Consider the following 288,358-nt stretch of genomic DNA (forward strand, 5'->3'; position numbering starts at 1 on the left):
CAGGTATATTCAGACAGACAGGAGGAGAAGAATAATGTGTTTTTAGAACATTAAAGCATGTAAACATGTTCTAGTAGAAACACAAGTGTGAACCTGAAAAATGATCATGATATGTCCCCTTCAATCAGTTGAAAAGTAGAGTTCAGAAAAGAGTCAGTAATAGAGAAAGGAAGAAATGAACTTTTTCACGTATTTTTTTTTGTCTGCCACTCAGAAATTGTATCTGCCACTTTTGAAATCTCTGCGCTAAATGAAGGAATAACATTTTAGATTTGACGTCATTCAATGTAACACGGTAAATTACAGTGTTGGAATTACACCTTAGAGGGAGGGTAGTGTACACAGTACTGTACTGTACTTTGTTATTGTCATCTATAGTGGTTATTTGCATAAAAACACACAATTCAAAGGATTATGAATATCTAAATATTTGCTTTGATTAAAACAAATCTTGGCAAGCTGCTTAGAGCTAGTGTTATGAAGTTAAACAGGTCATAATTCTCTCTAATATCTATTTTATATTACTGTGAAAACATCTCCTTCAAACAAATGGATTTATTCAAGTTTCTCACCAAAACATTTTACGAGATTACATTTGAACACATCATGATAACGTTGTAATTTACCTTCACCCGTTGTCCTTTTTCCTGAGCAGACTTTGAACGCCTCATAATAATAATTGAATGGAACCTCCGTTAACGTTATTAGCTCCGTTATTTAACCCGTCAGGACTGTGCTGCCCACCGGCTGCTAACAGCTAACGTTACAGCAAACGTTACAGCTAACGTTACAGCTAACGTAACAGAGGCTTGAGATGCCAAGAAAGCGGACAACTACGGTTCTCTATTTCCATCACGAGCATTTTCCCTGCCTGCCTAAGTGGCGGGTGTGCTGATGATTTCACCCGCCACTGCCAACAATTTACCCGCATTTGGTGGGTGGCGGGGGCTGATTTCAGACCCTGGAGGGGGGGGGCCGTTTGATGCAGAAAAATGAGGACATTTAATCTGCTCAATAAATGCACAAATGCAGGCACTTAAAGGCAAAAGAGGCTCTGACTGGCAGCACATTTCAAGCCTGGCACACTTCTTCAGGCAGCATTTATTAATACAAAATATGAATAAGTTGTAAGAAAATGACTGCAGTAATTGTTATTATTAATATTATGTAATATCCATCCCTCCATACATCTGATGTTGTCTGTCTGTTGAGGGTAAAGTAACTTTGAATTGTGAATAGGAGCGATGTTTTACATTCTGGTCTGGAGCCCCCAGTTTATTTTCATTTGTCAGTTTCTCTTTTTGACTTTTCATTTGTCATATCGCTGCTGATTTACCAGTTTGCATCAGTTGCATTTTGTCCAAACAAACAAAAACTACCTTCTGCTGCTACTACTACTACTACTACTATCAAAAAAAATACTGATTACAGTATAACATAGGCCATTCTCATGTTAGGTTGTGTATATAAACTCTGCTCACTAGCACACCACAAAGGAAGTTAAACCAGATACCTGTATTTTGCCAGCTGAAATGTTCTTTTTAAAAAGTATAACATTTCATTTCATGTCATTATTGACATTTGATTCCTCTTTATTCTGCTGCTCTGGCCTCGGTGTGGCTGTGTGGTTTGCTTATTTACAGAATGAAACAAATGGTATATTACATATTTAATTCATGTTTCTTCTATAGGTGTAAGAACATGAGGGCCCCTCTCAGTGGATGTATAAAATAAATTGGTAAAAGAAATGCTCATTTGCCCTTTTTGTGGTGTTAAAGGGAGATTTGCACGTCGAATAACCACTTTTCCTAAAGAGGTCAAAGATGTGAAGGAGAATTCATAAGGACTTAGGAAATTACTGATGTCATGTCATGTTTTTATACATGGCATGAAAACATACATAGAAAATAAGTAGAGCGACAAACTCAATACTCGAATGGTGCATCGCTTTAAATGTTGCTGCCGCAAGGAATTGTGGGACGCCATTCTCTCCTTTCCGTTCATAAAAGATGATCCAGTGTATCCTGTGCTAAAGGAGATAAGAAAGGAAGCATTGAGGCAGCTTTCCTTAACATTTAGAGAATATGATCAGCTCTTATCTCGGCTGCTACTGAGATACTTCCGGGTCATTTCACTCATAATAATACAATAATATTTGACTGCAGCCCAGGTCTGTGAAGACTCTTTTGTTCCCCGTTGTGCTCCATGCTTCTCCCGCTAAATGTACGCTGTTGACTTTAAGACTGGAAGTGCTGTAATTATGAGAATGGTATTATTCAGTTTCTGATAATATATTGTTCTAAAAATGTCATTTTAGTCAACATGAATACATCATTTTATTTTATTTTTTATTTTATGGGTGTACATTTACTTTCATTTTTATATTTCTGATTAGTCGCTGAAAAATGTATCATGTTCCTTTCCCTGTTATTGTTGTAATAATGCTGTGAGAAAAAAAAATAAAAAAGTATTTACTGTTTTATAGATGCAAAACAAGCCTATACTGTAAAAAAATGCTGGTGGTGTGAAAAATGTCTGTCGGCTCATATTGAACGTGAGATGCAAACGAAGCAAACATGTCACAGGTCAACTAACTGCTCGCAAGCACAGAAGGGTCAAAAAGTGCCTAGACTAAGATTGTACAGAATATTCTAATAAAATATGGAGACTTATTGACAAATGCAACAGGAATTTATTGTTTAGGAAACTAATGAGATGTTCTATTTAAGTATTGTCAGCTGTCTTTAGTAATTAATAGAGTAGATTGAACATTCACGGGACATTAGTGGATTTGTTTTTTTATTTGAACATATGTTTTTCTGTCATTTTTTGGTGTGTCAGTTTGCAGTATTGTGATTGTGTCAAAAATGTACCCGCAAACATGAAGAGATCAGTGTTTTCTTAAGTTTCTAGGAAAGACTTACTTTTAAAAGTAGACTTAAATTCCACCTATGACTTTTTTTAATTTAACTTTTTTTTTCTTTTCCTGCTTTTTATGTACACAAAGCTTCAGTTTTGAAGTGGTGAACTCTGATAAAGTTTAGTAAAAAAAAAAAAGTATTTCCAACACAACCAGTTTTATTTTTTTATATCCATGTATCCACTATGTACAGTTAATACTGTAGAAATGATTAATGGTTGGCTGCTGTGTTTGGGACATAATGTAAAGATTTGGTAATGCTGTCTTTGAAGAGCTTGGATGTACAGTGTGTATGTGGTCCGATACGTCTGATCTGTTTCCAAAAAAAAACACTCAATAAAGAGACTTTTCATTCAGATATGTAGTTTTAGTGCCCTCGTTCTGTCATACCGCCAAGTATCATTGCAGATGAATCTCAGTCAACCGTTGCTTTGGGTCGTAATGCTGCAACTGCCAAGAGGTGTTTCTGGTTCTGGCTTATTTAAAGGTCCCATATTGTAAAAAGTGAGATTTTGAATGTACAGTGGACGTTTGTGCAGAAATAAATGCTGCAGCTCCTCCAGACCAACAGAGGTTTCCTGTGTCTTGTGAAGTGACGGGGCTCCGCAGAGAGAAATGTTATCGTCTCCGACCAAAACTCCGGTGTCTCCCCTGTTCCCTCCGGCCGCGGTCGGGAGGCTGAGGCAGGAAAAGCCAACACTTGGATCAGCATTGATTCATGGAGAGACCTTCGTCTGGTCAGCTAACATTACTGCCAAGCAGCTGAAATATAGTGATATTGTGCTTTTAGATGACGTGTGTCGCCTCACTGTTTTGACGGATGCTCTTTCACATTCAGGTAGCGCATGCACACGGGCGAGCGCAAGCAACAGTGCGCTGACTGTCGTTGACATTGCGGCCACAAGTGTCACTGTTACAACCAATTTCTGATTCTTACAAACAGTCCCTTTAAAAGGTCCGACTCTCGGCTGCACTGGGCTGGCTCAGTTGATGACTCCGTAGCCAAAAACTATTTAAACTGGTGGCGATGAGATTTAGCCTAGCCTCTCACTGCCCACATCCAGGACGTCAACCCCGCTGCCGCTGGTGGGTGGCCTGGCTGAATAACCCAGGAGCCAGGTGTTGACACCAGCCAGCTCTCCTCAGTGATCTGTGCTCTTGGTAATAAGCTAGGATGAAGTTCAGAGCTTACGAAACATCTAGGATTGGTTAATAGTCATTTGCCAGGAATTGATTAATAAAAACAGTGATCAGTCACGTCTTTATGCTTAGCTCATCAGGATTCACTTCTCCTCTCTTCCCTGTGTCACAATACTCCAGGTCAACACTTCTTCAAACTTAAACTTCTACAGGTTACATTAACATGGTAATACATTTTGACAGTCTCACAGCCTCCGCACCCTTCTCAGTTACAGTCACTACAGTAACATAATGCATATGAAAACTCTTCTTTATGATGTTATGCCCGCTGTACCATGTACCATAAGGACCACAGTTCTTAAGAAGTAATTATTCTAATGTCCACAGTTTAAATGCTTTAAATGCAAATCGTAGTTTTATTGTAGGATTAGGCAGAGCAAAAGCAAACAGCTCAAATGGTGATCCAAAAATAATTTGTTGTATAGATTGGATATAATGATGATTAATAAAAACAATATAATGATGAACAGTCATGTCTTTATGCTTAGCTCATCAGGATTCACTTATCCTCTCTTCCCTGTGTCACAATACTCCAGGTCAACACTTCTTCAAACTTAAACTTCTACAGGTTACATTAACATGGTAATCCATTTTGACAGTCTCACAGCCTCCGCACCCTTCTCAGTTACAGTCATTACAGTAACATACTGCATTCCATGTGTTGACCATAAGTCATTCCTGTCATTACATATCCTTAAAACCTGATCTCGGTTATATGCACTTCATGTTAATCACAACACTTTCTAAACTACTACAGAAATTATTGTATAACATCCTTACTCTAACAGGGAATAAATTTAAAGGTCCCGTATTGTAAAAAGTGAGATTTTCAGGTCTTTTATATTATAAAGCAGGTTTAAGTGCTATATATATATACAGTATATATACTATCAAAACGCTCAAACTGAGAAACACACACAGCCCGTATTCAGAAATTTTGCGTTTGAATCAAGCCGTTAGGATTTCTGTCCATTTATGATGTCACAAATATACATTATTTAGACAATTACACGGTTTTAAACGTAAACATTCTAAATGTGTCCCAGTTTATTTCCTGTTGCAGTGTATGTAAATAACATCGGCTGACAGGAAGTAAACATGGACCCAAACTGTCGCCTAGCAATGCAATTCCGTTGCAATTCTGTTGAAATGCACTAAAACGGAGCGTTTCAGACAGAGGGTAAATACAGGTATATTCAGGCAGACAGCATGAGGAAAATAAATTTTTTTTTTAACATTACAGCATGTAAACATGTTCTGGTAGAAACACAAAATACAAGTATGAACCTGAAAATGAGCACGATATGTCCCCTTTAAAGACTTGATTAGAACGGACTCATCCTTAATGGTGCGTTCACATGCTCCTTGGATTGTCCCTTTTTCCTGAGTTGGGAAGTCTTTCTTCCGACTTCGGGATGTTCATGAGCTTAAAGTGGTTATATGGAAACAACATGGACGCTACAAAGAAGATGTGGGAAACACTTTATAATAACCATCATTTATTAATGATAAATTGATAGTTAAAGGGACTGTTTGTAAGAATCAGAAATTGCTTGTTAACAGCGACTCCTGTGGCCGTTAAGTCAACGAAGGTCAGCGTCCTGTTGCTCGTGCTTGTGCTCGCTCTACATAGACATGAACGAGCATCGCTCAAAATAGTGAGGCGACACACGTCAGCTAAAACCACAATATCACTCTATATTTCAGCTGCTTGGCAGTAATGTTAGCTGACCAGACGAAGGTCTCTCCATGAATCAATGCTGATCCTAGTGTTGGCTTTTCCTGCCTCAGCCTCCCGACCGCGGCCGGAGGGATCAGGGGAGACACCGGAGTTTTGGTCAGAGACGATAACGTTTCTCTCTGCGGAGCCCCGTCACTTCACAAGACACAGGAAACCTCTGTTGGTCTGGAGGAGCTGCAGCAGTTATTTCTGCACAAACGTCCACTGTACATTCACTAGATATTCTCAGAGCTAAACTAACTCTTCTGCAGTGTGTAGTGTGCGCGCATGCACGTGAGAGTGGAGCGAAAGAGCGAGAACGAGAGCGGTGTGTGAGTGAAGGCAAGCAGGCAGAGGAGCAGAGGAGCAGAGTACAGCAGAGACTCCGGTCCTGGAGACAAAGCTACGGTCTCCCCCACGTCCTCCGACCGCAGCCAACACTGTTTAACAGACGGGCTTCACTAGATACAACCAAGAGGTTTCGGTGCTTCCGTGTAGTTTGTGTCTGAGTCTGAGTCTGAACAGCGTAGCCACAAGCGAGCTCGCATGGGACACCGACCCACAATGATTTATACGTGTAAGAAGTTACAAACAGTCCCTTTAATTAAAATTGAGTGACTGGTTATTTTGCTGTTAACAAACCTTGAAATGAAGTAAAGTAAAGTAAACAGTCATTTTGACAGCGGGCATAAACAGAGCTGTACCCCGATGATGGACCGTGGTTCTTATAATCCTGTTTTCTCTGCTGTCCTGTTCAAAACTGTTTTCATAAAATTGCGGACATCTCCTCGCTGTCCGAAATAGGACTGGTACTAAATTGCCCTATATAGTCCAATCCTGACTTTACAACCGTTGAGTCTGTGTCCTCTGGGTCGCTTTCCGTGGCTTGAGTAACCGATGCGTCGGCCGGTACGCCCTGAGGCATCCCCTGCTGAAACATTTCCATCGTTGTATAGCCACTCGGAAAGGCGAGAGGAGAACTCCGGGGGTCTGTCTGTTGGATGTCTGGTAAAGTTTCTGCAGTAATATTTGGTGGGATGTCTCCAGTTGCGTCCTCTGTTTCTCTTTGGATCCAGTTACGAGTCATTTCTGGTGAGTCTGCCTCATCCTCTGACGCACAGAGAAGCGGTACCATCGATGGTAACGTGCTAGCAGCATCTTCTTTCTCAACTATCTGAAGGCTGTTTGTATCCCATTCTTCCACCTTCAGAGTGTGGATGGACTCCAGTAGTTCCTGAGTGAAGTAGAAACAGTTCTCCATTAACTTCATTTGATTTCTTCAGTCTGGCTGGCTGACGTTAAAACTGCCGGTAGAGTTCTAGACTTACCCGTACACAAGGCTCTTCTATTTTCTGCATTGCATTGCTGTTTCCAGGGTTCGGTATGCTTGGCCACAAAATCCCTTTTGCTCTGGAAGAAGTAGGTAGTGTAGAGTAGATATATGGTAGTTAGATGTTTATCCAGTTTGTGACAGCTTGTTTGACACACAATACATGTAAGACTTGACCGTACCTTTTTATTATAGGAGGTCCAAATATTAGCACAGTGGCCACAACTGCAACAATCGCGATGACGCCACTGAGATTAGAGAATCCTACGGAAATACAAAATAATTATGGATGTTTCTTTGCAAATATCAGTATCAGAAATTCAATTGTATGATTTTTTTTTAATGGTCAAAAACATGTTTGGGGGATGTAACCTTGATCGTCAGTTTTAAAGAGGTTTGCTGTGCTCCGTACTCCGGCTCCTGCCTGGGTGAAACCTGAGATCTGGACTTCGTATGCTGTGCCACCTTTGAGATCCCCCAGTTCATAGCTGTTTAATGTTGGATCCACTGTAATATCTGCAGTCAAAGAGTGACAGTTTTTCAGCATATTACAAATGTAACTGGGATACATCTGCTTCAAAGTTGGCCTGAATTTCCAGACACTATGTGATAATTTACAATCGGCAAAACAGGTGTTAAACATTTTACAGATGTTAAATCGCTCAGTTGGTCCACAACTTTGATCCAGACTGACATATCTCAACAACTATTAGGCGTATTCGTACCGACATTCATGGTCAAAGTTTTAATCTATCTATAGTCAAATATCTACCAGATGGATTCACTCATGGCTCCATGATGATGAATCTGACTTTATGACTTTTTTTCTTGTAAAGTTATGACTTTATTCTCGTAATGTTACAACTTTTGCCTTGTAAAGTTATGACTTTTTTCTCGTAATATTATGACTTTATTCTGGAAATCTCCGATTTGTTTTCCCTCAATGTGGCCCTAATACTCCGTAGCACATTGTCTCTTTGGCCCTCACTGCATTAGACTTACAGTATATACTATATACTTAGACTATAAGCTGTGTTACCTTCATCACAATGCTCAAATGTTTTGTGGCTCCAGACAGATTTATAATTATTTTTTTGCCTAAAATGACTCTTTAGATAGTAAAGGTTGCTGACTCCTGCCTTAGACCAACTGCTAATGCCTCTAGAGACTGAGACAGTGGGAAACAAAGCAACTGGCAACTTTATGGATTAGCCAAAACAAGCATACAAGTTAATGAGTGAGTAGTGTCGTAGTTTAAGGTGGATAATGCTTACTTCTCTCTGTACTCGTCCCATCGTGGTGGTACTCGGTGTAGTAGATGATGTAACCCAGTAGGAAACCCCGGACGTCTTCCTCCGGGATGGATGACCACTGCAGCATCACTGAATTTAGCATCACGTTGTAGCTGCTGATGTTTATGGGAGCACTGATGGGAGCTTTGGGTGCACAATATCAAGAAGTCAGACTGTTGTTCTGGATAGGATAAGAAGGAACTAGCAGTATTGGCCTGATCTTTATCCTTGTTGTTAGCTATGTTAGGTTGTAGCTCCTGACTATTCCTCTAGAGCAGTGGTTCCCAACCTATTTTCCTTGAGGCCCCCCCCCCCCCCCCCCCCGCCCCCCCCCCCCATCATCCTGTGGATTTTTTTTGTTTACATTTTCATTTTTATTTATCATTGTTGTAGGTCTATGGTACGATGGTACGACGGAGTATTAGGGCCACATCGAGGACAAAAAATAAATCTGAGATTTTGAGAATAAAGTCATAATATTACAAGAAACAAAAGTCGTAGTATTATGAGAATAAAGTCATAATATTAGTATATATATGTATAGTAGCGGTAATTTTACAAGTTATTTTCTTTTTTTCTCGTAAAGTTATGACTTTATTCTGGTAATATTACAACTTCTTCTCTTGTAAAGTTATGAATTTAATATTATGACTTTTTCTCGTAAAGTTATGACTTTATTCTAGTAATATTATCAATTTTTTTTTCGTAAAGTTGTGACTTTATTCTCGAAATCTCAGATTTGTTTTTCCCTCAATGTGGCCCCTACCTCACTGCAAATGTTTTGGGGCTCCAAACAGATCTTTTTTTGTTGCCTAAAATGTCTCTTTTGATAGTAAAGGTTGCCAACCTATAACATGGTCGGCGCCCTAAAACAATTACAAATCCTCGAACAAAATCCTCAATGTGAATAAAGTTAGTATTTTTTTATTAAATCAACTTTCTTTAATAAATATAATGTCAGTTTCGTCAACATAAATAAAGTGATCAAGCGAATGCAGATACATAATATGATATTTCTTTGTATCGACTTAATTAATTTACTATGACAGTATTAGAGCCAATTTTTTTCTGTTATTATGGTTAAATAAATGTAATTGATTGTGTTGTTAGATTACTGCTAGACCGCCCCGTTAATACAAGTACGTGCCTCTCTTTGTGTGCGTCAAGCGGGAGAGCAAACAGGTTTTTGACCACAGTGAAAATGTTGTTTTTGAAAGGCTAAACGCCAACAAATATGGATTGAAGAAGAATATTTCGTTAGATTTTGCCATTAAGTAGCAAAAAAAAAAATATATATATATTTTTAAATAGTTTTATATACAGACTGGTGTATAAATGATCCAGTAAGTGTGTTATGATAATTTTGACAACCTCAGAGCAGACTAATCCTGGCGCACTTCCTGTGATCTTTGGCGCCCCCTAAGAGGGCCCCGGACCCCAGGTTGGGAACCACTGCTCTACAACCACAAGCAGGCCAGAATTTCAATTATCCAGTGAGATATCACTACATGTAGTCCAGACAAACATGTTCCCAAGAGGAGGAATCCTAAAGATGTTGGTTGACTTCTCCTGTAGTGCCACCAGCACATTGATATCTGAAATGTCTCCGTAACATTGGTGGTCTTTGTGAACTTTCATCACCAGGTTTGGTTTATCTTTCTAACTGTTTGGGTTTCTTTAAAATGAGCATTACAGCCTCACAGTAAGTCTTGTTTATTCCAGTCACATGATACAATAGTGGAACGATAGTCGGGCTGTGACTTACATCCTTCGGTGAAGTAGAACTGTGTCCTCCCGTAGGTGATCTCACTGTTGTTCACATGCTCCATGTTGCAGGTCTCCTTGTTTGGCCGTGTGTGCAGAGTGATGCTGTATCGCTCATAAGGCTCCAAAGGCTCTGACGGGTATTTCAAATAACCAAAACACTAAATATATTTCATCAGGTACCATCAATTATGCCTGCATACTACTCATTTACATTAGCACGTTTATTATCAACATGAGGAAACATGTTTAATGAATACTTGAATGAAGTCACATAATATTAATGCCAAAGTGTATAGAAGCAAACAGCTGCTGCCGCCATTTTGGACTGAAAACGCTTATTACATTTATGATATTTTATTGTTCAACAAAGGCCATTTCGGTAGAATATGACAATAGAATATAAATAGAAATGAATGGACTAGAATAATGTTGTTTTACTTTTGTAGGTGGATGTTTTACTGGTGTCCGGTCGTCACATTGACTCCAAAATGGCGGGAGCGTAGCTTTTCTGCTGGCCGCTGATGTTGCAACGGAACGAACAATTGACTTTTTCACTTCTTGGCGATATACTGTACGTTCCTTGTATGTTCCCTTGTTAATACAGAACGTATCTGCAAAATGTTCACTGACACTGTGTTTCATGTGTTCTTTGTTCTCGTAGCAGCTAAAGCAAGACTTGTGTTATTTGATGGTTGTGTTTAGGCACTCAAAGCTCTTGTTGAAGGTGAAGAAAGATTGTGAAACTTTCCCTGACCTTAACCAAAATGCTTTTGTTGGCTGAACCTGAACCTTCTGTCTCCAGAAAGTCCTCTGCTTTGTACAAAGACCATAGTACATCCTTCACTCTTCCTTTCGCCACAACATAATCATCTATAATCATAATAATCTAGGCACAAATTACAGTTTCTTCAAAACATACTCGGCTAAATAAATGAGTTGCATGTAAACAGAGTTTTTAGTGGACCGGTGGACCAACATATGTGAATATTTACTGACCTGGTAGAGGAGATAAGGTCCTATAGTTGTTAACGTCCTGATAAAAGGACATGTACACTGCTTCATGTCCCTTCTTTTCATGTCCCTTCTTTTCATGTCCCTCCTTCGTCCACTCCACAGAGTAGCAGACGTAGTTCTTGATGAGATTGTCTTTCCAATAGATAGTAAAAGATGTGTTACTGTGGACTGTCACGTTCAGCTTCCCAGCTCCCATACCTGTCAGGACAAATTTATAATGATTTTTTTGAAGGTAAAACAAATCATGTTGTAATCATTAACTAATACTTAATATATTATATCAAATGTTATAATGTGTGTAACAATAAACTGATAATAAATACTTAACTAATGTAATCCGAATGTAATTATTATAATCTCTTATCAGCTATTAGACAATATAGAATTTATATATTAATTATTTTGTAGCGAATGATGACTGAAAGATGAAGAATATGAAATGTGATCTTAATCCTTTTGTTTTGAACTTCTTCCAGAAACTTGACCTGACCTCTCAGGGCACTAAGTGGTGAGACTATTCATTTACAACTAGCCTGGTTAAGCTCACAGAACAGAAAAACAACAACGGCTTCATACCGTTCTGACCAAGTGAAAAGTTTATGAGTTATTGATCATCGTCCAGCCTACCTGAATATGGCTAAAGAACCTGCCTTACCAAACCATCTCTTTTGCTACTCTGTCGCCTTGCCGCTATGCCCTGAGGGCTGAGACAGCCCTACTGTATCCACAAGGTGCTGATGGTACCAGCCAGTGTGAAGAAAAGAGACTTTAAAGAAAGACTTTAAGTCCAAAACCTTTTGAACTGAGTGACCCCTCCAGCTACGAGAGGCGGGGTCTGAAGAAATGCTGCACCAGACAGAGAGAGAGACGGAGATGGAAAAATGCATCGAGGTGACATGCCAGTCGACCATATCCGAGCATGCTCGAGGACGCCAAAAAGAGCCACTGAGGGAGAGAAATGACTCAATCCGGGTCGCACCGTTAAATCCAACAGATCCAAAATGCCGCGTTCCAGACAGAACCTGCCACAACTCTTCTCCAAACAGCACAACCTCCTTCCACAGCAGCCTGCTCAGCGAGGGTGATGTATAGATGTATTTTCAGAAGAGAAAGAGTTTGATGACGAGACTAATAAACACATTTATAGTCAATTAATAAATAAGGTTAAGAAGAATTAGGAAATTCATCTGTAAATTCTAAACTTGAATTAGACCACGCCTACATTTATGAGATGAAACTGCTTCTCAATCCTCCCTGGTGCTTCTTAAACTCTCTGCTGCTGAATGGTACATTAATATCAAAACTACATTTAGTTGATAGGCAAATGTCAAAATCCAATCAGAAGGATATTAGTTACTGAATTGACCTGTTCACATTTAATTTGTTTCTATCCATGAATGTTCATCATTGTATTCCCTGTATTCCTTTAATGATCCTTTATTCATTTTATTCCTTCTTCCTTTTGTTTTATCATTTATTCCATTATATTCTAGTTAGTCAAATAAACACTTTATTTTATAAAGAACTTGGTTACTTGATTTTGTGTGTATATAAACAATTCACATCACTGTTCACCATGCCCAAGAACTCTGTAGCAACCCTGACATTACGAGACTCAACTGATTAATATCAAATTGTGAGTTTTAGCTGTTTTTATAAAACTGGGTGGCGCCTGGGTAAAGTACGGTATTAAAACTAATTGTGTGTGATATTTGAAGCTGAGTGTCACCACTCTCCTTCACCTTTTATGACAATTCATGGGTTTATGATTAATAATTGTGGGTTATTAATTATAGATACATATTTTGATATCAATTAATGATTGATTATTAATCTGCTCTATGCAATAACGCTACATAACGCTACAATTTCACATAACACAAACTAATGATAACATAACAGAAATGATAGCATTACTAATAATTAGTAAACTATTCATTATTAACAGTAAATTAACTATAAACTAAGTTTAATTAACTATCAATTTATACATGATGATATATATATATGGTTATATAATGTTTTTTATAAAGTAGTGAGTACTCACTGGTCATGTCTTGTCTCTGTGGTATTGACAGATTTAGGGCTGGGGAGGTGCTGGCGTTGTTCACAGCCCTGATGGTGAGATGATAAGCTGAAGAGGAGAGAATGAGTCTGATCTCAGGCTGAGAGGTGTTCATCCTCTCATATGGAGCCTCTCCTGACGCTTTCCCAACAGTCACATAGAAGCCGTCATGCAGCTCTTTGGCAGGAAACTAACAAACAGGGTCATTTTATTATTATTATTATAATAATACCATCAGCCATGGCTACACAGAAGATATATTACACTTTAAGATTACCTTCCAGGTTAAATAAAGCAGCCAGCGGCCTTTTCTTTCTGCAAGATCAGTGTCTTCATGGACGACAATGACAGGCTGTGTAGTCAGTTCTGAAAGAGCATTTAAGATACACTATTTCAGCTTTAACTTCTTTGTGTTTACATCATTTAACTCATCACAATTACCACAATTAATATATAAAAACTGCTTATTTTTATTGTTTAGTGTAAACCAATAAAGTAGAAAGCGAGCTGACCTGATGGGACGGTGTAGTTTTCACTCCATGGACACTGAGAGCATTTATCGTTAGGGACGCACCGTATCTGTACGCTGTAGACCAGTGAGGACTTTAGATCCTCTACAGTACAATTAGAGATTGTACAATTCACTCCATTGTAGGACTGCACGAGTGACTGTGAACAACACAGAGAGACTGATTAATGCCAGGAGGAATTATCCAAAACATGAATTCACTTTTCTTTTCCTGGAATAAATATTTAGCTCGTAGTTGAAATCATAACCTTTATTCAATCAGCCAATCTCATTAAAGGGACTGTTTGTAACTTCTTATATGTATAAATCATTACGGGTCGGTGTCCCATGCGAGCTCACATGTGGCCTTTTTATTTTCTGTTTTAATATTCAATTTTTTAACACAATACTTCAAGTTCCCATATTGCAAAAAGTAAGATTTTAATATCTTTTTTATTATAAAGCAGGTTTTAGTGCTATATAAATACTGTGAAAGTATCGAAATGCTCAATATACAGAGAAATACACACAACTCGTTTTCAGAAATTGTGCGTTTGAAACAAGCCGTCTATTTGTGATGTCACAAATATTCATTATTTAGACCATTACACGGTTTTAAATGTAAACATTCTAAATGTGTCTCGGTTTATTTCCTGTTGCAGTGTATGTTAATAACATCAGCTGACTGGAATACATGGACCCAAACTGTTGCTTAGCAACGCAATTCCGTTGCAGCATGTAAACATGTTCTAGTAGAAACACAACATACAAGTATGAACCTGAAAATGAGCACGATATGGGACCTTTAATGTAGTAGGTGTAGCAGGCCCCTACTGACCCACATGTATGAGTCTCATAACGGCTGATAACGCACATTTAATGACCTGATAACAGTGGAGTCGGGTGGAGCAGGCTGTAGACTTCTAGCTTTGTTTTAACCTTGTGAGTCCCCAAAGTTAATGGAAGTGTAACACTAAACTACTTGAGTATCGCCTTAAAATCAGCCAGAAGGACGGGGCGATCATGTATTAAAATACTCTGTAATACAAACATTTATAAACGTGTGTACTCCACTTCTTTAAACCTACTCTTTCATATAGTGTGCAGTGATGAGTATATTTATCTCCTGTAATGAAACGCAGGACACAATAATAAACTGGATGAATCTAATATATATATATATATAAATATATATATTCTGATCTTTAGTTTCTGTGCACGTTATTCCACATGAAATTAAAAGTAAACTGCTATCTAGATATTTATAAGATTTGACTTTAAAGGTCCCATATCGTGCTCATTTTCAGGTTCATATTTGTATTTTGTGTTTCTACTAGAACATGTTTACATGCTTTAATGCTTTAAAAACACCTTTATTTTCCGCATACTGTCGGCTTGAATATGCCTGTATTCACCCTCTGTCTTAAACACTCCGTTTTAGTGCATTTCAATGGAATTGCGTTGCTAGGCAACAGCTTGGGTCCATGTGTACTTCCCGTCAGCTGATGTCATTCACATACACTGCAACAGGAATTAAACTGGGACACATTTAGAATGTTTATGTTTAAAACCGTGTAATGGTCTAAATATTGTATATTTGTGACATCACAAATGGACAGAAATCCTAACGGCTTGTTTCAAACGCACAATTTCTGAATACGGGCTATGTGTATTTCTCCGTATATTGAGCGTTTTGATAGTTTAACAGTATTTATATATCACTTAAATCTGTTTTATAATGTAAAAGACCTGAAAATCTCACTTTTAACAATATGGAAACTTTAATTTCAGTAATCATGCTCTCTCTTTGAGATATTTATGATCAAAAACAGTTAACAGCTGTTTGATACTGACCTGGTTCTGTGTCAGGTTGCCCTGTTCTATATATTTCACAGAGTAATACTGAATGGTGTTTTTGTCCAACTCCGGCCAGATCACATTCACAGCCAGTCTACCAGAGTGGCGGCTGAAGATCACTTTATCTGGAGGACCACATCGCACTGAAATATTAAATATTCAGTCAGAGATTTATCATCAAACAGAGAAATTAAGAGAAACTTGCTCATAAAAATGTTTTTTTTGTGGACTTACAGAAGCTCTTTGGTGAAGCGCTGAAAACTGCTTTTGTGCAGTTTATTGACTGGCTGTTTTCAAAAACCTCAACGGTCACGTCGGAACTCTCAGATATCGTGATCTCCTCAGAGACTCCAGTGATGTTGTAGTAAGCCCCGCAATGGTTTCTGCCTCTAGAAGGAGACGAGAAGAGAGAAAATTAGATGATTATTGTCCATTACAAATTATTAAATATGTTAAACAATATGTATTTCATTTAAGCTAGAATGGAGAAATATTAAAACTCGTACCTGTGCTGTTGTTGTGTGATGAGTGTGTAGATCTTTTCTGATGTGCGCTTTCCAGGTTTCCACACACAGACTTTTCTTAAGGATGAATGTTTACCGAAACAATCTAAATCATGGACTCCGTCTGAAAGAGAGCCCATTATAGTTTAGAGTAGTTTAGTTTTACAGCAGATGATTCAATCAGGGATGACTCAAATGTATTTTTTTACCCAGGTGAATTCCACAGTGATGATATCTTGAAGAAATGTTCTGTGACCCGCATTTCACTGGAACATAGTATGAATATGGTGTGAAACTAGATCACTAAATCATAGATGTTATCTTCTCAGTGAGTCATTTGTAGAAGAAACACAACTCTAAATATACAATACATTCTCACGGCAGTTTGTGAAATAGTCACCAAATCTAATCTATTTTATTTCTGTACATTGACACAAATTTCCTTTTTTTTGTTGTGACGCTCAGCTCGATTCTCAACAACTCATTTTTTGTGCGTTTCCTACGAATGTCCAGCAACACGTGTTAAATCCCTCAAGTTTAGTACGCCCCCTGTCTCAGGAGGCACTTACTTGAAACCAGTTCTCCTCTTAAAGGGACTGTTTGTAACTTTTTACACGTATAAATCACTCCGGGTCGGTGCCCCATGCGCGCTCGCGTGTGTCTACGCTGTTCAGACTCAGATTCCAACACAAACTACACGGAAGCATCAAAACCGCAAAGTTGTATCTAGTGAAGCCCGTCTGTTAAACAGTGTTGGCCGCGGTCGGAGGACGCGGGGGAGACCGTAGCTTTGGTCTCTAGGACCGGAGTCTCTGCTGTACTCTGTTCCTCTGCTCCTCTGCCTGCTTGCCTGCCTTCACTCAGCTCGCTCCACCTCACGTGCATGCGCGCACACTCCACACTGCAGAAGAGTTAGTTTAGCTCTGAGAATATCTAGTTATTTCTGGACGTTTGTGCAGAAATAACTGCTGCAGCTCCTCCAGACCAACAGAGGTTTCCCGTGTCTTGTGAAGTGACGGGGCTCCGCAGAGAGAAACGTTATCGTCTCCGACCAAAACTCCGGTGTCTCCCCTGATCCCTCCGGCCGCGGTCGGGAGGCTGAGGCAGGAAAAGCCAACACTGGGATCAGCATTGATTCATGGAGAGACCTCCGTCTGGTCAGCTAACATTACTGCCAAGCAGCTGAAATATAGTGATATTGTGCTTTTAGATGACGTGTGTCGCCTCACTGTTTTGACGGATGCTCTTTCACATTCAGGTAGCGCATGCACACGGGCGAGCGCAAGCAACAGTACGCTGACTGTCGTTGACATTGCGGCCACAAGTGTCACTGTTACAACCAATTTCTGATTCTTACAAACAGTCCCTTTAAAAGGTCCGACTCTCGGCTGCACTGGGCTGGCTCAGTTGATGACTCCGTAGCCAAAAACTATTTAAACTGGTGGCGAGGAGATTTAGCCTAGCCTCTCACTGCCCACATCCAGGACGTCAACCCCGCTGCTGCTGGTGGGTGGCCTGGCTGAATAACCCAGGAGCCAGGTGTTGACACCAGCCAGCTCTCCTCAGTGATCTGTGCTCTTGGTAATAAGCTAGGATGAAGTTCAGAGCTTACGAAACATCTAGGATTGGTTAATAGTCATTTGCCAGGAATTGATTAGTAAAAACAGTGATCAGTCACGTCTTTATGCTTAACTCATCAGGATTCACTTCTCCTCTCTTCCCTGTGTCACAATACTCCAGGTCAACACTTCTTCAAACTTAAACTTCTACAGGTTACATTAACATGGTAATACATTTTGACAGTCTCACAGCCTCCGCACCCTTCTCAGTTACAGTCACTACAGTAACATAATGCATATGAAAACTCTTCTTTATGATGTTATGCCCGCTGTACCATGTACCATAAGGACCACAGTTCTTAAGAAGTAATTATTCTAATGTCCACAGTTTAAATGCTTTAAATGCAAATCGTAGTTTTATTGTAGGATTAGGCAGAGCAAAAGCAAACAGCTCAAATGGTGATCCAAAAATAATTTGTTGTATAGATTGGATATAATGATGATTAATAAAAACAATATAATGATGAACAGTCATGTCTTTATGCTTAGCTCATCAGGATTCACTTATCCTCTCTTCCCTGTGTCACAATACTCCAGGTCAACACTTCTTCAAACTTAAACTTCTAAAGGTTACATTCACATGGTAATCCATTTTGACAGTCTCACAGCCTCCGCACCCTTCTCAGTTACAGTCATTACAGTAACATACTGCATTCCATGTGTTGACCATAAGTCATTCCTGTCATTACATATCCTTAAAACCTGATCTCGGTTATATGCATGTTAATCACAACACTTTCTAAACTACTACAGAAATTATTGTATAACATCCTTACTCTAACAGGGAATAAATTTAAAGGTCCCGTATTGTAAAAAGTGAGATTTTCAGGTGTTTTATATTATAAAGTAGGTTTAAGTGCTTTATAAACACTGATAAACTATCAAAACGCTCAATATACGGAGAAATACAGACAGCCCGTATTCAGAAATTGTGCGTTTGCAACAAGCCGTCAGGATTTCTGTCCATTTGTGATGTCACAAATATACAATATATAGATCATCACACGGTTTTAAACGTAAACATTCTTAATGTGTCCCAGTTTATTTCCTGTTGCAGTGTATGTGAATGACATCAGCTGACAGGAAGTAAACATGGACCCAAACTGTTGCCTAGCAACGCAATTCCGTTGAGATGCACTAAAACGGAGCATTTCAGACAGAGGGTAAATACAGGTATATTCAGGCAGACAGGATGAGGAAAATAAAGGGTGTTTTGAAAATTACAGCATGTTCATGTTATCAGCATGTTCTAGTAGAAACACAAAATACAAGTATGAACAAGAAAATTAGCATAATATGTCCCCTTTATCACTTTTCAGCTAACATTAAATCAGGTTATATTGATTGGTGATTACATACTCTGTGTCTGCAAGAGTCCATTTCTTGTTCATCTGCGTTGAAACGGCCTAGTTCGAGGTATCTGAGGTGGATAGGGTCGAGTGAATGATCGAATTCCTCCTCTGGCCTTTTTCCCCCGACGCTCTCGACGCTGTCTAGAGGTTTCTTTTAGGGCTCGAGGCTTCTCACTCCGAGGTCGAGGGACCCCTTTTTTGAGGACGAGGGATCTCACAATTACTTGACACACGTGATGCATGTGTCGATTTCTGCTCCAGTCTTTTCAAAATAAAACTACTTGATTAGGTTTAGGTAAAGATCGACTCGATTAGGTTTAGGAACAGATGGCGGTTTGGGTTAAAATAACTCCGGAGGTGCTGTAACTTAAGTACGGAAGTTACGTGACAAATAAATCAACATTGATTTGTGGTTTCACACGGGACAAGAACAAGAACCTGCTCATCCTCCACCGACCTCCACTGGACATGTGAAATTTGTGTCTATGTACACGAATCACTACATTTCGTGACTATTTCACCAACTGCTGTGTGACTGGGCTGAGATATGATACTACTTTTTTAAGGAAATGTATTTGATCATATTTGTGGTTCTTTTATCAATGATAAATATAGCCACTCATCTAGAACAACTATTTATTAATAGAATAGATAGATAGATGATATGAAGAAATCACTGACATTTGAGCAATATGTTGAAATGACGTGACAAAAAAGTAAAATATCCTACCTCGATCTGAAGCTTGAACACAAGCGGAGAGAATCTTGTAGTAAACAAGGAGCAGACCTTAAATATGAACAGAGGAAGGGAAAATCTGCCTTAAATACTAAATACAGCGTATTAATATTGAGTTATTTGACTGATATATAACAGAAAAGTCCTAGGATGAATTTAATTCATTGCAAAGAAAACTAAATAAACCAAAGACCTACAAAAAAACACAAATAGCTCAAAATAATCACTCAACAGAAAATAAAGAAAAAAATGATAGAGCACTTACCGAGGATGAACAGGTGTGAATGACTGGCAGAGGAAGAACATTTTAAGTCTAAAAAATCAAAATGAAATCCACGGCCAACCATGTCGCCTGAAAGACTGAAACAAGAGAAACAGAGTGGGTTTGAACCTCACACCCACATTCTGCTACCATTCACAGTGAGGATGCACACAGACAGTAGCTGCTCTCTCACGGTGAACCACAAGGACATATTCTGGGGAGTTCTACACTGTAGTTATATACAGCAATGAGGGGCGGGGACACATTCACACAGTTCATAGAACTAAACTGATGATGGGTTCCCTGGAGTTTTTTGTACTTCTTCTTTCCACAAATAGAGTTGCTGCTCAACACGTGTTTTTTTTACATCTCTAGTGATAAACAGGAGGAGATGTGACTGTGATGTCTCTTTTCTCTGAGCAGTTACTGAAAACAAGGTCTCTTAAGTTCGCCGTTTCACTCAAAGCGTGAAGATGAATGACTTTTTCAGGAATTCTTTGAGCCTATTTTGCTTTCAAAGAACTGAACACTGTTACTGACAGATGTGTTTCATTCTGAATCAGACGTGGACTGATTTGAATGTTTTCAACAATGTTTCAGAGAACAGACGTTCTCAGTTTCTATAAGTGAATAGTTTTAGTTGTAGCATAGTAGAACCAAAGCACATTACTGAGTGTTCCTGTAAAATTATTTTAAATGTAAGTGATTCACTGAATGATCATGAATGATGAACACTAACCCTATAACACACACAATGATGGAAAACACTGCAACACTGTACTACTACTGCAGTAGCCTACAAGATGTTCTACTTAATATTTTACTATATTATGTTAAAATAGAAGAAACAATAAACAAACATCAAAAGGTCCCAACAAGAACTCATGATTATTTATTATTACAAATTATTATTATAATTATAATGTATTTTTTGCTTAGTTTTAATGGAGCATACATGAATGAAATTTACTACAGATCCTCTCTCGAGTAGTTAATATATAAATTATTTTATTGTTTTTCAGAATCTTAAGAGAGAGTACATGAAGTTAGAGACATGTTTTAATGCATATAAGACATGTTTTAATGCATATAAAACATGTTTGAATGCATATAAGACATGTTTTAATGCATATAAAACATGTTTGAATGCATATAAGACATGTTTGAATGCATATAAGAAATGTGTTAATGCATATAAAATGTTTTTAATGACAATTTTGGTTCAATGTTAAAAAGATAAAATCAACAAAAATCGTATCAAAAATGTGTTCAAGTCAAATGCTTCCGTTATTTTAAACAGTCAAATCACAAAGAATGCAGGTTTCTGTGTGATAAAGTGCATTTATGTGTGTTGTCAGTGCACATGTACTTTTAGCTGCATGTTCCGCCTTCAGTCTGAGCTGTAAACACACAGGAAGTTCAGTTCTCACCTCACTGCCTTCAGTCAGTATAGTCAGCCTAAAGAACGTCATTAATGCTGTTTGTCATGATGCTGATCTAAACACTTCAACACTGTATCGGCAGAGTCTGAAGCTCGGTTCTTGTTCTTCTTCTTGTGTATGATCTCCATGTTTTTAACTGAAGTTTGAAAGGTCAACTGAATAGATGTGAAGGAGACATTTATTGCTGGAGGTGTTCACAGTATTTAAATTAGGGGAACTGAAATTGCAAAAGGATAATTTTTTAGATCAAAATCAGTGGTTAAAATAAGAAAAGAACATTTGATCCTCGCCACAGGAAACTAATTTCCGCTAAACAAGTGGTGCCTACTCATGCCTTTCGTATACGTCAGTTTCCCGACCTTTACTCTTATCATCCCTGAGATCAGCGATGTGCTGTAACTCACGTGTGGGCTATGAGAGTTGAAAAGATTGTGTGGGTTCCTCTCGTGGTGTTTAGCTTTGATCACAATCCTTTAGCCTTACTTTAACATTGAGAGAACAGGATGTAGTAATCAGGTGTTCATCGTCTCTTCACTGTAACATGCAGTACGTGATTAATGAAATGGTCTCATCTGCACGATAACACAATTCTAAATGTGTTAACCTGAAAAATGTTGTTCAAAGCAAGTTATTTAGACGAGGTGATTATGTAAGAAATGAAGTTAATTTTTCAAGTTTTCATAAACTATATAATTGAAATGACCCGACTAATGCTGATTTTCTGATAGTAAACTGCCAATATATATCCATACATTCTGCTATAAATAAAATGGGCTGCTTGTTAAAGTGTTAAAAACTATAACATTGACAGCCGAGGCCCAGCATCCAGAGCACATTATGAGTAGAACTGTAACATCAGCAAACAGTACCCTCCTGTGGAGAATCTGTGTATTTCATTTCTGCCAATAGATTCCCCTAAAAGCTACACACTGGTCCTTTCAATAATCTCAACACATGGAGGAGCACTTCATCCTTCAGTTTATCACAAACATTCAAAATCAACACATCTGGAGATAACCTGTTTTTCACTGGACAGGAAGTGGATGAAAAACTGTCATCTGAAAAGTAATTAAAGCTGTCAGATAAATGTAGTGGAGTAAAAAGTACTTTGTTTTGTGTCATTTCGGATGTGAATAAAACATGTTTTGATTTGCCATTTTAAAACAGGATGTTTGTGGGTGAGAGGAGAGGTGACCCGCAGGCATCCAGCTGGACATATGACACTTTCAGCCTTTCAAAATCAGCCTAAAGCTTGAAAGCAGTTTTCACCTCAAAAGAAGTCTGTAAAACATCCAGTGAGAGTGAAGTGATTCAGGCAGCTTGGACCCATCGCTGGACTATGGGGAATGGTTTAGACCAGGAGTCAGCAACCTTTACTATCAAAAGAGCCGTTTTAGGCAAAAAAAAAAAAAGAATCTGTCTGGAGCCGCAAAACATTGATCATTGTGATGAAGGTAACACAGCTTATAGTCTAAGTATATAGTATATAAGTCTAATGCAGTGAGGGCCAAAGAGCAAATGTACTACGGAGTATTAGGGCCACATTGAGGGAAAAAACATGAGATTTCAAGAATAAAGTCATAATATTACAAGAAAAAAGTCATAACATTACGAGAATAAAGTCATAACTTAACGAGAAAAAAAGTAGTAATATTACGAGAATAAAGTCATAACTTTATTAGAAAAAAAGTTGTAATATTACGAGAATAAAGTCATAACTTAATGAGAAAAAAAGCCGTAATATTACAAGAATAAAGTCATAACTTTATTAGAAAAAAAGTCGTAATATTACGAGAATAAAGTCATAACTTTATGAGAAAAAAAGAAAATAACACGTAAAATTACTACTTTATAATATTATGTCTTTATTCTCGTAATATTATGACTTTTTTCTCGAAATCTCAGATTTTTTTTTTTTCTTCAATGTGGCCCTAATGCTCCGCCGTACCGTCGTACCATAGACCTATAACAATGATAAATAAAAAATGAAAATGTAAACAAAGAACAGTTATTCATTTCAATTTTTAAAAATCCACAGGGAGCCGAGGGGCTAAAGAGCCACATGCGGCTCTGGAGCTGCAGGTTGCTGACCCCTGATTTTAGACAATAACGAGTCTCTGACTTAAAACAGGTGTTATAGGGTCTAAAATAAAGTGAATCAGCAACAGGGTGGCCTTTTCAGGGTATGGATGAGATAAAAATGAACTTCAAGCCTAAATCAAGAACCAAGTACAGCTCATTGAGTCATGTGGTTCATGCAGGTGCAGCGAGGGTTTGTGTTGATGTTTCAGTGACAAAACACATGTCAATCATTCAGTTGACAAAGTAATTATGTCCATAGACAACGCCTCTAACGCAAGCAAATGCCTACTGAGCCTCGCCAGACCACAAGTGACATTGCTAACATGCTGCTGTTTAATGATGATGACCATGTAGACCAACCGGCTCAACCAACACCTCCGTGGTGTGTTTACTCTGTGAAGCTCAGTGTAGCATGATGACATAATGTGGTAGATAAGGATGAGGAACGGTGAGACTAGAGGACAGTAAGTGCTGTTGACTGTAAACATTTTCTGGATAAATACGAAAATAACAAGGCAAGACAAAGTCAAACCTTTTACCGTGTTGGTACCTCTGTGAATTTGTTTAAATATCACTTAGACTTTGACTTTGACTTTTTGCTAGAAAACTGCAAGAGTCCCCTTTCAAAAGAGACCAGGACCAGGACTATGATGAAAAGGGTTCAAGGATAGCACTATAGCAAAACTACCACTTCATTTTGGGTACGTCATTATCTGGCTTCCTAAAAGACACTACCATAATTACAGCGTCTTTTAGAGAGACCGTCTTCCCCTGCAGACAGCACCAACAAACTGGAAATGATGCTTATGAACACTGATTATTATTTATAATATATTATTGTTATTTATTATTTATTATTATGAACAGTGATCCGTCAACTGTGGTGGGAAATCTGGTGCAAACGTTGGCAACCAGAAAGATGTTCTCTGGATGTAGAAACTGACATCATATATGTGGGTGTAGTACTGTACCCAAGAGTCAGTAATGAGACATCTACTGGTGGCCTGAGATCCTCCGTCACTAAACTCACAGTTAAAGTTAAATGAAGATGGTTGAAGGGATGAAAGCTACAATATTATTTTTCCTTAAGACCTGTTTATTAGCTCAGAGAAGAAAATCTATCTGAATAATAATCTATGCAGTAAAGCATTCCCTCTTGTGTTGTGGTGCCTTTTCCCCTCAGCTATGTTTATTATTCATTATTTATTTATGATTTATTACTATTATTATTATTATTATTATTATTATTATTATTAAAGGGACATATCATGCTCATAAAAACTGTGATCTGAAAAGTAACTAAAGCTGTCAGACAAATGTAGTGGTGTAAAAAGTACAATATTTGCCGCTGACACATAGTGGAGTAGAAGTATAAAGTTCAATAAAATGGAAATACTCAAGTTAAGTACAAGTATTATGAATTAGTATTTAAGTACAGTAGCCCAGAGTAAATGTACTTAGTTTGATTCCACCATGGTTTCTTGGCTATGCTCAGGTATTTGGAGTATCCTGGTTATGACTTATGCATGTAAACATCATGTGCTATGTATTTATCTTTATATTTACACATTTATTTCCTTACTTATTTATTCTTTTATTTCTTTCTTTTTATATTTCCACCCTTATTTATTGTTTTATTTCTATTTCTATTTCTATTTCCACCTTTATTTATTCTCTTATTTATTTCTCTTTATATTTACACATTTATTTTCTTATTGTTTTACAGATTTATTCTTTTTTTTTATGTCACTCCTATGACTCCATACTTTGTTGACCAGTAAAGAACAATGCTGATAAAGGTGGGTTAGGGTTAGAAAGTGGGTTTAAAAGTGACCCCTGGCTCATAGACTGAACACATAGACATATATACTGTATATGTATATATGTATATAGACTGAACACATAGACATATATACTGTATATGTATTTTATGTATATAGACTGAACATCTACAGGTGATTCAAACAAAACTGCTCCTGTGTGGTTTTGAGGCTGTAGTGATCTGATTGGTCCGCCCCCGCACGTGGTGGGCGGGGTTTATTTTGGTTCTGCAGGCACTACTCGTCCACTGTGAAGACAGAGACAGAGAGAGACAGACAGCATGGACTCATGGACTCAGGATGCTGCTGGGGACGCACACAGAGAGGCAACTTGTAACTGAGGTGGAGAGAGAGCAGCTCTGACAGCAGCAGAACACTCTCAGTGATACTAAACAGGGTCCAGACTTATTTTAATATCCATATTGCAGACTTCCCGCCACGTCGTGACTCTGTTTTGACTCGGTCGGTCTCCTTTAATGACGTCAGTGGACAGGTGTGCGCTGACAGGTTAATTAATAGCTCTGTTTAAATGAGCTCACTTTGAAACTTTGTGATATTAGTTGATGTAAAAAAAATGGAGCAGGAACATAGTTTGACGTCGTCGTCGTCCGGGTCCAACACCTTGTCCTTGGGAGAAGACATGACGTCTTCTGTTCTGGACACCAGAGTCTCTGGGGATGGACATGATGGACACAACTCTGACTCTGGAAGTGTCAACGAAGAAGAAGTAGAGGAGGACAAGGAGACACCGAGGGATGAAGACAGTGAAGACGAAGACGAAAAGGTAAACACACAGACTATAGCCTCAGATGTAGTGTGTTAATGTTAAATACAACACACACACACACACACACTGTGGTGGTTAAAGAGAGTGCCAGTAATCCCTTTTTAATGCCATTAATACTTTAAGAGAGTAATAAAGTTCATTAATTGAACTCCTACTGTCAACAAGCATCAGCTCAGTGTTTGGTTGCAGCTCACAGTCTAATAGTAGAATTCATGCTACTTTAGATGCTTCTTTAGACTTCATGCTCTCCATTTACAGTTCACAGGTCCTATTCATCATGTAGTCCTTCAGGACAGGATGTCAACCTGTCAGTCTTGAGGTCATTCAGGCAACTCTAGTGGATGTTTGTCCATATGGATACCGCTTATACGTGTTTTGAGCCCCAATTTGTGCCTCATGTTTTACAATTACTGAATGTATTTCATTAGACTTCTAACCATCTGCATGAAAAAAAAGTTTTTTTAACCTGTTTCCAAAGTTGCACCTCTTTTATGTATGTATGTTGATGCTCGATTTGTACATGAACAAAGATCATTTAATCACGATTAATCGTAAATTAATCGCCCATTTGTTATCTTTTCGAAATGTACCTTAAAGGGAGATTTGTCAAGTATTTAATCCTCTTATCAACATGGGAGTGGACAAATATGCTGCTTTATGCAAATGTATGTATATATTTATCATCGGAAATCAATTAACAACACAAACCAATGACAGATATTGTCCAGAAACCCTCACAGGTACTGCATATAGCATAAAAAATATGCTCAAATCATAACACGGCAAACTGCAGCCCAACAGGCAACAACAGCTGTCAGTGTGTCAGTGTGCTGACTTGACTATGACTTGCCCCGAACTGCATGTGATTGTGTAATATATATTTAAGTGGGCATGTCTGTAAAGGGGAGACTCGTGGGTACTCATAGAACCCACTCACACCATTCCACCACCATTCACATATCTGGAGGTCAGAGGTCAAGGGACCCCTTTGAAAATGGCCATGCCAGGTTTTCCCCACCAAAATTTAGCGTAAGTTTGCAGCGTTATTTATATATATAATATAATATTTTTTCCACCCCATTTATATCAACTCAGTAAAACCCAACAGAATTCAACAGCACCACAAACCACAGCCTTTCTAAAAAATAAAACATAAAGAAATAAAAGCGGTAAGTGTTATTAAACGACCTTCTATGTTTTTAAATGATGGACAGGTTATTTATTCTTCCTAAACTCGGATGTTTAGCCTTTTGACTGGAATGTAATGGTAATGGCACAAACTGGGGGCGCTCTTATCTTCTCGAGGAGCATGCAGTTATTGTGGTGTTTTCTCAGGAAACAGATGGGGAAAATGAGGAAGACAAAATTGTGTCTCTCAGCCTTTTTAATTTAGGCAACACTTTACTTGGATGCTGCTGCAGACTGGTTGGACTGACTCAGATGAGCACAATGTAGCCTGATGCGGGTTAAGGTGTGCTGAGAATTACCTGACCTATAAACATATTTCCAAATCATAATATCATGCAACATGGCTTCAGGCTGTAGTTGTGTAGGTGTGGCTGTCTTGTCATTCATTATAAAGGCCAATATAAGCAATGGGGGGGGGATAAAGAAGATTGTGCAACATCATCCGTGTATTATTCCACACTTTTTCCCTCATATGTCTTTGGATTCAATGTCCCAAAGCATTGCAGCGATAGGTTGCTAATCTGTACTTTTTGGCATGACACACGCCCTCGTCATCAAAGTAATTAAAAGTCAATCAAAAATAATTGCTTTGTTATGTAAGATAAAATTGCACCGACCTGCATACATGACCCACATTGCATTTCCTGTTAGGATACTACACGTATACACCAACCATTCCATAGTTTCTTCACACTACGAGTGTTAAATCAGTACCTGTAAGCGTATCAGACTCTCCAGCATGCACCCACATCCCCTGGAACATACCCCCCCGGGTGGTGTCATGTTTGCTAACACTGGTGCTTCACTGATTTGGTTTGGCTGAATAACAGTTTAGTCCATTAGCTTAATAGAGCTGAGATATCACAGACCGAGGGCAAGGACTAATACTGGTCTCTTATTTCATTCTCTCTCTAAATATACTGTATGTTTGACTGAAATACAAAGTGTTTTCTTCTTTTTGGACAGCAAATGCTATACGATTTCCCAAAAATAGTTTTACTAAAATGAAACCAAATTTAAAGGTAGTGTGTTCTAGGAGAACTACGGTGGCCAACGTGAAAGCGTGAATGACCCTATCTAGAGTTGTTGTAGAGTAGAGTAGCGTAGCGTAGGTCATTTGGAGCAGAGCCAGTGCATAGAGTGTGTGTGTGTACGTACGTGGGAAGTGAGTGGTGAAGAGAGAGAGAGCGGTGGAGAATGTTTGTGATGACGTGAGCAAACCAGTGAGCTAGTGGAGCAGAAGACAGAGTTAGTTTAGCTTTGAGAATATCTAGTGAATTGTCCGTGGAAGTTTCAGTTTGTGCAGAAATAAATGCTGCAGCTCCTCAAGACCAACAGAGGTTTCCTGCGTCTTGTTTCCCGGCGGCTGAGTGGAGTGTCGGGGGTTAACTCTGGAGAGAGTAACGTCATGGACTCCTGCTGAGTGGAGTGTCGGGGGTTAACTCTGGAGAGAGTAACGTTATGGACTCCTGCTGAGTGGAGTGTCGGGGGTTAACTCCGGAGAGAGTAACGTTATGGACTCCTACTGAGTGGATTGTCGGGGGTTAAGTCCGGAGGGAGTAACGTTATCGGCTCCGGCCCAAGCAGAAAAAGTCAACACAGTGTTTGGTTTGTCCATTCTGGGCTACTGTAGAAATATGGCGGACTCAGTGAAGAGGACCCGCTCCCTCTGTAGATATAAACTGCTCATTCTAAGCTAACGAAAACACAACCATTCTTATTTTCAGGTGATTATACACTAACATTATTAATTATTAATATTATATTCAATTTCTGCCAATAGATCCCCCTAACTGTTACACATTGGTCCTTTAAACCGACTTCAAAAGAGCCAGAGCAGCATGTATTGGATGAACCTCATGCCCTTTTCTCCTAATCCCTTTTGAAATGTCAGTTTGGAGTTCATTTAAAACCAGTGACCTCCCTGATGCTGGCCACAGAAGAGAAAACGTAACTTGACCTGTTATACTGCACTAAATACTGGCGTCACGTCACTGGCACAAACACCACAAAGTAGGTAAGCTGAGCTGCCAGTGAAGAGCAGCCTTCCAGTGGTATTACTACAGGGATAATCAGGGAACCCCGACCTTTGACCTATGTCTTGCTGCCGTGGAGTTAAAGAAAGAAAGTCTTCTGAGAACTCGCATGACGTCTCCTTTCCAGACTTAGTCTCATGGAGTGAGATACTACAGTGGTGCTTCATGGAGTTTTCCATCATGTTTATTCAACCTGCTCTCCTACAGAATGACGTTCCCATACAACTAAACTGCATTCTCAGTTACGTCTTCCGGATTACAGTCGCGGTTTTAAACTGTTTTAAACACGTGGTTAACGTTTTAAATTGAAACAAAACAAAACAAAAATGAATTAAAACTACTTGTTTACATTTAGGCAACACAACTACTTGGTTAGGTTTAGTAAAAAACATCATGGTTTGGATTAAAATTACTATGTTTATTACGTTGTTAAACTATAGATGTAAATTAAAACAAGTGAATTTTGACACGAACAGCGGACTCCTGAGTGAAAGTCCTGTGTTTGTTTGACCCATCCACCACCCCGACCTCTATGTGGACTTCCACGGACTATCATTAGAAATGTATTTGTGATATGTCAGAAACAAGCGTAATCTGCGTCAAAATACGATTCCTTCTAAAAGTAATTCACAATGCAGTTCCATTGTATGATAAGGTCATTTTTTGGAGACATGCCTTGTTTATTTGGTCCCTATCTTTACAAAATCTCAAGTGTGGTTGCATCTTTTGTCCATCTCAGACATCTAAATCAGTCCAGCGTCGTGGGCAGTGACAGAGAACATTACAGTATCTACTGTCAAAATGAGATTATCCCACGCATAATCCTTTCATACATGCACAAGATAAAATAACAGCAATAGATTAAAATAGGAAGCATACAGTGCAGATTTATAAACAGATTTTAGCCAAAAGACACCGGATGTGAACTGCTACTGTTGATTATGGAGCATTGCAAGTTTGAGATTAGTGTCCGTAGTAGTTCAATGTCTTTTTCTCGTTTATATCCTTGCAAATTAAATATATTTGGACTGTTGGTTGGACAAAACAAGCAATTAGAAGACGTCCGCTTGGGCTTAAAGTGGCAGCAGTCAGTATATTTTTGGCATCATTGGGCAAAAATCCCATGATAACCTTTCAGCATATTGTAATTCAAGTGTTCTGAGAGAAAACTAGACTTCTGCTCCTCCTCATGGCTCTGTTTTCTGGCTTTAAACAATCTAGCCAGTGACGGGAGACTTTAGCCAATCACAGGTCATTTCAGAGAGAGAGAGTGTTCCTATTGGCTGTGCTACGGCTGGTGGGCATGCTGTAGATTTTTTGTTCACATACTATATGCTACATTTTGGCCAAATCGGTACGTACTACTAGTATAGTATAAGGTTGTACTACTAGTATAGTATGAGGTTGTTCTACTAGTATAGTATGAGGTTGTTCTACTAGTATAGTATGACGTTGTTCTACTAGTATAGTATGAAGTTTCAGATACAGCCTGTGTCTGCTGTGGATGCACCATCTCCTGGAAGTGTAGTTCCAACATAGACACACCATCATAAAAAAAAAAGGCCAAGCGCGGGATGGTCCTCCTGCACCAGCTCAGGCAGTGAAACCTGCCTCAGGCGAAGCTGCTGATCCAGTTCTACACTGTAATTATCCAGTGTGTTATCTGCACATGAATTAGTGTGTGGTTTGGCTTAGCCACCATAAAGGACAGGAACAGACTACATCAGACAGTTAGGACTGAAGAGAAAAACATTGGTGCCAGCCTGCTCTCAATCCAGGACTTCTACACCTCGAGAGTCAAGAAAACAGACCGGTAACATCACTGCAGACCCTTCACACAACCTTCTACACCTCCAGAATCAGGAAACAGACTGGTAACATCACTGCAGACTGTTTACAATACCTTCTACACCTCCGGAGTGAGGAAACAGACTGGTAACATCACAGCAGGCTCTTCACACAACCTTCTACACCTCCAGAGTCAGGAAACAGACTGGTAACATCGCTGCAGACCCTTCACACAACCTGTCCCAGCTTCTCCCCTCTGTAAGACCCTACAGAGCTCTGTAAGCCGAAATAACCAGATAGGCCGTCAAACTGATGAACAGTTAAAGGGATAGTTTGGGTGTTTTGAAGTGGGGTTGTATGAGGTTCTGATCCATAGTCAGTGTATTACTACAGTAGATGGAGGTTAAAGAGATAGTTTGGGTGTTTTGAAGTGGGGTTCCTTGAGGTTCTGATCCATAGTCAGTGTATTACTACAGTAGATGGAGGTTAAAGGGATAGTTATGGTGTTTTTGTATTACCAGATGGCAGTTGGCACGCCCCCAGTTTGGAGAAGTAGGCAGGAGTTACAGGAGGTGACATCTTGTTTTGTCTGACCAACAATCCAAAACCCAAACATGGGAAACTACAGCAAGGAGACCAGCAAATATTCACATTGGAGTAGCTGAAAGCAACCGAATTGACAATTTTGCTTAAAAAATGGCTGAAAACAATGAATTATCAATCGACTAATCGATATATCAATGCTGCTTCATTTTATAGACTAAACAATGAATTGATTAGTTAAGAAAATAATCAGCAGATTTATCAAAAAATTTAGTGAAAAGTCTGATAGCAACTTCCCAGAGCCCAAAGTGATGTCCTTATATCGATTGTTTTGTCGGACCAACACTCCAAAACCGAATGATATTTAATATTTAATATTCTATAACATTTGACAAAACGAGTAGGAAATCCTCATGTGTTGAGAAGCTGGAACCAGAGAATATTTGGCATTTTTGACTGAAACAATTAATCGATTATCAAAATAGTTTCAGATTAATTTTCTTTCAATTGGTTTTTAATCAACTATTTCTAGTCTGTTTATTTAAAGCTGAGTTTACCATAGAGGGATTTAATCTAAGTACTTTAATAGGAACTTTGGTATAAAAGCCACATAAGCTTCACAAAAGAAATACTGTTTTGGTCCTCCCTTCATACACATGTTTGAACATGACTCGAGGCTTTATTCTGTGCTTTAGCTGCACGTACAGTAGGACTATTACATAGTTGTATATTTCAGATAACACTTGTGTTTAACACACAGTTAGTCTGCCACACTGCTTGCCAAGCTACACAATGCTTCCTTGTATTACTTGTCTATAAATGTCCGGCTGTTTTTATACCCCCCCCCATAATCATAAATCCTCTGTTCCCATACTTTCTCATCTCTACCTCTCTTGCTGTAATAGCAGAGTATGGTGTTGTATTTAATCCCACATTTCCTCTTTGGTTTTCTTGCATTTATATTTGCTGCTGCAACAACAGAGGATCAGGAGCATGTTTTGTTCAGCCTTAAATGTTATTACCTTCAGCAGTGTGTGATATCTCCAAACAGTATTCCCACCACGGTATGAAAAGTCATAACAACATGACGTGGGCAGCAGGAGATCGGAGAACATCTTGCAACAACAGTGATTATTCCTTTTCTTCCCACATGTCAGGTTTACTCTCTCAGCCTTGCAGATGTTTGTGTAGTGCAGTAGTTACTGGATTATCTTCAGTACACAGAGTGAGCACCAACATAAACTGAATGGATTCCTGTGGTGGGGGTGAGATGGAAAATGCATTGTGTCTTGCACAGCCATGCCACCTAAGAACACAGTTATACTGCCACATATTTAGGTGCATACACAGTATATATACATCCTTATGGTCAGTGTTTTTACATACAGTAACTTAGATGGTGGTTCAGAACGCTCCCAGTGGAGAAGCAGTCAGGATTACCGGCACAGAAGCTAAGCATATTGGTGTTGGTTTGGATCCGAAAGTCACACAACAACAAAAACAAACTAACCGAATGATGCAGCGGTAGACCAGCAAACCCTTTGTTCTGCAGGGTCAAATTACTGTTTTTGTGAATGTAGTCTGGTGGCTTTGAAGAGAGCCGTCAGACAGCCACTTTACCTCGCAAGACAGAAAAGAACTCAGATGGACCCGCTCTTGAAGCGGCTATACTCGATATTTTTACAAGAACGATGTATCCAACGTGAAAATGTTGTGAAAGGCGTTGCTCGTAGCGACGAACCTACAGAGAATTATCACCTGAATCTGCCGCTCCCCTCGGCTTTACGGAGCCTTATAGTGATAATTAGTTGTCCAGCCCGCAACTTCCCTGTTTGGTTCAGTCTCACCTCTCTCATAGAATCATTTTCAGCAGGCAGCTGTTTTCAGTGAAACAGCTCATTCAGATATATTGTACCATTTAAAGAGGTTTATTTGCTTCTAACCCTCTTTTCTTATCCTTTACTTCCTTGACAATGAATTTATTACACTGACTTTACATCCATTCATCTTGATATCCGTCACCCAACAGGCAGCTCTTAACAACTGATAGATCCAACCCCATGTTTACCCATCTGTGTGTATCACACTGGATGATGAGCTGTATAGAGCTGTTAAATCATTTACTGCACCGGCCAAATAACGGATGACTTCCCTAAAAGCAGGATCAACAACATTAGAGGCTGTAAAAAATACATCCAGAGATAAAAGAGAAACAGAAAATGTATTTACTAAAATAAAATATCTTTCTCCGCACTTCCTTGTGGACCAGTTTAGGTTGAACAGACAGACACACCTCTGCACTGAGAGGTGAGGTTTGTTAAAACCATGTGTGACTATTGGCACCAATGGGAGGATTAAAAGAACTAGAAGGCTTTAGATGCTCTGTTTAGTTTAGCAGGACACTCATTTATTTCATGAAAGACATTTTCATTTGGTTATCATCTGGCTATGTTTAGTCTATGATGATGAGGAAGATTTGTTTGTTTAAAAATGTCTTTATGATAGATAAAGATAAATAGTTTTCCTGACAGAAATGGAGGCGAACAGAAGTCGTTTTAGATTCATACACTTTACAATACCACCAATAACCTGTTTTTAACTGTGATAAACACATGTGGTGCTCATTCTTTCTGTGTACAGTGAAGCTGTTGATCAACAGAAAGTTAATCACCGTACACACTAATTTGCTGCTTTTCAGCCTTTTATATCATTGTAAAGTAAGTATTTGGTACTGTTGAACAAGCAATTTGAAGATGTCACCTTGCATTCTGGCAATTTGTTATGGTCATTTTAGACATATTAGAGACCAAACAATTGATTGATGGATTTAAAAAAAAAAAAAAAAAGGATTATTATGAATTGATAATGAAATCTTAGTTGCAGCCCTAATGCCTCAGTCTACAGATTTAACTCCCACCACCTGTCCACCTACAAAGGCTGCGTAGAGAAAGCAGCACATAGAAGAGAAGCAGCTTCAATCACTGTAGATACGTGAGCAAAACAGAAGAAAATAGACTTGATGCGTCCAAATGAAAATACACTTACACTAGTGAAAGGCCAGCTGTTATGAGGCCTGTGTAGACATCTGGATTTATTAGTCAATAATGGCACCTCCTCATTATAGACTGATGTGAGATCACCACAGATAACTGGAAAGAGTCACACCACCAAACTTCAGAATGTGTTTTTGTTTGAATGAATCTGGCAGCTATAAAGGAAGGGATGCATAAGTTGCATTGTGGGAAGTGTAGGATCCAGAGTATTTAGGGCATGACTCCTACTAGGGGCTAAAATTCAGGATATGTCTGCCTCTGCTTCTTTAATTTTGACCATTTCCTTTTTTACATCTGGTTCTTACAAGTCCCCCAACTACTGTATATGGAAGTGCAATACTAAATCACTTGAGGATCAGCTTTAGGGTCAGATGTGACCACTGATCTTGTGTTTGTTCATCTTATGTAATGGATTGACCAGTAACACTTTACACACATACTATTTTGGGCTATGCCAGACTCATTTTATTGATATATTGATCAAGTCAGTCCCCGTTCTAGACTATAATATAAGGGCTGGTTATGGTTTAAAAATGATGATACCAATACCCTTAAAGGGATACAGATACCAACAGAGTTCTCAACACTGACGTTAGCTGGCAGCCACAGGCTAAGGCATCGCTGTGTTGAGAGCCGTGTGCAGGAAGTCCCGGCTGTATGGGTTGTAGCTGCTCTTGTACAGGATCAATCACGCGTTGCATTGAACTGAAGAATGCTTGCGGTGACCGACTGCGAGCAAAACCCGACGCACGGGGAGGTGCGAGGGCCCGTTCATCGCTGCTTGCAGCTTTAATTGCATTTATTATTTCTATTTCCTTTCTACCATCTGTCTCAATCTGACATAACCCTTTGGTTTATTCTATGAGGCCATGTTCCCTAAAATTGGAAAGACAACTGTGCATTGCATCGCACCAGTGCTCTTTGTGTATCAATATTTGCTTCTGTTTGACAATGTTTAACTTTCTCTCTATGCAGTGGTCCTGTTCCTGTGTTGTGCCCCTAAATAAGCCCATTTCTTTAAGCAGGCTGCCAGTCAGGGTTATTAGAGGGACGTCCAGTGTCAGTGCGTGCTTTGTGGCTAAGAGGATTAACACAATCTGATTAAGACTCTTTTCACTCCTCCTGTGGACTCAGTCATTCCAGGATCCATCTCTGATTTTTGACTCTTATTTGCTTTCCTATGTATGTGTGCACGTCTGGGTTTAATCAGTAGTTTGTGATGCCTGAGCATTCAAAGTGATACCGGAGCTTAAGTTTGTCGGTTTCTAAACAAAATGTCTCTGGGTCGGAATTTACCTTTAGGTCAGCGTCCATCGTCGGAGGGAAGCAAGGTAAGAGACTCCAGCAGTGGACACTGCTGATTGGATTATAGGGTGAATCTAATGTTCCTGTAATGTATTTTTTCTTATCTTAGTGTGTATGTAAAGTGATTTTAGTGTTTAATTGCTTGTGAATGAACACACTTACATACATTGTAGGTTATTTTATCTTTTTAAAATGTGGCTGTGCTGTGAGAAGAGAGTTGGAGTTTTTAAAGGATAGAATATAGAAAATATTTTATATTTAACCCTCGAAATTGAAATGTCCCTTTTTCCTAAGAAACAAATCGACAAGACTGTGGCTACACTGACCCAACCTAATCGATATCTTATATAATAATTTCATAAATGGATCATAATAGGACTGGGCAATATGATGATATATTTCGTCAAAATGATACATCTACATCATTTCTATCACAATAAAGGCTAGGCTTATATTTATTTTATTTTTTTTCATTTTGCACTTAAGTTCGTGAAATGAGAAAAATACTCTGTACTTTTTATTTGTTAAGTATTTAATTCACACAGGATTATACGTATATGGCTTTACCATGTGGTTATTTCATATAGACTATTTGTTGATTGAATTACCAGAAAACATGTCATATTATGATATATATCATCATCAAGATATGAAAAGACCAATATTGTGATATAAGATTTTGGCCATATCGCCCAGCCCTAGTTCATAACACATTATAATGTAGTTTATTAATGTGTTTGTCAACAACTAACTCCTCCTGTGGGCACCCATACTGTATGTGAAGGCTGGTGTATAAACAAGTAATGCATGACAATATAGTAAAGTTGGAATAATATAAAAAATTTCTTCATAGGAGAAGTTATAATTGTTGTCCGTTAGCGCTGTGGAGGCTCGTTAGCGCTGTGGAGGACCGTCAGCGCTGTGGATGTCCGTTAGCACTGTGGAGGACCGCTAGCACCGTGGAGCACCGTTAGCACCGTAGAGTACCGTTAGCACTGTAGGCTGTAATGGAAATACAAATCAAACTTCCGTCTTATACTGACCTCCAGTCACACACTGTGACCACAACTGTGGAGGCATTTCATATCAGTAACCTGATTATAAAGGCAAACAAACAGCCACATCATTCACTCTTTCCTGGCAAGATTCCTGTTTTTCATACTGCAGAATTAGAATGGATTTGTGGCTGAATCTGGAGAAGTTTGTCTCAGAATTAAGCTGCTGTTTGCACCAGTTGGGCTCAAATCAGCTGTGTGTCTGGTGTATGTATCATGGTTGAATCAGAGACACAGACACACCTCTGGCTGTTCCCAGATGCACATCATGATCAAACTGTAATCAGTTGCTCCCTGGTCCAAGGACTGTCGGTTCACCAGAGTTTATGGAATGCATATAATAAGCCTCTAGGGCACTCAAAAAAACATGACTTCCTTGGTGGTTAACATGATGTATGGTTGAATTCTCTACATGCTGAGAAATCTTAACATGGTCAATCATATGCAATTGGAGAATGAAAGCACCGCTGTGTTTTTCCAACTTTAGATCATGTAAACACAGGAAACTGAATTCCCCTGTGAGAGCTCACACATTTCAAACACTGAAATCCAAAGGTTTTCTTTAGCTAATGAAGGAACGGTGTCCGTGTAAGGAGAGACATAAAAGTGTCCATCGGGTGACAGAAATGTGGAGGACCCCGTGGAGAGTTTTGATCATACAGTTATTTGAATTTGAGCCGTGAGACTTTTCTGTTTTCCTCATGAGTAAACACTCAGTGTAGAAAGCGAGGGAAGAGAGATTCAGGCCAGAGTGGAACTCGGGGAGAGTTGAAGTAGACAGATGTTGGGTGACGAGGTCGGCCAGAACATAGTTTGTTCTACTGCAGTTGACCCTGAGAAAAAGAGGGATGAAGATGTTCCCCATCTCAAGAGTTCATTGAATACAGTTCACAAAGATGGAAGCGTTGCATGAAATGACCATGGCATTATATAAGTACACCATGTGTTTGTTTTGTAGGCTACTAAAAAGGGAATGTGAAAAAATTTCTCAACTTACAGAAATGGCAGCAACAATCCTCCTCTGATGCATTTTAAACCCCACCCCCCCTCCGAACAGTGATTGTCTTGTCGCACCGTGAAGCATCAGAAAAATAAGGCTCTTTAATCAGTGGGCAACTCCAGGTCTGAGAAGTGAAGCCAATGCTGAAGTACCTTAAAGGTCCCATATTGTAAAAAGTGAGATTTTCATGTCTTTTATATTATAAAGCAGGTTTAAGCTCTATATAAATACTGTTAAACTATCAAAACATTCAATCCACAGATAAATACGCACAGCCCGTATTCAGAAACTGAGCTTTTGAAACAAGCCGTTAGGATTTCTGTCCATTTGTGATGTCACAAATCTACAATACTTAGACAATTTCACAGTTTTAAACGTAAACATTCTAGATGTGTCCCAGTTTATTTCTTGTTGCAGTGTATGTGAATGACATCAGCTGACAGGATGTAAACATGGACCCAAGCTGTTGCCTAGCAACGCAATTCCGTTGCCATTACGTTAAAATGCGCTAAAACGGAGTGTTTCATACAGAGGGTAAATACAGGTATATTTAGACAGACAGTATGAGAAAAAATAATATGTTTTTTGAATATTAAAGCATGTAAACATATTCTAGTAGAAACCCAAAATACAAGCATGAACCTGAAAATGAGCATAATATGTCCCCTTTAAAACTGCATTCTCTCTACCAGCCAACAGGGGGCGACTCCTCTGGTTGTATAGAAGTCTATGAGAAAATGAGCGTACTTCTCTTTTGATTTATTACCTCAGTAAACATTGTACACATGAGTTTTTGGTCTCAATCAATAGTTTCAAGTATTCTTCAATACAGCATGATGTTCATTTAGTAAATGATGTTCCCATTTAGAGTCAAATAGACCATAAAGCAGGGGCTACCTTGTGCTTGACAGGTCGCTACCACGGCGCCGTGTTTTCTTCTTACAACTTTAACCCTTTCACAGTGTGTTTTCAGTTCATGAAAGTTAATTATAACCTGTTCCGTCGCCTAAAAATGTCTTAATCAGCGTTCGGTTGTACTGAGCTCCACCCTCTTGTGTCACTTCTGGTTACAAAATACCAAGATGACGACGGCCAAAATGCAGAACTCGAGGCTTCAAAACAGCAATGAGTGATGTCATGGTGACTACGTCCACTTCTGATATACAGTCTATGCTTTAATCTTGTTCAAACTTGTTATAGTTTACATATACAGTTTTTTATACTCATAGTCAGTATGGAAAATAGAATGGGGGGTTGTTGTTCTGTGGTTGTTTTTTGTCTACAACAGATGTAACTCTAGTATACAATTACTTTTAATTTCGTGTTGTCCCTGCAAAAATAGCCAATGAAATGTCCAGTTGGTTGATGACATTTCACTTTCTTAGATTGCAAAATACCAACCATGATGAAGAGCGATTATGTAACAAGCACTACTCAGCTGTCTGTGGTGTACTTGTGAAGGCAACAACATGGAAATCTACAAATTCTGGCTTTAAAAACTGCATTTTTGTAGGTCTTCGTTGTTCAGTGTAGAGTGTCTATAGACTGTATCTTGGAAACTTTCTCGATGGAAACCAAACCTTATAGTTTAATAGCTTATAGTCATACGAGTGACATAGAAAGATTAGATCTGTAAAACAATTACAAAATAAATGTGAAAATATAAAGAGAAATAATAAAAGGATAAATAAGTAAGGAAAAAACTGGGGAAATATAAACAGAAATAAATAAAAGAATAAATACATGTGGAAATATAAAGAAAATATAAAAGAATAAATATAAACATTTTCATTTGTTTTCACATTTATTTGTTCATTTATTTCTGTTTCTTTTTGCATATAAATTACTCTATTTTTCCGCATATTGTTTAAATTTTTTATGTGCTTATTTATACTTCAATTTTTCTTTTTATATTCCCAAATTTTTTTGATTAACTTATTTATTATTTCATTTATTCCACTTTTATATTTCCACATTTCTTTTTTTTTTATTCTTTTACAGATTTATTCTTTTTTACGGCAGTCCCATGACTTCATAGGGGGGAATGCTTGATGGTCTTCTTAAAGCTGTTTGCCTGTACCAATCCTCAGTTGAGTTTATGATTTTAGATGCATGTTATATGTGGGAAAAGTGTGATATTACCAATTGATGTTATCCTCAGTTGTTGGCTAGAAAAGGATGTGATAGAAAAACAATGGCAGGGAGAGCGATGAGTGTAAAGGGTCTGTCTTCCTGTTTTAGTGTAAATGTGGACTCATTGTGTCTTAGCAACCAATGAAAGACACCAATAACAGTTTGTTCCTTTCATCCATCTCAGTGAAATGATAAACACTTCCCTGAAATCCTTCAAAGGGAATTCATATCCTGGGGTGTGAATACATTTACTAATTCTCCCTCTGTACAACCGCTTTAGATTAATTTTTTTAATGAGGAAATCAGGACTCAACTCTCTTCACCTTTGTAATGCAGAACCATGTTAGTTGGTGCAGTATACCATAATATGCTACATTTCCTGAAGTAGCAGGAACAATATTGAAATTGGTGTATATGTGTTTTCACTTGAGTTATTTTCATAGCCAAGCCTAGTGGTCTAGTAACGTAGACCACATACAAGCATGTGAATTTCACAGTCTTCCTTGGCTTGGACTATTGGAGTATTTATTACTGGACCTTGGGGACAATGTCCCTGTCCACAGAGTCTTCCTTGGCTTGGACTGTTGAAGTATTTATTGCTGGACCTTGGGGACAATGTCCCTGTGCACTTTTTCAGCCTTGTTTTTTCTGCTCTTTCATCTTTCTATTTGCCTTTGTGGGATATACAACTCTTCCTGCTGCTCTGTCCTTTTGCTTGTCAGTTTGTTTAGGTAGCTGTGTATGCTTGTATGTGTTTGTGTGTATATATGTATATATATATCTATATATCTATATAGATATATAGATATATATATATATATACCGGTATAAAAAAAGTGTCTGTCCCCGCCTCCAATAGTCTTTGTAGTCTTGGCTGGTAAAGGTCAACAGCTGGAGTAAAACTTTGAGTGTTTACTCTCGGCCTTATCCACTGTGTGCTGGAACTGTTCCCTACATGCATTACATTTTATTTATTTCTTTTCTCATTTCTCTCGCACATTGTCTGACTTGATTCCCTTTTTTTCTGGGCCTGGCTCTCTCCTTTTCTTTATTTCCACTGATTCTTTAATAACAGTCTTTTATTGCATCTTGCAGCTAAAGAGACAGATATTTCCCTCAGGAGTTAGTGGAATCCAGAAAACAGAACCTAAAGCTAGGGTCGGTAATGTTGAGAAACGGTACACTAGATTTAAGAAATTATACAACTGAAAAAACTCAGCCCAGTGTTGCCAACTCGTTTCCAATTAAAAGGTCCAAAAAGTCCCTAAATCTAGTGAGAAAGTCACCAAGTCGGCAAAACTACCAGTCCGTCCCTTCAAGCCTCCCTCCAAAAGCACTCCCCCAACATTATCATAATGAACAACCAACATGGCTACTGTTAGTACTCACAGCTAGCAGCTTGTGGAAGATTCCGGTGACGCGCAATGAGTGTACGGGCAGAGTGCACGTAGGCAGGAAGGCAGGTAGAGACAGGTAGCCCGTCCACTCATTTCATTCGGGCTGAATGAAATGATTGACAGATTGATATCCCTGAAGTTTAACTGACTTGGTGTTATACTGTGATGGTTAAGTGTTCCCTCCACTTTTTTTGAGCAGTGTATATACACATACATGCAGCACATATACATCTAAACAGTACATACACACCCAAATGCACATTATATACAAATGCAAACACCTCAGGCCATCCTTGATAAATAAGACAGAAAAGGTTGCAGAACTGAGAGAAACATTTTCGTTTCTGAGTGTTTTGCTTCAAGCTAAACGGATGTTGTGGTTAACATGGTAACGTGAACCACAGGGGCATCATGCCACATTGTACAATCTTATATACCATCATAGTGTAAACATTAGACTCAGTATTCTCAATAGAAAGCATGATGGTGTAACAGCAAATAAACCAAAACATATCAATATAGATATAAAGTCTGTGGTTGTCACACATTCTATACAGGTTAAGGTTCCCTCATCTTTCAGGTGGTAAACACAACCGACTCTGTGTGTTGTGCAGCCCGTCTTCTTTGTTTCTCTTGTTTGGTGTCTGTTCTTTGCTTTGACAACAGAGGCTTGTTGGTACTGTCCACTGCATGTGAAGCTGAGGATGAGGAAGGAGGTGAAGGTCAGGTTTGATCTTGCTCTCAGCAGCTCTGCGTGGCTCTGTGCTGCAGGGAGGGAGGAGGAATGGTAGGTGAAAGGGTACCGGCTGCTGCCAACACTGCTGCCGTGTGTGCTACCCGCCGTGCACACAGAGAGAACTGTTATTGGCTTACTGCAGTGCTTTCCATCTAATCAAGTTGGCATTTGAAGGACTGAAACCCACTTTTAAAATCAATGCAGATGTTTTGGACCAGCAGAAATTTGACTAATATGTCTTATAAGTTGCTTAAGGAAACATGGCTTCACTGATTACCCAGATGATCGTTCATAATTGGCTGATAATCATGACCAAGCTCAGCCGACCAAAGAAACCAAATGTAACTCTGGCCAGCTTTGGCAGCCCTCCACAGTTTTCTGTTTGTGTGCACCAACTGAGTCAGGAAGATGAAGGCAAAAGGTTGCAAGGATTTCAAGGCTCATACAGTTTGTTTGTTCTGTATTGGGTTTAAACTTTTCAGCATGCAATTGTCAGTATTGTCAGTTTACAGCAAGAATATACCTAATGCTCCCGTGAATGGTAAAAGCATTTTCTGCATCACATACTGCTCCTCAAGTAGTTGTATTTCTTTTCTTTTTAAAATATTGATTCATTTATATTCCATGTTTGCATAGTCAAGTGACAAGCAGACCAAAATCTAAACTGAAGACTTTGACCTAGTGCACAGACACAGATGCAGTTGCTGATAACCTTACTTCCTTTTATGTGTTGGAGGTCGACCGCTAATATAATGAGTGATCTGCCTGTAAAACAACCAAACAGAACAGAAACATCACATTTTTTCTCTTGTCTGATGTATTTGTCACAGATATGCAATAATCCAAACACAAAAGTCCTTAATGTCCTCAAACAGCCTTGAAGGAAAAGAGGATGATGAAAGAAGCTGGAATATATTGAGCAATACAGACACTACTATAAAGTGTGTCTAACTTCCTTCACACATGGGGACTCTGCAGAGACTTAGCAGAGCTGCCGTCCTGCAGCAGGTCATAGTATGTACTGTATATCACTGTGGTCAGTGGTGATCAGGCCTGAAGGTCGTGATGACCTCTCCTGAGAAAAGATGCTCCTGGGTGATGCAGGAGTTTACCTCTGATTGGTTCTCAGCGTAACTCTAAGCTGCTTATAGAGGCGTTGCTTGGTTATCATCTGTTTGCTTTAAAATGATGTAACAGTCTGTCCTTTCCTTATTTCATTGTGATTAATCTGAATGTATTTACCTTTAAACACCTGGAGGTAGATACACCAGCTGTTTGTAAATTCAAACTTTGTTTAATTACCACGTGAATGTTTATTAAATGTAAAAGTACACGTCACCAAATTAATATGAGTTGCACCACATAAACTACTGTAGTTCCTAGGCAGATATTGTTCCTAAATATTTACACATATTTAACAGCCAGGTGTAACTGCTGCACAGCTAACTGAACCAACGTTAGCTTGCTAATATATGATCAGTTTAGACTGAGATACAGGCGATACGTCGGGCCATTTGATAAAAATTATGTAAATTGGGAAGTCTTTAAAAATATATTTCACACTAGTAATAACACGATATACCTCCAACTAAAACATGTTCTATTAATAGCTTTATCATTATTAGCTAGAGCTGAAACGAAATTAGTTGATCAACAGAAAATTAATCTGCAACTATATTGATAATTGATTAATTATTTAAGTATTTTTTTAAGCCTAAATTCACAGGTTCCAGCTTCTTAGATGGGGAAATTTGCTGGTTTTCTGCATCTTTTATGACATTAAACCACATTTCTTTCTGTTGTGGACTTGGGAGTCAGACAAAACAAGACATTTATACATCTATTAAATAATCGTTAGTTGCAGCCCGATTATTAGCATAATAATGCAAATTGTTCCCCTTTCAGCTGTAATCAGATTTTCCCCACTAATTCTAAAGTGCATGCACACTACTGACTCATTTATGCATATATAAAATAGATAGTGGGGGGGGGGTGACTGCTTTTATTGAGCCCGAACTTTACAAGCTACAGTGTTCAAGAATTTGATTTTGAGTTTATTAAGGATCCCTATTAGTTGGTGCCATAGCAACCAGCTAATCTTCCTGGGGTCACACACATTAAAATACCATATAAAATACAAATATAAGAATAAAAACCTTAGAAATAACTAGTTACAGATAAAACACCTGAGATAGCATACCAAGCAAAAAAAACATACAAACAAATTACAGTCAAAGAACGGCTCAATTGGGGTTAGATAATTAATTCATTGTAATGAAAATACATTTTTAACAAACTACGTTGCATAAATTCCTCTATTCAAAATAGCTACTACTGAGAAAATGACTCGTTTGAAAAGTTGACTTCCTTCTCACTTTTTTACAAGTCATATATATATATATATATATATTAATTAATTATACTGTTCCACACAGATGGAAAGTTTTCATTCAGTCTTCTTTCTTATTGCCACAGCATGAGGTTATATAATGTGACTACATAGAGTACATCTAAACTATCCCTTCTATGAAATGTGACCATGTACTTTATGTGCCATGTCAATATAAATAGAGTGGATGTCTGTGTTTAGACACAGCTGAGAGGTAACGCGTGTTCCACCATCCTGTCTCAGTATCACAGCTAACCGCTCAGACAGAGGATTGTAGATATATGTACAGTTATAGAACATATAGTTTGTTTCAGACAAACAACGAACAACACTGTTACAGAGCTCTAGCATATCGGGGTCATGAGATCCTGATGTTACAGTGTCTATTTGTGACTAAGGCAGAGCGGCAAACTTAGCTTGAGTAATTGTTTTTAGAAGCGATGACTGAAGATCAACTATGTTGCATAACATTATGTGTTTCTATAGTTAAGACGATGATAATGATTTCATCAAAAGCATTTAGAAAAGCATTACCTTCATGTTTTTGTTCTGAGTCTGTACCGTGTCACTTTTGCTCTACATTACTGCCGTCATCGAGAGGTCAAGCCACCCCACAAGGACCTTTCAAGGACTCGGTTGTCCTTAATTGTACTGGGATCATGAATCATCCCACAGAGGAGCAGAGAGTGTTTCCTGAGCCATGTATGTCTTTGTATTCTCAGGGAGGGCCTCTTCCTCACCACCGGGTATTGTTATGTGGTCTGAGCTTCTTGCAAGGTCATTATCTTCTGAGGATTCAATAGGCTGGTCCAACCTCTGTGATGTATTTCCAACTCTCCGTATTCCTTGATGTCTAGTTACTTTTCTCACTAGCATTGTATCAATCAATCTATCTATCAATCAATCAATCAATCAATCAATCAATCAATCAATCAATCACTTTATTCGTCCCCAGTGTGGCTTATATTGGTTATGCAGCAGTGGGATGCACACATAAAATTCAGGGCACATAAATACAACACTAAGACCAAAAAACAATAAACACTAGGGCTGTCGAAGTTAACGTGATAATAACTAGTTTCAACGGCACTAATTTCTTTACCAGATTAACGCAACTTGTGCGCCTTAGGTTGTAGCGGGCTCAGTTTGAAAGCTAGAGTAAAGATACTGGTATCATATGAAGCTAGAAAACCTAAGGAATCCGTTGGTACCAAGATTCTGTTGGCTTTTGTTGTGCACCATGTCAGTATTACACTTAAATGTCAGTTTATTGTCTAGTTAGGTTCTCAAACACTTGTAGGACTCCACTATATCTATATTCTGGTCATCAATCACTGTACTGTCTGTATGGAAATATGTCTTTCTGTTATAATAGTCTGTCATTTGGGATACTGGCCTATTGCTTAGACTGTCCTGTTACTCAGTAAAAAGCCACAACAACCATGGGTGTGGTGACCTTACAAGTCCTGGACTGAGAACGTGATTCATAAACTACATTTTGTTCTAAACTAACTGAACATTATCTGGAGAACACCCTGGGAATTCCCCCTCCTAGAGATGATTTGAGTAGTTGAGTCCTCCCCTCAGGGTAGCCTGCAGCTTTATTTATCATAGTTCTGTACATCCTGTCTCCTTCACAAAAAGCTCTTGTGAATTCTGGTTGTTTTTTTATGTGCGTGGTTAAGTTGTGGCTCGTTTCGAGGTTAAGTAACCACTGTTCCTATGGTGGTAAGTTTACATACATACAAAGACTATATTTAGCATGAGAAGGAAAAATGCCACAACATTTGTTCCGATTGGTCAAAAGTCTTGAAATTTGGTCCGGACATACTGTACTTGGGCAAATATCTAACAATACAACTTTGACATTTTTTAGATCACATTAAAAAATCTGACTTTCAAAGTCAGGATTTTTGAAAACTGCTAAAATTGTGTTTATTACTGTAAATGTTTTCCATCTGAAATATTTGTTTTGCACTGTAAAATGTGTATATCTTTTATGTTCAACGTGTTATGAGTTGATAGATACCAAAAACTTGATTGTGCTCCTTGTAGTTTCTGAGATACAGACATTTTCTTATCATTTAGTCTTTGGGCACATGGGACTACTGTTTTTGTTTTTCAAAAATGGTAGAAAATTCCCTAGAATAAGCAGTAAAAATGTAATTTAAAAAAAAAATATTTTCAGTACACACATCTGAGGGGCTCCTATCGATATATTCCATATAATAAAAGTTGCACTGAACTATTATATGTCACACAACAGGTGAAAACATTCGCTTGATGAGCCATTCTCCATTAGTTTCAATGCATTTTCAGGAAATATCTGTTTTGCTTCTATTAAACCTCAGAAATTATTTTCTGCCTTTTCATCTTTACTAGGGCTGTAACTAACGATTATTTTCATTGTTTAATCTGTTGATTATTTTTTTTAATCAATCGATTAGTTGTTTGGTCTATAAAATGTCAGAAAATGGTGAAAAATGTCGATCAGCGTTTCCCATAAAGCCCAAGATGACGTCCTCAAATGTCTTGTTTGTTCCAAAACTCAAAGATATTCAGTTTACTGTCATTAAGAAACCAGAAAATATTCACATTAAAGAAGCTGGAATCAGAACATTTTGACCTTTTTTTTTCTTAAAAAATTACTCAAACTGATAAATTATCTATCAAAATAGTTGGCAATTAATTTAATAGTTGACAACAAATTGATTAATCATTGCAGCTCTAATCTGTACTAGTTAACAGTTAGCTAGCTATAGACTATAGACTATATACAGTATATATAGACTATAGACTGAGTCAAAGGCTTCTACAACTTATTAAAGTGGAATGTTTTCTTACATGTTACATAAAGAAGGGATGATGTCGTGAATCAATCAACACACCTTAAATGTCAGAATGTTTATATTGGCTCTCTTCCATGACATGAGCTTTAGTGATGATTAGATCTTCAAGCCCTGAAACAAATGGAAATGTTTTCCAGTCGTACTACGACAACTGAGAATATTGTATTTCCTCACCTGAGAGGAGAAAATAATGGCAGGGTGCTACACCTATGTATTTATTTATGTATTATGTATGTATTATATAATATAATAATATATAAGTATCAAGTCAAAGCATTTATTTCCATGTTTCCCTGAACAATGAACTTCTTCCTTTGCCTTCTGCTCTAGGAACCGTTTACAAGGAAACACAAAGTATAAGAAATAAATACCAGAAAATAGATCCAGAAGAATGCTATATACAATAAAAATAGATCCAGAAGAATGCTATATACAGTAAAAATAGATCCAGAAGAATGCTATATACATTAAAAATAGATCCAGAAGAATGCTATATACAGTAAAAATAGATCCAGAAGAATGCTATATACAGTAAAAATAGATCCAGAAGAATGCTATATACAGTAAAAATAGATCCAGAAGAATGCTATATACAGTAAAAATAGATCCAGAAGAATGCTATATACAATAAAAATAGATCCAGAAGAATGCTATATACAGTAAAAATAGATCCAGAAGAATGCTAAATACAATAAAAATAGATCCAGGAGAATGCTATATACAATAATAGAAAAAGAGAACAAGTATAAAGTATAAATGTTTTGAAGCTATATGAGATCAGTTTGTATTTCCAGAAAGGAGAGCTATATAAGTACTGTAATGACATGGTGTCTGAGAAGAAGACCAGATACCTGCTTTACATTACACTTTGCATTCCCACATACACAACGTATTGTGTTTAATTTTATAACTACAGTGTGTAGAAACAGCTAATGAATGCAACACACTGATAAGGAATGAAATGTAGGCCGTCTTTGAACAGAAACAAAGAAGAACGTGGACTTCATCATTATACGGTGATAACAACAACTTCTAGTAACATTAGTTGTATTTGTTTCTATGTTTTCCTCTAGTTGGACAACATCCTCTCTCCCTCCACCTACCCCAGGAAGTCCAGCAATCCTGAGCTGACTCATGGATTAAGTCCTGCTCTCAAGTTCATGCGACATCTCAGCGAGGATGGGAAACACGTTCGCAGACGGAGCCTCGGGGGCGGTCTCACAGGTAATTATTTCATCTATGCTCTTCTCATTTTAACTTCTCACAAGTATTTGGGCTATTTTAGACCACCAGATTGATGCTTTTATAAGTAACCAATGCCACACCCCTGTATTTGTATGTTATACTGTGGGGTTTGGAATACTATAATAGCTGTCTGTTTCATTGATCCATGAATCCATAAATCATAGTCCACAAATGTGGCACAACCATGGTAAATGTATGAAATAAGAGCTTCAATGTATGTGGTTTGGGGTGGAGGTCGCGGGCGGTGAATGGAACAAGAGCTTTGAGTGGTGTTTATTTAATTATTTTTGGCTGGACCGCAGAGGGCCAGCCCTACAAACGCAAAAGTCTGTCACTGAGTGAGTGAGTGAGTGAGTGAGTGATGAAGTTACAGGATTGGTCGGTCGACTGTTGGAGTTTCTTCATTGGTCGTTGCTCTTTCAAATTGAAAAGGCGGAGATCAGTTCTGTGTTTAGGTTTTCTGGGGAGCGTGTCAGTGGTTCAATGTATCATTACATAGTGCTGTTGTTGTGCATATGCTATTGTTTATGTTCGTTTAAGTTACGTTATGTTGTGCTTCGTATTGTGTTACCGTGCATTCACACCAAGCGCGAAGCAAATTTTCGCCTTTCTTTCCTCCAGAGATAAATCACTGTTGCTGCCTTGTACATGTTGTGGAAGTCCCAGATATGTCAGAAAACCAAACGTTGTTGTGTCTGGGTTCATAACGTCACCCGGCTGCGAGCTGTATTCACATACTGTATCTGTATCTAGCAAGACACATGTCGCTACTGCCGTATGAACCCAAAATAAACAGACTGTGCGGTGATTTAATTGCAATAAACGGATCAAAATGATGCCGAAATAATGACATAATGATGATGATTTGTAAAAAGACCGAATTCATGCTTTGTCAGGTCTGTCTGCAACACAACAAGCAAACAACTTTTAAAATGCTTGTTTTCTGAATGGAGTTCGGATCGATCAATGCCAGGCTTTGCTAACATTGTAGCTACTCCATCAACACTCAACATAACGTCATCTAGGCATAAATACAGCAGCGACGTTGTTGTAAACGGATCAAAAGTATGCCGAAATAACTACATAATGATGCTGATTAGTAAAAAGTCTGAATTCATGCTTTGTCAAGTCTGTCCGCAAGACGACAAGAAAACAACTTTTAAAATGCTTGTTTTCTGAATGGAGTTTGGATCGATCAGTGCCAGGCTATGCTAACATTGTAGCTGCTCCATTAACACTCCATCTAGGAATAAATACGACAGCAACAACGTCAGTGATGACATAAACTTTTGCGAAGTACAGTATGTATATATTGCTACACACCACTTATATGATGAATGCGTTTGATACACATGCTTTAACAAAAAAATTAAATACTTATGTCATGCTAATACCTTTTCACCTTGTATACAATATATAATATACTGACTAGTAAATGTTACCATTTACTATTACTGAATGCCATTTGCTTCATTATAAGTTGTCTTTCAATCAAACATTAAGATATAAGTGGAAAATAACTGTTAACAAAACATAATAGACATGACCACTGACTATTTGTGTAACAATTTAGCCACAAATTCACAGACTGACCATATACCTTCCAGCCATATACTCTGTTTTGTCTTGTCTGCTGTGGTTTTGAGATCTCATAGGCTTATGCCACCGTCCCAGTATAATGGAAGTGAGTGGAGTTTCATTTGTGGAGTTCAAAGCAGTGAAAAATGACCTGAAAAATAGAAGCTGCCTTGGATACTGAAAATAATTAGGATAATCCACAGACCCTGCTGTGAACAGTTCTCAGTGTTTCCTCCCTTTTTTGTGGAGAAAATAGTTCCCTAAGGACACGCTTTGAAGTAAAAACTCCACTTGAAATGTGTGACTGTTTTTAGTTGCAGCGAGTAGTGACAATCACTCACCATCTGTCCCTTAAACCTGGCTCTGAGAAGACAGCAACTATGACAGTGTCACACTTGGCAGGACGCAATTCAGAAGTGCGAGAGTTTGATAAAGCCAAAAGGATTACATCATCATCTGCAAACAGCAAAGATGTGACCCAAATTTCACCAAACTGGACGCCCTCCACACCTCTTCACACCTGTGAAGCATCATTTCAACATCATATTTTTAGGATTTAAAAGCCCTGAAAACATTTCTTCTCAATGTTTTCTCAGCACCCCTCTCGCTGGTTTGAAGGGGGCGGGACATGAGGTGATGTCACATACTTCAGAGCACCAATCAGGATTTAGCTTTATTTGAAACAAACCGAGATGAAAGTTTAGAAGATGTGATGTTTTAGTTTTGTGGGTCTTAATAAATAATAACTTAAGATGTTTCTTTCCCCTGAACTTCAACTTTGGCTGCTTATTTATTTAGCCATGGATAATTAAAGGACCAGTGTGTAACAATTATAGGGGGGTGTATTGGCCGAAATGGAATATAATATTAATAAGTATGTTTTCATTAGTTTATAATCATTTGAAAATAAGAATCATATTTTCGTTACCTTAGAATGAGCCGTTTATACCTACAGAGGGAGCAGGTCCTCTTCACAGAGTCCTCCAGGTTTCTACAGTAGCCCAAAGCGGACAAACCAAACTCTGTTAACGTTTCCTGCTTGGGCTGGAGTCAACAACGTTACTCGCTCCAGTCACCGCCGCTCTCTCTCTCTCTCTCTCTTGCTTCACCACTCACTTCCCACGTACACACACACACTCTAAGCACTCTACTCTTACAACAACCGGCTCTAGAGAGGGACATTCGCCTTTTTGTGTCAGCCACCGTAGCAATCCTACACGCTTGGTACATGGGAGAAGTTGTAATCTGCAACCTCACCGATCGATGCCGCCAGATCCTTCACACTGCTCCTTTTAATGTTAGTGAAAAATACTTGTTAAATACTTTAGAATAGAAACCATGTTTTCAAGGGCTTTAAACAAAAAGTGCACAATCCAATTTATTGCAGGTAATTCTCTCAGCAACTCTTGGCATAATTGAGCTATAACTGTACATGCATCAACAAATGGACTTTTCCATTGTCCGAGTCGATCCATGCTGCGCTGATTTGCGTTTCCATTACCAGTTTTAGCATACAGAGTGGCGCCAAGTCGCGTTCCCAAGATGGACCACCTCCAGGGTCGGGTCAAAGTGCTCCTGATCTCTGTGTGTTCACCTCTCAGTACTTTCTCTCTGTGAGTTTAAGTTTGTTTCTTCAGATATCTGCTTTATTTTATGGTTTCATTTTCAGCTGTATAGGAAGTCATGTTAAGTTGCTGCTGATGAAAACCCAACATTTCCTGAGGTTGCTGCTTCATGAAAAAAAGCTTTTAAATAACAAAATAACGGGGGACTTTTATAGTGAAGAATTTATAGGAAATTAAATGTTTTTATCACTGAACTAGGAGTGCTTTGTTAAGGCTATCCTTCAATAAAAATAATGCCAGTAATAGTGCAGGGAGGAAGAATACAAGGGACTTTTATTTGGAAGAATATAGGAAATGAAATGTGTTTACCGTTTTACAGCTACTTCTTTGACCACTACGGTTACACACACCCTCAAGCGGGTTGAATCGGTGTTAGTCCATGTCCATGTATTCACTTTTTTAGAAAGAAGTGTGGACTCTGGTTACAAAAGGTGGTTGAAAATGTGCATTCGGTTTTGAATCTTTACATCCACACTTCAGTAGGACTGCTGCCATCATGAAACAGACTGTGTTCCTGTCATGAGGAATGTGTTCAGTCAGCAGAGGGCTATCCTCTTGGTGTGTGTGTGTGTGATGACATGCACATCCAGTTTCTATCCAGGTTCCAGTAACAAGGGATCTCCAACAGTCGGACACGTTAGGAAAGAGAAGAGCGTTGCTGAAAATGAAAAAGGATTTCACTTTTCTTTCTGGTATTGATTTAATTATGTGTTACAGTATATGATAATTAGTGCTTGCAGCTAGCCCCGTGCCTGAGGGCTCATACTGGAAAGGTTCAGACATGCTTTAACGTTATAAATGACACAATAATTTATCATCCAAAGATCAAACTGAAAAGTTAAACAGTCAGACAAATACATATACATTATACATAATATATTTCAAGCTAAGTGTGCCTATAAATTGAATCATGCAGCCATTTTAAAAACGTTGTGGTTAGGAGGACATCAAGTGCTATTCCTGATAATGATCAAATCCATATCATACAGTAGCTTATGAGACTAATACAAAACAACTTCTGTTAACTTCTAATACATTGAATACAAGAGCACTTGTGTTTCTAACCCCCTGAGGAGTGAGGAGTTTTATCTCTATGAGGGGATGATAATAAAGATTTAATGGTTTCTAACCCGTTTGCACAACTTGCCTGGAGAGCCAGAGCCTCGATTACCCTTTGGTGAATCTGAAAGGATGAGGGAGCATAGATTACCTCGGCTGGGATACTTTTATAGAAATGAAACCCGGTAGAACGGCGACAGTGACACATCATGATTCATGCAGGAGAGGTGTGCTTAAAACAGCCAAGGTCGGGAACGCAGTGGTCTGACTGTACAGATACCTGCGTCGAATGAATAAGACTTAACGCCTCCAACCATGTATCCTGATGCCCCCCCCCCCCCCCCCCCCCTCCCCCACACACACACACACACACACACACACACACACACACACACACACACACACACACACACACACACACACTTTCCACAAGTGTTGACCAAGAGAGATTTCCTTTATGTCGGGATATGATGGGCTTTAGTGAGGAAAGCTTTGACTGGTCAGGAAGGAAGGACCAAAGTTTTCCCTCCTCATCCTGTTTGGCCTGATTTGACTACAATGATCACAGTGTAAAAACTGTAGCACAGTAGATGATGAACTTGAGATATTCCTTTTAAGTTCTCTTCACTGTGCCCAGATGGTTAATCCTCCCCTCTGTCTCCCCGAGTGTTTACTTGAACAGGAAGTGGAAATATACACATGTGGATAAAGACGCTCTACTCATAAACACTTCTATGAATGATTTTTCAATCCATGGAGTTGCCAGCGGTGCAATAAGATCCTCTGATTCAGATGCCGGGGCTGCGTATGGGATGTTTCCATCTTTGTTTTGGTGCTCTGAGGTTTTAGGGTTAGAGAGGGGAGATGAAAGCAGCATTTAGTGCCATCTAGCTGCCAACGCTGGGAGCTGAAAGTGAAGATTCTATTTCATAAAGAATATTCTGATACAGAACATCATCAGACTCTGTAGTGTGCTTGTGCTTTAAACTATGTAATGTTGAGATTGTCAGTGATCTCTTAATGGGCTTATCCAACCCTCTGGCCTAATTTAACCCTTTTGACATCCTGCCTGGCTGCACAGGGTCAGGGGATTTATCTTTACACTCCTAACAAGAGCAGACAGCTAGGATCAGGTTCTGTTACTGGTATGTCATCTGCCCTGGACTGTCTTCGCCAGTTGCTCCCTGGTATTATGGATTGGCTCAGTGCACCAGTAGCTTGTTTACTGCTCACAGTGGTGAAAACAGTACATAAGTAAACATACCTTGCATACCATAATAATACATTCATGTAATGATGCTCCATTACAGGTGAAAGTCCTGCGTTCAAGTAAAAGTACTGAAAAAAGGAAGTTAAAGTATCAGAAGTAAAAGTAGTCATTATGAAGACTGACTGATGTATTACTGTGTATCCCATCATTAGATAGTTAGTACTGATGCATCAATGTTAGAGCAGCATTTTACTGTTGTAGTTGGTGGAGGAGGAGCTACTTTAACTACTTTAGATACCGTTATTTTAGTCTGCTGGTTCCTAGCTTAAGGCCCTGACACACCAGGCCATCGGACAGTTTGAGGCCGTCGGTGAGCGTCTGTTTTCGGTGTGTCTCACATCGTCGGCTCTAGTCTGCCCGTGTCGGAGTTTTTTCGGCCGATTCAGCATGTTGAATCGCCGGCAGAGTTCTTCGGTGAGAGAAGTCACTCTGATTGGCTGTTCAGAATGAACAAATCGGTACACGAGAAGAGAAACGGAAGTGAGGCACACACACAGAAGACTCTTTTCATTGTTCATCTTCATCTCATCTGATCGTTCCAACACACGGATATTTTCACGGCGACATGAACATCTGGAGTGAAGCTAAGCGGTGGGTGAGAGCGGTGTGAAAATGGTCGTCAGATGCCACTTTGTTTCATGTATGTAGACTACCGCCGCCTGCTGGTATGGAGAGTTATGTCATCTCACTCAGGAGCAGAACGTACGGGCTGACTGGCCGTCGGCTGTAGTCTTTGAGGTGTGTTCAAATGCAACTTGTCGGCCAGGACAAAGGCGACGAGAGGCGACGCAACTGTCTGCTTTCATTGCTGCTAATTCTTTGATATTGGGTGGAGGTCAGGCCCCTCCAAAGGGTCACAAGATGAATCTGAGGGATTTTGTGAAGAATATTGGGAGAGAAAAGAAGAAAGTTCTGATTCCCAAGTTTGTATAGATTTTTTAATATTTGCTGTTTTTGGTGAAATAAGGGATATTTTCACCTCTAATTTAACCCGGAACATTTTTTTTAAATTAAACCATCTGAGAAGTTTAGGAGCAGAAATCACTCTTTGGAGAAACTGTCATAAACATGAAACATGAAGTGAACCTGGTCCTGTCATTGCTCTGCAGGAAAGTACCTTCTGCTGCCCACCAACCACCAGCAGACACAGACAGCAGGGCAGCCCTCATCTGAGATCTCTAATCTGGTCCGTATGCGTTCCCTGCACCTGGGAAAGTCGGACCCCTCCCTCACCTCCAGCATGGTGAGTACTTCCTAAATTATGCCCCCCCCACCATGATGATTGTGGCTGAACTCTGGTTAATGAATGACCTGTATGTTGTGTTAATGGCTCTCATCTGTCATTGCTGCAGGTTTATAACTGCATTGTTTTAAAAATATTTTATAAATACATTTATTTCTATGGATATGGAAGCCACACAACGGATGTGCTCACATTTATCAAAGATGATTAAATGCATTCAGAAAGGCAACTATTTCAGATTGTTGCATGCCTGTTTAGGTCAGTCTAAAACACATGATTAAGAAAGAAATTAATAAAACAGAACAAAATATTTAGAAAAATAGAAACAGATATTGAAGCAGTCCAGGTGCATCCGTGGTTTGAACCGAATGATGTCATGAAAACAGAGGTGACCTTCATAGTGGTCCTACTCTCTTCTCTCAGATGACATTGACAGATACTCTATCTGTGCTATATCGGCTATAACGTCATCTTGTTGTCTCAGGACTGAGATACAATCACAAGTGGAGGCTAATCCAATGCTGTTAAACTATGAGTCATTCCCAGTGTGTGCTCGGTATCCGTTAGAGAAAAGGTTAATGTAATTAACAGCATAAATATCTGTGTGCTTGTGTGTGGCTGATTTTACTGCAACAGTATATTTTGGTAACTGACACTTTGTACCATTAGTGATCTGAAAGACGCAACCTAGAAGAAGGCACTGTAACACCATGACATCATGGTGACCCTGTTTACACTAATAACACAATACCACTAATACAGATACACAATATCTGAACTAATTCTGTACACTGGGGGGCGCTGGTGCATCGTTTAGAACTAAAACACATGTATCCTTGTATCTTTGTGCTTTTTTAAAGCCACAAATGAATCCCTTTGGTTATTGTCCCCCTGCAGAGTGGATGAATACATGATTCCCTGTAACAGAACAGTGGATAAGAACTCCAGTCGATGTGTTGATTTTGTTCAAGTTTTATAAGTTGATGAGCTGAATGTGTCTTGAAGCATCCTCGCCCAGGATTTTTAAGATTTGTGTTTTTTTAATAATGCGCTTCTGATCCCCATAGGTATTTATTTGACTTGTTTTACTCCGCTACACAGCAGAACTCCCTACGTGAGCAAATAGGGATCAAGTATCTTGCTCAAGGACACTTTAGCAGGAGAGGTGGAAGGTCTCTAGCCACATGCACTTCCTCCACCTACCCTGGAATAATCAAACAAAGACAAACATTACTTAAATCTATTACGTCTAGACAGATTTACATGCACCTACAAAGACTTTTCCAAGTATCAGATCATAGTGAACATATTTGATAGAAGTGCTTTTGGTGTACTCTGAGGCGTGAATGGAGAGGACTCTGCACCTCTCAGATGAGGCTGTAAGGTCATGGGGACCCAGGAGACACATGTTTTTCATCAGACTTCATTCAGTAAACGGGACCACAGATAAATGGTTGAGATTGGGTTTTTGCTAAGGAAGGGCATTGGGGTGCAATGCACGCTCGTGGTGCATCGCTTGCCCCCTCCACTACATGCCATGCTGCACCACTCCACCTCCAAAAATGTTTTTTCATGTAAAATGAAAACAAATGAGACGGATAAGCAATTAGTGCATCTACTGCAATGTGAGAAAATTCATTGCACGTCCTTACTGTAGGAGATTCTACACTGAAGCACACTTCCGTTCTTCAGAGTGCATTCGTCTATCTCGGGCCCGTCAAATAGGGATGTCACAATACCAGAAATGTAATAGTCAATACCAATACCAGTGAAATTCCACGATTCTTGATATCCAATTCGATACCATGGTAAAAAACTAAAACAAAACAATAAATGCCATTTACGTCAACATACAACTTATTACCATTATTATTAATCCCTGATGATCCAACTCAAGTTTCTCACCAAAAACAAAATTTTACAAGATTACATTTGAACACATCATGATTATTTATAATTTACCATCTCCCAATACTTTTTACTGAATAGAGATTGAACGCACCATAATGTAACTCAATGCAACCTCCATACGTCAGCTGTCAGCTCACAGCAGAACCGGGCTGACTGCTTGCGGCTAACGGCTAACGTTACTAGCTTTCCTCCTGCTGGTTTCAACACAGATTTGTTGTTCGCAATGTCGCGTTATCAGGGGAGTTTTCTATCATCCCCTGGATGACGGGACGCCGTTAGTCTTGGGCCCTGATCCCTGGTACCTACGGTACTGTAGAAAAATGAGCACAGTCATGTTTTCAGCATTTTGGCATTGACTTGGTACCGAAGTATTGGTTCTCGTGACATCCCGAAGTGTCACGAGAAAATCGATCGAAATGAGCTTTCGATTTCGAAGTATGTAAGAAATATGTTTAAAGCGAAAATCAAGTTGAATCGCGGATTTGGAGAACCATGGCACCCCTAGAAACAAATGATTGCCAATTTTTTTTTTCTTACTAAGAATTTTGAATCTATATATTTATACCCACGCTTCTCCCTGCAGTCATGTGAATGCATACAGTATGCAATCAAATATCTTTCTATAATATGCCGCTGAGATGTTGTCTTATCCTTATTCTTATTCTCAACACTGTTTGCATGCCCCCGGTGACTCTGTGGTTGGCACCCTGAGACAATGAGATGCTGGTGACCGCTGCTCAGATATTGTCTTGTGTAGACACAAGCTGAATAGCTGATGTGTTACTACATCTTAATGGTTTCGTTTGGACACCTCAGGGGTTCATCTGCTGCCACTGTATTATCCTGCCTGCAGAACAAGCTTAGAAAAGATGGTGAATTAGTCAACCTTGGGAGAGAAACACCTCTAAATGGAAGGTGCTGTTTTTATTTGTTTTCCCTTTTAGATTTTAAATTCTCAGTTAGAAACGTTTGGTAAACGTGAGTCCCGTTTGTCTCTGTTTAGAAGGGACAATCTCATAATATGAATGAGGATTCAAACAACATCTTCAGTGTACTTAAAACTAGCAAAGATGATGCCTGTCAGTTCTACATAATGATGGTTATATGACTGGGAAGCACAGCAGTCTCTGGCCTTGAATGAAATGAATGGAGGGCTGGCAGCATACACACGGTCATTCTGCATCTAGTGCGCTGTCTGAGCATTGCTGTGTGAGCTCTAACCACAGCCACATTTGGCAGATATATCCATGATTGAAGAGATTTAATTGGTTATTGGATTTGGCTTCTGTTCATTCAGTTTGAAATTTTAAATGTGGTTGTTTTATGTTCAGGCTGTATTAGTTTGTTTTACTAGAAATATTAGAAAATATTGTTATAAGATTAATTGCAAAGACTTTCAAGAAAATGTAGAGCTTAATTCAACATTTTGTTCTTCATTATGTACCAGGGCATAACTCACTTTATAGTGCTGCACATTTCTCCAGTCACTAAAGAAGCCCACAGGTGTCAAATCTCTGTATAGAAGGTACTGTTATTATTTATACAATGAGACAAGCCGCTTGACCGTGACCATGATTGTACAGTAGATGGCCCTTATACTGTATATAAGAAGTGGACGTAGTCACCGTGATGTCACTCTGTGGTTTGTGAACTATAGTTTTGAAGCCTCGAGTTTGGTATTTGGGCCGTCGCCATCTTGTTTTTTTTAACCACCAGAAGTGACACGAGAGGGTGGAGCTAAGTACAACTGAACGCTGATATAAGACATTTTTAGGCGACCAAAATGTTCGAATTAACTATAATTAGGGGAAAACACACTGTGAAAGGGTCAAAGTTGTAAGATGAAAACACAGACAACTAACAGACCGGACAACGCCATGGTAGAGACCTGTCAATCACAAGGTAGCCCCGCCCTAAAGCACCCCTGCTTTGTCGCCACTCCAAACCGCCAGTCCAAAATCCCCAAATATTGAATTTTTAATATTAAAATTAGAAAAACAGCAAATCACATTTAAAAAGGTGAAAACAGTAAATGTTTGACATTTTTAGCTTGAAAAAATGACTAATATGACTAATTAATGAATTGGCTAATTGTTTCAGGTCTACTTTAATTCAAGCTTCTGTGATATACTGTTAAAGGGACTGTTTGTCCCATGCGCGTTTGCGTGTGGCTACGCAGTTCAGACACAGACTCCAACACAAACTACACGGAAGCATCAAAACCGCAAAGTTGTATCTAGTGAAGCCCGTCTGTTAAACAGTGTTGGCTACGGTCGGAGGACGCGGGGGAGACCGTAGCTTTGGTCTCCAGGACCGGAGTCTCTGCTGTACTCTGCTCCTCTGCCTGCTTGCCTTCACTCACACACCGCACACGTTCTCGCTCTTTCGCTCCACTCTCACATGCATGCGCGCACACTCCACACTGTTAGTTTAGCTCTGAGAATATCTTTATATATGTTGACACTCCTATTATCCATATTAGAATGTACACCTCTTGATATTGTTTAGTAGTTATAGAACTATTCTCAGTGTAACTTTATTTACCCTGTACCTTCATTGAAGGTTTAAGACTTCTTTGGTGTTGTCAGCCATGCTTTGCCCCCCCCCCCCCTTTGTCTCACAGGACACAGGTTATTGCTTTCTGCCCCCCCACCCCCCTCCCAGTTCTTTACGCTCTCCCATCATGCCCCTGTGTGTGCATGGCTCTTCTACAAGCGTGGCACATCTCTCTTGACTGTGATGCACTTTGGCAGAAAATCAATACTTCACTTCTGGTGCGATATGGAGATAAGACTGTCATAATCCTGATGTTGTGCCTTTGTGGACTCTCATTGTCCCTCATAATGGCAGTCAGTGATGTCCTTTACTGATATCACTGTTGTTGTTGCAAAGGTAGGAACTGCAGTTTATGTGTACAAACATAATGTGTTATGTTGTTTGGTCAGAAAAAACATAAAGTTTTTAACAAATACCATAGATTTTGAACAATCAGCCTTGTTTTCTTTAATATCGGCCCCTCCGCTAATGAACAAATCTGATTATCCTGCCTCAGTAGCCCCCTGAAAACAAGAGTTTTCTCAGATGTACCTTTATTGATCTGTTTGTCTTTGTTTTGTGGTCCCTGCATGGCTGCGGGATTTCAGCTTCATGTTGTTTATATTGTGTGTGTGTGTGTGTGTGTGTGTGTGTGTGTGTGTGTGTGTGTGTGTGTGTGTATATATATACAATATACTGTATATTGTACTGTCGTATATATTTCAATGACTTAAAGGTCCCATATTGTAAAAAGTACGATTTTCAGGTCTTTTACATCATAAAGCAGGTTTAAGTGTTATATAAATACTGTTAAACTATCAAAATGCTCAATAAACGGAGAAATACACACAGCCCGTATTCAGAAATTGTGCGTTTGAAACAAGCCATTAGGATTTCTGTCCATTTGTGATGTCACAAATATACAATATTTAGACCATTAATCGGTTTTAAACGTAAACATTCTAAATGTGTCCCAGTTTATTTCCTTTTGCAGTGTATGTAAAGAACATCAGCTGACAGGAAGTAAGCATGGACCCAAGCTGTTGCGTAGCAACGCAATACCGTTGCAATTCCATTGAAATCCCTAAAACGGAGTGTTTCAGACAGAGGGTAAATACATGTATATTCAGGCAGACAGTATGATGAATATAATGTATTTTTTTAACATTAAAGCATGTAAATATGTTCTTGTAGAAACACGAAATACAAACATGAACCTGAAAATGAGCATGATATATCCCCTTTAAGGGGTTACCACCTTAACTAAATTCATAACCAAACAGCGAACACCGTCTCTGCAGGGAGTGTTATTTAGTTACAGTTAAGGTCAGTATTTCAGCAACATTAGTATAACAATAAACAGTAGTGATACTACCTTTAGGTGCTTTCATCTCGGTTTTTGTTCTTCCCTTGCCCTGTTATGTTCCACAGAATAGCTTTAGAAACACATCCCAAACCATGCGGTATGTTCTGTAAACATATGGTGTGATATTTAAATCAAACTGTCACTCCAGATAGAGTAATTGCAGCTGAGACATTGAACCCCTGTCATCCGCTCTGTTTGAGTTAGACTTTTCTCTGTTCTGATATTCAGATGTGACAGTGTTCTGCACAGTGTTCTGCACAGTGCGGCTTTGTGTTTATTTGAAAATGAATTGAGAATATAGCCTATTGGATTTCTCCAAGTGGACTCAAGCTGACATAATTCTCATCTTATGAATGCTTACATTTGCATGACTATTGCAATTTATTCTGAATTGTAAAAGCAGAGAAGCGTTGAGAGAGATTGGTTGGTTACTATCTGTTTTTGCTTGTTGTCAAGGTTAAAGACTTGCCTCGTCCGTTGGGAGGTCGGCTCTACAGGGTTTTATCATGGCCAGATATTCTCTCTCCTTTGGCTTTGGTCAGAGGGATTCTTTGCAATGCTTTGTATGGAAGGAATTGATTCTTCTCCCTTCACAGGTCCATGTCCCTCCTCTGTCTGCCTTACATCTGCAGGTGGCCTCTTGGTCTGATAAGCTCAGGCAGAGCAGAGGCTGTGGGTCACTCAATCAGCACTCGCTGCATGCTTTCAGTGGCAGCGCTCCCTTTTTTCTCCAAAGGCAGAGGAAACAACCTCGGCTGCCCACCGGCCAAGAGAAAATGACTCACAGACAACCCCTGGTCTTTCCCCAAAGGCTGTTCTGTGGCTAGCCTTCATAGCTGCCCTGAACTCGACTCACAGCAGCTTTATTTTGTGTTTTATTTTCTAAAAACTAGAGACTTGAAGTACAAACCGCTAAATTATTATTGTTATTTATACCATATATTGTTTTGTCTATAGAAACGTTCATCACAATTTTCTCATAGCTCAACATTACATTTTCAAATGGCTTTTTTTTTTGTCCAAACAATAGTGCAAAACCCAAAGATATCCAATTTATATAGATATAAAATAGAGAAAAGCAGCAAATCGTCACATTTGAGAACAAATATTTGGTATTTTTAGCCATGCTGGTGGCCTGGCTCTATGGATGGCAATGACGCCCTGTCGGTCGGTCCACCGCTGAAATATTGAAATGTATGAAATACTAATAATAGACATTCATGTTTCCCAGTTGATGTTTCGAGTTAGCATGCAGCTTTAGCCGTGATGTCCAGCTCTGCTTTTCCTGCAATGTGTGAAACCCAAAGTGTTTCCATCCTTTACCGGATGTGTAGTGTTTACCACTTTGGATTTAACATGAGAGGGTGCAGGTCGTATCCACGACGACCCTCTAACGTTTTCTGCTTTGTCATTTCGGCTCGCTGAGGTTTGTTTTGGTTGACGGATACGGAACGGATATGACGTCACGTTACTCAGACTACAACGATAGAAGCGGTAACTTCCTTCTACCTCCGCGTAGACTCAAATGAATTTGATTCTGGCATTAAAAAAATCTATTTAAGGCTCTTGATAAATGAGTTGCACGTGCCAAAATTGACGACGATGAACCTTCTGTTAATTGATGAATCGATCAATTGATCAATTGTTTCAGCGCTAGGATATTATGCTTGTTACAGCCACTATATAGAGTGCTACTGGAATGAGTCCCAAAACTGAGTTAGCATTTTAGCTCTGTCTGGAAGTCAATGTGTTTTTAGTTAGATATCTGAAATAAGGTCACAAGTTTAAGAGATTTTAACGTTTTGTTCTACGATATAAAATACATCAGTAAATATCCCACTCGTGAATTTTGAAGCTTTTGTGTGTCTTAAAAAACGTGGTTGCTAACATGCGGCTAAATGAGACTACAAGACGTCATGTGACCGTGGTGTAGTTTGTTTATAGCCCAACGTTAGCTTTTAACTTAATGAAGATTATCTTGCAGAACAAAACGTGTCAGTATCATAAACATTTGTTTGCCACAGAGCTTATTTTCTGCAATAATTCCAAACCCAACAATCCCATTGGCTGTTAGTGGAGAGAACCAGGTCGATGCTAACTTCCTGGTTGGCATACAAAAATACGTCATCCCTGTAGCACTCTATACAGTGTAGGAATAAGGCTCACCCCCTGTGTTCCTGCAGCTTCACATCGTCATTGTTAGTCCAATGTGGACTTTTCTTGATTGTTCCTTTCAGCAGCCACAGACCTGAGACCTCTCTGTTGAACATTACAGGATTCTTTAATTCCCTCAGGTAATCTTTAGGGCATTGTTCAAGCTGAAAAAGTTGACTACTGTAATCCTCATCCTCTGAGGAGTTTTAAGGGGTTTATTCAAAAAACAGCCAGATTACCCCAAACTCAGGCCTGAGCCGTCTACTCTCGGCTTCCTTATCGCCCACAGCAGCACCAATGAGTGTCGCCTCAGCCACCGCAACACTCCCATCAGCTTTCTGTTGTACAGGTTTCTAAATGAGAAAAGTTGATGTAGTGGTCACCTGTGTGACAGTCCCGTGCACCTCCTCCATCAGCCTGTAGCTGCCATACTCTCTAAGAGAAATCATTCAGCTTGGCTGGAGATGAGGAGAATGGAAAGGGCCCACTTAATATTCACAGAGCAGAACCACCGTGAATGGAAATGAGTGAGAGAAAGCGAGGGGGGGGGCAAAGAAAAACACTGACTGAAACAGAATGCAGAATTGCAGGAAATTGGCAGCTCGGCATCGGAAACAACTTATTTTTCCAAATCCTAATAATTCAGGAGGGTGTGGGGACACTGAGTTAGTGAGTGTGAAGATCTGTGGTCACTCATCTCCGACAGGCAGAGCTGTAACAGACAGAAGCAGCGCGTGAAATTGTTGGAAATTGACACAGGATATGCAGTTGTATACAGAACAGGCTGTGCAGGGAAGTGCGGTTGATTTCAGCATGATAATGACTCAGTGTTGGGCTGTTTAGAATGAGGGGAAGCATTTCCTACGTACAAATTGGCCCACAGCAGTGTGTGTGACATTTTCACAGCAGGTTTGAAAGGTCTCGGGCAGCAATATTTTTACTTAAAAACAGCACGCCTGGTTATTATTTTTCTTCCTCTTCCATCTAACACACTCTTCCTCTTCTCTGTTACCATCATGTTTCCTTCACCGGTAACCTTCAGGTGTGTATTCTGTAGTGTTCATGTGGCTCATTGACTGCTATAAGACCAGTGAGATGGGTTAGCCTGCCTGCCTGCCTGCCTGCTGCAGACAGGATGCCAGATTCATTGTTGAGGTTGGAGCAGAACAATGCTTGGAAGGATATCCTCTCATTTTCATGGTCACCTAGGGTGCCCAAAAAGCGTGGCTGCTCAGAGAAATGAGTCTTGGGGCTCCCTCTTGTCCCCGGTACCCCACCCACTCACCCCCGCCCGTTGCTACGCTAAATTAGTACTGCCTATCTTCTCCCCCTCTCTCTCCCTCTCTCCCTCTCTCGCTCCATCTCTCCCTCACTCCTGAAGTTACAGAGGAGAGGAACAAGCGGAGGTGTCAGCTGACTGCCTCCTTCCAATCAGATAAGTTCTGATGGAAGTGTTTAGCAGCTGCTAAGATCAGATTTAGCCTGAGGGAGGGAGAGAGCAGGAGGCTGGAGCTAGGCAGCGCAGCGTGGCTATGCGCCGGTAGGCAGGCGTGATAAGCCGGGGCTCTGTACCATGGACGAGTCCAGCATTCTGAGGAGACGTGGGCTACAGGTAGGCAAGCAGACGTACCGTGGCTGTGTGTGTGTGTGTGAGCTGCAGGGTGACTTTGTGCTGTACAGTATGCATGCCTGGCCGGTCAATGCTTTTTTTTTTTTTACCAGAACACAGTTAGGACTTTTTAGCGTTAACACTTGGCAGTACAGAGTGAGCAACATCCTGGCTCTGCTGTGGATGTGTGCTGGTGTCCTGCATGTGAGACAATCTCTTGGCAGAAGACATTGTTCAGTAGAAGAGGATGATTAGGATCTTCACTAACACTTGACTGAAAAGGGCTGCAAATGTTTTCATCTTCACTACTTTTTTCTTTGGACAGATACAGTAGACATATAGATATATAAATAATAGTTTGTGTCCAAACAGTGTCACTTTTTAAATCCTTTGTCACATTTCATTAGCTGTCGGCAGGAGGAATGGGAGATGTGTTCTCATGGAGCTGGATTGATTATGTTGGATGAATAACACAGTACAGTGAGGCTGATTGAGGTCCTGACAAATGATGCACTTAATCTAATTATTGCTGCCATCACTCTGAGATATAAATCCAGGTGGAAAGGGAGGACAGAGGGTTCTGAAATATGACATTTCTTGTAATTTTACCCCACATGTCGTATAATTTTTAAGACCTTTCAGACATTAATCATCTCTGCTGTAGGTATTACAGTAAAGTGTAAATTGGACTTGATTTATAATTGAGCTCACTCTGGTTTGGGGCCGCTAACAGAGTCATTTATAAAGGAAGCCTTTTTTAAAAATTCAGCTCAAACTACTGCATGTGTTTAAAATCTCAAACTCCCCGTGATCCCTTGTATTTGGATATAAAATAATAATTTATTTTTTAATTAGGGTGCAATAAAAACTTCTTTTATGTTCAACATCCACTTCATAATCAACAAAGGTCAGTTTTGCTTGTCTAAGAGCAAAATCTTTCCTCTCTAATGTTTGATTTATTTATCCGTCGAGCAAAACTTTACATTGAAGCCTGAAAACATTTAACTTTCATGTTCATATTAAGTGTCCACGTGTTCCTCTGTGATGATGTGTGATGTGTGCAGACATTTCATTTATGCTCTTTGAATTTTTTTAATAGATTTCTGTGAAGAAACCAATAACAATTTTTGTAATTGGGTTTATCAAAAGCTCCCAAACAGTAATTTTGTGCACAGTTGCCCTAATCTCTCTATTCCTTTGTTGGACACCACCTCCTCCCATGCTTTCGCTCTCTCTCTCTCTCTCTCTCTCTCTCTCTCTCTCTCTCTCTCTCTCTCTCTCTCTCTCTCTCTCTCTCTCCTCCGCACACGAGACTTCTTTATGTGCCCTAACACGCACCAGCTAAACCAAATACAACCGCTGCTGCTGTGTGCGCTCTAACTTTCACATTCAAAAGGAAACACGGAAGTTAGTTTGTCAGGCAAATTAATTGAGCTGGTGTAGCTCCAGCCAGGAAGGGATGACATCATTGGAGTCGGACCTTGTTTTACGTTGAGTGGACGGTAAGATTTTAAGACTGGAAGAAGGGGGAAACAGCTAGCAGACAACAAAATCTGACTGTCAGCACCTCTAAAGCTGTTCGAGAGCGACTTTCTGGCCAAGACAAAGGCGACGCAACTGGTGGCCATCGTCGCCACTAGTTCTTGATGTCGGCTTGGCATGTCCCCAGCTTAAAGCTCACTTATTAACATATTAAATTGTGTTTGTTTAATCCGTATAAACCCAAAATTGTAAAGATGACAAGTTATGCTGGACTATATCTTGGCCATGAGCAGTGCTTCCAGTCTTCATGCTAAGCTGAGCTGACTGGCTGTTATTTAACGGACCGTTAAAATAAGTTTAATGGCATATCACAACATCCTCAAGTATTCACCCTAAGTGTGTTTACTTTTTTTGCATTATGAGATTGACTAAAGCTAAGCGATTCTCTAAAATATGAAATAGGTAAAAAATGATATCCACAATAATTAACAATCATTAATCATGTACACTTGCATATAGGGATGCTAATTTTCAAAAATTGTATTAAAGGGACTATTTGTAACTTTCAGAAATGCTTGTTAACAGCGACACCTGTGGCCGTTAAGTCAACGAAAGTCAGCGTCGGGCTCGCGCTTGCTCGCTCTAAATATACCGATCAAAACAGTGAGGCGACACACGTCAGCTAAAACCACAACATCACTCTATATTTCAGCTGCTTAGCAGTAATATCAGCTGACCAGACGAAGGTCTCTCCATGAATCAGTGCTGATCCTAGTGTTGGCTTTTCCTGCTTCAGCGTCGGTGCCGGGGCTCTGAAGCAGCGGGGCTCCGCAGCCGGAGTGAGCAGGAAGACACCGGCACCCGGTCGGACACGATAACGTAACTCGCTGCGGAGCCCCGTCACTTCACAAGACACGGAAAACCTCTGTTGGTCTGGAGGAGCTGCAGCAGTGATTTCTGCACAATCGTCCACTGCACATTTACTCAGAGCTTAACTAACTCTTCTGCAGTGTGGAGTGAGCGCGCATGCACGTCTAGATGTCGAGCGAGAACACGCGCGGTGTGAGTGAAGGCGAGCAGGCAGAGGAGCAGAGACTTCAGCCACACGCGAGCGCGCATGTGTCCCGACCCGGAACATTTAAAAGCTTAAAAAGTTACAAACAGTCCCTTTAACCGATAACCGACCCTAGTTAACCGATTATTAACAGTTAACCGACAAGATTTGTACCTCGCATGCAGCGTTGTACCAGCTGCAGGAGCACAACAGATATTCATTGACGGGAGTCTCCAGTTCACCGTCTGGGAGCGTTAACTTAGCAGCTACGATGCTGCGTGTAGTGTCGCGGACATGCAGCCACTTTCCCAGTAAAAGTCTCCACCGCACATTTAGTTTAGTAGCGAGTGGCCAACAAACAGTGTGTGTATTTGTGCTACGTTAGCAGCTCTAGCACTGCCGGAGGCTTCGTGCTCGCCGCCGGAGGCTTCGTGCTCGCCGCCGGAGGCTTCGTGCTCGCCGCCGCACACATAGTCTGCGTAACTTTAGCGAGTTTCCAACAGAGCCAGAGACTGGAGCCAACTTCCTGTATCCTGCAACTCCGGCTCCGCCTCTTAAGGTGGGCTGTTAAGGTGGACCAGCTTTTCTCCATAAAGTGACGAGCCGCTCCTCTGAGCCGTTCAGCTTTTGAGTTAATTATTAACATTTCTTTCAACTGTTTTAACCGATAGCGTTAATCAGTTAAAATGCTTAATGTCTGTTTACGGTTAAACGGTTAATTATGGACATCCCTACTTGCACATTTGTGTTATAAAAATGAATCAATCAGTTGAGTAATCGATTATTTTGGTCTTAGTCAACTAAGATTTCTTTAGTTGATTAGTCGTTTTTTATGCCTTTTTTCATGCTGAATGACGTATGAGCACATCTCTGGTTAACACGTGATTTAAAGTGGTGCTTTTTGTGTGATTCTTTGTGGAGAAACTCAGTTTCACAGATCTGTCAATTAAATCAACTTATTGATTAGTTGACAAAAATCGTATCAGCGTTAGTCGACTACGAAAGACAGCCCCAGTACAAATGCTGTATGTGAAAAATAAATTATTGAGATAAGCAAGAAAAAGTAAAAAACTGTGACTTGATCTTAATCATGAAGAAGAAGAGGAAGAAGAGAAAGCTTTAGTGTGCACGTTGATGCCTAATGAGAGTGACAGTGTTCAGAATTTATTTTCAGAGTTGTGGAAAACAAGCGCCGACTAACCAACAATACGCAGGAGGATTATTATTATTAATATTGTTTCCCACTATCAGATCCATTAATGAGTTCTCTAAATAAAGCTCAGCTCAGCATGACTGTCTGTCAGTAGCTTGCGTTTGCTTGTCTGGTTGATCTGAGACTTGAGTAGAATAATTTCAAAGTTTTATGATGTTCTTGTTTGTAATACTGTAAAATTCCCAGGAATATTATCTGCATTTCACTTGATTAACTTTTATTTTGTAGTTGTGGTAAATAAGAATGAGTAGATTTATGTGATGCACTACAGTAATTGCTTTCTCTGCTGTTAGTAGTAGTAATAGTAGTAGTAGTAGTAAGTTAGTAACTAAGTAATAGTAATGACCATGTTTGCATGTGCGTCAGTAGACTTGTATGTTTGTGTGTGCTGTTACTCAGGTCTGCATGACCTCGACTATATTTCTAATTCATGAAAATTCAAAATAGATGTTAAAGGTCCCATATTGTAAAAACTGAGATTTTCATGTCTTTTATATTATAAAGCAGGTTTAAGTGCTATATAAATACTGTTAAACTATCAAAACAATCAATATAGGGAGAAACACTGCCCATATTCAGAAATTGTGCGTCCGAAACAAGCCGTTAGGATTTCTGTCCATTTGTGAAGTCACAAATATACAATATTTAGACCATTACACAGTTTTAAACATAAACATTCTAAATGTGTCCCAGTTTATTTCCTGTTGCAGTGTATGTAAATAACATCAGCTGACAGGAATTAAACATGGACCAAAACTGTTGCCTAGCAACGCAATTCCGTTGAAATGTACTAAGACGGAGCATTTTAGACAGAGGGTAAATACAGGTATATTCAGGCAGACAGTATGAGGAAAATAAAGTTTTTTTTTAACATTAAATCATGTGAACATATTCTAGTAGAAACACAAAATACAAGTATGAACCTGAAAATGGGCATGATATGGGACCTTTAAGGTCTTTTCAGACCAAATGCAAATAATTTATGCTAATAAATCACACGTCAATTTAAAAATTGTAACCCATCTCTATGAGCCTATCCACACCGAATCCCAAACGTTCCTATTTTGCAGATGCAGTGATTGTTTTTAGCAGCTGTTTCAATTTCTGTGAATTTTGGATGCAGATAAAAACAAACCAACCAATAAAGTAATGACTTTTTGCTCACACCATCAATAGATTTTCTCGGACGTGTCAATGTCATAACTCTGTTTATACCGTCACACAACAATATGGATATTGATCTTCTAGTCCAGTCGTGAATGATGAAAACCAGTTCAATGCAGCTCAGCATTTACACTCCTTACAGTAACACAGTGATCACATCCTAACTGTTCTACACGGACCTGCACAGCTGGAATAAGGAGTTGAGTATTGAGGGTTTATTATAGTAAAAACAACTGATGCATCGATGATTGCGTGGCGCTGTGAAACTTTAATTTCGGTGGAACAAGAATATTGGTGTCGGTGACACACTGACAGCTGTTGTTGCCTGTTGGGCTACAGTTTGCCATGTTATGATTTGAGCATGTTTTTTATGCTATATGCAGTACCTGTGAGGGTTTCTGGACAATATCTGTCATTGTTTTGTGTTGTTAATTATTACAATAATAAGTATATACATACATTTGCATAAAGCAGCATATTTGTCCACTCCCATGTTTATAAGAGTATTAAATACTTGCAAATCTCCCTTTAAGGTTAATTTTGAACACATAAATATGTGATTAATCCTGAACAATCATGCGATTAATTGTGATTAAATCTTTTAATCGATTGAGTCATTATACAGTATACATAGCCCAAGCCATTGTATCTTTTAAGTATGAAGATATTTGACTTTCAGCTGTAACCAGCACCTCTGTTGTCTCACATACTGTAAGAAGACTCCCTTTAGTATGTACAGTATGTTGTGGTTGTGTCTGTAGTCTCATCAGGTTTGTAGTCTTGTTATGAGAGCGTACAGCCGCCATGTCTCCTCATTATATAAAATTTGTTGGATTTGTATAGATTTTAATGATGCCTATAGCGCGGCCCCTGAGGAGCAGCCTGTCAGAAGCTACTGCGTTGTACCGTGGGCTTTACTGTACTTCTGACATCTAACGCTGCCTCCATAATAAAACAGGTAGCTCTCTCCAGACGAGAGCAGTGGCATTGTGTTCCTCCAAAGAGCCGTTTGTGTGAAGTGGCGAGAGCCACCTGGTGAGATGCAGCCTGGCTCACAAAACACCAGAAAGACAAATCTTACTTGCACATGTTTGATCGCCTTATTAAGGCCGGCCCATAAATCCTGATCATATTAACATAACTGTAGATAAAACATTATATTTCCAGGAGAGGAGAGGCAGTCATTGGGATGTTGTTTTGAGTGCTAATCTGACGACAGACTGAACTACTTCACTGAAGCAGCAAAGAAAAGCTCTCATCTGGGAGGGACGAGTGAATAGGACAGCCTTTCTTTAGCTGGAGGTAAGCAGCCTCTCTGCTGAAGTGTCCTTGTGCAAGAGTTCCTTTCAGCTCCGGCAGCACTTCTTTTAATGCTGTGAAAAGGGTCAGATTAAAAGATAAAGTTCTCCTTGAGGAAGGATGATCACAAAAGAAAACGTCCGTCATCACTGGGAAATGAAAGATGCTTTTAGTAGCCTAACACACTGTAGATGAGTTACCAATAGAAGATGGTGTTGGTATTAGTGTGTAAGATTATATATATACAATAGCAGCCTCTGGTGTGGATCCCAGGACCTACACTACCTCTGGTTTGCTCTTCTAGCAGATTAAAGATGTATAAAGACTATTAGTTCATCTCTGTATGCATCTGCTTCTCAGTCCAACAAGCTCTGTCTATTCCTCAGCTTATTATCATCCTGACATGTTAAACTGTATGTCAGTAGGGACACTGTAATTTACCAGGGAGAGAAAGACCTTCTTCCTGGTAAATGTTTTATTGTGTTCCTTGTAATGGATGGATCTCAATCTGATAAATTTATATTGGTGAAACTTTTTAGGGTTAAAATGTGTCCAAAAATGAAGAATATTTTGCATGCAGGACAAAAATAAGGTGACTGCATGTTTATATCAGGTTCCGTTAGTACTGTTAATGGTTTTAATAACGTTTATTAATCATATTTCCCTTACTATTATACAACTTGTTATAACTTGACAGTTATACCTCTGGTCACTGGAGTTTGCCTGGTTGCTGATGTCATCACAGTACCTTCTGTTCTAACTGGAAGGATGTCTTTAGTAGCTTCCGGTCCTCTGTCATCTCCAGCTGTGCATCCCTTCTGTCGTCTGAGTTTGTTCATCACTTCTGTCGAACATCAACAGACACCAGAGACATCAGTTAGATGCGGTTACTAATATGCTATAGCTAGGTCTGTCACCATACCAGAATTTTAGTAGTCGATGCCAATACCAGTGGAATTCCACGATTCTTGATACCCAGTTCTACACCACAGTAACAAATAAAAGTAAAACAATAAATCCCATGTACTTCAACATCCACTCCTTTGTCACCGTTATTGTGAATTCATTAATAATCCCTGATGATCCGACTTAAGTCTCTCTCCAAAAACAAAATGTGAACACATCATGATAACGTTATAGTTTACCTTCGCCCAATATTCATTCTGAATAGAGCTTGAACGCATCATAATGTAACTCAATCCATCCTCTGTACGTTAGCTGTTAGCTCTGTTATTTATCCAACAGCTAAATTTACAATCTCTCCTGCCAATTTCAACACAGAGTTGTTGTTCACAGTGAGGTGTCATTATGGACATTTTCTATTGTCCCCGGGACGACGTTAGCCCTGAGCCCTGAACCCCAGTACCTACGGTACTGCAGAAAAATGAGTATCGTCACATTTCCAGAATTTTGGCATCGACTTAGTGCCAAAGTATCGGTTCTCGTGACATCCCGATCCATAACATATAAACCGTGTACATTTGGCATTTGGACAACCAAGACTTCGTTAACAACAAGTTTAAACTGTAGCAGCCCATACCTGATAATTATATATATTAATATATTATGTTAATGATGAATGAACCAGACCAGCTGCCAACAAATAACTTCTAACATGCAGTTATCAGAAGAAGTTAGACTGAATATAGTTCTGAATAGTATACATTTATTTAATCCTTAAAAGGACTGTTTGTAAGAATCAGAAATGTCTTGTAAACAGCGACACCTGTGGCCGTTAAGTCAACGAAAGTCAGCGTCCTGTTGCTCGCGCTTGTGCTCGCTCTACATAGACATGAACGAGCATCAACACAATGAGGCGACACACGTCAGCAAAAAGCACAATATCACTCTATATTTCAGCTGCTTGGCAGTAATGTTAGCTGACCAGACCAAGGTCTCTCCATGAATCAATGCTGATCCTAGTGTTGGCTTTTCCTGCCTCAACCTCTCGACCGCGGCCGGAGGGAACGGGAGACACCGGAGTTTTGGTCAGAGACGATAACGTTTCTCTCTGAGGAGCCCCGTCACCTCACAAGACACGGGAAACCTCTGTTGGTCTGGAGGAGCTGCAGCAGTTATTTCTGCACAAACGTCCACTGTACATTCACTAGATATTCTCAGAGTTAGCTAACTCTTCTACAGTGTGGAGTGTGCGCGCATGCACGTGAGAGTGGAGTGAAAGAGCAAGAACGAGCGCGGTGTGTGAGTGAAGGCAAGCAGGTAGAGGAGCAGAGTAACAGCAGAGACTCCGGTCCTGGAGACCAAAGCTACGGTCTCCCCCGCGTCCTCCGACTGCGGCCAACACTGTTTAACAGACGGGCTTCACTAGATACAACCAAGAGGTTTTGGTGCTTCTGTGTAGTTTGTGTTGGAGTCTTGTCTGAACAGTGTAGCCACACGCGAGCGCGCATGGGACACCGACCCGCAATGATTTATACGTGTAAGAAGTTACAAACAGTCCCTTTAAGGGTCCATTATCATGAGATTAAAAGGAGCTCCTCATTAAACAAAAGAGAGATGATCAAATTAGCAGAACATTCCTCTCAGTAATGAATAGTTTCCCTCTTACAACATTGGATGAGCGGTGGATTAAGTATTTATGACAGCTAACATCTCGCTACGAGGAGAAATGTGAGGATGCCGACAGATTCAATCAGCAAAGCTTTCTAACAGTGTTTGTGTGCTTTACTGTTGACTCTCCTCCCGCTGGCTCACAGATCAATATCTCTCACATGGAGCTGGACATAATAATAGTTCAGACTGACAGTAGGTCTGGATTTACTGATGTAGTTGTCATGGTTAATAGAAGTCAGCTGCTTACCTGTAGTTTTCTATATGATCAACATTCATTCATTGTCTGTTTCTAAATGTGCAGACTGTTTACTGGAGGTCAACGTGTGCACTTTGAGACCATCTTCAATCAGTTTTATAATGCAGTCCGTCTCCTTCCTGTACTACATGTGTTGGGAGCAGATAACCAGCTTTACTGATCTATTGACTTCTCCTAATCGCTACGACTTTGAAGCAGCATTTCGGTTAGATGAAGCTAAGATTTAATTCTGACTAAAGTCTTTAATTATTAGGACCTTAGTCCTTTTTCTAATGTTCTTGTTACTTTTTTTTTTATTATCATATTTAGTCAACCTCATACTGTAATAGTTGTTGTTTTTTTGGTCAAGTTTTAGTTGACTGAAATTCAGGGCATTTTAATCTTATCTTAGTCAAAGAAAAACAGAACTATTTTAGTGTAGTTTTAGGTCATGAAAAGTTATTTTTGTCATGAGATGAAATTGAACATTTCAGTTAATCTCGTCTAATCAAAGTCCTCCTGACCTGAGGTCACTGTGTGCCTGTATTCCTGATATGACACCAACCTGCTGCATTGAGATTTTATTTTTAAACTACATTTTAGTCTTTTTAGTAAGTCACATGTTGTATGATGTACATGATGTTGTAGCATCTCGTCATCGTTTCATCTTGAGGCCTATTTGTACGTATTTTTTTTGTGGACGTTTTTTTAATCCGTCATCTGCTAAAAAAATCGTTACTCATAGAAACCGAGCACACTGAGTCCGATGTGTTGACAAAACAAACAAACAAAACTGAATTAAATACGTGGGTACAAGGGAGAGCGCTAGTCCCAAATGGGGTTATTGAATGAAGTTATCTTTCAGCTGCCTAGAGCTCAATCACTTCTGTCTTAATCCTTCATACATCCTTTGTTTGGCGACCATCCCCGATTCCAAAATATAGCTTTAAATGTCCCATATTGTAAAAAGTGAGATTTTCATGTCTTTTATATTATAAAGCAGGTTTAAGCGCTATATAAATACTGGTAAACTATCAAAACGCTCAATATACGGAGAAATACACACAGCCCGTATTCAGAAATTGTGCATTTGAAACAAGCCGTTAGGATTTCTGTCCATTTGTGATGTCACAAATATACAATATTTAGACCCTTACGTGGTTTTAAACGTCAACATTCTAAATGTGTCCCATTTTATTTCCTGTTGCAGTGTATGTAAATGACATCAGCTGAAAGGAAGTAAACATAGACCCAAGCTGTTGCCTAGCAACGCAATTCTGTTGAAATGCACTAAAACGGAGCGTTTCAGACAGAGGGTGAATACAGGTATATTCAGGCAGACAATATGAGGAAAATAACGTGTTTTTTTTTTACATTACAGCATGTAAACATTTTCTAGTAGAAACACAAAATACAAGTATGAACCTGAAAATGAGCACGATATGGGACCTTTAAATTACGCATATCTGTACTCTTTACTTTGTTTGTAGTTGTGCTGGGAGAAGAATGAATGAAGTCAATCGGCTTTATCAGATGCCATTTAAATGATGCATTTGCATTTAGGGTGGCTCTGAGTGGTCAAACAATGCAGAAAATCAAACCTGTTCCAAGAACTTTAATGACAGACGAAGGTTTCAGAGTCAGTGTGTAAACGCGATCAATGTGAGGTCGTATTTATTTTTAAACGCGTGACAACTTTGGATGAAAAATATGGACTATGGAAAAAAAAAAAGGTTGATAACAAACATGTTTAGTCCTAGTTTTCGTTAACAACACTGTAATAGGAGCCTTTGTTATTCCCATCGTCGTTCATCAGACGTCAAAGGTTTAAAACCACAGAACATCTAACAAATGTAACCCAGGGTTGGACCAGGGTTAACCTACCCAGGTCCAACCCTCCTTTTGTCAATTCAAACCAAGCCAGTCAACCTGGGTTGAACCCTGGTCAGGACAGTTCAGATACGACCTGGGTCAGACCTGGGAGCAATGCATACCAATTAGCTCAGGTGTTAGAAATGGGCAGAGGGTTACACCTCTGGAGGATTACAGAGAGAGGAGATGATAGTGACGTCATCAATGTGAGCAAAAACATAAAATGTCACAGAATGATGCATGTTTTTGGTATACAGTATAAATATTGTACACACAGCATGTTTAGCTTTATGAAATGTTAACTATGTTGTATGTATGGAGCTGTAATGTATGCAAAAACATACAGACAACATACAGATTGACAGCATCTATTCATCAACATGAACCTTATTTCCTCTGTCTAGCTACAGTACCCATTTATCGTATATTAGACTACATTGTGCTATCTAATATGATAATATAGGCTACATTTACAAACGGATTAGACACTTCTGAAGACTGAAATGTATATTTCACTCACTCCACCATCCCAGCAAAGATTTACTACATATAGTAGACCTACTAAAGTTGTTCAGCTGGACGTGTGGCAACTGTTGCATAATGTAAGAGCTTGTCCAAACATAATAAAATTTGTTTATATTTCATTTAGTTTGCTAATTGCTTGATAATGTAATGAACCAGGGCTGGGTTTGTTACTTTATTACAGAGAGAACAGATGACAAATGAATCTTTTTGCAGGTTTATTTTGAAAGATAAAAAGTTAAAAAAGGTAACATAGAAGATGTGTAAACACTCTTTAAAAACAGATGCGCGTACAGCTGGCGGTACCCTGAGGTGGTCGGCTTATTATTAACGCGTGTGTTTCCGTGTAACGTAACGGCGGATGTCTCTCTCATTCAGCAGCATTGTTATGTTCGGTTAACGTTACACTACGTTGTCTCTCACCGTCCTGTCATTACCGCTTTTTTTCTTCATCACCGCGAACGACCAGGAGCTCCCGCACCTCGATGTCTCGCCACACATCCGTGTGGTTCTCGTCCGTCGTTCATCTCTGGTCTGTCTGACAACATTCCTGCTGCCGTCCCACTGTTTGTTTATGAGCCAAGGCGACCTGTGACCTGTGACAGTTACGTCACGGACTGTGCGCCCTCATTTGCAACCGAATAGGTTTGTCCCGCCCCGTTTGGTAGCGACCCTGGTCCGTGCAATTCACATCGAAAATCGACCCTGGTCCAAGCAAGGTCTGACCCTGGTCCGACCCACCTCTCGACCTGGGTCGCAAAGGCGAGTCAATCAACACGGGTTAACCTTTCATACACACAACCAACCCTGGTTCAACCCTGGTTGAGTCCTCGGTGTGAAAGGGGTAAAAGGAGCATCTCAGCCAGAGGAGTTTATATCAGGCGAAAAGAGGACAATGACAACAGAAACCGGAAAATCAACTGTTAGTTTATTTTGTGTTCTTATTTTCTAATTTAAACTTTCTTATAGAGAGCATCAGTAGTCATGATAAAAGTGTACATTTATAATAAATACTTAGTCTGTGACTCCTCCTGCAGGTTCTGGAGCTTCTGACTGTTGTTGCGAGCATATTAGCACGCCACCGTTTGCATTTAAGGTGGACCAGCTTTTCTCCTTAAAGTGAAGAGCCGCTCCTCTGAGCCGCTCAGCTTTTGAGTTAATTGTTAACATTTCTTTTAACCGTTTTAACCGTTAGCGTTAATCGGTTAAAATGCTTAATGTCGGTTAACGGTTAAACGGTTAAACGGTTTATTATGGACAACCCTAATCTTATATATTATCTGTAGACACTTATATGCTAACTACAAGGTAGTTCAGTAGAGCTGGTCAGACCAGACTAAGTGAGGATTAGAGGGATTCAACTTGTGTTACTGTGATGTCACACAAGGTGTTGATTTGATGACATGTCTGAAGTGTTTTCCCGCCAGTCAGCAGCAAACCACCATAAAACCAAGTACACTTTTGATCTTGAGATGTAGGAAAATCCAAAATAAATCAAAGAGAATAATTAATGAACCATTACACATTAGCCTTTTTTACAAGAGCAAATACGGCAGCTTTGATGTGGCGTCTCGGAGATGAAATGTTGCTGCTTGAAGTCAGTAATTGACATTTACTCTGTGGAACAATAAACCGTCTCAGGTTCACTGTGTCAGCACCGAGGAGATTAGCGGATAAACAAATGATTAAACATACGAGGTTTACTTTGTTTTTCTGACGAACAACTTTCAAAGATGAAAGCTTTTCATGCAATTACTCTGTTTGTGTTGCCTGTTTGACTGCTTCTGAACTTCTTAAGGATCATAAAATCTAATGGAAATACTTGTATTTATGTTAAGCCTTATGCTGGCTTTGAAAAAACACACATATTTGAGCAGAAACACAATTTGCATTAAGCCACAATTAAGGTCCCATATTGGAAAAAGTGAGATTTTCATGTCTTTTATATTATAAAGCAGGTTTAAGTCCTATATAAATACTGTTAAACTATAAAAATGCTCGATATACGGAGAAATACACACAGCCCGTATGCAGAAGTTGTGCTTTTGAAACAAGCTGTTCGGATTTCTGTCCATTTGTGATGACACAGATATACAATATTTAGACCATTACACGGTTTTACCGTAAACATTCTAAATGTGTCCCAGTTTATTTCCTGGTTGCAGTGTATGTGAATAACATCAGCTGACAGGAAGTAGACATGGACCCAAACTGTTGCCTACTGTTGTCATCAAATCAACACCCTGTGTGACATCACAGTAACACAAGTAAACATGGACCCAAACTGTTGCCTAGCAACGCAATTCTGTGGAAATGCACTAAAACGCAGCGTTTCAGACAGAGGGTAAATACAGGTATATTCAGGCAGACAGTATGAGGAAAATAATGTATTTATAAAGTATGAACCTGAAAATGAGCACAATATGGGACCTTTAAATGTGTATACTACACAGCATGTGTTACTATCCAAAGAGGCTAAAAAGAAAATTCACAGATCTAAAACTCTAAGTAAAAGTATTTTTGTAAATGTACACAATAGGTATGGAGAAGGGAGTACTGCATGTGTAGTTCCCAGGACTGGTCTCTCATTGAATTCATTTCTCCTGCTGGTCTTGGTGCTGTTGATATTGCAGCTGCACTAGTCCGACACACTGTTTGACCATGACGTTAACACACAGCTCAGACTCACTCTGACCCTGAGCACATGGAGAGAAATGTCTGGAAGGGATGATGAAGCAAGAGGTGAAGTCCACCAACTGACCGTCTTCTAAATGATGCTACCGAGGTTAACCACCACCACGGCAGGAAATATCACAGCCGTTAAATCCTCCTCCTGGAACCAGCCAGCAGGAGGAAATGTTTAGTTTGGATTAATATGTGGTTAAAGCAGCAGTGGGTAGAAATGGAGCAAATATGATTTAAAAAAAGTTATTCTTATAAAACTATAAAAATATTCTAGCTACTGCAGCTTTAAGAGAGTAAACTGTAAGCAGTGATGCTCAATGAGATCCAATTAAAAACAGTAACACTTCTTTACACTTATGCATTGTTTTCTGTGAAACACTTTTGCATGTGAAGGCATTTTGAATCCCACATGGCAGTGGAGGACCCCGCCAGTAACATTAAAAGCTACTATATAGAACATGGATGTATAAAGAGAACTGGATACAGCATTGGCGGCAAGGCCCCGGTCATTCCTACTAAAGTTGCTCAGTGGTGCATGAAATAAAAGTACCTTGATCTTCTATGGATCTTCCTTCTCCTAGCCCCCTTCTTAAAACTCCTCCTCAAAGCCCTCGCTCCTTTAACTCCTCCTCCCGGCCCTCACTCCTTTAACTCCTCCTCCCGGCCCTCGCTCCTTTAACTCCTCCTCCTGGCCCTCGCTCCTTTAACTCCTCCTCCCGGCCCTCGCTCCTTTAGCTCCTCCTCCAGGCCCTCGCTCCTTTAGCTCCTCCTCCCGGCCCTCGCTCCTTTAACTCCTCCTCCCGGCCCTCGCTCCTTTAACTCCTCCTCCCGGCCCTCGCTCCTTTAACTCCTCCTCCCAGCCCTCGCTCCTTTAACTCCTCCTCCCAGCCCTCCTCCCGGCCTTCGCTCTAACCTTAATCTGGGGCTCATTCACATGAACAGAGGAAGGGAAATAACTCAGTGCATTTTACAACTTTTTAAATAAGGGCTATTCAAGTGTTAGAACTGGGAAGTTGATTCACCTCTAAATAAATGATTACAGACGATGTAAGTCTATGGGGAAACAGTCTTTTTGGGCCCGATGGCATCACATGACGGACCCAGAAGTTTTTTGGCCACTGTGTAAAATTTGCTTCAAAGCTCAGCACTCCTCCTGAGAGCTCTGTAGAGGTAATTATAAAATGTAAATACATGTTGAAAAATATCAGAAATGGATTTAATGAGTTTGAGGATTTGAGTGGCAGGTATGGTAGTAGGCTGTAATGTTGTTAACCCGAGTTATCATCATTCTTTTTATGTTTTTTCAGAAATTTTGATTAGTTTCTGTGAGCTCAGAATTTCTGGTAATATGGTTTTCTGGTATAATCTTTTGAAACAGACCATTGTTTGTGCTGGAATAAGTGCTTTCATTTGGTAATACCAGGGCTGTTTCATTCACAGAAAAACTGATTTTGAGGCAAAGACAAATCCAAAGTTCAGTCAGCAGGAGAGTTTGTATGCGTCTCACTCTCCATTTCATTAAAACCATGTCACACAGTGCACTTTGAATACGCTTGCTGTCAGTAATATCCCACTTTCTCTACACAAGCTTTGCTTACTCAGAAAGCTGTCAAAAAAGCATCAAAAGCATAAATAAGCAAGTCATTACAATGCATTTATTCCTCTTTATGTAAATACTTTCCAGAGGCATGAATTGATTTCACATGAATACATGTGTTTTTCAATAAATGGGTTTATTATCATCATGTTTCTGCTCTCATATTGCCGGTATTATAGACATCACACTGTGCTTTGGTGGATATCCCACCAGCGTAAGTCATTCCCTGCTTGTAATTAGTGTTGTGTGAGCTGCGGTCATGTCTCCCAAGGAAACTCTCTGCCCTTGGTCTTCTAGGCAGCAGGGGAAGCCAGACATTAAGCCCTAATTGATAGCAAAGGGAGAGTGGGGCTTAGCTCTTTTTTCTGCTGACTGGAGCAGCCAATACACATCAACTCAATGTCCTACACTGTTAGAGACAAAGGACCTCGTCCTTATCGGGTTGTTATTAGACAACCAAATGATCAAATCAGAGGGATTTGTAGTCACAAAATGAAATGGATCTGCTTATTTATCAGTCCTCTTTTACAACAAGAGGGCCGATCCAGGAGGGAGCTGCAGAGCTTTGTGTTTGTTTCACACTGCTGATAAAAAAAAGAGCTCAGGTGTGAGGCCCATAAAACAAGCAGATATTTTACCAGAAACTACTGTAATTAAACAAACACTCTACGGGGGATATAATGATCTGTACACGGTGTGCTCGTCTGTCACCGCGGCTGATGTCGGTCCTCGGCAGCAGCAGCTGTGCTTGGATGTATTTTACTTCTTGGTTCCTGGCAGCTTTTCGAGAAATATGTTCTTCAGAGTGTTTGAATGAAATTTGTATCATTTAATTTTCTGTGAAGGAACTGAACAGCAGTTTTATCCTTTTAAGTAAGAAGCCTGTGAAAGCACATAATCCTTCAAGAAATCAATGAGGGCATTGTTGGTGCGCTTCACTACTCCCAGTAAACCCTGACCTCTGTGTAACTCTGCCTTCTACAGTTGACTTCAGCAACATCTTTATATACACTATCGTCTTTAATTAAATACACTGAAAGAAGATAAACATGCAAACGTCAGTTTTCATTCTTTGGAGCTGGGTTTGTCCTTTCAGAGCCTTCATGTTCACGCGCTTCAGCTGCAACATATCCTCATACAACACTTTTTTATATCTTATGAAGGGTGATTCCTCATTTGTGCACTTTCCTACAAATGTTTCCATCAGTTTCCACTCTTTAAGTGCATATAACATATTGTATATATATTATTATATATATTATATACAGTCTTTTTAAAAAATAAACATCTGACTTGGTTAGATTTAGGCAACAAAACTAATTAGTTAGGTTTAGCTACAGAAGACTAACTAATAACTACAGAAGTGGCGTGATCTTGAGATTTCGCCGTCATTTGGCGCCAGAGTCGTAGTAGTGATCGGACGGTGGAACCACGGTATCGAGGTCACCCGCCCACACAGCCGCCTGAACCAAGCGCGAGCCGAGCACGGCCGTAAGAGAGACTCACAGGTGTCATGGCGTCTCACCCATTTTTTTGACAGCACAAGGTGCACTCGGAGAGCGCAGACCTCCGCCAAGGCAGGTTTTATGTACGTCGCTAGAACTACCTGAAATGACAGAAACCATCTTTGGGAAAAGTGTATTAGACGTGTACTTTGACTTTTTAGTTAGTCCCATCCGCTAACATGGAGGGGGGCGGGACTTATGAGCTATACTGCAGCCAGCCACCAGGGGGCCATCCAGATGTTTTGGCTTCACTTTTTGGAGAGCCGTCATTTCGTCCATCTTTATATACAGCTGATGGTATAAACGGTGTATGAGAACAGCCTGTCAGCTGCTGATTTCAGGTTTAAATCCAGATGCTTTCTTTAAACTTCTGGTCCAGTTCTCTGGGATGAGATGGAACCGTTTCACACCTGGATGAGATGGAACCGTTTCACACCTGCTCTGTGAGCCATATGGTGTCTGTTTGTGAGGCTGTAAAGCTGCAGCTGTTTTATAACAGACTCAATCTCTTCCTTCATTTTAACTTTCTTTATTTTGCTCTTCTTCATTGATTGGGATGTTCCTGGAGAACAGGCCTCCTGCTCGTCATTTATAAAGAAAAAAAAAACATGTGACAGCTTTTATGAATCTTGAAATGTGTCAGCTTTGCACGTCAAACCCAGATCTTAGTACATGAAAGCGTAATGCAACACTTATTCCAATGCAGACCTCAGTTATTATTATATTATATTTATATTATATATGCACTCATCAGATACATCACATCAATCTAGTTACAATAAAGTATGATTGCAATGTTTTACACTGTTTATATAGAATAACCAAGTAGCCTTTTTAAATGTCACACGTTTTGTAAGGGGACTTTCTTTTGTTAATGTTCGTGGAGTGCACATGAGGATAACTGATGATTCATTTAAATTGTATATTGTTATTATTAAGTTTTCAATTTTTGTGCTTATAACTCTTTTTCTTTTCATTTCCAGAAAGAGCTGAGTCTTCCCAGAAGAGGCAGTTTGTAAGTACCCAGACGTAGAGTATGTTACATAAAGACATCTGCTTTATATCATGTAATGAACCTTAACCTCCAGTTATCACATTGTTAGTGCAGAAACTTAAATTAGCTCAAATAATATTTGTATAAAGGGTTATAAAGTTAAAACCTTTTTAAACATTTCAACTCAGCTGTATGCTGATAATGATGTGAATAAACATGAATCACAGTATTCCACAGTAGGACCGCATGATATAGTTGAAATCAATATCATGGTATTAAAATTTCACATAAAATATCAAAAGATTACATAAAATAATCAAATTGATGTTCGTAGTAGTTTCTCTGGGAATGCTACCAATATAAGAAACTGTTTGATTTTAGATATTTTTCTTTCATATGCAGCATTAATTCAGGGCAGGCCAAGTTGTGAGAGTCTGAGTGATGAAGCTTCATTGATATTTAGATTAAGAAACTCTGAATGTGTGAACTCATGATCGTCCACGAGTGGGCTCTTCAGTCAAAAGGTGTCAATGAATCACATTTTATTATGTAAACGTTCTTGGCCTCCAGTCACCTTTGATGATTGTGTGACAACTTGTGAAATATTAGTTGTATTTAGGTTACATTATTAACACATTTTAGAGTCACATAACTAACATTTATGTGACCTGAAAAGGTTATTGTTGCTCTTATGGGTTGCACATATTCTGTGCATTACTTCCCAATAAGCAACATACATACTATTTATTCTGACTCTGGTGTGAAATTCTCAAATGACATTTGCTGAATATGCCGTGGCCGTTAATATATGGGCAGCCCCCCCCCCCCCCCCCCCCCCAAAATAAAGTCTATGTGAGAGAAACACTGCTTATGTTTCTAATCACTTTTCCATTTCCATTTATTTTATGTTTGACAAAACTAATATTTGTGTTTGGACTGTAAGTACTGAATCAGGAGTTGTAGGTTACAGCGGCTGAAAAGGCTTTTGAAGCAGTTGCTAATAAATTCATATTTTGAATGTGAAAGAAGGTTATATTAAAGGTACGATTTGAATTTGTGCTCATTCAGAGACAGTATAATGAAATGCTGATTGACTTTAAAACAGCTCAGTTATATTTTTAGGTCTTTGTTTTTTGTTTCCCGGCACAAAAGGGGAATAAATAACAGCAAAAAACAAAATCAACAAGTATTAATTTAAGTATTGGTATCGGCCCAGAATTTTGGTGCATCCCTATAGTGGATTATGAAGTTATTGAAGTGGGCTGATAGCCGCGTGTCCCAGCTGGGTGGGCATCACTCTTCAGTGTCCCCTGGAAACAGTTTCCGTTGTGTTGTGAGCTTCTTGCAGATCTTTTTCCAAATGATGCACACGTGTTGTCTCATTGATGTGTTAATGTATTGTGAAGATGTTTTCTAAATTCTGCACGTGTGTCGTAAAGTTTGTGTATGTATGTATGTGACGATTATTAGTTTTTTAAGTTTTTTAAGTTGGTGAAGATCATTCTTCATTTGCTTGCTGTGTCTATTTGATGTTTTTTCTTAATTTTGCAGTGCGTTGAGTTCTATATATATATATATATATATATATATATATATATATATATATATATATATATATATATATATATATATATATATATATATATATATATATATATAAACTGGAAAAACAAAGTTTGGAAACTTGTGTTTGGTGGATTATTTCTTTGTTGTTACAATGCTAATGGTCATTGTATTTTACATCGTTGGAAAGCCTGTTTATTTACCTTCGCAATGATGTCCAACTTGTAAGGATCATGCATTTTTGGGATGAGCAGCACAGCTGATTATGTGGGTAGCGCCCAAGAAAAATTTGCCAAAATGCTCCGTCAATGGTAAACAGTGTATTCTCCTGTTGGTATTGACTCTTGTTTTGAGTTGTTTCGTGGATTGGATGATTGAACTCTCTATCAGTAACAAGGAACAAACAAGACATATTGGCAATTTTACACGTTATTCAATTAATCCACCGTCAGGAGCCTCAGTAGCGGTGGAAGATCCATACGCAGCCACAACAGCCTGGCACCTCCTCCTCATGCTGGTCACCAACCTGGTCACACGTTGCTGTGGGATGGCGTTCCATTCCTCAACCAGGATTCGTTGCAGGTCAGCCAGCGTGGTTGTGTTGGTCACTCTAACACGTACAGCACGCCCAAGCTGATCCCACCAGTGTTGAATTGGGTTGAGGTCTGGACTCTTGGCAGGCCGTTCCATTCTCTCTACTCCCACATTGTGGAGGTAGTCTGTGATAACCCTGGCTCTGTGGGGGCGAGCGTTGTCATCTTGGAGGATGAAGTTAGGTGCCAGATTGTGGAGATATGGGATCGCCACTGGCTGCAGAATCTCATCCCGATATCTCCCTGCATTGAGATGGCCTTCAATGATGACAAGCCTTGTTTTGCCAGTGAGGGAGATGCCCCCACTAGAAAGCTGTTACTCCATCGGTTCAACAATCAGCATAGCGTTCTCCACGTCGTCTCCATACTTTGACCCTGCCGTCCAACTTTGGCAGACAGAACCTGGACTCATCACTGAACATGACATTCCCCCACATGTTCAGGTTCCATTGTCTGTGTTGTCGACACCAGGTCAAACGAGCCTGACGGTGAAGGGCAGTCATTGCAGGCTTCCTGGTAGCCTTATGAGAATACACTGTTTACCATTGACAGGGCATTTTGGCAAATTTTTCTTGGGCACTCCCCACATAATCAGCTGTGCTGCTCATCCCACAAATGCATGATCCTTACAAGTTGGACATCATTGTGAAGGTAAATAAACAGGCTTTCCAACGATGTAAAATACAATGACTTGTAATAACAGAGAAATAATCCACCAAACACAAGTTTCCGAACTTTGTTTTTCCAGTATATATTAAAGATGATACTTTGACTATTGATTAGTCAGATGAAATGCAGCTTTTAAGCCCGGTGATGGTATAATAGACTTCCTGGATATTGATTTTGGTTTAGTTTCATATATTTCATGGTGGAAGAGAAAGATTTACCCATGACACCTTGCTGCTCACCTACATTAATAGAGGTGAGCCTTTACTAATGGACTGCTGTGAGATCACCGCCTGCATCGGTTTATATTTAGAGCGCTGGAGTCTCTGGTGACCTTGGTAACCATAGTAATGGTGTTTTGGATATGACAAAGTTGATATAACTGCAGTTATAGACTAATTCATCACGTTGAAAATGAAGTGAGCATCAAGTAACTTCTATTTTGTAAGATTTGCTTCTGTTGATTGGTATTCTAGCTGTAATGTGATGTGATTGATTTCAATGTGTTAGACCGGGTGGGTAACATGTTAATGTGGCAGATGTAGGAGCTGAGTAGGGAATAAAGCCACATTGGTTAAGACTCAACACCAGGGATACTCTATTGGCTTTGCCCAGAGGCAAGTTAATAAACAAACATTAATCATATTATTAATTATTATTAATATAAAGATGAATATCTATCATTAAATAAAACATTAAAGGGCCTATAACTCATCTTTCTTTGAGGTTCTTTTTTTCCCCTTCAAATTAACTGACTTATTAACTTAATTTATTAACTAAAGTAACTTGGCACAAGGATTGACACTCGGCCTATATGACAAATAAATCAGATATTTTACTGAAATTAATAGCTGCAACTAATTTTTAGTTGTAAATGTGGGCATTTTAGGATTTGAGGACATTCAATATGAAATATTGAAGAAAAAAAATAATAATAAATGATTAGACAAGGAAATAAATATTGAATTTAATGTAACAAAAAATTAAAAATAAATATAGCCATTAATTAATTAATTAATTGATAAAATGTGACATAAATTGATATTTCTGCTTTTTTTATTTATTTATCTTTGTATTAATTCCCTTATTTATTTACTCCTCTGTTTAATTTTCCCTTTATTTATTTATTTATTTAGGTATTTATTTTTATTATTTTCCCCTGGTACTCTTTTTCATAAACAAACTATAGTCCATTTTGATGTTTTTTTTAATGCATTCTGGCACCTTATTTACACTGTATTTACACCTTATTTACATTAACAGTACGAAAAGAAATGCCATTTTGAATGAATGTATTTTCATGATGAATTAGAAACTGGCCGGCAGGCCGTAAGTTGAGTATCACTGCTCTACATACATGTATCTTCTAATCACAAAAAGAAAAAGTACATGGAGAAGGAAGTTAGCTTTTCAAACACAGAGCAGTGAAAGCTCATCGAGGTTTTCCTGTGACAGAGGGCCATCTACTGAAGATCTGAAGTCATTAACATCCCAGCTGGTGTCGACATGGCAGTTTATCACCATGGTTAGCCTTTTCCACAAACTCTTTACATCTGAGGAGGCGTATAATAATATAATTAATATAATATAATATAATATATAATAATGTATAATAATATAATTTATTATTATTATCATTTCTTTTCCACAGCCACAACAGTGATGGGCTGTATCAGTCAGACTGTCATTCTGGTTGTGTGATGTCTGGAACCTATTAATAGGCTGACCTTAATAACTGGAAGTCTTTTGCTGGGTCCAATTAAATAACTTCAAATCAGTCATTCGTATGTGTTGGCAACTCAAGGTGCACTCACTGGAGTTGTTGACCATCTTTGTTATTCTTATTTCTCACCTTCAGCACAAACACAGCTCTGAAGGACCAAAGCTGTTGTGTTGCCCAATGACATGATTCATGCAACAGGATATGTTGACTGTAGATTCTGTTACGTCGTGTTTTTATGGTGATATTCAGTTCAACAGATGTTGTCAGCCACACTTCATGAACCTGATCACTGCAGATGAAGTTGTTGTCAGCGGTTAGCCATTTAGTGAGATTTATGAGTCGTAGTTTCACAGTCCTCCCGGAGGTTTTTATATACACAGTGTGAATTTATCCCCGGGTCTGGCACACATTCTGAGCGCATATGTTGTTGCTGAATTGATCTGCCGATCAGCCCAGACTGCAGGGTAGGGTAGGTAGGGTTAGTTTTGTAGGGTAGGGTAGGTAGGGTTAGTTTTGCAGGGTAGGGTAGGTAGGGTTAGTTTTGCAGGGTAGGGTAGATAGGGTTAGTTCTGCAGGGTAGGGTAGGTAGGGTTAGTTCTGCAGGGTAGGGTAGGTAGGGGTAAGGTTAGTTCTGCAGGGTAGGGTAGGTAGGGTTAGTTCTGCAGGGTAGGGTAGGTAGGGTTAGTTCTGCAGGGTAGGGTAGGTAGGGTTAGTTCTGCAGGGTAGGGTAGGTAGGGTTAGTTTTGCAGGGTAGGGTAGGTAGGGTTAGTTTTGCAGGGTAGGGTAGGTAGGGTTAGTTCTGCAGGGTAGGGTAGGTAGGGGTAAGGTTAGTTTTGCAGCCAGACTTTGCTGTTTTGGTTCTGTCTCGCTGCTGAGCGTCCAAACAGGATGCCAAAACATGACTCTAAATGAATTAATAGGCAACGGTTTCCAATAATTTTGTGCACTTTTTAATTTGATATGTCAGTGTTGTGTGCACTGCCCCCAAGTGGCCAAAAATGACTTAATACAAGTTAAATGAAATGAAAGCACTAAGACATTGTGTTTCAATCATTCTTATGTCTGACGGATTGGCATTGTGGAGGCAGAATAATGAATATCAAGTTTGAAGTTGACAAAGCCAAACAGAGGAGCATTTTTATTTGAAAAATCAATGATATAACATGATTATCTTTGAAAGTATTGATATTAAGATGCCCTGTGAAAAATAACAATATATTCATTTCCTAAAAGAAAGTCAGTCAACACTTTATAGATGTTAAGAAAACAAACTGTTGAAGATAATGAGTGAACAGAACTGCACTTCTCCAGGCAGTTATTGCACCAATTATTCCAAGTATTATTTATCCACATTTTACATGTTTTTTTGCAATAGTTGCCTCATCATCTCTGACAGTATGTACTTTCATAATGAGACACCGATAATGTATCGTCTCCTGAGTGCTCTGAGAGTTCGGCCTCAAACAACATGGTTACAAGAAGTTGCAAAAAATTGCAGCAGCTTTAGACGAGAGCTGTGGCATTAATTAAAAGGTGTAAATAAGGTGCATATAAAACTAAGAGGATGGTGTATAGTGGTGAACCAACGACTGGCTTTCTGAACCTCTTTCTGTGTTACTAAAAAGCAGTCAGCATGCAGTTGCTGAGAGACTGATGTGATTCGTCTATTTCACCTGCATCAAGTAAGAACTGATGTCAAATGAATTCAAGCTGAACAATAGAAGCTCCTCTGCACTCTGTGTGCTGTGAGTCAGTGAAAGTTTTTCATACCCCAGGTACAGTAGCACATCTATATTATTATGAAGACCTTGGTGAGACACCTACCATCACCAAAAGTTGTTAACGCTGCTGGAAACAGGAATTGTTGCAGATCACTGGAATAATAGCATGCCTGCTGTGCATATAGGCAGTCACCCGATTTGATTAACCGTGCAACAGCTTCTATCAGAGACAACAAGGTCAGCAATGCCTGTAATTCATTATCCATGTTGAATTAACCACTGGTGGTCAAGGCTGATGTTGGTTGTTTTCTCCGGAAAAGGGTCATGTGATGAGGGTGTGACGAATCAGGGAAGGACGCATCATGACCAGGCGGAAACCTCCGGGGTCTGAGAAGTGAAGCCAGAGAGCTTTAAATCTGCATTCTCTCTAACAGCCAGCAGAGGGTGTCTCCTCTTGTTGTATAGAAGTCTATAAGAAAATTAGCCTACTTCTCTCTTGATTTATTACCTCAGTAATCATTGTAAACATGAGTTTATGGTCTCAATCGCTAGTTTCAAGTCTTCTTCAATACAGCATGATGTTCATTTAGTAAATGATGGTCCCATTTAGAGTCAGATAGACCATAAAGCAGGGGATGCTTTAGGACGGGGCTACCTTGTGATTGACAGGCCGCTACCACGGCGTTGTCCGGTCTCGGATTTGTCCGTGTTTTTGTCTTACAACTTTTACCCTTTCACAGTGTGTTTTCACTTCATAAAAGTTAATTGTAAAATTTTGGTCACCTAAAAATGTCTTATTCAGCGTTCAGCTGTACTTAGCTCCACCCTCTCGTGTCACTTCAGGTTGCAAAAAATTAAGATGGCGACGGCCAAAATGCCGAACTTGAGGACTGAACTCAAAATGACAGTCCACAAACCAATGGGTGACATCACATTGACTACATTCACTTACTGTATATACAGTCTATGATCTTGACTGATAAGACTCAGTCAATAAGTAAACGTGGGTGTCTGCGTCGTTTTCTAAAGTCTCTGTTTCCGCCCGTGCAGACTACAACGGGGTCAGAAGCGTTTTCAAAAGTCTCCGTTTCAGGGGTCCAAAACGCTGTAGTAGTGTGGACGTTAGACTTAAACATTGCAAATGTTCTGCATTTTAAAATGAAAATGTGTTGGTGTGAATGTAGCCTCAGGATGAGTGTTGAAGAATGGTGTGATGATTCCTGTGTGATATCTGATAGGTGAGACTGAGTGGTACATTACCTTTTACTGGCATGGTGGATGATGATGGATGACTACACATCTGTAGAAGTTATCTACTCTTGTCTCTGATCACACATATAAATTTGCTGAACGCTAATGCTGTCTTCGCACTACGAGCGACAAAAGCAACAAAACGGCCGGCGTGGACAGCTACGTTGTTGGCGAGTCACCGTCGAAGTGTTGCTCAAGCGCTCGTTGACGTAGTTTGTGTCAGTAAATAGCACTGGGAACTGGCAACAGAACAGGGTGAAACAAAAACATATCATTGGTTGACGCTTCACCGCGTCATCGGAGCGCTGAAATAAAAGCTGAGACCAGCTCAACTTTGTTTGTAGCGCGTTACGCCCGTCACAGCGACAAGCGGGTGTCAGTTTGTTCCTTTCTGTCACGGCTTCAATTAAAAATGACTTGTAGATTGTTGCGGTGTTGCTCGTAGTGTGAACACAGCTTAAGCCTAAACTGTTTATACTATATGTCTCTTTTTGAATCCACTGCATATTCCAAGACACATTTAAGGGCAGAGGCCATTACCCCAGCACCCTGAAAATGCTGGAGTCACGTCTCATTGACTTTCAGAAGGAGGAAAAAAAAACTTCTTTGACTTATCATGTGCTGACAGGAAGTCATGGGTCAGAGGTTTCACTTTCTGCCAAACACAGGATCTGCACACTGTATGGTTTAACTAGGCTGGCTTCCATTGTTACAATTTAGTTTGATTTTCCTGCATTCAAATATAAAAGTCCATGAACAATTTTCAGCTTATTGAACCCACACTGGAAAATGTGTCAGATTAAAAAGATGAAAAATATCAAAATGCTTATGAGGTAATAGTGTGTACTCCAAGTTTGTGGCCGACTCTTGACCCGCTTTTCTCCAGATACAACTCTGCATCTTCTTACGCTCCTCTTCCTGCCTGCCACAACTATTAGTTGTGTGGTTAATGCAGTGTTTGGTGTCATCTGCAGTGACTCTTTGCTCCTCAAACATGCTCATAGTAATAAAGAATTCATCCGTCTACTGGATGAGTGAGTGAGTGAGTGAGGGAGTGAGGGAGTGAGTGAGGCAGCAGCATCTTCTCCCATCATTCCAGGTTAAACAAAAGCATCATCATACAGCAGTCACATTGCAAACACTTACACAGTTTTAGTAGTGTTGTTATTTTTGTTACAGTGTTTTCTGAATAAGTCCCCCCCTCCCCCCTCTTTTGCCATTCAGTAGTTCATTCTTCTTGGACAGTTTCCTGCCAGTGAGTCATTGATTCATTTTGACTTCTTGCGATGTTGATGGTTATGGAGTGTCTGCAACAATAAGTGCAGATAAAAATGCATCATGGGTGATTTTACTAATGATGAGCAGTAGCCTCGGGAGTGTTTTAAATCCCTGCAGGGGCTAGGACACTCTGCTGCGTCATCATGCTTTATTACTTTAGGTTTCAGCCACAACGCACAAACACTTCATTCATGCATGGATTTGTTATTCTAGCTCTTCTTCTTTATTATTATTTGTATGATTTGTCTTATAAGAAGCCAGGTGTGAGTGCGTTCTGTCCGGCTGTACACTGACTGAGTGACGTGGACTGGCAGGTTGTGGTGCATTATGTTTTTTCTACGGAAGATGACATCATCCCTGTGGTTGTGGCGACATCGCATCGTATGGTGCGTGCCTCGCGTTAGCATCTGTCAAGGTGACTGCGTGTTAGAGGAGCGGACAAAATGCAGATTTAATTTATTGCATTTTTGCTACGCAGCAAGTCACCAGCTGGTGGAGGAATGGTTGTGGTGGGGAGTGGGGGACAGATATGTGCATGTGAAGGAGCAGGGGGCGTGTATTAGGGGTGGGAAGAAGGGGTATTGTCCTGCCTCTGTGCCCTCCGCAGGCTACTGAGGATCTTATTTGACAGCTTCAAGGTGGGAAGTAGAAAGACCAAAACAAGAACCGTAGCCCCCTTTTTTTTTTACCCCCTCCCTTTTTGTGGGGGGAGAGAAAACCAATCGGTCTCATCGCACTGTTGTGGCTGGGTTTGGCTCTTTGTCAGTGCAGGGGGGGCGGCAGGCAGGCAGTGTGAATGCATATCATGACCACAATAGAGCAAACGAGCACAGTTCAGCCATGAAAGCCCAGCGGGAGAGGCTGAGAATTCCAGGGCTGACGCTAGAGTGAGTATTTTCCTCCGTTCTCCTCCCGGGGTGGCAGCTCCTCTGCAGTGTGTAGCTTCATCTGTCTCTGTCTCATATTTGTTGCTGTCTTTCACTGTTGCTTGTGCAGCGTTAGCATTAGCAGCAGCAGCAGCATCTGTAGCAGGAAGTCTGATGTAAAATCCTTCACAGCTAGGCAACAGAGGCTTCCTTGTGGTTGTGTGTCTTGTGTGTTCACGTATTCATGTTTTCATGCACGCTTTGTGTGATACGTAGACCGATAATGTGTCACGCAAAGGAGTGCCGCAACTGCACAACATGCTTTCTTTGCTGGCGTGACACACTTACATTCACACAGTGCACACGTAGGAAACACACACACACTCATAGCACACCTATGATTGTTGGTTGTGATCAATAAGGTGAAAAGCAGTGAATCAGTGTGTTTCTATGTCAGCTTTTCCCTTTTTATCAAAGCCACAGTCATCGGTTTGACTTGATTTTTTTTTATTTAGGTCAACAATGTATTTGTTATGGTTCCCTCCATTTCAGGCTTTAAAACCTGCAGTTGAGAGATGAGTGACTACGTTAAATTAGCTTTAAAACCATTATTTCTATGCAGATATATTTTTGTAATTGTCAACAAATCCCATGAAAAGACCAAAATCTGTCAGTCAATACTTTCTGATTCCCCAGCTTGTCTGTAGTTCTCACCCCCGGCCCATTGGTTCCTACATAAAACATCAATCTTTATATTTTTCTTAACTTGCATGCTCAGTAATTTCCTAAAAACAGTAGTGACATTACTCAGCCAGGAGGAAATAGGGCATTTGTCGGGGACAGCGGGCTACCACCCGGTCAGAGAAGTGAAGCCAATGTGGAAGTGCCTTAAACTTGCAGCCTCTCTACCAGCCAGCAGGGGGCGACTCCTCTGGTTGTATAGAAGTCTATGAGAAAATGAGCCTACTTCTCTCTTGATTTATTACCTCAGTAAACATTGTAAACATGAGTTCATGGTCTCAATCTCTAGTTTCAAGTCTTCTTCAATACAGTATGATGTTCATTTAGTAAATTATGGTCCCATTTAGAGTCAGATAGACCATAAAGCAGGGGATGCTTTAGGGCGGGGCTACCTTGTGATTGACAAGTCGCTACCACGGCGTTGTTCGGTCTTTCACAGTGTGTTTTCACTTCATTATAGTTAATTATAACCTTTTTGGTCGCCTGAAAATGTCTTATTCGGCTGTACTTAGCTCCACCCTCTCGTGTCACTTCTGGTTGCAAAAAACCAAGATGGCGACGGCCAAAAGGTCAAACTCAAGGCTTCAAACCGCAGTCCACAGACCGATGGGTGACATCACGGTCACTACGTCCACTTATATACGGCCTCTGGTCTGGGACTATTTTCATCAGCCACCTTACTGAGTATTTACTGCAGCGGGATGGTGCATCAAAATAAACTACATGTTCATCTTAATGAAGGAACATGTGACCCAGTGCAACAGTGAGGCTCATTGGTGTGTTTTTAATAGTGTTTAGACAACAATGGAACTCTATTGTTCAGAAGAATAACACATCAGCCTTTGGATACATACAAAATAGTTCTTAGTAGAATGCATGCATAGTTGGTTTTGGTCTTTTCGTGGAATTTCTTAAAAATAAGAGAAATATAGAAAAATCCCCAGATTTACCCTTTAAGTGTGCAGCTGAAGTTACTCACCTCTATATGACCAAAGGCTCTGCAGTGCCACGGTTTAAATAGCTCCATCTATGACATCACACATGTAAAGTGAAAGTTTCTGCATGATTTCAATCACAGGAGATGATCAGATATTGCTAACCTCATCACATTAGGTTAATCTGTAAGCTCCCTTCATAAACTGCAGCTCTTTAAGCACATCTTCTTTGATTTTAGTCTGAATTGAAACAACCTATACGAGACATCCCCAATGTCAAACAAACATTACAGAAGCAGACAGATACCTTGGGAATCTGCTCTTTAAATAGTCTGACATAGATCATTACTCTTCATGATGCTGCTGTCTTCATCTGGGCATGTGTCAGAGCTGTGTGTGTGTGTGGGGGGGGTGGGGGGGTTCTGTCCTGTGTGTGTGATAAAAGACAACTATTCACTACACTCCATTTAACTTACAGCCTCACTCCCCGAAGCTTGAGCCCCACTCCCACTAGCCCCTGCAGTCCATGCAGCCCGCTGCACGCGTTTCATTTCTGGAGGTAAGCGAGAGCTCTTCAACCGTGCCTGTGTTGTTCTGAAAGGCCTGTTAGTGCATGTTTGAGTCAGTGTTGTCATCGTGCATCACAAGGCTGCGACTGGAAATTCAGTTCGTCCTCCTAAAATCATCTGCCATTGAGATGACATTGAAAGAGGAGGACGCCAGTGCTTATATAATGTTGGTGGTGTCCCCTCCCCTTCCCCCATCTTGCCCCTCTCTGTTCGGAGGTTTATGCTCCTCTTTCATGTGCTAAGTAGGATTTGTGTCATTTGCAATACATCAAAGTGAAGAATGGTCTCAATCTGTCTGCATCCCGACTGGATTGATTCATTTAGGACTGAAGAGTGTCGAAGATGCTGGTTTTACATTTCTCAGTAATGGCGATGGTTTTCTATCAGAGCTTAATGCTTCAATCTCCACTAGTTTATGATTTCAAAATCTGTGTGCTGGTGGAGCTTCGGATTATTTTATGAACATCAAGACTCTTATCCTCGTGTCACTGAAAAGATTATTTCTTCAGGGGGGTTAATGTGCATCAGTGATGTCTGAGATAGCACGTCCTCTCCTCCAACTCCACTTTTCACCCGCCAAGAAGCTCCAAATCTGTCTTTTCGTTTTTCATTGACGAACCTTATTTGGGGTTTGACTTTCAAATAGGTCATTAAAGGTGCTCTATACAATATCTATATCCAGATCTTTAATATAGCAGCAGACAACTATTAGTCTATGTAAAGATATAGAGGAGTAATGTCTACCTGAGCAGAGAACGAAGTTGCTCTCCCGCTGTGTAGTGTATGTTCGTGCATGTGAGCATGCCCCACTGGCCGGCCGCCGTTTTACAATGCTCTCATATGGTGGTTATAGCTGTTAACGCCGTCCTGACCAAAGGTCACGTCGCATAAGCGTACCACCAACCCTCTGGTCCCCCCCCCCCAGGTTAACACTGTTAGCTCTGTCAGTACTGTTGCCCTTGTTTTCACTGTCAGCCACGATCCGCCGGCTCAGCTGTCGCCATGTTGAGAGCCGTGCGGAGGCATAGAAATGCTCCCAATCTGGCATTTAGCATCTTTAAGGTTGAAGCCATCTTGTTGTGGCTCTATGTCGCTTTACTGGTGTTTCTGTTATTACTGGTTGGTTGGATAAAAAGATGGCCAGTGCCTTCTGATGTCTACTTCGTCTCTACAAATATAGTCAAAGGAAGTACCGACACTTATATTCAAAGGTGGATTTCTTTACTGTTAAAGGTGGACTGGTTTACGGTTTACTCATTTTTCTACCATTCATGCAACTTCATGGTTAGCTTCAGTTTGAAGGACCTTAGCTTGTCTTAAACACAGTTCAACTGGGATTTAAGAAATAGGAAAAGTTCACTGCTCAAGAAATGTTTTACTGATAAAAAAGAGAGTCACAGTCTGTGCGTTCTGTCGCTGGCTTTATATGCTTCTGATGGCGATTCTGTTAAGACAAAATAGTTGGAATGAAACTTCTTCAGCTCATTCAAAACACACAATATTGAAGAATTTTTCTGTATCAATGAATAGCATGAAACACCCACCCATGTCACCTCTGGTCTCCTCTTCTTCTGCTCGGCTTTCATAGAGAGTAAAGTGGAGCAGGCGTTTCAGTGACTCAGCTCCATACCAGAATGTTTTTTACTGGCTTTTTTTGTTTTATTTTTTTTATCTATTGACAATTTCAGTTTTTATTGCATGATGTACCAATTCACAAGGTTTGGTGTTGCAGTGCTTTGTGTCATGATCCAAGACGTTGAAATAATGACGCAGTAAGGTATAACTTCTAGAGGACGTTATCCTACACCATTAATATGCCACAGTGTTAGGAGCATCTTCAGGACCAGCAGACAGCAGCACTTAATCTACATCTGGGAGAACGGTTGGTAGTGACAGATGGGTGATCGATGAAGTTGATGGCAAAGTTAGTGTGACATTGCAGTGTTTTAACATCGCAGTAAAATATTGGCTTACTACTCTAGACATTTTCAAATGTTGCTATAAGACCCCCCGAGCCGAGGCGTACCAGATTGAAAACAGCCCGTGTTAGAAAGAAAATGCACGAAGCTGTGATGTTTGGGGCGTGTTGTTTCCGGTACCGTTCAACCCAGGATGTTCAGTTTGATGGCTTATCAGACGCCCAAAACTCTGCACTATTTCTACTATTTCATATCACTTATCAGAGTAGACATGCCGAACTTTCCCAAGATTTATCAACGATAACAGATTTGTACTTTTATCTCCGGTGTTTCATTATAGTTTTTATGATTATATGAACAGTTCTCTGGATTGCTAATACAGTAACATTGTTCATTTTTCTTTGCACATAGAAATACTTTATATTTACATTGCATACTGTATAGTCATGTCTTATGTCATTGTTAAAATATTTTTGTTTATTATTAGGGATGCACCGATACAGAGTACAATACAAGTACTTACATTTGGGTACTCGCCGATACGAGTACTCATACGAGTACCGATACGGGTACCGATACGAGTACTTCTCTGTGCCAAAAGACCCTCGTTAACAGCCTGCTGGAGGTTGTGAGCGACACACGGCAGGCTGGGGAGTCCCACATACGAGGCGGTGCGCTGCGACCGGCTCTAGGTCGGCTTGGAAAGGACTGTCCTTAGTGCGCCCCAGCCGCGTCATGCCCCCAGGGCGGGGCACGGCCCACGTAAAAGGCGCCAGGGGTCTGTGGCGATGTGTGCAACCCACCCGACCCGTCATGAAACACGGACCAAGGAGTCTAATCTCCATGCATGTAGCTGGTGACCTCCCCGTTCATCCATGTAGCCGGTGACCTCCCCGTTCATCCATGTAGCCGGTGACCTCCCCGTTCATCCATGTAGCCGGTGACCTCCCCGTTCATCCATGTAGCCGGTGACCTCCCCGTTCATCCATGTAGCCGGTGACCTCCCCGTTCATCCATTTAGCCGGTGACCTCCCTGTTCATCCATGTAGCCGGTGACCTCCCTGTTCATGCATGTAGCCGGTGACCTCCCCGTTCATGCATGTAGCCGGTGACCTCCCTGTTCATGCATGTAGCCGGTGACCTCCCCGTTCATGCATGTAGCCGGTGACATCCCCGTTCATGCATGTAGCTGGTGACCTCCCTGTTCATGCCTGTAGCCGGTGACATCCCTGTTCATCCATGTAGCTGGTGACCTCCCTGTTCATGCATGTAGCCGGTGACCTCCCTGTTCATGCATGTAGCCGGTGACCTCCCTGTTCATGCATGTAGCCGGTGACCTCCCTGTTCATGCATGTAGCCGGTGACCTCCCTGTTCATGCATGTAGCCGGTGACCTCCCCGTTCATGCGGCTCTATGCAGTTTGACTTTGAACCATCTGAAGCACCATTTCTTATGTGGAACACAGAAACAGAGCAGAGCCATAATTAGAGTGAAGGCTGTCACGCCGGCCTGTAGGGAGCCAGGCTGAGCGCACACAGACTCACGCACTGACTTTATACTGACAAAATGGCTTCTGATAACACTGTATTACTCTATATGTAAGTAGAACCAGTCATGGTAGATTTCCTCCTTTGTCCATTTCATTCTCCGTCTCTCTTCCTGAGCTTTTGAGTCCCTTGGATACTGCTCACTTGGGAAGTGATTGGACTAATGTGCAGCATCCTGATGGTCCTCAGGTCTGACTGCTCGTCCTTACTGAACCACTTCTTCTGCTCTCCCGTTCACTGTTAGTTTTATAACTGACAAGGAAGACGATCTCGGGCCATTATAATGACCTAGGTCATGTGGTCTGTTTGACATGACACATGACCCACCCCTAGATAATTCTGACGTAATGTAGCATGTTGTTCTCATACACCGTTCATAGCTTTACTTAACAAAAGTAATACACTGTAGTTCACATAAATCCCAGGAAATAAATGTGTGTGTTATCCACCTAATGGTGACCCAGGAAATATATAGAGCGACAAACGCAGCGTTAGGAGGAGGTCGGGGTGGATGGCTCGGTCAAAAAACACCAGACTTTCGCCAGGAGACCGCTGTTCATGTCCCGTGTGAAATCAGAAGTCAACGTTGATTTATTTGTTATGTAACTTCTGTACTTAAGTTACGCCACTTCCGTCGTTATTTGAACCCAAACCACGATCTTTTCCTAAACTTAACTACGTAGTTTTGTTGCCTAAACCTAACCAAGTTGTTTCTTGTGAAGACGGAAGTTTATTTTGAAAAGACTGGAGTGGAAGTTGACACGTGCATCACATGATGCTGGACATTTGCAGGAAAAATGCATGAAAAATTAGGAATCATTTTTCGTAAGATATCATACAAACCGTTGTATGAGGACACGTTGCAGTCAGAGTCACTGCTGAACTAATGAAGCTTTACAGCTGTGTTTGGTTTAGTTAATTATAACTTAAAATAAGTCCCAAGACTATAAGAAAACAAACACCAAACAATGAGTTTCAGAATTTGTCAATTGTTTGGTTTTGGTGTGTAAAGTGTTGGAAAATAGTGAAAAATGTTCATTATGATTTCCTAAATTCCAAGTTGACAGATTTTAACAGCTTGCTTTGTCCGACCAACAGTCCAAAAACTCAAAGGTATTCAGTTTATGATCATAGAAGACAAAGAAAAGCAGCAAATATTCATACTAGAGGCAAGGCAAGTTTATTTACAGTATATAGCACATTTCAGCAACAAAGCGCTTTACATAAAACATCAAAAGCGAGACGAAGTGCGAAAGAAACGCATTACAAAAGGAGATTTAAATTCAATTAAAAACGGTCATTAAAAATCCAAGAGAATAGAAAATAAAAACAAGCTAAATAGAATAGGGCAGGTATAAAAGATACAGAGCAGTGTAATACATGATTTAATAAAAATCAGATGCAAAAAGTGGATTTTTGGTATTTCTTTTTCTTATTTTAAAAATGACTCATGCCATTATTCAGTTCTCATTAGTTATCTCTTTTAACATGAGTTGCATCTTTGTTTTTAGTTGCTCACATGAGGTCGATGGCTATTTCTATTTGTGTTAAGCTCGATGAGATGAGATGAATGTTTTGAAGCTGGATTGTGAAAGTAACACGTATACTTTACTCCATCAGTCATGTGATTACAGAAACCTGCGACTCCTATCGCTGCTCTGAGTTCTGTTATTATTGCTGCAACAGCCCAGTGTCTGTCTGCAGGCTGAACTTTGCTCTCTCCTTGTGGAGAACGCTCATCGGATAGAAGGAATCGATGACTCGGTCCTAAAGTTTGAGCTCGTAATGATTCATATGCTTTGGTCCTGACAGCTACTTCAGAGTATTTGTCTGTCTCCTCCCCACAAGCTGCTATGATCAGCTGACTGTCACACATACCTGCAGGACTCCAAAGTCAAATTCATCACTGAACTGACAAAACAGGTTTTATGTGTGTTATGCATGCATGTGCATTTGTGAGCACTGCTCTTCAAACCTATTTTTCCTTTTCTGAAATGTCAGTTTTATCACAGTTAGAGTGAAAACAATTTGTCAATCAGTATTTTGATATATTTGAATATTGTACACAGGGATTAAACTTCATGTTGTTTGGCTGCTTATCTGCCGACCAGAAAACATGAGTGAAGGATCTAAGGTGATGAAGTAAAGGTGAGGCTCCCATCAGAGGAAGGAGGTAGGACTCATAGGACCGTCTATGCAGGGAACAGCTGAGGGATGGATTTATGCAGCAGCAAAAGAAATCCATGCAGAAGCAAAGCATTTCCATTTCAAATAGGTCCTGCTTAATACACTGACCCACCGAACTTTGGGAGGGGTGCCAGTTTGTGAAAGCTGCAAGTGCATGGCAGCATCTGCTGATGATGCAGCACCCCCACCGTCTCACAACCCCCCTGCACAGGATGTGAAGTGGTAGATGCCTGTTACATGATATGAAGCATGTTGAGCTGAGGGAGCGGGGGGGGACTGTTTGGGATATGGAGCACAGTCGCAGCGAGAGGGGAAAACAAAAAATCAGCTGGTGTTAGGTGTCGTATCCCTACAACAGTGGAGGCTGTCACCACATGACCTGGATCACACACCCGGTGTGTCTTTCAGGATCCTCCCTGGATTACTTTTTTGGTTCGAGGACAGAGGAGGACAAGGTGTCCTCTCTGCTGGTGTGTTTATGCCGCAGCTGGCTGCAGATGTGCCTGTGCAGAGGAAGTTTGGACCCAAGGAGGGCTGTTGTAGGAGTACTTGTCAGGACTGCTCCGGGGGTCGCATCCTCCCGAACCCTGAGAGCCGTCGCTTCTCCTCACAAGGTCTCCAGAAGCCCCCTTTACATCTCCCTCTGTGGCATGACTCGGACACCATGTCAGATTCTAGTCTGTGGACGGTACTGTCCAACTTTAACATGCCACATTTCTTCAGCGGAGCTCGTTTGCGCCGATCCAAGAGGTAACCTTCAATACAGTGAACGTATTGATGTATTTTATTATTATGGTATGTTGCTTTACAGACAGGCTTCTTTGCAAACGGCAGTCAGATACAGAAATTAGTCTATCTGAGTAAAAAGCTTATTTTCCTGAACCAGTAACTTAGCATGTGTAGTTTTCTGGACTGGACTGGATTGTATTTACAGTGTCTCAGCGGAGCTGATTTATGAGGCCAACATGAATAAGAAGCTGGGTGTTGCCCTCTAACCTATTGTGTATTGTTTGCTTTGTGAGTCAACGGTAATTGAATGTTTGTTGTTGAGGTCGTCTCATGTTCCTTACACAGGATGTGTTCTTTCCTATATGCCATCCTCATTAATTAAGAGTTGGAACCTGGAAGTGCTGATTGTTTTTGATGTTTCTGTCACAGTTTCTGGAAACAAGAAATTGTTCATTGTTTCAACAAAGCGCTGCCTCGTTTCAAACCAGCTCCGTATTTGACTTTTTAAAGACGTTTCATTGGTCGATGTGATTCAGAGTGTGTAGCCGCTGGTTTAGCGCTAAGCCACTTGATCCCAGTTTTTTGTGTATGGTTTGGTGAAGCCCATATAACTGATATTTATCTTTAATCCCTGTCATGACCCATTTTATAGTGAAAAAACAGCTTAACATGAAATACCGGCTTCTTTTTTTTTGGACATCATACATCAGTGGATATTTAGTGGATATTGAGTTTCATGCTGTAGAAGTCTCAGAGATCACAGGCGTGTTGTTCTGTTGTGTGTTTGTGAATCATAAGCTGATAGTTGATGGAAAGTTTCATTACAGATGACCAGTTATTCCCTGAATTGAAATGAAATCACCTTTTTTGAAGTGCTTTGCATGTGGACCACTTATTCTCCCATGTCATTAGAATAATGTCCTTTTTCACACTCTTTCTTTTAGTTATGATCAGAATATTTTGATAATGGCTCATAATATTCATCATAAACAAGACACTGTAAAAACAATCAGCTGACACATCTGTACCTTTACCTTCATAAAGGCAAAATAGAAAAGAAGATGCAGTAAACTTTATTCTGTGATAATTTGTGAATATTTTAGGAACTGCAAGATGTAAGAACTTTGCTGCAACTATTGACCATATTACCACGAGTTACTAAGTCAAATATGTGGAAAATATATACCAGATCCTGACAGTAAAACAAAAAAATGAGATTTGTCAAAGCTATGTAATACTGTACATCTTCAGATGTATAAAATCAGTCTTCAGTGGCTAGAAAAAATGAGCAGCTAGTTTTTAAATACTATTAATAGAGCCGTGTGTGTCATATGAGTGACTTTGAGTTTGGGTTTGTCAGCGAGGAGCAGCGTTTTTTATGTGGCGTTGCGCTTTGTCAGCTCACCTGACAGCTCTGACAAGGGAGCAAAACTCCCAGAAGTGAAAAAGATTAATCATGGCTTGTTGTTGACACGGGTCAGGATCAGACATTTCACATTTATCTGGATTCAGAGCATTTTAAATCAAAGGCTTTTATCTATTTCTGCCTCTTCCCAAAATAAGTAAGCACACTGAAATCTAAGAAAGTCTTTTTGACAGATTCAGATTACTTTGTAATGATAAAGAGTTCCAGTAATGTAGGGCAGTGGAGAAGTGAAATAAATCTTTAAAATCATAACCAAAACTTTGATAAACACCTTTTATGGAGTATTTTTAGTGGTAGAAAAAGAGATGCAGCTACGCTTGTGTAACACAACAATGGTGTGGTGAGGTTGAGGGGTTTTGCATATAACCTAGACTGGTAAACCCTCCTATGGATCCGTTCCAGGAATCTCTCACATCTGCAGTACAGCATACAACACTGGCCTACTTTCTCCCTATCGTCTTAGCCCAGGGCTTCTTTATCCCTCCTTTAAAGCTTCACTATAGCAACACCTTTTCTCCCCTCACTCAGCCTCTCTGGCCACAGAGGTACCTCCATCACAGCTCAGCTCAGCATCAAACGGGATGCAGATGGCCCGTGTGCCATCATAACCTGTGATTTTATTGTGTTAAGTAATCCAGAAGCAGTCCTTTTAATGTCCCCATGAGTGGCACTCCACTCTCTAATAGGTGTTCTAACGGTAGAAACAGTGGGATGGTGAGTGAGAGGGTTGATTGGGCAGCAGTGTGGCATTCTCTTGGCCTAATCCACAGTGAGAGGGTATAAATAGATCTCGTTAAATCTGATCCTCTTTGACTGAGCACCTGTGCACCAGATATTATTCCCTCCCTCCCCATCACGATAAATGATTTATGGCACGTGTCCACACACTCTTGATTGCAGGTTAACACTAGAAACCTCTTGAGTAAACATGGACCAATGGGATTTGAGTCAAAGTCGGGTTTCCCCTCTGATTTAGGGAGGTGACAACGGGGCAGCAACAGAAGAGCTACAAGCAGCTCGGGATACTTCTGTTCTGTCTTTGGGGCGCATGCAATATTCTTATCCTAAATCCCTTCCTTTTTCTGAAAGGTTTGCTCGTGCCTGCCTGCCTTCACTCACTCACCGCGCTCTTTCGTTCCACTCTCGCCTGCATGCGCACAAACTCCACAATGCAGAAGATTTAGTTTAGCTCTGAGAATACCTAGTGAATGTACAGTGGACGTTTGTGCAGAAATAACTGCTGCAGCTCCTCCAGACCAACAGAGGTTTCCCGTGTCTTGTTGAGTGACGGGGCTCCGCAGAGAGAAACGTTATCGTCTCCAACCAAAACTCCGGTGTCTCCCCTGCTCCCTCCGGCCGCGGTCGGGAGGCTGAGGCAGGAAAAGCCAACACTAAGATCAGCATTGATTCATGGAGAGACCTTCGTCTGGTCAGCTAACATTACTGCCAAGCAGCTGAAATATAGAGTGATATTGTACTTTTAGCTGACGTGTGTCACCTCACTGTTTTGAGCGATGCTTGTTCATGTCTATCTAGAGCGAGCACAAGCGCGAGCGCAAGCAACAGGACGCTGACTTTAGTTGACTTAACACGGCAAGGTGTCGCTGTTAACAAGCAATTTCTGATTCTTACAAACAGTCCCTTTAACAAGACAAACTACTGTATATCTTTATCATTAGCATAACACCTGCCCCTAAAAACTGCCATATAAGGTGATAACGTTTCATTCACAAAAATGTTAGCAAACGTAAAAACAAGACTTTCACACTTTAGAGCTTCACGCCCTGCAGTCAGAAACCAGCAAACACAAACTGACAAGTTTAGCAGCATCAGTAATTGCATTAGAGGACCTGGAACAATTGGGAAATATTAATAGTACAGCTGTAAACAACATGTCATCAGAGCAGCGCCATGGAAATAAAGAGACAATGGTTTACATGAAGCTATGGTACGTTTCCAAAGGATCTGTCCTTTCCATGCTTCAGTTCGTTGTCTACGAAAGCAGCCGTTCTAGTAGCGTAGTGTTACATTTGGAGAGAAGGACCGTCACGTTACTAACTCCTCATTTGCATAAAGTTGAGGTCGAGGCTACTTTTTGCAAATCAGGGTGCGCCCGACACAACTTTCCAATTCTGGAAACTCCTGTAAAACTTTGATCTAAAATGAGGACAGATTCACCAACTGCAGGGATTATTTCTCACCTAAAATGTTTTCAGAAACACATTTTGGTGAGCTATTTTCGTAATATACGAGGAAAAAGTTTTCAAATGAGCCGCCATATTGTTTCCAGTTTGAAAGCTGGGGACAGCGGCCCACGAGGGAAGTGTGTCCAATCAGGTGCCGAGTGTGTAGTGGCAGCCCATCAAGTGTCCACTGCTGGGAGGCGAGGCGATCCCTGTGGACATGTACCATTACACGCTAAAAAACACTGTTCTGAAATATAAAAAAAAAATTTAAATTTTTAAAATCCTCTCATAATAATGATGTGATGAACATTAATTTTGCATGAAGTATGCCTTAGTGATACATTTTATTTGAGTTCATTTCAGTATCATATTTAAAGTCCAAATTCATTCAGATTATGTTTTTTTTAGTTAAGTCTGAAGTTTTTATTCCGTGAAGAGACTCATGATTTTATGACTCGTACAACGGGTCTGGACCACTCATGAGACAATTCAAATTACAAGAATATTGGTGAATGCCATAAATAATGTTAAATCTCTTGTATGTGCCACTTAAGGACAAATCTGTTGGTACGACTGATCCTTGCATGAGGACCAATGTCTGATCAGGTGTTTCCTAGGCTTAAAAAGGTGAAAGTTGGCCTCAGCGCCTTTTGAATTTGTCTAAAATGAACATCACTTTGGTTTTTCCACTCATCAAATCTTGTACAGTTATGTGAACTTTTGATACAGAAGCTCTTTCCCACATATGCCTCAGAGAAATCAACTAAACTGCTCAGAAGGACTCATGGTGTCCACTGTTGTTTGTTCCACTGCTGGAGGTTTTTGGTTCTGTGTGCCACATTAGATAATACATGATCAATACATTGATTCCATTAAATGCACATTTATCATCATCTTCACATCACATTAAACTTTTAATTCAGAACTTACTGACCTCTGCCTGAAGGTCATTGCTCTCTTCAATATCCAAATACCAGAAATCTTCTCTGCAACGTCGAGCATCATTAAAAGTTTACATCCTCTAATTTATCATAAGAGCACCGAGCCACGGCAACCACTGATAGACTCATATTTTCTTTATGCACATTTGTTTGTCGTCTATTCATCATCACATTAGACATTAGCATGTGGCTAATTGCTCATTAATGCCATTAAGCAGGAGCGAGGCTTCTCCCTCCCGTCCACCGATAAATCTGGAGTCCTTGTTAAAACCAGCCCGTTTAATCAACCTCTGATCCCTCCAAAGGGTCTTCTATGTTCCAAGGCTAGATGATGAGTAATATGAAATAATATAGCCAGGTATGGTTTGTGTATTTAGCCTGTGGAATGTACACACAACACTTGGTAAAGTAACAGTGTACAGCATTTAGGGGGATCTATAATTTATTAATAAGTATGTTTCCTTTAGGTTATAATCGCCTGAAAATACGATTGCGTTTTGCGTCATCCCAAGGGAGATGTTTCAGTTGGTTTCAATCTGCAACCTCACCGCTAGATGCTGCCAGATCCTCCACACTGCACCTTTAAAAATACTAGCAAGGACTATCAGCACTGCCAGCGGTAAGAATACATACTGTAGGGGGTTACTTTAAATCTGCACTCTTTTCCAAAAATGTACTAACCTGAACACATCAGTGATCATAAAAATCGGAAAAATTATGTATCTACAGGCCACAATGATAATAATAATAAACACCTTGCAATAACTTTTGACCCGAGAGGGTAAATCCGATTGCTTCTGTTCTTCTATTCTTGTAGTTTTCATTTTTACATAAACGTTTGTGAACATGAGACTGAAGGCGGCACCTAGATTAGTTTGGAGAAGTGATCAGTTCCTGGACACCTGCAGGGCTTGACCTTCCTGCTACCAAAGCTTTAATATACAAACAAGATAACATCTGACTGGTGCAAATTATCAGAGCAGTCGTAGGTAAATCCAGGCTTCCGTGTATTGTAAGTATTTGGGAGCTTAGCGTGGAGTGCTGAGAGCTTTTTGCACATCATTATTATCAACTTTATTATCAACTCTTGTAAAAAAGTTTCTCTCTCTTCACTATTGCTGAAGTGACAGTGAAGCTGTGAGGCCTCTGCAGTGGCGCCTGTAGGAGCTGCTCTTCAGCAGTGTTGACAAAGAGATGAAGGCCGTCTGCTCACACAACTCTGCGTCATTGCAGAAGCCCAGAATCTGCATTTTAACATTTTGTAGGATCAATGCTGCAACACCGAGACAGGCGAGCTGCACTTGTGACTGGCTGACATCTTTCTCTCTCTCTCTCTCCTAAAATGAATGCTTGTTCTGTATCTCTATCACCGGAGTAAAGAACTCTACATTGTAGTCATGCAGCGCTGTGTTTCTGCTCCTCATAAAAGATCTTTCTTTAGTCTTTATTTGGATCCCCATTAGCTTCCACAAAAAGGATGCTAGTCGTCCGGGGGGTCCACACAAAAACAATAACAATATAAATAACACAGTATCAATAAAACAAGATAATATATACAATATTAAGATCAGAAAATAAGTAATATGAACGAATAGTGAATTGAAGCTTACAAAAAATCTAATTGTCACAAAAATAGCCACAAAAAGAAAATAAAAACAACCAAAAAGGATCCAAAATACAAAGAAACTAAAGTTACTAAGTCTATTTGAGATTCATACATTTTAGTTTTAGTGATTTTTTGAAAGATAATCCACTTCTGATGTTGGTTGTTTTTTATACATCTCAAACACATTCGCTGGGAAAGTAGTAGTAATTTATTTTGGTCTTTGTTAACAATTTTACAAAAAGAATGCACATAAATAATAAATAAATATCAACAATGCATTACATTAAAGAAAGAAAGAACAACGAAGAACCGGCTGCTCTGTTCTGTAGCAGCATTTGACCAAATGATAAGAACTCCAGGTCTGACAGAAACAAGTGGCCAAACAGCGTCAATCATAACAGAAGACAATGTCCTCACTGTGATCACACTAAGACAGTAAATTAACTAATTTAACACCCAGTAATTTGGCCAACTGATATCTATAAGAATAATCCTACTAGGGCTGCAACTAACGATTATTTTCATTGTTGATTAATCTAGTGATTATTAGGTCTATAAAACGTCAGAAAATGTTGATCAGTGTTTCCCAAAGCCCAAGATGACGTCCTCAAATGTCTTGTTTTATCCACAACTCAAAGATATTCAGTTTACTGTCATAGAGGAGAGAAGAAACCAGAAAATATTCACATTTACTTTTATTTTCTTTAAAAAGTACTCAAACCGATTAATCACTTATCAAAATAGTTGGCGAATAGTTTAATAGTTTAGTAGTACAACTAATCAATTAATCGTTTTAATTCCTACTACCAAATGTCAAATTTAATTTGGCAATGTAAGCAACTCAACATAAATGTATATAATCTCTCCCTGAGCTGCACTAATGTTTGTGATGAACAGAACAAATTTGAGTCATCTGCATACATACGACCTGCCGTCGTAGAAGCAGAGTAAGGATCACCTACGTCCAAGGTGCACGGAGAAGCTCCAGCAACATTTGAGTATACAGAACAACAAAACTACCATTGAAAAATACTCAATGTGTTCTGCCAGATAACGAGAACTAAAGGTGAAAACCTATAAGATTTAAGCTTGGCAATAAGAATACTATGGTCATTAAAGCACAGCCACACACACACTGAGAGAGAAACTGGAGAATAAATGTGTTTCTCTGGTGTTTGTATTATGCACAGGAGGGAAATCATTATTGAATAACATCTTATAAATTCAGTTCTCTGAGGAGGTTATGTAACAGAATGTCATTGAGTCTCCGACCTTGAAGTGAATTCATGTTCTTCAGGCATTATGTGTTCCCACACTGACGACCTCTAATTTAAAAGTATAAACCCCGAGACTAATCGGGACATTGAACATTGAAGCTGCTTTTTTATGTTGAAATAGTTCATTTTTCTCTCAAGGTTAAAAACTGGGCTCCAATTCTGAGTCACATGTTGTTGATCCCAGTGGTCCGTTGTGAGTCACAGTCCTGTTTTAACATGATCAACACACATAGAAGCATTCTGAAGCAGGTTGTTCTGTCTTTTGTTTTCATGGCACCGTATGCACCGATATTAACTGTCCACTCCAGGACTATAACACACCCTGGAGTGTATATAGAGGGCATATTTAATATTCGGTCAGAAATACATGTAGTTGAGTGTTTGTAATAACTGTTATGTAATGTTTAAATAGATTGCAGTAAATATTATTGATATAATACATATCATATTATTACTCTTTATTTTGTTTCTCCACAGAGAGGAAACTGATGTGATGATGTTGATCATTATAGATGAATTACTTTTGACACATGTTGAGAAGATATTTATGGTAGCAACATTATATTTAATGTGAAATTTAACCACTACCTAATATTTCTTTTGTTGAAATGTATGTTAACCCCAGAATTAGTCGAATTTAAATGTAGATTTTTTTTTTTAACTTAAAAACTATAACAAAACATATATAAAAATTTTCTAGACAGTAGCTAAATTTCAAAAACTTTTGATAGGGCTGTCAATCGATAATATTTAATCGCAATTAATCACATGATTGTCCATAGTTAATCACATTTTTTATCTCTTAAAAATGTACCTTAAAGGGAGATTTGTCATGTATTTAATCCTCTTATCAACATGAGAGTGGGTAAATATGCTGCTTTATGCAAATGTATGTATATATTTATTATTGGAAATCGTGGGTACCCATAGAACCCATTTACATTCACATATCTGGAGGTCAGGGCTCAAGGGACCCCTTTGAAGATGGACATGACAGTTGTTCCTCACCAACCTTTAGTGGCATGGTTGGTACCGATGGATTCATCAGGTTTTCTAGTTTCATATACCAGCATCTTCACTCTAGCTTTAGAACTGAGCCGCTACAACCTAAAAATCACAAGTTGAGTTAATGTGTTAAAGAAATTAGTGGTGTTAAAACTAATTTGCATTAACGTGTTATCACGTTAACTTTGACAGCCCTAAAACAACCTTAACTACTACTAAGTTAACTAACTACTGAATGTGTAGAATTTTAATGTTGTTTTTTTTACTTTTAAAAAACATTTATCATAATTTTCTAGACAGTAAAGTTTTGAAATTTCAAAATTGTTGAAAATGTTTTTACAGGTTCACAAATTCAGATATGAAATATTTTATTTTTTTCCTTTTACAACATTTGACAAGAATGATACCAAGACAGAGAGGTTGACAGAACTCTATATCACAATGAAAAGATGTACAAATACTACCAAGAGGAGCATATACTACAACATCGACTAACTAAAATAATATGGACATATGAGTTGAGATTTGTAGAAATATGTGATGAGCAATGTCTAATATTTGACTTGTGTGGTTTCACAGCTGCAGAACGAGCAACAGAAAGAGTCTGATAGGAAGCGGTCAGTCTTCAGGTTTACCACGACCTCACTCCCCTCTCTCATCTCTGACAGGTAAGTGTATCTACCGTACACCTGCATTGTCTATTAATTAATATGTAGACACTGTTTCAGTGTACAAAGTACACCCCCACAGAGGGGGAGTTTAACTCACAATCTTCAATAACAGGACTGCAATCTGTGTGTAAAGCAAGTAGATGTATAATCCTCCTGCGTTTCCCTCTCTTTGACCCAGCACTTATCTGGCACCCTCATACTGTATTGATCTTATGACACGTTAATGTACACATTAATTAGAGTCGACTGGCTCCAACAACATAGGATGCAGAGGCGTGTCTGGTACGTCGATCAATGACCGAAAGCAAAGCATTAAAAAGTTATCAAAGTCATTAAAGGGATAGTTCAGGTGTTTCTCAGTGGGGTTCTATGAGGTTCTGATCCATAGTCAGTGTATTACCGACAGTAGATGGAGGTTAAAGGGATAGTTCAGGTGTTTCTCAGTGGGGTTCTATGAGGTTCTGATCCATAGTCAGTGTGTTACCGACAGTAGATGACGATCGGAGTATACAGGAGTGACCACACGGAACCAAAGCAATATAGTTCTGTTGACAGGTCCGGCAGCAAAACGTACTTTAGCCACCTAAATTAATCGGTATCAGTTTACGTGTGTGATATATTTTGAATATTTTCACCCCTTTACCTCTTCGTTAGACAGACCCTTTCCGACGGGGAACTGATGCCGTTGTATACACTTGTGTTCTCACCAGAAGCTGCCAACTTCATTGAAAGATTACAGTAATTTCCCCTCTCAGAACACGGGAGCTGCTGGTCTACCGCCGCCTCCTTCGGGTTAGTTTGTTTGTGCTATTGTGTGACTTTGGTGTGTCTGAACAAACCAAAGTCACAACAATAGAAACAAACTGACCGATTGACTGCTTTGGCGAGAACATAGATAACGGTCTCACGGAAGGTAAACAGGCAACAATATTCAGTCAGTCATGCTTGTCAGGTCAGTTCTGTGGTGTTTGGGTCAGAATGAAAGTGAACAGTGGCGAGTTGAGGGGCGGTGATTGTGCTGGGTGAGGAAGTGGTGGCCTGCAGACAGGAAATGCAGAGAGGGGGGGGGGGGGGGGGCAGGCCTCATTTACCACAGGGCGTCTTATTTCCTGGCATCGGTCAGCAAAGTTAGAGCTGCAGACTCCCAGCGTCTGGTCTGTACTACTGTCGTCTTTAAGATGGACTCAGAGAGCCACTATGTTGTTGTTAATGGATGTGTTCAGCGCTGGGATGACCTGACGCTGTGGCTCAGTTGTTATATTGGTACCAAAGGTAAGAAAAACATCCTTTCATCCATTTACAGCAGGCAATGTGTATACACAATAATGAAGAAGGTTTCTACATCAATGTGATGTTTCTCTTCTGGTCGTGTGTTGCAGCAGATCAAACCTTCGTTCATGATCATGAATCATTTTATAAACCACCTTACCTTGAACTGTATTTCCTGTTAGTGTTCCTAATAGTCAGTAGATAATCTGTCTAACTCCCAAAGGAAGAGGTTTTCATCTTTAATTGGCTGTGATTTAAGATTACAGTGCAGTCACATACAGTAGGTGACATTCATCACTAACCAGAGTCAGTGGAGCTGTCATTGTCCCCCAGTATGGACCATGTCTGATTAATGCTGGACCACAACGGCACAAAGTCCCTACAGTCTAGTGTTCAGAGGCCCAGAGCTTCTATAACACAACATAATCATGTAATACAGAATTACTGATGTCTTTAACCCTTTGAACTCTGTACCTACATTGGTTATTTTTGCTTATTGTGGTGTCATTTATTGGAATATTTTCAAATTCTTCATATCTCTAAAATGTATTTTTACATGTAAAGTCTCCTAGTTTCTCAGTGGTTCTGTTGTATTTGAACCTGTAAAGTGTGCAGAGACTCTTTAAATAGTTTGAACTGAGCTTCCTCAAAGACCTGCCTCGACTTTTTATAGCAACATGAAGGCAGTTGTGATGTGCCTGTCAGACTTTTACAACTATCACAACGTGTCTCAGAGGTTTAAACATTTAGGATCAGTGAGAAGAGATTATTAAACTACACTGTGCACGTTGGACATTCAGACACATTTCGGCATGCTGTGAGGCTTTTAGAAACAAATTGGCTTAAAGATGCTGTTTGACAATTACTGCCATGTGGAAGGTAGGATAACAGGTGACATTTGACATTAAGCCAAACAGAAAATGTCCAGAACAATGTGCATTCAGTGATTATGTTGTTGATGAAAATGATACTTTTGGAATGTGTATTTAGTTTGTCTGGTTTCTGTCTTCTAAACCGACTACTTCAGTATACTGACGTTTCAGTTAGAGCTAATTTAGTTCTAGCTGTCAGTAAAGTGTCAGCGTGTGTGGTAGACAGATCTATACAAACTACATGTCTGTTATATTAAATATTAAGTTAGAACTGTTCAGTTTTATGTTTTGCTGTTGGTTTTATAGCTAAAACATTTAGTCGATTGACAGAAAAATGACTAACAACTATTTTGATAATCAACTAGAAGTGAAAAAGATTCATTCCCTATTTCCCTATAAGAGAATTTGCTGCTCTTCTTTGTCCTGTTATGTGATTATAAACGGAAAGAAATGTGATAGGAAAGCACATTGTAATGACATGATAATATCTATATAAAGTGAAATGATAGTATTTTGTCTTTGATTTTGAAATCTTGGATGTGCTAGCACTCCACCGTGAAGTGCAACCTCCTTTACCAACACAGTTTGGATTTGGAGCTTTTGAATGCTGTAATCTTCGGCTTTAGGAAATTGTGATGGTCATTCTTTTTTTTTTTTTTACTATTTTTTGACATTTTATAGAGCAAAAAATTAATCAAGACAGTAATCTGCAAATTTAAAAACCAAATAAAATAATGTTTTGTTGCAGCTCTAGTTGGTTTTCATTAAACTTTCTGTAGCACTTGTAATTATTTCACTTGGATCAGCTGTATAGCTCCTCCATCACCTGAGCTGCAATAAGCCATAATATATGTTCCCACTGATTTGTGTATGTGGATATATATATATATATATATATAGTTTTTTATCTTCTAAAGGTGATAAATGCGAGATTAGGAGCATTTCTATTGCCTCCACACAGCTCTCAACATGGCGACAGCTTAAGTCTGTCAATGAAGTAAAGATGAGCAGACATCAGCCTCTGATCTGTGATGCTGCAGCCAGCGCTGGTTTATTAATCAGTGAATCGGTCTTTGTTTTGGCTGCAGATTGAAATTGGAATCTGGTCTTATTGAGTTGTTTTCTTTTTAAATGTGTTCTATCTTGTGTTTTTTTGCAGGAACAAGCCCACAAGACAGTCCTAGGAATTTCTCTCCTAGTGCCTCTGCTCATTTCTCCTTTGCACGAAGGTACATTACATACACTACCACAGATATTTACTTGATTTGCTGCTGAACAGATCAGCCGGTAAAGACCAGAGGGACACTCGTCAGATACAGACTCTTTAAAAGAAAAGCTGAACTTTGAGTTGTAGCCGAACGACGGTCTATTTCTGCTCTCAAAAACAGCATCAATATATTTATTTTCTACTATTTCTCAACATGATATCATGTAATTGTGTATTTTTTATTATAATCCACAGTCATTGCCACAGAGCAGACAGGTAACTTCATGTTAGGCTTTTATTTCATGACCACCCCCCTCCCCCTTTATAGTTCATACCCGCTTCGTTAGTTTGTCTCGTAGTAACTGAAGTTTTCTTTTGCATCATTCTGGCATCTAGTTTCTTCTGTAATTTCTGCTGTCCCATGTTGTGTAACTGAGCAAAGAAAGGTCCCCATTCATCTATAACCATGTGATCATTAGGATTGTAAGAGTTAATTTACATGTTTTTAATTCAAACATGGATAGTTGTAAAGTCTTCTCACTGACCAGCATCGTAATTTCTCGATAATTTATGGACTGTGTTTGTGTTTGATGTTGTGCGACAGGACTGATGGTCGCCGCTGGTCGTTGGCCTCCCTTCCCTCCTCTGGATATGGAACCAACACGCCCAGCTCCACCGTCTCTGTAAGTGTCACCCAGTCTAACACGACAGGTCGACCTACTCTATTTCACCTAAACACAACCAAAGATATCAACTAAAGATGTCAACTAGGACCGTCAAAGTTAACGCCGTTATAAAACGTCAACGCAGATTCGTTTCAACGCCACTAATTTCTTTAACGCAAGTTGGAATTGCGAATCCTGCGGTACCAACCATGTCATACTAGCTTGTAGTGAAGGAGGCTAAATAAACGCTCCAAACATTGGGCCCAATGTTGGCGAGGAAAAACTGTCATGGTCATTTTTAAAGGGGTCCCTTGACCTCTGACCTCCAGATATGTGAATGAAAATGGGTTCTATGGGTACAGGAAGGAGAAGGGCATCACACATCTTCATCATCTCTTTACAAATAACTCACTATCATCCTTTGAACAGTTAAATGACAAATTCAACAAAGAACAATATTTACAGTACATCCAAATAATGAACTCTATCAATAACCCCCCAAACCATCCCCATTAATAAAAAATATCACAACCATAGTAAATACCCCGAAACAACTCTCCAAACTTTACAGAATCTAATCTGCATCAAACTCCACAATAATATCCCTACCAATAGAAAAAAATGGAAATAGTACCTCAATATCAACCCGGATAATAACTTCTAGACAAAAATCTGTAAATCCACCTTTCAAATGAGCAGAAATATCAATTTACAACTGATCCAGTAGCAGATAATACACCGCACACATCTCACAGTGTGTCACAATGGGATTCACTAATGCCAGGATCACACTACACGATATTTTTGACAGTTACGATGGTCACTGTGTGAGATTAGACGATTGAGTCATAAATTCTTGCCGTGACTTGGCCGTGACACATGACAGACTACACGTCGGTCCCCTGTTCCGACAATACACACTCTCCCGGAACCGCCGTCTTAATATACGGGCTGACCGGGGCTCAAGCCCCCCCCAGGCCCGACCATGTAAAGGGGCCCACGAGGCTCCAGGGGAAATAATACAAATATAATATACAGGGAGAAGAGAAAGCGGGCGCTCAACGGGATGCTCCATGCACAAAGACGCAACGGCGGTGTTTTTTACTCCGACACTACCTAGATTGAATATCCTACCGCAAGGTCTGGCAGCAGTTGTGCGGGGAAGGTCCAATGACATCATTCTGCATAATAAGTAGCCATGTGCTTCTGTTTACAGCTGTGTGCGTCTGTGCTCAGCCGGTCAAATTCACGACCATGACGGAACACGTCATGGAAAGCAAAACAAAAAATCAAACATGCTAGACTTTCTGTCGGGACGTCGTGAGGCGTCCCAGACGCAGCGTCGGTTATTGTGTACTATGACACACCACGAGATAAAACGATTGATTTTCGCACACAACACTCATTTATCGTTCCCGATCCCCTACGGCGGCCGTGTCGGGCTATTATCGGGCTGATATTGTGTAGTCTGAACCGGGCATTACTCACAGTACTGTGCACATTGTAAACCTGACACCCACAACAATTACCTACACGCCTTCTGGTCCTACCTCCCCGTCCCCCCCGTACCGCCCCCTCTAAGCTTGCTGTTGAGATTTATCTGTTTACATAAACCCATATTCATAATGCTAAAACATGATGGAACGTTGGTCAAATAGAAATCTGTTTAAGTTAAAAATGTCTTTAATGTGTAGTTCAGTATTTGTCATCGTGGCTCTGTTTACTCATGAAACACACTGTATGACTTGTTCTGGAGTAAACATGACTAAGTAGGCAGCAAACACACACATCTCTCTCTCTCTCTCTCTCTCTCTCTCTCTTATTGTGTCTACTTCTCTCTCTTTCTTTCACTCTGACCATAATATATCCCTGTTTATAGGAAGCACACAGAGCATGAGCATTCAATACACACACTAACACTTACAGGAAGTACAACGTGTCACACAGGATTAAAAGTGTCCCGTATTGATGCGGTGTTCTTGTTTTGTTGTGCTGTTTGGTCAGCTAGTACATTTCCTGCTATTCACGCCGTCTATGGAAGGAAACACGTCCTTGTTTCTCTGGTGAAACATCAGTCATCATGAGTCAAGTTAAACTAGAATCAGTAACAGTGTTTGGTACTGTATGTGGTAACGGTCAGGCTCATAGTACAGCAGTTTATTATTTGTTCATCTTTTCAGTGTAATCTGTCAGAGTTGTATCACTGTCCTGTGTGTTACTATGAATCCACAGTACACGTGGTTATTTAGGATGCTTTAAAGGAGAGCTATGAGAAGATTAATACTTCTTTCATGTCTGGAAGGTGTAATATGAATAAAAAAACCTTTTGTCCGACGGTCTGTTACCCCGAAAACAAATGCCCATTTTTCCGAAGGCCCATTGCTCAGAAATACACACTCTCATTGCAACAAACAGAAGCACGGAGAGTGTTTGGCTGATTATTGTGCAGAATGACTGCGATCAGTTGGAACTAGGGCTGTCAAAGTTAACGGTATAATAACATACCAGCTTGTCATGAAGGAGGCTAAATAACGCTCCAAACATGCACTAAATTTTGGCGAGGAAAAACTGTCATGCCCATTTTCAAAGGGGTCCCTTTGACCTCTGACCTCCAGATCAGTGAATGTAAATGGGTTCTATGGGTACCCACGAGTCTCCCCTTTACAGACATGCCCACTTTATGATAATCACATGCAGTTTGGGGCAAAGTCATAGTCAAGTCTGCAAGCATTCATAAGAACCCACACAATCAGTTTTTATAAATCTCCGTGCAGATGTTTTGGACAAATCTGTGCTTGGTGTGAAATTCTAATCTGTACAAAAACACAATTTAAAAAACGGCAAGTTGTGGTTTTACCTTTTTTCTTTTTTTACTTTTGGGCAGAGCTAGGCTAGTTGTTTCCCCCTGCTTACAGTCTTTATGCTAAGCTAAGCTAGCTGTCCTGGCTGAAGCTTCGTATCTCAGCCTTTCTGACATTCTCATCTTACTTCCCAAAATGTTACTATTCCTTAAAACTGTGCAGGTCCTTGTGGGGAAACTGCCAAAACGATTTTCTGTCAGCATGGTATTTGATTTTTTTATCCACACACAAAAAAATTTATCTTTTTTTTCTTTTCATGTTGAATATATGTGTTTCATTTCCAGTCATCCTGTTCATCACAGGAGAAGCTGCACCAGCTGCCCTTCCAGCCTACGCCCGATGAACTGCACTTCCTCTCTAGGCACTTCTGCACTGAGAACATCTCCGGGGATGAATGCCGCAGAGCGACGGCCATGCGACCCCGCTCACGCAGTCTCAGGTATTTGTTCACCTCTACAGATGAACGTCATCATACCAGCAGCGCTGCCACTCAGGCACTGATTTTAGTCCAATTTATTTTTCAGCCCTGGAAGATCTCCATCATGTTACGACCACGAGATTATCATGATGAATCACGTCTACAAGGAGCGATTTCCGAGGGTAAGGGCTCACAATATGTCTGGCCCATTAATCATCTTATGCGTTACCAAACTGACGCCTTCCCCTTCTTCCTGCAGGCCACTGCTCAGATGGAGGAAAGGATTCAGGACATCATCCGCAGCAACTCTCCAGAGAGCGTCCTCCCTTTGGCAGATGGCGTGCTCGGCTTCGCCCACCACCAGATAATTGAACTGGCCCGTGACTGTCTGGAGAAGAGCCGGCTAGGACTCGTCACCTCCAGCTACTTCTGTGAGCTTACTGACAAGCTGGAGAAGCTTGTTCAGGAGGTGAGATGTTTTCAAAGACACTACACCAATAAATCCATTTTTTTTACATGAAAATGTTCTGTAATCGGTTTTAAAGGGAAAGTTTGTAGGATTTGGTGGCGTCTAGTTGCAGATTGCAACCAACTAAGTACCCCTCCTCTCACTCCTCCCTTTCCAAGACTGCCGTGATGTGAGTTTCACAAGGAGAAAAGAGTTGGGAAACTGGTTCAAATCTTTTTTATCGTGCAAAAGACAGAATATTGTTTTCATCCAGATGGTCAGAAGAGTCTGTAAATACCTTCAGAACAGTAAAGTGTTGTTAAATGAACCTTCTGGGTTTCCCACGCTCTCGGGTTTCTAGAGTTCCATATTCAGTGTTTTTACTCAAATATTTGGAATACCTCTTGAATTTATCCCCATCACAACTCTTTTTGGTATTCAACTTGAAGATAACCATCTACTAAAAAGCTCATCAAAATATATTGCATACCCTACTCTTATGTTAAATTGGAGGGAAGCCAACTCTGACTCAGGGAAACTATGAGGTTCTTGACCTTAGAGAAGACAAGATTTGTTATTCATGGGTCTAATGACAGATTCTTCAAAGTCTGCTACTTGGTTAACCAGTTTTATTTTATATTATATTATATTATATTATATTATATTATATTATATTATATTATATTATATTATATTATATTATATTGAATTATATTAAATTAAATTATATTATATTATGATATATTATATATTTATATCCTGTCTAATCAGTTCAAAATGTGACTATCTCATCATCGCTTGGTTATTATTATCTTTTGTAATTTTTTATTGAGAATTTTATGGGTGTGAGGCAGATAAAAAGATGACCTTTTGTTTTTTTTAAAGATCAGTATTTATTTCTGGGAAAATCCGATGTTTAGAGCTCAAACGTGATGGTGACACACGAGAGGCATAAAACCCTGGTAAAGGAGAACCGTGCTGCATTTTTCAGTCCACGCTAACATGTATAAACCTGAGATGTTGTATGTTGCTGTGTAGTCCACAGAGAGATCAGAGAGTGAGGAGGTAAACTTCATCAAAGAGCTGGTGAAGAAGATCCTCATCATCATCGCCCGACCTGCTCGACTGCTGGAATGTCTGGTATGTTTCTGAAATATATATATATATATATATATATATATATATATATATATATATATATATATATATATATATATATATATATATACTATTTATTAATGTGACACAAATCTTTTATATTTGATCTTCTTCAGTCTGTTCCTCAATAGGATTGTTAATTGTGAATTGTTAGAGCAGTGGAACTATATTTCCTACATGCTAATGGTTCCCTTTTTCTTCAAAGAAATGTAGTTGTATAAAATATTGAATGAACTGTCCTGTAATGTATTCCCTTTATTGGACCTGTGTTCAGTGGCAGTTTAAGCCTCTGACATTAACCACAGGTCAAACACACTGAAAAATATGCAAAGTGATCAGATTATCTTGCAGGCGACGCCTCAAAATGACTTTAGCGACTACATCCTTCACATCCTGTACAGACCTCCATGTTAGATATGAGAGTGTAATGTGATCGGAGTTAGACCGGTATAAAGGTATATTTCCCTACCTACTGATCCCTTAGACATCCTTTAATTCACATAAACTACAATAATATCACCATTCATCAAATCTTCAAACTGCACACTCAGGGGTGAATTCACATTGTGCTTTTTTTACGACCGCTAAATCTCTATAAATGAGACAAACAAAAATACTGTGTAATTCTCTGAAATGCACCCACAAGGGGTGAAATACACCCCCAACTGCACTGCCAGGCGGATAGCGTCTCGGTGCTCCTGTGCTATTTACTATTTACATTAGGTAATGTGCATTTGGAGCAAAATCGTCCCCTTTCTATGCAAATGAGCCTCAATACAAAAACGGTACAATTCACAAAGACCAGCGCTTATAGTCATATTATTATTATAGCCATATTATTATTATAACCACACGCAGTTACAGTGAAACTACTAGTGTTTTTAGAGTAGTCCATTCATAAAGGGGTGTCACCACCAGACTTTCCAGTGATCACGACAGCAGTGATTGTAGCCAAACGAAGACATCGTCATCATGCTCTGTTCAAACTCATTTATTTTGGGATGCAGTGACAGTAAATGAATAAAGCTCCGTTAAATGTCATTTTTGAAAATACACGAGAGAAAAAATTAATGAAAAATGAATTTATAATATAAAGAAATAAAAAAAAGAAATTCTTCCCTCCACAAAAAAAGGCAAATTTCACTCAGCTGCAAAACTTTATGGCAAATCTTTAGAGCAATATTTTTTGTAAATGGAACCTTGACACGGGGCAGATAGCGGCTGCAAGTGATGCGCAATTCATGGTGCTATCAATGGCCGCGATCCATTCTTTGTATATTTGCCCCCGAGAGTTCTAAAAGGCATCTCTGAGTGTGTCTGATCCAGAATAAAAACAACAGTTCACTTCAGATGAGTTGTTTACCTCCTTCTTGAACATGATTCATATACTAAAGCGTGCTGCTGTGTGTCTCCAGGAGTTTGACCCGGAGGAGTTTTACCACCTTCTGGAGGCCGCTGAAGGACACGCTAAAGAGGGCCAGGGCATCAAAACGGACATCCCTCGTTACATCATCAGCCAGCTGGGACTCACAAGAGATCCTCTGGAAGGTACGGGAAGTTTAAGGTCATCATCAGTCACTACGTTTACAGGCACACTAATATATAATATATAGTTCATGTAAACAACATAATACGTTTAGATATTCTGAGTTCGTCCTTATTAAATGTACTTCTAGAAGTATCTGCACTCTTATCTTCTATAATCCCATTGAAGTGCAGAGTATTCCAGTTGTCGGTGATGCAGTGAATAAATCTGTATACAGGGTAACCGTTGTGGTGAGACTGTAAAGGAATGAGAGAACTGAAAGACAAAGTCTCGACTACCGTCCTGCACCGAACAGCCCGTCTTTCTAATGACCCTCTGTCTCTCAGCATTCGGTAACAAACAACATTCATTATGACTAATTAGAAAGGAATGGCCTCCCCACAGACCTTCCACGGATCCACACAGGCTGGCTCATCAGCCGATCTCTCTCCGTTCATTTCCCCCGAGTGTGTCCTGTGTTTGGTTAGCCCGGGGCCTCGTGTGCCTGCAGCAAACCTTACGACGAAGGACAGATGTTAAATAGCAGAGGAAATGTGTTTACAGGCTCTCTGGGGACAAGACAAACTCCCCCCTGTGTGTGAACACACACATGGACTTTGGCATGATTGCACAACGTAAAAGATGGAGGTGGTTTATAATGAGCAATTGTTCTGGAGGGGTGATTTTTGGACATGTGTTTGTGTCGCCACATCTGATTTCCGCCCCATTTATTCTCAATTCGGATTATCTTGGAGTCAGCACCTCCAGCCTAATGGGTTAATAAAGACTGCTGTTATCGGTCCTGATTTCTCAGCACTTCTGTTACCTTTGTTTCAAAAACTGCACTGCAGAACATGTTCATAGGCCTAAAAAGTTGAAGTTATAGATTTATGATACACTAACAACTATCGTTTACGCCTCTACGCCGGCGACAGCCGTGGCCAGAGGAATTATGTTTATTTCTGTCCGTACATCTGCCCGGTCCATTCTCGTGAACGCGATATCTCAGAAACGTCCACTTGGACTCAAAGATTAAATTGATTTAGATTTTGGTAGTCAAATATCAAAGGTCACTGTGACCTCACTAAACACGTTTTTGACCATAACTCAAGAATTCATATGCTATTTATGAAATTTCACATAACAGGATAAAATGCTGAAGTGATGACATGTTGGACGGACATGGATGTAAACTGACACTTGACTGGTTGGAGGTAAACAACCGCGAGGCGATAATTCTGGTTTATATTTAAACTGCTTCTCTTTTCTTTATTCTTTCTGTAGAAATCGCTCAGCTGACCAGCTGTGACAGCGGGATAGCAGAAACACCAGAAACAGACGACTCGGTAAGCACTCAGAAATAGATTTTTTTGTATTGATCTACTCCGTCCATCTTTACCGCGGGTGTATCAGCGAAGGAGAGATCTTATCTTTTTGATTTGTTCTAGTATTTGTGTGTCTTCTTGCCCCTCAGTCGCAGAGCCTCAGCACAGCCCTGCGGTGCCGGCGTAAACCCTGTGAATTGGACTTTGAGATGACAAAACTCATCAGCAATGGTGCCTATGGGTGAGGACATCTTATTCTATATCTGATGATCTGATCTCTGATGACGGATGGTTTGTTACAGCCCCCTCTGTGTCCCCCTATCCATTATCCAGGTCCTTTACTGCCCCCCGCCAATTAAAATGTAGGCTAAATATTAATGTTGATTATTGTTCTGTGTTATATAATTTTGAAAGCATGTTATTGAATGCCCAATATTAGATTTGATTTGAATGTATTGGAATGTCATTATCTAATAAGTTTCCCAGGGAGCAATATGAATAGAAGTTATATTTATGAGTGCTAAACTAATCCAATGGTTAGAAATTTGACATTCAAACTTTAATTAAGTCTCGTTATTGATAACAAACGGCAGCAAATCCAAAAGCTTCTTGTTCTGCAATAAAAAAGATCGTCCGAGTCCCTCTCTCTCTGTCTATAAAGAACTTTTGCTAGTGGTTTTCCAACACGCCCTCGCGAAGGTAGGAGAGCTTTCTACTTGGATGCACGTTCAAATAATTGAGGCGCAACCTTTTGATGGAGGAGCGCACCTAAAGCGCTAGAAAACAACAAAAAGGACAATGGATTCAGAAAAACAGCCTCTTTAACAGCGAAAGCCTCGTCGAAAAAAGCTTCCGATGATGGTGATGGCGGTAAAACCAAGTCAAAGTATCCATATAGCATTTTTCTCAGGCAGAAAAGCTCCGGCCTTTCTGAAAAGACTAGAAATAACAATAGACAATGAAACAGATTTGATTGGTTTGAAGATCAGTTCTTTCTCCCAGCTGACCGATCTTCTGTTTGTTCCACAGAGCCGTTTATCTGGTTCGGCACAAGGAAACGAAGCAGCGGTTCGCCATGAAAAAGATCAACAAGCAGAACCTGATTCTGAGGAATCAGATACAACAGGCCTTTGTGGAGAGAGACATCCTCACCTTTGCCGAGAACCCTTTTGTGGTGTCCATGTACTGCTCCTTTGAGACACGGCGGCACCTGTGCATGGTCATGGAGTATGTTGAAGGTCAGCAGCGAGGTTTTTATTAACGCAGAGTGCTGCAGCTGAAAGCACTTTGAACAGTGTCTCCCGTTTGTTCTCTCCATCACATCGCTCCATTGATCTTTACAGGTGGAGACTGTGCCACCCTTCTGAAGAACATGGGTCCCCTGCCTGTGGATATGGCCAGGATGTACTTTGCAGAGACGGTGCTGGCTCTGGAGTATCTCCACAACTATGGCATCGTCCACAGAGACCTCAAACCAGACAAGTAATGCGTCAATAATAATAATATAACATAAATACAGTATCTGCATGTGATTATCATAAAGTGGGCATGTCTGTAAAGGGGAGGCTCGTGGGTACCCATAGAACCCATTTACATTCACATATCTGGAGGTCAGAGGTCAAGGGACCCCTTTGAAAATGGTCATGACAGTTTTTCCTCACCAAAATCTAGTGTAACCTCGTAGCGTTATTTAGCCTCCTTCATGACAAGCTAGTATGAAATAGATGGTACTGAGATGGTTGGTACTGAGATAGTTGGTACTGAGATAGGGATGCTCATTTTGAAAAAACATTTTAACCGATAACCGACCCTCGTTAACCGATTATTACCTTGGAAGGAGCCCCGAGGGGAGGTGATGCTACTTTCAAATGATGCTAGCTTTCCAACATCGTCGACCCTACCTTTAAGTGTCATTTTCTAAATATTTACTTTTACTGGTGTGAAATGTTGAGTTTTATTTGTAATGGAGTACTTTTGACATTGTGGTATTACTACCGTTACTGAAGTAAATGATCGAATACTACTGCTAGTAATAAGAGTAACCTGTGTACTTTGCTGAGTGTTACACTTCATTATCACAGTTTATTCTAATGTTTTTGTCCTCTTCCTTTTGCCCGCCTCCCACACATCTGTCTTCCTCACAGTTTGCTGGTGACGTCGATGGGTCACATTAAGCTGACAGATTTTGGCTTGTCCAAAGTTGGGCTGATGAACATGACCACTAACCTGTACGAGGGACATATAGAGAAAGATGCCAGGGAGTTCTCCGATAAGCAGGTACATCTTATTTAACAGCTGGTTTTAACAATACATTTTCCACAAACCACATCATGTTTAGTATATTTATTGTGTTTTAATTATCAGGTGTGTGGAACCCCAGAGTATATTGCACCAGAGGTGATCCTGAGACAAGGCTACGGGAAGCCGGTGGACTGGTGGGCGATGGGCATCATCCTCTACGAGTTCCTCGTGGGCTGTGTGCCCTTTTTTGGAGACACACCAGAGGAGCTGTTCGGACAGGTCATCAGTGGTCAGTATTACCTCCCTTTCCTCTCAGATGATTAATATAATAATAATATTTAATCAGGTTTGTCCCATTGATAGCAAGGGAGATAGAAAGGGAGACCTGGTCAAGAGTTTCAACAATGAACATAAAAGCACATACTGTAGATTTGAGTAGCATTAAAAAGATGAGATAAAACATTTGCACACAGACAGCCTGGACTCAGTAGATTTCACCATAGTTTTAAACTTGTTCAGAGTTACTGGTTGGTCTAGAAGTTTAAGGTCAGTCTGTAGACGGATGGTTCTGGAAATCTAAAAGATTTCTTTCTTTGGGAACAACAAAAGCAAACGGTGATTGTAATTTCCATAATTCAAATATAAAAGAGAAGATAAGTAGGTGGGGATTTTACCAAGAGTAGCTTTGTAAATGAAAACATACCAGTGACTGAGGCGGTGTGTACATAACGCAGGCCAATGGTGAGTAAGAGATCCACAGTTTGTAATGAATCCAACAACCCTGTGATACACCTTTACCTATCCAGCATGTGAAGACAGTGAGCAGAGGCATTCATGTACAACGCACCACCCTCATCAATAACGGCTCACACAAAAAGAAAAACTAAACTTGTTTTAAAGTAAAAGCTTCAGCTTTTTTCAACATACTGGATGTGCACAAAGACGAGTGGTCATCAATTAAAATGACAATATTTTATTATTAATAAAGACAGCCGCTCAAACCTCACTGATATGTCTATGTGATCCTCAGTCCAACGCTATCAGCTGAACAAAATTCACTTCCCTTACACCCTTTATTATAAAAAAATATGGTAAATCAAGCTTTGTATTGTCCTCAACGATTACATGTAGGGTTTTTTTATGACTTAAAGTTTATTTAAATTTCAATTATTTTTTAAATTTTCAAAAACACAAAACCACATCTTAGAAAACCCAACAACGCAATCCCTAAACAACAACACCAGACAGAAGAACAAAATAATAATACAAATTAAAAAAAATAATAAAATAATAAAAATATAATAAAATAGTTGAGGATTAACTAATACTAAATGATAAATAAAAGCAAATGGACAATAACAAAACCACATCATAGAAAACCCAGCAACACAATCCCTAAACAACTCCAGACAGAAGAAAGAAAATAATAATCAAAATTAAATAGGTGAGGATTGAGTAATACTAAATGATAAATAAAATATAACTAACCACAATTATAATTATAAGAAAATTTAAAAATTTAAAAAATGTAAAAATTATAAGAAAATAGGTGAGGACTGACTAATACTACATGATAAATAAAATATAACAAACCACAATAACAAAACCACATCATAGAAAACCCAGCAACACAATCCCTAAACAACTCCAGACAGAAGAAAGAAAATAATAATAAAATTAAAAATTAAATAATAAAAATGAAATAGGTGAGGGTTGAGTAATACTAAATGATAACAAAATAATCAGTGAATTAAGGTGGATCAAAATAAGAGCATTAACATGACGTTTTAAGTAAATTTGTCAGATGAATGTGTAAATAGTGTCCATCCAATCACCTCTCTGTTTGTAATTAAAGATGCAAATAAACTATACTTATTTATTTATGTCAGTTTATCAAATATACACTTTTACTTGGCACATATTCACAGGTTTCACAGCATCTGGCTTTTAGATTCTGTTGAGCACATGAAGAGAAATTCCCAGATCTCATTGAGATATGAATTAAACATTTACATAGTGACCACATGGAATTAGTGTGTGTGCATATTTCTCAATTTACTGGAGACTGAGATTTCCCCGGCGGCCTGGAGCAGACAGATGGCAGTAAGTGGATTCAGCTTGACTTCAGACCACAAGTGAAGTTTTAATCATTCTGATGATGTTACTTGGTTCTGGTCTTGTCGTCTCTATGGTGACAGCAGCACTGAGACAATCTTAATCTTAAAAACAAGAGCTTTTATCTTGTCAGCGGTGTAGCTCAGATGAATTGTGTTATTTGGAGTTGTTGGATAATAGAAATGAATAGCATGCCATGACTGATTTGCTATGCTCTCAATCAAATAGTACCAAGCCTCTGAGAGGGAGTGTTAATTAAAGGGGCCTGAACACACTGAATGCATGCCACCGTGGCCTCAGGCCGCACATACATATTCATAGCTCCCCTCCCAAATTTGATTAAAATGGGGACAAATGGTGCACAGAGCAGACAATCAGCATGGCACAGACAGGATTTGCTCCCCCTTTTCATTGCTTTATCCACAAAGCTTTCCCCTAAGAGCTGGAGCACATGTAAATTGTCTCATTCAACATGATGCTTACACCTCAGAACTCTCTCCTGTTTGGTCTGACTTTGCTGGTGAAGCAGATTAAATGTCAGAAGTGGCTCACGATTAGGTGGAAGTAGTCCTCAGCACAGCAACTGTAGAATACATTTATTTTTTTAATGATAATCTTATTGTTCTTATATATAGGTCTCCTGGTTACAAACAATCGAAGATGCACTTGCATCACGGAGGTAGAAAACTCATTGCTACAGTGTCCTGATCATAGACTGTAAAGAATTGAATGTAGTCACTGTGACGTCACCGTGACGTGAGGCCTTCACGCAGAGAGCACCTCAATGGTGGAGACCTGACAATTGCTCCTCGATCAAGCTTCAATAAACCTTCTATGTAAGACATCAACAGCTCCAGGGCCTCTTCCTTCCTATAAGTTAACTTGTGTATCAGAAATTCCATCACACTTGGAAAGTCCGGATCGACGACCGGCGCACTTCCTGGGGGCTTGTTTCTAACAGCCAGCAGGGGGCGACTCCTGAAAGTTAATTTCATCATTCTGGTCGCCTAAAAATGTCTTACTCAGTGTTCGGTTGTACTTAGCTCCACCCTCTCGTGTCACTTCTGGTTGCAAATAACCAAGATGGCGACGGCCAAAATTCCGAACTCAAGGATTCAAAACGGCAGTCCACAAACCAATGAGTGACATCACGGTGACTACATTCACTTCTTAGATACAGTCTGTGGTTCTTCATCAGTTTCTGTGTAAATCTACCACCTCTTACCTAAATGCTAACAGCTAATTATGCACTCTGAACTAAGAAGGATTTACCATAGTTTGCAATTCATGCAGTTTAAGGCAATAAAGGAAATCGTTCCGGTTAGATTTTTACTCCTTGTGTTATGATGACGTTGCTCAGAAACAAATCTATATATTTCCTGAGCAAAGCCTGCTGCTTTCCGACTTCTAAACTTACTAATATAATACCAATTGAGCTCGATGGGCTTCCCGTATGTCGGAGTATTTTTCATTGAAACTGGTTGACGGTGTAACGTTGTGTGTTTCCAGATGAAATCAACTGGCCTGAGGGAGAGGATGCCCCACCTCCGGACTCTCAGGAGCTCATTGCCTTGCTCCTCCGACAGAATCCTATGGAAAGGATGGGCACAGGTACAGACAACACAGAGCAAAGAAAACGTGGCATAACCAGTAACTCGGTTAGCGCCAGAGAGGTACAGCAGGCCACCATAAATTCTCATGTGACCCTTAGTGCCACCTCAGCACCGCTCATAATTCCAACTCACTGGGGACGAAATTGAGGTCATCCAACAGCAGAGCAGTTTATCCTGTGGCCTCCTCCTCACCTCTTCCCTTTGATCAATTACAATTATTTCCTCTGCGAGGTGATGAATCTAGTTCCATGCATGATCAGGCACTAAGAGTGTGCAGATCTGCAGGCTATAATAGTGGCCATGACCTGGAACAAAGGCTTTTAATCAGAGGCATGCAAATTGTCAGTTCAGTGTGGGGACATCTGGACCTCCTCGTTCATCTAGATCTCCCCTCGCCAGGCTGCCTGGACCTCCTCGTTCATCTAGATCTCCCCTCGCCAGGCTGCCTGGACCTCCTCGTTCATCTAGGTCTCCCCTCGCCAGGCTGCCTGGACCTCCTCGTTCATCTAGATCTCCCCTCGCCAGGCTGCCTGGACCTCCTCGTTCATCTAATTCTCCCCTCGCCAGGCTGCCTGGACCTCCTCGTTCACCTAGATCTCCCCTCGCCAGGCTGCCTGGACCTCCGCGTTCATCTAGATATCCCCTCGCCAGGCTGCCTGGACCTCCTCGTTCATCTAGATCTCCTCTCGCCAGGCTGCCTGGACCTCCTCGTTCACCTAGATCTCCCCTCGCCAGGCTGCCTGGACCTCCTCGTTCACCTAGATCTCCCCTCGCCAGGCTGTCTGGACCTCATCGTTCACCTAGATCTCCCCTCGCCAGGCTGTCTGGACCTCATCGTTCACCTAGATCTCCCCTCGCCAGGCTGTCTGGACCTCATCGTTCACCTAGATCTCCCCTCGCCAGGCTGCCTGGACCTCCTCGTTCACCTAGATCTCCCCTCGCCAGGCTGTCTGGACCTCATCGTTCACCTAGATCTCCCCTCGCCAGGCTGCCTGGACCTCCTCGTTCATCTAGATTTCCTCTCGCCAGGCTGCCGTTCACAAAGTGTCCGGCTGTTCCACCAAAGGTCACAGGCAGGAAATTGTCCTGCATAATTTATGGTCATGATCTTGGTTTGGCCTGCAGCCACTCGGGAAAAGGAAAACATAGCATAAGCGTTTCTTCACCTCCCGTGTCTCACTGCGCCGTTCATTGTGTCACAGTGTTTTCTTGTATTCAAACTAGTTTTTAATTAAAATAATTTTTCCATCTGCAGGTGGAGCTGCAGAAGTGAAGCAGCATCAGTTCTTCCACAACCTGGACTGGAACAGCCTGCTGAGGCAGAAAGCTGAGTTTATTCCTCAGCTGGAGTCTGAAGATGACACCAGCTACTTCGACAGTGAGTTAACTTACAATTTATTATTTTTTATACAGTGTGTCCATAGATCTGCTTAGAAATACGCTCCTGATAATTCACAATCTGGCCTCATAATCAGCATGTTTGCATGTTTTCTATTTGCTATTTTGGACACACCTGGTTCTGGAGTAAAAGGCACATGTTACATGGAGCACTTCTACATGAAACATGAATCATCAATACAAAATATTAATAACTAGGTTAGAAAATATCTGATTCTTTGATTAAAAAGTTAAAGGTGCTGATACAATTGAAAACAGTGTATTGGCTATACTACTCCAAACAGGTGTAACGAGACAATCTTAAATAAATAAATGAATCACCTTGTGGCACTTATAATGACCTGTATTAACTATTAAAACATCTGAAACCTCCCCTCCCATCATCCCCAGCTCGCTCTGAGAGATACCATCACCTGGAGACGGAGGAAGAGGACACAAACGATGAAGACTTCAATGTGGAGCTGCGGCAGTTCTCCTCCTGTTCTCACCGATTCTCTAAGGTGTGTCCTTTTAATCTGCTCAGACTAACACAGACAGAGATGGTAGTCTTAAATCTGCTCAGACTAACACAGACAGAGATGTTAGTCTTTAATCTGCTCAGACTAACACAGACAGAGATGGTAGTCTTTAATCTGCTCAGACTAACAAAGACAGAGATGGTAGTCTTTAATTTGCTCAGACTAACACAGACAGAGATAGTAGTCTTTAATCTGCTCAGACTAACAAAGACAGAGATGGTAGTCTTTAATCTGCTCAGACTAACACATACAGAGATGTTAGTCTTTAGTCTTCTCAGACTAACACAGACAGAGATGGTAGTCTTTAATCTGCTCAGACTAACACATACAGAGATGTTAGTCTTTAGTCTTCTCAGACTAACACATACAGAGATGGTAGTCTTTAATCTGCTCAGACTAACAGACAGAGACATTAGTCTTTAATCTGCTCAGACTAACACATACAGAGATGTTAGTCTTTAGTCTTCTCAGACTAACACATACAGAGATGTTAGTCTTTAGTCTTCTCAGACTAACACATACAGAGATGGTAGTCTTTAATCTGCTCAGACTAACAGACAGAGACATTAGTCTTTAATCTGCTCAGACTAACACATACAGAGATGTTAGTCTTTAGTCTTCTCAGACTAACACATACAGAGATGTTAGTCTTTAGTCTTCTCAGACTAACACATACAGAGATGGTAGTCTTTAGTCTTCTCAGACTAACACATACAGAGATGTTAGTCTTTAGTCTTCTCAGACTAACACATACAGAGATGGTAGTCTTTAGTCTTCTCAGACTAACACATACAGAGATGTTAGTCTTTAGTCTTCTCAGACTAACACATACAGAGATGGTAGTCTTTAGTCTTCTCAGACTAACACATACAGAGATGTTAGTCTTTAGTCTTCTCAGACTAACACATACAGAGATGTTAGTCTTTAGTCTTCTCAGACTAACACATACAGAGATGGTAGTCTTTAGTCTTCTCAGACTAACACATACAGAGATGGTAGTCTTTAAACTGCTCAGACTAACACAGACAGAGATGTTAGTCTTTAATCTGCTCGGACTAGACCATCATTACCACCAGAGAGAGATGTTGGTAATGTAAATGAGCTGCTGCCCTCATCATGTTTCTCTCGTGGGAAAGAAAGCGTGAGTAAGTGGTATTTCATATGGAAATGTGTGTCTAGAAAACACAACCCGCCGTCCCTTCACCCCTCCAGTATTAAACGCAGATTCCAGCTTTGCATATATTTTCCGCTTTTTTGGTGGTAATGTGGAGCACAATACACAATCCAGTCGTACAGGCTGGGAGTCATTGTTGTGCTGCATTGCAGTATGCTCCCCTCTCACATCCAAACAAAGCATTACAGTGTCTCAGAAAGCAGCGGGGCGTCTCGGAGGAAGTGTTGAGCTGCACTGAATCTTTTCTCCTCAGCTGCACCTTAAAGCTCTCCTCTGACATGATGAAGTCTGCATTAACACAGACGGCAGTGTTTCTGCTCTAAATCCTTTGATTTATTTACCATTACTAAACAATTATTAATCCATCTTTGTAGTTTATTCTGAACCTGATGATTTTAATGTTTGCCTTTTATAGCCGACATGTACTGAGAAGTGTGAATGATTTCTCAGGTTTACAGCAGCCTGGATTTGTCCCGCGGGCTCCTGGAGGAGAAGGGAGAGACAGAGGGGAAGAAGAGCGAGAGCCCTCTGACCGTTGACTCCCTCAGCTGGACGCCAGACTTTGCTGAAATGTATGCTTGCAACTTCATTAAACCTCTGCACACAAAACACAATACAGTATGTTGCAGAGATTAAATATGCAGTTCAGTGCTTGATTTTGGATATCATACATCAGCAAATATAAGAACGGGTATACCTTTCTCTCATAGATGAGACATTCTTCACAGTTATAAAACATTCATTCTCATGTAAAACTATACCCAGAACACTTTAAGATATAACATTTACAGGAAGTGAGAATGTGTTCACCTCATGACAATCTATCGTCTCCCTCCACCAGGCCCTCGCTGTCCCACTCCACAGACACAGACGGTATGAATCATGCTCCTCGCCCCAACTTGTTACCAAAGTTCGCCATCTCAGCAGAGAGCGAAGGAGACGAGACCTCGGGCTTCGGTGACCCCAGCAAGACCTCCTTCTCCACAGGAGAGCTGCTGCCCAATGAGCCTGACGCTACAACTCCAGGCAGCACCCACAGTGGAGCCACGCTGTCCGGTACAAAATTACACAGTCTACAATTTCATAGTGTACAACTATATATGATAATATAATAACTATATATAATATATGTGCTAGTTTTTCATTTAAAAAAAAAAATCAATAAGTTGGAAAAGTCTCTGAAACAATAAAACTACAGTATCCAAGCGTATTCTGTTAGGACCAGTAGAGATGATATTTGTTTGATAACCCAGGAGTAGATAAAGAAATAGTTAGACATTTTGGGAAATATGCTAATTAGTTTTTTTGCCGATAGTTAGATGAGAGGATTGATACTCTCATATCTTTACCCTAAATATTAAGCTATAGTCCTTGAATAAATGATTCCTCTTTGGAACCCAGAGATAGCACATGATGCCAACGTCGTTATACTGTTGGCTCACAAGTCTTCTGGTAGAAGTGGGAACCAAACGTCAGATATCTTCCACAGAGACAAACAAAACATTCATTTTTAAAATGATTCATTCACAGTCATAATCTTTTTTTTTTTCAGGAAAAGCCATAGTTCTATAACCTTTCTAAAGGCTCTGTGGATGTATTATTTTGAATAATACATAAAAATGTAATCAATAAGACCTTTTAAAATTGTCTCTTAATTCCATAAAGAACATGTATCCTAGTAAAGAACATCCAAAATATTCATCATTTTGGATAAAGTCACAAGCGTACGAATGATCTATTGTTTTTGTTTTTTTACAGTGTTTCCCAGTTTTTAATGCAATTACAAAACAAATGTATTTCTATTTATTGCTAATTATGAATTTCCTGTTTTCAGTTGTTATTGTTATTCAGAAAATCTTTTCACTTGTATGATCTTTTTTTTTTTTAACAATTTCTTGATTTTCAAGAAACAGAAACGATACATAACTATATCAGTACACAAATAAACATACAATAAGAAAAATATATATAAAACAGAAATAAAATAAATAAATAATAATAAAATATATTAAATTAATACATTTAAATAAAAAATAGTTTCTCATACAGCTAGTAATAATCAATGTCCAATTCCATCAATCATTTCCAAATTAATTCTGCTGAGCTAGTTTATTTTCCAAGTCTGTATGTTCCAGATTATTTATAAAAGGACCCCATACTTTTTTTTAAATAGTTCTTGATTTTATACATGCAGACGGTTCTTTTAGACATTTTACCAATAATTGGTCTATTTATATTTTTCCATGAAAGTGCTATCAATGATATGACCCGTTAATGTAGGGCACAGATTCAGACAGAGCCATGCTAGCTGTTTCCCCCTGCTTCAAGTCTTTGTGCTAAGCTAAGCTAACCGGCTTCAGCTTTATATATAACCGATAAACATGAGAGTGGTACCAATCGTCTCATCTAACTCTTGACAAGAAAGCATATTTCCCAAAATGTCAAACAGTTGTTTCATGAATGGAAGAATTCTATCTATAATTAATACATTTAAAAAGTTGATCAGGATGCTTCCCTAGCAGCAACCACTGTTTGCTCAGTATAGGTGTGTTCCTCACTCCATGCTCATCTTTTGTGATAATTAGGAAGTTTCTCTGAACATCTGGACCAGTTGACACCCAGAGGTGAAGGCCTGGAGAGCCCTGACAGTACCAGTCATACCTCGGCAGACCAGGGCGCTCAGACCAACTCTCTGCGACCTGAGAGTGCTGCAGAGAAGACCGGAGCTGTGGTGAAAGTCCCAAAGTCTGTCTCAACTGGTGCCCTGTCCCTCATGATCCCTGGAGGTAAGACCAACAACACACATGCAGACAGATGTTGCAGACTCAAAAATATGATCTCAACCAGTTAGTTGAAGTAAATCAGAGCAACAACGTGCCAAGAATCACAATAAGAGCTGCAGACTTTGTCCAAACAAGATGAAAGCTCACTATATAGTATCTGTGTGAAATTGGCCCAGCGTGACACCTGCTGTGAGTTCCATTTTACAGAGCGGCTTTGGGCAAGTAGCCGAGTACGAGCCGCTAATAAGGAAAGCAAGCAGGCAGGGCAGGAGCAAGAGGTCCTCACTGCTGGGAGAGAGTAAATCACATTAGTTTCAGCCTCAGCAGGAGCAGAATGAACCGGGCTCATGATGCTTTATAGACACCTCTCTGCTGACTCCAGGCACAACGTCTGATTGATTAAATAAAAGAAGCTGTTCTTATTTCTCCAGATATCTTCGGGGTGTCTCCGCTGGCCAGCCCCCTCTCGCCCTACTCCCTCTCCTCAGACCCTTCCTCCAGAGACTCCTCTCCCAGCCGAGACTCCTCGCTCTGTACCGCCAACCCGCGTCACCCCGTCGTCATCCACAGCTCGGGGAAGAAGTTCGGCTTCACTCTGAGGGCCATCCGGGTGTACTCTTGTGATGGGGACATCTACACCGTCTACCATATGGTCTGGGTAAGGATTACATCCGCCTGTAGTGGACAAATAGTGATCAAATCTAAGTTGTGGGGTGGCTTAAACTGATGATAATAATAATAATAATATTAATAAATGTCTCTTCTGTGTCCGTTAATCAGAATGTAGAGGACGGTGGGCCGGCACATAAAGCAGGACTCAAAGCCGGAGACCTCATTACTCACGTGAACGGAGAAGCCGTTCACGGTCTCGTGCACACTGAAGTGGTGGAACTCCTGCTCAAGGTAAATGACAATGTATGTTTCTCTTTAATGCATTTTATAATGATTTTGTTTTCAGATATACTACAACAGGGGTCAGCAACCTTTACTATCAAAAGAGCCATTTTAGGCAAAAAATAAATAAAAAAAATCTGTCTAGAGCCGCAAAACATTTGAGCATTGTGATGAAGGCAACACAGTTTATAGTCTAAGTATATAGTATATAAGTCTAATGCAGTGAGGGCCAAAGAGCGAATGTACTACGGAGTATTAGGGCCACATTGAGGGAAAAGATTCAGAGATTTCCAGAATAAAGTCGTAATATTACGAGGATAAAGTCATAACTTAATGAGAAAAAAGAAAATAACAGGTAAAATGACTACTTTATAATATTATGACTTTATTCTCATAATCTTAGATTTATTTATTTTTTCCTCAATGTGGCCCTAATACTCCGTCGTACCGTAGACTTACAACAATGATAAATAAAAATGAAAATGTAAAGAAAAACAGTTATTCATTTCCATTTTTAAAAATCCACAGGGAGCCACTGGAGAGGGGCTAAAGAGCCGCAGGTTGCTGACCCCTGTACTACAACAATGTTCTTTATTATGTTGAAATGAAACTGCAGTTTTGTAATTTAGTATAGATTAATTGAATTGCTTAACTTAAATTAACTTTAGGACCAATGTTGATCAAACTGGCAAAAATATAACTATTAATATATATATAATAGTTATATTATTATATATTATATATATATAACAGCTTATCGAATTCAAAGCCTGACTGACAGATCAGTAACTGTTTACAATGTAGAGTTTGTGAAAAAAGACTGCATACATACTCATACTATACTTCCTATACTACTGTAATTCAGTGAATGTCTCCTTGAGTAAACATCTTCTACAGTAATAGTATTAATATTAAAGTCAGAGAATATGAGGCTAGTATAACACTGATCTGACCTGGACTGTTTATGAATTAAGTCTAAGTTTGTAGTGTAGTTTTGGTTTTTATGATGCATATAATGCAGGAGTAAACATTATTTTGGATACAAAAATGTCATCTTTCTTTTTCAGAGCGGTAGCAAAGTGGCGATCTCGACGACCCCCTTTGAAAATACTTCGATAAAAACGGGTCCCGCCAGAAGGAACAGCTACAGGAGCAAGATGGTGAGATGTGCCAAAAAACCCAAGAAGGAAAGGACACCAGAAAGGTACGCATCCTCCACTGAAACTCACATTTTATTCACTGTACATACAGACGTTCTCTTCCACAATATGTGTTTTTTTCTAAATGTAAGCACATGGTTTGGATTTAATCTTAAATGTGTGTTTGGTGAGTGAATGATCTGTTTCCTGTAGATGTTCCTACTGTATGCTTCCTGTTGGCCTCTAGGGGGCAGATAGAGAACACAGAGTAGGGAGTAGTTAGCTTACAGCATCAGGGAGTTATTTTGCATCTAAAACAAGAAGTAAAGGAGACTGGAAATGTCCAAGGTGATGTGTGAAAAGCAAATAAGGTAATTATTATAGAAATGAAAAGACAAAGTGGCACCTAGAGAGTGTATGTTTGTATGCATGTTTATCTAACTCTTTTTTTGTTTTATTCCTGCAAGTATATTTGTATATTATCTGTGAACTGCTAAAAGCAACAAAGTAAATAATATGTTGAAGAAAAAGGAACCAGCTAGCTGTGGTACAGACCCATTACATGACAGTAATTATATTACAGTTACTAATCCAAGTAACACTGCGTTACCAGAACACATTGTGTTGAGGTAGGCTTATGTTACGATGACATGAACATAGGTCACTATGAATCTATGCATCCAGTTGAACTCTGGTGAACTTTCAGGCGAACATTGCCTCGGGCGCATGGGTGACCAGAGGGGAGAGGAAGAGACAGGACCGGTTCTACGAGGGTGCAAAGCATGCTTTGTGCCCTCAGTTTTTGCATTGAATTTTGCAATTTTGCATCCTCAGTTGAGATTTGAATAATAAATGCCAAGCCCAAGGTGGTATGTCTTTTAGGCGTACAGACTGTGTGGGTGTCTATTTTGGTTCATGTATGTGCAGCAGCGCAACATTCACAATGGCTGTGTGAAGGTTAATATAGATTATTAAATACTCCCTCAGCTAGTCACATTACTGGTCTCGTAGTTGGAGGGCAGTTGCAGAAATAATATAAGGAGTAACGTAACTAATTACTTTTGATACCAAGTAATAAGCAAAGTAATGATATTATTTTTTAAAGGAGTAATAAGTCAAAAGTAACTTATTACACTTCCTGAGTAATTTGCCCAACACTGGTCATTTTATATTAGACCGTAGTACTATCTAGTGTACTATCAGCAGTGGTTATCATCTGTAGTACTATCTAGTGTACTATCAGCAGTGGTTATCATCTGTAGTACTATCTAGTGTACTATCAGCAGTGGTTATCATCTGTAGTACTATCTAGTGTACTATCAGCAGTGGTTATCATCTGTAGTACTATCTAGTGTACTATCAGCAGTGGTTATCATCTGTAGTACTATCTAGTGTACTATCAGTAGTTGTTATCATCTGTAGCTGTGTGCTTGTATTGTTTTAGAACTAGTCTGGACTGATGATTGTTCTCTTTGTCTCTGTTCTTGTTTCCAGGCGTCGCTCCCTCTTCAGGCGTTTTGCGATGCAGCCGTCTCCTCTCCTGCACACCAGCCGGAGTTTCTCCTCTCTCAACCACTCTCTGTCATCTGGTGAGAGTCTCCCCGGCTCCCCCACCCACAGTCTGTCCCCTCGTTCCCCTACCGCCACCTTCCGCCCCACACCAGACTTCCCCCAGTCAGGTGGAGATTTTAACTGAGGAATTGTACTTGTTCATTTTCATTTCAAACATTATATGTTAAATTACTGATATCCATTTTTTGTCCTTTTTAACTTCCAGGTGGTAACTCGTCCCAGAGTAGCTCCCCCAGCTCCAGCGCTCCAAACTCCCCCGCAGGCTCAGGCCACATCCGCCCCAGCACCCTCCACGGCCTCGGTCCCAAACTGCCAGGTCAGAGGCTTCGCCAGGGGCGCCGCAAGTCTGCCGGCAGCATTCCCCTTTCTCCTTTGGCTCGCACGCCTTCACCCACGCCCCAGCCGACGTCTCCTCAGCGCTCACCCTCCCCCCTTCTCAGTGGGCATCCTGTCGCCATTTCCAAGACAACCCAAGCCTTCCCAGCCAAGATACATTCCCCGCCCACAATCGTACGCCACATTGTGCGCCCCAAAAGTGCTGAGCCGCCTCGCTCTCCCCTGCTGAAACGTGTCCAATCTGAGGAGAAGCTGTCTCCCTCTTACACAGGAGATAAGAAGCACCTGTGTCCCAGAAAACACAGCCTGGAGGTGACCCAAGAGGAGGTGCAGGATGATGAGCTGAGGCCCGGGGAGCGGGATTACACCGTCTTGCAGAGTGTGGATGAGACGGCCTGCGAGCCGTTGGCGATCAACCGCATACGGCCGGTTGAGCAGGGCTGCTTAAAGAGGCCCGTCGGTCGCAAGATGGGCCGGCAGGAGTCCGTTGAGGAACTCGACAAGGAGAAGCTGAAGTCCAAGATGGTTGCAAAGAGACAGGACTGGTCCGAGAGAAGAGAGTCTCTACAGAAGCAAGACGCCCTGCGTGAATGTGACTCATCATCTCCCTTGTGTGGCGACGACAGAGATGAAGGTTTTCTGCTCCGAGGCCAAAACAAAACCCAGAGCAGCCCAGACTCTGGCCCTCTGGAGGCCAAAGCCGCTAGCACAACCCTCAAAGACGTGCTGTACAAGAAACTCACCACACGCGTCTCTGAGGGCATCGCCGAAACATCTGGCGGCTGCTGTGAAAGTGACGGAGGACTCCGATCGACTCTCTGCTCCAGACAGGGGAAAGACAACATGAAGCCAGACAGGCTGGACTTCAAAGCTCCCAACATCGAGTTCACCAGGAAGAGGCTGTCGTTTGAAGAGCGAGAAGACTGCATGTGTCGGCTGTCCTCCGGCATCCACGAGAACCTGCACTTTGGCTCCACCAGGTCTAAAAGCCTCCAGCTGGACACGGCCATGTCCCACGACCACATGAAGGCGGGGTTGGGAAGCGTTCACTCCAGCCCTGAAGGTCTGTCCCCGAAGCTTTACACCGGCAGAGGAGAGAGCGCCGTGGAAAAACTCCAGCTCATCTCCTCCGCAGAGTCTCCGCTCCGAAAGACGTCATCTGAATATAAACTGGAAGGACGCCACGTGTCCTCTCTCAAACCCCTGGAGGGCACTCTGGATATCGGTCTGCTCTCGGGGCCCAGAGTCTCCAAAACAGAAACCTGTTTATCTAAGATGGCGGAGAACACAAGCGACAGTGTTTCTTTGAGTCCTCCTATATGGCTCCAGACCCCTACTGAGAGACAAATAACCATCCCTCAACTGAAAACTACAGACAAGCTGAAGAGCCCCCTGACTTGTTCCTCAAGCCCTGAAGCTGTTGCTTCTCTAAACAGCATAGTCGCCTCCAAAGATCAGCCAAATAATGCAGCCACAGAGGTGAAAGTCAGTACGAGTGGTGAGAAAACGCAGGAGAGACATAGTGAATCATTAAAGGCTCAAACCAGCAGCAAAGTGGAGGCCTCAAGTTTTACTGTTAAACAAGAGAGCAGGGCGGGGATGAAGTCCAGCTCAGCGCTGGCTCATGAACACAGAGGCCCTCGACACAGCTCCCACTTCTCCTCCTGTGGAAAAACACCGTCCATACGGGAAGTCAGCAATGAGGATCAGGAGGATGAAGCGGAGCAGGAGGAAGTCACACCAAGCACTACATCTCAAAATACCGACAAGACAGTAGTCTCTTTGACTTCAGCGAAGCTGGAGGCAAACATAAAACCTGTGGAGACTCCGGCTGCAGCTGCCAGGGAACCATTAGCTGTGTCGCTGAAGCGAAGCGTAAACTGTGGTTTGGATACAGGTCGGCGTCAGAGCTCAAACATGACCTCCGTTACTGAGGTGACCGTACAGAACAACTCTGCGTCTGTACGCGCTCCAGAGAACGTGCTTTCAAAACCGCCGAACATCTGCTCTTCAAATACAGAACCGCAGGTTTCTGTCACAACATCTGGTTCTGTGCACAAAGATAAAACCTGCAGTGTAAAATCCGAAAGTCAGAACTGCCCTGACAGATCTTTGAGTCAGGACGGCGTACAAGATCACAGATCAGCTGTGAAAGTGGCCGTCGATGCAGGCAGCTCGGGCTCTGAGAAGGAAGCCAACACGTGTGTGGAGCAGAAGAAGAGAGAAGTTTCTACAGCGGTCGCCTTGTTAAATAATGTTACACTGAGCGTGAATAAAAAGGATAAGACTGTTGGTGCAGTAGAGAGTAGCAGCACCATTTCACCAAAGACAAAGAATAAATACAATGAGCAGCTATCAAAAGCACAACACAAACCTTCAGATTCAGAGCTCTGCTCCCCTAAAAAACAAGAAACCGTCATCAGTGTGAAAGAAAACGCTGCAAAACAGAAATGTTCATCCTCGGCAAACGGAAATGAAAATGTTTTGATTCCCAAAAGTAAGTGGAGGCCCGACCCACAGCCGGTACCACACGCCGCTGTGAAGACGGAGACAAAAACACTTGAAGTGAAGGCTCCTCCCGTCCCGGTACTCAAGGGCAGTCTAAATTCAAAGCAGAGAGATCTGTCTAAAGAACCTGTGCTATACATTCAAGTAACCCACGACACTAAACGGAAAGAAGCCTCGTTGCCGTGCAAGCAGGAGGAATCGGTGCAGCCGACACGTTCTCCCACGCTTACTGACATGAAGCAAAGAGAAACCCAGCCCAAAAGCTCTGTAGCAACCTCAGCTCACACAGGAAAAGAAGAAGAAAAGAAGCCAAAATGTCTCCCTCTGAAAACGGCCCCTTCAACTCTAAAGACTTGTGTAGCTCCAACAGCAGTTCTTAAACAAAGTCCTGATGCCAAACATAAAGACCCCTCACCCAAACACCAAGCCCCTCTCGTTAGAAACCAACACGGCTCCAAACCAAAAGAAGCTTCGCCTCAACAGCTGCCGTCAGACCTTCCCTCCCAGCCGGATCCACCGCCGGTGGCGCCTAAACCCGCCGTGAAAAAAGAAACGGCGGGCGGCGGAGCCGTCCCAGGCAGGATCTCCAGCTGCTCTGCACCCCAGGAGAGTGCAGTCAAGGTAGCACCCAAGTCTGAAACACCCAAACCAGACGCTCACAAGGGCCCGGATCCAAGAAGCACCACCCCCGACAAACAGGTGTCCTCCAGCAAGAAGGAGCAGGCCGAGAGGAAGAAGAAGGAGATCGTCCAAGAGGTCACGTCTGCACAGAAAAACACAAAAAGAGACGCGTCCAGAGCCGCCGCCGCCGCCGACAGAGACGCTGGCAGGAAGCAGCAGAAGGAGTCGCCACGTAGCTCTAGTCACAAAAAGTGAAGAAATCCAGAGAATCCAGATGTAATATTAGAACATTGTTTGTGCAAACATCATCATGCCTTCTTTCTGTTGTTTCGTTTGAGGACCGGGAAGCTGTTACATGCTGATAGAGAGGTGTGTGTGTGTGTAGATGACATCTAGGTGTGAATGTAGGCTATCATGAGCTGATCATTTCTGGTGTTTTAAGTTGAATGTGTGGACGTTTTCTGCTTGGTGCAACAATCAGTGTGTGAGGGGCAGCAGGAGGAGCCTTATAATTAAAGCTTGTGATGTACTGTAGAGTCAGTGCCATAAAGGATTTTGAATTGCACTCTTACTTCTAGACTCGGAGGACCTGATGTCTTTTAATGCAGTAGACCACACAGTCGTGATTGTTTCTGTCTGGTAGAATCTGATTCTTTTTAGTGGTACACAGAGGGATCGTCCTGTGCTTTTCACCTAAAACTATATCTATCAAATAAAACAGAATCATCTCACGGTTCTATCAATTAGCGAAGGGGCCTTAGAATTATGGGAAATAAAAAAACTTGCCGTTCTTAGCAAGGCGTGGTGTTTATTCACATTCCTCTGACATGTGTACATATATTTTTTGATTTTTATGCAATATGGTGTAAATATGATAACACTGTAAAACTGGGATTCATGGGCTTACATGTTTGTATTATATGTATAGATTTCATTCGTTTGTAATGCTCGATATTAAGAGCATCTGCTCGATAACTCTGTGGTCTGAAGTAAGCTACCATGACGTGTCCTCTTCTTTGTGACTTTTAACATGTTTTCACATGTTCCTAAATGAACTTGACGAGAGAGGAGGAGAAGGAGCGAGGGGGGCTGTTTCTAAAAAAAAATGTAGCATTACATAACAAAAACTGTGAGGGCTGTCAGCATTTCCCAAGAATGTCTTTATGATGTGTTTGCTGGCTGACGACGGTCAAAAGGGTGTAAAAATATGAAATGTTGTGTTCGATTGAGATGAACCAGATGTTCTGTTTGTCAATAGTTCCTGCAGTAGGTGTCTGAAGGCGTTCAGGGCATCATCTCCTGTTATGTCCACGTCTGTGCACAGTGATATTAACACCAATCACGTGAGGTTACAAGTACACAGAAAAACTGCAATGTCAGGGTTACGATTTGGGTCTCGGTGTTGTTCAAGTCATGTTGTGAGTGTTTCGATGTTTCAAAGGACTCTTCATAAAGAGCAGCAGCCGGCTTAAAGCTTCACCTGGGGAACGATTTCAGACGAGGAATCCCGATTATTTGCATAGTTTCTGTCCATAACATGCATTTGATGTTAAATATGTGGTACTATACGTATAGGCTGTCATATATCTGCATTCACTTTCTGCAATTTACTCACAAAAACATGTTTCTATAACTGTAGATGCCTTTAAATAAAACCAGAGAGACACTGTTTGTCTTGACATATACTCTGATGTCGACGTGTCAAACACGACACAGAATATCTATAATAAAGGCATCCGAGAATGAAACACGTGAGATTTTAATGTTAAAAAAAGAATCTGATGTTTACTTTGCATTAGATATTGTTAATGTATCGCTATAATATAATGTGAGAGAACAAATGCACCTTAATGTTTGCTAATATTCAGTTCAGAAGGTGAGAAGAGGAGTGACATTAGAACTGAAATGGTTCATGAATCCCCCCTCTCATCCTGACTAAATCAATCACTGACTTTTATTTGAACAAATTGAACGTGACCCCCCCCCCCATACTTTATTTTCCCTGTGACGACTAAAGCACATTCAATGTTTGTTTACAAAGCATCATGGATGTATATTTTGTATATTGTTGATTTGCCAAATCTATGTTGTGTGTCGGAGATAATGTTGTTTCTAGTAGTGTGAGACTTTGCTCCCCCCCCCCCACACGATGTTTAATAAGAACATCTGTTTGTGCTGTAAATCAACGTCTTTTCACACGTCAGGTTCTTCTTTCTCTGCTTGTCTTTTTCTTTTCCTCCTCCGTGCTAAACTAGTATTAGATGAACTTGCTTACGATGGTTTGTCTTTTAGAATATGTGCAATAAAAAGTGTTTTGAGTTTTGTATTTTGCCCAAGGAAAGCTCTATGGATGTCATAGATGTTGTATATTAAAACAGATATTTATACTTCTAATGTTGCGTAATACTGAAAATAAAATGGAATTATAAATTAATATTTTCAGTCCTCTTTTGATACATGGTCCGCATAATTAACAGATTGAATTGTTGAATTACACAAAGATCAATGGTGACACTTAAATGTACTGAATAATGACATAATATCCTAAGAAGTTTCCTGAAATAATGAAATCATTTGGTACTAATTATACGCAAAATTGGTACCAACTAAACTAATTAGAAGGTGATCAATTGGTACACTAACAAATAGTCTTTAAGTCAGTGCACAAGTCAGATAAACATGCAAAGAAGGAAAAATTGTCTAATAGCAAGAATACTGTTCAGCATATAGGGACATTAACGTTTCTGATAATAACTGAGTAGAAAATTCAACATAATTATTTATTTATCTTAAATGTATTTACTTGGGTTTAAATGAAGCAGTTTGGTCATGTAACTTCCTATTTTGCATCAAATACACCAATATTTTCAGGAAACTTCTCAGGAAAGTATTCGGAAATGACATACCTGTAATATTGTGTCACCCAGAGACTTAATTAAAGAGGACCTATTATGCTTTTGATCTTTTTCCCTTTCCTAAGTGTGTTATAAAGTTTTTTTGTGCATGTTAAATGTCTGCAATGTTACAAAGTCCAGACCAAAGGGAGTAACTCTCCCCCACAGAAACACTGATCCTCAACTGTCTGAAACGCCTCGCTTCAAGTCCCGCCTTTTATTCTGTAACGTGGTGATGTCACCAAGTAACACATTTGTGTAATACCTGCCTATAGCGGCTAGTTTGGCATGCGCTCAAACAAAGCCAGTTAGAGCGGAGCTGGAGTGGAGTCTGAAGAGTTTGGTTTGGTTGACCAATCACAACAGAGTGGGCCAGCTGACCAATCGGAGCAGACTGGGCTTTTCAGGAGCGAAAGTGTTTTTTGAACATTTAAAGCATGAAAACATGTTCTAGTAGAAACCCTAAATACATCATACCTGAGAATGAGCAGGATAGGTCCTCTTTAATATGAAGTTCATTGTCTCAAAGCTTCAGCACCACCGCAGACTTTAGATGGAAGGTCTGATTGGAAGATCCAGAGGGATCCAGAGGGCCAATAGATTCATTATCTGCAAACAGCAGCTAACCTTATATTAAAGGTCCCATATTGTAAAAAGTGAGATTTTCAGGTCTTTTACATCATAAAGCAGGTTTAAGTGCTTTATAAATACTGTTAAACTATCAAAAAGCTCAATATACGGAGAAATACACACAGGCCCTATTCAGAAATTGCGCGTTTGAAACAAGTCGTTAGGATTTCTGTCCATTTGTGATGTCACAAATATGCAATATTTACACGGTTTGTTTTAAACGTAAACATTCTAAATGTGTCTGAGTTTATTTCCTGTTGCAGTGTATGTAAATAGCATCAGCTGACAGGAAGTAAACATGGACCCAAACTGTTGCCTAGCAACGCAATTCCGTTGCAATTCCATTGAAATGCACTAAAACGGAGCATTTCAGATAGAGGGTGAATACAGGTATATTCAGGCAGACGGTGTGAGGAAAATAAAGTGTTTTTTGAACATTACAGCATTTAAACATGTTCTAGTAGAAACACAAAATACAAGAATGATCCTGAAAATTAACATCATATGGGACCTTTAAAGATATGTTCATATATGTATATACTCATGTCCCATGTCCATGTTGTTACTAACTTCATTCCTTCCCGGGAGTCCTTGTGCCTCCTTGTCTCGCAGCTAACCGTGGAGCGGGGTCACACCTGGAGTGAGGTCATACCTGGAGCGGGATCACACCAGGGAGCGAGGTTATACCTGGAGCATGGGTACACTTGGAGCAGGGTTTCACCTGGATCTTGGTGGTCTCCGGTATTGTGGCTGCATCTGCTGCCGCGTCGGTGCCTGCTTGACACCAACTGCTACCATCCCTAATTAACTACGTCTGTACGAGGGACTACCAATGCTAACGAGGGATTTCCAACACCTAATGACAATGTGGCAGCCTGGAGAATAACACTTCTCAATCACTGCCAAAGACATCAAGAGCTCCCAGCAAGCATGCTGATGCTGCAGGAACCAATGCACGGGCATCGATCACAGGGACGTCCCACACCAATACACATGGACGTACTGAGGAGAGATGCTGGACAGTGCTGGCTTTCCGATAGTTGTATTATCACTCTTTCCATCCACCACTATTGGTTTTGTGTTATCAGCCCTACTTGTATTAGTTATTACAGCTGCTAGACTGCTATTGTGGCTGCTTCTATATCTCTCTCTCTCTATCTCTCTCTCTCTCTCTCTCACTCTATCTATCTGTCCCCCCAGCCGGTCTCGGCAGATGGCCGCCCGCCCTGCGCCCGGTTCTGCTCCAGGTTTCTTCCCAGTAATCGGGGAGTTTTTCCTGGCCACAGTGCGCTTGGTGGATCCTGTTGGGTCTCTAAACTATGGTGTACGGTCATAGACCTGCTCTACATATAAAGCGTCTTGAGATAACTTCTGTTGTGATTTGACGCTATACAAAAATAAATTGATTTGATTTGATTTGATTTGATATATCCCATTTGTTTGCACCTGTGGAAGTAAAATACAAAAAGAGCTATCTTGTCTTCAAAATGGGATTTCTACCAAACTGTGATGGTGCAGTGTAATACCAACAGGGGGCGGTATCCTTCCATCTGTGTGCTGCTCAAATAGCTCCTCTGTTATACAACATCTCTTCAGTAGAGATACAGAGAACCAATGTGGTGTAGTGTACGGACTGATAAAGCTCTATACAGATTCTGCATTTATACAAACATTAATCTGCATTACAGTGGTGTATTTCAAAGTAAAACTGCTTGTCAGTTTTGGTATCAGTATTAATATTTCATCATCAACTATTGTCTATGTAAAGATATAAAGGAGTAATTATTATTGTAAAGATATAGAGAAGTAATTATTATTATAAAGATATAGAGGAGTAATTAGTATTATACAGATATAGAGGAGTAATTATTATAACGATATGGAGTAATAATTATAAAGATATAGAGGAGTAATTATTATAAAGATATAGAGTAATTATTATTATAAAGATATAGAGGAGTAATGTCTACCTGAGCAGAGGATGAAGTCTCTCTCCCTCTGCGTGTGTTGCAATCAGGGCTACTCAAGGCTTTGTTGACATAGCTGGGTCAGCAGTGTGTGCCTTTTAGTGCATGTTTGTGCACGTGAGCGTGCGGATGGGCGGAGAAAATGGAGAACTCTGAGGAACTTTGAGGACGTGGTTTTGCCGCGTGGATAAATCCGCACGTATGGTATAAAAGATCCAAACGTTTCATCGTCAGGATTCTGCGTCAGCTCGTGTCCGTGCGAACATCCTTGCGGAAGGTATAATGGAGGCATCAGTCGTCGCCATGTTGAGAGCCGTACAGAGGCAATAGAAATGCTCCCAATCTTGCATTTATCACCTTGATTGATCCAGATGGATCATCGTCAACACAGACTGTTACTAAGCAAACATATGAAATAGATTAATTATTGTTGAGGATTAACGAGGGAGCAACGAAAGAATATTGTGGTGACCGTTTTATTATCATCGCAGCTGTCGTATGTTAATAATGTAATGATAGTAATGATAACTATGCTCCTCTATGTATCTCACATTGGTTACAAAGAAGTAGATCCTCAGTACAAACCATCCCCCCCATCCCATCCCTGTTCCCTTTGGTGTCACCTTTCATTAGTGTGAGTCTGCTGTGGATCCTGGTCTCACGCCCCCACCATTCACTCTCTTTAATTTCACTTAATAAATAAAACAAATAGTGTGTTAGACAGAGATAATGAATGATGATTGTGAGGATGATTAAATGTATCTTCATCGTCCATCTGGCTGCTTCCAGAGCGTGGAGACCGGCTAGGTTCTAATCCGTTTTAGAAAGACTGATCGATGCTAATGATGTGACCAACTGTGTGCATTGTTATCAATAGGCTGTGTGCATACTGTATGTGTGCACACGGACACGTGCACGTTGTAGAGAGAAACCAAACTAAGGGTCTACAGCTAATGTTTACCATGTTCATCATCTCAGTTTAGCGTGTTAGCATGCTAACATTTGCTAATTAGCATTAAACAAAGTCCAGCCTCAGCTGGGATGTTAATGAGTCCTGCAGGTAGTTTTTGGTTGTTGGACAAATTCATATTTTGAATTGATGGTGGTGCTGGATGCAAAGTTAAAAGATTATTTTACATATGTAAGGCAGTAGCCTAAATCGGCTACCAGGTGTCGCTGGTGTGCTGTCAATTCCCATCCACAATTGAGCAATTATCCATGTATGTCCCTTACAGGACACCGTAGTTCTGAAATGTAGTTACGTGTAGGATGCCATTTTTTCTTGTTCACTTTGCTTTCACTACTTCGCAAGGTTAGCATGGCGGCCCGCATCATCGTAAAATATATTCATTAAAAACACCCTTCCTGTTAATCTGTTCAACTAAAGTGATAATCAAGATGTTGACTTTCACTTTGAGTTGGAAAAGTGAGAAGATATGTTTAGTATGTAAATAGTGGCCGTAATGTTGGCTTGTTACTGTGTACGAGCAGAGCATCCTCTCATGGAGGAGAATATAGTGCGGCTGGAGAATTAGCCTGTTCACTTATTGTCTGCTATCTGTCTTGTGTTCCTGGTCTCAACCACAATCCAGAACTCCTGTGCCCGGTGTTTCCTTTTCTCTGCACCACACCCCATCACACATTATGAAACACAGAACGCAGAGTCCCAGCGTGTGCAGAGAGGCTCCAGCACGTGGGTTACACATTCAGATAAGAATGTACATACATGACAATCTTTGAAATCTTTTACAGAAGATTGTCGAGATATTTCAGTGAATAAACTGACCTGCTGGTGACGCTAGATGAAAGGTCATGTGAGCACTGAAGTCACTAGGGTTCATCCTCTGAAAACCATGAATGTCTGTATTTAAGATGTATCCTCTGGGTACCATGAATGTCTGCACCAAATTCCATGGCAATCCATCCAATAGTTGTCATTTCAATAAAAGTAAAAATGCCGACCACACAGTGATGCTGGTGCAACCCGTTCTCACTCCCAACTCACGTGAGCAGTTAACAGGGCCGGCTCTAGCCCTTTTGGTGCCATTGTCGGAGGTCAAGATCATGACAGGAAGTCTTGACATCTGTCCGTCTAGGGATCTTACATCCTGACCCGCACTCGTACTCGGGCTGTTGTAATGTGCACGGCATGGTAATGCATGTAATGAGCATATATTGACTCGCCATCCCTGGTCCGTCCAAAAACAACACAAGAGGGGTACCCCGTGCGTGGGTTTCCGATGCCGAGGGGCGCTGACCAAGCGGCAGTATTTGACGAGTTAGGAGTGAAAATCTGTTGCCTAGAGGGACCAGTCAGCAGGCTTCTACCTCTGGGGACCATGAACATCATGGTAATGTGATACTGTATTCAATTCTGAACCAACAATGATGACAGTATGTACTGTAGCTGTGTTAAAGTCTCTTCCTGTTGCATGTGCCTTTAAGGAGTTTGTGGTTATTTAGACGACAGGAGAGAAAAGTGAATAAAAGTTTAAAAAAGTAAATAAATAAAGAAGTAGAGACGTTAAAAACTGTGCGTGGTTGTGGGAAGATTGCTTGTTCCTGTAGACACACAGAGAGATAAATCCACTCTGGCCTGTATCAACTCTTGTTGCTGGAATTTGTTCAAGTACATTCTGTGACTTGGTGAGACGCCAGAACTCCAGCCCAGCTCTCATATCTCATGTTGCAACTAATAGCTTCTGGCCGAGCTTTAGTCCTCGGCCGCGGGCCCATCGCGCTCACAGGGAGAGGCCAGCTTATTGTGTAGGAGAGGGTTCAGTCCAGTGTTAGAAATGTTCCAATCTACTCCTGAGGCTTTCTGTTTTTCACTTTCTGTGTTCTTACTTCTTTTCTGCAAGACTTTTTTTTGTGCACCAATATTATTCCACTTACATGTAGTTGTAGTTAAAGTATCACATGTAGTTCTAGTTCAAGTATTACATGTAGTTCTAGTTCAAGTATTCCATGTAGTTCTAGTTCAAGTATTCCATGTAGTTCTAGTTCAAGTATTACATGTAGTTATAGTTAAAGTATTCCAGCTGCTTCATTCAGTGGGAGAGAGAGAAAACATCCTGGATGATTATGCAACTGTTCAAACCGTCATGTATGTCCTGTAACCAGCCAGTCGGTCATGTAACACATGTGTTGTTGTGACATGTTTCTCTGTGTTGACTGTGAGGTCCTTTCTGCAAAGTCATACAAATGATGCAACATAAACACAAGTACAAGTGTGTGTGTGGGGGGGCGGTTGGTTGAGTGTGGGCGAGTGAAAGTACACAATGTGGAAAGTGTGAACAGCCTGGAATACCAATAACAGAATATATTTTCAGAATTCATGGAACTGCTGGTGTCACAACAATAAAATAAATAAACACTGGATTATAAGTGAATGTCAGTTTTGAAATAGATTGTGGGACTTGAAAAGCTTCTTTAGAGACTCCTTGTGTGGCAGAAACACAAAGAGCACGTTGACTGTATAGTTCCAGTGAAATGAGAGGAGGATGATGATGATGATGATGATTATAATGTATGACTGCATGATATTGTGGTTTTTGTGTAATGCTGCTAAATGGTGGGTGTACTAACTAACTCTGTAGAATGGTGCTGGCTCATCAAAGTTTATGCTTAGTGAATACGCTTGTGTCACTAGTTTAGTTGTATTATTATATGATGACTTAATTTTAGTGTCTAAACAGTTTGTTTTTTTAGGTGTGGACTCAAGGAGCTGCAGGTAAGAAGGAACACGTGCACTGTAAAACCCATAACTTCTATTTTTTTGGCCTAAAAAGGTATTTGAAGTTGGTAAAACTTTAAAAGGACTGTTTTTAATTTCTTACACATATAAATCAATCCTGGATCGGTGTCCCATGCGCGCACGCATGTTGCTACACTGTTCAGACTCAGACTCCAACACAAACTACACGGAAGCACCAAAACCTCTTGGTTGTATCTAGTGAAGTCCGTCTGTTAAACAGTGTTGGCCGCGGTCGGAGGACGCGGGGGAGACCGTAGCTTTGGTCACCAGGGCCGGAGTCTCTGCTGTACTCTGCTCCTCTGCCTGCCTGCCTTCACTCACGCACGGCGCTCGTTCTCGCTCTTTCGCTCTACTCTCACGTGCATGTGCGCACACTAAACACTGCAGAAGAGTTAGTTTAGCTCTGAGAATATCTAGTGAATGAACAGTGGACGTTTGTGCAGAAATAACTGCTGCAGCTCCTCCAGACCAACAGAGGTTTCCCATGTCTTGTGAAGTGATGGGGCTCCGCAGAGAGAAACATTATCGTCTACGGCCAAAACTCCGGTGTCTCCCCTGTTCCCTCCGGCCGCGGTCGGGAGGCTGAGGCAGGAAAAGCCAACACTAGGATCAGCATTGATTCATGGAGAGACCTTCGTCTGGTCAGCTAACATTACTGCCAAGCAGCTGAAATATAGAGTGGTATTGTGGTTTTAGCTGACGTGTGTCGCCTCACTGTTTTGAGCGATGCTCGTTCATGTCTATGTAGAGCGAGCACAAGCGAGAGCAACAGGACGCTGACTTTCGTTGACTTAACGGCCACAGGTGTCGCTGTTAACAACACATTTCTGATTCTTACATAGAGTCCCTTTAAAATCCCCCATCAATATTATGTTAGGGGAGAGTGAGCAAAGATGGGTAGGAAAAGCAGTAAATTAATTTATAAAATCCTTATTGGGCTTCGGTGGACGATAGACAGTGGCAGCTCCAGTAGGGGGGGCCCATTCAGTTGTAAGGCAATGGATTCAAATGAGACGTGAACTGGCACAGAAACAGGCGAGACTTTCCACTTCTCGCAATAGATTATCGCAAGACCTCCCCCTCTGCCAGAGGCACGGGGTTGACTGATGTAAACGAACCCAGAAGGAGTAGATTCATTCAGTCGTGAAAAGTCAATATGTTTTCGCCACGTTTCAGTCGAACACAAGAAATCAAACTTCCGATCGATCAGGAGAAAGAGAGGACCCTCGCTCGTAAGAGAGCGGATATTGAATAATCTGAAGCTGACATCGTTGTGATCGTGTTTGACGCTGGCGTCAACCGACCTGGCTTGGCTGAGTAAGACACTGTGGTCAACTTTCCGTCGGGAGGTTCTTGGGGGATGACGAGTTGAAGACCATGGAATGTATTTGATTTAGCGGCAATAACTAAGACAAGGATGTAAACATTGCACTAGGGATGCTTATTTTGAAAAATTGTCTTAACCGATAACCGACCCGCGTTAACCGATTATTAACCGTTAACCGACAAGATTTGTGCCTCTCATACAGTGGTGTACCAGCTGCAGCAGCACAACAGATATTGGTTGATGGGAGTCTCCAGTTCTCCGTCCGGGAGCGATAACTTAGCAGCTACGATGCTGCGTGTAGTGTCGCGGACATGCAGCCACTTTCCCAGTAAAAGTCTCCACCGCACATTTAGTTTAGTTTAGCAGGTTGTCAGCTGTGTTTCTGCCCGGCGGAACTTTAGCGAGTGGCCAACAAACAGTGTGTGTATTTCTGCTACGTTAGCAGCTCTAGCATTGCCGGAGGCTTCGTGCCTTAATGTCGGTTAACGGTTAAACGGTTAATTATGGACTTCCCTACATTGCACAATTAAAAATATTAAAAAAAAATCTACTTTGAAAATGTTGAAAATGCACTCAACGTGGCTGTCCGGCCTCATGGATACACATGCCGAGCAACAGTGCCTGTTCACTTTTAAATGGCACTCAACCACACAGTAGTCTTCTGGATCAAACTTTATAAGCAGAAATACAAGACCTGGCCAACATATGACTCTCAGATGATCAACAGCTCATATTGTGCTTGGACTCTGCCAATCATCACTTGCTGCTTTATTTCTGTTAGTCATTAATCATGATGAGATGTGAACTTTGCCTCTTGCACAACACGGGTTCAGAACATCAGTGTTTGAAATGGCAAGAGAGGAGGCACACACACACACACACACACACACACACACACACAGACACACACACACACACACACACACAGACACGCACACACACACACACACACACAAACACACACGGCAATCGTAGAACCATATTCTGGCTCTGTCTGGCTTTGTAGATTTATTATGCTTCAAAACAGACTGGCAACATCAAATTACTGCAATGAGTAATTGCAAATAAAAAGAATCCAAATTGCATGTTTGTGTGCGACCCTGGAGGACAATTAATGTACAGTTAATGGACAGTCTTGTTCCGAGCTCAGCTGACCACAGAACCCTTCTCTTCTTTTCTTGAGTTTTCAGCCAGGTCAAGCATAACTCAAACCAAACATGAAATGACCTCACTCAATGAGGCTTGAGAGTGCTCTTTGTAAGAGGTGTTATGATGTAATGATACATTCAGATATTTGCAGTAAAAGTTCTTTTCTCTTCCAGAACGGTATGCTGGAAAGATCACAGGACAAATTAATTAGAAATGAACACAGAAGGATACAGACCAGTGGTGGAGGAAGTATTCAGATCCTTTACTGAAGTAAAAGTACTAATACCACGCTGTAAAATTGCTCATAGATAGATAGATAGATAGAAAGATAGATAGATAGATAGATAGATAGATAGATAGATAGATAGATAGATAGATAGATAGATAGATAGTAATTTTTATGATCCAGAGGGAAATTCAAGTATAAGTATGTTAGTATTATCGGCAAAATTTAGTTAAAGGGGACATATCATGCTCATTTTCACGTTCATGTTTGTATTTGGGGTTTCTACTAGAACATGTTTACATGCTTTAATGTTCAAAAAACACACATTTTTCCTCATACTGTCTGTTTGAATATACCTGTATTCGCGCTCTGTCTGAAATGCTTCGTTTTAGTGCATTTCAACAGAATGGCAACTGAATTGCGTTGCTAGGCAACAGTTTGGGTCCATGTTTACATCCTGTCAGCTGATGTCATTCACATACACTGCAACAGGAAATAAACTGGGACACATTTAGTATGTTTACGTTTAAAACTGTGTAATGGTCTAAATATTGTAGATTTGTGACATCACAAATGTACAGAAATCCTAACGGCTTGTTTCACATGCACAGTTTCTGAATACGGACTGTGTGTATTTCTCTATGGATTGAGTGTTTTAATACTTTAACAGTATTTATATATCACTTAAACCTGCTTTATAATATAAAAGACATGAAAATCTCCCTTTTTACAATATGGGACCTTTAAAGTACAAAAAGTAAAAGTATTCATTGTGCAGTAAAATGTTCCCTGTCAGTGTTTTACTATTTTATATGATGTTTGTGGATTAATATTACTGCTACATTAATGTGTATGTTGCATTTCATTGCTGTAGATATTTAAGGTTGTGCTAATTTGAACACCTTTATAATATACTGTTGGCTAGTTTCATCTACAGCAATGCATCGTATTCTATAAGATCATCATGTGATCTTTGTGACGATGCATTGTCCAGCTGATCCAAGAGGGTTTTTGAATAGTTTATTTAGCATAAGCTTTTCTCTACACATAAAGAAACCCTTCATCCTTCAGTTAATCATTATTCATTATTATTTATTAACAAACAAACAAAACAACATTCAAAATCGATTCTTTTAGTTTTCACGGGACAGGAAACTGTAATCTGTAAAGGACACAAATGTAGTGGAGTAAAAAGTATAAAGTTGCATAAATTAGAAATACTCAAGTAAAGTACAAGTACCTTGAATTTGTACTTAAGTGATTAGTAATTAGTTACTTTACTAAAATACATGTAAGCTAACACCCAAGTGCCTCTCTGTGTGAGCTCATTATGCAGCTGAATGCTTCTCCTTCTGCTGTTATATTTACAGGTACCTGTGGAGGGGGTGAGGAGAGGGAGAGGTCAGAAGGTGGCCGAGGATGAGAGACAGTGGTTTAAAAAAGATATGAAAGAGGATGAAGAGGATGGGGGAGGAGAAGATCCCTCAGTCAGACACAGGTCAGGGGTCTGAGCTCAGGAGAGTGACTCAACCCCGGTGTGGTCCCACACCGAGGGCATTAATGAGCGTCTGAGAGGGATTTAAGCTCCAGGGCTTAACACAGATCGGGCTCTGAGGAGAACCGGACTGGAGTCTGAGCCACCGTTATGGAGGTCATGGAACATGCTGGGAGGGACGCATTGAGATTGTCTCAGATGAAAGCAGTACTACCTGAGAGACTAATAGTAGGACACACTTCTCTAACTCACTGGAGAGGTTGAGTCATCCCATCTGACACCTAAAGTGATGCTCTCAAGCACCACATTTTACTGTTGGTTAGTAATGTTTTAGTTCATGTTTTTTACATTAAAGGGACTGTTTGTAACTTCTTACATGTATAAATCATTGCGGGTCGGTGTCCCATGCGCGCTCCCGTGTGTCTACGCTGTTCAGACTCAGACTCCAACACAAACTACACGGAAGCACCGAAACCTCTTGGTTGTATCTAGTGAAGCCCGTCTGTTAAACAGTGTTGGCCGCGGTCGGAGGACGCGGGGGAGACCGTAGCTTTGGTCTCCAGGGCCGGAGTCTCTGCTGTCCTCTGCTCCTCTGTCTGCCTTCACTCACACACCGCGCTCGTTCTCGCTCTTTCGCTCCACTCTCACGTGCATGCGCACACATACTACACACTACAGAAGAGTTAGTTGAGCTCTGAGAATATCTAGTGAATGTACAGTGGACGTTTGTGTAGAAATAACTGCTGCAGCTCCTCCAGACCAACAGAGGTTTCCCGTGTCTTGTGAAGTGACGGGGCTTGCAGAAAGAAACGTGATCGTCGCCGACCAAAACTCCGGTGTCTCCCCTGTTCCCTCCGGCCGCGGTCGGGAGCCTGAAGCAGGAAAATCCAACACTAGGATCAGCATTGATTCATGGAGAGACCTTCGTCTGGTCAGCTAACATTACTGCCAAGCAGCTGAAATATAGAGTGATATTGGGCTTTTAGCTGACGTGTGTCACCTCACAGTTTTGAGCGATGCTCGTTCATGTCTATGTAGAGCGAGCACAAGCGTGAGCAACAGGACACTGACTTTCATTGACTTAACGGCCACAGGTGTCGCTGTTAACAACACATTTCTGATTCTAACAAAGAGTCCCTTTAAACTATACTAAAATCATCATATACATACAGGTACCTACATGAGATCTGTTCTCTGTATTTAACCCATCATGGGAGCAGTGGGCTGCTTTTTAGCATCCAGGGAGCAACTTGGGGTTCAGTGTCTCGCTGAAGGACACTTTGGCATGCAGCCAGTAGGAACCGGGGATCGAACCGCCAACCTCGGGTTAGAGGACCACCACTCCTGCCTGGAGCCACAGCTACCCGGTTAACATAAGTAAGTCAAATTTTGAGGGAGTCTATTTGTACTTAACTTGATCTCTATTTTATGCTACATTTCAGAGGGCAATATTCTACTTTTTTATCGCACTACATTTATATGACATCTGTAGTTAGTAATAATTTATCAGTTAAGGTTGATGAAATTTCTTTCCAACAATATCATCCTAAATGTTTCAAATTACTCCCAATAACAAAGAAGCAAATATGTCCCCATCCAGAAAAATATCAAAGGCACAGAGATTATTGTCCAACATTAAAATGAGGTCTTCCCTTTCATGTAAAGCATTTGAAAATTAATAACAAAAAACTAACAACAACAATAATAATAATAAGAGAAAAAATAATAAAAGGGGTTCTCTGTTTTTCAGAAGGGTTCCCATATTGTTATATTCATGTCGTACTTTCATTATTTGTACATTTTGTCAAACTCAGACATAATTTGCATGGAACAAAACAATCAAGTTCAAGGGTTGTCTAATAATTGATCTTACTTTTGATAGTTTAATTACATTTCTCCCTTAAAATACCTCTGTAATTTCAGGACTTTTACTTGTAATTTAGTAAACTTAGCCTACATTATGGTATTGCTAATTTTTACTTTACAAAAACCTCAGAATATACAGTGAATAGAGATTCATTGTCATTCACAACATGAATTATTATTATTAAGATTATTTTCTTTTGGAAGTGCACAATCCAAACAAACACTGTCTCTGTTGTCGTGTGACTGTGGTGGGTGGGTTTTAATTCTGTCACGCATCGCTGCGACCGCCCTGCTCAAACAGTAACTGAAACTAGACTTTGAACTGACTGTTTGTACACGCTCATATTAAACATCTAAAGACGACACTATTACTGAACTGTTTCAATCCAAAGTCAGCAAAGGGACAGAAAAATAGTTTGCCAACTTTCCAAAACTTCTCAGTGCCCTTAAAAACAGACAGTTAAAAGGTAAAAAAAAGAGAAAAGAAACTTCCAGCTTCCTAACGGACCTGAGCTGCTGTGTGAAGGGGAAAAAGCCCAAATGAGCGTTATGTAAACACATTCCGTGCACGCAACAGCCCAAACAGCCACAGCTGGCTGAATCTGCGTAAGAGGCCTTGGCACAGACTCCGTGTATGCCATCCGGGTTTGTAGATCACTGGAAATCTGCTTTGGTTCAGTCCTGGTTCACGGGCCCCGGCTGCATGGTACTGCAACGGATGGATTAACATAAGTGCAGGATTGAGGCTGTCCCAGATAACTAGAGAATCAAAAGAGACGTTTTGTCCCAAATGATTTCCAAAAGCATTCATGAAACTTTTCAGGGGTTGTCTAAAGGTTATGTGCTGGATTGTAATATGATCCACATTAAGTCTCATTTTTTTTCTGTTGAAACGAGAACACAACTGATGCCATAAAGTAGGCACAAAGAGTGGTGCAGGAATGAAATGAGTTCGAATTTTAGCTCCTCCGGTTCCCCTCGTCTCAACGGTTTTATTGAATGGGTTTTTAGTTAGATGTCTGAAATAAGGTCTGTGGTTAAAACAAGCCGAAGAGATTTTATTGTTTTGTTCTACGACATAAAATACATAAATAAATACCCCACTCGGGAATTTTTAACCGTTTACGTGTATTCAAAAAGGCGGTTGCTAACAAAGTGGCTAAATGGAGCTATATTAAATGTCATCACGCCGAACACAAGTCCGCCTTTAGCTTAGCGCTGGTGATGTGAAGTCATTTGTTTATAGCCTAACGTTAGTTTTTTACTTCTGGTACAACGTCTGTAAGTATCATAAACTTGTGTTTATTTTCTGCAATAATCCAAAACCCAATGGAAAAATCCCATTGGCTTTATGTGGAGGAGTATTTCATTTAAAGCAGTATGTCTCTATTAAGGTCAGGGCGACTGTGCTGTTTGTAAAAGGATGGTGTATTAGTTTGGGTACTTCTATAGTCAAAACAGAGATAAAAAAGTTATTTTTGATTGTGTTTTCTCTAGAACACCAAGTGGGAGTGTATTTCTTGCTAAAGGAACTCTATGGAATTTTTTGTGTTTTTTTTGTGTTGTAACAGCACACATGTGGTCGCTGAGGTGACGTGGAAATTTCTGTTGTACTGGAAGCTTCCTCTTTAATCAGAATGATGTTCTGGTGTCTTTTGTGCAATCTCACAGCTATTAACTGAGAAGGGATTGTCTTACTGTCAACATTATAATGTTGTAATCTTAGTGACTGAGCAACTTTCACAGGAATGAACGGGGCCCCACCTGCAACGCTGTATCCAGCTCTCTTAAAGGGACTGTTTGTAAGAACCAGAAATTTCTTGTTAACAGCGTTAAGTCAACGAAAGTCAGCGTCCTGTTGCTCGCGATTTCGTCGCTCTACATAGACATGAACAAGCATCGCTCAAAACAGTGAGGCGACACACGTCAGCTAAAACCACAATATCACTCTATATTTCACCTGCTTGGCAGTAATGTTAGCTGACCAGACGAAGGTATCTCCATGAACATGATTTAGATCTGATCCTAGCGTTGGCTTTTCCTGCCTCAGTGGGGCTCTGCAGCATGTCTCCCTGTTCTCTCCGCCCGCAGCCGGAGAGAACAGGGAGACACCGGCACCCGGTCGGTAACGAGAAGACAACGTAACTCGTTACAGAGCTCCGTCACTTCACAAGACACGGGAAACCTCTGTTGGTCTGGAGGAGCTGCAGCATTTATTTCTGCCCAAAAGTCCACTGTACATTCACTAGATATTCTCAGAGCTAAACTAACTCTTCTGCAGTGTGGAGTGAGCGCGCGTTCACGTCTAGAGGTGGAGCGAGCTGAGCGAGAACGCGCGCGCTGTGTGGGGGAAGGCGAGCAGGCAGAGGAGGAAAGGCAGCGAATACACGCAAACGCGCATGACCTCTGACCTCCAGATATGTGAATGAAAATGGGTTCTATGGGTACCCACGAGTCTCCTCTTTGCAGACATGCCCACTTAAATATATATTACATATTCACATGCAGTTTGGGGCAAGTCATAGTCAAGTCATCACACTGACAGCTGTTGTTGTCTGTTGGGCTGCAGTTTGCCATGTTCTGATTTGAGCATATTGTTTTATGCTAAATGCAGTACCTGTGAGGGTTTCTGGACAATATCTGTCATTGTTAATTGATTTCCAATAATAAATATATTTATAATTAATAAATAAATACTAAATAAAAGCAAGAACGGCATTATTGCACGCAAAATGACTTACAAATTGGCGTCACTTGGTGAGACCTGACTGGTTCACCATATGATTTGTCAACGTTGTGTTCACCGCTTGTTTCTGTTGCCCCAATTTGGCCACAAAAATCTGTTATTGCAAAACCCAGTGTCTTTCAGTTAGAAAGACTAAAGGTAAACTCCACAGACTACATGCTTGTTTTACAGCAGCATCTACTGTGTATGCTAATGTATGCTGGTTGCTGGAGGGAGTAAATACATACTGCTTTACATATGAATAAGAGAATTCAGCATGATGGGGAAATAAGAGCTAATGTACCAGAAGCACTTACCTTGGCAGAATATGAGGGAAGGTCATGCACTAACAAGTACAGCCAGGCACTGATTAGTGGGTAATGTACTTACTACAGTAAGTGGAGTAAAGCGCTCCGCTGTATAATTGGAATAGACTGGATTTGCCTGACTTGGTCTGCCAGCATGGCACCGCATTACCAGCCCCAGGAACACGTAGCTTACAGCTGCTCGTTGCATCAACACAACAATGAGCTACTGTTGAGCAGAAACCTGTGGGAAAATACAGCAAACGGAACACCTTTATGTGATTTACGGTCACATTTGTGTTGAGCAGGTGTTTGCGTTTGTTATTGTGGTGTAACTGCACGATTTGTGCAGTTTTCAACCCAACCTGTAGGAGGTCTGGTTGTGTTGGATAAAGTAGGTTGTTGATTCCAATTCCAAGAATGGCATGTTTAAAACCTCTATAGAGATATTGAGACAGTTGACGTGGCTTCTTCTATTTTTGTCTTTTAGATCTTGGAATATGTTTTGGTGGTGGTGGAAGAAGTATTCTGATCCTTTGCTTAAATAAAAGTAGCCATATGCAATGCAAAAATACTCCTAAAATTCCTGCATTCAAGATTTTACTTAACTAAAAGTATTAGCTGCAAAATGTACTTAATCAGAATCAGAGTCACGTTTACATGGAATTTGACTGTGATTTTTATGCAGCTCTGTCAATGTACTTACACAGAATAAAAGAATACAATTATAAAAATAAAAACAAAATAAAATGTCTATATACAAGTCAAGTGTTCGGAAGTTGTAACAATACAAATAGTGGACAGAAAGAAAATACTACATGGATATACGTGGACTGGATGATTATGTACAGTATGTACATGTGGAGATATCTATACTGTATAAACAGTGAGTAAGATTCATATTATGTACATATTATAATATGTACATAAAGTTGAAGGTGATATGTACATATTAAAAAGAAAAGTGCATTAAAGACTCCATGTGCATTAAAGTGTCCAATTAATTAAAATTACTCATTATAATAAAAATAATCTTTAAAAAAAGTATTGCCTGATTGCATTGAATACTATTTTATAAGGTCATCAAATGTTTTGTATGCAAAATCTTAATCTGCAAAGTACTTAGTACAAAAAATGGAAATGCTAAGTAAAAAACTCCAAACTGTAGTTATAGACAATGATAGGTTATTTATACTGTACTTATATATACTGTACTGTTTCAGACACAAAAGCAATTCAAAGTGTTTTACATAAAGCATAAAAAGCATAAACACACAAAACAAATAAAAAAGAAAATAAGACAATTTATCAAAGAAAGAATATAAATAAATATTGTACTTAGAGTAATGGAGTACTTTCCACCACTGGATAGATCTTGTAAAATATACAGCATGTATACCATGGTATATTTTACATGCAGGTCACACTGTCACTGTGTGTCAGAGATTATTCTGAATTAATATGGCGTTCTGTCTGTGTACCGATATTGAGTCCAAACTGAGGTAATTCTTTAAAGCGAAAGTAGACAAATCTGCTGTTGGCAGATTTCTCAGTGGCGACAGACTGCTGTAGTCAAGCTGCAGATGTTCACAGATTATAGGCTTGTGCAATAATCAGCTTGGTGGAGACGTGTGCACTCTCTCATTACAAGTGGCCCAGTGTAACAGACAGAGATGCAAAGATCGTTGTCCTTATTCTTTGGAAAGTGTACAAGGGCAAGTTTGTTATTTAAACTTGAGTGAGAATGTAAGTGAATTAGAGGAATATAAGTGTAAACACACAGATAAAAGCAAACATGTACCATTTCAAATGGATCATTCAGACACATTTCATGCTTGTAGAATCAAAGGCAAGCTGGTCACAAGTGAGAGGCAGACAAATTGTACTTCACAAAGAGCTACTTGATTCAGTCGAAAAGACCGGCGGGAACCTCCTCTAAAATAAGGACTCTACAGGCCACCTCTGGTGCCACATATTGGAAGCGGTTGGTGCTTGTTGGGGATCAATAGCTCAATAATTCAGCTGGGCACAACCTGAAAAAGCAATATTGGACCATGACAGCCAATTAGACTGTTGTCAGGCTATTAAATATACATAATCAGTCACTATAAGCCACATAGATGTGGGTCAGTAGGGGTCTACTACACCCACTAGTAGGTTTTATCATCTATTCACATGGTAGATCACCGAAAGAAGGTATAAAAGAACATGACAGCGACCTCTAGGGTTTTCACCCAGGAGAACCTTAAGAAGTTGTAGTTTTGTTGACTAAACCTAAAGAAGTAGTAGCTTTGTTGCCTAAATCTAAAGAAGTTATTGTTTTGTTGCCTAAACCTAAAGAAGTTGTAGTTTTGCTGTCTAGACCTGAAGAAGTTGTAGTTGTGTTGCCTAAACCTAAAGAAGTTGTAGTTTTACTGCCTAAATCTGAAGAAGTTGTTGTTTTGTTGTCTAATCCTAAAGAAGTTGTAGCTTTGTTGCCTAAACTTAAAGAAGTTGTAATTTTGTTGCCTAAACCTAAGAAGTTGTAGCTTTGTTGCCTAAATCTGAAGAAGTTGTTGTTTTGTTGTCTAATCCTAAAGAAGTTGTAGTTTTGTTGCCTAAACCTAAAGAAGTTGTAGTTGTGTTGCCTAAACCCAAAGAAATTGTAGTTGTATTGCCTAAACCTATAGAAGTTGTAGTTTCGTTGCCTAAATCTAAAGACGTTGTAGTTTCGTTGCCTAAACCTAAATAATCCTTTTGTTTGTGTTCAAAACGTAATGTTTCATTCAGTTTTACATGTTAGAACGTGTTGCTTTTAAGTTTCACTTTTACAACGTAGTAGGCGTAGTAAGGCCCTACTGACCCACATCTATGGTGTTTATAGTGACTGATAATGCCTATTTAATGGCTTGACAACAGATGAATCAGGTGCAGCATGAGGTGCAGGCTCAGGTTTTTGCAAGGCCAAAGGAGACAGGTGCAGCACACCATGCCATTGAAAACTACCATAACTCAACAAAAACTCAGTGCAGATTGTATGATACTGTAAAACACTCCCCCTAAAAGTGAAGTTTTACAATCCCACAAGGGGACTATTACTACCAATAGCTGGTGAATTGCTGACTGCGCATAATGAAATTAGCATGTGACGCTGGAATCCATCCAAAACAAATTTGGAGGTCGCGCTGTAGAGCAGAGCATAACCCAAATTAGCTGGAAGCGTATCTAAATACTTAATGCAAGGTCACTTTGCTGAGCTATTATTTGAGAGCAAGAAAAAGCATAAAATTAGTGAATTTATATGGAACAGCTAGACTGCAGGAGCAGAAAGCAGTCCTTTCATTCTCATGTGTGTAGTATCTAGACACTGAGACATCCTCAATATGTATAAAGTATGTTTAGATGGTAAAACATGTTTTACCAAGGAAGCATTTATTTAAGAAGCATTTATTTAAAAAGCATTTATTTAAAAAGCTTGCATTAAAAGCCTCGAATGAAGAGCAAAGCTAACACCCGTAATGCACACAGTCTATTTTAGACTGTCCCTCAGATCGCAGGAAGCACTTCTCTTTAATGGATGACTCACGCTGCTACTTGTTGACAAGAACATGGTGCAATGTTCCCTGAGGAGTTGTGCTGAAAAGCCTCCCGCTCACATTATCCATTTTAGGGTTCAATCAAGGACCAGGTAATCAAATGAGCTAAATGCCAAACTTACCCTCCAGCGCACATGTTCTTTTTGTTACGGGTTTAATCCGTAGATATTTGGCAAAGCATGTACACAACGACCACACTGTGTTGTTACCAACAACACAATAGAAATATATAAAGATTGATTTGGGCTTTACACCAAAGTCATTCAGAACTATGGTAATCAGGTTTTACATGGTGGTATCACTTAATGTTGCACTGATTTTATCGTGACTAACATCTCCAGTGGAATACAGGCAGTCCATATGTGAAAAAAAATACAAAGCTGTAAAGAAAGAATACGTAACCATTTTATACAGATGAATGCATGAAGTCAGTAACAATTAACTGATTATATTGATCTGCATTCCAATTAGCTGTAAAAGGAAGTAGCAGTTTGTTTCAGTGTGTGACGATAAAGGGTGTCTGTATAGATTTGATGCTGTTGATTTTGCAGTTCAGCTCCAGCCAGGGTCAACACTTCTTCATTTATGTAACACTTTATCACAACAATTCTCAAAATAAATTACCAGAGACAGAAAAACAAGTTGAAACGTTTCTCCTCCACCCACAAAAATCTGGTTTTAACTAATATTGAGGCAAGAAGCTGCAGAGTGTGCAGAGAGTGTGCCAAATATATCTTTAATACAAGAGCTAAATGATCAAATATCTGATTACGTAAAAGTATGATTTTTGATATATGCAACTGAACAAGTGACTGAAAGTTAAACTTAAACTTCTGGTTGCAAAAACACAAAGTGGCGACGGCCAAAATGCCAAACTTGAGGCTTCAAAACCATAGTCCACGAACCAGTGGGTGATGTCACAGTGACTACGTCCACTTCTTTTATACAGTCTATGTTATTTACACATCCAGCAGTTGTGGAGAAACCTTATTATTCATTTAATGTCGTGTTTCTGGTCATCTGATGAATGTAAATTCAATATTCACTCTCTTTGAACTTTGGTTTGGTTTCCACCATCTCCTGAGGGAAGTATCTCTCTCTTTAGCTGCTAAATGTCAAGTCAAGTCAATTTTAATTGTATAGCCCAAAATCACAAATCACAAATTTGCCTCGGGGGGCTTTACAACCTGTACAGGATACGACACCCTCTGTCCTTTACAGTACGACCCTCTCATCGGATAAGGAAAAACTTAACTTAAAAAAAACAACCTTTTAACAGGGAGAAAAAAATGTTAGAAACCTCAGGAAGAGCAACAGAGGAGGGATCCCCCTTCCAGGATGGACAGACGTGTAATAGATGTCGTGTGAACAGAGTAACAACATAATGAAAATACAACATAGACAATCCATATGACAAAAAATAATACATGTAATGTGAACACATGTGAGAAGGTGGATCCAGGAGGATGTCAAGCAGCTTCAAGGTGTCGTCAAACAGATAGAGCCAGAGCAACACGACCTCCTCTCCATGCCAACCAGATAGAGCCGTAGCAACACAACCTCCTCTCCTCGCCAGATAAGTAGAGACAGAGCAACACAACCTCCTCTCCACGCCAGATAGATAGAGACAGAGCAACACGACCTCCTCTCCACGCCAGATAGATAGAGCCAGAGCAACACGACCTCCCCTCCATGCCAGATAGGTAGAGCCAGAGCAACATAACCTCCTCTCCACGCCAGATAGGTAGAGTCAGAGCAACACAACCTCCTCTCCACGCCAGATAGGTAGAGCCAGAGCAACACGACCTCCTCTCCACGCCAGATATGTAGAGCCAGAGCAACACAACCTCCTCTCCTCGCCAGATAAGTAGAGCCAGAGCAACACGACCTCCTCTCCACACCAGATTGATAGAGCCAGAGCAACACGACCTCCTCTCCATGCCAGATAGGTAGAGCCAGAGCAACATAACCTCCTCTCCACGCCAGATAGGTAGAGCCAGAGCAACACAACCTCCTCTCCACGCCAGATAGGTAGAGCCAGAGCAACACAACCTCCTCTCCACGCCAGATAGGTAGAGCCAGAGCAACACGACCTCCTCTCCACGTCAGATATGTAGAGCCAGAGCAACATGACCACCTCTCCACGCCAGATAGATAGAGCCAAAGCAACACAACCTCCTCTCCACGCCAGATAGATAGAGCCAGAGCAACACGACCTCCTCTCCACGCCAGATAGATAGAGTCAGAGCAACACAACTTTCTCTCCACACCAGATAGATAGAGCCAGAGCAACACGACCTCCTCTCCACGCCAGATAGATAGAGCCAGAGCAACACAACCTCCTCTCCACGCCAGATAGATAGAGCCAAAGCAACACAACCTCCTCTCCACGCCAGATAGATAGAGTCAGAGCAACACAACCGTCTCTCCACGCCAGATATATAGAGCCAGAGCAACACAACCTCCTCTCCACGCCAGATAGATAGAGCCAGAGCAACACAACCACCTCTCCACGCTGAGTAGATAGAGCCCGAGCAACACGACCTCCTCTCACCATGAACCTAGAGAGAGGACCATATTTTTTATTTTATAAGAAAAGGCCCTTTGGCCTGCTGACTTCTTTTTCACTCTGGGGACAGACAGAAGTCCTGTATTCTGAGAGCAGAGAGTCCTGGTTGGAATATAAGGTTGAAGTAGATCAGACAAGAAGGAAGGGGCGTGCCCATTTACAATTTTATAGATCATCAGAAGCACTTTAAAGTCTAATCTGACATTGATCTGAAGTCAGTGTAATAAAGCTAAAACTGGTGTAATATGGTCAAATTTTATAGTTTTAGTTAAGATTCTTGCTGCAGCGTTCTGAACCATTTTAAGGCTTCTGGTACTAGAACAAGGCAGACCTGAGAGCAAAACATTACAACAATCCAGTCTGGATAATACAAAGGCGTGGATTAGGATCTCTGCATCAGACATGGGTAAAGAAGACCTGATTTTAGCGATGTTGCGTAGGTGAAAGAAAGCGATCTTTGTGATGTCTTTAATGTGCTGATCAAAAGAAAGAGTTGATTCGAACATGACGCCAAGATTCTAACTGTTGAACTCTGGGATATCACACAGTTATCTAGAGTTACTGTTACCTGATCAAACTGATGTCTATGTCGAGCAGGGCCAATGACCAGCATCTCAGTTTGATCCGAATTCAGGAGCAAGAAATTACTTAACATCCAGTTTTTCACCGCAGACAGGCAGGCCTCTCATTTAATAATTTGTGATCGATCCTCCGCTTTTATCGGCACTATGTTCACCAGCTAGTCTCTAACTGTATCTGTTTTCTGTTTGGTGCTGAGCAGGTAGTGTACGGTGGGTTTTTAGGGCTGTTTGGTGCTGAGCAGGTAGTGTACGGTGGGTTTTTAGGGCTGTTTGTTGCTGAGCAGGTAGTGTACCGTGGGTTTTTAGGGCTGTTTGGTGCTGAGCAGGTAGTGTACCGTGGGTTTTTAGGGCTGTTTGGTGCTGAGCAGGTAGTGTACGGTGGTTTTTTAGGGCTGTTTGGTGCTGAGCAGGTAGTGTACGGTGGGTTTTTAGGGCTGTTTGGTGCTGAGCAGGTAGTGTACGGTGGGTTTTTAGGGCTGTTTGGTGCTGAGCAGGTAGTGTACGGTGTTTTTTTAGGGCTGTTTGGTGCTGAGCAGGTAGTGTACCGTGGGTTTTTAGGGCTGTTTGTTGCTGAGCAGGTAGTGTACCGTGGGTTTTTAGGGCTGTTTGTTGCTGAGCAGGTAGTGTACCGTGGGTTTTTAGGGCTATTTTGTTGAAAACAGCTGTCTGCTGCATCTGGAAATGACACCAATGAGAGCGATGAGAGTGAACCAAAACAGTTATTTATATTTTTACAGACATAATTAAGCGTGACACTAACATTAACATGCTCTTTTTGAAAGCTGTGCAGTTCTAAAGTATTTTGTATATTGTACTGAATGGCGTGCTAAGATCATACAACAGAGAGATAAACGTTCTAATCATACTGAGTTAAGGAGGTCCTAATATTAGAAAGGCAGATGGTTGAAGAGACAGGATGTCTGATTCTAAACAGGGACTGTAACTCTCTAACAAACTCTCACCACGCTAGATCAGATATGGTACTGTCCCAAGAGAGGACTAAATCAAAGACATTACCATAGCCATGGGTCTGAAACATGAAAGGCCTCTCTAAAGTCAGAGTTTGGTTTGTCCATTCTAGGCTACTGTAGAAACATGGAGGAACAACATGGTGGACCCATGAAGAGGACCCGTTCCCAGATATGAACGGCTTATTCTAAGCTAACAAAAACACGATTCTTAATTTCAGGTGATTATACATTAAAGAAAACATAGTTATTTAGGGCCCGAGCACCTATTGAAACTGTAAGAATTCTTCTTTTTCTTTTTCTCTCAAATGAATCGCCTTTTTGACGACCTTAACATGCTCAAAAAGTTGTTAAACTTGGCACACTTGTCAGGCGCGGTGAAAAATTTATTATTTTACGGGTCTCGGGCTTGGGTGTTGCAAATGGCTTGCTAGCGCCCCCTAGAGAGTTGGAAAAATGTAGTCCCTCGCTCTGGTTTCACCTACATGTATGAAATTTGGCATACAGATGTAACATGTGAAGACGCACAAAAAAGCCTCTTGGAGGTATGTCCAAAACTCAACAGGAAGTCAGCTATTTTGAATGTAATGTGCGATTTTTGCCCATTTTTAGCGTTTTATAGGCCGCGTACTTTAACAAACTTCTCAGGTTGAATCAGATCGACTTGAAATGTGGTCAGGACCATCTTAAAACCTTAAGGATGAAAAGTTTTCACTGAACGGCCTGACCGTGGCGTGGCGGCCATTTTGAGCCATTTGCCACGAAACAGGAAGTTGTTGTAACTCCGCTGTACATAGTCCGATCTGCCCCAAATTTCTCAGGCATGATGAGGGTCCAGTCCTGATGTCATTTACATGCAAAAATATACTCATAGCCCCGCCCCCTTTCATAACTCATGAACTGTTGGTCGTAGAGTCTTGTGGGGGGTGTCATATCACTCAGCAGAGAGTTCCTGTTTCATTGGTGAAGGTTATCCCCGCCCTCCTACACATTAGCCCCTCCCCCTTTCATAACTCGTGAACCGTTTGTCGTAGAGTCTTGTGGCAGGCATCACTGCACTAATCAGAGTTCCGGGTTCAGTGTGCCTGGCCGCGTCGATTGATGTCCCGCCAGTACCCCCGACGCGCAGGGAGGTGCAAGGGCCCGTTCATTGCTGCTGGCAGCTTTAATGAATATTATATTGCTTTTCTGCCAATAGATCCCCTAAAGGCTACACACTGTTCCTCTAAGTAACAAATGCAAGCAGAAAAGAGACATAAGATGTAGTCTATAGCTTTGACATCACTACTGTAGATTCCCAACTGACAAGATGATGGGCTTCTTTCTCATTATGTGGTAGGGATTAAGACATACAATTTCTTGCCCTAATAAAGAGGCCTAAATTCTCCTGGGGACATGTGAAATTGGTGTCATGATCAGACACGGAGAGTGAGCCGCAATATTTTTTTATATCACTTCCTAGAGTGATAATATGCCCCCGAGCAATGTTCATAAAAGTCAGTCAAGCCCTGGCAAAGGACGGCACTTCTGAATTAATATTATATGTCAAACAATGCTCAATCCGGTTTTATGGGTTTGCACGCGCCAGTCATGTCGACCTGTCCTGGCCTGCATGCTGAAGCCAGACTACGCTCTAAGTGAGCTGTCTAGTATTAGATATTTAGTCCATTTATTTTAGTTCAGAGGATATTTTTTAATGGATGGCATTACTAGAGCTTGCAATTTTGTCTAGAGAGCACGATATTTCTGCAAATCAGAAGAACACTGAAACATTTTAGCGATCACTACTGTAGATTTTCCCACATAAAATTAGGAACCCTTTTAGGAACTACTTTTATAAGCCTGAATCCATAAAAAATCCAACCACAAATGTAACAAACCAACTTTTTTGCAAATATGTTTAAACTTTTGAAGCTCATGTTTTAGTAGTAGGCTTTTTTACGTCTGGACATGATGAATATGCCTATCAAATTTCATACATATATGTGACATTTAAAGGAGGGGGCTTCGACTTTGAAAACTGTTAGGGGGCGCTATCAAGATAATTTGCCACACCCAAGCCTAGGACCCATATCGGGTTTCACGCAGGTCTGAAATGTGCACCACATTTCAAGAGTTTTTGAGTAGCCCAAGCACCTCGTTTATACACCTGTCTGTATCAACAAGTCCTTGTAATGGTAAAATATGGAAATAAAAAGCTAATATTTCAAGAATTTATACTTCCTCTGACAGAAATTGCTGTTGAAACAAACCCACAAGTCAATGTTGACAACTACTATTCACCGTGTGATGGACTCTCTGTGGGGCCTCTCTGCTCCCAGCTTTATGATGCCAGATGGTCGGCCTTATACACAAAGCATCATGTCCTGCACACTGATACCTACATGTAGGCCTGTGGTGGGAACTGGACGGGTAGTCCAGATGAAAGTAGCAGGTCATTGCTCAGACTGTTGTTTTAACTGGTCTCCAGAGCCCAGACCAAACCAGAGCCTCCCTTTCAGAGCTGCATTCAAAGTCTCGCCTCTCTTTTCACTTGTTCTTCCTTCTGCCATCTTCTGCCACGTCTTTTCATTCTCTTGCCATCTGCTGTCAGTTGGGCCAAATGTATGTTGGAGCCCCTTTTGCCTTTTCATGTCATAAAATGTAGGATTGTAATGAGAGAAGAGGTAGTGTTCCTTTAAGCAGAGGATATTATGGGTAAGACAGCTGATAGATACGACGGTTATCGTTGACCTTGAACTCAAATCAAAACACTGCGTTTGTTCCCACATGCAGGAATGTAACAGTAGACTCAGCTTAAGCTGCCACATCAGATCCTACCTACCATGTTAAGATCATATTAAGACCACAGAGTGAAAAAGTGTTACTAGTATTTAGTTTGAGTAGTAAAGGACTGTTGTACTATACTGTATGGTTGACTGCTCTGGTTAGCCCATTCTTAATTCCTTGTGTCAGCATTTTTCTTGAATTTTCTTCACTTTAAAGGGACTGTTTGTAAGAATCAGAAATTGCTTGCTAACAGCGACACCTGTGGCCGTTAAGTCAACGAAAGTCAGCGTCCTGTTGCTCGCGCTTGTGCTCGCTCTACATAGACATGAATGAGCATCAGTCAAAACAGTGAGGCGACACACGTCAGCTAAAAGCACAATATCACTCTATATTTCAGCTGCTTGGCAGTAATGTTAGCTGACTAGACGAAGGTCTCTCCATGAATCAATGCTGATCCCAGTGTTGGCTTTTCCTGCCTCAGCCTCCCGACCGCGGCCGGAGGGATCAGGGGAGACACCGGAGTTTTGGTCAGAGACGATAACGTTTCTCTCTGCGGAGCCCCGTCACTTCACAAGACACGGGAAACCTCTGTTGGTCTGGAGGAGCTGCAGCAGTTATTTCTGCACAAACGTCCACTGTACATTCACTAGATATTCTCAGAGCTAAACTAACTCTTCTGCAGTGTGTAGTGTGCGCGCATGCACGTGAGAGGTGGAGCGAAAGAGCGAGAAGGAGCGTGGTGTGTGAGGGAAGGCAGGTAGGCAGAGGAGCAGAGTAGCAGAGTACAGCAGAGACTCCGGTCCTGGAGACCAAAGCTACGGTCTCCACCGCGTCCTCCGACCGCAGCCAACACTGTTTAACAGACGGGCTTCACTAGATACAACCAAGAGGTTTTGGTGCTTCCGTGTAGTTTGTGTTGGAGTCTGAGTCTGAACAGCGTAACCACACGCGAGCGTGCATGGGACACCGACCAGGATTGATTTATACGTGTAAGAAGTTACAAACAGTCCCTTTAAAAAAGATTTAATGTCCTGTAAGACTATTAAATTTTCCTGGCTAATTAAGTCTTCCCTTTAAACCACCTTTGACTAGTCAGTAATCTCATCCATGACAATGATCTGTGGTGATAAACATCACAACAGAAGGATGTACAAGATAATACCATAATTCTGTTAGTTTCATTCATCACCTAAAATAGATCTGTCTAATTTTAATACCATTAGACTCATTTCATAATACATTATCATTTTTAGTGTTCAATATTCACAGAACTTAACACATTTATTCACATAGGAAAGCTAGAGAATAATCCAATTAGACTGGAGTCTTACAACGTATCTCACAATCTGACTGAAAATGTAACAGCGGACCTGCAGTGCCAGTGACAGAGTAATGGATGAGTATCTACCAGGAAATTCAATTTGCAGCCAGATCTTATAGCCCCCCTCATGTAATTCAAATCGACACTTTGAAACCCTCGCCGTGTGTCGATGATGAATTTGAAAGGCAGGAGAGAAATAGCTGGACGGATCCTTGGTGTCGGTGTAGAGAGAAGAGCAGAACAGTGTGCTGAGCTGAGGACATCCTGGGACTATCTATAGCTTTGTTTATTAGCACTCTTGTTCTTACCTACGGAATATCACATGCACGCGCTTTGTCGTGCTTTTAACGCTCGTCTCCAGGCAAACCAGCAATTGCAGAAACTGATAAAGCTATTATTTGTAAAGATATCTGTAGGAGTCTACAGCCATGCTAGCGGCTCTGTGAGGCTGTACTTGAGCTGAATGGTAGGCTAATGTCAGCCTGCTAACACGCTTACAATGACGATGTGGTAATACCTTGTTCAGTATTTACTGAACATAGAAACAAGGGAGTCTCCTGGATGATGTAACGAAGAAATAATAAAAAAAAAATGGTGGAATAAGTTTATGTTATGGCCACCAATTTTTATTAATTCTTTGTTTTTGGGAAATCATGTTTTGTCAGTAATTTTGGCGTGGTGGACAGGTAGCAGGGGGTGACTCCTCTGGTTGTATAGAAGTCTCTGAGAAAATGAGCCTACTTCTCTCTTGATTTATTACCTCAGTAAACATTGTAAACATGAGTTTATGGTCTCAATCTCTAGTTACCTGGTGATTGACAGGTCGCTACCACGGCGTTGTCCGGTCTTGGAATCGTCCGTGTTTTCGTCTTACAACTTTAACCCTTTCACAGTGTGTTTTCACTTCATGAAAGTTGATTAGAACCTTTTCGGCCTTTTGCTCCACCCTCTCGTGTCACTTCTGGTTGCAAAAAACCAAGATGGCGACGGCCAAAATAGTGAACTCCAGGCAGACGTCATGGTGACTATATGTCCACTTCTTATAAACAGTCCATGGTATAGTAGTACAATAAGTAGGTGATTTGAGAGGGGATGAGAGGGAGATCCCTCTTGTTAGAAAAATGACCAAAAAAATGCACCTTGAGAATCGTAGTTAACGCCTACTTCTACGTTTTTATGTTCACATTCTCGTAACGTTGAATCAAAGAACCAGAGATTTTAATCTTCTGTACTGATGATTCAGCTGGGAGAGTTTAATGTCCATCCCAGCTGTGTTTGGACCAAAGTGAGCCGACCGACATTTCACTAAAAATGTAAAATATCAACCTTGTGATGGCGCTATAGGGGAAAAGTGAGGAGATCACCAAAGTAGATTTCAACCTCTAGTGATCATGAATGTACGTTGTACAACCTTTCATGGTAAGAGAGATTACAGTCTGCACCGACCAACTGATATTTCCATGGTTGATATATGAAATAGTCTTTACCACGAGGTTTCATTGTGTTGGCCAGTTATCTTATGACAGTGAACAGATTTTCAACCCTGTTATTGTTGGCCAAATAGATCCCCACTGAACATAAAGAATAACAGTGGAAATGGATCTTGAGGCCAAGTCAACCATATGAAATTATCATCCGTAGTGGTTTTGTAACTGTATTATTAATGTCAAACGGAAAAGCTCATACTGGGACAAACCGTCTTTCCCGTTCTCTGACTGATTGTATGACAGGGTAACACAGTGGGCTCGCCCTCCTCGGCCCTTTATTCATCCAATCTCGGTGAATTATTCCCTCCCTCACAGGGAGAGCGTCGTGGCAAACACATCAAACAAGATTACACTTATAGCACAAGGGTATATTTACTCTCCTCGGGGACATATTTAATTTGCCTTGTCGCCCTGGTAACGTGAATCTCACAAAGACTGGCTGTGGCGTTGCCTGTAATTACAGAACAGGCCTCTTCATCAGAGGCTTTAATCTGAAAAATGAATACACTCGGGCTGTCAGGCAGGCCCTGTGGCAACTCACACATGGCCTTGGACACCATGAAACAGCAGCCAGAGGAATAAGGACTCATTATTGCTCTTGAACCCGTGAACTTGTGAATTGAGCATTAAGTATGATTTTAAAATAATGGGCAACAGGGCAATTGATGTCACTAATATAAGAAGACATATATTTTGAGAAGAAAAAAGTGAATGAGCAAGTGAAGGGTCACTGGGTTTACTGGTCAAGTATGTCAGCTAAAGCAACCAGATGCATTAGTCTTACATTGGAGGGAAAATAAATAATTCAAGCCAGGAGAGGCATTCATCCCCCGTACAAGCACGTAAGAAAACTACCATGAAGAGACTGCATGTTGTGATGAACCATCCAGAGGAGTGAGCCTAACGTACAGGCAAAAATCTGAAAAAGTCAGTTTCATAAATGAAAGTTTTGTCAATGACCTCACAAAGAGAATACATTAAATGGACATTGGGATGATTGATAGCTTCATCAATGCTAGCGACCCCTACGAGGCGGTAGCTGCTAACATCAGCATGCTAACATGCTCATAATGACAACGCTTACATACCAATGCTAAGTAAGTGATAATGTACAGCGAGCCGGTCGTTGTTGTGAAATAAACCCTGACAGGGCGATGTGGCACCCCGACGCGTCGCCCTGAAGGGACGACTCCTCTGGTTGCCAAAAGAAGTCTGATTGTATAGAAGTCTATGAGAAAATGAGCCTACTTCTCTCTTGATTTATTACCTCAGTAAACATTGTAAACATGAGTTTATGGTCTCAACCGCTAGTTTCAAGTCTTCTTCAATACAGCATGATGTTCATTTAGTAAATGATGGTCCCATTTAGAGTCAGATAGACCATAAAGCAGGGGATGCTTTAGGGCGGGGCTACCTTGTGATTGACAGGTCGCTACCACGACGTTGTCCGGTCTCGGATTTGTCCGTGTTTTTGTCTTACAACTTTAACCCTTTCACAGTGTGTTTTCACTTCATGAAAGTTAATTATATCCTTTTTGGTCGCCTAAAAATGTCTTATTCAGCGTTCGGTTGTTCTTAGCTCCACCCTCTCGTGTCACTTCTGGTTGCAAATAACCAAGATGGCGACGGTCAAACTCGAGGCTTCAAAGCAGCAGTCCACAAACCAATGGTTGACGTCACACTGACTATGTCCACTTTATATACAGTCTATGGTTCAGTCAGTTGCATTCATCCTCTGGAGACCATGAATGTCTGTGCAAAATTTAATGTAAATCTAGATTGTTCTTGTTCAGATATTTCAGTCTGGACCAAAGTGGTGGACAGACAGACAGACAGACAGACAGACAGACATTCCTAGAGTCATACTGCTAGCATGGCTAAAAATATAAGAGAGGTAAAGAAAGAGACATGAATGCAGAGAAAGCGAGAGAAGACACAGAGGGAGGAGGATTCAGGTTCCACCCAACAAGAATCGTGTCTCGTCTCTTGGAATGGTTTCAAGCCCAAGTGCTCCAAATGAGAGGGCCCTGGAGCAAGGTTTCAATCTCTGCTAGCGAAATCACTGGCCTGTGCTCATCAGCCATAAACATGTCAGTGCCGAACTAGGTCACTGTTCTCTGTGCGCGCACATCAAACAGGGGGGGGGGGCCTCCAGTGCAACGTTATCCGGCACCGTGACTTCTTCTCTAGCTGTACCTCCACATGATGTGGCCCATTTTTTTCCTCTTTTGTTCATGTGACATGTCACCGCCTCTTACTCCCACAGCATGCGGTACGCTGTAAGATGGGGGGAGATGTGGACTGAAGCGTTCCAGACAGGCAAGCGTTAACAAGGGAGAGAGAGTAAAAGAGGAAGTGTGTATACTGTAGAAGTGTGAGGAGATGGCAAAAAAATAACTTTAGTGGAACTGCAATAGGAAGTCTTTTAGGGTGTCTCTATATGAAAAGTACTTCCTAAAAGACGACATCTCTATAAGAAGACCAGCTGCATAAACCTGTCGTAATGACAGACTAATGAATTGATCTTTTGGTTAAAGAGTGATGTCTCTACCCTGCTGCAAAGAGAGAGACATGAGAAAGAAAGAGAATAAGATAAGAGAGGAAAAAATTGTCCAAACATTCACTTTGGATGACTGTTCAGATTTCTATCTGTGTCATTGATTTCCCAGAAGTCTCCAGTACAGCTCGCCAACATTATTCATTAATCACCTTGCAGTGCTTTGTTCCAAGACAACTTGTTAATGCAAGGCAGAAGTTACTGGATCTTCAGCAGTGTTCAGCTGACATGTGGCAGTTCACAAACCTCTTGTTTTCATCTTTACTCCTTTTTTAGTTTACAGCTGGGTTTTTTGTGTGTGAATTCTTTATGTTAACAATGAATATTTAAGTGTAATAGTTACATTTGTTTTTGTTCTTTCCGAGGAAAGGATAAGAGGGTTTAAATTTCTTAAATTTGAAAAAGACATAATCAAAAATAAGCATATTTCCCAAATGATGCACCGTTCCTTTAAGCTTGGCAACATTAAAATAATGTTCTACATAATCAACCGTTGGTGTTGAGGTTGTCATACAGTATTTGATATTTGATATATATTATTGGTCCCATATCATGCCCATTTTCAGGTTCATATTTGTATTTTGTGTTTCTACTAGAACATGTTTACATGCTTTAATGTTCAAAAAACCCTTCATTTTCCTCACACTGTCTGCCTGAATATACCTGTATTTACCCTCTGTCTGAAACAGACACTGCATTGCTAGGCAACAGCTTGGGTCCATGTTTACATCCTGTCAGCTGATGTTATTTACATACACTGCAACAGGAAATAAACTGGGACACATTTAGAATGTTTACATTTAAAACCGTGTAATGGTCTAAATATTGTATATTTGTGACATCACAAATGGACAGAAATCCTAACGGCTTGTTTCAAACGGACAATTTCTGAATACGGTCTGTGTGTTTCTCCGTATATATTGAGCATTTCGATAGTTTAACAGTATTTATATATCACTTAAACCTGCTTTAAAATATAAAAGACATGAAAATCTCACTTTTAACAATATGGGACCTTTAAAGAATGAATAAATGCCTTTGTCATTGCACAGCTGTACAACGAAACTCTAGAGCAACTCCTCTCAGTGGTTCAAAAAAAGAATAAAAGCAAGATAAAAAGATAAAATAGATAGACACAAACAACTCACATATATAATAAATAAATAAACTGGTAGCAGCATAGATAAACAATATTGCACAGTCAGTGTATTGTACAATTCCAGCAGGATATTTTATTGCACTTATAGCCGTGATAGTGCATCATAACTAGTGAGAGTTCAGTTCTTTTATGGCGCATGGATAAAAACTGTTTGACGGAGCACTCTCCTGACATCCTCTGTGCTCACAGTGAGTGCCAGGGCGTTAGTGGATGGTGGTGGCGTGTGGCCCAGTCTCTGTAGTCACCTCAAAACGGGCAAAGAAGTGGTTAAGCTCCTCAGCAAGCAGGTTGCTGCTGGTGCTGTAGTGGAGCGGATAACATCCATTTTTCAGTCGAATCGTGCAAATAGTGATACAAGCACCAAATTTGGCATAATGACTCCAGAGGGGTCACTAAGCAAATATAAACGATTGGCCACTTGAAAATCCAAGATGGCCACCAAATTGACCTGCCAATAATGGTTTCTCTCATAGAAATTCATCCAGTTGGTCGATTTGAGTGATCTTGGTGACAAATTATATGTTTTCTAGCATGCTGGATCTAATCTTGATAGTTTTAACAATTTTACCTGCAATATTGTGGCCATCTTGTGTCTGTTTAGTGTCTGCTTCCTCATGAGAGCACGGGGTCACAGCATCCAGGGACTTCCTATTCCCGCGGCAGGTAAAATGGCCGGCATCTTTTTTTTTTTGTATTTATTTTTTGAATTTTCATCACAAACAGACAAAAAAAATAAAAACAAAAAAGTAACATCTACAGACAGACTCACAAACATACCAACCCCACATACAGAATAATAATAAAATAAAAAAATAATAAAATAATACTAATAAAAAAGACAACCACCACAGGATAGCCAGACTAGACAAAGGTACAATCACATTTCCGCCTATGTCATATCAGGGAAAGAACAGTAAAGAACAGCCAAACTGGATGTCACGCAGTAGGGACTTCAGTTAACAGTCGGGGGAGTCAAGGTGTCTAATTATTGGGCCCCAAATACACCCACATTTTTCTTGAGAATCATGTGTGTTGCTTCGAAGCCTCTCGAGGTGTATCCCTGAAACTAGTTCCCTTAGCCATCTAGAAAAACAAGGAGCGCTGGTGGCCTTCCATTCTTTTAGAATTATTCTCTCAGCTACTACCAGACCAGTCATCAGGTTCTGCTGTACAGTGCGTGGTAATGCAAGAGAAGCTTCAGAGCAACCAAACAAGGCAATTAGTACATCAGGTTCAATCTGCATATCATACATTTTACAATACCACTTAAAGATTTCCTGCCCAAAAGGGACAATCTCAGAACAAAACCAGAAAGAGTACCTTTTGAGGAATAACATCTGTCACAGATATCTGATACATTAGGATACATTTTGTTTATCTGTACTTTGGAATAATGTCGTCTATGCATGACTTTAAACTGAATCAACTGCAGCCTGGCGTTAATTGAACTTAAATGGATCCTCTACATTCCTCACTCCAAACTTCCTCAGTTAACTTCACACCAAGATCTGCCTCCCAAGCAGATTTAATATGATTTGATGATACAGCAGACATATTCGAAAACAGCAACACAAGTTTTGAGACAACATGTTTACAATCAGGATGTTGTCTCATCAAAGCATAAAAAGAGTGTACCTTGTGTGGGTTTTCGAACGTTTTAAAATTGTTTTTAACAAAATGTTTGACTCGTAAATAATTAAAAAAAGTGAGCTTGCGGAAGGGAGAAAGTTTCTTTCTGCTCCATATAAGATGAGAAATAGCCGGCATCTTGATATAATAAACTCTAACTATACTGTCATAGTACATCTCAAGTGTTCTATTACTTAGACCGCACACAGCATAAAAGTAATGGGATAGGGACAAAGGTGCACACATAGCCACACATAAACCTGCTCACATCTACACACACACACATGCAGAAACACACCACCAGCGTTGTGCTTTAAAGATATAAGAAGTGGAGGTTTCAGACTCAACTCTGTATTGATATCCTGTTTCCATACTTGACTCATTTTGTTGTATTGAGGTTGATTCTATGTTGTCCACTCATTCTGATCTCATAGTGTGCTTTCACAATATTCATATTGCCCAATGTCGAACAATTGCCCGACAATCTGCATATCAATATGAGCACACAATGTGGATATCTAAGATAAGACAAGATAAGATATGAGAATGTATTTATCTCGAGCAGTTGCAGTAGTAAAGTAGGAAAGAGTGTACAGTATATAAAGTGCATATAAAACAAAATGTAATAGTTTAAAACAGAGGAAGGAAGCGCTGCTCGTTTCTGGTGGCTCACACGACAGGTGCTCTTTAGTAAGGCAGGTAAAAGTATGAAACTGAATCATACTGCTGCAGACAACCATGGGAAAAACTTAGGCACTCCGTCTTCAGGTGAAAAACTATATAGTGTATTTATTTTCTGAGCATTGGCCATAAAACAGACCAACGTGTATCAACTCTAGGTCTTCAGACCCTGGTGAAGACCCTGCGTTTTTTTCCATGGTTGTCTGCACCACTTGAGGACAATTTATCCAACAAGACTTCCTGGTTTCAAATCAAAATATAAACAATAAAATAAATATCAAAAATGTTTTTGTTTTTTTTCTTTTCAAACTCACATTGCATACATTCTTTTTATTGTTGGGGTTCGACTGTATCATTTGTGAAGAGCACTCTGTCAGCAACATGTCAGAGGCTCTGCAGCTTATGTTTATTCATTCATATTTTCATATTAAAGGGACTGTTTGTAAGAATCAGAAATGCTTTTTAACAGCGACACCTGTGGCCGTTAAGTCAACGAAGGTCAGCGTCCTGTTGCTCGCGCTCGTGCTCGCTCTACATAGACATGAACGAGCATCACTCAAAACAGTGAGGCGACACACGTCAGCTAAAAGCACAATATCACTCTATATTTCAGCTGCTTGGCAGTAATGTTAGCTGACCAGACGAAGGTCTCTCCATGAATCAATGCTGATCTTAGTGTTGGCTTTTCCTGCCACAGCCTCCCGACCGCGGCCGGAGGGAACAGGGGAGACACCGGAATTTTGGTCGGAGACGATAACGTTTCTCTCTGCGGAGCCCTGTCACTTCACAAGACATGGGAAACCTCTGTTGGTCTGGAGGAGCTGCAGCAGTTATTTCTGCACAAACAACCACTTCACTAGATATTCTCAGAGCTAAACTAACTCTTCTGCAGTGTGTAGTGTGCGCGCATGCACGTGAGAGTGGAGCGAAAGCGCGAGAACGAGCACTGTGTGTGTGAGTGAAGGCAAGCAGGCAGAGGAGCAGAGGAGCAGAGTACAGCAGAGACTCCGGCCCTGGAGACCAAAGCTACGGTCTCCCCTGTGTCCTCCGACCGCGGCCAACACTGTTTAACAGACGGGCTTCACTAGATAGAACTTTGCGGTTTTGGTGCTTCTGTGTAGTTGGTGTTGGAGTTTTGTCTGAACAGCGTAGCAACACGCGTGCGCGCATGGGACATCGACCCAGATTGATTTATACCTGTAAGAAGTTACAAACAGTCCCTTTAACAATGGATCAAATCACTACGTGTTTAGTGAGAAAGAGAAATATCATAGCACTCTGTTTCTCTGAGCTCCACGGAGCATTTTAGTTTTGTTTTTATGGCCCACAACTTTACTGTTTTGGTTCCCTATCATCAGCAAAAAGCTCTAAATACGGTACGCTATACCTGCCCAACACCAAACTGCTAACATACAGAGTTAGAGACTGCTAACATAGTGGAACATTTACTAAAGAGCCAGACTATTCACCAGGTGGTCAGAAACAACAGAAGAGAATACTAATGTTGCTCCATGTCTGCTGGATGTGTAAATAGGTTTGTCACCATTTTAACTTAGAAGTTGATATGTTGTTGTAGGCTTAAGATTTCAAATGAAAAAATACAGATTTGCAAGTTGATAATGAACTGACAGTAAAAGATTAATTACGTTAGTGCTTTCCACGTTTGTGCTAACCTCAGATGCAGTCACATCATCAGTAACAAATAACCTTCCTGATTCACAGACATACAGTATGTTGTAATTAAAACCTGACTATTCTACAATGCATCTGTATATTCTTTAAAGCATGTAGGACTTCTTAGGCCAGACAAACAGTTGAACTGTGGCTAATATAGATGATGAATGATTTATGGACTGAACCAGAGAAGAAGGTCATTGTCATGCCACATCTGATGAGTTGATGGTTGAGTAGAGAGAAGTGTTCTTTCATACCAGAGGAATGTTGTTACTGACAAGCACACAAGCAAGTCTGTGCACTGTAAAGAATATGCAGAGGATTCTTTGAATTGCAGGATGTGGAATTAGCAGCAGAAAATCATCAAGTAGAGAGAAACGTGGCACTAATAAAGACCGATTCCCGACAATGTGAATTACTCTTTGTGAGTCAGGATGAGTGGAAACCACAGAGAGAGGGAAACAAGTGCTTTTAAATTCATCATCATTCAGATTTTTGATATGGAAAGAATATACATGTTGTGAAGTTGATTTAATGAAGCATATAATAATTTAGCTGTAGGAACATGTGAACAGCTCTCATTAATGTCTAAATAGCACATATTTAATGCATGCTGATGTAAAACATGTCATGATAAATGGGTTATTAATAATTTTGTATACATGTTTCCGCCCACTACGTTGAGATGAGACGCTTAAGTCTGCCTTTACGTTAATTCCAAGGTGGTATTGAGAGTGTTTTCATCCCATTCCTTTCTTTGGATAATGGGCACTGCAATATAAAAGTATAATGAAATGCTGAACAAGCAAATGTACCAATACAGCGGAGAGGGGACTGAGTTTATGGAGTATTCCTGTGGCGATGGGGAACCAAAGCATAAGGAGGAAGTATCTTTTTTTGTTTGGTTTTGATTAAATAAACGGTGGTGGGTGATGCATTTCACAAGTTCATCTTATGTGAGTGAGCATTATGGGGTTACCCATGTGAGAATTCTCAGCTTGCTCACAAAAGTAAAAGAATCAGTGAATAGAGAGGGGGGAAGCTGAAGAGCTCTACACACTAAAGTTAGCCATTATTAAAGCCTTGAAAACACTGCATAGATTAATGGTTTAAGGGGCCCGATCCACGCTGAATGAATTCTTTAAGAAGTAGGTCCCACTGTTAGAACATGAAAGGAACCCTCTCTCATGTACCTGAGAGCAGTGACAGCTCTCTGCTCCCTAAAGCTAAACCATTTTCACAGATTCAGATTTATTTTTCCAATACACTTTTTTTTTTACATGTTACATATTTCAAATAACTAGCAATGTTTTGCCGGTAAGTATATATGCTGTAATAATCTTGAGACTCTCTGCATGCTTATCCATATGAAAATAGTGCCCACATTATTAATCCTTTGACGTTTATGTATGTTTATACAGTATCATTTAACTTTAGGCTATATTTTAAATACATTTGCATATTATTCTGCATTGTTGACCTATTTCAGACTGTTTTGGAATGCTGTAGCACAGTAGGTGGTCTGAGAGCACTTCACACTAAGTTAAATTACCATGATAAAAGCTGAGGAGGTCTGACAGTATGGTGAACCTCAAGTTCCATTCAATGAAATGTATGTCAACTGAAAATGCTTATCTGGTAAATTATTCAAGTAACCTACAAACACAGATCAAGAATAGATATTCACACAGAGAATTATTAGGATTTCTACAAGCAACTTAACTGTCAAGCAAAAGTTTGACATTTTGGGAATTTGCTTATTCACTTTCTTGCTAAGAGTTAGATCATAGTCTGTATATCCGAAGTGAAAGTAGTCACCGTGATGTCACCCACTGGTTTGTAAACTCGGGTTTTGAAGCTTCGAGTTATGCATTTTGGCTGTCACCATCTTGGTTTTTGGCCGTTGCTATATGTTGGGTTTTTTTGCAACCAGAAGTGACACGAGAGGTTTGAGCTAAGTACAACCAAATGCTGAATAAAACATTTTTAGGCGAACAAAATGGTTATAATTAACTTTCATGAACAGTAAACACACTTTGAAAGGGTTAAAGTTGTAAGAAGAAAACATGGATGGTAGCGACCTGTCAATCACAAGTTAGCCCCGCCCTAAAGCATCCCCTGCTTTATGGTCTATGTGACTCTAAATAGGACCATAATTTTCTAAATGAAAATCATGCTGTATTGAAGAAGACTTGAAACTAGAGATTGAGACCATAAACTCATGTTTACAATGTTTACTGAGGGAATAAATCAAGAGAGAAGTAGGCTCCTTTTCTCATAGACTTCTATACAATTAAATGAGTCGCCCCCTGCTGGCTGGTAGAGAGAATGCAGGTTGAAGGTACTTCCGCAGCTTCAATTCACCAGAGGTGCCCACTGAGTTAGATGAGAGGATCAATACCACTCTCATCTCTTTCCGCTAAATATGAAGCTACAGTCAGCAGATGGTATGGTTAGCTTAGCTTAGCATAAAGACTGGAAAGAGAAGGAAACAGCTAGCCTTACACACACACACATTTCCAGTCTTAATGCTAAGCTAAGCTAACCGGCAACTGGCTGTAGGCCTATATTTAGCGGACAGATATGAAAGTAGTATCGATCTTCTTATGTAAATCTCTGCAACATATTTCCCAAAATGTCAAACTATTCCTTTAAATTCAGTTTTTATTCTAATAAATCAGTAAAACAGCTTCTTGGAAGAGGACTATAATTTTGAATTATGATCAGATGACAAGCCCCCAAAAGGCTAATCTGTAATTCATCAATCAGTAAAATGTGTGAATGTAATTTATGTGGAGAAAAATGTTCTGATTGGAGTGTTAATGACAGTGTGCAGTGTAGTAGAAACTACCTTCAGATTTAGAGTGCAAAATAATCTTAGCATAATTAGTGTTCAATTAGAGAGCAGAACATCACGGATGGATACCGTTTAGGTTGCATTGAAAGCTTCTTAGCTTTGCATGAAATATGCAAAAGCTTTCTGATTAAGAATAGAACATCAATAATTGGTTAAGCTATTTTGATATGTGCTGGATGTGCAGCTCAAAGAATAACAAAGTAATTAATGATAAGAACAAACAGTCATGGAAATGTCATGTTATAAACAACTGATGCAGGTTCAAGACTTCACCAAAACACAGGTGCTAAATTTAGACTTGCACTTGTTATAGAAGATGAAAAACACTTAATGAGTAACTTTCTGTTTGAAGATTAACCAGCTTTATTAAATTCAGCAACACAACTGGCTTGTTTGTTCAATATTCTACCAGTCAAACAGAGTTTATGGGATGTTTGGTGTGCTTTTGTTTTATGTCCCACCCTGAAATGTCTGCTAGAAAACATGAACAAAGTCCAATTCAGTAAATGTTCTGTGTGGGAGTGAGCGATCCTACCAGAGGTGTAGTCTGGGTATCTGCAGGGCAGCAGATGGGTCACCAGAGCCTGGCTGTTTAAGCAGGGGGGGTCGAGGTGTGGTGCCGGCAGAGTTGGGGGATTATATAGTCTGGTGGTTCCAATATTAATTTCTATGATCTGCAGCAGTAATATTAATCCTGACTATAATATCCTATCTACTAGACACAGTTTGGTCTGGCATTTAAGGGAGGAAAAATACATCTTCTGTCCATGCAAACACATAAGTGGAGTAATGATAGAAGGAAATGCAGTTAACGGTAATGTGAGGTCATTGTGGTTGATGAAAATAAAACAATGTTAAAAAAAGATGTCAAAAGTGCATTTTATGTAAGTTTCTCAACTGGCCACAGCAGCGGTTTGAATTTCAACACCACATATTCTCCTGTTTTTTAAACTCCTTCCTCTTTTCTCAGTGTTGATGGCCACTGATGAACACTCAGAGGGGCCTACCCGTACAAAGCTGCTTACAGCCTCTTTTAGCACAGCCGGGACAGTAGGGTTTATACTTGATAGGGGATTTCTGCCAGCAGCCAGCCCACTTTCCCAACCATAATTAGGCCACCCACATTCACAGTCATGCGCCTCAGATGGTGACTCTGTACGATGTTGGGACCTTCCACACTGAGAACATGTAATGATTTATAAAAAGAAACCAAAAGTGTAAACTATGGGCTGAATAAATAACATGGTTACGTGCTGTCCTGGCTGTTACAGAAAACTCATTTTTATTTTTCATTTCCTGCTGTGTTTATTAAGGATATTATGTTATTTAATACACCAGTGATAGTATTACATGAGAAAACAGAGACATGAGGAGCAGGCTATACTCTATTCTATAACAGTGTTTGTTTTTCAGATATCCTCTGAAGTACTTCTCATCGTGTAAAATGATATCTTTACATTGCTTTGTTACTTTGAAACCAGTATGAGATCAGATGCTGTATTTTTAAAGACTTTGGTTAACATTGCGTGCAGAAAGTTATGTAATTTCCATCTATAGGTGTTTCTCATGTAGCGTGCGGGAGTACATGGGAAGGGGGAATATCAGCTCCGATCGAGAACCTGATTGGTCAGATTGAGTGACGTTTATGATTGACAGAGACACGGGCCAATGAGCTGCCGAGCCTCGTCTTGCCCCTTGTTGGCCGTAGAGGCGCCGTGCTCGGGAGCATTTGGTCCGGGACCGTAGAAGCGTGCCGTTATGTCGGCTTGTAACAGTTTGTACTGCTCGTTAAACCGGATTTAAACGCTGCTGGAGCGTTTGTGTTTTAACCGTGCTGGTAGAAGATGTGTTTAGGGTTGCGTGTTGTTGATAATAGCCCGTAACTGTGAAGTGTAACGCAGTGGAAGAAGACGACTCTGTGGATCCGTGCAGAAGACTCGGTATGTAGCTGCTCACTATAATGTTACTGTTAAAAAGTGCTACTTTAATACGCTAATGTGCTGCTGGTCATGTCGCTACATGTTCCTGGAGGTTGGTACGTTACACTGAAGTTACTTTCTAGCTTTGCCATAACTTACATAACGTTATTTATTTATTTATTTAAGTTATTTAACTATGTTTTAAAACTAAGTACTTCACGGAGGGTTGTTTTCTTCCCATCACTAAAGGAAACACACAATGTCAACATCTAGTAAACTCTGACTACTTCCAGTAGATCTATTCAACGCTAGCCCATAATGTTAGCTAGTGAGCTAACTGAGCTAGCTGTTCAGCAGCCTGCTGCCAGACATCTTCTCACTAACCTTACTGACTCCTCTAAAACTAACAGAACAATACAATATAACAATGCTTTACAAATCCACACATTTGCCGCCAACGCGTTTTACAAACCTACCAAAGATGTTTCTATTTAGTTCTATAACAATGAACAATGTAAACTGTTTAAACTGATAATGCTGATGTTAGCAGTCCTGTGTTGGCTGAACAGCACTGCCCAGTGTGCCATTAAATAACAGCTCATCACTGATGGAGTCTGCATCAGTTACTTCTTTACTATTATTATAGTCGTTTTGAATCCTGGTGAACTTTTTCACCAAGAGAAATAGTGATGCAATAGGATTAAATGATAATTAATTCATATATGAATGATTTGTTGAGGACTTTATAACTTTAAACACGCACTATCTGCAACCATCTTGGACTCTAACCACTGGCGCACTTTACACTATATACTACTTTATAGACTGCACATATGTGCACATTACTTATTATTTTTATTATTTATTTATTGTACATACTACATTTATTTATTGACGGACTGTATACACTATGTTCACCCATTCACTCTATATCTTTTATATCTCTATTATTGTTTTTATAATTTTTCTATACCTTTACCTCTCCTGTGTTTCACTCTGTTTGCTGATGTTGCTGCTTTGACACCTGAATTTCCCTCCGCGGATTAATAAAGGTTAATCTTATCTTATCTTAATGAAGGGGCTTAATGTTACATTTCATTAAACACACTGTAAATGTGTCTTCTTCAAAGAAAATCTGATCTGCCACCAACTCACCATGTAGAGTTGCACGAGTAGAATGAAGTTATAATATAGTTTAAAGTAAGTGCTTAAATACTAAAAACTTTTTTTTTTTTTTTTTATAAAATGCTGTAAATAACAGAGTTGAGCCATGTGTTAAGTAGGCTTTGTATTCTCACTATAAATATAAATAGTAAAAATATCCACGATGGCTTTCCTGCAGATCCATTACTGTTTCAAATATTTTATACAGGATCTTATTTTGTAAATTTGAGTACACGTGTGTGCATTGAGTGTGACTTCTGTTGTAATTGTCTTATGCAAAGTGTTGAAAATGGCCTCCACTCTCCTCTTACAGGTCTGGATAGCATTCTCAAGATTGCAGCTGCAGGCCATTTACTGATGGGTACATACTGTGAGGCAACACACCAAGAGAGCCGCAAATCATTCGGTAGAGACAGGAACTGTGAAAGAATGAAGACAAGCTAGATGGTGTTGTGTCCCAAGAACGGCAGAAGGTTTCTTGGAAGTGTACACATACAACTACTTGAACTAGCAAATGTGTACCTGGACTAAGCACACAATCAGAGAAACCTGAAAAGTAACCTTGTGTCAAGGTGTTGTTTTGAAGATTCAACCAGTAAAGTGATCAATATGAGTGCTGAAGGATATCAGTACAGAGCGCTTTATGACTACAAGAAGGAGAGGGAGGAGGACATCAATCTGCATGTGGGGGATATACTGTTGGTGAGCAAAGGAGCTCTGGTGGCTCTTGGGTACAAGGATGGGCTGGAACAGAGGCCAGATGAGATTGGCTGGCTGCCAGGCTTCAATGAAACCACTCAGGAAAAAGGGGACTTCCCTGGGACATATGTCGAGTTTATCGGAAAGAAGAGGATATCTCCCCCCACACCCAAGCCAAGGCCCCTCAGACCCTTACCTGTAGCTCCTGGTGCCTCCAGGGGAGAGACCGACTCGGACTCCGAACAAGGTGAGTTTAACACCACTCTACAGAACTGTATAACAAGTAGGCCTGCCACTATTCATTATAGATTAATCTGACAATTATTTTCTTTATTTTGGTTTATAAAATGTCAGTAAATATAGTGAAAAATGTTAATCGCATGTCCTAAAAACAAATATATTTAGTTTACTGTCATAGGCATGTAAGAAAACCAGGAAATAACTTGAACAATAATTTGATTATCACAATTGTAGCAGATACATTTTCCATCAATGTACTAATTAGTTAACAGAACTAAATGCGAGATTGGGAGCATTTGCATTGCCTCCACACGGCTCTCAACATGGCGACGACTGAGCCGTTGGCTTGCAGCTAACAGGGCTAACGAGCGAATTCAAAAATGAATTAAAATTAAAGATGCAAATGAATCACTAAGTCAGATTTTGTGCAGAATAATTGAATTACTTGACATGTCAGAGACAGGACAGCTGTGTTGCGGGGCTTTGACCAGTAGTGCTATGCAGGTGATGAGGAACCACGGTCTTTTTCCAACATTTCCACCCATCCAAATCTCCAGTAACTACTTTGAAACATAGTAGTACGCTACAACAGTCATGTGTTAATGTCATTGTGGTTATTGTTCATGCACTGTACTGCTGTAAACTAGAGCCATAATGAAATGTTAAAAACTTAGATGTTTTGGATGCAGACATTCATCCTCCTCGTGTAATAGTTTTAGCAAAAGTTTCAAATGTTTGCATATTGTGACAAATTCTTCATTGTTCCTCTGGCGCCAGTGAAAACTACAGGATGTGAACTCCATAATGGCATATTTGAGATATAGTGTTGACCTTCATGATATCATGCATTACTTTGATTTGATTTTCACATTTCAGATTTCAGTTCACCTGTAACATGCACTTTTGAAAGATTTTGACATTAGTGAGAATTTATGTAGCCTGAGGATCAAAATATTACTCGTCAAGGCAATGAAGGATAAAAGAAAGAGACAGCTGTGCCAACAAAACATGACATTTTCATTTTGAAACGGTTGATTAATTGTTCTTATTGCAAGGTCCTTGCACTTGTTTTTTTTACGGAGCTTTCAGTCACATCTTGTGGCCTTCATCAGTGTTTCCGCAGCTGTCATGGAAATTGTTTAGTTTTTGGTCACGTGATAACAGTGTCTGGGGATGTCTCTGGAGTTCGGACTCCCTGTTGATGACTAATTAATAGTTCAATGAAAACAAACTATTCACAGATTTGGATTCAGGATAATAAAGTGTGAGAAAGATGATGATTTTGCAGAACAGTTGCAGTCTTTGACAACAAGTGTCTGCCCTGAGCTGTACAGCTGCACTGGATGTGAACCAAGCTCAGTCCCAGAGGACAATGCTGGCATTTATCCAGCTATAGTACACCACAGCATATCGGGCTAGCCATATGTTACCAGTGGATATCATCTGTGCTTCTCCACAAAGCCACATCTTAAGGGAATATATTTCCTTCATCAGTGTTGACAAAGATGATTAGATCACTATATACTCTGGTGATTAAGGCAAATTGCTCTGAAAGCCTGTGGGCAACAGTTTGGATAGCTCCATCAAAACTCTAAACAAAATGCCTTCCCACATCCTCAAAGCTTGTTTTAGTTTGTCAGCAAGTTATCAACATTTTCTTCTCATGATAATGTTACAACTAACTTAACTCACCCCTTGGAGCACAGCACTTTAGCTAACTGCTCCTAAACGTATAATGACATACATATTTACATAAATTAAACAATAATTAAACAACTATTAGAAGCTGGTTCTTGTTGTTCTTCTGACATGTGTAGGCGAGCAGTGTAACCCCAGTTTTGTGAACAGTAAAGCAGACACAAAGAGATGAAATTAATCTTTTATTTTACTTTGAGTGAGATGGGAAATTAGTAATAAAAGTGGGGATGCACCGATACCAGTATCAGGTATCGGGTCCGATAATGCGCTCATGTACTCGTAAAACTGTTCCGATACAACCGCACCCGGTACCACTTTACGGTAACGTGACGTTAACCTAGAGGATTAGTTCCTTGCATGCAGGGGTGCTGTGGTTAAAGTGTTCAACAAGCCGCCGATCTGCAACGATAACCAGATACATGAATAGGTTAAGTCCACCATGTATCGCCAGCTTCAGTGTAAAACAGGCATTCCCCAGTTCACGCGACCCGTCTGGGAGAGTTAGCAACCACGATGTTGCATGCTGTGCATTATCGTGGACACATGCAGCCACTTTAACTTCCATTGCGTCAATTAGTTAGCTGCAAGGTTGTCAGCAGTGTGTCGCCGCCAGTGTATTGCAAGCCCAGTGTAACGTCAACGATTGTCTGGTCGTCGAGAGAGAGAGCAATGTGAGAGTGTGCAATGTGTATGAAGTTAGCAGTAATGGTATACAGTAGCTGTGAACGTAGCAGTGCAGTCTGTGTACAGTTTATTTGTCGGTAAATAAAGGCTATAAATCCTGTTAAAACCTGTGAGGAGACCAAGCCAAGTCCCGCTGATTAAAGTGAAGGGGATTAGCCCTGAGGTTAGCAACAACTCCGGCTCAGGCACACTTAAAGCTGGTTGGACCAGCTATCCTCCTTTAATTTTTAATATTTAAATGGTAATTATTAACATCCCTACTGCAAACTATATCTGTTGGTATCCGGAAAACACAAAGTTGAATGTTAAAATGTCAGCAACAGCATCATGTTTAATTAACATAAGAAAATAATAATAATAATAATAAAAATAATAAAACATGTTTTCAATGTCAATGTTAGAACTGTAATGGTATTAGTAAGTACTCATATTGATACTCTGTATCAGCAAATGTAAGTACTTGTACTCGTACCAGGGCAGGGCGATATGGAGAAAATCAGATATCACAATATTTTTCACCAAATTCCTCGATATCGATATTACAACGGTATTGTAGGGTTGATTATTGGTGCTTTACGAAATCTTTATACAATGAGAGTTTTGATAAATAATCATCAGTAATGTAGATATAATGACTAAGTGGGTAAAAGCAAATAATAGCACAACTAGAGCAGTCTGGTAAATTCAGAAAATTACATCACTTTACTGTAATGCAGTCTTTAGAACCAGGAAAAGACAACACATGGCATATTACGATATCCAAAATCTAAGATGATATCTAGTCTCATATCACGATATCAATATCATATCAATATATTGCCCAGCCCTAACTCATACTTAATCAGAAAAAAAGTGGTATTGTGCATCCCTAACTAAAAGTGTTTTACGTGATATCTCGAAGAAAGAAAAGTATTGCCTTACTGTAGTTATATTTTTTTTAGCAAGTGATGTCAAGTAAGCTGTATTTATTATGTTTCGCTCAAGTTCTGTGAATTTCAAGATGGTTGCATATAAAAATTACCCTTTAAAATTAGTGTTACTGCTCAGGCCACAACTATGAACTGCAATTAAAACTTGCATCTTTTTAAAGACACTGTGGCTTGAACCAATGTACGCTTAAGGCTTTTCTGCTCACCTAAAGAGCAGCTGTAGTTGCCAGGTTTCTAGTTTCTGCCCTTTGTGGTACGATTGTGAAATTCTTTGCTGTGGGTTTGCAGGGTGAGCGAGGAGCTGTATGAAGGGGGCATGTGTTGAATGGCTGTGTTGTGGTTGAGTGGCAGCGCTAAGCCTGGAGCGAGTGTGAATGTAGCACCGGGAGAAGAAAAGTCTCTGTGTCCTGGGCTGTGGGAGACGGGGGGAGAGAAGGGGCCCCGAGGTTGTGGGTAGGGGAGAGGGAGAGAGCCTGTACTTGATAGTGTGCAAAAGGATCAGGACTGGAGCGAAGCTGGGGGCTTGGCACAGAGGCTGATGGTGCAGGGGGCGGCATTGGGAGGGACTCGGGCTCTGCATGCTCAAGGGGGCTTTGAAGAGGCTCCGCGGTGGAGGCAGGGCTCTTGTTGCTCCCAGAGTGTTTGTGATTTATTGCCCACCGCCAAGGGATCTCACTCCCTTCCTCCTACTCCTCAGCTTTTTTTTTTTCTTCCGCCTCCCCCTCCTCCTTTTTTTTTTTTTAATGTTTTGATAGTTCCTACAGTCAGCTCTGGTAGGGGGAAAAGAGGTGGAGAATGGAGGGGCCTCTCCTCTCGGAGCCACAGGGGTTTACATGAGTGCAGCAGATGTGGAGAGGGTGAGGGAGAAAGAGAAGAGGACCGGGCTGGGAAACTATTCCGCCTCATTCCAGCTCTCAGCCTTTTTTTTTAAACATTAAAGTGTTGCTCCTTTTCTGGGCCTCTCAGTTGAGAGAATATACATGTGTTAGGGCCCCGCCAAGAGAAAGGAACTCAGAGATTGAAACCCACAGAACCAAGCCCCTCTAACAGCTCTGTTTGCTTATTTGATTGCATACAGAAGTGCAGAATATTTTTTTAAAGCTGCCTTTTTAATAGGGGCGGGAAAAAATTTATTCACCTATGTATGGCAATTTAATGTTTTAGTTTTAGTTTTTTGGATTTTGAAATAGATCTTTTTAATTCCAGAATCGATATATTTGCTGCATTTGACTCTGTGCGGAGGTAGAAAGAAGTTACCGCTTTTGTTGTTGTAGTCTGAGTAACGTGACGTCACCAAACAAACCGCAGCCAGCAGCAGCGAGCCGAAACAACAAGGCAGAAAAACGGTGGAGGGTCTGCCTGGATACGACCTGCACCCAGTGTTAATTCCAGCGTGGTAAACACTACACATCCAGTAAAGTATGGAAACACTTTGGGTTTCACACATTGCTGGAAAAGCAGAGTTAGACATCACGGGTAAAGCTGCATGCTAACTCTGTCACGGACAGGAAACTATATCGTATCGCGGTAACGTGCTGTCGAGCCGGCTGTCACTCATCTCCTTGGTCAAATGGGCCAACGCTACAACTGTAGAGCACCCATATACTGACATTTATGTTAAATGCATTCAAACGCTCCCCGATGGAGCTGAGCTCAAAATATCCCAAAAACTCAAGGTGTCATCTTTAAATTTCCTAAATTTGCCCAACCAATAGTCCAAAACCCAAAGAGAATTAGTTACCTATCACATAAGAAAAAGAAATAGCAAGCGAGCCATCGTCTGGCTATGTCACTGTGTATAACTGTCTATCTACCGACAGCCAGTCTTACTGAACATTCCTCCAAATGTTCCAGATAAAGGTGTGAATAACTGGTTGTTACTCTGCATGCTCTCACAAGGTTCAGCTTTACATGCTCAGTCTTGTTAAAGGAAATATTTGATGCCATCAGGCTTCAACTCTGTCTGAGGCTTATCATGTTTTTGACTGTAGTACATTTTAAAGCTCTCTGGTGACTAGTACATTTTTAAAGCTCTCTGGTGACTGTAGTACATTTCAAAAGCAGATTTCTTTTATGTAAATAAACTTTTTCAGTACAAATAAATGCAAAATGTGGATTTTACGATCATATATTTGTGCATTAGGCTAACTATATGGAAGATGTGGGTTGAGGTAGTAGTTGGACATTTTGAAAAGGGCTACTGGAAGGAAGAGAGCCGTCTATACAGAGGACACAGTTGCAGGGAGAGTACTCTGCATAGCTGGAGATTGAGATAATGTAGTTCTCCTTCTCTGGGCCTCTTTCGTGCTTAGGCTGACATCTGCTGTATTGAACACTCTTTCTGACATTACTGTCAATTTTTCTCTGCTGAGAATTAACTTCTCTCTTAAATTGGGCATGTTGCAACTCGGTTTCAGATTTGTCTGCATTTCACTTTCTTCTCCACACATATCAACAAATCCACTCAAGTCAGTGACAGGATGAACACAGAAGCACAGAAGTTATTTTTAATAATTAGCTTTTATTTGTTGTGATGTTCCTCTGTGGGGCTAAAGGCAGCTGGGGCCAGGAATGTGTTGGCGCTTCTTTGGTGGAGACAGACTGCATGGTAGACTGATTTGTAGCTTTGTGATGAATCAGTATTGTGCTAAGTGCTGATTGCAGTAACTTGGTGCACAATGCAACTGGACAATAAATGGTCTGCACACTGAATAGGACCCCGGCGATTGCTGTTTTACACTGTCATTGTTATCAATGTACATGCTGCTGGCATGAGGCTAATTTTACTAATTTAGGTTTATTTGACTTTTTGAATTAGTATATCATTAATTACTACCAGGTTTAGAATTTTCAGCTGTGGTGAACAATGTTTGAAATGCTTGAAATTAGTTCGTAATGTTGCCGACATTAGTCGGGGATGAGGAGAGTGGCAGCGAACAATCCACTGCCAGCAAACGTCAGACTGGAGCTGCATTTAAATATATTTTTGGCTTGTCATAGTTTCCAACAGCGGACTGGGTCACAGAGGAGTGGTCATTAAATGACTGTCATCTTGTTTAACTTGTAGAATATGAGCTGTTGCTCGTTTTTGTGTGGTTGTCTCTCAGTGTTAGCGACTTTCCAGAGCTAATATGACAACACAGTCTCATCCTTTTCTTATGATTCTAGGAAAATCATATGAAAAAAGTGCAGTAAGTGCTTATAACTAGGGCTGCAGCTAACGATTATTTTCATTATTGATCAATTGTTTGTCTACAAAATATCAGAAAACAGTAAAAATGGCCATCAAAATATCCCAAAAACTCAAAGTGTCATCTTTAAATTTCATAAATTTGTCCCACCAATAGTCCAAAACCCAAAGATAATTAGTTATCTATCCCATAAGAAAAAGAAATAGCAATCCTTACATTTAAGACAGGGATGCACCGATACCCAATCAGATATCGTCCGACACTGACTCAAATAGCTGAATCAAATATCTGTGACAACGGGGCTGATCTATTCAATTCAATTCTATGTTTATATACAATATATATTATATAGATCACCACCTGCTAGTTGCCACTCTGAAGCTGAAACTGAAGAAGCACTGGATGGAAACAACAACAAAGAGACAGAAGTTCAACGTCCGCCTTTTGGAAGAGACACAGAAAAGGGAGGAGTACACGCTGACTCTGAAGAACAGATTCCAGGTATTGCAAGATCTGGGCATGGAAGAAGACATGCAAGACCAATGGGAAAAGATAAGAGAGGCCGTCACAACAACATGTCAGGAAGTAATCGGACTAAAGAAGTGCCAGCAGAAAGAGTGGATATCAGCAGAAACTCTACACAAGATAGAAGAGAGAAGACAGAAGAAGGCAGAGATTAACAACTGTCGTACAAGAACAACCAAGGCAAAAGCCCAACAAGAATACACAGAGGTCAACAGAAAGGTAAAGAAAAGTGCGAAGAAGGACAAGAGAAATTACATCGACAGCCTGGCTAAAGAAGCAGAAGAGGCGGCAGCAAAGGGAAACATGAAAGAGCTGTACGACACCACCAAGAAGCTGTCCAGCAAGACCAGACAGACAGATCGACCAGTGAAAGACAAGGAAGGGAAGACGATCACAGAACTAGAGCAACAACAGGAGAGATGGGCAGAACACTTTGAAGAACTTCTGAACAGACCTACACCACCTAACCCTCCAGACATTCAACCTGCGGAGACGGATTTGCCCATCAACTGCGGAAAACCCACCAAGCTGGAAATTAAAAAGGCCATCACACAATTGAGGAACAACAAGGCAGCAGGACCAGACAACATTCCGGCAGAGGCGCTGAAGGCAGACATGGACACCTCCGTAGAGATGCTGCACCCACTGTTTCAGAAGATCTGGGAGAAGGAGGAAGTACCAACAGACTGGCAAGAGGGCTATCTGGTCAAGCTCCCCAAGAAAGGAGACCTGAGCAAATGCTCTAACTACAGAGGAATCATGCTTCTCTCAGTGCCAGGAAAGATATTCAACAGAATTCTCCTGGAACGAATAAAGAAAGCTGTGGACCCACTGCTAAGAGACCAGCAAGCAGGCTTTCGGCAGAATAGATCATGCGTGGACCAGATTGCAACTCTCCGCATCATAGTTGAACAGTCATTGGAATGGAATTCTCCGCTATACATCAACTTCATAGACTATGAGAAGGCATTTGACAGCATTGACAGAAGCATCCTCTGGAAACTACTTCGATACCATGGCATTCCAGAAAAAATGGTCAACATAATCAGGAACTCTTACGCAGGGATGACCTGCAGAGTTATCCATGGAGGACAGCTCACCAGAAGCTTCCAAGTGAAGACCGGCGTCAGGCAAGGCTGTCTACTGTCCCCTTTCCTCTTCCTCACGGTTATCGATTGGATAATGAAGACCACAACAGCACAGAGGAGAAACGGGATCCAGTGGACACTCACAACACAGCTAGACGACTTAGACTTTGCTGATGACCTGGCTTTGCTGTCTCACAGCCGACAACAGATGCAAGAAAAGACAACAATACTGGCAGACACATCATCACAAATAGGCCTCAACATCCATAAAGGAAAAAGTAAAGTCCTCAAGGTCAACACAACCAGTGAAGACTCAGTGACCTTGGAGGGAACAGCACTGGAAGAAGTAGAAGCCTTTACATACCTCGGTAGTGTCATCAATAAACAGGGCGGAACGGATGCAGATGTCAGAGCCAGAATCGGCAAGGCAAGGGCTTCATTCATACAACTAAAGAACATCTGGAGCTCCAAAGAAATCAGCCGGCGGACAAAGCTCAGACTCTTCAACTCCAACATTAAACCAATACTCCTCTATGGTTCAGAGACGTGGAGGACAACAAAGACCACAACAACAAAAGTACAAACATTCATAAACAACTGCCTGAGGCGCATCTTAAACATCCACTGGCCGGATACCATCAGTAACAATGATCTTTGGCAAAGAACAGGTCAAAAACCTGTTGAAGAAGAGATCAGGAGAAGGAGATGGGGATGGATTGGCCATACACTCCGGAAACCCGGTACCAGCATCACCAGGCAGGCCCTTAGATGGAACCCACAAGGCAAAAGAAGGAGAGGCCGGCCCAAGAACACCTGGCGCAGGGACCTTGACACGGACATCACACAGAGCGGGCTGACATGGAAACAACTGGAGAGGAAAGCCCAGGACAAAAGACTCTGGCGGACTGTGGTCAACGGCCTATGCTCCACAAAGGAGCGAAAGGCTTTGAATGAAATATATTATATACTAAAATTATAATTCCTGCTTAAGTTTTGACAAATTTGTTGCTGCATTAGAAAGGTTTACACCTGACTTGTAATTTCTATTAATTAAAAAGATTTTGGTTGGTGTACGATTTATTATTTTGATAATAAATAACAATTTACTGTAACTTTACTGTTGTTACGTTTTGTTTTACAAAGTTAGGAAAGCAATGTTTATGTCAAGCCTGATGTTTCCTTACACATAAAAGAATGATTCTAGTCACTTCCACACAGTGAGGCATACAGTTTATTAATTAAAGACTGGTATCGGATCAATACTCGGCATCGGCAGATACTCAAAGCCCAGGTAACGTTATCAGGACTGAAGAAGTCGGATTGGTGCATCCCTAATTTGAGAAGCTGCATCCAAAGAATATTTTCCATTTCTGCTTGAAATTGGCTTAAACAATAGTTGCAGATTAGTTTTCTGTTGGTTAATGAACAAAAAAAAAACTGTTTCATTACTTGATTGTATGCAGAGACTGAAGAAGTCTGAATTGGCAAATCTTCTTTAATAGAGTCAGAGCATGTCTGCTAGCAGGATTAAGAGAGAGAAAGAGAGAAAGAGAGAAAGAGAGAGAGAGCGCGCGAGAGAGAGAGCGCGGCAGATAGATGTGAAGAAGTGGTGCAATAAGACGAGAGGTGGGATTAGAGAGAAGCCCAACGTCAAGGGGACCAGAAAAGGTATTTGAAATATGTCATGTATTTGACAGGGAGGGAGACGAGCTGGACTAGCTAGTGTTGCTAGGTACTGTGTGTAAGCCTCGTGCTGTGGAGTTGTGGTGTTACATAATGCCTTGAGCAAGATAGATTGTTTCAGTTATTTTCGAATTATTTTCCTAGTTTGGGTCATAATGCTGGTCAGAACTATTAAAAATAGAAGCACTTACTTTACTAAAGAGCCGTCTTGTGTCTCTCAATATGCTTTGACGGCTATTCAGAGGACAAAGAGCAGTTACAGCACACCCTTTCAGTGCAGAACTCACATTGCAGTTACACATCTTTTAAACAAGTATCACTCACTTCTGTCACACCGTTAGAAGTGCAAGATCAAGATGACATCTTCAAATGCTCACACATAAACCACATTTTTCTGGTTTTGTTTAGCAGACTACAGAAATTATTTTACATGTATTGTTCCTATCACAGATGAGTTTTGATTTTAAACATCTTGAATCTCTCACTTCAGATTAACTGATATGCTTATTTGTGCTGATAATGAACCCCACAAAACCTTTCCACACACTCAGCTTGTACATAAAACTGATTGACGCGAGATCTCATTATTGCATCACAGAAACAACTAGATGGTTGCATTTCCTGCAGAAAATGCATGCCAATGCTGACAGCTGAAATTAATTGCAAAGCATTGCTGAAAATACATAAAGTAGTATTTGGGTGGAATAAACTTTTAAAACTATAAGTTGTTAGAAAGAAAGTATTTTGGTTGAATGAACCTTTAAAACTGTATGTCGTTTGACAGAAAGTACTATTTGGGTAGAATTAACTTTTATTTTGAAACATTAAGGGCAGGGGGGGCATTCACACAATTAAAACATAATATAATGTTTCATGATAATTGGCAGAAAAGGGAATATTTTGGGGTGGTTTGACTGGTTCTCTTCGCTAGGCTGTTTGCATCGATCTAACCCTACACATTCAAACAAATATCAGACTTCACAAGGTGACAGCATTTCATTAAAATCAATCTAGTAAAATGACACTATGTCTTCTTCCTGAATGTGATACAGGTCTGTCAGTCTGTACTTACAGATTCAGGCATTGCATGTGTGCTCTTGAAGTAGTAATCACTGAGTATGTGTTGGTATGTGGCCTGATGATACTGGTTCACAGTTAATTGCACGTCAGGAAACGGTGGCTATTTGTGTTGTGATTCATTGATGGTCTGCACTTCATAGGGTTAATGGTCTGGCTGTAGCAACAGTCTCCTCATTGGCTGCTGCTTAGCTTGTGCACTGCATCTTCAACCCTGCAGGAGGAGACATTGCCTGCCCTTTTTCTTTTACTTCAGCTCAAAGCTGGAATCATTCATTGACTTATAGTACAAGCATGTTAAAGCATGTTAAATCTCTGCTTTTTGAATGTTGTTGAAGGTCTGAATAATACTTAATATAAGCTGCATCCTTTTTTCATAAATGCTACTGTACAGACAAATCCACTTTTAATATGTAATATATTTTATATTATAATGCACTTAATGCTCAGTGTGCGGTCACGTGTGGTGTGGTATACATTCCCCTGGTTATTAGTTTTTACTGGCGTGCCTCAGCTAGACCTTTTTCAGACGAGAAAGAATGGTATAACCTGAAAATGCTGGTTACTTGAGTAGACCCTCTAAATTTATTCAAAGTGTGTGCTATCTTTAGTGCGTTGGTGGTGCCCCACGCCTGTCCTGCCCACAGTCTGCAGTTTGTTCGTTTCAGACATACCGTTTCAGCCGGGGAGATTGCCCCCCCCACACCACAGCAGCAGCACCAGTGGCAGCTGCATCGACTTCCTCAACCTGCGGTTGTCTAACTGACTACTGACTGGCTGAGGCCTTCTGGGATATCATGAGAAGGTCTGCCAAACATGCAGGCTTGTAGAGACACGTCCAAGGGGCCCCTGTATCCATACTCTCCTTTCCCAAGTTGCCACAAAACTATTGAAAGAGTCTCATAATGTGTGTCGACCCTCAGCTGTTCTAAAAAGAGTAAGACAATGGTAATACACTCTGTCCTCGGAGGTTGTAGCGGCTCAGTTTTAAAGCTAGAGTGAAGATCCTGGCATCATATGAAACTAGAACCATGTCATGCTAGCTTGTCGCGAAGGCTAAATTACGCTCCAAAGTTGCGCAAAATTTTGGCAAGGAAAAACTGTCATAGCCGTTTTCAAAGGGGTCCCTTGACCTCTGAGCTCCAGATATGTGAATGTAAATGGGTTCTATGGGTACCCACGAGTCTCCCCTTTACAGACATGCCCACTTTATGATAATCACATGCAGTTTGGGGCAAGTCATAGTCAAGTCAGCACACTGACACACTGACAGCTGTTGTTGCCTGTTGGGCTGCAGTTTGCCATGTTATGATTTGAGCATATTTTTTATGCTAAATGCAGTACCTGTGAGGGTTTCTGGATCAATATCTGTCATTGTTTTGTGTTGTTTATTGATTTGCAATAACAAATATATACATACATTTGCATAAAGCAGCATATTTGTCCACTCCCATGTTGATGAGAGTATTAAATACTTGACAAATCTCCCTTTAAGGTACATTTCGAACAGATAAAAAATGTTTTTCAGCTACACTTAGGTACTTACAGAAAATATATTTGTCTCATGCACTATTTTGTAAACCGTTATGAAAGGTGTTGTAAAATCAGCTTTACCTTTTTGCTTGTCAATCGTGTTATTTCCAGCATTATTATCAAAGCAAATGTTTCACAATTATTAGTGTGTATATTTGTACGTGTTTCCATGGCTATTGGCTCTGGCCAGTAGGGGCAAGTTCACCGCTTGATCTCATGCCAAGGCATCTTAGAAATCATCACCGATAGCTCCAAACATTTCTGCCATATCTTGTCTGCTACATGATACAATTCACATCGTTGACAGTACCAAGAAGCAACTCTATCTCCAGCCTGACCCGTGTCATTCAGAGGCCAGCCACAGATATAGTAAATAAATAAACAAAAAACTCTTTTTGTTATAAGGGTTATCACTAAGCTAGAGACATGCAAGGCAGGAGACTTTAATCCTATCGTTGAGTATGTTGCTCTTTAGTCCCAATAGACGTGTTTAAAAGTGTTAACAAAATGCCATTTAAAACCTCTTATAAAGACTTTAGTTTGTCAGAAATGTGTCTCTAATAAAACTAGCCTCTGGATATCGCAGTCGGACAATTTTCATAGGACGTCGGTTGAGTGTGTGTGTGTGTGTGTTGGGGGTTTAAATTTAACTTCAGGTTGTGCGTTGAGTTACTCAGAAAAAGGTTGGCTGTAGAATGGCAGCCGTGTTAGATATCTTGTCTGGGAGAAAGGTTACACTTCCAAGGTGTGCGATGGCAGCACTGCATGTCTTGATCTCTATTTAGGGAAACTGTGGTGTTCCATCTCAGAGTTCATTGCTTCTGAGAAAACCCCCCTCCCGCTTTGCAGTTCCAATAATGTCTTCCAGATGACCAGTCGTCCTACATGGAGTTTTGTGTGTGCTGTGGTTAGAAGGACTTTGGTAATCCAGTTTCTTCACACGCAACATGCCAGCCTGTGTGCTGCGCTGGCCAAAGAGGATGTGGATTTGGATGAAGTGGTTCATTATTTGCTTGATTGAACGCTCTGTGGTGGAAGTGGGTAGTTCCTTGGTAATGACTTGCATGTATGCATCAATGAGACCGGTAGATTAAAAAATCGTAATAATTTTTAAGGCAGAAAGAAAGAAAAATATGGTTACTAGAAAGGGTTCCATTCATAGTTTCTGAGCATTTTGAAACTGCAGACTCGGTGTTGGAACAGTAAGGCCTTTCAGAAAAGTGCCCTTTCAAAATACACATTTGCAAATCCAAATAAAATCCTTGCCAACCCCTTCATCCTTTCATGTCCACACCTGGGTGCAAAGTTCTGAAGGAAAAATTAGGAAAAAACTCTGACCCGACCTTCCTCATATCACAGGGTATTTGCTTAGTTCCACCAAACCCTAACTTGAGTGCTCAGCACCTCCTGTTCTTGAATCAGTCTGTTGTAAATACTCACCTTTTACTTTTGAAGGCAGTCCTTTGGTCTCGTGCCTGCTTCCTTTTTGAAGTTTTGAGTAGCTTGTAAGTCATGCATCTAATCAACCTATGCTGGTTCAGATGAATTGCATTCCTCACCACATTTAATGTCACATTCATCACAACTTCTGATGACTAGCAGACTATTAAATGTGTGTATGGGCCACATTTACTTTCTATTTTTTTATGCTTCGGTTCTGTTCCCTGATATGACATAGAACTTACCTGAACTGTGTCCAAAATAAACCCAGTCACATTTTAGGTATGCCAAACTGGCACAGAGAGCAAAGACAAACAACACCCTCTTTTCAGCAGCGCCTTCACCTTATCTTGCACATCAGCCCATTACGTAACAGAGCTCTGTGGCGATCACATCAAGAAAGGTACTTAGCCATTGACCCTGCCTTTAAGTCATTTTTTCAAGTAAAAATACCAAATGTTGCATAGTTTCAGCTTCTCAACTGTATACAATACTTGTTGCTTTTCTTTATCTCATGTGATAATGAACTAGTATCTTTAGGTTTTGGAGGGATGAGATTTGCATTTTTCACTACTTTGGGACATTTTATAGAAGAAAAGATGAATTGATATGTCTAGAAAATAATCTGAAGATAAAGCCCTACTGCTTGTAACTACTTTGTACAATGAAATCTGTTAATACGTGGTGTAGGCTGGGATCACACTTAGCTGTTAAATGCACTACTCTCCAATGCAAGGTCATTTATTTCAGACGACTGCATTGTTTACATATGAACATATCCATCATGTGTCAGAAGAAAGCGTCACAAGACAAAGCATTGACACAGTTCACAATCCTTTAAAAATCACCTTGATTGATCTGTTGTTGTCTCCTCCAGGCTTCTGTCTGCTGGACTTGACGGAGCAGTTTTCCCTTCCAGAAACCAGTCCACCCATGCTGGCCAGACTGCTGGAAGCTATTGAGAGGAAAGGTAAACTTGACCAAGGAAATAGTCACTCACCTTAACATGCAAATACACTTTGAGTTTTCAATTTACCTGTTAACACTGACTGTCTTTTTTAACAACATTTGACTGTGCATATGTGACCTGTTACTAGTGCCGGGACAAAACACCTTTCTCCTGATTCCATACTATCACGATACTTGGGTGTCAATTCGATGTGTATTGCGATTCCACAAGTATTGTGATTTGATATCACGATTTAGTTAACTTTTTTAACACTAGACCATGGGAAAAAGTTGAATCATACACTTCTAGGGACTTTTACTTTGTAAAATATCTAAATTAATACAGTAAAAATGTTTGATTTTCAGCATGTACTGTATGTAGTCAGAACAATAAAAGCAGTAACTTCCTTCTAACCTCCTTAGTTTTCTCAGTCAAATGTAATGATTTGTGTTTCGCTGATTATTTGCAGGTCTGGATAACCCCACTTTATACCGAACATTTACTGCTGGTGGTGGACTTGAAGTCAGACAGTATTTTGAATGTGGTAAGTAGCTTATTTATCAGTATATGTGAGGCCAGTATGTTTCAAATAGTTGAATGAAGGAGACAAATAGGAAAAAGAGGAAGTCTCAAATAGAAAAAAAAAAAAAAGAAAGACTGACGTAAGTGGTGATGGTGAACCGAAATACATGTGTGCATAGACAGTGTGTGAGAACATGGTACCATGGTTTCCGAAGGCGTTATTGCATGCATGGTTGCGTCTACGTTTACATGAAACAGTTTTGCAGACTGCACATGAGCCTGTAATTAAATATTTCACTGTGCACAAAGGTGTTTTTAAGCGTGTGTCGTCTTGTACTTCAGATCCTCCGTCACCAGACCTGGATCAGGTTGAACTTCCCGTCCTGTGTGATGGTCTGCGCAGATACCTGCAGGATCTTCCCCAGCCCGTCATCCCCACTGCTATACATGCTCAGATGGTCCACACTGCCAAAGGTGAGAGCAGATGACCTTAGCACAGATGCATTATCATTTCTTTACTGTACAGTAAAAGAGAAGAGCTGACATAATGTACCCTCTGCTACTGAACATTCAGTACTCTGAGCACAAAACCACAAGACCTCGTCAGTACCCTTTGTCCCTCAAAGAAGACTTTTATATTTTGACTTTATGTGCTTTGTTTTAAACCATAGAGTATAAAACCAGAGTAAACCAAAAATGTACCATAAAGTATATAATTAGTGTATTTTGTCACTCACTTTCTCTTAACTTACTTTCTGTCTGTCTTGCTTTCTCTGTTGCAAACACAGGCAAACTTCTCATACCACACACTGTTCTGTAGCGCTGCATTCTCTTGCTGTCACATGGCCAGAAACAGGATATCTGTGGTTAATAGGAACTAAAACAAGCCTGAAAGTTTATCTCTAGCATCTGAAAGCAGCCAATCACCTGCCAGTGTACCTTACGCTCATTGTCAAGCACACAATCTCTGCGGTTTCATAACCTAACTGCACATGACGTGCTTTTTTCCATCTCCTCATTGTTTAAAGAAACATCTTTCATTTTATGCTCCTACTCGACTCAGGCAGGATCAGCTTTTCACATCAGTCTTACTGACCTCTCGGCCGTTTTCATCTGTTTCAACAGAGGCGGTGAATCCTGAGGATAGTGCCCAGCTGCTACGTCGCATCGCCAGCAACCCTAGCCTGCCTCCCCAGTACTGGCTAACCCTCCACTGTCTTCTAAGGCATTTCTCTAGAGTGTGCCAAAACAGCTCCAAGAACCTGCTCAGTGCCAGGGCCCTGGGCGAGATCTTCAGCCCTGTGCTTTTCAGACAACAGGCCACCAGGTGGGTGTCAGAGCAGCTGGATCGTGTCAAAGATAGACAGACTAGTGTGCAGGCTCAGTCATGCAACACTGAGACTCGCATTCAGGCTCACACATCTACACGCTGTCAGAGCGCAGTCTGTCAGGCACTCATGGGTTTTAGCTGCACACGATTATATAGGTTGGAGCTTTAGTACTTACCAGCTGTGCTGCGCAATTAAAGTAGCTAAGCCTGAATTACCATCAGATTAAAGAGCTGCAGAGACGGTCACCTGGCCTGTAAAACAAACTTCATCTAACTTGTTTTTTTTTTTAACCCCCTGCAGCTGTGAACCCAGCTTGGATGCTCACATCAAGATCATTGAGGTTCTGGTGACCAGTGAATGGAGTGAAAGTCAAGCAGCTCCAGGTACTTAAACACTTTTATTTAACTTCCATTATCCACACAGTTTTAAAAGCTGTTGGTCTATTGCTCATGATAGAATATTCTTTATTTACTAATGAAATGCACCACTGTTGAGTGTTGCATTGCTGCTGTTTGCTGTGTAGCATTTATTATTGAATGCATGCAGAACATGGTTGTATGTTCTGCAGGGGCTAAAACACTGCAGAACATGAACTGAACACCCCCAGACCTGAACTATTAATAGCTTGAAAAAAGGTGTTGAGACTTGCAACTGCTGCAGTTGTAGAGGGCCACGGGGTACACTGTGGAGATAAAATACAGACATTGTAGGGCAAGTTAAGGCTGCTTTATTATGTACTGGTTCCTGATGATCTTTGCTGCAGAACAGTGGAACAGTTTCTAAAGCTTTAGCTGCAGAGGATGTCTGTTTCTGTTTTTTGAGCGTGCAAATAACCTCGTTAGAAATTAATATTGCATTCTGTTTTGACAGTTCGTGAAATCTTACATGGTTTTCATAGCAATTTGTCTGAGAAAGAATACAACTTAGTGTGATAGTGTTGATTTTTGTGTCAGTGTGGCTTTTGAATTTAGCAGAGAACACCCTTTTCACAAATTGAGCGTGGTGAAGGTGATCGCTGGTGAATTTCCATGAAACATATGATCGTGTAGGTGTGAAAATTGATAAAATCTTGTTTGACATTCTGGTTTTCTTCTTCAGGACAGATCACTTTTTCAGAGCATTCACTGGTGATGTTATTAGTTGTCAAACAGAACTGCACAACGTCAGTTTTCATGGCTGGTGCAGCGGTGGACTGCATAGATGAAGCCAGTCTGGTGGTGTGTGAGTGCAGTGCATTGCGTGGCACAGTTATGTTTTTACAGTGCTAGTTAAAAGCACGGTCGTTGGCTGGCCCGGGACTGGCTGTGGCTGTTTAAACATTTTATTACCTGTTAGGTCTATTTATAATGTTCCTATGCATGGGCCACTCTCAGCTGTCAGTAATTTGCACCTGCGGGAACACTTTGGCACTGGGATGGATGGATGGATTGAAGGGCGGCCAGGCAGGCGGGCAACACAAACCCTGAAACGCTTTTTTACTTCTTTTTACACACTTATATAAACACAGAATCCAGCTATACCCAGCCACGGTTATTACATTGTTTTTTTAAGGCCAGAATCGATATATTTGCTTCATTTGAGTCTATGTGGAGGTAGACGGAAGTTACCGCTTTTATTTTATTGTAGTCTGAGTAACGTGACGTCATATCCGCTCCGTATCCGTCAACCAAAACAAACCTCAGAAAGTATAAAACGTTGGAGGGTCAGCGTGGATACGACCTGCATCCTCCCATTTTAAATCCAGCGTGGTAAACACTGCACATCCAGTAAAGGATGGAAACACTTTGGGTTTCACACATTGCAGGAAAAGTAGAGCTAGACATCATGGCTAAAGCTACATGCTAACTCTGTCACAGACAGGAAACGTTATCATATCGCTCTCGTCTCCGTGGTCAAATGTGCCGACGCTACGACTGTAGATCACCCAGATACTGACATTTCTGTTCTCTGCATTCAAACGGCCCCGATGGAGCTGACCATAGATGGATAAAGAGAACAGAGCTGACAGGAGAGCTAGAGACCACCTTAGAGAAGTTAGAGGAAGTAGACACGTGGGACTACGTCCGGTTTTCAAAATAAGGTGTAAACAAAGGGAACTGTATACACAAAATACATCTATGGAAATACGATTGATTGGATTATATTCACCAGAAGTATCAAACATTACATGTCCCTTATAAATTAAAAAGAAAATACCACTAATTTGTGAGAGAAATGTTTTTATTCATTGATTTTTAGGTTGCTGGATAATTTTTTTTATAAATAATTCCTGACAATTACTGATATATTTGACTTCAGGACATCTCTGACTACATACATGCTGAAAATTCATAACATGAAACATTCTTACTGGATTCATTTAGATATTTTCCAAAGTAAAAGTCCCTAGAAGTGTATGATTCAACTTTCTCCCATGGTCTCGTGTTAAAAAAAGTTATCAAAAATCGTAATATCGAATCGTAATACTTAAAAATAAAAAAACAAGTATCGTGATGGTGTCTAATCAGGAGGTGAATCATCCCAGCCATACTGAACATACAGGTGTACTGAAATGGTTTCAGTCAACTGTCTCGTACAGATAACTGCAGGTTTACAAGAATAGAGAAGAAGAATAGCCTACTATGTTAACGCACATGTACAGAATGTACATGTGTTTCTGTGAATGACCCGTGTGTGTGTGTGTGAGTGTCTGCGTCCCTCCTCCCAGTTACTGCGGGCCTATTTTAAGTAAGCGACAAAAGGCCCACTTAGATTTGGTTGGCTGGAAAGTGGCCATGCTCCACAGAGCACTTCTTGTTAAAGGAGGGCTGCTTCCAGTTTCTAGGGCCACTCCCCCCCCACCCCATCCTCCCTCCGCCTGGATCTCCACATGTCCTCCCTGCCTCAAAGTGCCCAGCTCAGCAAATATTTGAAACTTTGCAAGTTAATCATAAGACTGAACTCCCCCTGCCTCCTCCTTTACAAACACATACACACACACACACACACACACACACACACACACACACACACACACACACACACACAGAGAGAGAGAGAGAGACAGAGACAGAGACAGAGAGAGACAGAGAGAGAGAGAGAGAGAGAGAGAGAGACAGAGACAGAGAGAGACAGAGAGAGACAGAGACAGAGAGAGAGAGACACACTCAGCCCTTCCCCACACTCACAGCAGGAACTCAGTCAGACAGTCGCATGTTGCACCTGCCTCACGCCGAGCGGATTACCTGGATTTCAATAAGAAGCACATACAGCCGTTACCTTTTAAGAATTAAAAAACGAACCTAAACTATGACATGGAGCTTTACTGGAGGACTTGAAAGTAACTCTGTTGGATTTAATTTACCTTTTGGGAATAAAAAGAGGAGCTACAAAAGAAGAGATTGTTAGTTCACCAAAACATGCACAACTTGCAACGTAAGTTCTGACGTTCTGCATCTTTTTTTTTCTTTTTAAATTACGATACTAAAGTGGAGCAGTGTGTTTCTACTGCTTCTGCCTCCAGGCTATAACCAAAGAGGGCTCGCTTGGGAGGAATAAGACAGAAATATCACAGCTTAAGAAAAGACTAGAACATGAATAAAAGTTTTCTTTAAGCCCCAAGTCAAAGCTGCCAGTGAACAGATTTGCATTGGGCTGCTTCTAATGCTGTATAGTTATTAACTATTCTCACTGACTGCATATAAAACTCTGCTTTGCTCTCAGACGAGTTGATGAATCTGAAAGAGTTCAGTGAAGATGTTCAGTTTGGACTTCATATTCAAACATTCCCAACAGGTATGCGTATGGACACAGTGGAGGAGGGCAAGTTTATGTTCATTTATATTCTGGATTTTTCTTACAATTCCTAAAGAAAGGGGCATTTAGGTCACATACTTTGACATTAAAACGTTTTTTCCAAATACGCTTATTTGTAGTTGATGCGCTCAGTTTAGTTACTACTTAAGTTAAGCACGGCCCAATAACTGTTCCTCAGTTGAACCTAGCAGGACAGTGTTCCACTTGAATCCTTATACCTTACCAAGAACTAGGTCTATTTTAATTTCACTTAGGAAATCAAGGGAGTTATCTCTGTCATGCCGAGTGTCACGCTGTGGGATTACAGGCGTATTTCGGAGCTCTGGGTGCCGCTGACCGGGCCGAGCATTATAATTTAGCTGCGTACGTGCTGCTGCAGCAGAGCTGGCTTTGTCTGAGTGCCAGCAGTGGGCCGGACTAAACCTCCGCACGACACACGCAGGGAGGAGGGGCTGAGCAACCTGCAGGAGAGCGAGCAGCCGAGCTCCACAGAGAGGGAGAGGGTGACCGAGGAAAGGCATGGAAACAGGCTGCAGGTCTTCTTTTCTCTGCTAGTGGAGAGATGCTGCACAGATGGATGCATACTAGGATGTAGCGCTGGATGCTGCAGAGAGAATTATTTCCGTTTAGCTGCAGTGTTGTAAAGAATTGAAGCAGGGAAGTAAAAGGTAATGGGCTTTCAGAATGACCTCATCACTCTCAGGAAATGAAAGATGCAGGAGTGGTTGGTGACAGACCCCGCGTGTGATTGGCTGTGGTAAGTGATGTAACACGTTACTGAGCAGGCTGCTCTTAATGGCTTTTCAAATGGATGTTTAGGTGGTCGGATATAAAACCCTTTATTGTTTCTCTGTAGAGATCCTTTTTGCAGTTAATCACATATGCAACCTGCAATCTGTAGAAATGTGTCTGTGGAGCCATTGCTCCTCTTGAGCAGGTTTAAAAATTAGACATTTCTTGTAATCTTGAGAGGAAATGTGATCAGATTGGAAGGCTAAAAAGGTGCTGAGAAGTGCAGCGGAAACCATGAGCTGTGGTTGAGCTGGTAGGCTGCATTCTGCACAGATTGTAAAGCTTTGCATTTTCTGCCATGTCACAATTGTTGCTGTCAAGTGAACAGTGCCTACGTTCTCAATGGACTGAGTCCTGCAAGGTCCGTTGTAGCAGAAAGGGTGGTAATGCAGAGGGAGTGAACAAAGGCAGTGCAGATTTGTGGGTTAAAAATAGCCTGCTACCTTAGCTCTGCTACAGCTGTAAGCTAGCTAGCTTCACTGGGAAACTGTCAGCTTGTGAGCAGCCACTGCAGATTTAAGATGTCTGTTTTAGATCCACAGCAGCAGATCAAATGTTCCATCACTTGATTGTCAAATGAAAATCCCCATAGACACGATGCAAATCTGACTCTTGGTGCAGCCTTAAAGCTGCAATTGGAAATTGAGATTTAATGGTGGTTTAATGGTAAATACAGAGTCACTGATAATTATCTAACAGAATCTGGTTATTTAACATTGAAGCTGGATATTTTCTGGGGGCAAAACCTAGAAGGGAAATCTTCGTTTCATTGCTAAATTAAATTAAATTATGCTGGTGGTGTATCAGTATTCATAATGGGCACCATTTCTTTCTGCATGAAAATATAGAAATTAGGCCTCAGCGCTGTATTTGCAGCTGGGAATATTTATAGAAATCTCCTTTTCTTGAATGAAATTCATTCTCCCTGACTCATGCTTCATTTCCCCTCCCACCGCCTCGCTGTTACCGCCTCTCTGTTGGAGAGGGGCAGCGTCTCTTCATCCCCAGTTAATCAATGGAAAAAAAAAAAAGACGAGTGAGCGAGTCACAGAGCTTGTGTGTGATTCCCAGCATCTGCAAAATGCTGGACTTAATTCAGTTTAGTGGAGCTCAAGTTTGGTATCCAGCTTTATTTTCTGCAGCTTTAAAGAGAAATGTTTTCAATGCAGATCAGGAGCCCCGTTAATGGTGTCGCAGCGAGCCAGAAAATCAATCATTCAATTCAAGTTGAGAACCTGTTTAATGTGAATGTGAGCACATAAAGGCTCCATTTCAGTGCATTTATTTACATTCTGTTTTCACGCCTCTTGTTCTCACAGCTCTACCTCCAAAGCCACCCAAACCCACACCTGTGACTAACAACGGTATGAACAACAACATGGCGCTACAGGACGCCGAATGGTACTGGGGAGACATCTCAAGGGAGGAGGTCAATGAGAAACTGCGGGACACCGCGGACGGTACGTTTCTGGTGCGAGACGCCTCTACAAAAATGCACGGAGACTACACTTTGACTCTGAGGTAAGTTTGAAATAGTTTCCTCTTATCGACCATCTTTTATTTATCTTTAGCCGTTAGTCTAACAGGTTTGGTTACTTTTGTCTACAGAAAAGGAGGAAACAACAAACTCATCAAGATATTCCATCGGGATGGCAAGTACGGCTTCTCAGACCCACTGACCTTCAGCTCAGTTGTTGAGCTCATCAACCACTATCGCAACGAGTCACTGGCTCAGTACAACCCCAAGCTAGACGTCAAGCTGCTGTATCCAGTCTCCAAACACCAGCAGGTAGGACGGCAGCTTATAGTCTCAACTAGCAACACTTAAGATGCTTATGCTCAAGCAATTTAACTGCAACTTCTTGTCTTGGTTATGAATCTGTTCTCAGGATCAGGTAGTGAAAGAAGACAACATTGAAGCTGTGGGGAGGAAGCTCTGTGAGTACCACCAGCAGTACCAGGAGAAGAACAAAGAGTACGACCGTCTGTATGAAGAATACACCAGAACATCACAAGTGAGTACCATCCAGAGTCAAACTACCATCTAGAACTTCACTGCAATATCTGTACGACACACACTCATCACTGGGCCTCTTCTTCCAGGAAATCCAAATGAAAAGGACGGCTATCGAGGCTTTTAATGAAACTATAAAGATATTTGAGGAGCAATGCCAAACACAAGAGCGGTACAGCAAGGAGTATATTGAGAAATTCAGGAGAGAAGGCAACGACAAGGAAATCCAGAGGTAAGAGGACACCACACTTAACGATAATAATGCTTGCTTTAACTCCACTAATTTCCTTAACGTATTAACACATCTTGTGACTTTTGGGTTGTAGCGGGTTCAGTTTTAAAACTAGAGATGCTGGTATCATATGAAACTAGAAAACGTGATGAATCTTTTCGGGAAAGAGGTTAAATAATGCTCCAAAATTCTGCTAAATTTTTGTGAGGAAAAACTGTCATGGCCATTTTCAAAGGGGTCCCTTGACATCTGACCTCTGACCTCCAGATATGTGAATGAGTTTGCCATGTTATGATTTGAGCATATTGTTTTATGCTAAATGCAGTACCTGTGAGGGTTTCTGGACAATATATGTCATTGTTTTGGGTTGTTAATTGATTTCCAATAATAAATATATACATATATTTACATAAAGCAGCATATTTTACCACTCCCATGATAATAAGAGTAGCATTAAATAAATACTTGACAAATCTATCTTTTAGGTACATTTTGAACAGATAAAAATGTGTGATCACGATTAACTATGGACAATCATGCGATTAAATATTTGAATGGATTGACAGTCTTAGTTTATTTATGTTAAAAGTTAAACTTCATTGTTGCTTTCAGGATTATGGGCAACTACGACAAGTTGAAGTCCCGGATTAGTGAAATCGTAGACAGCAAGCGCCGACTGGAGGAAGATCTGAAGAAACAGGCGGCAGACTACAGAGAGATCGACAAGAGGATGAACAGCATCAAGCCCGACCTCATCCAGCTCCGCAAGACCAGAGACCAGTATCTCATGTAAGTACAGCACTCCATCAGCACCTTGGCTGCTTCTGAAACTATCAACTTCCCTCTGGAGAAAATCTAATTGGATCTGCCCTGGTTTCTAATGGGTTCTCTCTCTTGTAGGTGGTTGACCCAGAAGGGAGTCAGACAGAAGAAACTCAACGAGTGGCTCGGAATCAAGAACGAGAACACAGAAGAGTGAGTATCCATTTTCATTTTTAACTCATTAACCGACAGTGAAGTGCCTTTACCTCACAACTTACATCTGTGTACGGTACTTTGTTTTTCCAGTCAATATTCTATGGTGGACGACGATGAAGACCTTCCTCATCACGACGAGCGAGCCTGGAAACTGGGCAATATCAATCGACTACAGGCGGAGGCTCTCCTCCAGGGCAAGAGAGACGGAACATTCCTGGTTCGAGACAGCAGCAAAGCGGGATGCTACGCCTGCAGCGTTGTGTATGTATCTTGTCTACGTACTTTATAAAGGAGAGGTTACAAACAATAGTCAAGCTCCCTGTATGAAGATTGAAACAGGATGTGTTCCTCCTGTTCATACTGGCCATTAAGAGATGCTAATGTGCTTTCAATGTAAACACAAATACATATATATGATGTTTCAGCAGTCTGGAGTTAGACAAATCAAGTGGATATCCTCCAAAGTCATTTTACTACACAGTTCACTCTTGTTGTTACTGTCCAATGGGGGAAAACTTTTTTTTTATAATAAAAGACATGTAACTATAAGATATCGACTTGATTTGTCTAAAACTGCTGAAGATTCATACTAGCTTCAGACTCTTTTTATATTGAAGGTGATGTCTTAATGTCCGGTATGAACAGGAGGAAACGGCAAACAAAGTCTGTTTCAGTGTACATATGGTATATGGTATATGGTATATGGTATGGGTGGAACGGTACGTGTAATTGTAGAACGTTACAGGACGTTTGGTTCGGTTAGGAAGTTGACTCACCTCAAAAAAAATCATCCACTGAGTTACAGAAGTCTCTTTCCCAATGTAAGTCTGTGGGAAAAAGTATTTTTGGGCCCAATGGCATCACGTGACGGACACGGAAGTTGTAGTACCGCCGTTTGCCCACTCCAAAAATTAGCTTCAAAGCTCGGCACTCTTCCTGGGGGCTCGAGTTTGTCAACATCCGTTTTATCTAATAAGCTACTCTCACATATGAGGTCAGAGGTCAAAGGACCCCTTTGAAAATGGCATGCCAGTTTTTCTATCACCAGAATTTTGCACAACTTATTAAAAGGTTATATAACAAAAGATCCATACTTGATGTCCGTGTATGGAGAATATATTGTCACGTAACATATCGCGATACTATGCTGTATTGATTTCCTACTGCACACCCAGAACAGTTTGTGACAGGTTGTCCTCTCTTTGCAGTGTGGACGGTGAAGTGAAGCACTGCGTCATCAACAAGACCCCCTCAGGTTTCGGCTTCGCGGAGCCGTACAACCTGTACGGCTCATTGAAAGAACTCGTACTTCACTACCAGCACACGTCTTTGGTCCAGCACAATGACTCTCTGAATGTGACGCTAGCGTACCCGGTGTATACCCAGCAGAGACGGTGAGGACCAGGACGTTTCCACACGGACACAAAGAAAAGGCCTCACGGGGATTTGGAGATACGTGTCCTCGGACTCCATGATTTTAAAAGAAGAGGCTCCGTTCGCCCAACTCAGACTTGAAATCGGAGGAAAAGACGCAATAAAGCCTGAAACATTTCAGTGACTTTGCCCGACCACGAGCCCGAGGCGAGTCTGAATGTAGATTTATTTCTCTTTTGCTTTTTGTGGGAGCACAGAATCAAGAGGAAACTGCTGAAGTCTCCCGCAGCGGAGGACATCGGAGGCCTTTTCCTAACGGTGCTTGTTCTTTTTCAAAGCTTTACCAGCCGGGAATGTCTAAACGCACCAGATAAACTCTTCAAATGGAACTGTACTCACCGGCCACAACGTCGTTTTTCCACTTTTTTTCCTTTCACGTCATCTTTGTGTGTGTCTGTGTGTGTGTGTGTGGCTGTGAGTGTTTGTGTGCGTGTGTGAGTGTGTGTGTGTAAGATTGTCCATGTGACCAAAACTCATAGAATCAGGATGTGTGACGTTGGGGAACGTCTGTAACACATTAGCCTGTGTTAACTGTTCAGTAGCAGACCATGGATCAGCTGATAAATGTAGCAAAATGGCACTTTTTAAACAAAGTTTAATTCTTTTGAAAAGACTCCTATATGGACTTTAATGAGAAGAGCAGAGAGGACGAGACGTCTGCATCCTGCCTTCTTCCTGTTGATCTTTTACTGTGGGCAGGTGAACTATTTCATGTACATATGTGAAAATGTGCAAAGTCATGAATCAAAGTGCACCAAACCAAAAAGGATCAGCTCCTGTTTAGTTCTGTTCTGATCTGCTATGCAATTCTTTCTCCATTATTTCTTCAGAATTGTCTTTTATTCTGTTGCGACCCACAATATAAGCTTGTCGTATTGCTTGAAAAGTATCTTTTCCTGTTTAAATATCCTAGAGGATATTTAGTGTCAAAATGCCGAGATACAGCTTATGATTTTTAAAGGATAATAATAGCAACATACACTTTATTATAAATGACTTTAACAACTGGTATAAAGATGGAAAAGATGAGTTTTTTTGTTTTGCTTCAAACTAATGTTCTCAGGCAGAGCCTTTTGAGTACTATTTCTTACCGAGCATACATGCAGTTCTTTGTTGAGACGGACAAAGAGAGCATTCAGAGAACGAGATGATGGGATCGTACAGCCCTTATCTAACCATCACCACCAAAACAACAGGTAGAGATTTATTTTCTTATGAAATCTATATGTTCCCACATGAGAATATATCAAAGCAGACTGGTGTTTTCAACTGATGGATATTGGTATTAAAAGATCAATATACATTTCCACTTAGTATTTTTCTGTATCAGAAAATCACTGTGTTTACATGGGTGGATCGGCTCATTTCAGATAGTCTTTAATTTCATATTTCTAAAAACATGTGCCTGTGGAATCCTTAACAGAAAACATTCAGCCACAACTCAACCACATGTTCTGTCCCACATCTTAATTCTAGCTTTTAAAAGTCCAAGTGATCGGTACGTGTGTAAACCCACTGGTAATAATTACCTGAAAACGTTTTAAATGAAGCCACCAGAACTACCAATGTGTCACCATTGTTAAGTCCAATGTGAAAACCATTCAAATGACAACATGTCCGCCATTGATAATAATATTCTATATTTTGCGATCATAGATCTGCCCGCCATAAAAACTATTTAGATGTGATATTTTTATTCCCACCCTAAAATGTACTCATGCTCAGCACAGCTGTCAAGTTAAAATGTTAAATATATCTTCGTGTAACAAATTAGTTGTTAAAAAATCTATAAATAAAACCATTAACCCAATGTCATTTTTGATTAATGCTTTTCAAATTTGACTCTTAAATTCTCTCCATCTTTGCGGTAAAAGGTAAACAGACTTACCGACCGCAACCTGTCCACTTGTGTCACTTCCTGTCAAAAGAAATGTGGACAGTTATATTGGACATGACATTTGTCACATTTAATAAGTTTTAATTAGTTTTGTGCATATTCTTCTCCCCTCATGGCAGAACTGTTGTACAGCTTGAACAAGCTACTAAAATGTGTTTTAGATGTATTTGACCATATTACTCATCTAAGAGATTTAATGTAATTTATTTTAGGTTTTATTGGTTCTTTCAAAACTGTTGTCATGGATACTATATCTGTCATATGACATTTATTTTATTAGAATATTCCCCCCCAACAGCTGCTGACATGAACTTTTTGTTTGTTATTGTCAAAAATATTTTCTTTTTTTTAATAGTTCTTGGACAACATGCACCATTATTTTCTTTGCCCCAATTCTGGGTTGTATGATTATTTTAGGTGTCTTTTTTTATTTGAAGCTCATCTTTTTGTGGGTGTCCCAGACATGATGATTGGATTGAGATTTACCAGTGCTCCCCAAGTTTTGCTTCAAATCTGTATTGGGCTTTGTTAAAAAGAAAATAAAACACTTCTTTTTAAGAAACAACTCTTGTTTTGGTCTTATTATTGAAGTTAATGCAACTGTTGCATGGATCGCCATACAATTACATTTTTGACATTGACGATTATTTCCTTTTGGATCAATCTGACGATTGTTTTTTCGAGATATGAGAAAATGTTGTTATAATTTTCATTAATCTCAAGGTTAAGTCTTCATATTGCTTGTTTTATTGAACCAATGGTCGAAGACCCAAAGATATTCAGTATAAGGATCATATAATAATCATGTATTTAACATGTTATAGTAACTGTTACTTTCGCAGCAACTAGTACTCTGAAAGTGTCACTACTGTGTTACTGTTGACATAGCTAGTTAATGATGGAGGGAACCTGCCAAAATCAAAAATAAATGAATAAATAAAAAAATTTCATTAAATGTAGGAAAGTAATATTAAAAATAAATGTAGCCATTAATTAATTGATGAAATGTGACATAAATGGACATTTATGTTTAATTTGCTTCTTAATTAATCTTTGTACTAATTTGTTTATTATTCTTATTTTTTTAATTTAATCATTTATTTTAGCATTTACTTTTATTTATTTTATATTTATTTTTTAATGCATGTATTTTTATTTTCTGCATGATTTTCCCTTTGCATTTCACTCCTTACATAAATAAATACATGCGTTTAAAAGTAAATATAAAATACTTAAAAATAGATGCAAAAATAAATAAATTAATACAAAAGAAATGCAAAAGAAAATGAATACATATCAAATAAATGCAAGAATGAATAAATACATTTAAAAATTAATAAAAATTAAATTAAAAAAAAGTAAATAAATAAGGGAATTGATAGAAAGATGAATAAACAAAAGCAAATTAAAACATATAATTTGTCACATTTTATCAATAAATTAATGTCTACATTTATGTATAATATTATTTTGCTACATTTAATGACATATTTATTTATTTATCGAGTCATTTATTAATTCATTTATTTTTTATTTTGGCAGGTTCCGTTCAGCATAGTTAACGGTGTTGTTTTTATTGATTTGGGAGGAAAACTGTAAATTGAATCTCATAACACTGCTTCTTACTTCATGTGTTTGTGTTTTTTATGACATTTTAATGACATGCTATGAAATACTATACGATGACTTTTCTTTGACATAATGTGAGGACGCAACAACTCCCTCACTAACTGTTTGGTTAAGCCAAGTGGGGTTGATCACAGTTTTCTTTGTTTTTCTTATGTGTGTAGTTAAGGGGTTAATTGACTGACAGGGACTGAGTGGCTCCAAGTGTAATCAGGTGTGCTATGATTGCCCAGGTTCTCACTGCAGGTGTCTCCAGTCTGAGCTGATGGCAGTACTCGCCTGATAGGCCAGTTTGAACTGGAAGGGCGGGCTGTTAGGTTATGTGACCATGTGGGAAAGTAGAGTTTGAAAAAGGGTGGTAAAAAGACCAGGCATGTGGTGAGCAGTGTAACTGAATGCAGAGGATTTTTCCCTCCACGTGTTTTTTCCTTTGTTTGATGGAATTTTTACAGACTGAAAATAAAAGTCTGCCTTATTTTTCAAGCATACTTACCTGCCAGTGTGATGATTTCTCTTCGTGACTTTTCACCTTGCTCTCCTGCACCTCACCTTGCAACAATTGGTGGCAGTGGTGGGATCTAATACGCCTGTGTCGAGTTGGTGTTGGAATGCTGACTAAATAAGAGGTGCAGTACGTGGAAGAGGTCGGCCGAAGAAATCCACCTTGGCAGAAATGGAGAAAAAGAATGCTGAAAGGACAGTGGAGTTTGAGCCCCCACTTGATGGAGCCATGGCCGCTGGAGATGAAGAAGAAGAAGAAGAAGAACCAGTGATACTGCCAAAAATAATTACAGACCGTGTTGCCACAGACTTTTTTGAAGAAATGAGAGTTTATGCGACAGTCTAGACAAACTGAAGCAGTACTTTTTTATCAGATTAAACAGCTAAGAGGTGACTTTTTTTTCGACACTATACTCAGATTTTTTTTAACATGCTATATTATGACTTTTTGTCGACATACTACACTATAACTTTTTTTTTCGACATACTATACTATGACTTTTTTGACATATACTATGACTTTCTTTCAACATACTATAACTTTTTTTTACATACTATATATACTATGACTTTTTCATAAAGTTTTTCGACGTACTATACTATGACTTTTTGCATACTATACTATAACTTTTTTCACATATAATACTATGACTTTTTTTTCAACATACTATACTATGACTTTTTTTGACATACTATACTATGACTTTTTTCATACAATTTTTAAAAATACCAGAGAACTTGAGGAAACTTCGTAGGAAGAAAGAACACACAAGAACACGGTTCTACAAAGACCCTTTCAAGTTTGTCAAAGACCTCTTTACAAAGGAAAAAAGCGTAACCTTGAAAACATCAAAGCAGGAACTAAAAGGACATCTGGAAAGGGTCCACCACGACACGAGAAGGCACTAGCAGATAGTCATCCCACATGACATCCTGCCAATTCAACCTCTTGAATTCAGCCTGGACACTAGCCCTCCGAAATGGAAAGAAGTAGAGAATATAGTTCGGCGAGCAAGAGCATCGTCAGCTCCTGGGCCTAATGGAGTACTGTATAAGCTCTACAAGAACGCACCGGATGTACTACGCTTTCTTTGTAGGCTCATGAGGGTAGTGTGGCAGAAGCAAATGATACCTAAGGCATGGCGAAGGGCTGGCGGCGTGCTCATACCAAAAGAAAAGAATGTATCAGACATTGACCAATTCTGACCGATCTGCCTTCTGAACGTCGAGCGGAAAATCTTTTTCAGCATAGTATCACAGAGGCTGTCTACCTACCTGCAAAGAAAGAAGTACGTCGATACAACTGTACAAAAAGCAGGGATACCAGAGTTCTCTGGTTGCTTGGAGCATACAAGCATGATTTGGCATCAGATCCAATCAGCCAAGAAGGACAAAAGGGACATCCATGTGATCTTCCTTGACCTGGCAAACGCATTCGGCTCTGTTCCCCATGAACTCCTCTGGGAATCCTTCAACTTTTCAACGTACCAGAGCCCATTACTACACTGGTCAAGACCTATTTCCAAGACCTGCAGCTGTGCTTCACAACAGCCAACTTTACTATAACATGGCAACCCTTGGAGGTAGGCATTATGGCAGGCTGCACAGTTTCACCCTTGGCTTTCACAATGGCTATGGAAGTCATCATCAGGGCCTCAAAATGGATGGTTGGCGGTGAGCGAACCAGGGCTGGCCTCCGTCTTCCACCCATCAGGGCGTACATGGACGACATGACCACACTGACCACTACTGCAGCATGCACCAAGCGACTACTTGGAAAGCTGCAGGAGAACGTCAAGTGGGCCCGTATGAAGATAAAAAGGAGAAAGTCTCGAAGCATCTCCATAGTCAAGGGGAGCACTTAAAGACACATGGTTCTACATCGGTGACGACCCAATACCAACAGTGTCTGAGCAGCCTGTCAAAAGCCTGGGCAGATGGTACAATGCTAGCCTCAAGGACAAAGAGCAAGTGCAACAACTAAAGCAAGAAGTTGTCAATAGGCTAGAGAACATCGACAAGACCCTGTTGCCTGGGAAATTGAAACTCTGGTGCCTACAGTTTGGACTCCTCCCCTGGACAACGTGTCCACTCACCATCTATGAAGTCCCGATAACAACTGTGGAGAAATGGAGCGAACCATCACCTCATACGTGAAGAAATGTCTCGGAGTCCCACGATGTTTGAGTAACATCGCCCTCTATGGCAAAGGGATCCTGGAACTGCCTCTCACCAGTCTAACGGAGGAATACAAGTGTTCTAAAGTAAGATTCCAAATGACGCTGAAACACTCCAGAAACAAGACTATCAGTAATGCTGCACTGCCCCTAAGAACTGGGCAGAAATGGACACCATCCGATGCGGTACAGCAAGGTCCATCAGCTCTGAGGCACAAAGACATCATGGGGCAAGTCCAGCAGGGAAGAGGAGGCTTCGGCCTGACAGCAAGTAAACCAACTTGGCTGGAGCTATGGGAAATGGAAACAAGCAAGATCAGCTTTATCATCAGAGCGACATACGACCTTCTTCCATCACCGAAGAATCTCTATCAGTGGTATAGCGAGGATCCAACCTGTGCCCACTGCCCAACTCCAGCGACTCTCAAACACATCATGACAGGCTGCAAGACCAGCCTTTCGCAAGGCAGATACACCTGGCGGCACAATCAGGTCCTCAAGAACCTGGCATCAGCTATGGAAGACAAGCGACGGTCGACCAACTCCTTGCCCCTCCTGAGAGCAACCAATCCCCTTAAGGCAACAGCATTTGTCCGAGAAGGACAGAAAACACCCAAACACCCTCCTACCAAGCCAGACATAGGACGCCTATTCATGGCCCGCAACTGGAAGATGCTGGTGGACGTCGGCCAGCAATTAATTTTTCCACCTGAGATTGCTTCCACCAACCTCAGGCCAGACTTGGTACTCTGGTCCCCCTCACTGAAGACTGCTTATAAAATATAGCTCACAGTTCCATGGGAAAACTTGATTGAAGAGGCCTACGAACGTAAGAAGCTGCGCTACGCAGAGCTAGCAGCAGAAGCGAAGCAGCGAGTCTGGAACACAAAAGTCTATCCAGTGGAGGTAGGATGCAGAGGATTCGTGGCTTCTTCTACCATCAGATTACTGAAAGAGCTGGGATGCCACGGTCAGGCTCTATCAGAGCAATCGGACCATCAGAGCAATCTCAGAAGCGGCTGAAAGAAGCAGCCAGTGGATTGGCTTTTTTTTCGACATACGATACTATGACTTTTTTTCAACTTTTTTTTCCGACATACTACACTATGACTTTTTTTCGACATACTATTCTATGGCTTTTTTTTTCGACATACTAATGACTTTTTTTCGACATACTATACTATGACTTTTTCATTAAGTTTTTCAACATACCATACAAAGACTTTTTTTCCACATACTATACTAAGATTTTTTTTACGACATACTACACTATGACTTTTTTTCCACATACTATACAATAGGCCTCTTTTTCAACATACTATACTATTATGTTTTTTAAACATACTAAACTATGACTTTTTTATGACTTAAAAAAAAAAATACTATATCATGGCTTTTTTATGACTTTTTTGACAAACTATACTATGACTTTTTTCAACATACTATACTATGACTTTTATCATAACATATTTCAACATACTATACTATGATTTTTTTTACGACATACTACTCTGACTTTTTTTAACATACTAAACTATTACTTTTTTTTAACATACTGTGACTTTCTTCGACATACTATACTATGACTTTTTTATGACTTTTAAAAAAAATACTATATTATGGTTTTTTTATGACTTTTTTGACACACTATAAACATAACAACATAAGAAATGTCTCACATGCATGACTAACATGTAATGATTTATTTGTACACTGTAGTATTGCTATTAGTATTGCTATTTTTTAAGTAAAGGATCTGAATACTTGCACAACTCCTCATCTACTGTATTGCAGCAACCTGCAATCACCAATGACTCAGAATAGTTTTATATTATAGATCATCAATGTGGAGTTAATTTTAGATACTTTATACACACTACTGGGTAGATTGGTAGTATAGTACCGCATCATATCATACTGAACATTTTTTATGTAACTAGTAACTGAAAGAGTCAAATAAATGTAGTAGATTAAAAAGTACAATATTCCTCTTAGTAACATAGTGGAGTAGTAGCATAAAGAACCATAAAATGGCAATACTCAAGTAAAATACAAAATTGTCAAAATTGTACTTCAGTACAGTACTTGAGTGAATGTACTTAGTCCACAACTGACTGCAACATTCAATACACTGCAACAATTTGAGAGTAAATTAAAAGGAAATTCATTGCATTTCCTTCCTTTATTTTTCTTTCCACCTCTATTGTAGATTTGAAATACGCATATATCAGTGGTAACCAGCAATTACTGCGTGTTTCAATGTTTGAAAATACTGATGAGCACGCGTTGTAATAAACACTGAAACTTGTGCCTGTATTCTGAGGACTGAGTATGTAATTTAATGCGAAGGACACATTAGTATGTAAAGGTCGTTTGTATTTAAATTTACAAATTTAGCAAGTAAGTCTGGCTTTTTGCTAGAAAAGTTCATCAGATTTAATGCAACCATAAAAACTGTATAATACCCATACATTAGCTTCACCTCCACCAACAACTAACAGTAAAATACTACTAGCAGTGCATACTTCTATGAAGTACTTTTCACTGGGTTAATGAAGCAATACATGTTGTGCAAGGGCTAAAAACGTCACGAGTAAACCACATCTGCTCTCCACTCGTTCTGGTGAAAAGTGACTCACAGTGTGGATCAATAAATCAAATGTAGCACAAAGTAAAGCATTATCATGACTTAGTGCTAGTGGCTATTATCACACAGGCTACTTAGATTATGGGCGGGGATTTTAAAGCTCATATAACTGTAATTAATGGTCATAATCTACAGGTTTACATAAGGACAGATCCAGTGGGTCGAGATGATATAATAGTATAGAATGTATAATAGTGCATCTTATATAAACCAGATTGCTTGAAGCAATTACAGTGAAATACTGTCAGTCGTCTGCCAGCCATACTTAGAATTCCCATTATGTTGAATGTACTTTTGACTTTACTGTTTTGTCTCTGGTCCTTTAAGATGAGGAATTCTTCCTCTTTTAGGTCAGACTGTAATGCAGTCACACCGGTTACAGAGCCGTAAAGGATGAGGTTTAAAGATAAGGCAATGGGTTCAGACAGCTTATCTTTAGAAAGCACTGATAGAGGGAGCAGACTCTGGCATTGTACAGCACCATGTTAATATTTAACAGATATATCTGAAGCATTGATGAGCACCTCTCAGAAAGAGATCTCAGGGAAGTAATTAGGGACCAAAGTCCATCAATCGTCGCCCAACAAAGTATTAAAAAGCTTGACATGATCGGTTAGTCACTTTATAGAAGAAATATTTCAGCAATAAGAAAACGGCATTGTGTGTTTTTTTTGTCACGTGTGTTTGAGCTATTTTGTCTCTTTTAACATGACATTTCTCCATCAAAAGCATCTAAAATAATCTGCCTTACATTCTCGATCACGTTGCCTTGATGTGAACGTTTCGATCACATTTCATGCCATTCAAACATAAAACCAAAAAAGTTTCATTGTTTTATCCTTTAAGATGAGATTTAATCGGGTTTTTGGAAATTGACATGTTCCAGGAAGCAGGTTCACCGAGTTATCTAGGTATCTTTGATGAGTAACAAAACAGACACGTTCTGGGTTAGATAAATCAAGAAACCTGCTTCCCGGAATGGGGCCAAGCAACCTTTAAGTAAAGACTTTAGCTTCGACTGAAGGCAATTACAGTGAAAACAAACTGTGAATGTCAGGTTTGTCCTGCGTTACATCTGTCCCCAGTCAACTGTTCCAAAAATACATACAGTATAGGGCAGACTGAAACATACTGCTTCCTGTGTCCAACATGTGGTCACACTGGGAAGCCTCCAGGTGTGCAGCTGTATGAATATCTGACCCCTGATATTCATACAGCTGAGGCACTTACAGAAATGAGACACATCCTGTTTCATAATTGTTTCATTTGAGACACTTACAGGATGTCTCGAATGAAATAAGACGACTTTAGTACGTGGTCACATGCTGCTGAGTGCATCGCACCCTGTGGCTGCCCTGCACAAGTGTGCACACTGTAAATACTCAGTTTGTTAATCAATAATCCAGGCCGTTATCCTGACTAAGCGACTCTTGCTGGAGCAATATGTGGTGTCTGCAATTAAGATAGACTATATGCATTCATATCTGCCAATCACTTCACTGGTGATAGAGGCGACTGCAGGTCCTTGAACCTGAGTAGACGGGTCCAAACCTACAGAAAGGTCTGTGCAACCGCTCTTCGGGAAAAATGTATTTAATTTTTTTTAAAGTTGAAATCAGATCTGGACACACAGACATGGTACAGGGGAGAGAAACTTTCAAAATAAAACCAGAAACAGACTCAACAAATCATACAAACATTTTGGGAAAAATGATTGAAGCTCACTTTTATTGGAGAGGCTTTTCTTAAATTCAAACTATGTTTTAATCTGTTAATTTCTGTGCTCTTTATTCTTTCTACTTCACAGATTGTTCTACTCGTCTCATCATTTAGCATTTTTCTATTGATTACTGTTAAAGCACTTTGTAACTCTGTTCAGTAAAGTTTTATATTATTATAAGGACTTTTTGTTATTCATTTGATATATATTGTTTTTACTTGACATAAATGTTCAGAACATCAGCTCAGTGATCAGAGATCAGTGGTTACAGACTGCCACTCACCCATTGCATTAAAAATGAAGAGAACCTTAAGAAACAATTTGCCGATAGTGGAGCTACCGTAAAGTGACCGAGAACGCAGTGAAAACGCACCGGTAGATTAAACCTGTCATCACCGCTTGACAGAGCTTTTAACACAGCATGGCACTTATCAAAGACGGGACACCTCGCTGGAATGACAGCTGATCACATCTATGTTTAGCTATCACAACACAGATGGGGATTTATAAACATTTCAAATGTCAAAGGTCACGGAGGAGCTGACCTCTGGGTTTGAATGCCAGGGGATTCATTGTGATGCTAATCCTGTTTTATCCAGTCAGACCCTAAAATAAACCGAACGCTCTGAAGAATGAGCTGTAATCCCCGTCACCGAGCACCGTGCTCCTGTTCTGAGCTGGGATGTTACATCACGGTCGGCGCTGCGGAGCTAAAACCATCATGAAATGAGAGGGAATATGAGAATATGAGCAGGTACAACAGATATCATTATGGGATTTTCAGAGCTAAAGAAAACAAAAGCCTGTACAGTGTACAAACCTACAGGAGCTGGAATGAACATACACACACACAAACAGACAATGATGGATCATCCTCCTTATATGCGAGTGCAATTTAAAAGAATAGTTTTGCAGAGAATTAGATGACAAATCAATCAAAACTCATGTTTGTGTGTACATAAAGCCACAGCCAGCAGCCAGTTAGCTTAGTTTAGCATAAAGACTGGAAACAGGTGGAAACAGCTAGCCTGGCTCTGTCCAGATGTAAAAAAAAATCCATCTAACAGCAGCTCTAAATATCACTAATTAACACATTAGAACTTGTTGATTCAAGCCGTACAAAAACTGAAGTTTATCAAAGACAAATTGTGGCTTTAGTCACAAGTCTGGCCAAGAAATGGTCCAGCAGATAACCCTGTAGCCTTTTCACCACTGCTCATTTTACACTCTTCACTTTTGCATTTTCTATTGTTTTTTATGCACAATTTTCTGCCTTTCCTGCATCAAGTTATGATGGAAATCTCTTTATGTCTCTGAGGTCAGAGGTCAAGGTACCCCTTTAAAAAATCGCCATGCCAATTTTCCCTCGCCGTGAATTTAGCCTAACTTTAGAGCATTATTTATCCATGTTGGAACCAACCATTATTATGTTTTCTAGTTTCATATGATACCAGTAGCTTTACCAGCTTTAAGACTGAGTCCACTACAACCTCTTAAAGACAGTAATGTGATCCCACAGGTCTCAGAGGGTTTGATCATTATTTTATAGGGGTGCTGAGTTGACAGTTAGGTTTGCTTGAGCACCCCTAAAAAAATAATGATCAAACCCTCTGAGACCTGGACATTTCCACCAGAACTTGATGCAGAAATAGGGCTGCATGTTTACGGCCAAAATGCTAATCACGATTATTGTGATCAATATTGAGATCACAATTATTTATCACCATTATTCCTAGATTTTAGGGACAAATATTTTTATTTCAATTTTACATTTAAATAAACAGAGTGCTGTTTTCACTTCCATGTTGTGCTTTTCTCCACCTGTCAAAAACTCAAAATGTCGTCCTTATACATTGTTATTGTCATCTTGAGTACACAATATACACAATTATACACAATTGAAATGATTAGGAAATAAATGATTGTATTTTTATATAAATATTTACTGTGATTAAAATGAATCCTACCATTAGTAGTTCTAATTATATATTATAAGCTGCTCAGAGCTAGTGTTAGGAGGTTAACCACATCAGAATTCCCTCCCTAATATCTTTTTTATATTGCTTCGAAAACATCTTCAATCAACTGGATTTATTCAAGTTTGTCACCAAAAACTTAATTTTACAAGATTACATTTGAACACATCATGATAGGGTTAGAATTTACTATCGCCCAAATCTCATTTTACGGAGTAGAGCTTGAACGCACCACAGAGCTGTGTCCTGCCTCATAATGGAACCCAGCACTCTGAATGAATAACTATATAACAAGTGTCTGATTAAGTTAGTTGTTCCAAATGTTTTTAAGGTTGTTCCTCCACAGCCTATTTTGGATTTGCAATTGCGACCATTAGGTCTTTGTAAAACCATCATGTGGCGACTGCACGTGTGTTTGATATATGAGACGGCTGAAAACTGGCTGCTGGTTTGACGGTTCATCTCTAGCTGTTAGTTTAGGAAGCGCTTGATTTATGCAGCAGAGTTTTCTATGAGCGGAGCATTTTAAACGTCTAGATCACCGTCGATCATGTTCAGTTCATTGTGGGAAGACAAAATCGTGATCGCGATTAATATTCAATTAATTGTGCAGCCCTGTGCAGAAAATCACAAATAAGAATGTAAAGATATTTACTTCATGTTCATGCTTGTTAAGCTTTTTACATGAGGATTACCCTACTACTGCTATTCTATGACAAACATGACTTGTATCATACATTCAGGAATGTATAGGCTGATGGAATTTCTTAGAATTTGCTTTAAAGAGCTTTGGACCCAAAATGCCCAGAAAGTCCAGATGGCAACTTGATGAGGTAAAGAAATTGGGGTCGTGATCTCTGTAGTATGAAGCAGCTTGAGCCGCTCATATGTGAGGTTCAACATGCTATAAACACAGCTCCAATCCTCTTAGGCTCAGGTCCAACTTGACGTACATCTGCAGCGACCTAATGAAATGTCATTTGCCTTAATGCTCACAATGTAAAGCTAAAGGAGGAATGAACATGCACTGTAATGTGAAGGATTACAAGATCGCTTCATTTGGGCTAAAAAGGAAGGAACAAAAGAGATCAAATAATTCACTTTAATGTCGCTGTCAGCTCTGCTTTCTTGGCTTTTAATCAGAGGTCAGACATCTGGCCTCTGGGCTTTTCCCAAATGGACAATAGCATCAAATCTATAAATGTGATCAAATCCTCAGTGATTAACTCGATGAGCTTTTTATGTAATATAGGGATCCATTAGAGGAGATCACTCACCATCTTGATAGGCCCCATAAACGCCCCCCCATGCATGTTGTATGCATGTACATGAAAGGTCACGACCCGCTCTCATTCTCCACGCTTTAACGTCGATGACAAGCCGGATGGCTGCGTCCATTGTTGAAGCCTGCAGATGTCAGGAGGAGATAATCACGACCATTAATGATTCTAATGGGATATCATTTACCACAATCCCTCGTGGACACTCTACGGTGTCATGCACATAAAAAGCTGTGCATTATTATAGGATGATTTTAACTGTTGGATTAATGAGGTTGATAGCAATATATTACATATATTAAACCCTGTCTGATGTTAGAAATATTAATTTAATAAATGTTTTCCCTAAAAGATTAATAAGGTGTATAGAGAGTTATTGTTTTTAGCATGTTAGCAGCATCTAGATTCCAGACTTAATATGTCAGTAACTAGTGCATGAATTATCATACTACTACTCCACCATTTATCTGACAGCTTTAGTCACTAATTACTTAGCAGATTCAGATTATTAGAAAATACAAATTAACTCAAACTATGTTACTTTTATTAGCATAAATACTAATATCTATATCTATAAGCCACTGAGGGGCGAACGGGAGGACTTGATCGGAGTGTTCTAGGCTAAACATAAACCAGTTTCCTGCTCACTGTAGGCCTGTATCTCTGGGTTTATTCACAGTTTCACATGTACATGTATGTACTGTATGTACTGTATGTACTGTATGTATGTGCACCACCACACAGTTCTGTAGATATATCAGCGTTGTTCCGTTCAGCTGAATCCGAGCTGGCCAAACACGTTCCATTGTCAAATGTTTGCTTCCAGTCACACAGACACACCTGATTCATCAGCCGGAGGGACGCATGTTCACTTCACACATCGATGCTCAGCCTGGTGGTCAATGACTGAACTGCAGGTATGTTCACCGATTGGGGCTCACAGGGTAGAGCAGGTCGGTGGTTCGATCCCCGGCTGCTCCGGTCACATGTCGATGTGTCCTTGAGCAAGACACTTAACTCCAAACTGCTCCCATCAGTGTAGGAATGTGTGTGTGTGAATGGGTGTGTGAATGTGTGTGTGAATGCGTGAGTTTGTGTGTGTGTGTGTGTGTGTGTGTGTGTGTGTGTGTGTGTGTGTGTGTGTGTGTGTGTGTGAACGGGTGTGTGAATGTGTGTGTGAACGGGTGTGTGAATGTGTGTGTGAATGTATGTGTGTGAATGTGTGTGTGAATGGGTGTGTTAATGTGTGCGTGTGAACGGGTGTGTGAATGTGTGTGTGAATGGGCGTGTGACATGTATGTGTATGAATGTGTGTGTGAATGGGTGAATGCTGACATGTAGTGTGAAGAGCTTTGAGTGGTAAGAATACTAAAAAAGGGTTATAATACAAGTCCATTTACCATTTACCCTGTTTTCTAAGCAATGATCAAACAAAAAACGAAATTATAGCTCCAACACTATGATATACGTAGTACTAGATTAAACTATCCAACACTACGATACAGTAGTTAAACTATCCAACACTATGATACAGTACTAGGTTAAACTATCCAACACTATGATACAGTACTAGGTTAAACTATCCAACACTATGATACAGTACTAGGTTAAACTATCCAACACTACGATACAGTAGTTAAACTATCCAACACTATGATACAGTATTAAGTTAAACTATCCAACACTATGATACAGTACTAGGTTAAACTATCCAACACTATGATACAGTACTAGGTTAAACTATCCAACACTATGATATAGTACTAGGTTAAACTATCCAACACTATGATACAGTATTAAGCTAAACTATCCAACACTATGATATAGTACTAGGTTAAACTATCTAACAATATGATACAGTACTAGGTTAAGACAGGGGTCAGCAACCTTTACTATCAAAAGAGCCACAAAAAAATCTGTCTGGAGCCGAAAACATGTGAGCATTGTGATGAAGGTAACACAGTTTATAGTCTAAGTATATAGTATATAAGTCTAATGCAGTGAGGACCAAAGTGTAAATGTACTACAGAGTATTAGGGCCACATTGAGGGAAAAAACATCTGAGATTTCCAGAATAAAGTCATAACTTTACGAGAAAAAAAGAAAATAACACGTAAAATTACTACTTTATAATATTATGACTTTATTCTTGTAATATTATGACTTTATTCTCGAAATCTCAAATTTATTTATTTTTCCTCAATGTGGCCCTAATACTCCGTTGTACCGTCAGACCATAGACCTACAACAATGATAAATAAAAATGAAATTTAAACAGAAAACAGTTATTCATTTCCATGTTTATAAATCCACAGGGAACCTCTGGAGAGGAGCTGAAGAGGCCGCAGGCTGCTGACCCCTAGGTTAAGATATTACTACATTTTCTAAAGCCTGAAAACAGAGCCATGAGGAGGAGCAGAAGTCTAGTTTTCTCTCAGAACACTTGAATTACAATAGGCTGAAAGGTTATTATGGGATTGTTGCCCAATGATGCCAAAAATATACTGCCTAATGCCGCTTTAAAGGACGACAGTCTACTTGTATCAGAATACCTATTTTTACACTATAGGCTAGTATTTCCACTTTTACTCCACAACGAGATTCTTCCAGTGCAGCTTACTACAGTCTGTGTTTGGTGTGATTTCACTGTCAAAATAATGCTGTGATAGTTAACAGTAATTATTACCCTGTATTCATTTGATCCATTTTGCCAACAACTAGCCCTGCAGGCTTGTCCTCTGCAGTGCTGCTGTTGAATGCAGCACATTATAGCAGCACACAGCATATGCAGCATTAATCAATGCCCAATAATGTTTGGTTATAGAGTACTCTGTGTGCATCGTCCACTGTCACCCAGGCAGAGGATGCAATGAGCCAAATGTCTCATCTATGGGCTTTTCTTTAGGATATAAACTCTTGAAATCCTGATTGGGAAAATTCTTGGCTTCTTCCATATTTGTTTAGGGATGCATAAGAAAAAACCTAGATTAAAAAAAATTTAAAAATTAAAGCATGTTATTTATGCCACAGTCATCTTTAATTCAGAGCACATGCATGAGGAATTCACTCCACATATAGAATAATCAGACTAGTTTTTAATGACACGTGTGTAACGGTGGAGTGGTTAGTGTTAAAGTGGTGTGTGTCAGGGTTAAAGTGGTGTGTGTTAGGGTTAACGTGGTGTGTGGAGCGCAGTGACAGGGCCGTGAGCAGATGATTTAGATACGTGTTCACACAGTGCCAGGGACTCTGCACCTGAGAGCAGAGCCAATTCAAATATAGCACAGACTCTTGGGAAAAAGTTTCCTTGAAAAACATGATGAATGGCAGTCCGGCGTGTTTCAGCGCGAGGCTGCATGGCGTGACTAATGCAAACAGGTTTTTCTTAGGCAACAGAGTAACCTTTGCTCAACATTCAGAAATCACATTTTAATTTCGACTCATATTTGACCTCCTGAAGTAAAATACCGTGCTGCTTTCAGAGTATATTTTACACACTTTCCAGCATGGTAATGTTGGGAAAACAGCACCCAATTAGACACTAATTAAAACATCATCTAATGATTTAACTGAATAGAAGCCAGGCTGTGTGAGGGCAGACTGTCTTTAGGTCCTTACATCAGCAGGAGAGAGTTGGCTGTGTAAATTTGAGTCAGCTCTTTGAGCAAACAATGATATAACACTGTGTAAACACTGGGAGTATCACAATGTGGAGCAACACCATGGCACTTCTGAGAACTGTTGGCTAATTTTGGTTCACATGTACTGAGGCAGGTCCTTGTTACCCGGGATGTATACATTACCCTATAGGACAGATATAAGTAGCTATAGGCTAACAGCTCTGGGAGGTTGTATTTAAAGGTCCCATATTGTAAAAAAGTGAGTTTTATATTATGAAGCAGGTTTAAGTGCTATATAAATACTGTGAAAGTATCGAAGCGCTCAATCCATGGGGAAATACACACAGCTTGTATTCAGAAACTGCGTTTGAAACAAGCCGTTAGGATTTCTGTACATTTGTGATGTCACAAATATACAATATTTATACCATTTCACAGTTTTAAATGTAAACATTCTAAATGTGTCACAGTTTATTTCCTGTTGCAGTGTATGTGAATAACATCAGCTGACAGGATGTAAACATGGACTCAAGCTGTTGCCTAGCAACGCAATTCCGTTGTGATTCCGTTGAAATGTGCTAAAACGGAGCGTTTCAGACAGAGGGTGAATACAGGTATATTCAGGCAGACAGTATGAGGAAAATAATGTGTGTTTTGAACATTAAAGCATGTAAACATGTTCTAGTAGAAACACAAAATACAAGTATGAACCTGAAAATGACCATGATGTGTCCCCTTTAAGCACATTTAGGATTTGAGCTAAATGCTAATGCTAGCATGGATGCTATAAACCAGTCTTTCTTTTTGTACTACAATTTAAATTCATCCTCTGGGCACCGCGAATGTCTGCACAAAATTTGATTGCAATTCATCTACTGTAATATTTGTTGAGATATTTCAGTCAGGACCAAAGTGGTGGATCAACTAACCGACAGACAGACCATCTCTAGAGCCACACCACTAGCAGGGCTAAAAACATTTAATACCTATTTCCTTGGTCAGCTTTCTAGAAAATCTGCTGGATTTCAGCCCCTCAGAGTACATGGTCTCTCAACCGGGGCTGTTATCGGCTCTTATCTGTCCTCCTGACAACAGGAAGTAGTCGGGGTCATGGGAAATATGGTGCTGATTTGAAGTACGAGCTCTTCCAAAACATTGAGGGGTAAGATAGCAAAGATCTTTACTTGAGTACTGAAGCTTTATTAAAAGGGCACTTGACTCATGATCTCAAAGTCCTTATTTAGAAACGTCTCAGGATGAAATCTGATCTCAGCAGTTTGCATAGGTAGAAATCCAGGTCAGCAGTTATTTCTAAATCTTGAACTTCATAATGGAAAAGTCCCAGTTCTGTGCCAGCCGACATCCAGTATCTCCTCATTCCTCATATTCAAATGTCCCAATATCCTAAACCTTCGACAGCTGCGAGTGTCGAGCTTCTCTGAACAGTGACGATGTACTCAGAAACTACTGCTGTGATCATGACTGGACCGGTCTGGGTCTGACTGACCTCTAGGAGGATCGGGTGCAAGAAGAGGCCAAAATGTTCCCATTAACGTGGGCTGCAAAACAAACACAGAGTGCCAGAAGGCTGCTGAGAGGACACTGAAGCTGCTGCAGATCAAGATGAATGACCAACACCAGGTAGGGTCTGATCACTCGGTCACATTTCGGATGTTGAAATACTGAAATGACCTGATATGGCTTTCGGAAGGAAAAGTAGAACACGTAGATGGGTCATATTTAATGAAATCATCCCTCATTTAAAGCTCTTGTGATTTGAAGAAGTTGGGAAGTCTTCCAACAAGTCTGCCCTTGTTACAGACGATGACTTTACTTCAATCTTTACCTAAACTATAGATCTGATGACAACTGTAGAGTAAAGATATTGATTTTGTAAACTTTGTGCAGCTTGCACAAAAGGCTCCAAAGGGCTCAAAAAAAAAGATAACACTGATTTAACCTAAACTTTGGAACGGTGGTACAGAAATATTAGGCTGCACTCTGTCTAATAGGTTTATAAAAGAAGACTTTTAAACTAAGGTTTGGTATTATGCAGGTTTATAAAAGAAAACTTTTAAACCACGGTTTGGTATTATGCAGGTTTATAAAAGAAGACTTTTAAACCAAAGTTTGGTATTATGCAGGTTTATAAAAGAAGACTTTTAAACCACGGTTTGGTATTATGCAGGTTTATAAAAGAAGACTTTTAAACCACGGTTTGGTATTATGCAGGTTTATAGAAGAAAACTTTTAAACCACGGTTTGGTATTATGCAGGTTTATAAAAGAAGACTTTTAAACCAAGGGTGCAAGCGGCCGAAATGGGTTTCCTCAGGAGGGTGGCTGGCGTCTCCCTTAGAGATAGGGTAAGAAGCTCAGTCATCCGTGAGGGACTCGGAGTAGAGTCCTTGCTCCTTTGCGTCGAAAGGAGCCAGTTGAGGTGGTTCGGGCATCTAGCACGGATGCCTCCTGGGCGCCTCCCTTGGGAGGTGTTCCAGGCACGACCAGCTGGGAGGAGACCACGGGGAAGACCCAGGACTAGATGGAGAGATTATATCTCTACTCTGGCCTGGGAACGCCTCGGGATCCCCCAGTCAGAGCTGGTTAATGTGGCCCGGGAAAGGGAAGTTTGGGGTCCCCTGCTGGAGCTGTTGCCCCCGCGACCCGATCCCGGATAAGCGGTTGAAGATGGATGGATGGACTTTTAAACCAAAGTTTGGTATTATGCAGGTTTATTAAAGAAGACTTTTAAACCACGGTTTGGTATTATGCAGGTTTATAAAAGAAGACTTTTAAACCAAAGTTTGGTATTATGCAGGTTTATTAAAGAAGACTTTTAAACCACGGTTTGGTATTATGCAGGTTTATAAAAGAAGACTTTTAAACCACGGTTTGGTATTATGCAGGTTTATAAAAGAAGACTTTTAAACCACGGTTTGGTATTATGCAGGTTTATTAAAGAAGACTTTTAAACTAAGGTTTGGTATTTTGCAGGTCTATTAAAGAAGACTTTTAAACTAAGGTTTGGTATTATGCAGGTTTATAAAGATGACCAAATAGTAAAGTCAATATGAAGAGGTTTAAAGTTTCCTCCTCCTGCAATAAAGTTTGAGATTTTATTTTCATCTGTAATGTAGTGATACACAAGGGTTTCTGTAGAGTTCAACAAACTAAAATTAAGACTTTTTAACACCACATTTCATTATCATACGGGTCACAGAATGACAAAAAAACCCTAATAGGGACAATAAGGCCTACGATTATTTAAGGACATGAATTAAAGGTCTTATTGATGAATTAGAATATTTCAAGATTAAAGTCATATTTCGAGAAAAAGGTTGTATTATTTTAAGATTAAAGTCACAATATTTCAAGAATAAAAGTCATATTATTTAAAAATTAAATTAATAATATTTCAATTAAAAAGTTTAAATTAAAGGTCTTATTGATAACATTTTATGTATTTAAAAAAAAAATACATCTACAGAGCCTTTAGAAAGGTGCTGAATAACAGCATAGCTTTTCCTGAAAAAAAATATATACAATGATTGTGAATTAATCATTTAAAAAATGTTGGCGGGTCCAAAAAGAACGTTGTGTTTATCTCCGATGGAAGATATTCGACATTTGGTTCCCACTTCTAACCAGGCTTGTGAGCAAACAGTATAATGACGTTGGTATCACATGGTATAAAACGGATAAATGTCTGAGATTGACGGTAAGACTGGCAACAACTTGTTGTGAAGTGAATGCGATGGAACGGGGGAGGGAGAATGTTAACAATAGCACCTTTAATTGACATTTCTGCCACACTTTTGTCTGTATTTTCAAGCTTTATATAACATACCACTCCTATAAATATTCAATTAACATGACCTGGACCTAGTTAACTAGCAAAAACTGAAAAAAAAAAAAAATATTTAATTTAAGTTTTACAAATTAAATTGAAGCCTTTTTAATACTTTCTAAGGTCTTTTTGAATTCAATGAAGACCATGAATAATGAAAACTTGAGATATCTATGTAAAACACACTCCTATGTATTGAATAGAGAGTAAACACTGCCATCTGCTGGCCTATAGGTGGAGGTAAATTGAATGTCTGTTTCTATTAAAAGAAAGCACTCATACACACTTATGTATATTATCAAACTAATGTTTTTATTTGTATTGGAGGTTACAGAGCATCTTTCTATCAAAATAAGTAAATCAAAATTTAAATATGAATTCAGTGGTATTAGTGGTCTCCACTAATGGTCTGGGTTGTACAGTAAGAGTTCATTCTATTCACTAAGATGTAGGATTTTATTGGTCTATAACTCAGTTTACCACGATGGAGGAACTGAACTAATGAAACGTTCCTTTAAGGGCTGTGACGCCTTCTGAATATGTGCCCTTTGACATGTTACTGATCCAGTGGATCCATTTACACTATTTTATAACAAACTCTTCATATGATGAAGTGATGATGTTTAGTTCCAATAACACATGTACTGTATGTCTAACTCACCGCTGCTTTCAAATATGTATAATCACACATACTGTACACAACAGTGCCGATGGGATGGCGACACAAATGGATTGTTTGGTGTAATTGTTACCAGATTAAAGTGATTTGAGAGGACGAGGGGATACAGAAGTTCAGGGGGAGGGTGTGTGTGTGTGTGTGTGGAGATGAGGTGTAGATGAGGAGGGGGGGTACACAAGTCTACGATCGCTTTTTTCTGCTCTCAAGATTTCTGAAGTTGGCCGGCCGAATCTTCATCTCTGCAAATTCAATCGAGTGTTCGTGGCCCTTCCAGTGGAACCAGTTGATCCCCTGCAGCAGAAATACAGAGCACAGATCATCAGACAGAGATATATTGGATCTAAACCAACAACCAACAGACGGACATGGAAAAAAATCACATTTGTTTCTTTATTACACCAAAGATGAGAGATAAACATCTGCATAGACATCATAAATGTTGGACAGAGTGGAACATTTCACTCCTTTTCTTTTAGAAATGTAAGAAAATAGCTGTATTTTGGGTAGATCTGCAACAATTAATCGTTTAGTTGTCAACTATTAATTTATCTAATAATCAATTCATCGGTTTGAGTCGTGTGTAAGAATTTTTTTTTTTTTTTAAATGTCAATATTTTCTGGTTTCTTTCCTCCTCTATGACAGTATCTTTGAGTTTTGGACAAATGGAGACATTTGAGGACGTCATCTTGGGCTTTGGGAAACACTGATCAACATTTTTCACCGCTTTCTGACATTTCATAAACCAAACAACTAATCGATTAATCGAGGAAATAATCGACAATTGGGAAACCTAATTTTGGGAAACTGAATGTAAAGTGTGACAACAAATACTAGGATATAAGATCCCCATGATCCAACCAAGTATGGTACTTTTAAATATGTGGTCAAAATACTGTTAATAGCAAGTAAGAAAGCCATTAGGACGAACTGGGGGACGTTAGCTCCCCTGTCAAAGGATCAACGGCTTTTAATTGTTGGAGAAATCTTTGTAAATGTAAAACTGACACATAACTTTAGACTACAAGAAGCACAACTTACATTACTAACATACAAGACTCCAGATGTCGATATCAGAACAGAGCTGCCCTTCAACAGGACCGTATGTCAATGAACTTCACAGAAAGTTTTTTGGTCTGTTTCTTACTTTCACTGTTTAATGTCGACAATCAGTCATCTTAACAACGGACGTAGTCACACGTGTATCTTTACGCTGACTTCGCCGTCGCTATCTCTCCCCGTCAGCTCCATATGTCCATAAATGTCAGTATACATGGTGCTCTACAATCTTCGCATCGGCTCTGCTGGTTTGACCGCGGAGATGAGTGACGGCTGGTTAGACCGCAGCGTGATCAGGATGATCCGACCTTGCAAAGGGAAGCAATGTGGTTCCTTTTCGTAAATGTATGACTTTATAATCTCAGAGAATATTCATGTTTGTTTCTCGTAAATTTGTGAGTTTTTTCTTGTAAATTTACCACTTTAATCTCAGAGCTTTGTCTCAGAATATTACTCCCTGCCCAGGCTCTGTAATTATATATATATATATATATTATTTTTTTACCTACATTGGCCCCAAAGCTGTAGGAATAATCTGAAACTTGAAATGAAATGTACATACCTTACTGTGACTGTTGTCACCATATTTCCCCATGAGGTTGACACGATGACAGTTTTTATACCAAAAGGCACCTTTGTAGGACAAGGCGCAATTTGTGACGGCGATATCGTTGTCGTTGTCGTAGGTGGAGAAGGGTCGACCCTGGTGGTACGTCATGGAGTCACCTGGTGGAGACGTCGACGGTAAAGCTCAGATAACACAGCTCATGTGAATGTGAGACAGTTCAAGTCATAGTGTCTTTTCTTAAAGGAATAGTATATATCAATTCATTTTCTTGCTGAGAGTTAGATGAACCTTCATATGTGTGCGTTTAGTATAAAGCTACAACCAGGAGATAATTATCTTAGCTTAGTATAAAGAGTTGAAACGGGGGGAAACAGCTAGCCTGGCTCTCGGCAAAGGAAACTATATCCACCTACTAAAGCTCACTAATTAAAGGGACTGTTTGTAACAATCAGAAATTGCTTGTTAACAGCGACACCTGTGGCCGTTAAGTCAATGAAAGTCAGCGTCACACTGTTTACCATTGGCAGAGCATTTTTGCAAATTTTTCTTGGGCGCTCCCCACATAATCAGCTGTGCTGCTCATTCCACAAATGCATGATCCTTACAAGTTGGACATCATTGTGAAGGTAAATAAACAGGCTTTCCAACCATGTAAAATACAATGCCAATTAGCATTGTAACAACAGAGAAATAATCCACCAAACACAAGTTTACGAACTTTCTTTTTCCAGTTTATATATAGTTACTGCTGAGGCATTGCGAACATTTCCTACTACTGCAACTTCACATTAAAAACAATGTTTGTGTTGCATACAATCTGGATGTCCTGCTCGTCAACCTGTGGTGGTGTGTGATAGTTGTAGTGGTGTGTGGTGGTGTGTGACAGTTTTGTATTTGTCTGCTTGTGTTGGTTGTTTTAATTGTTGTAACTGTTCATGCTGCCCTCTTGGCCAGGTCACTCTGAGATTTTAATCTCACTGAGTTTTAACCTGGTTAAATAAAGGATATACTGTATATATATACAGTATATTTAACTGGCAAAACACAACAGTTGACTTTTATGATGAAGCAGTCACAGGAAATGCATTGTGTTTGTCGGTGAGCCTGAGCTATTGTTCATCAAAAATGCGTTTACAAAACAAAACAATGGTTCTTTTCAGCATTTTTGGTAGCAGATCAGTTTGAAATATTACAGTGAGTGATGGAAAAAGAGTAATGGAAGAATAGTAGCAGACACAGTGAGCTGTCAGATGAAGAGCTGCAGGCAATAGGCTGCTCACCGACACACCGCCAACTTCTCAGCAAGGTAACAGACTACTTTCACTTTGGCAGACTCACGTTTGAAATGGTTCGCAGTGTGATATCAGATCACGGTTGCTCGCAGAATGATGGAAAAAGGCCAATTCTTGCCGGACTTCTTTCTTAAAACTAAAGTTGTTTGTTTTGCTCCCCACAGTATTCTGGGACCTGTAGGATTAAATCTCCATTTGCAGTTAGCACCCAGTATATAGGATGTCGCCAACTCAATTTAGATTTAGAGGTGCTGGTAGGTGGATTTTCTTACTTTTAGAGAGAGCCAGGCTAGCTGTTTCCCCCCATCTCCACTCTTTATGCTAAGCTAAGCCAACTGGCTGCTAATATTGTAGTCCCCAATATGTGGAAGTGATCCTTTAAAGTATACATACCTGCTGTTCCACTATACGCTCCGATGTAGATTTTATAGCGTGTTCTTGGCTCTGCAATCGTGAGCTTGTCGTACTGAGCGTAGGCCGATTCCCCCTGGTCCCTCAAGTCCACTCGCAGCTCGTAGTTGGCAGAATTAGTGATTTTATGGAGGTTTGACAGACCTGTAATAATTTAATATGTGTGAGTTGGGAAGAAGAGAAAGAGAAAGAGAAAGAGAAAGAGAAAGAGAAGACTAGAAGAAGAGAGCTCTTCTTACCCAGCCAGAACTCATCGTTCATGTTACCGAAGCCAGCGGTATAATTCTTCCAGTTCCTGAAGAACTCCAACTTTCCATTCTGCCGTCTGAGGAGAACCTGAAGAGGACAGAGTGTCACAACAGATCCAAAATATTCATAACAAGCATGACCGAGGTCACCGCGGCTGCTGTCTATCATTAGAGAGAACGGGCAGTGTGACCTGATGTATGGTTGATGTACTCACCATCCATCCTCCGCCATCTGTGGTCATGTCACAGTAAACCTGGATGGGCTGGCTCTCCTCTCCTCCCACGTACACGTTGTACAGACCCGAGGTCGTCTCTCCGTTCAGTAAAATCTGAGCACAGTCCCGAGGGCGTCTGTACAACTGTCCAACTAGAAGCACACATTAAAAAGACATCATCTCAGCTGCTTTATATTCAACAGTTTACAGTATCATGTGAAAGTGAGGACCTTGGAAAGAAAAGGAAAGAAAGGAAAAATTAAAGGTTTTTCCGTCGGGAGCAGCTCTGACAGGATGAAGGATCAGTGCAGGTGGAGTATCAGATTAAAGGGAAGGAATCTGCGCTATAAAGGAATATTTTTCTAACGTGTGTCTGGACCGTTGCGTGACAAATCACCCGATCTTTCACTGCTAAAATACCAGAGTGTTGCTTTTCAGGTGATACATAGAGGTGTGTGTGTGCTTGCATGTGTTTCCGTCCTTACTGGTAGTGAAGACAGTGGTGACGTGACGACTCCTCTGGGCTCCGGCGATGGCCTGCAGTCTCACATTGTACTCTGTGGATCCAGTCAGCTGAGCCATGTTGTAAGAGGACGCTGTCGGGCTTAGCACCACTTCCTGAATGCATGCACACACATATAAAACGACAAAGCATGATTTGGCGTTAGCGAGGTAACTTCGTCCTACGAAGGTGGATCACTTCTTACCGGGGTAGATTGCCATGGTAACTGATGCTGAACAGCTAACCTGCTCCAGAGCAGTTTATGTTCCAGATAAGAGATCAACTCGTATTAAAACACCATCTACTGACCAATCACAGCTCTGTGCAATGATTGTATGATAATATTACACAAATATGAAGAAGTTTAAATCATAATCCAGACTAAAAACAACACAGTTCAAACTGACAGTTGCAGGAAGCACAGTTGGATTTATGCTGTGGGTGTTTACAGCTTCGAATTCTGTTTTTATATTTATATTTTTACTTGGTCTTCAGTCCATTTCACACCGCCGGAGACGGGGACGCAGCTCAAAGAAGGTTTAAATAGTCATACACGCCATATCATAATTAATGCCTATAATGAGGTGTAATCCATCCATCCTTTACATATTGTAATGCTTTTTATATCTAAACGATCATATATGACTTTTGAGTATTCCGTTAAATTAATAAGTCTGTTCATTTCCGCATTCACACATCGTGAGTTTTTTCTTTTGCCAGCTGTCCTTCTTGCATTTGGCAGCTTCAACTGTGTTACATTTAGTCACACTGAACGACAGCGACACACTGAACGCCAGGTTGCAGAGTGAGTTTACCGCCAGCAGCCTTCATCACATGTCATGATGCTTCTTCATACGTTTGAGGACTAATCTGCCTGATCTTCACGGTCTTTAGACAACAGTGGAAACGCAGACAACAGTGAGCTGAAGGAACCTTTTAGTTCCTTGGAAAGTAGTTCCCGGGACTAAAAGTGGAACTTTGGGTGGAACCCCGGCTTTAGTTTGACTTTGGTTACGGAAAACAACTAGAAGAGACACATCAAGGTACGAATATTTTTATGTATTAATGAAAGTTAGAGTTGGTAATGTTCCTCAAAAACACGTTTTGTTTTATTTGTTGAAATTCTTTCTAGACTTTTGGAGTTAATACTGCTAGCTACTTTCATTGGAAAAGAGTTGGCAACACTGGGCTGATAATTGGTAGTTTCTCAAAATGACCAATCCTAGATTTAATAATATAAAAAGATAGAAGATAATAGTTGGTGCCCAAAACGTGTTGCATTCATGAGCTTTAAAATCAAACAATAACAACACATGAACAATGTGAAACAGATGATGTGAATTTGGGACTTTCTTGCATTGAAAAGTTACTTTTCAAAAGCAGATCTTGGATGTCTGAGTTTCTTTGAATGCACCAAAAAGAAAGTTTATAATTGTAATTTCTTGTTGGAATAAACTTAAAAACAATGGCTGCCAAGAAGTTAGGAAATAAACCTGATGGCTGATGCTTTGGAACATAGTCGTCAGTAACGGTGAGTTCACGCAGTCTGTGGTGAAAAACTAGCAGTGATTGAACTGGTGCGGCTGCTCATGTACGTACCCTGATGACACCATCAGCAGAGGAGAAGGTGAGCGTGTAACCGGTCACAGCAGCCTGCGGAGGTTTCCACGTCAGAGTTGCAGCGTCGGTTTGAATGTTAATAGCTGTCAGATCACGAGGAGGATCCACATCTGAAGATACAACATCACACTGCACATTTATCATTCATTAAAACATACAAGAATCAATATACAGTTTACTTCAGGTCCTCCGTCTCTCTGTAGGCCTACCGGTGGTGAATTCAGTAACAGCAGGGTCACTCCTCTCAGCCTCTTTCACAGCATGTACTCCCACTGTGTAGTGGGTTCCTGGAACTAGGGAGCCCATCTCAAACTCCACCATGTTCCCAGAAACATGCTCCACCACCGGGGACACTGTGAGGCAGGACACACCCACAGTCAAGTCACCAAATCACATCATCAAAGTCATTCACACACGTGATTTGATATGTTGTGGAAGGAAAGCAGGGCGACCAATAAAATCTAATATTCTATTGGTGAGAATGTACTACTCTACAGCTGCAGGGAAAACTCTGAATTTCAGTGCCAAAGACTGCGTCACTGTAACTGTTGTGTACACGACAATAAAAAAACTTGAGATAATTCTACTTCTTGTCTAAATGAAGGGCTAATGTAGATAGATAGAAGAGAACAGAACAGGAACACACCTGATTCAGCGCTGTAAGTGATGGTGTAGCCATCGACAGTGGCCACAGACGGCTGCCACACCAACAGGGCTGAGGTGTCAGAGACGTTAGCTGCAGTCAGACCCTGAGGTCTGTCCAAAGCTGGAGGACACACAAACAGGAACAATTAAATTTTCTACAAACTGACTCCAATGTCAGAACAAGTCGGGGAGGACTGACGCAGACGTGTTGTATAAGAGAAGAAGAAGAAAGCCGACCTGTGATTACAGTGTCAGTGCTGGGGTCACTTTCCTCCAGACCCTTCACAGCACTCACGGTCACTTGGTACATTTTGCCAGGGATCATATCGGGCAGCAAAGCCTCAATCACGTCGCCATCCACAGTCACCATCAGTGGGCTTCCTGTGGAAGGTAGACAACAAAACCTAAATCAAATCAAATATGTGGCTCATATCCACTGTGGCGACCCCTAATGGGAGCAGCCGATAGACGGACAACAACAACAGCAAACACAATAACCCTGAAGGACCTCTTACCTCCTTCAAAGGGCACATAGGTGATTCGGTAGTTATCCACTGGAGAGCGAGGCATGGACCAGTGAACTACAGCCGAGGAGTCCGTCACTTCAGAGAAGCTGAGTCCTCTTGGAGTGCTCAGACCTAGTAAAGTACACATGGATATGCATAGACAGGTAAGCAGAAGAAAAGGTGAAGGAACTATGGCCAATAACATTGCAGGAATACAAGAAAACTATTGGAGGATCCCAAAAGACCAATTTCTATTAGAATCAGACAATCCTAAACCAGAGGAGTAAGGATGATTAGTGGGACTGTGGGTTCAGTTCTCAGACAGCAGACGTCACACCCAGAAGGTTAGTAGTTAGTATAAAACTGCACACGTTGCTGTGTTGTTATATACCTGTCTGAGCAACCCCAGTAATAGGTTGGGAGCGTTGGTCCAATGTGACACCATAAAGCTCGATTTCATACTCGCTGCCACTCATGAGTCCTGTTAAAACCTTGGTTTGTTCATCGCCACGGACGCTGTACTCTCGAGGGTGGGCTAATCTTTTGCTGTCTCTTATTTTGATCACATATCTGTCAAACAAGTGTTCATCAGCCGTCCACGACAGACGAAAACCGTCAGCCGTGATGTCCGAGACAAAGAGATGCTCCACCTCAGGCTCTGCCTCTGGTTAGACAAGGAGACAGAAGATTGCAGTAGGTTTGATGTTTTTCCCAGCAACATTCATCAACTTCTGATGACGTATGGAAGAAGTCAGCATTCAGGCAAGAGGTTTCCATGTGGCACATTGGGTTAAATTCCAGCCACCTCCGACCTGCCATGCTCAGGCGTCCGTTAGTGTAAATCAGTTAAACCCACAGCACACGGGCTACAAGGTTTGAGTGAATTAAAAAGACAAGATGCTTTTTGTAACTGTTTATTTATGTCAGTTAACAGGGTCACATTCCTTAAAAGGCTGATCTGTTGGGATGGATTTCGGCATACACCAGTTGAGACGAGGTCCCCATGCGTCTTCGAGGCCAGCCTCGATGCATTCAGTGCATTCAAAGACAATGAAACAAATGAGATTAGAAGTTTAATCAACTGACATTTCATGCTCAGAATGTCTCGTTGATTATCAGTGTTTTCCTACATCTGATCATTTTGCTTTTTTGTTCAAGCCAGATTGACAAACCAGCATCAAAAAAAGGTAGCAGCATGGTGAAAGGAACTTTAAAAAGACGCCGATCAGAAATCTCAAGGAAAACACATTTTAAAATATGAAAACAAACAAATCTGTTTGTTCATATTTTGGAGATACAGAAGAAACAAGACGAGAGCTCCGCATCTCTTTCTCCCAGCGACGAAGCAAATACTTAAAAAAAAAGAAAAGTGAGATCATTCTGGAAAAGATTTGTGTTATAAATCTGAGTTAGGGTTAGGTAACAGTACCGAGCCGAAGCCTCACCATCCAAACATGGCAGGAAACAAATTCAGCCCAGTCGGCATTGTACGTTTCTGCAAACTGTGGATACCTTGAATGTCACGCAGACTGAGTGACGTAGTACATCGGGCGACCATTACATTATGTGGTATAATAAGGTTGTGTCTAGAAGGTAACCCGCAAATTGCGAAAACTTGGTGAGATTCGCTGCCCAGTGACCTATCCTAACCTTAACTATCCAAGGTCAACTCCTAACCTTAACTATAAGAGGTTAATGCCTAACCATAACCATCTTGTGAGTTTCGCAATTTGCGTGTTACCTTCTAGACACGCCCGTACAATAACGAGTTTAACAAGAAATAAATTCCAGTAAAGGCGGGTTGGAGTGGTCGACGGACGGATGAAACAAACACAGGACTTTGACCCAGGACACTGACGCTGTTGGTGCCCCGTGTGAAACCAAAAGTAAATGTTGACTTCACGGTGTTGCGCTTCTTACTTAACGTTACGTAAGAAAGTCCACTATGGGCGGTTGTTGTTTATTTGCGGTATTTATGTGGTTACTTTATGTTATTATTTTAACACAAGCCATGATCTTTTTTCTGACCTTAACTAAGTAGTTTTGTTGCCTAAACCTAATCAGTGGGATTGTGCATTTCTGCAAGCGTGATATGAAGCTGATATGAAAGGTATTTATGAAAGGTATCAAATAAACACAGGACTTTCACCCAGGAGATGGCTTTTACGTTATTTTTTAACACAAACCATGATCTTTTATCTAACCATAACTATGTAGTATTGTTGCCGAAACCGAAACTAATCATTTCACAACGTTAACCACGTGTCATTGTGCGTTTCTGCAAGTATGATACAAGCCTGATATGGTGTGAAACCATAAGTAAACGTTAACGAAAACGTAAACGACTTTATGCGTGTTACTTAATGTTGTTACACTTGTTACGCAACATTACGTGAAGAAAGCTGCTGAGGGCGGTTCTTATTTATTTACGGTAGCTGCGTTGTCACGGTTGTTACGTTTGTTTGCCTACACCTTACCAATCGTTTTACAACGTTAATCCACGAGGCATTGCGAGTTTCTGCAAGCGTGATACAAGGTTGATATGAAACGTATTTTTGATTCAGAAGCGTCGACATTCAACGTTCCCGTGGTTTGCATAAACGTACAATAATAAAAAATGTTTGGGCAACTGGGATGCAAACTGTATCAAGCTAATTTTGTTAAATTATATCTTGTGTGATTATAAATTAGTATACAAAAAACATAAATGAAGAATGATGGCGTTTATAGACCAGCCAGGTTGAGATGGTGAAACTTCAGAATTGGATCATTAAGTTTAAGATCATCATTGAACAGTTTACACTTGTTTAGTAAGAGGAGGGGCCTTGCAGAGCACTGTGAGCGGTACCTGTCACAGCCACTGTAGTCAGAGGCCGAGAGAGAAGCCCTGATTCTGACACCCCGGTCAGCCTGACCTCATAGCCTATGCCGGTGATGAGGCCCCAGATGTCCAGGTGACTTTGGTTTCCTGGCACAGTGAACTCCTGAGGCTCCAGCAGCCAGCCAGAGTCTGTCACCACTATGTGAAAACGGCTGAAGCCGCCACTAGAGGGGGCTAATTCCTCCTGCAGCGGCTGCTGCTGCTGCTTCACCTCCCACGACACTCTGAAGCCGTACGGAGTTATGTTGGAAATGGTCAAGTTTTCCACTTTAGGCAAAGGAGCTGGAGAAGAGTGGGTTTGATTTTGTGGGAGGGGGAACAAGATTCCATTAGGAGGTTAATGTGTGCAATGGTTGCAAAAGCAGCTTATAAAATCTGTTCTTCCTGTGAGGTTTTAAAGTAGGCAAAAAGAAGTTCATGATGGGAACATCTGACCTGAATATCTCCTAAACTTAAAGGCCAAAACACATCAAGGGCACATTTTGTATGCATCATAAAGTTTGATATACTTCTGCTATAGACTGTAGAGAAAACAGTGGATGCAACCTCTCTTTCGTAACACCACATTTTGAAGCTTGGATTTACTGTCTGGAGCCATAAAACCAAAACAAGGAGTAAAAATAAACGAGGATTTATTACAATAAGGCAAAGATGCTACTGAAGACAATTAGCAGACATGTATCCCTAGATGTGAGGACGAAAACCTCTTGTATAAAAAAGGATGTAGCAAATGGCGCTTCTGAAGTCAAGACAGATATCTAGTGGCCATTAGTGGTACTGCATCTTAACACAATTCTCACACACAGGGCCGTATCGCTAGTTTTACTCCAGTAAAAGACCTGTGCACTTCTGCCATCACTGTCTATGGTAGCTACCTGACACCGCAGGCAAAATTCCTGAGATAAAATAAAAGACTCTCTCTATCAGAACGGAAACGGTATGCTTATTTAACATCCATCTCTGACCTCTTTGGGGTTAATAAATCATGTGGTTTCATGCACCGATAATGTAACTAGATTGTGAAAACAGTATGACGCATGTCAAATGCTCTCTTAATGCATTTCAGGCTTTAGACCTGCAGATAACAAATATTGTTTAAAGTTGCATTAAGAGGGTTATTCTGGTATATTGAGCTGATAGCGGGAGACACACTTCCCCAAAAGGTACTTTAGTCCATTAAATGTTTTGATGCAAAACCTCTTCATACAAACCATTTACAACTACAAGTGTATGAGTAAAATACGTAGTACCTGTGACGGCGTGGGCTAACACAGAAGGAGTGTGGCGCCCATGAGAGATACCGTATAGTTCAATATCATAGCCTGTGGCATCCATCAGATTAGAGATGGTAATGATACGAGCTTCACCAGGCAGTCTGAACTCCAGCGTATCAGACTGCTGCTCGGGGTCACTGACCCGGATAACGAAGCCATCAAAGTGGCCCGACACAGTGCTCCAGGACAAGCTGAGGTTATGTGGGCTCACAGATGACGCAGCTATGGGCCCCAACTGGGGGACATCCTCTGAACAGAGACAAAAACACGGCAGTGTTTTCAGTGATGCTGTGCTAGTAAATCACAATGTGGTTGGTACAAAAACAAAATGTAATGCGATACCTGTTGTAGCTACATCAAACAGGGGCTGTGTGTTCTGGCCACCAGTGCTGGCGTACAGCTTTATGTTGTAGCTCGTGCTCGCTTTGAGCCCGGCCATGACTGTGGAGCGCACGTCTCCTGGCAGAGCGCGCCCCATCGCCTGCGAGGGCGAAGCAGACTCTCTGACTTCTACTATAAAGTTATCAAATGCCTTCTCTCCTGTCCGCCACGACAGAGAGAATCTGTCTGAGGTAATGTTAGAAACAACTAGCCTGGACAAATCAGGCTCTTCAGCTACAGGGGGAGAGAAAAATATAGAATAGTCATTTATTGACATTCAAAGTATCTGTCTCTGTGCATACAGGCCCAAATCAACTTTACAGTGCAGATAAGAATATCTAAATTAGGGCTGTCAATCGATTAAAATATCTAATTAACCACGTGATTGTCCATAGTTAGTCACAATTAATTGCAAATTAATCGTACATTTTTTATCTCTTCAAAATGAGTATTTTATACTCTTATCAACACAAGAGTGGACAAATATGCTGCTTCATGCAAATATATGTATATAAATATATAAATATATAAAATAATGACAGATATTGATCCAGAAACCCTCACAGGTACTGCATTTAGCATAAACAATATGCTCAAATCATAACATGGCAAACTGCAGCCCAACAGGCAACAACAGCTGTCAGTGTGTCAGTGTGCTGACTTGACTATGACTTGCCCCAAACTGCATGTGATTATATAATATATATTTAAGTGGGCATGTCTGTAAAGGGAGACTCGTGGGTACCCATAGAACCCATTTACATTCACATATCTGGAGGTCAGAGGTCAAGGGACCCCTTTGAAGATGGACATGATAGTTTTGCCAAAAATTAAGAAAAGAAGTCTGCAGTGTTTTTCAGCCTCCTTCGTTTCAAACTGAGCCGCTACGACCTAAAAAGTTGCGTTAATACGTTAAAGAAATCAGAGGTGTTAAAAATTATTTTCATTAAAAGACGTTATCACGTTAACTTTGACAGCCCTAATTTAAACACTAATAATATATGACCCTATTCTTTTTAATACACAAAATGTAAAATACCTGTTGATGCAACAATACTGACAGCACTTGTTCTGGATCCCTTGTATGTCCCATAGAAGTAGGCTACATAGTCAGTGCTGGGCCTGAGCCCTGTGACGTCATGGGACTTTACACTGTGGGATATGTTATATTCCTTTTGCTCCATCAGCCAATCAGAATCAATTATCTCCAGGATAAAACCATCAAATTCTCCTTCAGTGCTGTTCCAGGAGATTGAAAAGCTCTCTGACGTTAAGTTTGAGATATATAGATTGCCAACCGATGGCTGAATCACTAAAGAGAGAAATCATTATTAGATTTTCATTAAAAAAACATTTTGCAGAACAAATACTGATAGTTTAATGCAATACTTCTACAGCTGATTTATCCCATGTAAATGTGTATAGTGTCACTCACCGCCACCCAATTGCAATTCCTGATAGTCTGAATAGCTTAAAAGATGAAATACATGCATATATCTTTGCATAAAAATGAATTTAGCAGCTCCAATTTTAAACCAATTACACCTATAGCTTTAATTAAAACTATGATAATAACTAGATGGACAAACATGTAATGCCAAGGGGAAAATAGCTGAAGAATACTGGCCTGCAAGTGGTGATTTTAATGTGAAAATGTGGCAAAAGAAGAAATATAATAGCATAAAATAGAAGTCTCTTTCATGCATATGACGGGAGATGTGATCATGCAGTTAATCTGTTAACAAGAGAACAAGATAAATTCTGCATAAAGTTGCACCAGAGCAAAGCAGGACAGGACAGCTACAGAGAAAGTTAAACTAAGAAGAACTTATTTTTACATGCAAAGAAAAGATGAAGCGATAAATTAGGCGTCATTCAGATGTAAAACAAGGTGGCGTTACTGTTAACCTCAGATTAGATTATTAGCTTTTTACCTTGATAACGACAAGAAGATTTAATCTTTTGCCACCTAGTAATTCAAAAGGAAATGAGGATATTTACTTTGACGTTCTGAATCCGAGTCGACAAACTAATCTCACACAATCTCACTCAAACAGAGCTCAACGTGAGCACATCCATGAGCGAATGATCCCTGGAGGTTAATCGATTATACACTGAATGAGTGTTGATGGGATGAAATGAGATGGTCACGCGGTCACGGCGTGAAAGTGGGTGAGAGTTATTGGTTTTGCTTTTGCAATCATTGCAGCACATCAGCGTCAAACCTTCACCACGATGCAGGGGATGGTAGAGGAGGGGGTGGGGGGGGGGGCTTCATGCACTGTGGTAACTGGGATGGGGGGAGCAGTTGGGGGTAAGGGGTGAACATTTTAGGGGCGTTTGCTTTGCTCAGTGATGCGGAACGGGTCCCCATCACCCTGCCCTCTCTCAGCTAGACAGAAACAGTGGCTGGAGGGTAAAGAATGGTTCATGGCATGTTGGTTAAGATGAAGCAGTTCCCTGTGGGGTTAGGGTTGGGGGTTGGACAGTGATGACAAAACAGAAATGAGGTTATTATGTTGTTCTGGTATCATGCAGCGAGGTGTGGACGCTCCACTGTGAGTTGGACAGCAGAGGTTCTAGTGTACACCGACTGAAACAGAGAGTTAGATATCAAAAGGGAAGAAAGAGAGTTAAAGGACAGAAGACGCTGCGACGCTGCGAGCTGCAGGTACCTGTGGTGACTTCAGTGTACACGGGTTGAAGGAAGGAGCCCTGATACATCCCAAACAGGCCAACCAGGTAGCTGGTGTTGGGGTTCAGCCCGGAGAGGCCCAGGCTGAAAGCGTCTGCGGACAGACTGAGGTTCTGGCTCTCTTCCAAATTGTCCAAGTTTGTTACCTCAATGACAAAGCTGTCAAATTCCCCCCCGGCGGGGCTCCAGGACGCAGTGAAGCCGTCCCATGTAATGTCAGAGGTGGTGAGGTTCACCACCGCGGGCTCCTGCTCCTCTGGTAGATAGACAGATCAGAGTGGGGTCAACTGAATGGCAAGATGGGATTGTAAAAATCACTCTCACATAACCTTTCAACTTTTCACAATATTCATCGCAATAAGTACGACAGAGTATCTGGGCCACGGTTAGGGAAAAATATAATGTCAGATTTCGGTATTAAAGTCTAAATAACTATTACGAAAACAAAGTCAAAAGATTCAGAGAAAAAAGTCATACTATTCAACAAAAAAAGTTATATTTCGAGAATTAATATTGTAACTTTTTTGTCATACATATTTGAATTTATTTCCAAAAGATTGACTTTAACCTCGAAATATTCTGATTTTAATCTTGAAATAATATTAGTTTTTCCTCAAAATATTGTGACTTTCATCTCAAAGTATTACAACTTTAATCTTGAAATATTAGGACTATTTTCTTGAACTATTGTGACTTTAATCAAGAAATAATACAACTTTTTCTGTAAATATTAATCATGAAACATCTCGCTTAAAGTGTCAGTAGTCAGTATATTTGTGGCATCATCGGGCAAAAATTCCATAATAACCTTTCAGCATATTGTAATTCAAGTGTTCTGAGAGAAAACTAGACTTCTGCACCTCCTCATGGCTCTGTTTTCAGGCCTTAAAACATCTAGACGTGACGGGAGACTTTGACCAATCACAGGTCATTTCAGAGAGAGAGCGTTCCTATTGGCTGTGCTCCGGTCATGTGACTGGAACTTGGCGTTCCTTCACCAGATTTCACAATGGCGTCACAAACTTTCTCATTTTACAGCTAAACCGTAATATTGATTAATATTTGATCAGTGCTGCCTAGTTTGACCGTTTGGTCGGAGTTCGCGAGTGATTGACAGCTGGCTCTCCTAGACAGCAGCTGAACAGCAGACCTCAGATCAGCTCTTACTGCTTGTTTTCGTCCGGTCTGTGAAATCATGCAGATTCATTAGGAGCACCGGAGGACACCGGAGGACACATAATTTGTTTCAGGTTACCTGCCTCATGTACTACTGTCACGATATAGCGACCGTTTTATAAAAATAACATGTTTTAATCATATTTGCTACAATCTCTACTACAGCTTTAATTTTTGTGGTCCCAATACTCTGCCATAAATAAGACTCAGAGGTAAAGCAAAGGAAAATATGAATAACAATGAAACATCAACAGTCTGCAGCCGTCCTGAAATATGAATAAAACATGAAAGTAAATGGATGTGATGATGATGGGTTGACATATTTGTTCCATGTACCTGTAGTAGAAAGAACTTTGAGAGGTAAGGATGGCCTCCCTTCCAACAGCCCTTGTAATAAAATATCATATTGTGTCGAGGGGGACAAACCCTCTATTTGAGCCTTCCTCACACTTCCTGGTAGTGTGGTCACATGAGCTGGAGTCGCCCCTGACGGAGCACTGAGCTCCACCAAAAAGCTATCGAACGCCTCGTCGGGCGCCGTCCAAGACAGGCTTACGCTGGTGGAGGTGACCTTGACTGTGAGGTCCCCCAACACGTCCAAACTGGAGCTTTCAGGCTCAGCCTCAGAGCTCATCACACCAGTATCAGGAGTGTTCAGAGGACGGAGGGGATCTGGGGTTTGAACTGCTTCAACATCCAGAGCAGCTGTTGGGGCATCGTTGATGCTCAGCATAAGAACATCTGGAGAGGTAGGCTTTGGTGCTACAGTGAATAAAAGCAGGTTAAAGAATGAATTTGTGACCGGCTCTGCAAATGACTGAAAAAGAGCCTGTGAAGAAGAAACTGAGTTAAAATAAGAACACAAGATACTGTAGAATTCAAATCAAATAATTCTTATTGTCTCACTGTCTCGCCTTTCATTATCCCAGTTTTTCCAGGACCGCGGTCTATTTCATCAAGCAACAGCTAAGGCATTAATGGCACTGGAGTCTGCACCATTAATCTTTGAAGCCTCTGAGTAGTCCACCAGAGTGGAAGTACACAGCTGTCTTCAAATAGATGATGAAGCCATGCACAGCCACTTTCATTGCTGCTGTCCTAAAGAAAGACTGTTCTGAGTCTCTTTGACATGCGAGTGACGTACGGTGTCATTTTCTCCGACTGCTGGAGAACAATTTAACTGTGTAAATGGGACTGAAGATGATGATGCGGATGGAATGAGCTTTAAGAGAGCACAATGGTTGCATTTAAAAGCTCAAATACAGGAAGAAATCAGGACAGCCAGTGTATTAAAACCCAGTGGTTCCCAAATCTCCCTTTAGGGTACATTTTAAACAGATAAAAAATGTGTGATTAATATTCGATTAATCGCGATTAACGGCTAACTCATGGACAATCATGCGATTTAATATTTTAATCAATTGACAGCCCTAAAAAATGACTAACTCATTTAATACACTGAATCACCTCATTGATATTCAAGATTTTATTTGAGGATTTGTAATTTTCGTTTTAAGGGTGATGACGTCAGCTCAGCTTTTCTTAAATACAAGTAGGAAAATAAGGTTGGGAACCACTGTTCTATATAATGTATTAATGTCTCAGAGAGGACATACAGTAGCTCCCACTAATTCACACTGTAGATTTCTTCTTGTATTTGAATTTGAAGCAACATTCTGCCACAGACCTGAAGCCTTGTGAGATCAGATGGGATGAGTTTATCTGTTTGTCATGCCAAAGGGAAATATCAATGAGTAAAATACCACCATGCAAATCATATTGCTACTCTGATCTAAGCAACTATTTGTCCTCTATGAAACAGAGCATCATTTCTACTGAAGGGAGAAGCTGTCAAAATACAAACAAGTGGACAAAGTGTCCCTAATAAACTAAAAGAGAAGCTTATACCTGTGACTGCAACAGCTTCGAGTAGCGCAGATCTCTGGCTACTGGTTAATCCATAAAGGATTATTTGATATTCTGTCGATGCATTCAGGCCCTGGATTCTAGAGCCAGTGGCATCGGCAGGAAGTTGGACCTCTCTCACATCCCATAATCGCAGAGTGTCTTTATATTCTACTGTGAAACTATCATAGACGCCGTGAGCCTTAAGTTTCCATGAGAGTTCAAATCCGTCAGGCGTGATGCCCGACGTCGTCAGTTTCCCGAGCTCATCCTCGGAGGGGTCTAAATACACAAAGCTAATGACGTTGTCCTCCGAGCCTGAAGGAGACGTTAGCTCGCGGTCGTCTGAGTCAGCTAAATAAAACGTGAAAGAGGCTACAAGAAAAACAAAAGGGCACAAATCAAGAAAGCATCATTTAGGTGGAAGTGCATCTCATTTTCTTGGTGTTCGTTGGCAGCAAAGTCATCAACTCTCTGGTGTGCATTCATTTAAAATATACCAACTGAATACTGGACTTACAATTTAGAATACAAACAATTATTGAACTCTTAACTTCAAAATCTAAACAACTGAACGGATAAAGTCATTGTCATCTGAAGACATTCTGAGGGACATAACAGCAAACCGTTTTCATCCTCCGCCTGAAGGCATGTGTTATTATTCCAAGATTTATATTGTAGTAAAATTGTTCCCTACCCACCTGTGGATGCAGATACGGTGACAGGCGTGCTCCTCTTGAGCCCCCTCTCTGCAGCCAGAGTGAGGGTGTAGCTCATTCCAGGAGTCAGGTTGGACACGACGTAGCTGGTGGCTGTGGCTGGGATCTCCACCTCCTCCTCCTCGCCGTCCCTGGAGACGTACATCAGCCTGTAGACGCCGACCTTGGCCCGTGGTTTCTGCCACTTCAAGGTGAGAGAGGTCTCTGTGGACTCGACTCCTTTGAAATCTCTGGGAGGATCAATATCTGACACAAGAGATATATTAAGTGTGTAAAATGGACTCACTTCTGCTGCAAGATAAACACAAATCATAAATCACTTCCCCCATTAGGTTCATCTCGTCACCCAATTAGTATCAACCAACATGTCCGTCTGTGTGTTAATGAAGGAGGACCGTTTGGACAGCTGCTCGGCAGCGTCTCTCACCAGTTGCAGCATTTGTAGTAGCAGGAAGGCTCTCTCTCTCATTCTTCACGGCTGTCACACCAATCCCATACTCTGTCCCCGGCTTCAGCCCTGCCACACAGAGCCGTAGAGGGAAAAATTACCACGTGATATGACCAACACAAGCCGTGTGTGGTCCTACTTCATATATGTTCAATCCTTACCGGTGATAGTGGCTTTTGTGGTGTCTCCCGGTCCTCGTGGGAACAGTTCCTCACCATGAGTCGCTCCAGAGATAGGACTGTATTTCACCAGGTAGCTGCCGACATCAGCCTGACTGTTGGTCCACTCCAGAGTGATGCTGTCGTCTGTCTGGGACACAGCCTGCAGGCTGGTGGGGGCGTCCAGCGCTAATAAAGATATATACATTTATAATCATATCTGTTTCAAATCTTTTTATTGTGAATCCTTATTTTTCCAAGATAGTAAATCATAGTATTGTCATGCTTCTTTTCCATATAAACATATAAACAAACATAATGTCAAAAGACATGAAAATAAATAAGTAAATACATTCATAATTTAAAAAGGAAAATAAATAAATACTTAATAATGAAATAATTAAAAGAAAAAAAAGATGAAAAATGTAAATAATACTATTACTTGTATAACTTCACCTACAAAATATTCTAGCCAAAATATCAAGAAAAAACAAAAAAGACCTCTAACATTTATAATCATATCAGGAGAATTTTTCTGCTCACAAACTTTAGATTCATACATTAATCTATTATATTGGCCATTATTGGAAATCTGACTCCGATTTGCAGTTTGCAAACAAATGTATGCACATCCCAAATCATCCCAAAATAAATCTAAATACTGTAAAATATATGCAACACTGTGTGGTTTCACTGTAGTTTTTCGTAGTGTTTACATAGAATTAAAGCACAAGGCTGGTGTTATTCTATATTTTTAGTCCCATGAAAAAATCAAAAACCCATTGGTTCCTACTGAAGTGGTAAATCTGAAAATAATGGGTCACATATAAATATAGTTTTATTTATTTTTTTTTTTTTAAAAGCTCAGTAATGTACTAAAACGGCTGGTCACTGTATGTTTGTGAAGGTTCTCAGTCATCCAGGTCATGGTATCCGAGTAAGGGTTAAATCAGCAGCAACTGGACTTGGTTTAGATCACCGGTAACTACTGGTCACTGTAGTTTTTAATCAAACAAACAGGAAGTATTGGTGCATTTATTGTTTGGGGTGCAATGGATCATAAAAACTCACAGTTCGGATCGTATCACGGTTCTGAGTCACAGATCGGATCGGATCAGCAGGAAAAAAGGGAGCAAATAGAACTCTTAGAGATACAGATTGTTGATCGTCGATGAGTCATATCGGCCGATACAGATCGTTTTTGTTGTTGTTTTTAAATTTAAATGTTATTATTTGGCTTTGTTATAGTCATCTAAAGTGGTCATTTGCATAACACACAATTCAAATGATTAGGAAATAAATAATTGTATTTTTATTGATAAAGAAATCTTGCCATTAGTAGTTGTAATGATATTATAAGCTGCTTAGAGCTAACGTTAGTGTCAGGAAGTTAAACAGGTCATAGTTCTCTCTCTATTATCTATTTTATATTGCGGTGAAAACATCTTCAAACAACTGGATTCATTCAAGTTTCTCACCAATAACTACATTTGAACACATCATGATAACGTTAGAATTTACCTTCGCCCAATACTCCTTTTTACTGAATAGAGCCTGAACGCACCACAATGTAACTCAATGGAACCTCCGTATGTTAGCTGCTCCGGTGCTGCAAACGTTAACTAGCTCTCCTCCAGCTGATTTCAACACAGATCTGTTGTTCACAGTGTAGCGTTATCAGGGATTGGCGACTAGAAAGCATTAATGCCGATCTTCCGATCGCATATTTCTACTGAATATCGTCGCAGTAAAACTTTATTTCACACTATGATGGTTAAACTGTGTAATTAATCTGCGGTTCAAATGCGTGCCGAACTGTGGAGAGGGGGGGTCCGTATGGATCACCGATTAACTAGGGTCCGTTACACCACTATTTGTTGGGGACTATTTTCAGAGGCGGATTAATCCACATTTGGTGCTCTAGAACGTGTCACTTCGTGCACCAGTGTGGCTCATTGATGTGTTTTTAATGGAGCTCTATGGCACAGAGGAAGAGGATATATCATACATACATGCAGCTTTAAAATAAACTAGAAAATTTCGCAAGAAATTTTGACCAGTGTGCCTGGTGCTGGGGGGATGGGTGGGGGCTAGGGATGGTGTGTGTGTGGAGGGGGTGGCAGATTCAGACTGTCTGAGGTCCATAGTGATGTCAGCACTGTAGGCCCTTTCGCTGCGTGCGTGTCTGTCAGTGGTTGCCATGGTGATTGGGGGGCCGTGAGGAGTGTTTAGTTTCCTGTTAACATACAGTAAGAGTTGAGGGACTTTATTTTGAAAAGTAGGTGAATACCTAGTTTCCTGTTATCATACAATGAGAGTTGGGGGCTTTTAAGCACAGGTGTAATCAATAACATTAATTATAGCCCTGATCCATTGAAGCCCTGGTTTAGAGCATGCTGGCTCACTGAAATGGCGTGATACAGTAAATAGTGTGCGTGTGTGTGCGTGTGTGTGTGTGTGTGGGTGTGTTAGTCAGCCTGCTCTGATTGGCTAATGTGAATCAGCTGTCTAGCAGCAATCTGAAGTTGCCGTGGCGATTGGCAACTGCTGCAGTGGGGCAGTTTATAATAGGAGTTAACCAGAGACGTACATGTCATAAAAGTGCTTCTACGACAGAAACCGTGACTCCTATCGCTTAGATTGTTCATGAGACCAGTTAGGAGTCTCTGATGAACAAATGGTGCGACATTTGGGTCTGTAGTTTCAAAAATGTGACCTCGGCGGCAGTTTCGAAAAGTAGTAACTTTTTTCTCTGATCCAAAAAATTCTGTGAAATTTAATATGGGGCCCTATGGGAGCGAAGCCTGCAGTTGCTCTCACGTTCAGGCATGTGTCGCCAAATGTGTAAGTCCGACTGATTCCATAGCTACATGTTTGCGACCGGCACAAAAATACCTACGTTTTGATGTATTAATTATCTATGAGGAGTGGACGTTGTGGGCTACAGAACAATTTGTTCGGAAAATTTTCAAAAGATTTCAAAGCTTTCCCGCACTCTAGCGATGATGTCACGCACTCTAGCCCTTAACGACCCACGCAATACACACCCATTATAAAATCTGAAACGGTCTGAAAATTTCACAAAACGTAAACTGCGATTTCGTGAAAACCGTGCCAGCTATCAAAAAATTTCCATTTGGCCAAATAAAGTCCCAAGTCTCGTGACCCGTTTAAACTTTTAATCACGCTTGTACGTTAAAGTATGGCGATTCTGTATGGCCCCAAAGAGGAGTGCTTTTGAGCACTCTTCACATCGATTTTCAATGCATTCCAATGGAGCAAAAAAATCGCGCTTTCGCGCGATTTTCTCGGAAACCGCTGCGCGAATCTCTTAGCCAGGTCATAGCACGCGATTCCCGATCATTCCGCACGTTTTGATGTATTTTTTGTACAGGTGTTGGCAACGCTGCCGGAGGAGTAGCGCGGCAAAGTTTGGCGGAAGAAGAAGAATAAAACTAGAAAATTTCGCAAGAAATTTTGACCAGTGTGCCTGGTGCTGGGGGGGTCTGAGGACATAAGTGAGGTTATAAGAAGGGGGATGATAGGCCCCATAAAGTCCCAAATCTCGTGACCTCTTTAAACTTTTAATAATTTTTCTACGTTAAAGTATGGCGACTCTGTATGGCCCTAAAGAGGAGTGTTTTTGAGCTCTCTTCACATCGATTTGCCACTCATTCCTATGGAGCAAAGAAATCGCGCTTACGCGCAATTTTTTCGGAGACCGCTACGCGAATCTCTTAGACAGGTCATAGCACACCATTCCCGATCATTCTGTCACTGGTTGCCATGGTGATTGGGGGGCCGTGAGGAGTGTTTAGTTTCCTGTTAACATACAGTAAGAGTTGAGGGATTTTATTTTGAAAAGTAGGTGAATACCTAGTTCCTGTTATCATACAATGACAGTTGGGGGCTTTTAATCACAGGTGTAATTGATCACATTAATTATGGCACTGATCCATTGAAGCCTGGTTTAGAGCATGCTGGCTCACTGAAATGGCGTGATACAGTAAATAGTGTGTGTGTGTGTGTGTGTGTGTCTGTGTTAGTCAGCCTGCTCTGATAGGCTAATGTGAATCAGCTGTCTAGCAGCAATCGAACGTTGCCGTGGTGATTGGCCACTGCTGCAGTGGGGCAGTTTATAATAGGAGTTAACCAGAGACGTACATGTCATAAAAGTGCTTCTACGACAGAAACCGTGACTCCTATCGCTTAGATTGTTCATGAGACCAGGTAGGAGTCTCTGATGAACAAATGGTGCGACATTTGGGTCTGTAGTTTCAAAAATGTGACCTCGGCGGCAGTTTCGAAAAGTATTAACTTTTTTCTCTGATCCAAAACATTCTGTGAAATTCAATATGGGGCCCTATGGGAGCGAAGCCTGCAGTTGCTCTCACGTTCAGGCATGTGTCGCCAAATGTGTAAGTCCGACTGATTCCATAGCTACATGTTTGCGACCGGCACAAAAATACCTACGTTTTGATGTATTAATTGTGTATGAGGAGTGGACGTTGTGGGCTACAGAGCAATTTGTTCGGAAAATTTTCAAAAGATTTCAAAGCTTTCCCGCACTCTAGCGATGATGTCACGCGCTCTAGCCCTTAACGACCCACGCAACACACACCCATTATAAAATCTGAAACGGTCTGAAAATTTCACAAAACGTAAACTGCGATTTCGTGAAAACCGTGCCAGCTATCAAAAAATTTCCATTTGGCCAAATAAAGTCCCAAGTCTCGTGACCCGTTTAAACTTTTAATCCCGTTTCTACGTTAAAGTATGGCGACTCTGTATGGCCCCAAAGAGGAGTGTTTATGAGCACTCTTCACGTCGATTTTCAATGCATTCCAATGGAGCAAAAAAATCGCGCTTTCGCGCGATTTTCTCGGAAACCGCTGCGCGAATCTCTTAGCCAGGTCATAGCACACGATTCCCGATCATTCCGCACGTTTTGATGTACTTTTTGTACAGGTGTTGGCAACGCTGCCGGAGGAGTAGCGCGGCAAAGTTTAGGCAGAAGCAGCGGAAGAATAAGCCCGTCGAATAATAGACCAGTGTGCTTTGCACAAGGCTTAGCCTTGTGCTTCTAGGCACACTGGAATTAAGCCCGACGAATAATAGACCAGTGTGCCTAGAAGCACAAGGCTTTGCCTTATGCTTCTAGGCACACTGGAATAAAAGTATAAATCTGCCATCACAAGCCTACCTGTAGTGAATGTGGTGACGGCAGGGTTACTGGAGAGCGGTCCACTCCTGGAGATGAGCGACACCGTGTACTCAGTGTCTGGCCTCAGACCGTCGATGCTGTACTGCTTGTCCGGGGGGGAAATCTCCACTCTGGTTTCATCCGAGGGGTCGGAGCTGGGCCCGTAAAACATGGTGAGTCTGTCCATAGGAGCCACCGGCTGAAACCAGCCGACCAGAGCAGAGGAGTCCGTCACGTCCTTCACCTCCACCTGCCGGGGGCCGTCAATCTCTGGGGTGAGGGAGGGTGTTCAGGTGAGACATTACAAATAGATGCGGATCAAATTACTCGGACTGAATGGCTTACTCACTATTAAAATGACAAATAATAGTGAATATACAGTAGTTGACTGTCTTTACAAGAAGACACACATCTATCTTTAGAGTGCAGAAGAAATGACATTAAGATGATTCTGTATGAATGATTATCTGTTTGACTGCCTCTGGTGGTCTATTTAACAGTATGATTACTCAGCAATTAGGGCCTTGACTAATGACTATTTCTAATGTCATTAGCTTCACATTTATATTCCCCTGAGGGTAAATTGTAATTACTTTGTTCATCCGCTGACTTTTTATGTAGCGCCATCTTCAGGTCAAAAGCATTCCTATTTAGTCCAATACTTTGGTTTACGATAAAATACCTTCAGAAATAATGACATTCCCATCAGCTTCAGATGTATTTAATGCTTTTTAGCAAATATCAGTACGCTAACATGCTAAGCTAAGATGGCGAATATGGTAAACATTATACCTGATAAAAATCAGCATGTTGGCATTGTCATTGAGAGCATGTTAGCATGCTGATGTTAGCATTTAGCTACAGCCTCACAGAGCTGCTCGCGTGGCTGCAGACTCTCAGTCTTGTTCCTTCATAGACGACTTAAACAGTGAATTGTTGTCTGTTAATTTTTCTGATAATTGACTATTCATTTTACCATTATATTCCTCTTAAAGTGGCAGTAGTCAGTATATTTTTGGCATCATTGGGCAAAAATTCCATAATAACCTTTTAGCATATTGTAATTCAAGTGTTCTGAGAGAAAACTAGACTTCTGCTCCTCCTCATGGCTCTGTTTTCAGGCTTTAGAAAATCTAGCACGTGAAGGGAGACTTTGACCAATCACAGGTAATTTCATTGAGAGAGCGTTCCTATTGGCTGAGCTACGGTCATGTGACCAGAACTTGGCGTTCCTTCACCAGATTTCACAATGGCGGCGGCGTCACAAACTTTCTCATTTTCCAGCTAAAGCGTGCACTACAAGATGATTCTGAAAACATTTGAGGAGAGAAATAGGCATTAACATAACAGAATATTGATTCATATTTGATCAGCGCTGCCTAGTTTGACCGTTTGGTCGGAGTTCGCGAGTCATTGACGGCCGGCTCTTATAGACGGCAGACTCCAGATCAGCTCTTACTGCTTGTTTTGGGTCTGTGAAATCTTGCAGATGCTGGAAGGAGCGCCGGAGGACACAGAGGCACATCATTTTTTTCAGGTTACCTGTTTCATGTACTACTGTCACAATATAGCGACCGTTTTATAAAAATTACTTTTTTTAAATCATATTTGCTCCAATCTCGCTTACTGCTGCTTTAAGCAGAGAGGTGTCTACAAAGTTGTTCTCAAATATATTAAAGATTGAATCCGTCTCTGTAGGAGTGATTTAGCTTCTAGTAGTGAAATTCACAAAAGTATGGGTCTACATTGGTGGGAGACCAAACAATAGCACTCCTGCCATGTTTTCTTTAGCCTTTATACATAAAACAGCCCTCATAAGACTCACTTTGGCTCTCATAAGACAGTGCAATACCTTGGATCAACATGGGAAAAGGCTATCATGAACTGTAATGTGATTTCCTTTCTCTCTGACGTGATGTTTACTACCTGACAAACCTCCTGTGTTTACATGTGGAGGACACATCTTTTCTCCATGTCTGGGGGGTAAAAAGGGTACGAAAGGTTTAACTTCACTTCCATTATTCATTTCTGGGAGCTGCGTCTAGTGTCAGCCTACACAAATAAATGACATCAGAAAAGAGAACGGTGCGATGCCCAGAGTCCATCCACACCGACCTGTAAACTAAATGTCTTTTCCATGCACAGTGAAAGCTGTTTAGCCTGGCGTGCCATATCGATTGCATGAGAAACTGGAGTCATTTCACAACGTAACGTATGGAGTAATACGGCAATAAAAGCTTCAGCAAGCAGAGGACGAGAGCTGAGAGCCAGATTTAGTGAAACATGGTCATGGTACACTGAGATTCAATGTGTTTGAGTTATTAGCTAAATACTGTTAGATGGAACTATAGGGAGCCAGCGGGGATTTCCTGTTATTACTCTTCTTTTCATTACGGAATTTCACTCTTTGACATTAATGTGTTTTTTTTAAAGTTTTTTTTGCATCCTACCAAACTGCTAATGGCTGCCAGACAGAGCAGGGAAATGACTTTACCGTAGCATCTGAACTTCTCTTAGGTGTATCGTTTTAAACATCTATGATCTCACCAGGTCACTGAGGAAATGTTTGTTTACAGGCTGAGACTCACTGGTGGTGACTGTCTTGGATGTTTGGGGTCCTCTGGTCTTGTTCTTGATGATGTTAACAGAGACTTCATACTCCTGTCCCGGTCCCAGGCCTGCCTGGACAAACTGGTTCTGAGAAGGTGGAAGGGTGCTCACAACTTTTCCATTTTCTTCTTTCTGCAAGGACACATAAACTGATGTAAAATATCCTGCTGGGAACGTGCACAAGAGATCAGATTAATGTGAGAAAATCAGGTTAACACCCACTGACTGCGGTAGCCTTAATTCATCTACAAAGTCAAGTTTACATCCAGCCGGTCAGTATTTAAATTTCTGGCATATTTTCCTTCAGACAGAGCCAGGCTAGCTGTTTCCACCCGTTTCCAGTCTGTATGCTAAGCCAAGCTAACTGGCTGCTTCTTCATATTTAGAGTACAGACATGAGAATGGCATCGTGAATTGAACTTTTCGCGCGGCCGGGATTACATACAAAGTCAATGCAAAGAGGCAAATAGACGTGAATTCTCACCGGGCAACACAAATGGCACGAACTACACAACGCGAACACGCAAAATCTGCGTCATTCGCGGGTGTTGAAATATTTCAACTCAAGTGAGAAATTTGCATAACGCTGTGTGGTGAACGCCTCTCAGCGTTGAGATTGTCGTCCTGTGGTCACTGACATCCTGACGATGTTGAATCGGAAATGGAGGAAATAAATCTTGTAAGAGTCTGTGTTCACCCAGAGCTACGATAGAACATCACATCTGTACAGAGACCGGACTAAACGCTGTGTAGAAACCACAGACTGTCTACGGTAGAAACAACAAAGTTGCTGTCATATTTATGCCTAGATGACTTCATGTTGAGTGTTGATGGAGCAGCTGCATAGCCTGGCACTGATCCATCCAAACTCCATTCAGAAAACAAGCATTTTAAAGGTTGTTTGCTTGCCGTCTTTGGAGACCAGCACCTCCTCCTCTCCAGTGCGTCTAGCACGAATGAACACAAATGATATCGGCGGTCCAACTCGTGAAAATTGGCTTCGCTCTTGGTCTGAACACAGCAGTAGACTTTAAGAGGCCACACTATCAGTTTTTGCTACTGAAACAATAAAATGATTTCCATGAAACTTCAGAAATCAGGTTACAGAAAGAATGGAACCACGCTGCACGGAATAAATGGAGCACTGATGACACATGGACAGGAACTGTGTGAGAGGACAGGGAGCTGTTGTCTACATCACACAGCCCATTACCAAAATGAACATGGAGGTTAGGAAAGGACCTACATATTTTAAAATGGGTAAAAACTCTGCAGCACAGTTTCAAAAGTCCTCTGACTTATCAGCTGGCACAGTCATTTATTTTCAAAGAATTACTGGCTCGGATTCTAAGCGGCGGATTTAGCCGCAGTGACATCCAGACTTGCCCTCACTGAGGTTTTTCCATATGTCAAGGCAATTTTAATGGTTAGCACTAGCTGAAATAAATCCATGTTTTGCTGAGACTTCCAATAAGTTGGCACAGCTTTATCACCTCTCACTTTTTCCCGTCACTTAATAAAATCCTGGGCGAGCCTTCAAAAGAGATGGGCAGACTGACCATGTTGCGGAAATAGATCTCCCAGCCATCAAAGGCGATGTCCAGCTGGTCCCACATCACCTCCACTGAGGTGTCCCGCACTGATTTGAATATTAAACCCTCTGGCTTTGGAAGCTCTGAAGGCATGGAAACAAAAATAATCATTAAACTTTGTTTCTATGAGTATTCACAATAAAATAGCACGGAGACAGATGTTATGTACCTGTGGCCACCCTGGCGCTGACCGGGACACTCTTCTTGTTGCTCAGAACAGCGTAGACACTGATCAGGTACTCGATGCCAGGTTCAAGTTCTTTGACGGTGGCCGCCGTTTTGTCTCCCGTCACAGTGAACTCCATTTGAAGACCGCCAGGTTTGGTGGGCACGTACGTCACAAGGTACTCTGTTACCAACATCTCGTTGTTCCAGGACAGGGCCACCGAGCCAGAGGTGACCTCGTCAACAGTCAGGTCCTTTGGAGGAGACACTGGGGAAGAAAAAAAACGAAAGCAAGGTCGGTGTTGTCTTGGACAGTTTCTCATGCCCTCAATCACAGAGGATCCACCACACAGAGCTGATGCAAACGCCAGAGCCACATCTGGCTGTGGTGTCAAGAACTGCCAAAAAAGTGTGAACAAAGTGCAGAAAACGCAAACCTCTTTTAGACTTCACTCACCACTCAAGATGAGTGGTGAGTGAATTTTGAGAATATGAGGACATGACATCACTCTGGGTGTGATTTTATAGAACATCTAGTTAACACATGGAAAGTTTCTGAATTTATGAACTGCCATATCCATTTTTTGTGTGTGCTTCTGCCAGGGGTGTAGCTTGATCTGGATCCATACATCGATTGAATGATTTGTTATAGCTGTGAACGTAGCAGTGCAGTGTGTGTAAGTTATTTGTAGGTGAATAAATGCTACAGCAACTCCAGACCCAAGCTTCCAACAGTTTGGGGCCGTCGGTGAGCGTCTGTCGGCCTAGTTCTTTCAGTGTGTCCCGCACCGTCGGCTCTAGTCTGTCCGTGTTGGAGTTTTTTTGGCCGATTCAGCATGTTGAATCAGTGGCGGCGCCCATTGGTGAGAGAAATTACTCTGATTGGCTGTTCAGCTTAAACCAATTAGTGCACGAGAAGAGAAACGTAAGTGAGGAAAGCAAGCCAACGAGTAAAGTCAAGAGGACTCACACAGAAGACTCTTCTCATTTATCATCTACATCTCATCTGATCGTTCCAACACACGGATATTTTCACAACGACATGAACATCTGGAATGAAGCTAAGCGGTGAGTGAGAGTGGTGTGAAAATGGTCGTCAGACGCTGCTTTGTTTCATGTACGTATCATAACAACAGCTTGTATATCCGCCGTCCTCACTCTTCCTGTTTCCCTTTTTGAATGATGAATACAGACTACCGCCGCCTGCTGGTGTGGACAGTTATTTCCTCTCACTCAGGAGCAGAACGTACGGGCTAACTGGCCGTCGTCTGTAGTCTTTGTGGTGTGTTCGGGTGCAACTTGTAGACCAAAACAAAGGCGACGTGAGGTTAAACAACCGGCGGCCTTTGTCGCTGCTAGTTCTCTGATGTCGGGATGGTGTGTCCCCAGCTTAAAGTGAAGGGGGTCAGCCCCGAAGAAGTACTTTAGCCCAGGCTCAGTTTAGGTAGAGGTCTATTTTTATTCTTTTGATTAAAAAGAATAGATTGTTTTTCATTTAAATATCTGGAAGAGCTCAGTAATAAGATTGTCAAATCATATTTTCGTTGCTTTTTGTGAGTTGATATAAATGTAACTGATTGTGTTAAATGATATTGTCTCATATCAATCTCAGGCCCCTGAAATGAATCAAAATGGTATTGTGGCAGACTTTGTGTTATGGGCAAATATATAAATATCTTTGTTCAAAGAATCAATATAATATTGTGTCATGATGAAAGTGGTGATTTAGACCCCTAGTTTCTACAGTGAACTGAACAAAGCTTCTTACCTTCAGAGCAGTCTTCTCCAATGTGACCCTCGTCACAGACGCACTGACCGTTCACACAGCGTCCTTTGTCCTGGCAGTTGTTGAGGCAGCTCAGCTCCGCACAGCTTTCTCCTTCATATCCACTCTCACATGTGCACCTCCCTTTGATGCAGCGCCCCCTGTTGTTGCAGTTACCTGGACAAGCGTGCACAGAGCAGTCATCTCCCGAGTAGCCTTCCTGACAGACGCACTTGCCGTCGGCGCAGAAACCCCGGGCCAGGCAGTCGTTGGGACAAGCTTTCTGACTGCAGTCCTCCCCAGAGAAGCCTTCGTCGCAAACGCACTGCCCATCGATGCACCGGCCGCGGTTTCGGCAGTTACTGGGGCAGCTCAGCTCAGCACAATCATCACCGGTGAAGCCTGCGTGACACACACAACGTCCCTTAATACACTCGCCGCGGCCGTAGCAGTTTGAGGGGCAGGTCCTGATGCTGCAGTCCTCTCCAACAAAGCCTTCCTCGCACACACACTGGCCGTTAACACAGCGCCCCCTGTACTGGCAGTCGTTTGGACAGGAAAGCTCCGAGCAATCATTTCCCTGGAAACCGACATCGCAGGCACACTGTCCATTTATGCACTGGCCTCTGCTGTTACAGTTGTTCAGGCACGCCAACTGGCTGCAATCTGCGCCTTGATAGCCCACGTCGCAGATGCACATCCCGTTGAAGCAGGTACCTCTGCCGTTACAGTCGTTGAGGCAGGTGAGCCGGGAGCAGTCTTCTCCGCTGAAGCCGGCAGCGCAGACGCACCGGCCATCCACACAGAAACCGTTACCGTGGCAGTTGTTGGTGCAGGTGGTTTCTCCACAGTCCTCCCCGCCGTACCCCTCATCGCAGTAGCAGGTGCCGTTCTCGCAGCGTCCACGGTCGTAGCAGTCTTTGGGGCAGATGAGTTCAGAGCAGTCGGAGCCAGTCCAGGGTTCATCACAGATGCAGTCTCCATCTTCACAGCGGCCACGGCCTCGGCAGTTGTTGAGGCACTTGGTTTGAGAGCAGTCTTCGCCGAGGAAACCATCAGAGCAGATGCAAATGCCGCCCACGCACCGGCCACGGGCTCCGCAGTCCGCAGGGCAGACCTCGAGTGTGCAGCCTTCTCCTGTGAAGCCCTTGAAGCACTCACACTTTCCGTCGACGCAGCGGCCCCGGCTCTGGCAGTTATTGGGACACTCGGGTTCAGTGCAGTTGGGTCCCTTCCAGCCAGGCTCACATATGCAGCCGCAGGTTTCAGTGCTGTAGTTTCCATGACCGTGGCAGTATGGTTTAGTTCCCACCACACCTTAGAAAAGAAAATAAAGACATGTTTTACCAATCAGAAGGTTTTGTTGAATATCATCTCTGTGGTATTTAATGATTTTGTAACAAGGCCTGTCACAATAATTACTACATCGACTTATCGTACAATATATGGACCTCAATCATTTTTGCTGACCTCGATATTACCCGTTGTGTTCATGTGCATGTTTGTTACATAAGACAACATTTTAGACAAAATTATTTTTAGCAACTATTAGAGAAGACTTCTCATTGATATTCATCAACTGTATGTCATGGCATTTGAGCTAAATAAAGCTCCATTCAGACTGGAGAGATGTTGGGAGTATCACACCCCCACACTGAATTCCTGAACTCCTCAACAGATGAATGCAACAGATGTGCCATTTGGTATTCTTAGTGTAGCAATGCAAGAAGAGAGAAATAAAGAATTGTTTGACTGTACTTGTGTAATCTACATACCAGACAAAGGTTAATGACACCTACCTGTGGCCTGTGCACTGCAGCAGGCCCTGTCACCGGTGCACTGATCTCTCAATGCTGAAACTTCTCCTTCGAGCATCTCCAGCCGGCTCATGAGATCTTTCATGCCGGGCAGGTCGTCGGTGCAACCGCAGGCCCGCCGAGGTATGTTGATGCGGTGAGTGAAGACGATCTGGTTCTCCCCATCGACGGTGTGCTCAGTGATGTGCTGGCCTGAAGACACTGCTGCATCTTTAGGATGGAGCTGAGTGCTCTCTGGAGCGTCCAGGTCTACCGAGCACAGGGAACTGGCAGGAACATTGATGTTATAGACGTGGTTGAAAACAACAGGATGGTCCGCGCTCGGCAGTGTGGCGTTATGATCTTTAGGGGATTCCAGAGTCTGTCGTCGATGCCGTAGGATTTTCTTCACCAGCCCGGCATTTGATAAGCTGAGCAAAGCAGTCAGGAGGAGGCAGCTCAGAACGCCTCGGGTGCCCATGCTGGACGTGGGACGTGGATTTAGTGAAATAAATATCAGTTTGAACCTCTCACTAAAGGCCAATCCTCATTAAAGGTGAAGGTTCTGAAAAACAGAAAGAAAATATATCAGACTAATGTAGTTTTCTTGTAATGTAGAAATTAGGGATGTTAATAATTAACCGCTAACCAACATTAAGCCTTTTAACCGATTAACGCTATCGGTTAAAACGGTTAAAAGAAATGTTAATAATTAACTCAAAAGCTGAGCGGCTCAGAGGAGCGGCTCGTCTCTTTAAGGAGAAATGCTGGTCCACCTTAACAGCCCACCTTAAGAGGCGGAGCTGGAGTTGCAGGATACAGGAAGTTGGCTCCGGTCTCTGGCTCGATTGAGCGGAGCGGAGGAGTTGTAGTTTAGTAGCATTTATTCACCGACAAATAAACTGTCCACACACTGCTACACCTACGTTCACAGCTTTATCGCCAACGACAAACCCACACTCCCCGCCGCCACACACACACGGTCTTTTGGAAACACGCTAAAGTTACGCCGCAGTGACAGAGCGGTGGCGAGCACGAAGCCACCAGCAAAACTACAGATGCTAACGTAGCACAAAAACACACTCTGTTTGTCGGACAATCTCTATCGTTAATCCGGGCAGACAAAGTATTGTTACGCCGGACAGACACACAGCTGACAACCTGCTAAACTAAACTAAATGTGCTGTGGAGACTTTTACTGGGAAAGTGGCTGCATGTCCGCGACACTACACGCAGCATCGTAGCTGCTAAGTTAACGCTCCCGGACGGTGAACTGGAGACTGTCTGTTGTGCTCGTACACTGCAGCTGGCGCACCGCTGCATGCGAGGCAAAAATCTTGTCAGTTAACGGTTAATAATCGGTTAACAAGGGTCGGTTATCAGTTAAGACTTTTTTTTAAATTGGCATCCCCTGTAGAAATGCAACAATTAGTGAATTAATCGATTAGTTGACTGAATGAAAAATAACTGGCAAATATTTGGATAGTATATACAACATAAAAACATAGAATATATCCCATACACAGGACTTCTTCTCGCCCACGATGACTTCATCAGCTGGACAATATGAACACTATAATTTGTGGGAGCCAAACTAGAACTAATGACAAGCTTCTTCCTCAGCGTGGGAAAGCCTACTTGGATTACTCAAGTGTTGAGTTTCCAAAGGGTCTGAGTAAGCATACTGGAAATCAATAGAAAGGCCCACAGTGATTGCACAGACTAAGTGAATGCAGGTTGTATGCCCTGAGGTTCACATGCATGTCTGCTGCTACGTCTGGGAGACGGCAAACTCTAGAAAAGGGGTTGCCTCTCTGTCAGTGGTGCAGGATTTTGTCCAGATTTTTTTGATTGGTAGCGGCTGACAGAAGCTCGCACAAGCAAACACTTGAAAAATGACTACCAGAAGGGAATCTTTCATGCAGTGATAGCTATGAAAAGACATGTGGAGCACCTGGATTTAGCTCTGGAAACTATTTATTGAGACAATGCTGATACTCTGCTATCAGGTGACCAAAGTTGATGTTCAACAAAGGTTCTGCTTCAGTGTCTGTTGCATCTCAATGTACCCATGACTGCATTCACCTTCTCCTTGCTATTTATTTATGAACACGACATATTTCATACTCCAGAGATACAAAACAGATCATGGCATCTGCACATGAATCAAAACGTCCATTCGGATCCACAACTATCAAAATGCCACAAAACATAAACAAACACACAAAAGTTTGAGACACAAAGAAGCCTACATGCGAGTTCTCGAACAGGAAAAGAAACTAGTAATAAATAAGTAGTAAAAACATGGAGGAAAAATACATTAAGTTGTCACATGAAGAGAAAAAAAACTATTCTGTATCCCAGAACAAAATCTGCAAAACCATTCAGCAATCCATCCAGATTCAGATAAATCTACAAATCTTTACAACTGAAAAAACTCAAAATATACCCACAACTTTGCCTCCTGCTGCATTCTCAATATTAAACCCATCCCCTGACCTTTGACCCCAAACCACAGGATTAATGCAGTCGTCATGAGATATCGGAGTTATCGTAAGCTCGATATATTGTCCGATATATTAGACAAAGGGTCCAATATTGTGCTCATGTACTCGTACTCGTACTCGCAAAACGGCTCCGATACAACTTTCATTGCACCACGGGGTTTTGCTTGCACCCTCTGACTCGCGCGTGCGTTAGACTCCTTGGTCCTTATTTCAAGACGGGTCGGGTGGGTTGCCGACATTGCCGCAGACGCCTGGCGCCTTTTACGTGGGCCGAACCTCCGATCTGGCGGCACGACGCGTTTGGAGCGCACTGAGGACAGTCGCACCGGGAGCAGGGAACCATCCCCGGCGGGGAGAGAGGGGGCAGCGAGCTCCTTGTCCACGGTGCGGCGAGGTCCGGGCGGGGAGTGCTGTAAAGCTGCGGCCACAAGCCACCTTTGCTCCAAGCCTTTCCAAGCCGACCTAGAGCCGGTCGCGGCGCACCGCCTCGTATGCGGGACTCCCCAGCCTGCCGTGTGTCGCTCACACCCTCCAGCTGGCTGTTAACGAGGGTCTTTTGGCACAGAGAAGTACTCGTATCGGTACTCGTATCGGTATTCGTATCGGTACTCGGTATCGGCGAGTACCCAAATGTAAGTACTTGTACTCGGTCTGAAAAAAAGTGGTATCGGTGCATCCCTAGACAATAATCTGTAGCAATACTTTACCCTGAGCTCCAACAAAGGAATAACATTCATTCAATTCAAAAGTTATTCAATTCAATTGTTTTTGAGAAACTTTTTTGTTTATTTATTTATTCCTGGTATCGGTGAATCCCTATATCAGACTTATAGTGGAAACACACAACCCCCAATATTGCTGCTGCCGCTGTTGCAGATCCAACCGAATGGCTTTCTGTTTTCCTGCATTTTGTTTTCAGCAGTTGTGTCATAAATCCAGCCTTTATTTTTTCCCGGGAGATTGTACCCGATGGCAGACAGAATTGCATTGGGATGGAGTCATAATTCTACAGCCATTACATTGTGCAATCAATATTTACTTCATAATGAGAAGTTAAAGCAAAAAAACGTGTCTGTTGCCTAGGTGTGGAGGAAAAATGGAAACAGCATAGTACTTATACTTTGATATTTATTCAGCGTGGCATATCGATACATGGATGTCAAGTATAACGGTACTAAGTAACTATTAACCTCTTAACAGTCCGACGGCTATTCTGTCTTTCAGAGGATGTAATGGCTCATTCTTAAAGCTGGAGGGAAGTGAATTTTGTATCATGAAACTAGAAAAACCTAAAGAATCCATCGGTACCAACCATGTCATGTTAGCTTGTCGGGAAAAACGCGAAATAATGCTCCAAATTTACGTTACATTTTGACGAGGGAAAACTGGCATGGCAATTTTCAAAGCGCTCCCTTGACCTCTGACCTCCAGATATGTGAATGAAAACTAGATGAACAGAGTGGAAACTGTATCTTCTCAGGTAAAACACCTTTTAAAAAAGGTAATAAATCACAAAATATCTTATCGCAATACTCAGCATATCGCAACATGTTTAAAATCGCAATAAGATCGTATCGTGATAAAAGCGTATCGTGGGGCCTCATCGTGATTCCCACCCCTACTATTTAAAATACAGAAAGATAGATACCTCACATCAGCCACACACCATCAATCAATGGAACTAGGGCTGCAACTAACCATTATTTTCATAGTCAATTGATGTGTCGATTATTTTCTCGATTAATCGATTAGTTGTTTGGTCTATAAAATGTCAGACTATGGTGAAAAATGTTGATCAGTGTTTCCCAAAGCCCAAGATGACGTCCTCAAATGTCTTGTTTTGTCCTCAACTAAAAGATATTCAGTTTACTGTCATAGAGGAGGAAAGAAACCAGAAAATATTCACATTGAGTCTCCTGTTCACCGTCCAGGAGCGTTAACTTAGCAGCTACGATGCTGCGTGTAGTGTCGCGGACATGCAGCCACTTTCCCAGTAAAAGTCTCCACCGCTCATTTAGTTTAGTTTAGCAGGTTGTCAGCTGTGCGTCTGCCCGGATTAACGATAGCGATTGTCCGATAAACAGTGTGTGTATTTGTGCTACGTTAGCAGCTCAAGCATTGCCAGAGGCTTCTTGCTCACCCCCGCCGCCACACACATACAGTCTGTCAGCGTGACGTAACTTAAACGAGTGTCCGTGTGTGTGTGCTGGCGGTGAGTGTGAGGTTGTTGGTGGCGTTCTAGGTGTGAACGTAGGTGTAGCAGTGTGTGTACAGTTTATTTGTCGGTGAATAAATGCTACTAAACTACAACTCCTCCGCTCCGCTCAAGTGAACCAGAGACCGGAGCCGACTTTCTGTATCCTGCAACTCCGGCTCCGCCTCTTAAGGTGGACTGTTAAGGTGAACCAGCTTTTCTCCTTAAAGAGACGAGGCGCTTCTCTGAGCCGCTCAGCTTTTGAGTTAATTATTAACATTTCTTTCAACTGTATTAACCGATAGCGTTAAAATGCTTAATGTCGGTTAACGGTTAAACGGTTAATTATGGACATCCCTAATTCACATTTAAGAAGCTGGAATCTTTGCAGATGTAGCTGTAATTAAACCCAAATTTAGTAGTGTTATATTGTCAATCTACAGTATTTCACAGATATCATACAATCGTCGTGATGACGTGAACGAAGTTATCAATTTCTGCCATCCGTATGACGTGAACGCAGCAAAACTCACACCAAGACTCTGACTATCTTCTAGAATATCAGAATCTCAGTCGACATTTAAGTGACAAATTACCATCACTTGTTAAGATTATTGCCAGAAAGGTTGAGGATTAATATGGCTGTGACTATTCATCTTTGAGCTGTACACAGGTAGTGATGAATTCTTCTGTTAGGAATACTTGAGATTTATATTAGGGGAAAACCACTAAAACAGATTAAGAAGCAGGAATCAACAGTCAACAGTCTTCAAATACAGCAAAGTGTCCTACAAGCTGGAGGACGGATCAGAATTCAACGTTGTCTTTCACTTTCTATTCTTTCTTCTGACGTGTTCCCTGAATCAAATGACAAATATTTTCCATTACTGTCACCACAGGGCCTTTAAACCATCTCATCAATTCTCTCTCCTCTCTCATCCTGACCTTTGACCTGACCTTTCCTTTCTCCTCAACCAATATCTTTGCACTCCTCCACCTGAGACAGATATAAAACGGAGCTTGAGTTTCACAAGTTCTCACACATCTGGTGAGTAGTGGGATAAAAGATAGGTTACGACTGGTGTTGTAATCTATGATCTCCTTCTAGAAAACTTTACAAGACACAAAGACGGTGCTGGCGGTAAAGAAGGAATCCTATTAAAATCCTGAGCATGCATTTCAGCTGAAGATGCTCTCGACAGCTTCAAAGGTGGCTCAATGGAGCTATTTGAAATATGTTTTTATACAAAATTTGATATTGTAGCCATAGTACTGAGAGTAAAAAGCCAATAATACAGCATTCAAAGCAGACCAGGGGTTGACCAAGGACATCTTATGTGACTACGGGACATGGGGAGACAATTTGGAGAGAAAATTGAATAAATATAACCTGTTCACTAAGCTATTATCCAGAATTGCTGTAGCTTTAGTACTCTTCCCTCATGCTGGCAGCGAGAAGGGAACTTTCCCGCGTGGAAAAGAGAAACTGGGAATGTTGGCCCTGGACTGAGGACATCTGTTATAGTCAAAGAAAGAAAAGAGGCACTGAGGTTCTTCTCCTGTGTACTGCATGCATTATTTAATGTTTCATTTGTCTCTGATCATCTATCTGTGCAATCAGCCAGCTGAAGGGCTGCTTCTGGTGATGAGACACAGACGACGTTGTCTTCCTTTAACAAAGTGCAGTATGTCTGGACACACTCCTTATGGAAACATTTGTGGCTGACAGTCAGGATTAATCCGCTGCATCTGCTTGTTTGTTCATCTGTGATATTTGAGCTTTATTTATTTGGCAAAGTCTGATTCTCATGGCACCTGGAACAGCTGGAAATCATTCCAAAAAAAGTTAATTGGACTAGTCACTGAAGCCGATACGACAATAACAGAAATTGCAACACCTCGTTAGCAGGTTGCACACTGCTGCTGATATCCTGAAGTGGTCCTTTAAGAATAATAAACCTGAGCTTTATGTGTTCTCATGTGAGCCTGAACAGGACGCAGACTTCAGGTTCAATTTGCAATTATTGGGTCTCTCCTCAATCAAGGAGAAAAAGCTTAAAACATTTGTAATAAGAGACTTGTTTTTCTTTCTTTGCAGTAGAAACGATTAATGGATCAATAGAAAATGAAACTATTTTAATAACTGGTTTCTTGTTCTGGATTTGCTGCTTACTTTCTCATACATGTTAGTAAACTGAATATCTTTGGGTTTTGGAATGTTGGTCGGACAAATCAAGCTATCTGAATATGTCATCTTAACTCTGGGAAATTATGATGCATATTTTTCAGTATTTTCTCACATTTTATTGACAAAACGATGAATTGAAGGTGCCCTGTGGAGTTTATATTCAGTGTTACTCACCAAATCGTGTGTACCCTTACCATTAAATATTTGCAAAGCAGATTTTTTAAGTACTTTTAATTCCAACATTGTTTATATCCATGTTTACCAGCTTGCAGTCCCTGTTTCTGTTGACATATTGCACCATACAGTATGTCGGCGTGCTACCGCCACCTATTGATCAGTGGAACAATGTGACACCATTGGTAGGACTGTGTATTCGAGATATAGAAAACGAGGACCCCCTCGTAGGAAACGGGCTCCTTGGCTCTACTAGAGGTCTAAAACTCCATATTTGATCTGCTGAGACAATAATCAGTAAATGAACCGATACTGAAAATTGTTGTTAGTTTCAGCCCTAGTTTATATCTGTAATGGTCATTAGGGCTGTCTTTGATCAAAGAAATTCTTGATTTACTACGATTTTATTGACTAATCGATTAGTTGATTTAATCAACAGATCAAACTGAGTTTCTCCACAAAGAATCACACAAAAGCACCACTTTAAAGCTGGTGTTACCAGAGATGTGCTCATAAGTTTCTCCGAAATAAGTCATTCAGCATGAAAAAAGCATAAAAACTGACTAATCGACTTAAGAAATCTTAGTGAACTAAGATGAGTTGACTAATTGACTAAGAGGGGGCAGCCCTGCTGCTCATCGTAAAGAAAACCAAAACGTTGGATTGACAATCTGAAGTATTGGACAAACTGAAACTTTGTGTCTCTAGTTTTTTGTTCTCCACCAGCATGTGTATTTAATGCTATTGGTAGGGCTGATCAATTAATCAAAGTTTTATCAACATCACAATATGGCTTCTGCAATTTTCAAACTGTAGGAAGCGCAATTATTTGTGACAATGTCGTTTTAAATTAAATATTGTGGTGCTGCAGAGATGTCCTGGCCTACAAATCATATTTTACGGACTTAAGAAAACATCGTTGTTTGGTACAGATCCCCACAAACGTCACACCATAATCACTTTAAGTTTTTAAATGAAAATGATAATAATTATGTAAAAATGATCTAATATTGTAAATCATATCGCAATTGCAATATAATTCAAAATAATCGCAATAAGATATCTTATATATCAAATAGTTCAGCCCTACTGGTAGGATATCAGAAGGTATCCCTCTACTGGTTAATGACCAAAAAAATAAGAGCCCATTTTAATTCAATGACTTAAACAGCCATCTGTGCACAGTCCTCCTAGTAACCAACAACCCAGATTCTAGATACTCTGATACTCAGATTTACAATGTTAAAGACCTGTTATATAAATATATGTATTTAAGTATTCTGTACTGTAAAATTATGTCAACCATCTCTGATTTAGGAGAAAGAGCGACATGGATTAATGAGCCTGTCACTCAGCGTCAAGACAAGCTACACCTCTGTTGCTCCACTGACCCTGAAATCTAACACATTTTTACATAAACTGTGAAGGCGTGTGATGTTGAGTTCTGATCAACCCCTGGCTCTTTGTGTGTAGAGGTCATGCAGAGAGAGACAAGTGTAGGACGAGGCCTGGGGGAGCTCCAGCTCCTAAACCAGCTGTCCCTCTGACAGAGACACCTTTTCACATCCCAGGACAGCCAGCACATAGCAGAGATGCTGTTAAACAAACCAATCACTGATTGAGGTGCGTTTAGATACCAGTTGTGGGATAAAACAAGCTCAGAGGAACTAGATGATTATAATCGTCCTCTGCTGAAGCATTCAGAAGTTAAAACCAGCGTAAACCAGACTTGGATTTCAATTAAGCGGCGCTAATGGACTGAATGGATGAAGGAGTTCTTCTCCTTGCCCACAATGACAAATCCTGCCACCCACTCCTCCCTTTAATTTAATCTCCATGATGGAAAACTGACACAGTGAAAACTGAATTGCATTGCAGAAGGTAATGTGATGAATCATCAGGCTGCACCAGACAAAGGGATACTTGCACACATTTCTTTTTTGCCCCCATGCACACACAGATGGACTGTTTTTTTAATTTTTTTTTATTTTTAGAGTATTGATCTACAACCTGACAAAAACTTGTGAGACATTTTTGGCATGAAGCATGCTGGCTGCTGATCAAAGCTGGCACATGTTCACTCCCTCAGCAGTCAATCATCATCTCTGACCCTGCATTGGCTGCTACAGCATGTGTGTCTGACTGAGGAAGAAGTTGCAGTACACACCAAGAATGTACTTCCAATACGCTATAATCAATGCCTTCTGGTGTTGTAGTAACCTGCGCTAGACAGACATCTGCAGCTAAAGAAAGGTATGTAACTATTACTGTATATACCTCTAGAAAAAGTCAAAGAAAAAGTCAAGAAAATGGACTTTTTGTCACATGAAATCCAAGGAAATACTTATCAGAGATACATAAATATATCTTCTTACCTGTACTACTGCAATCTACTTGTCACAAGCCCGTGCAGGTAAGATGAGGTGCTCCTCCGAGTCTTCACACATTCAATGAAGCCAAGAAAAATGATGCTTTGCTCTGCTGTGCCACTGCTCCGTCTTGCAGCCTCTCCAGCAAGGTGGCAGCTCTATCCTCCCTCAGCCAGCTTCCTTATCTTTCCTCACTGCTCACAGCTCAGGCTGGAGTTCAGCTCCTTTACTGTCAGAGAGAGAGAGGAAGAGAGAGGAAGAGAGAGTAGGAGTAAATGTCTTTTAAAGTGTGAGGAGTAGCTTAAGTCAGACCCCCATTGCTTAAACTCCAACCCTTAAATAGCCGTCATCTTCCCTCCCTCCACAGCCCGTATTCCCTCCCTCTGCTCTAACTAATGGATGCTGGGCTGCTGCCTCTAAATGAGATGCCAGTGTTACTGGGAGTCATGACAGAGCGAGCGAGCAGTGCTTGTGGTTGTGCAGGAAAATTAGAGGGGGAAGCCGGGAATGAGAGGAAAGTGAAGTCCGAATGTAGACAGCAGACAGACGCTTCCCTTCAGTGACTTTGCAATAATGATTTATGATTGTCTCCTTGTATTATACTCCTTAAATCATCCATCACTCCTTATTTCCATACATGACACTAATCCCTCAGTGTGAATCTTTCTCCTGCTCTGTCACAGTGACGGATACCTACAGCAGATGAAACCACATTGTATTATTAGGCATGCAGGCACTCTTAATTGAATAAATCTGGTAAAATAGTTCCAGTAATTATCCAGTTGGTGATGCACTAATAAAAGTGACTAGAAGTGGAGGCCAACCTGTAATTCCTGGAGGATATGTTTCCTTGCTCAGACAGAGTTATTTCTTGCACAGACAAGGTTACATTCTCATACATTTAACAGATGGGAAGAGCAGGAAACAGACACATTCTCAACCAGCCATCTCGGATTAAAATGAAAGCAAACTGTAATATGTGATATCAGTTGTTGCCAAACCCGAGTGTAAAACCTGCAGCTGGGGAAGCGGGCACCATACGCACCCAGTTTACACCCAGTTTAATCTTAATGGGATTAGATGAGGATAAGGATTAAATCTTTAAAGTGAGTCTGAGAGGCTGGTTAAGATGTTCACAACATGCTGGTTTGTTGTTTGTTGTGAAGTAGAAAAGTGTAAAAGACCTTTAGATTGAGTAGAATAATTCAGATTAGGAAACTTTATTTTCATTATGGATTAATGTGCTCTTGATTGATTGATGATTGATGCCTTCAGGCCGCCGTTATCAGGAACCTCCGAGGAGAACTAACCGTTACTCCAACTCTTGTATTCCTTCTGTTACCAGGTTATTAAACTCAGACAGGAGTCATTTCATGTGAGATTTTTCTTGACAGTTCCCTTACATGATAAATCAGGTAACATGTATCATGTTTTCCCCAAATGGGCCAAATCCCAACGTCCACACTCACAGACTTTGAGGCGCGTTCCTGCGGGACTGTCAGATCATCACGTCCTTGAGGGCTCTCTCGCTGACATTTTGACCCCTTTATGAACATTTTCCGTAAATCCACATTTCTGCGTACTTTGCCTGAGGAAATTACCCACAATTCATAGCGTTGTGATGTTAAACACAGGGTTACCACGGTTACCAGGGGAAGTCCAGAAGCCTAAAAACAAACAGGTAAACAAAGAGGACGACACATGGGTGTTCAGCCAGGTATATTTAAAGTTACACTGAAACATTAACATTATGGATTTAAGATGGTCCATAAAAACTACAGCTGTCAATCGATTCAAATATTTAATTGCGATTCAAATATTTAATCGCGATTAATCGCAAATTAATCACGCATTTGTTATATTTTCAAAATGTAACTAAAAGGGAGATTTGTCAAGTATTTAATGCTAATGGACAAATATGCTTTCTTTATGCAAATATATTTATAATATATATATATATATATAATATATATATATATATTATATATATATATACAAGCTCTGAAAAAAACGACTGTGTTAATGCGTTAAAGAAATTAGTGGCGTTAAAACAAATTTGCATTAACGTGTTATTATTGCGTTAACTGTGACAGCTCCGATTTCTTTCCTAATATGCAAATGCAATACTTTTATGGCTCTATAGAGCGCTGCAGGAATGAGTCCTAAAACCAGGAATGAGTAAGCATTTTAGCTCTTCTGGTTCCCTCATCTGGAAGTCAATGGGTTTTTAGTTAGATACCTGAAATAAGGTCTGTGGTTAACACAAGCTGAAGAGATTTTAACGTTTTGTTCTACGATATAAAATACATCAATAAATATCCCAAGCTTTTATGTGTCTTAAAAAAAGCGGTTGCTAACAAGTGGCTAAATGAGACTACAGAGGATATTGGGGACAGTTAACATCATCACCCCGACTCGTCCTCCTTCAAAGCCTCGCTGTGTTTACTCACGTTCATGTGTTCGTGGTGTAGTTTGTTTATAGCCTAACCTTTTTACTTGGCGATTGCATTCACACTTAAAAAATCATAAAAGTGGTGTTCATAATTGTGGAGATTATCTTGCTGAACAAAACAAAACGTGTACGTATCGTAAACATTTGTTTGCCACAGAGCTTATTTTCTGCAATAATCCAAAACCAATGGAACAATTAGTGGAGGGAACCCGTGTGATGCTAAAATCCTGGTTGGCCTACAAAAAATACGTCATCCCTGCAGCACTCTTTAAGGGGCCTTCATTTTTTAATCTAAAGATTTAACCTGCACTTTTGCATTATTAAAGAATAAGATATCCCAATCAGTAATGTTGGCTCTGGCATTGTTTTTTATAAAGTGACAAGAAGGAGGAGCATCAAACTAAAACAATAAATCCTGACTTAACCTAACGACACAACAGAGTTAAGCAGATTTGTCACTTTTCATTCAGGTAAATGAAGCCACGAGTTACAAAGACAACAAGTGTCTGTTCTTAAACAGGAAACATACACGTCTGAGTTCAAGTACGTGATGAAGAGGGTCCCCTCACAGAGGCAGGAAGATAAACTAATAAAAACTGTCGCCATTCATTAAATCTAATATTCTCCTCAGCTTCAGAAGACCCCAGGGATCTGGTCTGAAGGAGGGCCCTAAACAAGAAAATAGGTCACACTGTGGCCCCTTTTAACTTAAGACTTCACATGTGTTTCACATGTATGACACACACTGCATTACAACCCCTGTGGTTCAGACACACACACACACATAGAACATCTGCAGGTCTAAACAAAACGGCAGCTATGATTATAACAAGATAATGTGAAGAATGTTTTTCGACACCGCTGGAACAAAAACACTTAGGAACCACGTCAGATACCTCACAAGACTAAGAGTCTACAGCCAAGCTAGTATAGCTAGAGGCTGCTCAATGAAAATGTTACCATGTTTAATAAGAGCCCATGATACCATATTATTACAATACTTATTAAGTCACGATACAATCTTATTGCCATTTTAAACATTTAAACATATAATGCAATTTTTCAACAGCAAATGATGCAGTTTGTCAGCATCTGTTTTTATCTAATAAGATACAGTTTTCACTCTGTTCATCTCAGAGTTTTCATTCACATATCTGGAGGTCAGAGGTCAAGGGACCCCTTTGAAAATGGCCATGGTAGTTTGTCCTCGCCAAAATGTAGCATAGCTTCGGAGCGTCATTAAGTGTTCTTCCCGACAAGCTAACATGACATGGTTGGTACCAATCGATTCCTTCAGTCATATGATGCCAGTATCTTCCCTCTAGCTTTAAGACTGAGCCCACTACTACCTTTGAAAGATAGAATAGCGACCATTGGATTGTTAAGAAGTTAATAGTTTATATAATAAAAGATTCATATTTGACGTCCGTGTATCGATACTATATTGCCACACAAAATAGTGTGATACTATGCTGTACTGATCTTTTACCCCCACCCCTAATGCTGTTGTTTAGCTGGTAATGTTTACCATGTTCACAATCTTAGTTTAGCGTGTTAGCATGCTAACATTGATTAATTAAAGCTAAGCACCAAGTACAGCACAGGCTGATGGGAAGATCAGTTTTGCAGATTTTTGGTCATAAACCAAGTGTTGGTCACTTAAGTTATTGCCCATTCATCCTCTGGGGACGATGAATATCTGAACCAAATTTCATGGTGATCCATCCAATAGCTGTTGAGACGTTTTACTCAAACCACAAATACAAACCTCATGCCGGCGCTAAAGGAAAACTCGGGTGATCACTAGTGTTATTAAAATTCATCCTCTGAGGACGATGAATATCTGAACCAAGTTTCATGGCAATACTTCCAAAATTTGTATATTTGTGATATTCTACTAAAAAAAAAAACATTTCAACCTGCTGGGGAACTGGAGGAGAAGTCGGGGGATCACCCATGTCAATAGGATTCATCCTCTGGGGAGCATACACATCAACCCATCAAATAGTTGAAGTATTTCAGTCTTACTGTCCCTAGAGCCACACTGCTTGCATCGCTAAAAATGTAAAAGCATCCATCAAGAACTATCAGCACCTCCGAATTAAACCCAGTGATATACACAATAAACAGGCGATAGATGTGACAACACATTCATGAGTAAATGTGCTGAGCAGATGTCTCCGTGAGGAGACTCAGACCAAACACACAAGCACCTGTGTCTCGGTGTTACAGATGTAAATCTTCTTCAACTTAAAAAGGTCCAGTGTCTTTTTCTGAGCTTTGATTCATAACAAAATACAGATATATTTGAGTCCAATGAGATAATAATGTGGACTACAGTAAGAACACAGTTTTAGCTTTAACATACCGTAGCAGAGAGAAGTGCAACGTTACGATTTAACAACACCTTAAATAAACAGACCATAAATCATTATAAAGCTGTGGATGTTTCAGTTGGTCCACAATTTATATAATCAATTACTCATTTGTGTCATTTTTTAGAAACACAAATGCCAAAACATCAATGGTCCCATCTTCTTAAATGTGAATATGTGCTGGAATTTATGATATGATAGTAAGTTAAATATATTTGAGTATAGGACTGGGGTTTGGGAAGTGTGTTTTCCATTTTTAATCAACAATTATTAAAGGCAGGGTTGACAATGATACGATCCATTACTGATGAGCTCTGAAAAAGGACCAGAAAAGAGCCGTCATCTGTAGCTGCTGTAATCCTGTAAAAACGTCTACCAATCACTGCCTCGCGGTCCGCTTGGAAAAAACCTCGGAGCTCCTGATGCTACTTTCAAATTAATGCTAGCTTTCCAACATCGTCGACCCTACCTTTAATGATTTAAGTCATTTTTCAAGCAAAAATGTCAAATACTTCTCTCAGTTGGGAGGATTACCCACTTTTTATCATCTTATGTGACAATAAATTGATTATCTTTGGGTTTTGGACAGAACAAGCAACTTGAAGATGTGATCTTGGACATTTTTTACTATTTTCTAATGTTTTTATTGACCAATAAATTGATCAATGGAGACTCTATTCAGGAGGTTAATCGATAATGACAATGATAGGGATGCACCGATACCGATACCAGTATCGGGTATCGGGTATCGGGTCCGATACTGTGCTCATGTACTCATACTCGTACTCTCAAAACGGCTCCGATACAACGGCACCGATACCACTTTACAGCTGCGTGACGTTAACCTTCACCATCTTTCGGGTCCTCACGCTCCACCTCCCCGACGGTGCGGGCGAGATGGGCCGGTGGTGCGCCTGACCCCGCTGGGCCGGGATCTCACTTTCATTGCGCCACAGGGTTTTGCTTGCACCCTCTGACTCGCACGTGTGTTAGACTCCTCGGTCCGTGTTTCAAGACGGGTTGGGTGGGTTGCAGACATCACCGCAGATCCCTGGCGCCTTTTACGTGGGCTGCGGCACAACGTGGTTGACAGTCGCACCGGGAGCAGGGAGCCCTGTCATTGTGCGGCGATGTCCGGGCGAGGAGCGCTGTAAAGCTGTGGCCGCGAGCCCCCTTCGCCCCGAGCCTTTTCAAGCCGACCTAGAGCCGGTCGCGGTGCATCGCCTCGTATTCGGGACTCCTCAGCCTGCCGTGTGTCGCTCACACCCTCCAGCTGGCTGTTAACGAGGGTTTTTTGGCACAGAGAAGTACTCGTATCGGTACTCGGTATCGGCGAGTACCCAAATATAAGTACTTGTACTCGGTCTGAAAAAAAGTGGTATCGGTGCATCCCTAGACAATAATCTGTAGCAATACTTTACCCTGAGCTCCAACAAAGGAATAACATTCATTCAATTCAAAAGTTATTCAATTCAATTGTTTTTGAGAAACGTTTTTGTTTATTTATTTATTCCTCAAGAGACTTCCAGATAAGATAAGAGTCAAAAAGAATATTCTTCCTCTTTTAGTGCACTAAATAATTTTTAGTCACGTAAAACTAAACATTTATTGGTAGTTTATATAGTGGCATTCTTTCCTAGAAATTATGGCTGATTCATCCGATCCATAGAGTTGTGGTGACGTACTACTTGGTCCAGTCCTCTCTGATCTCATCAGGCTGAAACTGGTGCCTCCAGTCCGACCTTTAAACAGGGTTGTAATCATAGAGCTCAATGGGTCATGGGCAGTTTAGGCCCAACTGCTCACCTAAAATGAACTATGAGGTCAGTAAATGATTTATCTTTTCAAACATGAATAGAAATTACAAAACTTTACCGTTACGTTTTTTCATTTATGGAAAAACCTGACAAAACATGTGCCAAACAATCATATTAATATGTACAACATAATATGTTTATATGTAACAACTTGGAAAATGCCAAAATAATAAATTGCCATATGACTGGTATATAGTTTATATAATTACATTTCCAAAAAAAGACTTGTACAATGAAAGAGTCATGTTTTCATGTAGACATGGATTACGGTGAAATATTTACATGGCTACTGACATAATGTTTAATTATGAAGCCTTCAAATTACTGGGTGTTTTTGCAAGAGGCTTTAAAGTAGGAGGTGTATCTACTGTTTGATCTTTTCTAGTTAAAGAGTAGAAAACTAAGGGAAAGAAGGAATGGGGAACAGTCTGACATGGAGATTAGCTTTCAATGTTTTGTGTTGTAAAAGTAGCTGAAAACTGTCCAGTGGCCTTTAGTGAAGGAAGGACTTACAGTCTCCTTGCATGGTTTACAGTTACACTTTCCTAATAATTAATTGTACTTTGAGGGATGTTCAGTCATGTTAGAAATGTTCCTGTATCATCCCCTGGCTTGTTCTTTTAAAAATGTGGACCTTCCAGATACAGGTGTATTTATACTACAATCAATAAAACGACACATTTGCATCATTATGAAGAGATCTGTTTTCACTTTGATATTTAAGGGTAATTTTCTGCTGATCAGAGTAAAAAATGCATTAATTATAGCTAGTATATACAGTATATTCAAAATGAATAAAACTAAACAATAAAACATGAAAACTTTCAAGAGGGTGAATACTACTAAGACTTAAACCTTAACCTAGATAAACCGAATATGACTTAATAATCCGGTCCAAGACCAAGATCATATCGTACCATAGACTTTTACATTGTGAGGATTTTCCAGCGCGGGCCAGTTGATTTATTATCGACCAACTGACAGTAACTCATAAACACGGCAACAAAGCCAGAAGCTACTTGTTAGATGACCTCATTAGTTTTAATGACCAACTATTAGTCTTGTAAACTTGTGACATATGCAAGACACTTGTAAGAAACTGTATCTGCCAACAAACAGCTTGTTTGCTGGTCGTGGAGGGTGACGTAAGGGGAGATAATGATTGTTCAACTACATTATTTAACTCCAGAATGAATTAAATACTCTCAAATGACAAAATATTGACAGAGACAAGTAAAAAGTCAGAAAGATGGAGAGCCGTGCATCCTCATCATGCGGTGTTACATCCTCATCAGTCTGACTCTGAGTCAGCTACAGGCTATGTGCAGACACTGAGCAGACCAGAGATGTCACAGCTTACACAAACATGAACTAATATGGCTCTGAAGGCATCACAAATCCCTCTCAGGTCGCTCCGGAGGATGCCAGCACATCTGCTGAGAGCCTCTGATTACAGTTACTACTAAAGAGCAACTTCACAGACGGCAAACTGTGCATGACGATCCCTTTGTTCGTCGTCTCAGTGTGGTAGCTCTAATGAGCTCGTGCGCTTTACAGATTAGAAGATCCGCACTCACAGGCATTAGTTTAAGGATTACAGTGACACTGGTGAATGATCTGTACTGAATGTGACCCTTTGTTAACAGCTGTGTTTGGCCGGGTTGAGTTGGAGCTTAATCAACCACAGGGCGCAATATCCTTAATGAGATCAGTGATCAGTCATTCGTCACTGCAGTTAATGTCATAGTGATGAGAAGGATTACAGGGCTGCTTTCATCGTTCATAACGCAGGCACATATAGTTCATATTAAGGTTGTATTTAGTGGGGCTTGACTCAACTCTATCACACTAATATGGACACTTTTGCAGGGATTATACATTTGTAATTTGTATTTAAATTTAAAGCAGCACTTTCATTAGAACAAGACCAAGGGTCAGCCACACTAGCAGTTTGATGAGGCTGCACAGTGGTGCTTTGAGTTAAATGCTAATGTCGGCATGCTAGCATACTACATTGAGGGATGGCATGTTTATACTAAAATTAGCATGAACCAATTACCAAATACCAAATACCAAAACAACACCATCTTCTCAAATGTGAATAATTTCTGGCTTTTTTAAGTGTCATATGATATTAAGTAGAATATCTTCAAATATCTTGACAGTCAATTAATTGTTTAAGTCAAATAATTCCTCTATCCCAGCTTCTCAACTGGGAGTATTATCCACTATGTGACAATTAATTGATTATCTCTGAATTTGGACAGAAGAATCAACTTGAATATGTTATCTTGGACATTTTTCACTATTTTGTAACTTTTTATTGACTAATAAATTAATTAATAGAGAAAACAATCAGCAGATTAATTGATAATGAAAATATTCTGTAGCAGTACTTTAACCTTAACACCAACTAAGGAATACAATTAATTCAATTCGCAGGTTATTCAATTGAATTGTTTTTGAGAAACTCAATTTCTTCCTCAAGAAACTCAAGATTATTTTTTGTCTTTTCATGAACTAAAATGACTTTTAGTCTCCTAATACTAAACATTTAGTTTAATGAACTGTTAAGGGATGGCATATTTATACTGGCTAAAAATGATCATGTTTAGCAGGTATATTTATTATGTTCACCATCTTACTTTTAGCATGCTAACATTTGCTGATTTACAATAAACACAAAGTACAACTGAGGCTGATGGGAATGTCATTAGTTATCTTCGCCAGGCGTGAGATCAGGCTTTGGTCATGTGTGTATCTGTCTGTCTGTCCAAGGCTAATCTTACATACTGGACCAATCAGCCTAATATATTTTGTGTTCATTTATGACTGTATGCTCAAGGATCTCTCATGGTTGCTGTGATTTACAATTTAGAATTTGATTGACTGTTTTATACCGTCACTGACTGCTGACTCTTAACTGGCCAGTAAAGTGATCGACAACTGCTTCAGTAGCAAAAGACATCTCCAGCAATCTCCTAGGCTAAAAGCAAGCCTTAAAGGTCTCATATTATGCTCATTTCCAGGTTAATAGATGTATTTTTTACAACTTATTTTGTATTTATTTTATATTATATATTTTAATGTTGTACTAGAACATATTTATATGCTGTAATGTTAAAAAAAACAACTTTATTCTTCTCATACTGTCTGCCTCGGTCTGCCTGCATAGAGCCTCTTTCACCCTATGTCTGAAAACCACTGGTTCAGAGCCAGTCTCCTCCCAGTCTGCTCTGATTGGTCAGCGTTTCCTGGTCTCTGCTGTCAATCAAACGCCCTCAACACAGCGTCACTTTCTTCCCCGCCTTGCAGCTCGAGAGAGAGCAGGCAGCAGGAAGTTTCACATATAAACTACTTAAAAGTGTATAAACCAGAAACTTCACCCAGCGCACGTTACCGGAGGAATCTGATCCGAAATTGGCAAGAAATGAACAACATCTGCGGTCAAGATTACAGGTTTTCCTGACGGCGGTTTTGCTCAGGTAAATATGATACTTCATAGCTCTGTTAGATAGCTCAGTATTTACGTTCTGCATAAACTCTGTAAACATACACTCTGTTTTACGTTTGTCTTTACAGGTCCATCTGTGAGAAATGACCGACAGAATCATCCCAGAGGAGGAGAAAACATTAGCTGTGAGCAGATGGGAGATACAGAGGTAACATGTTAACATGTAGCTACATTACAGAGCTAACATGTTAGCATGTAGCTACATGAGACGGTGTGTAAACACAGCGAACATCAGTGTGGAAAATAGAAGATGTGAAACAGTAGTCAGTTCATTATTTCTGAGCTGTCTCTGTGTTACCATGACTACAGACCGGTTAACGTTACACTCACCGGAGCTTACCGGAGCTAACGCACCGTAGCTTACCGTAGCTGAAATATACTTTCTCCTGTACCATGTCAACATAACTGAAGGTGGAATTAAAAATGCTGTTTATAGTTAATATTGTCATCTGTCTACTCAAATAAAGTTTGACTGTGAAACAGAGATGTGTTGTGTTGCTTACAGTCACGACTACCTGTACCCTTCTACATGCATGACATCAAATTAATGTTTCATATCAGCTGTTGAAACAGTGTAATTACATAAAGCCTTTGTGAAAGAACATGTTATATTTAGATGATGGGAGTACATGAAGACTTTTCTGCTGGTTCTTGCAGACTAACAGAAGTAGGAGCATACTTTGATCATAGTTACGAGGCGGACGGAGAGAGAGACACTCTGTGGGCGGGGTCACCTAGCTGGAGGTTTTTCTACCCATTTCTAACGTTCCACCAGGAAACCCTTATATGGCCTGAAAAATGTTAGTGACATCACCAGTTTAAGGAAGTGCTGCTCAGCGTTTTTTCAGACCCATTTTCTGAGAGATGGAGCAGGAGAAAAAGGGAGAGGTTGGTCTTCTATGATACTATGGTATCTATAGACACACTGGGGACAGATATTGATGTTTAAAAGACATGGAAAAGTGCATTTTGCATAATAGGTGACCTTTAACTAGTCTGTTGCAGGCCACATCTGTACAGATTGTAAAGCCCCCTGAGGCTAATTTGTGATTTTGGGCTATACAAATAAAATTGACTTGACACATTTTGGCCTTGGTCAAGGCTCAAAAACTGACATCCATAGAAGCTTCTATGGATGTCAGTTTTTCAAACCTAGGTTTGGTCTCATTTTTGAACCATCTGCAGATTAATTCCATACCTGATATGTTATGATCCACTAAAGTTAGGCACGATACAAGATGAATAATTCCCTATTTTTGATATCTCCGCTGCCATCTTGACTG

General features: G+C 40.6%; 4 protein-coding genes and 1 long non-coding RNA gene across 29 annotated transcripts; 3 read left to right on the plus strand and 2 right to left on the minus strand.

Annotated features, from left to right (window-relative positions):
- Nucleotides 1-4,953: 4,953 nt before the first annotated feature.
- On the minus strand, nt 4,954-20,330 carry LOC141757079 (interleukin-31 receptor subunit alpha). Its single transcript, XM_074617297.1, has 16 exons — nt 20,149-20,330; nt 19,878-19,934; nt 16,386-16,442; nt 16,180-16,300; nt 15,908-16,062; nt 15,671-15,816; nt 13,821-13,977; nt 13,586-13,674; nt 13,291-13,498; nt 11,226-11,441; nt 10,228-10,359; nt 8,445-8,606; nt 7,543-7,686; nt 7,353-7,434; nt 7,169-7,250; nt 4,954-7,074 (listed from the first exon to the last, which is right to left on the minus strand). Exons 1-16 carry the CDS (start codon nt 20,228-20,230, stop codon nt 6,607-6,609), a joined length of 2,358 nt encoding a protein of 785 aa, XP_074473398.1. The 5' UTR covers nt 20,231-20,330; the 3' UTR covers nt 4,954-6,606.
- Nucleotides 20,331-25,739: 5,409 nt separating this feature from the next.
- mast4 (microtubule associated serine/threonine kinase family member 4) lies at nt 25,740-144,033 on the plus strand. 15 transcript variants are annotated; one of them, XM_074617246.1, is made up of 31 exons: nt 25,740-26,273; nt 48,822-48,972; nt 55,635-55,768; nt 83,529-83,560; nt 110,848-110,936; nt 114,240-114,309; nt 114,543-114,563; nt 114,892-114,970; nt 117,976-118,017; nt 118,116-118,252; nt 118,338-118,413; nt 118,491-118,700; nt 119,718-119,819; nt 121,253-121,385; nt 122,647-122,708; nt 122,837-122,928; nt 123,717-123,925; nt 124,031-124,169; nt 124,832-124,964; nt 125,052-125,217; nt 128,553-128,654; nt 129,912-130,034; nt 130,445-130,554; nt 132,197-132,318; nt 132,588-132,802; nt 134,332-134,532; nt 134,961-135,187; nt 135,310-135,432; nt 136,491-136,627; nt 138,057-138,241; nt 138,340-144,033. In XM_074617246.1, the coding sequence occupies exons 1-31, from the start codon at nt 26,064-26,066 to the stop codon at nt 141,852-141,854; spliced, it is 7,347 nt and encodes a 2,448-aa protein (XP_074473347.1). In that variant the 5' UTR covers nt 25,740-26,063; the 3' UTR covers nt 141,855-144,033. The 15 variants fall into 15 exon arrangements, with proteins under 15 accessions (XP_074473347.1, XP_074473353.1, XP_074473349.1 ...); XM_074617252.1 differs by having other exon boundaries at nt 138,057-138,151; XM_074617248.1 differs by lacking the exon at nt 117,976-118,017 and having other exon boundaries at nt 118,098-118,252.
- A 41,427-nt stretch (nt 144,034-185,460) lies between these two features.
- Nucleotides 185,461-216,146, plus strand: pik3r1 (phosphoinositide-3-kinase, regulatory subunit 1 (alpha)). 4 transcript variants are annotated; one of them, XM_074617341.1, is made up of 15 exons: nt 185,461-185,707; nt 187,164-187,796; nt 202,515-202,607; nt 203,056-203,130; nt 203,451-203,582; nt 204,234-204,435; nt 204,740-204,822; nt 210,346-210,547; nt 210,635-210,815; nt 210,916-211,041; nt 211,130-211,272; nt 211,885-212,061; nt 212,173-212,247; nt 212,341-212,511; nt 213,459-216,146. In XM_074617341.1, exons 2-15 carry the CDS (start codon nt 187,460-187,462, stop codon nt 213,646-213,648), a joined length of 2,187 nt encoding a protein of 728 aa, XP_074473442.1. In that variant the 5' UTR covers nt 185,461-185,707; nt 187,164-187,459; the 3' UTR covers nt 213,649-216,146. The 4 variants fall into 4 exon arrangements, with proteins under 4 accessions (XP_074473442.1, XP_074473443.1, XP_074473446.1 ...); XM_074617342.1 differs by lacking the exons at nt 185,461-185,707; nt 187,164-187,796 and adding an exon at nt 197,401-197,572; XM_074617345.1 differs by lacking the exons at nt 185,461-185,707; nt 187,164-187,796; nt 202,515-202,607; ... (2 more) ...; nt 204,234-204,435; nt 204,740-204,822 and adding an exon at nt 207,590-208,991.
- Nucleotides 216,147-232,193: 16,047 nt separating this feature from the next.
- Nucleotides 232,194-238,256, plus strand: LOC141757096 (uncharacterized). Of its 2 annotated transcripts, XR_012591584.1 has the most exons (4): nt 232,194-232,290; nt 232,548-232,581; nt 232,642-232,769; nt 237,397-238,256. It is a non-coding gene; the product is annotated as an uncharacterized LOC141757096 (long non-coding RNA). The 2 variants fall into 2 exon arrangements; XR_012591583.1 differs by lacking the exon at nt 232,194-232,290 and having other exon boundaries at nt 232,444-232,581.
- Nucleotides 235,266-277,579, minus strand: tnca (tenascin Ca). Of its 7 annotated transcripts, XM_074617334.1 has the most exons (29): nt 276,924-277,579; nt 267,489-268,050; nt 265,693-267,006; nt 263,929-264,192; nt 263,727-263,842; nt 262,146-262,299; nt 259,558-259,827; nt 254,358-254,543; nt 254,176-254,265; nt 253,731-253,994; nt 253,033-253,404; nt 251,461-251,886; nt 249,929-250,204; nt 248,293-248,565; nt 247,215-247,487; nt 246,849-247,121; nt 245,566-245,880; nt 243,109-243,381; nt 242,727-242,849; nt 242,449-242,592; nt 242,213-242,332; nt 241,776-241,919; nt 241,546-241,676; nt 239,930-240,062; nt 239,445-239,596; nt 239,221-239,317; nt 238,964-239,125; nt 237,273-237,436; nt 235,266-235,944 (listed from the first exon to the last, which is right to left on the minus strand). In XM_074617334.1, exons 2-29 carry the CDS (start codon nt 267,964-267,966, stop codon nt 235,834-235,836), a joined length of 7,098 nt encoding a protein of 2,365 aa, XP_074473435.1. In that variant the 5' UTR covers nt 267,967-268,050; nt 276,924-277,579; the 3' UTR covers nt 235,266-235,833. The 7 variants fall into 7 exon arrangements, with proteins under 7 accessions (XP_074473435.1, XP_074473436.1, XP_074473437.1 ...); XM_074617335.1 differs by lacking the exon at nt 243,109-243,381; XM_074617336.1 differs by lacking the exons at nt 251,461-251,886; nt 253,033-253,404 and having other exon boundaries at nt 276,924-277,576.
- Between the last annotated feature and the right edge of the window lie 10,779 nt (nt 277,580-288,358).

The sequence above is a fragment of the Sebastes fasciatus genome, chromosome 19, assembly GCF_043250625.1.
Source record: "Sebastes fasciatus isolate fSebFas1 chromosome 19, fSebFas1.pri, whole genome shotgun sequence".
NCBI lineage: Eukaryota > Metazoa > Chordata > Actinopteri > Perciformes > Sebastidae > Sebastes > Sebastes fasciatus.

What these genes read in the sequence shown, in the direction of transcription:
- mast4 (XM_074617246.1), top strand. Translation starts at nt 26,064, where the DNA reads ATGGAGCAGGAACATAGTTTGACGTCGTCGTCGTCCGGGTCCAACACC. An exon ending in CACAAGAGATCCTCTGGAAG is followed by an intron (nt 121,386 to 122,646) that starts GTACGGGAAGTT and finishes TTCTTTCTGTAG; the next exon opens with AAATCGCTCAGCTGACCAGC. An exon ending in AAGGAAAGGACACCAGAAAG is followed by an intron (nt 136,628 to 138,056) that starts GTACGCATCCTC and finishes TCTTGTTTCCAG; the next exon opens with GCGTCGCTCCCTCTTCAGGC.
- pik3r1 (XM_074617341.1), top strand. Translation starts at nt 187,460, where the DNA reads ATGAGTGCTGAAGGATATCAGTACAGAGCGCTTTATGACTACAAGAAG. An exon ending in CAGACAGTATTTTGAATGTG is followed by an intron (nt 203,131 to 203,450) that starts GTAAGTAGCTTA and finishes CTTGTACTTCAG; the next exon opens with ATCCTCCGTCACCAGACCTG. An exon ending in AATACACCAGAACATCACAA is followed by an intron (nt 211,042 to 211,129) that starts GTGAGTACCATC and finishes CTCTTCTTCCAG; the next exon opens with GAAATCCAAATGAAAAGGAC.
- LOC141757079 (XM_074617297.1), bottom strand. Translation starts at nt 20,230, where the DNA reads ATGGTTGGCCGTGGATTTCATTTTGATTTTTTAGACTTAAAATGTTCT. An exon ending in TGCTTTATTTAACCTGGAAG is followed by an intron (nt 13,499 to 13,585) that starts GTAATCTTAAAG and finishes CCTGTTTGTTAG; the next exon opens with TTTCCTGCCAAAGAGCTGCA. An exon ending in GACCTTATCTCCTCTACCAG is followed by an intron (nt 10,360 to 11,225) that starts GTCAGTAAATAT and finishes AATACCCGTCAG; the next exon opens with AGCCTTTGGAGCCTTATGAG.
- tnca (XM_074617334.1), bottom strand. Translation starts at nt 267,966, where the DNA reads ATGGGCACCCGAGGCGTTCTGAGCTGCCTCCTCCTGACTGCTTTGCTC. An exon ending in GACTACAGTGGCTGTGACAG is followed by an intron (nt 243,382 to 245,565) that starts GTACCGCTCACA and finishes TTGTCTAACCAG; the next exon opens with AGGCAGAGCCTGAGGTGGAG. An exon ending in CACTGACACTGTAATCACAG is followed by an intron (nt 242,333 to 242,448) that starts GTCGGCTTTCTT and finishes TGTGTCCTCCAG; the next exon opens with CTTTGGACAGACCTCAGGGT.